Genomic DNA, 266,690 nt, shown 5'->3' on the forward strand with positions numbered 1-266,690 from the left:
CGCAAGCTGGCGGGGCTGCTGCTGCGAGGAGATGGGATGGGAGATGAACCCTTGCTCCAGCACAGCACGGCTCATCTCCCCGACCGTGCCTCGCTAATTAAACACAGCTCCCGCGGATGTGAGATGGCGCCGGCTCCTCGCAGGTAGAGCTTGCAAAGCTGGAGGGCATCCAAGAGAAGAGGCACGAGCTGAGCCGTGGCTGCTTTTTCCACAGCCACCCTGTCTGCTCCCAGGGTGCAGGCGGGACGCTTTCCCCCTCTTCGCTCCCTGCCCGAATCTTATTAGCTCTGTTTACGTGGCAGGGATGTCAAGCGATTAATTTTTAATGGCTTGGTTTATTGCGTGTTTGAACGGTTTATTGAGTAATTCCCACATTTAAGTGATTAATTCCCCAGAGTTGGGAGCGACTGGTTAGTTTTACATTAATCAGGCCGTCTGCATGCCAAGGGAGGGACAATCGATCAATCCCCAGTGCCAGCAAAAGTGATGTTAAAATACCTCAAGGTGCAACGAGGTTAAGGGAAAGGAGTAATTAAGGCTCCACGTCCCCTTTGCAAACCTGGTGCCCGGCCAACAGCTGGTCTCTCCACTCCGTCCTCCTGTTCCCAAAGCAAAACAAACCCCGCTAATTAATTTGGAGGCTCGTTGGAGTCCCAGCTCTTGTAGCTCTGTAGGGTTTTATAGGGTTGAGAGTGATTTGGAGTGAGAAACGTGCATGGGGAAGATGTTGGGCTATGGGCAAACATGGCAGAAAGGGAGGGTGCTGTGATGTGCAAGACACCACGTAGTCACTCCTCTCCACCCACTGCTGCCTTCAGAGCCTCCAAAGGCTGAGCTGAGACTGATGCAAAACCCCTTCAAGGTGAAGCGTTTGATGCTGGCTCGGGGGACAGGCAGCCACCGCCACCTGCAAGGATCTGCTCTGCCCAGATGCTCCCGGGGGCAGGCAAGCGGCTCGTGCTGTGCCGCAGCAGATGGCGGGTTGCTTGGGGAAACACCAAAGGCAGGTCCGGGCACAGGGGGCTCCCCAGGCAGTCCATCAGACCTGGTGCTTTCCCTCCGTGCACCCAGCGATGAGACCTGGCTGGCGTCCCGGAGCCTCCCGCACCTTGTGGAGTCGCCCAGCTCCCGCTTTGCTCCACCACATTTGGCCCGAGGGCCTTGTTTCCCGTTCCTTCCCACCCTTTCATCTCCATCCCCTGCTATTCAGCATCAGGGCAGCTCTCTCCTTTCCCACACATCGTTTTTTAACCCAAGCACTGAAAGACCCACCTGTGAAGGAGGTGGGAAGGCAGTAAACAGGTGTTGTGCAGCAAATCCCGGGCTGCTGCAAGAGCTGCCGGGCTGGCAAATAAAACAAATGAAGCGCTTTTTAATATTTTTTTTATTTATTTTTTTTTCTTTTTTACACGTCCGCATGGAAAAGGAGCCGTTTGCTGCCAGCCAGGCAGATGCAAGCTGCTAATGATGGCTCCCGATGGCGCAGGGAGCTGCTGTCTCCTGCCTCATCAAAGCGGGCGGTGGCGAGCTCGGCTCCGCCGAGGTATTTTTAGCAAAGGCTTTGCGCTCGCACTGCGACTTGAGACGTGCGTCTTTGCCCCCCGAGAGAGCAACAAAGCTGTTTTTTTTCGCAAGGGATAGGTGGAGATCAATGCCTTAATGGTTAAAAAAAAAGGGCTTTTGGGGCCCTACCCCTACACTGTGCAAGGGCTGTGTTGGAAATGCAGTTTTGCCTCCTGGTACAGGAGGATGGAGGGATGGTTTTTGTCATTTCCAGCAAGGACATAATTGTTGGTTTGGGGAGCGGTGAGTACAGCAAAGCCTCCTGATTCCTCCCTCTTCAAATCACCAGGTTATCATCTCCTTAAGACTTCACTTTTCCTCTTCTCTGCTCCTGCCTTGTGCGGCCGGGCTTCCCCCAGGAGTGGAGCAGGGATTTATGGGGTGTGGAGCGATACTTTCACTCCTACCTGGAGCCTTTGCAAAGCAATGTTCAGCCTTTAGAGCAAAACAGAGGAAACCCTGGTGATTTTATGAGGTGCACAAAATGAATTGAACTGCATGGAAGAAATCCTTCTCTTTTTGCTGTTACTGTCAGCAGCTGGGGCCAGGTCACCCACTTGTTTATTTAAGCACTGGGAAAGGCTGATACATCTTGCTCCAGGCTTGAAAATTCATCCCCATTAGCATCTCTGCTCTTGTTTGAACAGTCTGCAGCAGCAGTTAATAGTGCTGGCATTGATGGTGTGACTGTAGCTCATCAGGGGACTGGCTGCACGAGTGCTCTGCAAGCAAAATGTGCTTCCAGCCAGAATCAGGTGCAACCTCCTTGCCCCAAATCTGCTCCTTTTGACCCCATTTTGGCACTGTGGCTTGGCCCCATTGTGTTCTTGCTTGGTTCGTGGCCAAGGTCTTCCTGCTGTGACATCCTGTGTGCACCGTGGGGATGCACCTGGGGACATGCATGGTGCAATGGGATCCTGCACCCAGCTGGGTGCTGCTTTGCCACCAGCATGCTCCATTACCCATTTCCTGCAAAACTGCCCCAAACTGGGAGCACCGACCCTTGTGGCTAGCGGGCCTGAGCGCACAAGTCCTGGACTTAGGTGAGCTGGTGGCTTCCCAGCCCACCCCAGCATGGGCTGCACCCTGATGGGGTCAGGAAGCGATTTTTGCACCCCAGGCTGGCAATTACTTTTGCATTTAGCAAAATGCGCGTGGAAATAACCCATATTGTGTTGCACCAGTGCACAGGCATGTAGTAAACTGGGCAGAGCACAGAGTGCTTGGCTGCATCCTCGATCTCAGACCACACGGGTGAGACACAGAAAGGGTGTTTAGCCTTCAGTGGCAGGCTTCAGCGCTCTTGCACTGCCAGGTTCAGCAGGGAAGGCTTGGGTTGGGGGAGAAAAGGGAGGAAAAAAATAAAAATCCCTTGCAATTTCTCCAGGGAAGGAAAAAAAGAGAAGGAGGGGAGAGGGGAGGAAAAAAAATTAGCAAAACAAGGGATGGAATCACATCCTCCCAAAGCACAGATGGTGCAATTAGAGGACAGATCCTTCGCTGAAGATGATGCCACTCAAGGAAAGCAAACAGTCCTGTGGGGGGTCCTTTCTCTTCTTTAAAATGCTGCCAGCAGCATGTAATTCCTTGATGGAAATTGTATATTTAAGTACTTAGGACAGTTACAGAGGACACGGCCAAGATAAATGAATTCTTTTGCCCTAAAACGTTCAGTGCGGCTGCAGAAAACTCTGTCCTCCTGCTTATCCACCAGGTCCACACCTGTCCCCACCGTGGTGATGCCTTGAGCTTGTTATGTCTCCACCCTGATGCTTTGCAAGAGGAGAAAACCCCAAAGCAGGCTTTGCATCCCTACAACGCAGCCGGATCTTTTGGCCTTTTTTCCTCCTTTTTCCCCACATATTTGGGGTAGCCAGTCCTGGTGCACAGGGCGCTGGGTGGGGATGCAAGGGGAGGGCAATACAGTGTCCTCGGGGTGCACCACGCAAACGGAGAGCAGAGATGGACCCCTGCAGGTGATTTCAGGAGGGCAAAACCCAAGGAAAAGAGAGCATCTCCACCCAAATGAAAGCCTGCAGATGGATTTCGGGTTCGGGGTAACAGCTCCACCTCCCCTCTCGCCTCTTCCTGGGTCGCTGATTCGGGCTCTGGAGACCAGAAACAATTTCCAAACGCTTTAAATTAAGCACTTCTTATATGAGAGTTTAATTACCACATTATAGGACAGTTACTGGGCATTAGGATTTTTTTTTAATAATTATTAATATCATATTAAACAATGAATTATCGTGAACAATTAGAATTAATTACATTTCTCCAAGTTAATTAAATTATTCCTATAGCAGGGAGATGAGTCTGCTCCACCATAAAAATTAGTGTCCCTAATGGGAGTTGAATAACATGTCACTGGCAGGAGCTAGGATGGGTTCGGTGCTCCCAGATTTTGTGTCTTGGCTCTTCCCCAGTCTTATTCCCATGTCATCCCAGTGTCCTGCTGGTGTGGACTTGGAGAAGGTTTTTTTTTTTCATCTCTTTCACCAATAAAAATTTAAGCTGATATCTCTGCTGAGTTTCATAGGAAAGGGGATTTTTTTAGTAAATGATTTTAACTGAGCTGCTGGAGGCAGGGTGTGAGCAGAAGTGAAGACAGCAGAAGCAGGAGCAGGGCAGCAGTCCATGGGAACACATTTGCAGCCCCAAACACCCCTAATTTGGGCAGTTTGACCCCACACATAACACAGGCTTGGATTTTCCCAGACCAGCCTTGCTTTGGACAATTGCTCTTCATCAGAATGCCCTGGGGTTATTTGGGGAGGCTCAAAACTCCCCACAAAAACAATTTCCCAGTGCAGGAGCATGGCAACATTGCACCCCCTGGCCCCTGCTTTGCACTGGCTCCTGCGCCCTTGCAGAGGCTTTGCTTCCTGTTACATGTACTAAAATTAAATTAATTAATTAAGTAAAACCCCAATTTATGTCCTGCTTGCGATGTTCACGGGGGAATCTGCCTTTGCTGCACCTCCTTGCACAGAACACACATGCACTGGGATAAACCCATTTGACCTTCCCCGCGTTTGGCCGTAATGACAGTTATCCTCCATCATTGCTTGGAAATAACTCACCGTCATTACGTGCCTTCTTGCAATTTTCCCCCATTTACCCGATGGGCTAGCTGGGCGTGGATGGGATGTAATGGCTTTATTTTATTTTATTTTATTTTTCTCCCTTCTTTGGCTCATGTAGGGCAGCGGAGGTTGCTTAACCCTTTGTGGGCCCCTGGGGTTTGCAATTTCCATCCCATAACGTGATGCTCTGGCTCTTCCCACCCTACTCCACCATCAACTTCTGCTGTTTTGTGCAGCCTCAAATGACCCCAGGGCTCCTGGCCTCAGTTAAAGTTTCTCTTTGGGAACAGCTCCTGCGCGTTGTTTTTTTTTTTTTTCCCCTTTTCTGAATAAATTTGCAACAGGGTCCAGGAGTGAAAGAGAAAAGCTGCAAGCAGCAAAAAAAAAGAGATTTCTTTCTCTTTAAGACTATAATCCCCTGAGATGGAGCAGTGCAACTGTCGACAGGATGGGATGCTGCTGCAGATGAAATAAGCACTTTTTTGGGGGTATATTCAGTAGCCTGGGGGTGTTGCAGCCCCCAAACCAGTCTGCTTTTGGCTAATGTGGTGCCTTGCTCAGAACTGCCCTTGCTGCTGGGCTTACCCCCTGCCCTGAATGTATTTACTTCAAGGGCTTTCTTGGTGAATGACTTGCTTGAAGTTGCTCCTGGATTTGCCCCATCTGTAATGTTCCCATTATGCAGACAAGGGGAAAGAAAAAAAAAAAAAAAAAAAGGGCCTTCCCAAAAGGCACATAAATGCTGAAAATCTCACTCATTGAACTCATAAAGTGATCCAGAAAAGCACTTCAGCACCTCCGTGGTGATGCTAATGCCGCTGCTGCAATTAGCAAGGACTAAATACATAAATTGCTGCTGGATCTGGCCATTGTCCCCTCTCCGCTGCTCCACTTGCCGAATTACAGCTGCCCAAAAATGAAGCCACTCTCCTGAGCGGGAACAGGAGCACATCCTCATGCCCAAGAGCAAAGCTGCTCTTGTTTTACAGCCTGACCTATTTGTTTCCTTCTGTTGAACAAGGCGAGCATCGTGCTCCTATTTACGTTGGTGTCACTGAGGCGGTGACACGAGTCGGAGCCAGCCTGGGGAAATGAACAACAAAAAAAAAATCTCTGTTAATAAAGTGCCGGGCGTGCTTGGTTGGCAAATGTTGGCTTTATTTCAGCCAAACATAGCAATATGGTATTTTTTTATTTCGCGAAGGGGAGGTGGGTGGGTTGCAATGCAGCAGGGAGGGAGAAAAATTTATTTTATGCAAGAAAATTCCTTAGATTTCCTGCTCCCCTTTATAGTGCTGAGACGGAGGGGGGGGGGAGAAGCACGCTGCCTGTTAGGCTCTCTGCACAGTTCCCTGCTTTATCCCCATTTACGCTGGATTTGTCCCTTTGCTGTGCTGGGCACCTTGAATTTGTGTGCTGTGCTCTCCTTGACCTGCCGGCTGCAATATTGGGGAAAAGAGCGGCTGAATGATGACCCCCCTGATCCCTGCACCCAGCTGGAGGAGCTGAGCCCCATGTGGGGCAGGTTCGGGTGCTGGGTTTGAGCTCTGCAGGAGCTGGAAATCCTCTACGGGGCGTCGGCAAACAGCAGGGCGCGGGTCCTGCTGCGGAGCAGCCGAGCTTTGCACCTTCCCCTTGGTCTTCATATTTTCCTCGTGGTGTTTTTGGTGTTTTTTTTTTGGTCTTTTCCTCCTCGTTTTTGCACTTTCCCCTGGTCTACAGGCAGCCTGGGGTAGGGGTTGCAGCTCGTTGCCCCCAGCTGTGGCCATCACCTGCGGCTCCCTGGGGCTGGGCGGGTGGCAGAGGCTCTTGCTGTTGGTGCCCTGGGGCTTTTTTCCCCCAAATTCATGGTGTGTGCTGCTTTGGGAGAGAGAAGAGGTAGAGTGTGGTCCCAGCCTGCTTTACCCTGCGCCCTGGAGGAGACAAAGTCCTGGTGTACTCTGTTTTGGAGAGGGGAAGCTGAGGCCTTCACCCACGGGAGCCTCCCAAGGCCATGGATTCCTGGTACGTTCCTCTAAAAAACTAGTATTATTTAGGACTGGGGTCTTTCGGAGAATTTTGTGAGTGGGATTTTTTTTTTGTACGGCTTTTTGTCACATATGAATTTGAGAGAGGGGCCTATGCTCTGCAGGGCCTTTGGAGAAGGTGAACGTGAGGAAGGAGGGTGTGCTTTGACCCTTACCTCGCTGGGATGGTTTTAGCATTGCCTGTATGTCCTGCTGCCTTCCAGTCCCTACAGCTGCTGCTGGTGGGATTGTTTTTAGCATTGAAGCATTAAACATGGGGAAAAGGCAGTAGAAATCAGCACTGAAGGGCTTCCCTGCCTGAGCCAGGGGTGGGACTGACCCTGTTCTTTGCAGCCCTAAAACAATCCCCGTGGCTGCTCGGCATCCCAGGGCGAGGGCTTTTCCCCTGCAATTCCTGGCAATGATGTAAACAGGGTTGTTGCTGGCAATTTTTGGTTGCCGCGCTCAGTATTTTGCGATCCCCAGCTGCCATCCATAGGTCTGGGGTTGTTCTCTTCCTACGGGGCTTGGCTGGGGTCAGTGTTAGGGGGTTCAGGCCGCCTGCCGGAGCTGCTCCGCACCTCCCAGCCTGCTCCCCAGCTTTTCAGAGCCGCTCGAATACATCCTTCGCCTGTGGTGCCTGGTGGATGGGGCACAGGAGGGGCCGGGGCCAGGTGGGGTGGGAGGACACGTGTGCCCTGCTACGTTTTGTGGCAGTGCCATATGCCTGGCTGTCACCTGGGGGCATGTTTCTCATGAATGTGAGGCGTGTGTATTGGATTTGGGGGAACAAGCTTGAAATAGGGTCTGTGGTTGCTGTGGGTCATTCCCACGTCCCATCCAGCACGAGCTGTTGCACCATGATCGAAGCCTGGTTCCGGAGTCAAGCCCTGAACCCCCAGACCTGCGGTTTGGGTTCCCCTACACCCTATAATACTAATATCCTGCTTTTGGGGCTCTGCTGTACTTCACCCTCCTGCCTGGCCTGATGAGCAGCTTCATTGGCAGGTGCCGTACTTGGGGTGCTGCGCCGCGCTCGGCCTTCGCTCTTGACCTCGATACTCGAGGGAGCATCGGGTCCTGTCCTGCTCGGCACCCCTTGGCCTCATCCTGCAGCCTCGCCTTGCTCTCAGGGCTCCAACAGGTGAGCACCAGCTCTCCCATGCCCTGCTTGTGGTGCCTTGCACCAGCCCAGACCTGCCACGCGTGCAAAAAAAACCTGCAGCAACTGGGGGAGGGGGAGGCTGGGTAGGAGGAAGACCACCCTTTTGGACCCAGTTTCATAATCCAGTTGCCAGGCAAGGTGCAAACGTGGTGCAAAACTGATTTATTTTTTTTTTCTATGAAATTCACGGCAGGACAGGGAAACAAAGAGGTGGCTTCGCTAAGCAGTGCTTAAGCAGGGCCCGGTGGGATGGAGCTCGGCTCATTGATTGCAGCGGGTGTTTCATGTGCAAGCCTCTTGCCTTTGAAAACTCGATCAAAGAGGCAGGTCTGCTCTGCGGCAGGGGGATTTGCTTTGCCTAGAGGTCTCTTTTACCAAGAATTTACTTGTTGGGACTTTTACCAAGCCAACGTGTAAAGTGCAGCAGGCGCAGGGCGTTGTCTCACTACGCATCAGGGCTCCTTGTGTTTGCATGCTGGTGCACCCTTCACCAGCCTCTGATTTGTAACTTAAAGGCTTGAATATTGGGCTGCTAGGGAGAAAAATGGTGCGTTTTCTGCAGATTTAGGTCCCTTCTTCTCTGCCTGCTGGCAATGCAAGCTATTGCTCCTGGACTGGAGAACACCCTGGGGAATAGACAGCCAGGAACCAGCCGTGCCATTTGGAGCTATTGCTTCAAGCTTAATTTGTTTCCCTAATGCACATGAGGGTAAATGGAAAGAAACGTAGCAGTGCGGGTTTGCAGAAGGAAAGTCACAGGACTTCTGCAAATGGGGAGGGAAGAGTAACAGATGGGGGAGTCCTGAGGTCTCTGTAAGCTGATGGAGGCATTATGACATCATGTGCCCAATTAGTGTTTTTTTTTCCTAAACAGCAGGGTGCTGGGGAACTGGGTGTACTGGGGACTTAATGCAGGCTGGTGTCAAACTTATCCAAACTACGTGGTCTGGCTTAAGGGTAATACTTTGAGGAAAAAAGCTAAAGCTATTTTTCCTGAGAAGATAACTGTCCTTCTTCAGTGCCATTTGTATGTCTCTTTGCAAATCTGCATTATCAAGTTATTTTTCCTCTCCCGCTTCGCATCCTGGCACTGACGGAGCAGGACAGCAGAACTGTGGGGCCAGCTGCCCTTTCCTCCCCATTTATACTGCCTGTGCCCATTGATCCCCTCTGTGCTTTCCTCTTCTTCTCTTCCCCTTTATCTCTCCCAAACGCCATGTACTGTGCTGCTAGATCAGCAGGGGCACAGGTACGCAGGCATGGGTGGAGTTAATTTACAGGCAGCTGTTCTCATCTCACCCTTGACCGCGAACATCTCTATCAGCACTTGCACCCTAGGATTTGCAGTGCCCTGCCTTGTCTGCTTTCTCCCCTTCTGTAGTTTAAGTGTTTTATACCAATGCTCCTCGGTTCCTGGACTGAATTGCTCACTTCAAGTACTAACTGGGTGATGGCAGGAAATAAATGCAAGAACCTGGCTTTTAAAGAGGGAAAGAAAGCGTTATTTCATTAAATTAAAATCCAGCAGTGTAAATACACTTTTGTTATCAGCCAGGAAAGTGCAGACAAGGCAAAAGTGTCTTTTAAATATGAGCGTGCCTTTATCTGGAGGTCTGCACGCAGGGCCGGGGGGGGAATGGGAATTGTGGCTGTCAGAGCTGGTGCTGCTGCAGCGCAGGGAAAGCAGTCTCCACCAGGGCTTTCTTCTATGGGGTCTGGGAAAATATGGATGTTCCCATACTTGTCCATCTCCCTGGTGCTGAAGGAAAAGCAAGCATTTGGCGTTGCTCAAGGTGGCCGCAGAATGATGCTATGCTTTAATTTAGGTGCAGTTTGGGAGTCGTGTTGTTTGTGGGGTGTTTCCAGCCTCCTTCAGCTCTTCCCTTTCCCTTTCTCCCTCTGCATTTTGAGTTTTTTTGCCACTCCCTCTCGATGGCTGCAGTTGAGCGAGAAGGAGCTCTCTCCCTGCTGCAGTTGTACATGTGGCTGTGGCGGTGATATTACCACCGGGGCTGGAGGTGGTGGCTGGGCTGTCTGTCTGTCTGGGTGGAGATGTCGGGGTCTGGGAGCTCGGGAAGGCGGAGAGAGAAACCAGGCTGCTTCCCCTTCCCCACCTGCATTACCTGCTGCTGTTTTGGTTGCCTCGGGGGGCATCTCTGGTGGGACAGACTTGCCTTCTTTGCCCATCTGGCCACCTGACCCCATCTTGCTCCTGGGTTTTGGGTTCCCCATTGAATGTGGGCCGGTTGCAACCATAACAAACGCTCCATAAAGATCTCTTCCCAAAGCAGAGCCGGCCCCGGGGCACCCTCTGGGTGCAGGATCCATGCCAGCCGGGAGTGGAGAAGGGCTGCTTTGCCCAGCCTGCTTCTGGGGGAAGAAATAAACAGTCCCTTTGGATGCGCCGCTTCATGCGGTAAGTGGGTTAGCGGCGGCTTGGTGGGAATTAGCTGGGCTGGGAGATAACAAGGAAGAACAGCTGCACGCAGAGGGTCTCCCCGTTTATCTTCCAGCTCGGGTGCGTTTTGGTTGAATTCCCAAGGTTTTCTCTGCAATCACAAGGGGGAGAAACTTGCATCTCTCTTCCCAAAGCCTGAGACGCTGGCGTGATGATGAGATGCCGGGAGCTGAAGCCTTAAAAACATCGTAATCACGAGAGCTGTCAAACAGCGCATTAAAGTAAAGAATTACAAGCGTGGAGAGTTCCCAGCTCCGCGCACTTTTTAGCTTAAAACAATTTTTCATACCAAAAAAAAAAAAAAAAAAACAAACACAGATTCAATAGATTGTTACCGGCTCCACTCACAACCCTTTTTACGCCTAAATAACCCCTTAAAAAAATTCATTAAAGTCTTATTGCGGTGCCTGAGCCATTGTGCTGAAAGTGAGCTGGGCTGCATCGACGCGTTCAGGAGGATGCAGAGTCAGCGGCGAGGTGGGGGCTTGCAGGCATTGCCAGGAGAAAGGCAAGAGGGGGGTGCAGGGGGCAAAAGGGCCAGAAGGTTTGGTCCTGAATGGGTTTGCAGGGGTTTCCAGCCTGTTCATAGCCCCAAGCCTGCTCCATAACGTCTGTCTGCATGCGCAGTGCCCGAGGACCAGCGCGTCCCCTGTCAGAGAGCAGGGATGCCACTGCACTCAGTCAGGAGGGAAAAGCTGGGGTTTGGGGCATTTCTAAGCCATAATGGATCTTTCTCCAAGTCTTTGTGGTCACAGAGCAGAACAACGCGATGACAGAAAGCCTCAGACATGTTTGGAAGCTGTTAAATTTCTGAAAACAATCTTTTGATTTGGGAGGAAGGAGAGCAGCTTAAACGCTGTCGGTGTGTTCGAAAGGTTTTTCCGCCGAGTGCCTTTGTACAGGTGGGGAAGGGTGATTGACTGACAGCAGCGTTACTTTGAAGACATTTTCGAGTGATTGCAATAGATTTTTATGTTCCGAAATTGTCAAAATGGAGCAGCTTTGTAGTCGCAAATGATTTGCTTTGGAAATCTAAGCCGGTTATGGGAGGAAATTGAAATCATGAATGCGCAGGACAGTGCCAGGAGCTAGCATGCCTCTAAGTGATGCAAATCCATCACCCACCGGGGCCCTTGGTGCACGGCTGGCCTTACCCGAAGGCTCACGGGTGACCCTGCACCCTCTTCTCAGGGCTGCTTCAGGTGACGACGGCGTCTTCCTGACACCAAAAGCCCTGGCTCGGTGTGTGTGTGGCCTTTTGGTCTCCACGGGTGGCAGCATTGTTGGCAAATGTCCCGGGGAGGTGGCTGCTTTCCCGCGGGCTGTGCACAAGCCTACTTGGGGGCAGTAGCCATGCACTTACCTCCTGCACCAGGATTTTGCCCCAAAAACTTTTTCCTCTCCTTTTCCCAGCAGAAAGAGGTTTGCTGGTGCTCTGAGAGCTGAAAATTGCCTGCGTTGTGCTTGCACCACGAACAATGATGACACCAGAGCTGATGTGGGAAACTCCCAACTTGTAACCTTCCCTGTTCTGGTGGGGGCAAAAAAAATCTGTGAAATCCTGCAAATTGGCTCATGTTTCACTAGCAAGGGGTGAGCAGCAGCGACAACGGCCCTTTTGCCAATGCAATTGGGTTTCTGCACATGATTTTGGGGAAGAGGTGGCTGAAAGTGGTGCATTGAGGGGGGAAGTTTTGCATTGCTGAGCCCATTAGTTTCTCTTGCTTTACAATGAAAAATGTCTCTAGTTTAAAAAATAAAATAAAATGGAATGTCTTTTGGATAAATGATCTGGGAAAGAGTAAGAAATAACAATCTTTCTTAACAGATGCACTATCGTTGAGCTGGTGGTTTGTGAGCAGGAAAAATGGCAAAATTTGCTAAACAGGGCTCAGTAGGTCACACTGGAGGTTGCTCCCATCCACATGCCGAGGAAGGCTGCTCATGCATCAGAAATGCTGGCAGAAATCATTGGGAAGACGTTACAGCCCCAAACCACAAAGCCAGGCAGCGGCAATGATCTGCCTGCTTTTGTTTTGCCCCGAAGTCTCAGCTCCCCCCACAGAAAGCTCTGTGCAACTGAGCCCAAGAGTGGTGATTTAGTGTTCAGCCCTTGGAAAGGCTCCTGGGTCAGCCCGAGCATCTCTCTCTCCTGCTCAGCCTCTGATTTCTGGGAAGGAAAGAAGGGGAGAAATAATCCTCCCCATTTAAGGGATAAACCTGTTAATGGGGTCAGGGGCTTCAGGAGGACACAGGCACACCATGGGATGTGCAGATGCTGCAGTGCAGCCCCTATCCCTGCCCGCACCAAGGTCATTAACGACACTTTAGAAGCATCCTTCCTCTCTGTGTATGCTAAAGAAATGGGGAAAATAAATGAAAACGAAATGTGAGGCTCTTGAGTACAAGTGGTGCTAGGCGAAGCCCCTTTCGAGGCTGTTTTCCTCCATCTCGAGTGCGTGGGATTTGCACGGCTGTTGGCTGTACCCGCTCTGCGTGATGTGGATTTAAATGGCTTTGGGGAAAGGAGAAGTTTGGGGGTGAAGTGCTAAGATCTGGAGAATAATAAAGGGCTGGTGCTGCCTGGGGCACTCTACCCATCACGTTACATCTCTCCTTTCCACCTCATCCCATGCTTGTCCACTTTTAAAATTTTTTTTTGTCCAATATTTTGCAGACGTCCTTGTGCTGCACTTAGTGCCAGTAACCCCACAAAAATAAGAGAGATTTCCTTGTGGGAAGGGAAAACTTTGCTTGTGTCGGAGCATCACTTTTTGGAGCCAGTGCAAACACTTTTTCCCAGCCAAGACCTGCTTTATTTCCACGTTCTTTACCATTATTTAACCTTTTTCCTCTGTTCTTCGGTGACATAGCTGTTTGTCAAATACATTTCACCATGCTCTGCTCTGACACTGCTGGATGTCCCGGATGGCCTTGAGGCTGCATTTTCCTGTCCTCAGTGAGGCCACCTCTCCTTTTCCAGGTGACAACCCCCTTCCCACCCAGCTGCCTGTGTGCAGAAGCAGATTTTGGGCCACGGGATCCCCGCTCCAGCGACGCCGCGTCCTGCTGCACATCTTGCGCGTAAATTATTCACGCCGCTCGCAAGCTGCTCCGTGCAGCCCGGAGTCGTCCTGCGGTTGATTTTAAGGCGTGGTGACAGGTCGAGGACTGGATCAGTAGCGTTAATACACGAGCACGGGGCACGCGGCGCCAGCGGAGCAGATGTCGGGTAAGTCACAGCGTGTTAACGCTGCGATGAGGCATCGCGGTGACGCTGCTGAGATGATGCCACCTTGGAGAGCAAACGGGGCGTAGTGGCAATTAAGGATGCTCCACGCTGCTTCTCCCATGAGCATCTCCATCGGTTCTGTTAAACCTCGTCCAGGACCCGCTCCGGGATGCTGCAGGAGATGGGATGCTCTTTGCCTGGTTTTTGGTGCCTGGAGTGAAGTTGTCGGTACCCGTGCAGGTTGTGCCTCTTTTCTCAAAGATCAGCACAGAGAAATAAATGCCTTCAGGGTGCCGTTAGCTTGTGCTGGTGTAAAGCAAGAAAGCAAAGATAAAGGATGTCTCCTTTTTTCCTTCTTGACTGTTAAGGTGGTGAAGGTCATGGCCAAGATGTGAATACCTAAAAAAACATCTCAGGTGACGAAGATGAAGCCCACCTTGGGTTTCAATTTGGTTGGATGCCAGACTGGCCAGAAAGTCAGGAAGAAAAAGGCCTGATCCCTTTGCTGCCTGCAAGCTGCCTTACCCGACTTGCACCTTTGCAAGGAGTGAGTCAACTGGAAGCAAAACCTCGGACTTGGGTTCAAAGCCAAAATCAGGTTCTGTCACCGCCAAGCTCAGAAATGTTTGTGGGGTCTTTGCTCCCATCGTAGCACGGGGGTTCTCTTTGCAGCCTTCCCACCCTGCCAAAAAAGCAAACAAATAAACAAACAGGCAAACAAACAACAAAAACCCAACCCCCAAAACAACGGGGTTACTTGAAATCTCATGCAGGATGGCTGCATTTTTTTCCAGCTCCTTTGCAAGGGCCGGGATCCCATCCGTAGTGGGAAATGGGTGGCGCACTCACCCACATGCAGGGGCCCCTTCAGCCTCTCCAGTTGCTTTTGGGGGTGCCCGCAGAGGTCCCAGGGTCTCGCTGGGGGCCGAGGCAGCTTTGCACCTGGCAGGAAGGGATTCGAGGAGGCGGCAGCAGAAGCTCAGCCAGCATGCCAAAATCCTCATTAATTGCATGAGCTTGGCAGTATATAAATATGAAACTTGGACAAAGACAGCTTTTTTTTTTTCTGTCCGTTCCCCCCGTCGCCAAAGTACAATCAATTTCTCCAGAGTAAGTAAGAGCATCTATATATAGCCATGGGGAGATGCTGAAGTGTTGCAAAAGGCTCTGCTCAGGCGGCAGTGTGCACTCACCAGGCGTGGAGGAAAACCCCCAGGAGCTGGGAACATGGGGCTCAAGTCCCTTTTCTGTGTACACTGGCTCTGTGAAGGCGGCTGTGCATCCTCCAGCACCCAAGGCGGTGCCTCTTCGCTCTACTATAGGAAGATAAAAGGAGCCCAACAGCTCCTGGTTTGAAGGAAGTTGAAGGGTACTTTTTGCTTTTTTTTTTGGTTTTCAAAAAGGATTTTTATTTAAAATGGTTATCTATGAAAAGCAGGAGCCCATAAGAGGGTTAATGACTCGGTCACTGGTTCCCCGCGAGCCAGCAATAACCTGATAAATCGCTGAGTACACTCAGGCTCGCATCGCCCGAGTCCCAGCTCAGGCTATTTCCTGTGTGGTGGAGACCTCTGAGTAGGTCATTACTGCCTAATTACTGCCTAAACGCTCTCATTTGTCCTCCCGTTGTCAGCCCGGCCACGGCAGAGGTTCCTCCTGGCCTCCTGTGTTTCTCAGACCTTAAAAAAAAAAAAAAATGGTGAAGAAAGATAGAAGCAAGGCTTTTTTTCCCCCATATTGCAAAGAAAACTCCTTCCACTCCAGCATGTGCTGGCACCCGGCTTTTTCCTTCGTTACAAGCCAGGGATGAGCACGACACATCTTGGGTGCTTGCAGCAGAGCTCGTCCCTTCTCCTTGCCTCTGCTGTTGCATTTGGTGGCTTGGTTGTGAGCACCCATCGCTTGCTCCTGCAGCCGAAAGCACGGCCACTTCAGCACCTTCCCCAGCCTTGGGCTGTTTGGGCAGAGCGTCAGGCTTCGGGTGCGTCCTGGAATTTGTTTTCTCTTTCCTTTTATTCCCACCCCCCCCCACACCCCGGTCCCTCTCTCCTCGCTGCTGTTTTTCTGCTCACGGCCCTGGTTGTCGTCACTCGGTGACAAGTTGATGAAAGCTGCTCCAAAAAGAGGGTGAGGAGACAGATTGGTGCGGAGAGGAGGAGGAGGAGGGAGGGGAGAAAGGCCGAGGCGTCGAGATGCCACTTGGCTGCCGATGTTATTCGACTGCATCTCTTCCGTGCTTAAGCGCACGCTGTGACTAATCCCCTCCTCCATTTGCGGTGCCTTTTCCTATTTTTATATATATATGTTAAATTTTACACATCTTAAATTTATATATATATTTGTTAAATATATAATATGTGCATCTCTCTCTATATATATGCGCAAGTGGCACCCATGTGATGTGGGGACAGGACAGACCTGGCTCTGGGCTGATCCCTTACTCATGGCAAAATGCAGCACAAGTGTAGCCAACAGGGCTGCTGCAGGTAAAATACCAGGAAAAATAGATTTATTTTTTTCCTGAAAATATTGTGAGTTTTCCTTCTTCCCTCCTCCCCGAGACAGTAAGAGCTTTGCAGGCCAAGTTAAAGCTTTTTTTTTTTCTTTTTTTTCTTTTTTAGTTAATAACTAAGTTCTTTGTGTAAGCTCAGCCATGGAAAATGGTTTTTAGGACCCAACAGTTTTGGGGTTTCTAGCAGTGGGGCAAAACCTGCAGGGAACTGCAGTCAGGTCCATGGAATTATTCTCCTTATGCTTTCCTTGGAAATGGCTTGGTGCGATGCTTTTGCAAAGGGTTGGGTTTCTCTCGGCACGGGAGCGGGAGGCAGATGAAGCAGAGAAATGCAGCTTATCGTACTTCTTTTTTTTTTTTTTTCCCCCTTTCTTCTTACCTTGCACTTCCTCCAAGCTGTCGTTGGCAGCAGCCTCCTCCCCAAAGGCAGCGGCACCTGTCTCCAGGATTATTTTTACAATCTCTTTTTGGCAGCGGCGTCTCCTCCCGCACAAAAGCCTTTCCTATAAATAACTCCCGGCTGCGCTCACTCCCCCTCCCTCTGCGTCACTTCATCTTGCCTTCATCTATCCCTGGGCTGCGGGGACGAGTTGTTTCCAGAGCAGGACTTCGTCTTATCCACCGCCCTCGTGAGCGCTTGGAATGGGCTGCATCCGAGCCTTGTGTGGGGTACCCTGTCACTGGTTCACGTGAGGAATACAGCGCATTGATTATCTCCCCCAACCCCGTTATTACTAAATTAGTGTAGATGCATTCCCTCTCTTTGCATCCTCTCTGATGCTCCAAAGGCCGGGCAGCTCCACCCTTAAGCTGTCCCCCCCATCCGGGAATTGCCAAGTCCTGCAATTCTGACCTCCAAAAGGACAAAGCTGAGCTTTTCCTGAAGGAGGACGCGCGTTTGGCGCTTTTCAGCCCTTTCTGTCCACCTCAGAGCCTGGCTCGAGTAAGTGAGAGGGGGAAAAAGCTGCATCACCCCCTGCACGTGCATTGTGAAAGTGACCCCTTGCCCCACGGGAGTATTTTGGATTTTGCACGTAGGATAAATCCGGATTCAGGCCCTGGAAACATTGCACTGGTTACCCACACCTCCACCCTGTGCTGCCAAAAATCGAGGGCAGACAAAAGGCAAATGCCCTGGGGAGGGGCACGAAACCTCCCATGGGTTGCAACCGTGGTTTTTATTTGGGATTTTTGATGAGATTTGCTGGGAAGGTGGGGGGGCACAGTCGGTAATGAAATGCTGCTCACGCGCCCTAATGAAGTGCCAAAAGACTCGGTGCAGGGCTCACGGCAAATTAGATGTGGATTATTGGAGCAATGAGAATTGAACGACCCGAGATGTTATCAGAGGGGCCGAGTAGGCGTCTCCTTGCCTTACAGCACCCAGCGGCCTGAGTTTAATCACCTGCAGTGGAGCAAAAGGTGCACCCCCCCCCCCCCCCGCCATCCCAGAAGTTTCACTTTTGGGTTGCACGATGCCTAAGTGCGTGTCGCGCGTGTTTGCGAGCAAGCAGTGCCGCTTCGTTGCGTTTGCGCACGCTTCAACCTTTCCCCTTCCAGTGCGTCAAGGTGCTAGTCGCATCCTGCTTGCTACAGGGATTGCCCCCTTTCTCCTTCGCAGCCTCCCCCCAAATGCCTGTGAGCTCTGCCCCCCGAGGGCAAGTCGGAGCTTGGTGTCCCCTCCGCTGTAACGCGGGCTCAGGGCTCATTAGAACGCCAGCCCCGTCAGCAGAGAACAAGCAGATTTAATTAAACGTAACCTTCCCTTCAGCAAGAAAATAAACCATGTTCTCCTCATAGAACAATTAGTATTTACAGCCCCCCCTTTACGGTGCTTCCTACCCCCCCCCCCCCTCACCTTTTTAATACTCTCCTTTATTATCCCTGGCTGGGAACAGGCGTCGTTTCATTTCCATAAATTAGCATGGGGAACTGGGGGTGGAGGAAGAGCAAGAAATATAAAGGAAAGAGCAGGGGGAAAACGGATGGGCTGAGGAAGCTCTGGGGACAAGTGATGCTATCAGCCCCCTCCCAGGATGGCGGTTTGGGGGGGTTTCTCCCCTTTAAGCGACGGCTGGAGCAAAGCTGGGAAAATGCTGTTTTTAAGTAATGAACTCGATAGTGAGGAAGAAACAACGCCTCTCGGCGGCTGGAGGAGGGAGCTGGCAGGAGGAGGTGGGAAACGAGGATTTTTATTTATTTATTTTTTAAAGTTCACCCAGTCCCTGGTGTTTTGCAGGAGATAAAAGCTTTCGGCGGCCTGGGCAGGGAGCCAAAATCCGTGTTTATCTGCACACAGATATAAAATTCGATCTGCGCAACAGCCGCTAATTCCTCTTTGTTCGCGGGGACGACCCGGCAGCGTCTCCGCGCCAAGGAAATGTCAACTCGCTGAAACGCCGGCAGGCACCGCGAGGAAAACCCCTTCGGCAACGCCACCTCCAAGGTCGAGCTTGAGGGAGGGCGTGAGCCCAAACTTGCTGCTTCAGAGGTGTTTTGTGGCCAGGCTGGCTTGTCCTGGGGGTTTCGGTGAATCCCCGTCACACGAGCGTCACCCGGGCAGAGGGGGATGCTGAGCATCGAGGGCCGCGGTGGTCCCATCTATCAGGTGTGCGTCTGGGTGGTGCGAGTGCAACAAGCCAGGTTTATCCTCGTTGGAGGTGTGTTGAGTACGAGTGACTTATGTCCTCATTCGGACATGTGGAAGCGGGTGGGCGAGGCTGGCTCCCAAAGCTGCTCTGCCCTGACCTGAAAAAAATCCTCTTTAATGTCATCGCAAAGTTGACCTGCTTTGCCGGAAGATTTCACGGCTAATTGCTGTTAACGGATTAGTTTCAAGATCTGGGATCTTGCATTTTATTCTCAGTTTCCAAAGCAGCTATGCTGTCGTTGCAGGATGTGCTGGATTCGTCCCCATGGATTCACCAAGCTCCTTGTTCCCCAGTTTTTGGGTCTCAGGCTGGAGCTGGTGCATCAGTGCTGGGGCTCCTCTGGAAGGATGCTGTCTCATCGCCTTCGCGTGATGCCCCCGTGTAAAATATTTGCAACCACAAAACATTCATGACTTCTGCTTGTGAGATGTCCTTCCAGATATCTGAGCTGGATGTGGCACTGTGGGCTGCTGCTTTCTTGGGTAGTCTTCCTCCCGATGGTGGTTTCCAGGGGATAAGAGCTGGGGCTTGGCGCTCAGGGAGCGGTGGGGTGATGCTGCCTCTGCCCCTCAAGCCTGCCTGTTGCCACCGGCTGCCTGTAGCCGAAGCGTCTTTGCATATCTGATGGCTCCATGCAAAGGTGTCACGGACTGCAGTGCACCTCTGGACGAGGACAGGCTGTGTCCAAGTCCCATATAACCCTGCTGAGAGGTCCACGCTACTGACAACAACCCGATGAAAAGCTCCCAGACGAGCAGCTCGGAGGCTTTTCTGTCGCTGCATTACTTGTTCGCTTCCACTTAAAAAAAAAAAACACTCAGCGGGTGGAAAGTGCTATCAGCACCGTATCTGTTTACTCCCTCATCCCAAGCCGTCAATCAGCTGTCCTGATTATGTAGGTGTGATTGATGGGTGCGTGGAGGTGACATCACGGCTGCTCACAACATCTGGGGAATAATGAGTGGCTTGCGGTGATTGATGCCGGAGAAGGCGCACGGTCACGGCCAAACCCCTGCTCCCAGCAGCATCCCTGGAAGCAAATTCAGTCTGCGAGGTTTGCAGTGGTCCCTTGCTTGTTCCAGTGACGGTTTATGTGTTTTGGCCTGTTCTGAAGACAGGCGGGATGTGTAAAACAGCTGAAACATGTAACGGGATTTCAGTAGTTATTACAGGAGCACCAGGATTCAATCTGCTCTAACCCGAATGTGAGAAATTCCCAGAAAGCCAATTTAATTGACACGTCTGAATGAGCTTTTAGTTAAAATTGCTTGTAAATGTCATTTTCTTATTTTAAATGACCTCAGCTGTAGACAGCTAACCTGATACTAGCTTTCTGTTGCCCGGCCAGAGCCTTTCCTGTAGATATTTCCATACGGTGATTACCGAAGTCGGCTTCCCCCGTCACTTGCAGTCCCACAGTGAAGGGAGCGGAGGGATGTCCTGTGGGAAAAAAGGATGCAGACACAGAAATACTTTTAGGGGGGGCTTTTGTGGTCTTCCGCTCCCACTGAGCCATTTTGGGGGGAGGGCAGGGGGCAGGCTCTGGAGCATTTTTTCAGGTTCCCTTTGCTGAATTTCTCTCCTTCCCTAGGAGATTTCAATTTGGGCCATGTATGCCTGGTTAGGTTTTTTTGCACCACCCCCAGAAAACCTGAGCTGGAAGCCCTTAAATACCTTTTGTGTTTTTTTTTTTTTATTATTTTTCATCTCTCCAACTGGTGCAATCTCTCAGCATCCCATCCAACGTGTTATCTTTTGACAAGACGTCCCCAGTGACGCCTGGCACTTGTATATGATTGCCCTCGAGGGGACAAGGCTCAGCACAAGCCCCTCTGCTTGCAGATGGAGCCATCTCCCTCTCCTAACCCTCACTAAAGGTGTAGGGCTTTGCATCCACAACTGACTTTTAAACAGGCAATCTGAAGGTGAAAGCAAACGCCCCTGGCCCCACAAGTGTGTCTGTGGGGGTGTTTATAGCAAATTTTCTTTTTTTTTTTTTTAATCTGAATATGAGCCTGCTTTTCCCTGTGGAAACCCAGTCCTCAGGGGCAGTGGCAGAGAGAGAATGAGATTTTTAGAGAGAACCCCCCCTCAGCTCTGCCCGTGGTCCCTGGGGGCACCCGCTGCTCCAGCACAGGGAAGAACACCCACGGGGGAAGAAAAGGGAAAAAACATCAGAAAATGAGGGCTGAGAGCTGAAAGGCTGTAAAACGCTCATTTTTATTTATTTATTTATTTATTTATTGACGTGCTGCTGTGCTCAGCATCCCCAAAAATGCCTCATTTTCCCCCCATTTTGCAGGACACCAGCTGGCTTCTCCTGTTGCTGAACTTGCCCTCTTTTTTTTTTTCCCATCTATATGTATTTATATACACACACACCCATCTCTCTGTGTGTGCCTGCAATTTCCCCAACCCTCTCTCCTTTATTTTTTTTTTGAAGTGAGTTGATTTTTTCGCTTGATAATCCTTTGAATGTCGCCTCTCTTCCCCACACAAATCCCCGCAGCTGTTAGGACTTCAAATCCTTCATCCATCAGGAGAGGCAAGGAGCGAGGAGGGCAGCGGGGGGGGGAAGTGAAAAGGTTCGCCTGGCACGCACAAAAGCGGCAGAAGCTGGAGAAAGGCCCCGGTGATGCGGTCGACGCATAAAATGGGGAAAATTTCTGGCACTCGTCATATCATTAATCTGTCTAAAGTGGCTTAGATCTCTTCTGCTTTAATTAACTTATAATTATAATGTGATTTTTTTTTTTTTTCTGCACAAAGCGGGGGGATGCCGAGGGGCGGGTTCCTTCCGCCCGGCGCTGTCCCCACAGCACCCACATGGTGGCATGGGGACCGGTGGCCCTTTCCTCAATGGATTTTGAGCAGCCACTGGGGACTCCTGCTCCTAAGCACCTTCCAGAAGGGTGTTCGTCAAGGAAACGCTCGCGGTGGGTTGAGTTTTGGGGTCACAGCTGGCACGAGCAGCGGTTGTACCTGGGAGCTGCTGAGCTCGGTGTGATTTTTGGCACGTTGCAATTTTGCTGTGAAAATGGGATTTTGTGAATTGGTCAAATTGCTCAAATGAAAAGGAGGGAAACTGGGGTGAAGCAAATGGAGCTGCCTGAGCATCCCCGAAAACCCTGCACCAAGTGTAGCCCTTTACAAGAGGAACCCCAGGAGGATGGGGACCAGTTCATGTGCATCAAGTAGCCAGACGGAGTTTTTGAACCTTATTTTGGGATCTATTTCTGAGTTCCTGCTTTCAGTCTCTGCATCCTCTGATTGCTTTAGGAGCCCGAAGGCAGGTATTTGGCTTTTGCCAGATGAGACACCTCTGCCGTGCGAATTGGTTCCTGTTAGGAAGAACGAATGGGGACTTCAGGGCTGAGGATGAAAACAGAAAAATAAAAGCATCCTTCTTGCAGATGTCAGTGCATTAGCTGTGGGAATGGGAGGGGTGGCACAGTGATGGGTAGTAGGGTTTCATCATCACGTTGGATGTTATCCTTTCAGATGATATATATTCCCCAAAAACTGCTATCAAGCAGCTGCTTTACATCAGTGTCTGCGTCCGTTAAGGGAAAGGGAGTGCGCAGAGATTTTCTTTTTAGCTCGTGCATTTTTTTCTTTTTTCTTTTTTCTGTTTTTTCCCCACTCATTGGAAGGCTGTCGTTCAGGGGCTGGGTTTTGGTGCAATGGGGAATATAGAAGACAGAGCAAATTTGCACCTCAGTGCTGCCTGTGGAGGTGCAGAGCTGCTTTGTCCTGTTTTTTCCCTCGTTGCCTTTCCTCGTCTGACTGACCTGGTGGGTATTAGAGCAGGAATGGGAGAGGGGAGGCGTATGGAGCTGCGTCACCTTCCTACAAAATACGGGATCACTTAAGCAGCACCTGCTAAATGCAGAGCCCAAATTAAGGTTGGGTTGGGTCTCACTCATCTTCCATAAGATCCATGCCTGCTTTCAGCCCCTAGCACGCCCTTGACACGCTGCTTTCTGCTCCTTTTCTCATTGCCACCGATGCGCGAGCGGTTTCCGCATCCAAATTGCGAATTAGCATAGGTGGTCAAACGAGCGGGTATCGATCTGCTTTGTGCACCTGGAACTTGCTGTGCCTGGGCCCGTGGAGGAGGCAAAGGTGGGCAGGAGAAATAGGGGGCTTAGCAGGTAATGCCCTTGGTGGGCTGTGGCTCACCCTGGCCAGCTCTGCGCGAGGAAAGCCAAACGCATCCCTCCAGAAACCTCTCTGTGTGACCAAGGGCTCAGGGCAGGGCTGTTCCCTCAGCATCCCTTGCTGCTTGCAAACTCCTGAAGTCGAGAACTATCAATGCTGCCTATTCAAAGTGCAACCTCACAGCTGGGGCATCTATCACATCACATAATCCCCATCCTCGCGTGTTAGAAAAATAAATCGTAACTCCTGTGTTTCTCCAGCTGTCCTCCTCCCTGCAATGAGCACGTGGGCCTGCCGGATGTGCTCAAAGCTGGTAGCAATAGTGAGAGGCTGTGATTTGGTTGGGGAGGGAGAGAAAAAGTGACGTTTACTTGAATTCAAGCTGTTCTCGGTGCTGAAAGCATCTTGCCCTCAAATCCATGGGCTGTTATGCTCGCCAGAGTCCGGATCGACCCGTGCCGTCTGACCACGACGGGATGGTCCGTTTGTCTGTCCGCGCTGCGGCCCCAGCACAGGAGGAGAGGTGGAAGCAGCGTGTGCTTGTCTGCGCAGCCCAGAGAGTCAATTAAAATGAAATGCCGATTGATTTTTGCAATCAGCATTTCAGGAGGACTCCTGTGTTCACTTGACTGAGATAATCAGCAGCGTCAGAAACCTGGAACTGCGCAGCCGGTGGGGGGGAAAGAGCACAAAGCTGTTGTGCGTCCCATCGCTTGCATGGAGTTGTCTGAGCAGGGTAATGTGGCCAGGCTGCACCTTGGCATCTCCCGTGGATGATGCATTTGATGATATTACGTCTTTTGGAGCATGGAAAATTCAGCCGTTCCCCTCTGTTGCAGTGCGGTGATGTCCGGTCCCCAAACCCCACCTTCTCTCTCCATACAGAAGCCCAGCAGGTTAAAGCTTTGAGGAGCTCGGGGTTTTCCCAGCTGTTTGGGAGACACCGACACCAGCACCAGGGTGGCCATGGGTCCGGGTTGGGATGCTCTGGCTGGGGAGTGCTGGTGGCGAGGGGGAGCGTGGGGCTGTGCACCTGGAGTGCCGCTGCGCTGCCCATTTCCGTGACCATGACCTCTCGCTAGAAGATGCTTGTGGAGAAAGTTGCAATGAAGAGCTCATTCGCACCTGCCAGGCAGGGCAACAGACACCTGCCAGCAGGCAAAATGCTGTATCTCACCCCGAAATGGTGTTTATTGGTGGCAGACAGCACTGGGACCACTGTCAGGTGCCACAGGTGAGGCTAACAACCAAGGGACAGAGCTCGTTCTCATCTTCAGACCCAGCCCTGCTTTGTGCAGGCATTGCGCAAAGGTCCCACCTACAAACAGCAGCAGCAAATGCACTGGGGTGCGTTGATACATTAGAGTTATAAGTTTCAAAATCAAGGAGCTGGCTTCTGAAGATGTATTTTGGACCCCAGGCAATTTTTGCAAAATCTGGCATTGGAGGCAGACTTGCATGGGTTTTTATTAATGTGAATAGTGCAGAGGTTTGGTACATCCAGAGGGGTTCTTTCAAGCTGGCTGGAGACGCTTCGATTGAATTATAATCTATAAAAATCCAAATACTTTGCAAAAATGCTGCTGGTTTCACCAGGGTCCCATTTGGGAAGATGGGTCTAGAGAGAGCAGAAATACTTTGTTTCATCTTTTCTTTCAAAAATGAAGCACTTTATTTATTTATTTCCCCTGCTTTGAAGCATTTGGTTTTCAATTTGGGTTTGAAATGTATAAGAAGACATTTCAGAAAAGCCTAAACTGCAGCTTTTCAGACAACTCAGGCTGAAGCTCTTGGTGGAGTTTTTCTCCAGAGAGACGGAGAAATCCGTATTTTCTTTGAGGACAACAGTGAAATCCAATTTCTGCATTTGCGGGACACAGATTTCTGAGCTTGGTGGTTATCTGCTTGGGATAGGTGCTGCTTGCTGGGCAAAAACCTGGATTTCTTGGTGCTGCATGCAGGAGATTACAGGCATCCCAACTGACTCATAGCTGAGCAGATCACTCTGAAGAAAAAGAAAACCAGCTCCTCAATTCCAGGCTCTTTCTTCCTTTTATATATATATAAGTTTATTTTGCATATTTTTGCATATTTTTGGTTCCTAGAAGCAGATGACAAATACCGAGTTGGTGACGTTCCACCAGCGGCTGTAAATTCGTTCTGCTTCTTGGCCATCAGGAAGACCTGGCTGGATTTCCACCAGCTGGAGCACTCACCCATTAAGCGGACCAAAACTGAGTGAATTTGCAATATTTTTACACAGTATGTATTGAAATGTGCAGGGTAGGGGACAGGGAGGGAAAATGGACATTTTCTTTCATTGCCCAAAAGCATTGGTTCAAGTGCAATTTGGCCCCGATGTTGGCTGGGGGGGGAGGTACGGTGCAATTAGCAAAACCAAAAATGTGGCATTAACCAGGAGTATTGGGCCGGGAGAGATGGAAGCTCCCAAGCACAGCAGCAATTTTCATAAACTGGATAGAAGCCAACAGGGTACGTTAGGTCGAGAGGAAGGGGTTTTGTGGACTGAGAGCGGTGCTCGGCCCCAAAAATACATCTGTAGCTCTGTTGTCCATGGGGAATCAAAGTTATTAACTAAGAGGAGTCCGTGGATATAGAGAATTGAGTTTATTAGGTGAAAGGACTCCTGTGGCTTTCAGCCCTGGTAATAGCCAAAATAACCTGAATATTCATTGCTTTGTAAGCAGCCGCAGGAGCGTGGGATGCTCCCATGCAGCAGAGGAGGTTGCCGCAGGCTTGTAGAAAAGCTTATTTTTAGGAAATCCACCCTGAATTGATGCAGAAAGCTGGCTGCGCGATGACAGCTGAGGTTTAGCCCCCAGGGAAAAGGAAAAAAAAGTTACCGATGAGCATCGCCCATCCAGGAGATGGAGATGGGGGGCAAAATGCAGGGGATAAAGCAGCAGGTGCAAATAGGAACTCCTATTTTCATGCGAAATTGGGATGGAGAGGGGATGGCAGGGGATGTGCCTGTCCTGCTACCTCCTCCCCAGCCAAGCCTGTTTCCCTGCATGTGCCCAGCCCTCGTCGCCTTCTTATTCATCATTATTAAGTCCTGAAATTGGCCGAAGACAGGGAAAAAGGTGCCAATTAGAGGCTTTATTTCAGCTATCCGTCTTCCTTTCAGGCGCACAGCTTACAGGAGCAGGACTCGCTGCAAATGAAGAAAGACTTAAACGTACCAGAATGACTTACAAAATGTTTAAATAAGATTTCCATCTGTCTTCCCTTTTTGACCGGGCGTTTCGGCGTGATGGGAAGAGGATGATTTACAGCCCACAGCTCCCTAATGGGCTTCGCTTCGCCTGGAGGCCGCGAGGAAGAGGAATGGGGGGGGAAGGCTGAAGGTTAACGGGCTGGGGATGTGAGCTGGCACTGCATTCCCCCCCCCTCAAACCTTCCTCCGTGTGAGCAAATCCATCCCAAAATCTTTCTCTGAGGTTCGTGGCCCCTTTTTGGTGCTGAGGCTGCTTGGGTGGGGATGCAGCACAGGACAAGGCTGGAAGCCAGCAAGAGGTTCTGCTTTGCTCTTTTCAAATTAGGAAGAACACATCCACTCCAGGACCTTTTCCTGCACGCCGATGTTTAAAATGTTGGTTCCTTTTCCAATTTTAAGAAAAAGAGTAGGGGGAAGAAAGCATGAAACTGTTAAAGCAGAAAAGCAGAGTGAAATGCAGTGACTGAACGGATCATTTTTTAAAAGCTTTCAGTATTCAGTATTTCATGAGGTTATGACATATACATATGTATTTCTCCCCTTATTCAGAACAGACCCATTTTGCAGTATCCTGCCAATCTTCTTTGCAGTTCTGTCCTCCTGGGGCAGAGCTGGGGCATTAGGAAACAGAAATGAGCAGCATTTTGTGACGCTTTTAACCCAAAATGGGGGTGGGTGGGGGGGCATGCTTACACCCCCTAACTCGTTTCTCTCCGTCACCTCTACGGTTATTCCTGACGTGTTTTTTTTTCTCCCAATTGAATCTCAATTAAGAAGATTTGCTGGGGCTGACTTTGTAGGGGGCAATGCAGTAGTCTCTTGCTTAATGATTTAGCTTTAAAGGTGAGGTTTTATCCCCAAATCACCCCTTGGCAGCAGCTTTTCCTGCTGTTCTGTTGTGTAGCTTTTGGGCTGAGCATCTCCCGTCACCCTGACTGAAGTGTGGCACAAGGTGCTGTGGGGCTGTTGCAGCCTTTGTTTAGGCTATGGGGACCATAAAGATGTGTATTTACACCCCGAGCGTGCTGCAGTCTCAGCTTTCATTAAAGCTGCCAGGGCTGCGGGTTGGTGGGGGGAAAAAAAAAAAAAAGAAATAAATTCCATTTACTGGATGTAAACCCTGGAGTTGCATTTGGGATGGGGAGCCAAAATTAAAACGCTTTGTGCAGGCTCCAAGCCCCCTCACGTACTCTGTGACACCAGAAATAATATGCAAAGGCAGATATTGGGGGAGAAATTGAGAAATCTGCTGCATGGTGGATGGTTATGCAGACACCTGTGAGGTGTCGGGATGTGGGAGCAAAGCTTTTGTCACTGGAGTCCTTCCAGCTCCATCGCTCTTGCCCCAACTTGAATAAATCACAGCTCCCTCGGAGTCTCTGCTTTTCCATACTAGACCTGAGACATGGGGAATTTGCTGAAAGATGTGATGTTTAAAGGCTGAAGGATTTCTGCTGCTCGAACAGCCCGCTGTGCTTCGAGAGCAGTGGAAGGAGAGGGCAGAGCAAATCCTCCGGCGACCGATTGCAGAGCCAAGATCATCAGTAACAGGAGCGAAAGGAGCCGGAATAAATCTCACTGGGAAATTAATGCAGCTTAGGAAGAGACAGGAAGGGTCGGGGGGGAGAAAAAGTCCATTTACTTCATTCGGCGTCTCACTGCGAAGCTCCCTAAGTGAATGAATCCGAAATAAATCTAAAGCGAGGGCTCGGGGAGGGAGAGCGTGGTGAATGCCATTCTGCTGTCCCAGATGAAGACAAAAGCTGCGGAGCGATATCCAAGCGCCTGCCTGTGCACTGGCTTCATCTCACCTCTGATTTATGCCATCCCCTCTGCACTTAGCCCATCACACCTTCCCCTTTGTGAGGCCAAATTCAGCTTTCCTCCCCAAATTCCTCTGTGTGAGTGAGTGCAGGGGGTAGGTTTGTGCAATGCTGGCTTGCAGGGGGGTTGCTTTCCCCCTCTCTTCTTCTTATTTATAGGCAGCCCACGGGGGCTGAACATCTTAATATCGGGGCTTATATAATGCCTTTCGTGCCAAAGTGCTCTGCGACGTGGGAGCCGCTTCACCCACCAGCAAAACGCAGCCGTGCAGGAGTGGGAAGCTCCTGGGCGAGTGCGGAGCATCGTCAGTTCGGGGGGGGGATTTGTGCTAACGAGACCATTTGGTGAGCCTAACGAGGCAGGGGTGGCTTTCTCCTGCATGGGGCAGCCTGTGGTGCTCGCCCACCTGGTGGAGCTGGGGAAAGGGGAAGGTTAACAGTGCCGATGTGGAAGAGTAGGAGGGGAGAGGTTTATCGGGAAACTCGGTTAGGCTTTTTGCTTTGCTTTGCTTTTATAACCCAGCTCCTTCGCACCGGTGCAATGACAGGTCTTGCGTCATTGTGAATTCGAGACCATCAGAGGTAGGATCTTCTCCCTCCTGTGATTAACCTGAGCCCAGCTGAGAGCAAGCAATGCGAGGAGAGGCAGTTGGCTGATTTTGCCCCCTTGCGAGCTGCGGTTTGGGCTCCCTAGATTTCGAGGAGCAACCTCACTCTCCTTACAACCTTTGGGGCATTGAGCCCTTGCTGGTGGTGCAGATGCGGAGGGGAACCAGGGTGCTGAGCCCCGATGCTCCCGTAGCAGGAATGGGGCTTTGTAAGCACGGAAAAATCCCATTAACTCTGCCCCTAGGGGGGCTGAATGCGTTACTGGGAGATGAGGGATTGATGGGCCTGGTCCTAAATGGAGCATTAATGCATTAACAGCACTTCTGCGGAAAAGCAGCGGAGCGGTGGCCACCCTAATGTGATTTCCCAAGGCTGTGGCAAGAGGCCAGCGGGCACCAGCGCAGCCGTCTGTCCCTCCCAGCCCCGGTTCCCCCTTCAGATAGCTGACACCAAATTCCCTCCAACTCCATGCTCTTGTGCAGCTTAGGATGTGTTTCTCAGCTTTTGGAGGCATCCTGTGCCTGGCTGGGTTTTTTTAATTCCCCTTTGTGTTTGGATGCGTTGAGGAAAAAAAGCATTTGCCTAAAATATTTTTGCTCCTTGTAAATCAGACCGGCGTGTCCTTGCCCAGGCAATGCTGAGCTAATCAGACAATTACTGCATGATGGATTTTAAAAAATACTCAAAATCCAGAACAATATCTAGCAGAGGAACTAATTTGGCAAATGTTTGACTTGGACGCCGTAATTCTCCCCTTTCCTTCTCGATGTCAAAACCGGCGCTGGCTAAATGGAGTTTGAGTAATTTCATATTAATCAATCTCTTTTTAAGAGGAGCTCAAAGGACATTCAAGGCCAAGGATGGAAAGGAAGGCACGAGGCCAACTTAATCCCTGGTGCAACGCTGCCAGCGAAGGCAGACAGCAGGCACGAAATGGGCAGGAGGCAGGGAGGTGATGGGTTCCCTGCAGCCCTCCGGAGCGCAGCATGCGCTGAAATATTTCCAGAGCCAACAGAGGAACAGTGGAAACACCGCCTGATGCTCGTACGTCCGGCAGTAGGTGTGTGGGCACCCGGGTTTTAATGCTGCTCTGTGTACACAGCCTGCTGTAGTGAAGAGAAAACAGCCGAGGGTCACTGGGCTGACGCACAGGTGGTATCTCCCCAGGAGCTGCTGCAAGCAGTGTCCAAATCAGAGATGCTCTTAATTGCAAGAGGAGCAGCGATGGTGTTGTCTCAGGAGGGAGGTGCTGGTGCTCCACAGCAGGGCATTTCTCTTCATTTTACTTTATTTTATTGTGACGCTGCAATCGAGCCCATCCACCAGCTGTTTGCAGATGTGGCCACCTCATCCGTGTGGAGATATGGCCGCAGCCTCCAGCTTCAGCCTGAATTGCCATTAAGCACTAAAATCTTGCTTTAGGTGAGGCTCAATGCATGCAAATCCTATAGGAGCACAAAACAGCTCTATTGGTGATCCTTTCCCCGCTCCCCCACTGTTATTTCCCCTCCCAAACACTGAAATCAATTAAAAAAAAAAAAAAAGCATTGAGTAGGTGTAGCCGGTCTTCAGCTTAACTACACGGATCTCTTGCTTGAGTCTGTGCGGTATTTCTAAGGCCACCTTGCTGTAGTTCTCCTCGAGGCTTTTCATTGATTTCTGTTACTGCAACATGGAGTGTCACGGCTGGGTGAGTTGGAGAAATGCAAAGTGCGTGCAGTGCTTATGGGGCTGGGTGTTGCAATGCCTGTGGTACATGGCTCACCAAAAGTTAGTAGAAATGCTCTGGATCCATTTGGGGGTAAAACTGGTGTGGAGAACTTTGGTTTTCTCCATGCTGGGGCATCATCCAACCCTTCCTAGCTTCAGCTCCTGCTTGCTTGCCATCCCCACCTGGCAGCTGGGTGCTCAGTCACCCATCACTTATCATCATCATCATCTCCTTGTTACCATCACAATGTTGTTGCCGTCACATCATCATCACGGAACAGGTTGCCCAGGGAGGTGGTGGAGTCACCGTCCCTGGGGGTGTTCAAGGAAAGGCTGGACGTGGTGCTTAGGGACAGGGTTTAGTAGGTGACGTTGGTGGTAGGGGGTTGGTTGGACCAGATGATCTTGGAGATCTTTTCCAACCTTAATGATTTCATGGCCAACCCCTGGTGCCATGCCAGCATGAGCCAAGAAGGCATTTTCTCCTTGTCCCAAACAATTTAAATCTTAATGCCACTGCGCTGGGCTCTGAAGAGATCAGGACAGAAGGCAAAAGAGAGGAAGTTTCTGCTGGATGTTTTATTTTTGTTGGCAGGTCCTCCTGGCAAGGCGATCCCCCAGCCCTGCCCTCTCCCCGGGGAGGAGGGAAGCAGCTCTGCAACAACGAGGAAAACAGTCTGCTTTTGTGCCCAGCCCTTTCTTTTCCTTGGCTGCCGAAGGATTTACCAATTAAACGGTTGTTTTGGGTTCTAAAACCACTAATCAGATCTGCCAAAAGCCTTAATGAGAGCTTTTCACTTCCCTTCCTCTTTGTTTTATTTTTTTTTAAAGGTTCATTAAAGATCCACAAAGGATGGAAACGAGTTTCTCAAGCCACGCTCCTTGCCCCAAAATAATTGCCCAGGCGGCTCTCGCCCAGCCTTCACCGCCGCTCACTAACCTGCCGTGCTGGTGGGAACTGGCGATCAGACACTTTTCCCTGGGAATTGTTCTGATCTTCTTTTCCCTTCCTCACCACCCCACCCCCCCTTTTTTTTTTTTGATGCATTTTGGGCCTTTTTCCTCCTTTTCTCTTCGTTTTTCCCATTGTGCGTGCAAAGGTGAAGAGCCCTTGGACAGAGGATGGTTGGAGCACGTTGGGTTTGACTCCATCCTCGACCTCCAAAATTCTCCTGGATGTTTAGCTGCTCTCGTTATGGTTTCTCTTGCTGTTTCCAGCCTCAGAAACAAACCTCTCCCCAAAGAGCAGAGCCCTTCAAGGGTAGCAGATGGCTGATGAGGAGGAAAGTCGTGGGCAGAAGGATGCAAATGATCTTGGATGTCTTTGCAATATTCAACTCATCAAGGCTGTGCAGCTGGGGAAATGCATCATCCAACTTGGCTTGTTGCAGGCTCTTCCTCCAAGATCACCCAGGTTTTGGGTGTTAAATGAGGGTTTCATCCTATTTTAACACTATATGTCTTGGTCACTGTCACACATGCTAACAAAGCATTAAAGCTCCACAAGAAGTGTTCTGTAACACAAGTGAGACTTTTCTGGAAATACTGGTCCAAAACTGAAATTGCACCATGTCCATGGGCAGTTCTGCAATATCATCTCCTCCAGCAGCTGGAACAAACCCGCAAATTTCAGGATGTCAGCATCACTCCTGGAACTGAAATTCCATGTTTTGACCAGCACTAATTACGGGGTGTCACTGTGTGCTGCTTGTGTGATCCGCAAATGTTGGTGCTTCTAAGATCTCCAGAAAACAACAATTTCCACAGTTTAGCTTTCAAAAGTTAGGCTTATTGCAGCAAGAGAATCTGCCCACATCTTCCTAAAAGAACGTCTTGCTCCTGGACCTGCTACCAGCTGCTCTAAGTAGGCAAGGATGGCACGGTGCTGAGCAGATATATTTTAATATTAAAGGGAAAACCATAATAACATATGCAGAAATGACAAGGAGTTTCTCAAAGCTACTTATCAGCTGCAAAACTTCCCCAGACCTCTTCAAAACTGCAAAACTCTGCTCTCAGATGAGCATATTGCACATTTAATTCTCTCTGCACAGATTTCCTCTGCATTGCTAGGCGGCTTAAGATACTTTAATGTGTGCAGCAAAGGCTTGTGGTGACACATGTAATTAAGTCTTGCAGAACACCCTTCAACAGTAGAGATCAAAGCAATTTGCAAAATAAATGTGTGTCATTATCTCAACTTTACAGGGAAACTGAGGCTTAGAGAGGGGAAATCTCCCAGCAGACAAAGGCTGGAGGCAGGGAGGAAAAGCAGGATTCCCAAATCCCCATTTTGCTGATGAAGCGAAATTGTAGAGCGCTGAAATTTGTGAGGAATATGTTTGGTACACTGCAGTGAAGGCTCCAAAGGGGGGGTATAATTCAGCTAGAAAGAAGAAACAGACTGAGATGCAGACAGATTCTCCCCCCAAAATGACGTCTTGAAAGAGAGACTTGACTTGCTGTGTAGGAAGCTATTTTAAGGAGAAAAGACAGTATTTTACTGTGTTGATGCAAGGAGCCCCATCTAGCATGAATGAACTCCTTCTGTCTCCAGTTCTCATGCTATGAATTGGCGTCACCCAACCTGTTTGCAACCCGTGGTAGCTTCCCCAAAAACTTCTGATTGCTGCCGTGCTATGGCACCTCCACAGACCACATCTCCAAGGTGACAAGGCAACGTAGGCTGCACCTACGTTCTGCCATGCTCAAGGCTCTCCATGGCCGTGTTGGCCAAGTAGGAGTGGAACACACCCGAGTGGTCCCTCAGGTCCCCATTTCGTGATCCTTCATGGTGGTGATGCTACAGACAAAACTTCTTGCTCTTGCTCCTCATTGAGCTGGATCTACCACTTGCCCACCCAACGCTTTCTTTCCAACAGCCCTCAGTATAGTATCCCTGTGCTTTCTTTGCCGTAATTAAATTTTGCTTTGCAATCACACACACACACAAAAAAAAAAGCCTCCTGACAACCAGTGAAAAATAATTAGCGGCACATTGTGTCATTAAACACTAGACTTTAATTAAATTGCATAGAGATAACTGCCTCTAACGACTGGAAGTCTGGAGCCTCAAGACAGCTGAGTACTCAGCAGAATGGAGTAAAACACCTAATAAAATAGACGAAAGTCGGGTCCTTTCCTCAGGTTGATAAAGCACCTGCCAAAACAGGGCATCACATTGCAACTTCCACCTGAAAATAGCTTATCATCCCTTTTCCTTCCCTGCTTTTTGTCTCTTTGGAGCTAAAGGGCATTTGTCAGGGTGAGTATCACCCTGGGAGGAGGTGCTGCTCCTCTCAAGTTGGCCTCTCTGTGTTTGGCAACTTTTTTCAGTCCCCTGCCTTGGGAAAAGAGGTTTCCCACTGGCCACGGGCTGCTTGGACCTGGACTAACCATGACAGCAGCTCTGTGGAGATGACCCATGAAATCTGTCAGCGTGATGTGTTGGTGGAGGCTCGTGCTAGTGGTGGGTTGGCTTCTTGGAGCGTCTAGGCCACCATGTCTTGTTGCTTGCCCACGTCCTTAATGGCCTTGATCTTCTCTGCTTAAGATTTCCAACTGCTCCTGATCCATTTTCAAGGTCATTTGGGATCCCCTCGCATCTCCGACCCCTTTTCTGGCCATGCACCAGCTTTGCTGCCCACCTGCAAGTCTCCTTGCTTGGGGACTGTTGGGGTGAGATGGTGCCGCTTCTCCTGCTTGCAAACGTTGCGGGGTGTCTGTGCATGTTTAGTGGGAAAAAAAGGGGACAGTTGGATTAACGTGGGTGCAGAAAGTGCTCCCAGGCTTGCACTTGCTTTTTGAGCCAGAAAGTGTTACATTTTTCTAGGATTTTTGACTTGCCCTAAATACAATTGAGATCCCCCCCGTTGTTGGCCCACCCTGATGTTTTATGCTGACTTCTCCAAATGCAGGCACAAAGCACAAGCCTTTTTCCGCCGTGAAAATTTAATTACTGCTTTCTCGCATGTTTCTGCCAGACCTATAAAAAGAGGCTTATCAGAAGCGATAAGCCCAGCGTCCTCGGGAACCGCACCGTAACTCAAGCACGGAGCAGAAATGCAAAGGGGCAGCTCCTTTTGTGGCCTTTTTCCAACCACCTTTTGTTGGCAGTGTTACAGCGAGGCACTTTGACAAGATGCAAATGCCCAAGGTTTCCTTTTTCCCCTTTTAAATAAAGTAAATATCATTAAAATTCAACTGCTTCTCCATGGCTTTTTGCTCTGTCTTCCATCCTCACCTCTTCCAGCTGGAGTAATATATTTTCCCTCTACTTCTTTAGTTGTCAATCCAAACTTCTGTTGGGAGAAGGTTTATTTTTAAGTGGTCCCATTGCTGGTGCAAAGGAGCTGAAAGGGTTCGTGTTGGACATTGCTGGTGGCTCTTGCTATCACGTTGTCCCTGAAAGCTGCCCCTTGCCTTCACCAGCGAGCAGATGTCTAACAAAATCTCCAAAGAGAGCAAAAATTCAATAGAGAAAGCAGTAGGAAAGAGAGAGACCTCCGAGAGTGCATTTTCTGCAGATTCCTCAAGGTGTTTTTCCTCCTCGTAAAGCTGCGGTTATGGACCAAGGTTGTGTCTCCGAAGCAAACAGCCGTGTGCCGGGCAGGGGTTGAGGATGTGCCCGGAATGGGGATGTCTGATAGCAGAGCGCAGCGTTGGCTGTGAAACAGCTTGAAGAGGGCAAGGTCTCCTCTGAAAGTCTTGAAAACCCATCGAAAAGCAGAAATCTCTCTTGGCTATCACTTCGCGCTTGAGGCAAGAGGTCGCACAGAGCAGTTCGCTCCCAGCCCCTCTTGGCTTCCTCCCCGCGCTAGCTGGATCACGCTCTTTCCCTTTTGTCTCCTCCTTGTTTCATGGCAGGTTTCGGAGGTTCACTTTGATTTATTATTGCTGTTTTTTTCTTAAAAGTGCCAGAAGCGTGGTGCTCCTGCTCCCCACTCCTGCTTCGCTGGGGCCAGCAGCAGGGTGTGAGCTCACAGCAGCTCAGAATTTACTATTTATTGTTTTCCATTTGAAATGCTTCTTATGAAAAACATTTTTTTCTTTGGCTCTGCAAAAAATACATATATATATATATGTATATACTGCTTGTTCCTCTGTTTGAAGCAGAGACATACATGTGTTGGGGTACAAGGTGGGCTCAGTAGGACCTGGCTGTTCTCCTGCATCGTTTAAGGTCAGCTCTGTATGTTTTTCCTTGAAGAATTTGGCTGCTGGCACCACAGCTTGAGCTGAAGCCGAATTGTGCATCCAGTCAGCCAAACCCCTACTGTCCTGACAGTGCAGTTGTTTCCCTCTTATAAAATCTGTCTCTTTTTCAAGGTCATTTTTAGGCTTCTCAATGCAACGCTTGGCTGCACAACCTTTACCCATGAGGCTTCTCCCAAACTGCTGCAAACCAAGCGGGGTGGCTCCGATATGTGGCTGAGTTTCTGTGCCGGTGCAAAGCGTTGCTGCATCTGCGCTTTTGCTAGAAGGTGGTTTTGGAGGGGTTTGCTCCTGTAGGAGCGATCTGGCATGAACGGGGCCTTGTGAATGTCCTCGAGCTCCGGCTGGGACGGGCAGCGATGAGCCATCTGGCAGGCTTTGCATGCAGGCAGGTAGCTGGCAAGGGCAGCACATGGTGCTTTCAAAGGAAGGGGGATAAAAAGGCGCTTGGATCAGCCTTGCAAAGTTTGCGTTGTGTACTAGAAAGTCTTTTTTTTCTTATGCGGGGTTGGTGCAAATGCTTTCTTGCAACCCTTGCCCTGCAATCTACTGCTGCGGAGGGCAAGAGTGCCAAATGCAGGGGCTGCTTTCAGCATTGCACAGGGATAACCCCTTAAACTGGGGGTCTGGCTTTAAATCTGAGCTGCGCACCTATTTCTGCCCTCAGTACCGACCTCATCGGGTAAGAGTTTTCTTTGGTTTGGGGAGTTTGGGGTGAACATAAGGGAAAACTAGTGTGCTCCTGACCAGGGAGTGATAAGACACTACACGCATTTGCCTGCCTGTGCCCATATCTACGTTTGCTCGGTGTTTTATTTACTTCATCTCACCCAAGGGGGGAAAGGTGATTTGTTCCTTGGGGGAAACATTTATAAAGTCTTGCCTGCCTTGGAAAAACTCGTCTCTGAAGAGTGATTGCCAGGACTGGACTTATTTATCCAAGAGGAGAGTCTGGTAGGAAGGATATTATGGGTCTGTGAAATACGAAGTAGAGGAAAGATGAAAAATCAGGTGCTGGCAGTCCTGTAAGAGGAGAGGAGTGGGTGACTGAGAAACATTGCAAAAACCCTCCAGGGAAAACCTGAATTGATAAAAGGAACATTTCATGCATCTGGTCCGTAATGAGACCACGTGCTGCCTCACTCCAGTTGTCGATGCTTCCTCTTCCAGCTCCCTTAAATCCAGGCCAGTGGGTTCTACAGTACAGCCTCGATTACAAAACCCAGAAAAGTCTGTTATTGGGCAAAAAAAGTAGATGCAAGCCTGCTTTTAGTTGCTGCTCACTGTGAAGCAGCAAACTGCTTTGATTTGTGCCAATTTCCCCCGTTTCTGATGCTGAACCATGTAGCAGCATCTCATATCAGATTTGGAAGCAGGTGAGAGGGCTGCCCCCTGTTTTACAATGAGAAAAGCATCCCCGCTCCCTCCCTGATGCCTCCAAATGCATTTTTTTTTATGCTGTTTCCATGCAAACTTCAGCGCAAGTTTATTCTGCTCTTCTCCAGGTACTTGGCAGTGAATGGATTTAATACTTAACCACAGCCTATTCGCATACCTCACCTGCCCGAGGAGACACGGCGAGCGATTTGCATATTTATTAAATATCTTTTTGCAGGATACACAAACTGCAGTATTATGTCTTGCTCACGGTGCTGGCAGGTGAAGGCTGGGGGGAGAAATGCACTGTAAAAACCATGCTGGAAGCCTTGAAGGCAAAAGAGGCAGAGGTGCCTGAGCAGCCAGGGGCTTGCTTTTGCTCCCCTCTGCGCTGTGCTCAGCATCTGCCATGGGCAAGGGCTGTGGGCAGAGATGCATTTTGTTTTCCCAGATTTGGCCACAATTCCCACATTCTGGTATAGCAGCGACAAACTGTGGGATCCTCTTGGTCTTTGCCAAAAAAAAAACAAAACACTTTTTGTTTGTTTGTTTGCTTTGGTGCAAAAAGCAACAAGCTGCCCCATAAGGTGTTTAGCAGGTCCCGAGCAGTGTTGTTGGGTAGCTTGTTTTAAGCTGATTCTCCTCAGGAAACCCATCCTCTGTGATTGCTGCTTGTCCCTCCTCTTGCCCCAAACCTGAAATTTGGGTCCAGGCTGGTTGGTTGTCCCAAAGACCCCACTCTGAGTTTTTTTTCCAAAAAGCATCCTTTCCCCTACCCTCACCCATCCCTTACCACTCGGAAGGCTCGTGCTAAGGAGATGCTACAAACCCCATGTGTGGGCTCGTGTTGCTCACCTGGATGTTAAGCAATCAACCTACACGTCCTCGATCCAGGCTAAAAACAAGCTTCTTTTGCCCTCCTGCTTGCAGGAGCACTCACCAACCCGGCTGCTGGGAGAGCTTGCATAATTCACCTTTCTTCCAAGGCACACCAAGCAGAAAGCAAATAAGTTGCTGCTGGGGTTGGGGGAAGCAAGCACAGAAACAAGCAAATCCCATTTGCACCTTTGGGAAGGAGCCTCGGACGCATGGAAATAAATGGAAAATGTGGTTGCAAACTTTACCCGAGCCTGAATTTCACCTATTTGTGTCAGCACGCGCTGCCTGTTATCTGTATTTCTTGCTGGGTGATGGACAGGGCTTGAAGTCAGCATCTAGAGCAGAAAACAAATGCTCTCTTCCGAGATGGATGTATGCTCCCCGCTCCACGAAACATATTATGTGCCCAAGGTGATACAGACATTGTAAGAGCTCCCCTGACAATATGTAAAAATTTATAGTTGCTTCAAACCTGTTCTCTGTGCACCGCAGATTTATGGGCTGGGGAGGTAAGGCTGCATGGAAGTAAAGTGGGGAATGGGCTGCACGAAGAGGGTGAGGAGGAGGAACTTTTGGGTCTTGCAGTCGGCTCAGTTCCGTCCCAGTAGCGATGGTGGCTTGGGGCAGATGTGCGTATGAATTGCAGCAGAAAGATAAAAAATATATATTTTTTAAAAAAGTAATTTTTCCCGTGGTGAAGGTTAGGGGCAATTCTTTCAGGCTGTGGATTATGCGTATTGAGCTGTAGAGCGAAGCAAACTTTGTGAAATGGGATGTGGAGAGAGCTGAGGCAGCATGGACGGGACGTGAAACCAAAAGACGGAGGAGGGAGGCCTGGGATGCAAATACCCCTCTTAACAGCCCCTACGAGCGGTGCTGGGTAAGCCCCAGGTCGTGGACAAAGAGCGCATGGGCAGCGCGCAACCTGTGCTGCGTAAGCCCTGGCTCAGCCTCCACAGAAACGCAAGCAAGCACCCAAGGCTTGGGCACGGCGGAGCAGGATGCCGGATGCAAAAACGGCCTGACAGCCTTTTCACTTTGCGCAGCGCAGGCGAGCAACAGCAGTGAGCATCGGTAACCAAATAACAGAGATCCCCGTGCCGCGGACGGCAGTGGGGCTGGGTTCTGCTGACCCTGGTATTGTTGCTACCTGAAGGGAAAAGGGCTCTATAAAATATTGAAAAAAGGTAATAGAAAGCCAGACAGCATGACTAATGGCATGGAGAGGGAGGTGGCTGGGTGCTCCAAGCACTCCCAGCATCGCTGCTTGCTCCATTTTGCAAAGCTCGTAAGCGTGGCTGTGCAAGGAAAAGTGCAGCGGGGGAGACACTCCCAAAATACGCTGGCAGCCCAACTGCTGGTGGTTTGCAGTCATCTGCAGCTGCCCCTGAAGCGGGTGGAAGCCATGCTCAAGCTTTAAAATTTTTATTTTATTTTATTTTATTTTGCTTCTGTGCTGCAATGTAGATAAGGCCGTTAAAATGTTTCAGGAAACAAAGTGTAGGAAGATGCACACTCGGGGGGGACTAAACAGGGAACCATGTATGGGTTCAAGGCAGCTTAAAGCCCTCTAAGAAGTCCCAGAGGAAGTGGCTTTTGTTCTGTCCACGTGTCTGTCTGTCCTGTGCTGTTGCTTGAGGTTGGAAACGCGTTGCACAGGCTGGGCTTGGGGTAGTGAGATACCTGCAGGGAATTTCCCCATTGCATCGAGCAGCAGCTGGGGTTTTAATGCAAAACTCAGAGCTTTGCACTAAAAGTTTCCTCTGTTCACGTGGCCCTGACCACAGAGATGGGAGTTTTATCGATTTTTAACAGCTGCCAAGTTCCAGCTCTGCAGAATAGGGCTCGGGCTTTTCAAATGCAGTGCTTCAGGCTTGCTCCAGTGGCATGGACAATACCCGTCCTCTCTCCTTGCATAGGTCCTGCTAATCACAGCAAGTATTTTTTACCCCTTTCTTTGTGCTTTTCTGGGCACCTCCAAGATTCTTGAATGGTGATGGTCCCCAGGGGCTCACAGCTTACCCAAAAAACCCTGGGAGGCTGCAGGTTGCCTTGACTGAATGCTGGCTCCCTCCTTTACCCTCTCAATTACATGATAATGTGTATTAAAATTACAAATGTATTTATAGTCTCTATTTTTTCCCCCAACTCCACGATTTTTCTTACAGCTCATCCACTGTAACAAATTCGACTTCATAAAGTGAAGGCACGGGTTGTTATTACCTTACAGAAATAAACGGGAACCGCCGATCTTTATTCCCAGGCCTGGCATTTGTCTCCTTGAATGCTTAATGTGGTTTTGGTTGACACTTCGGATTTGTTCCAGTCACTGAAGACAGCCACGAGCTCAGCTCAGGGGGCTCAGGTCATATTTTCTCCCTCTCCTCACTCCTTGCAATGGATATCGCTTGCAAACCCCATGTTATTTACTCTCTGGGGGGATGCTCCATTGCAAACCCAGCATTCTTTGTTCACCTAATGGATGCTCCACTGCAAAACCCATATCGTTTGCTGGAAGGATGCTCCTTTTGCAAACCCCATCTTGCTGGAAGGATGATCCATTGCAAACCCCACTTGATATGTTTGCTGGAGGGATGCTCCATTGCAAACCCCACACTATTTTCTTGCTGGAGGGATTCTCGGAGGAGGAGGTGGGGATGCAAGCCATCTCTTTTTGCAAACCTCTGCACTCCTGGGGGTTTATTTTGCAACCTTTGAAGGAGCAGAGGATGCTGGTCTGGTTTTGGTTGGTGCAAGGGCAAGGCAGCTGGCAAGGTGTGAGCTGGGAGAGGGCTTGCCCCAAATTTGCAAGGCTTGAAAGGGGTAAAAGCCAACAGGACAGACCCTGTGGGGGCTGATGGCCGTGATGGGGTTGGGATGCCCCACAGTCAGCAGGACTTGGGGCACCGTCCCATGGGATGGGACAGGACGAGCTGCAATTCTGCTGTCCATGAGCCCATCTCCACCTCCAACCCAACCACAGCTGCCCCCATCGCAGCCAAACACCTCCTCGTGCTCACCGCCCCAGCGCCAAACCAAAATCTGGCTTTTTTTGACACCGTTTGCAAAGCTGCTGTTGCTACAACCCGATGCCACCATGCCCTTCTCTGTGCTGGATCCGTCCCCTCTCTTCCCAGGCTGCTGTGTCAGCCCCGGCCCCTCCTTTTGGAAAAAGCCCCCTTGGGCATGCAGGGGCTCCAGCACCCTGCGGTGGGAAAATGCAAAAACCACTGTTGGCAGAGCATCCTTTTTTCATCCCGCCATATCACAAGAGGCTCCATGAAGTCTTTGCTCTAACTACTTTAATTTTTGTGCAGCAAACATGGAGGTACGATGGGGGAACAGGCAATGGCTGTTTTCTGCTCGTTTCAGCGCTTGCTCATTTTGATAATGATTTTCTTGTTTTCTACTCATATGTGGGGGAAAACAGCTGAACCAAGCACTCAGTGTGGCTGCCAGCATTGGCAAGATCAGAAAAAGAACCTAAAGTTATTGCTTCATTTTTTTAACCCATTTTCAAGGCTGAGGAATGTACGAGAGACCCTGATTTGGCACTACTGTTTTTTGTTTTTTTTTTTCTTCTTTTTTTGAATGGGAAGTATTGGAGGAAAAGGGAAAAATGCAGCCTTTTTGCCTGCATCTAGCATCGATTGGTAGCAATTAGTTTTGTGAGCCAAAGACTTGGAAAATGAGTTTAAAATTAAAATGCGTGTCATCCTGCATATTGGGATGGAGGAGGGAAACAAGCCAGGGAAAGGGTGCCTGCAACTTTTAATCTTATTTATATCCACCCCTTGGCTGTCATCAGCCTATTTATGCAGCTGTGAAGACGTCCTCTCGAACGTCTTCCATGTATATATATCTGTACATGTGCACTTGTATATTTATATAGCTCCTGGGAGGATTCGTTTTGCAAAGTGATGGGGGATGTTTCACCAGCTGAGGCTGGGCTCCTTCCACCTCCGCTGCGTGCAAACTGCTTCTCCCTTTTGGGTGCTTTTCTGTTTTTGAGGCTGCCCAGCATGTATTTGGAGAGTTTTTAGCATTATGGGCTGGTTGAGGTGTTAGGATCCCCTTAGGATTTCAAAAAGGTTCAGAGATCAGTTTGTGTTAAATCGGTTTATGTTGTCCATTTCCAAGCTGGAAGCCTAGTTTTCCCGTGAGCCTGGCGTAAATGCCGTGGGATAGATGCTCCTGGGGTGGTGGGCACACTGGGAAGAGCACAGCCCCCGCATGCAGCGCAATTTTAGAGCTGGCAGCTCATCTGGGGGAGAACAGTTGTTCTGGGATGGACAGAAAATGTGAAGGGTTCCTGGCACACCCCAGGTATGGGGGAAGAATCCTAGCAGCTTGACATGTTTCATCTCAGAGGCGGCTGAAACGTTTCAATTTTGTGGTTTTTTTTTTTTCCTTTTTTTTTTTTTTAAGGCAGAAGTGAGGGATTTCTGAAACAAAATGTTCTTTCCAGCTGAAAAACTGAAACCTTCCATTTGCAGGGAGGGAGAGAAAGGCCAAGCTAATCCTTTCAAAATACTCGCAATTTTTCTAAAAAACATGACATTCAAGCCCAGAAAACCTCCCCGAGTGATTTACAGTTGTGAAATACTGCAGTGTTTTGAAAATCAGGGTGTTTTTTTTTTTGCATTCCCCCAGATCTTTATTTTGGTGGAAAACAGAAAATTCAGCCTTAATATTGACTCATGGGCTTGGGGGAAGGGATGGGGCTGAACAGATAGGGACGTGCGTCCTGGATTTTGCCTGCATAGCCTGGACATTTCTCCCTCTCCTATAAGCACATAATGAGCTATAGGATCCCCTTTCGGTGCATATATATTTATATATTCTGGTGAGGCCGCACCTCGAGTACTGTGTTCAGGTTTGGGCTCCTCGCTACAAGAAGGACATGGACGTGCTCGAGCGAGTCCAGAGAAGGGCGACGAAGCTGGTGAGGGGTCTGGAGAACAAGGCTTAGGAGGAGAGGCTGGGGGAGCTGGGGGTGTTCGGTCTGGAGAAGAGGAGGCTCAGGGGAGACCTGATCGCACTCTACAGGTACCTTAAAGGAGGCTGTAGCGAGGCGGCACTGGTCTGTTCTCCCACGTGCCTGGTGACAGGACGAGGGGGAATGGGCTAAAGTTGCACCAGGGGAGGTTTAGGTTGGATGTTAGGAAGAACTTCTTTACCAAAAGGGTTGTCAGGCATTGGGATGGGCTGCCCAGGGAAGTGGTGGAGTCACCGTCCCTGGAGGTCTTTAAGAGACGTTTAGATGTAGAGCTTGGTGATGTGGTTTAGTGGAGGACTTGGTAGTGTTAGCTCAGAGGTTGGACTGGGTGATCTTGGAGGTCTCTTCCAACCTAGGTGATTCTGTGATTCTGTGAAGAAATCACGGCGCTGCAGCCGATATCTCACACTGGTCTGTACTGGTGTGAACTGGGAGGGACTTCTCCGAACTGGTGGCTGCGGTGGGTTTTTAGTCCTTTAATTCAGAGCAGGATCAGCCTCATTGAGCTATGCATGCTGGTTGGAAAGCTCTGCCTGAGCACAGCCCTATTGCCCTCTTTATTTTTATTTTTTAGTATTTTTTTTTTGCCTGCAATGTGTGTACTGAATGCATACAGCCAAAAAGCATGCTGGGGAGAGAGTCGTATATCAGAGCATTACCGAGAGCGATAATTTAATGAAAGCAAATACCTGGACTCGTGATTACACTGGAGTGGAGAAATAAGGACTTCTTAAAAGCATTAGCCACTGGCACAGATTTATATGAATAATTACAGCCCAAACACCAGCCTTGGGAATTATCCATGGTGGAACCAAGGCAAAGAGCTGGCCTAAATAAAATCAAAGTATTTTGGGGTATATAATATTGTAATATTTGGGGGTATATAATGTTGTAATATTTTGGGGTATATGATACAGTAATTTGGGGGGAATAATACCTTAATATTTTGGGATATAAATTATATATCCTGTTAAAGACCTGGGGATAAAAGCACTTCTATGCGGTGGCTCTGGTGCACGCAAGCACAGCTGCAGATTCAGGTGCTCTGTGGTTTGCTCCTGCCCTTCTGCGTTGCTGCTGGAGCATGTTAATTATAGCATATTAATTATATGTATTAATTAAAACCTGGATGCGGTGAAAAGCCCGTTGCTTACACGACGTGGCCCTTTTGCTCCTTGGGCCTTCCGACTGCTTGACCTGCCGAGGGAGGAGGAAGGCATCGAGGAAACAGCTTCGGTTCCCTGCCAGGGGCGGCGCGGCCTGGCTGGAGCGGGATCGGCCGAGGGCACCCAGTGCTCGGCCGGCTGCCAAAAAATGAGTGCAGCGGGAGGGCAGGGCTCCTCGCGACCGAGACAAGCTCGAGCTGAGCCCAGTGGGGCTTCGAACCAAGGAAACGATGCGCTGGCTCTGGATGTGAGGAGAACTTCAGGCAGAAATATCGGGCAAGCTGCGTTTTGGGAACGCTGATGTTTCATTTTACAATGGCTTTTTATTGTTAAAAAGGGATGAAAATAGCTAGAACTTTTGCTGCTGCAGCAAAGCAAAGCATTTGGGGTTAAACACAGCGTGTTGGGTTAGCCTACAGTGATGCTTTTTTGCTTTCTGACTGCTTGCGTTTCTATTTTTGATGGAATGATGCTAGTAAGGGTCAGAGGCGAACCAGCAGTCAGGGCCGGGAAAGGCGGGGGGAGATTCTCCTTTTCTATTGGGAATCAGGTAGGGGTCCATAAATTAAGATCAATCTTCTTTTCTGTAGAGAAAATCGGGCTGTTTGAAGATGGGCAGAGTCTGAGGGTTGGCCTTACCGCCGCAACCACATCTGCCTCGGCTGATGCCTTAAACCCCGCCCGATGTGCTTCTTCCCCATGGCAGCACAAAACGTCCTGGTTCCTCCTCTCCGGCCAAGACTCCACCAGAACTCTCTCTTTCCCACCACATCCGAAAAAAAAAAAAAAGCCACGGGGATGGAGCAGGTGTGCGAGGGATCCAGTTCAATTTTGCACCAGGTCTCAAGCCAAAGGCAAAGGGAGCATGAGCTGGGGTTTGGGAGCAGTGGCATGGGGTGCATTTTTGCAGCACAAAATGGGGTAATTAACCAAGGAGAAATCCCCATTAATGTTAATGGGAATTATCCGCAGCTAATTACCCCTCTGTGCTATATCTATGGTAGTGGGAAGCGACTGCATCGCAAGGGCGGGTGCAGGAGCTGGTCACTGGGGACCTGCTGCGATCGTGAATGCATTTCCTTGAGTTTTTCAACTTAAAGGAAAAACTTGGTTCCTTCCCAGACCTGGTGAGGACTTTTTTTGCCAAGGAACACCTCAAAAAAGCCCATTTTAGGGTCGCTTGACTCCCCGCAAAGGGCACGGGGGGACGGGCAGCGCAGGCAGACGAAGCCGCGTGCTGCTCTTTGCCGATTTCCTCATTAATCTTGATTACGGAGCCCTCGCGCTGAAGTTAATTTTCTTGTAGATGCATATCAGTCATGTAGCTGGGAATCTCTCACACGCTAATGAGGAATCTCAGCCTCGACACGTTATTACTCTGCTAATTAGTACACAGGCTTCTTCTGGAAAGGTCACGAGAGAGGAGCTGAAAAACTTCTATTTTCGCAGCCTTTTTTGTGTCAAATTAGGGTCACCGTCTACAGACGGAGGAGACGCCTGCAATTCTCTGCCCTGGATTTAAGACGCTCCCAAAGGGCACCAGGGACAGTGCTTTGGACCTCGTTTTTTGGGCCGGATCCATCCACCAAGGACAGGAAGGGCATCGGCTGCCGGTGCCTGCGGGTGAGGCTGGAGGACGGCGACTCCATCCCCAAACGGGGATTTTCTGTGATGCCGGTGTGTTGCAACGGGACCAGGCTGTGGGAAAGCCCTTATTCCGAAAACCAAACCAAACGCCACCAGACCGGCTCATTTTGCTCCTTTCCAGGGGCTGTCAGTTGAGTGCCTTCACCAGCCGCTGAATTCACACAAAATTAAAACCCAGGCAAAACCCAATGAAGCCAGACACCCAATACAAACGGCAATATTTTTTTCCAACAATTTACATCACTTACTGTCTCCTCTAATGTCCTGGGATCCGGCTGATGGCCCGCATTGCTCCTCGCTGTGTTTTCTTGCGCTCCAGTACTAAATCTGGAGGCTGTCAAAGACGTTTTGCCCGGGGAAGACGGCTCCTTCTCTGAACGTTTTGGGATGCTCGGTTCACGCCTGTCCTGGGTCATTGCTCCTGCTCGGGGGGGAGAGCTTTTGCACCTGAAATGCAGCTGCAGAGCTGCAAGGGGATAAAATTGGGGTCGAGAAGGATTTGCGAGGAGCGGATATCTCACACCTGCCCCCTAACTTCCCCTCTTCTCTTCCCTGCTTTTTTCTGGGTGGCCCTTCTGCACTTTGAGCCTCATCTCTGCCTCGTGATGCATTTCGCCTATGGGCTACAGCATCGAAAGCTGGAAAAAAATCGCTCCATGCTCCTCCTGAGCATGGAAAAGCGAGCAGCACAGAAAAGGGGATGCTGAGTGGTGGAGGCTCAGCACAGGAAAGCAAGAGGAGAATAAAATCTTGACGGCGGCATCTGGGAGCTGCAGCTTGTCCAGGAGCTGACAGCACCCGTTGGGTCAAGCATGGGTGGCTGTGCACCTCAGCTCGGCTTCACCTTGGGGCTGGCTGTTTAGGGAAGTGTTTTAGGGTCCTCAGGGGTTCCCACGTTGCGCAGCCCTGTGAGCGTTGTTTCTTCCTCCTCCTGTCAACAATAGTCCCATGAGACTAAAGAAAATGTGATGCCAATGATAGTCCCGTGAGGCTAAAGAAAATGTGATGCCTTTGGGAGGGGGCTATCAAATCTGCCATCAGATAAAGCGAGATTTCATTTCCAGGCATCTCCACACAAAAGCATCCCCAGCTTTTCCTGGCGAATGAAAGGCTATGGGAGAGGGGAGAGAAAATCCAGCCCGTGCAAAGGAATTTCACCGATTAATTGATTTGATTTGATTTGATTTTGCACTGACCTATGCAGAGCCTGATTTCTTTTATGGGGGTCGGTTATTTTAAGAAAGAAGCCGTAACCCAGTGGATTTTGTCAGACTGGTGCTGCTGGTTGTGCTGGTCTCAGCGCAGAGGCTGCTTTTTGCAGACGGAACCCCTACGGAGGACGTTGGGGGGTGTTTGCATGGGTCCGGCTCGGTGCTACTGGAAACGAGGGGAGTTCCTGGGATTTTGAGAAATGTCAGGGTGAAGCTGGGGTTGAGGGCTGTGCGAAAAGGTGTTGGGGACACAGGGCAACCACATGGGACTGGGAAAGTCAAATGCAATTGCAAAAGATAATTTTGCAACGAAAACGTCCAGGAACTAATTAAATGTGGAGAGCTGGATGAAAGCAAGGTCATCTGCCATGGAGGGCCATGGAGGGATGCACAGCCAGGCCAGAGCATAACTGGGGGGGGGGGTTGGGGGGGGGGGGGGGGAACGGCCCCAGGGCCGGATCCTGCTCCTGGGGGCTGCAGGGAGAGGGGAGACGCTGAATGAAAGCCGGAGCGAGCCCCCTGCGCTGGGGGGATGGATGCAAACTGCTGCTCTCCAGCTCCCTGTGGCTATCCCAGCCTGCTCCCCCCAATCCCTGCCTGCATTCAGCACCCTTCCTGTGTCCCCCCCGCCGGACCGGGCAGCCCTGTCCGGTCCAAGCACCCCCTCCTGCTCCCCCAAGACACCCCGCCTCCCGTCCTGCACCCCCTCCCGTACCGTGCACCCCCTTCTGCACCCTGCACACACCCCCCCCCCCAAGGTACAGCCCCTCCCGTTTTCGCAGCCATGCACCCCCATACACCTCAGCCCCCTTCCTGCGGCCCCCATACAAGGCACGGCCCTTCCCGTACCCCCCAGCTACCACGCACCCCATACACCTCACACTCTCCCCTACACCCCCTGTACAAGGCGCAGCCCCTCCTGCATCCACCCCTATACCATGCACCCCCCCCCGCCCCCACACACTGAGCACCCCCTCCTGCACCCTCATCCGAAGCACAGCCCCCCCGCACCCCTATACTCCGCTCCCCCCTGCATCCCCATCCAAACCACAGCACCCCCGACCCCCCATCCAAAGCCCACCCCCCCCCATCCGAGCCACGGCCCCCCCCCGCCCCCAGCCCCTCCCCGGGGCCGGGCCGGGGCGGGCTCAGCTTGGGGGGGGCGGGCGGCAGCGAGCCGGGCTCGGGCTGCGAGCACTCGGCTCGGCGGGACCGAGGAGCGGTGGGGGGGGGGGGCACCGAGCCCAGCCCCCTGCCCCGCCGCCATGCCCCACGGCCCCCCCCCGGGCCCTTCATCCGGCACCGCCACCGGGCCGGGGCACCGCTGAGCCCCCATGGGGCGGCCCCCCCCCCCGCGGGCACCATGCGGACCGTGAGCCCCCTGCCCCTGTGCCTGCTGCTGTGGGATCTCGTCGACCTGGCGCTGGGTGAGTGCCCCCCCCCCAAAAAAAAAACAAGAAAAAAACGGGACTGCTTCTCCCCCCCCCAAAGCCCCGGAATAACGGGGGGAGCCGCTCCGCAGAAAGCGTGCGGTGGCTCCGGGCTCCGCATCCCCCCCCCCGGGGCTTGGGGGAGGTGTGGGGGGTGACCCGGGGGGGTTTGGGGGGGCAGGCAGCCGGGTCGGACCCGGGAATAGGGCAGCCGGTAATAGGGCATCCTTTAATAGCGTACCAGATTTGGAGCCGGTAGTAGGGCAGCCAAAAATAGGACACTGGGCTTGGACCCCGTAACAGGGCTCTTGCAAACAGAGTACCCGACACGGACTTGGTAATAGGGGAACCCACTGATACGCAGCCGGTTTGGATCTATCAGTGGGGGGCCAGGTTTGGACCGAGTATTAAGGCACCCATTAATAGGACGCTGGTTTTGGACCCCTTAGTAGGGGATTTGTTAATGGGATATTAGGTTGGGACCCATTAATAGGACATTTGCAAATAGATCACCTGTTTTGGACCTGATAATATGGGAACCCACTAATACAGCGACCTGTTCAGACTTATTAATAGGGTACCAGATTTTGACCTAGTAAAGGGCACCCGGTAAGAGGATACTGGGTTTGGACCCGTTAGTAGGTCACTTGCAAATAGAGCACTCAGTTTGGACCCAGGAGTAGGGCACCCCCACTGGACCCATTAGTAGGGTACCTGGCTTGGATCCAGTAATAGGGTACCTGCTCATAGGACACTGTTTTTGGACCCGGTAGCAGGGTATTAGATTTGGACCCGTTAATAGGGCACTTGCAAATAGAGCACCCAGTTTGGACCCATTAATAGGGCACCCCCTAACAAGGCGTTGGTTTTGAACCCATTAACTGGTACGAGCACCGGAGCTGTTAGCAGGGCACCCATTAATAGGGTACCTGCTAAGAGGACATGCGGGGGTACCCCAAACCCCGCAGGCAAGAGGGAGGGGAACCCAGCAGGGAGAAGACCCCCCCCCATCCAGCCGGGCTCCCAGAAGCCCATCGCAACTCCCGCTTTGCAGAGGTTTAATCCAACCCCCCCTCGCATCCCCTCCCCAAAAAGCGGGGGGCTCCCAGGAGGCAGAAATGAACAGGGCAGGAAACTTTCCCCTCCCTGCGCTTGGAGGCTGCGGGGCAGCCGCTCGCTTCCATTTCTGGGGGCGTTGGAAGGCGCCGGGTTCGCGGCCCCCCCGCACCCACCCAAGCCACCCGCTGTGGGGTCGCGGCAGCCGCTTTCTGTGGGAGGAGCGCGGCAAAGCCCCGGCTGCTTTGCAAAGCTCCGGGAGACGGACTCGGGTGGCAGAGCTCGTTCGGCACTGGTTGGATTTGTTTTTTAATTTCTAGCACACTTTTTCCTCTACGGAAAGCCGCCGTCAGCTGCTGCAGGGCGTGGGGAGGGGGAGCAGCGGCCGTGCTCTGCGGGCTTGGCACAAAGGAGCCGATTCTTCTCTGTTTTGGGATGCCGGGGCCCCTGTGGCTTGTGGATTGCACAAAATCATCCTTTGGGGATTGCACCCAGGTGTGGCCGTGGCCATATCCCAAGCCGCGGGTGGGGATGCGTCGCGCAGCTCTGTGCCCCGTGTCCCCCTTTGCTCGTCCCCATTTTGGGGAGCAGGTGGAGGATTTTCAAGGAACAATGCATCCGCAAGCTGTCCGTCACCACTGCACGGAGCCGCTTTCCTCTGTTTCGCCTCTTTTTATTTTCACAATTGCTCTTCCGCTGCTGATCTGGGAGAGTGAGCGAGTGGATATGGGTAAACCCGTGCTCGTGGCATGGATTTGGGGGAAAAAAGGAGGTAAAAGTTGTTTTCCCATGGGTGCGGAGGCAGCCCCTGGCAGGGGTTGTGCGTTGGGAAGTGATGTGAGAGGAGGATCCTAGTGTGGCTCCTGAGCTGGCAGTGTCTCACGGACCCGGACTCATACTTCCATGAACCTGTTGTTGGCTCTTAAAGTCCCGCTGGGATTTCACTGTTTCCCCATATCCCGAGGCTGAACTGCTCAAAGCATCTCCTCGCAGGCCCTTGGTGGAGAAACGCTGTCCCAAACCCCAGTGCTTCCTCTCTGCTTTCAAAGCAAAAATAATAGTAATAATGATAATAATAATTGCCATGCATGCCCGTCACAATGCTCCGGCAAGCGGCGGAGAGCTGCTCCCGAAATTCAGTGGGCAGATGGCTTTTCCTTGGCTGACAGCATCCTTGGCTGGAGCTGCTGCCGGCCTCCGCGCGTGGCGAGGGAGGACGTGCCCGGGGAGGTCCAGCCCCTCGCTTGCCAGGGATGCAGCAGGATCTGGCTGCATCCCCCAGGAAGGGGACGCAAGCTCCCGCTGCTCGTTCCCACAAGCGCACGTGCCCTTGTGCTCAGCGTCTGCAACGCCCCTCCAAAGCGACTCTGGCAAATCTTGCCTTTTTTTTTTTTTTTTGTAGTGCCATCTCTCTGTGTTGCACGGTGCGTGCTCCAGAGCCACTCACGCAATGCGTTCTCTGCCCGTGCTTTGCCCCGTTGCTGCCCCGTCCCGGGGCACGCGAGGTGTGCTGGCGCATCCTCTGGCGGAGCAGAGCGCCGGGACCCATCAGCAGCCCTTCCACTCCAGCACAGCATCTGCGTGGCTGTGGGAGCGTTTGGGGGTTTTCCATCCATTGCCTTTTCATAAAAAAGCCCTTTTGTTTGCCCAAACGAAGCTGCCTGCTTGCTTGATGCGCGTTAGGTCAGCTGGATCCTATTCCCAAAGCGTTATGCATCCCTCCGGGAAGCTTCACCCACCCACAGCGCAGTTTTTTGCCTTTAAAACAACCTCGATCTCTCCCTTTGGCCAGGAAAAGCTGCCTGGGCAGGGCTAAGTGGGTTAAGGAGCCGTCAAGATGAGAAAATGAGGGCGTATGCGGGAGGTGAGTGGTGGGACGGTGGCTGACGATGGAGCCGTAGCCTCGGGGCCCCTGGTTTTGGAAAGGCAGAAAGCCCCATCTGCAGGCAGGGTGACGGCTTCTTGGCATTGCTGAAACCCGGGCTGGCTTATTAGCTGGCGCTCAGCTTGTCGCCTGAAATATGTTCCCATAAAATGTTCATCAGCAGCGGTCGGGTTTGTTTTACAGCCGTGTAAAATCAGAGCTGTGTTTTGCAAACATGAAAGGAGGGCTAAATATGTCAAGTTTTGATCTCAGCGAGATATTTATGTATAGCCCTCGTCTTAGCGTTTTACTTCAGCTTCCGGATTCAACCTCTTGTGATGGGGAAAGAAGGGGAAAATTCAAGCGTGGCCTCTTGTTTGAAGCTGCTCAGGAAATTGCTGGGCTTTGCCCCAAAAGGGCAGGTTTACCGGGGCAGCTCGTGTTGCGTGCCTGGCGCTGGGCTTTGCAGGTTCCTGCCCTCGGGGCCATGCCTGTGCTGCTTCTCCGAGCCCAAACCGCAAAGAAAAGCAGCTTGGAAAAACTCCTTTGCAGTTGTTGTTTTGTTGGTGAGGGGATTGTGGAGAAATGCTTCATTTTTCTCCTTTCCGAAGGAAAATCACAGCATGCGGCGTTTGCCGGGGCGATGGGAGACACCTGCACGAGTCTCTTGCTTAAAGACAAGAGGTGTGCGGTGGGAGTCTGCACAGCGAGGGAGAGGAGGAGCATCCTCTGCACCACGTGGAAGCAAAACCTGCTCTAATTCACCTGCAAATGCATGGCACTGACCTGGAAAACCGTAGCGTGTTCCCGCCAGCCTTTCCGCTCCTGCCTTTCCCTGGCAAATCTTGCGTTCAGCTCAGGGTCACCTCGATTTTATCCTTTCCTACCAATTTCTGTGAATTCTGCTTATTGCAAAGCCTCTCGCCATCCGGGTAAATCTGTGCTGTGGAAACAGACAGCACACCTTCCAAAAACCCTCCTAACCATGCTAATTGCCCTTCTCCTCTCCCAATTAGGCCAATTTCTGTATTCCCTTCTCTCCCTACCAGCTGCATTTTGTAGCAGTTTATAGCTGCCAGCTTGAATCCAGAACACTTTTGAAAAGCTGTAAAGCAGGCGAGTATTTTCCCCTCGCCTTGTACCTTTCCAAGCTAACAAGCAATTTGGGGTACAGAGATACTCTGTGCTTCGTTTTTCTGCTGAAACTCTCATGCCTTAAACCCCATTTCTGAGGCTCCCCCAGGTGGCGGAGCTCAGTTTTGGGACAAATCCCCCAAATTTCCCTCTCCTTGCTGCAACAGGGAAGCCTGTGGAGTTACCGGCACCTCCGAAAAGCCTAGAGGTGCTTCAGGGTTTGGCTTTAGGTCTGGCTGATTTTCTCCTTCTGGAGTTTGCATTTTTTTTTTTATCAGATTTTGGTTTCTTTGGACTCACGTGGGTCACAGAGTCTGGGAGAAATGTTACTCCCTTCTCTGGTGTTACAGACTTGTGTTACACGTCCTGGTTTTTCTTCCAAGAGCTAAGCAGCCCCTGCTATATGCAAGTTGCTGTATGCAACCTGCTAAACGCGGTGTGCAACGTGCGACATGCCGAATGCTGTATGCAACATGCTAAGCAGTACATATGCAATGCGCTATACTGTATATGCAATGTGTACAGTGCTATATGCTATATACGTTGCAGCCCTCCTGCGTGCACTGTGAATTATCTCTGGTGCCTTCAAGCACTTCCAGGCAAGGTCTTCCCTCGAGTTGCACCCAGGCTTCAGCAACATGCAAATGCAGCTGAGCTCCCGCATCAGCGCGTTAGTTTTTATGGAGCATCCACGCATGACCCTACGAATGCTCTCATGAGCCTCTCCTTCCCATGGGGACATTTTAGGGCTTCACATGCCCCACCTGCTTTTTTTTTTTCCCCTTTTTTTTTTTTTTTCCTGTTGTCATTGCAGAAATGGTCTTTTCTGACAGAAAATCCTGGACTGGGAACGCTTGACCAGCTCTTGCCTTACTCCTGCAAAGCGCCGCAAGATCTGCAGATGAAAAGCTCTCCACCTGTGGGGATAAGAGCAGGTTTTACCTAATCCCCGTTGGCTAATGGCTTGTGAATCGGGATGGAGCCGGGGTAAGGACTCTGCTAAGGCTCCTGCAGGCCTCCTGGGGAGGTGGGGAAGGAGCTGAGACCTCGCCCCCGGCGAGGATGGCGATGGCTGGGAGCTGCCTGCGACCACGCACAGGAAGGATGAAGCATTGCTTGGGACCCACCACTGATTTGCTCACTGCTTTGGTTTTTTTTTTTCCCCTATTTGCTTGATTTCAGTGATTCCAAGTCAGGCTTTTTGCTCACACATTGGGGAAGAGGAAGGCTCAAGGGAAGGAGCCCCCAGGTCCCTGGTTTTTGGAGGCAGGAGGCTCAGCTCCCGCCTTGCAAACTTCCCGGCTCATAAATCAGCCTGCAAAGAGCCGAGCCGGGAGGATGCAGCTGATGCGCCCGGGTTAGTTCCGTGCCAAACTGCTCTCTTTGCCCTTTTGTTTGCTAGCTGCCGAGGCACTTGGCGTACTGATGGGCTTGTTTTTAACTAATGGCTGGCACTCACATTATCTCCCCGGCATTATCTCCTTCCCACTTTTCCCCTCTCCTTCCTAAAATAAACCGTCAATCACGGGCTTGTTTTCAGCACTGGGCTCCTGCTGCCTTTGGGATGGGATTCATCGCCCAAGTGCCAAGGGCAGGCGGGCTCTTAGAAAAGTGCAGGACAATAACCCGCCGCAGTGCTTCCCGCTGTGCAGTTACTGTCACTGCCAGCCCTATATTTTCTGCACGTGGTGGCTGGGAGCGGGCACAAAGCCCATAATGAACAGGTGATTGGGTACCGACCGGCACCAAATGTCGGCGAAAGAAAGGCAGCCGTGCTAAGGAAGGGGTAAATGGAGCCGTTTCATTTTTTTTACACAAAAAAATGTTTGTTTTTTTTGTTTGGTTGGGGTTTTTTTGTTTGTTTGGTTGGTTTTTTTTGGTTGGTTGGTTGGTTGGTTGGTTGTTGTTGTTTTTTGTTTGGTTGTTTTTTTAAGGGTGTGGAGCCATTTGGCAGCGGGAAGGTTTGCGTCTGACTTGTTTCCGCTCTCAGATGGAATGGGTTTCGTCCCCCCGAAGGGCTGCACCACGGCCGTCCCACTGCTCTTACCCTTTTGGGGTGACCGTCACCTCCCCTGTCCTTGCCGAGGCCACCCAGAGAGTGGCATCGCATCCCTGCGACGGCATCTGCGATGCTGACGGGTGAACACCTGGGCGGCGGGTGCTTGGAGCAGAAGCCAGTGCTGGAGCCAGTCCTTTGAAATGTAATTAGCGCTGTATTAGCTAGAAGCAAAACTATCATTAATAGGGTCCTGACAGCCCGGGCGAGGGAGGTTTTGAGCAGGGAAGGAGGCTTTCCAGCGCTTGGCTGGCTCCACAGCAAAGCCCTGCCTGCCGGAGACCGCCCGGGGGCCTTTTGGCTGCCAGCATCGCAGGGCTTTACCCCTCGGCTCCAAGGAGGTTTGGGGAACATCAGGATAAAGACACGTTTCCCGTTGGAGGGATGTTGAAACCGAGCCCTTCCCAGCCTGCAGACCACACATTTTGTCTCTTCTGCTGCCGGGAGCAAATCTCCATCTGCAAAACCCTTCTTGGCTGGAAGACTCAGTGTCCCGGAGGGCCAGAGAACGGAGCAGGGATTTCGCTCCTCTCCTACCCAAACCTCTGTATAATTTCCCATTTATATAATGCCTTCAACAATATACTTTGGAGGGGAGGGCAGAGGGGATTAGCGGCGGTTATTCCAGCCCTGCTCCGCCTCCCTGGGCTTGCAGATAAATCCTGCTGCTGCGTCCTATCAGCCCAGGCTGGGGAAATGGGAGCTGCAGCTTCCTCCGCCGGGATGTGCCCGCTTTGCGCACGCATTTGTACCTGTTTGTTTCTTTGCAAAGCGATTCGGGCGACTTCAGTGCAGGGATGGGCAGGAGCAATCTGGGGATGCCCCTCAGTGGGGCTTTGCTTTTCCCCGTAGGACCAAAGTGATGGGAGGGATGTGGGGCGATGGGGGGACGTGGCGGTGGCACTCAGGTGCGCTGCCGTCTGCGGAAATGCTTTTTTGGGGAGTTGCTTGGACGACACTGGCTTTGCTGGTAGCATCGCTGCTTTTGATGGTGTGAGTGCTGGGAAAGGCTGCTCCCCAGGGGATGTTTTGCCCTTGGTGCTGCTTGAAAGGAGGAAAACGGTGTGAAAGGGGTGATTTCTGCTGGCTTTTGTGGTCATCGTGGGAGGCAAGCGATGGCTCTGGTAGCCGCTGGCTCCTCACAGGGGGCCAAGATGGGTCTTAAATGTGGGAGAGGGGGGAAAAGGCTCTGGCTTTGCAAAAACACCGGGATCACCCCAGTTTTCAGGTGAGGCAGGGGTGTGGGTGAGGTGCACTCCCCAGCGAGCCCTCTTGTGGGTCTTTTCTTTTGAAAAACAAAAACAAACAAACAAAAAACCTGCTTTTGTCGGAAGTGGCTTTTTTTCTGGAGGAGGATTGCAATGGCCAAGTGATTTCGGCTTCCAGCAGCAGCAGGGACATCCCAAGAGCCAGCGGCTGAATTTGGCTGTTTTTCTCGCTTTTCTCCCCACGTTGCATCGCAGAAGGATGCAGTGGCTCAGAGGGGGGCTGGAAGATTTGGGCAACGCCACTGTGGCGAACACCTCAAAATGTGTATGTAGAGGTGTTGGAGAGGGGGGTTTGCTCCATGATGGATGAATAACGCCGGCTGGATCTGATGGAGAGTCACCGTGTAATGGGGAAATATTGCTCCAGAAAGGATGCGGACGATCCATCTCCAGCAGCAGCAAGGCACTTCCACTGCCGGTTGGGATTCCAGACAGGCAGTCGTTTGTGGAGAGGAAACTCCAGCTCTTCAGCTCCACGCAGGCTGCCGTCATCTTACAACTTGCTTATGTGCATGTAGCGATGAAATATTTTCCACAAGTGCTGGCAGAGGTGGCTCTTTTCAAACTATATCTGCGTCTTATTGCATTATTATGGCTGGGATTGGTGCTTTTTTTTTTTTTCTTTTTCTTTCTTCTCCTGTTTAAGGAAGTATTTGGAAAGACTTAATGTATGCAAACTGGCTGGAGATGGCTGGGTTTCCTTCTGACGGAGAGAGAATTTACTCCGCTGTAATTATAGCGGTGGCGTGGGAACGCAGCGGCACTCAAGGAAGCCTGGTTTCCAAATTAAACCCCTCTGCTCGCAGAAATACATCTTTCTTTCTTTTTTCTTTTTTTTTTCTATTTTTTTTTTCAGCAGGAAAACACATCTGGGTGCCTTTGGGATGGGAAATGGTTTTGCTGGGGCAGGATCTGGACACCAGGATGCGAGGGCTGCCCATGCCTCTGGGTTTTCCCAGTGCACCACGGCAGCTTTCTACCGTTTGTTTGCACAGACCCCCCCCCTGCCTCCCACCCCCTGATCCGCTAAAAGCTTCCTGCTGCGAGAAAACAACCCAACTCTTTAAAATTTAAAGGGCTTATTTAAACAATGTTATCTCTCTTGGAAGGGAGAGAGCATATTGAATGGTTATATTTAGTGGTCGGCGTAGGACAAAGCAGATGCAGAGAGATTTTTAACACGGGGATGTTAATCACTTATGCCACACTGCCTGGGAGCTGTGGGTATATGCATTGGTGTATAAATATGTGCAGCACACCCGTGAGGATGGGAGAAGCAGGGGGTGCACGGTGGCTGGGCATGACTTGAACATCCTTCCTTGATCGTCTTTTCACCTTTTTCCACCCCAAAAGCCAGCTGGACAGAGCAGGGTGTCTCCATCTCCATCCCCAAAATGCGCAGCAGGATGGGGGTGCTCTGGCTAGTCGGGGGGCTGACAGCAGGATGCACAGCCCCAGCCTTTCTGCCCCCAGATGGGGCTGGGGTGGGAAGCAGAGCATTTTACAGGCTTGCAAATGGGCTGTTTAACAAATCCTGCTGTCGTCTCCCTGCCGGCGAGCCGCGAGGAAAGCCTACCGCATTACCGAGCCTCTATTACCCACCCTCGTGGGAGCACTGAATTAAAGGAAATATTTTATGATCCTACGCTTCGTTATGTTTTATTAAAAGCAGAGCATCGGCCTCCCCTGCCACATTCATCAGATCAGAGGCTCTGTTGTTTTTTTTCCTCCTCCCCTCCCAAGCTCTCGCTGCTCTCGCTGCTGTTTCCGAAGTAGCCAGTTTGCTCTCGTGGCAGAGCAGGAAAGTCTGAAACAGGAGGAAATGGGGCGGTTGGGTTTCTCTGGGGAGGCCCCGTTTCTAACTTGCTTGGGGGTGTGGAGCTGTGATGCAGAATTAAGGGATGGATGTGGGGAAGCGGAGACAAATGCAGGTTGCAGGGAGGTGTGGAGGTGTTTGAGATACAGGTGGGGACCAGCACGGCCCTGTGAGCCCTCGGCATACCCCATGGAAAAGGTGCTTGGAAAAGCCTCCCCACAGACAGCACCTTTGCTCCATCTCAGGGCAACAAATCCCACGCTGGGAGGCCTGAAGGTCTGTTGCAGATTTGGGGAGAAAGACCCCAAAAATGCAAACGCTTGCCTGGCAGAGCTGAAGTATCCCTAGCAAGCAGGGCTGGGAGTTTGCCCTATCAGTCCTGTAGATCGGCAGTGAAAAGCCAGCCAAATGATGATAGTCAAGCATATCTGGAAGCAGTCAGGAGACAGAAAGGTATTAATTAGCAGTTATTTCTCAACGGAGCGGAGATGGATAGGGATTAAGGTAACAGCCATGTGCATCCTTTCCGTAGCGGCGGCGAAGTGCCGGTAAATCAGCGTTATGAATCGGTGCTGTAAGAGGGAGATATGTTTTAATCTTATTAGCGGCGCGGCATTACTGGGAGAGCAAAGGGATTATTAATCACGGAGCGTAAATCGGGGAGAAGAGGGTGGCTTCAAATTAGCAATCCAGCTTTGTGCAGAGAGTGCCGAGAGGGGTGTCGGAGATGGAGAAGAACAGGCGGCAGATAGGGGCTGAGGGGATGGGAGGGTGCCAAGGAAAAGGGCAAAAAGCCCCCAGCAAGAGATGAGGGCGGTGCTGGGGCTGTCCCCTGGGGTGATTCGGTGGGTTTTTTTGCAGGGAAAAAGCAGCCCAGCTTAGGGGAGAGGGAGCCTCGATTCAGAGCTGTTGGAAGAACAGGACCGTCGCTGCTTTTCCTGCTGGTTTGGGGTCCGGCTGCCATCCCCCTCCAGGAAATGGGGGCCAACCCCTTGGTGGGAAGGCGGCAGGGGGCAGGAGGAGCTCGGCTGTGTGTGTGGGGCTGGGCTGGGGACGGAGGGTGGGCCCTGCACCGGGACTGTGCCAGGACCCGCGAGGGCACCGACGCTGAGGATCCTTGGGATCGCCTAGGATAACGCAGGACCTACAGGCGTCCATCCCATCCTGCCGCCCCTCGTCCAGCCTTCAGCCTCCCTCCCTGCCTTTCCTTGCCCTTCCTCCCCCACCGCCCTTCCCGCTGTGCCTCGGCCCCGCACGCAGCTCGCAGAAGGTGCTGGGGGGTGCAAAGGGGGAGGCCACGCGGGGTGGCTTTGCCTAGCCAGAACGGCTTTGGGGTTTTGGAAGCACTTTGCACTTCTGCCCAGCACCAGGCTTTTTTTTCCCCTTTTCTATGCCTGAGGTTATGCCCTGGGTGCACAAGTTCAGAAGATAGAAAAAAAAAGTTTTATTTTTTAATTTTATAATAATAATGATAAAAACAACCCTTCCCAGTTAGAGCATGCAGGAATCGATGGCGTGGGCAGAGCTTACAAGTGGTAGGCAGCAGGGAGGGGGGAGTGGACAGCTCCCTCATTTGTCACCAATCACAAGTCCAGGATAATTGGATTGCCTGCAAATAGAGAAAGAAAGAAGCAAATTCATCATCTTGCTCCCAGTTACCTGCTTCTCCTCGGCCGGCTTGGTGCTGGCACAGCAAAACCCCTTGCTGGGACTCGTAATGTGGTGGGAAACCTGACAGCAGCATCCAGACCTAAATCCTCATCCTTGCTCTTCAGGAAAATGATTTTTTCCCCCTTCTGCCCATCCCAAACCTTTATTTTTCCCACTAAAGTTGGGCAGGGAGAAGGTTTAGGGAGGATTTTGGTGTTTCAGATGTCAAATTTCAAAATTGCATTTTTCTGAGGAATAGAGCTTGTTTCTAGTAATTCCCTTTTGGTATTCACATTTTTCTCTCTTTTTTTTTTTCTTTTCTTTTCTAGATCTCAGATGGTTTTGTAAAGCAGTGGGTCTTGCCCTCCCCCCGGCAAATGGGGAAACTGAGGCACGGGTGGGACTTGCTTCAAAAGGCACGCTTTGAGCTGCTTCCAGCTCCGCTAATTAGCTCGGGCTGGGATTATGCTCGAGCCTAGATTAACGAAGTGAGCTATGGTTTCAAATAATTAGCTCCTGGTGTCATAATCCTCACCCCGATGCAGGGCAAAACAGCAAAGTGATCTGCTGCTCCTGCAGACTTCCCACTTCACACACAAAAAAAGAAGATTGGGCTCTTCTGGGGACTTGGGAACATTGTTCCTAGGTTTCAGCATCTTTAACACATCAGGCTTTGTTTGGAGCTCTAACAAACCGGGTTGGATACAAATAATTTGCCCTTTTTTTTTTTCTGTTGTGCTGGTGGTGTTTCCCAATGAGTTGAGTCTACCGGGAGGTTTCGGCTCAGTGTTTTTTTGGTGCTGGATGGAGACAAGACCCTGAGCCTGGTCCAGCGCCGGGGGATGCTCAGGGACAGCGACCGCACGCAGGAATTGCATCTTCCTGATGCAAAACCAGGGAGAGACCAGAGGTGCGAGAAGGGGGCAGCCAATGGGATGAAAAGGAGGGGAAAAAAGCATTTCCAATCCTTTGCAGAGCGCGCTGGGATTATGATCTGCCTTCTCCTTCTCTTACTACTCAGTTCTGTATTAAACCCTGCATCTGCGCCGGGGGTCAGGGAGGGGTAGATTTGCTGTGCAGTGGGTGGAGGTCAGCAGATCCGCCAGCCTCGCCATGGTGCCACTAGATTAAAACTAACTAAAAAGCAAAGGGGTTGTGAAATTTTAGCATGCACAAGCCTGGAGGAGGCTGCTAAGGTTGCAGGGCAGCCAGGTTTCCTGGCCCCGAGCATCAGCCTGCATCATGCCCAGGTGTCAGGGAGGCGCCACGCGCTATTGCAAAGGGTTTTGGGGTGCTCTCAGTCTGTGGTGCTCCATCACCGGTTGGGCAAGGCTCCATCGTGCTCTCTAACAAAAGGCTAGACTGGAAATACAACGTGCAAATGCCATGGAAATAAATGCAAAGTACTGCATCGCAAGGAGGAAAGGTCCTTACTGCACGATGCAGCATGTGGGAGAGCTGGTAAAGTACTAATGGGGTAAAATAAAAACGAATCTTTTTTTTTTTTTTTTTTTAGCAAATCTAGAGGTTAATTAGGATCAGCAATGAGGTGCTATTACAAAAAGGAAACAGCCAATCTCTTCTGGGAGTTATTAGCAGAAGTGGTGCACAGGAGGGAATTATCCCTCTGCAATCGAGGCCAGCGGGGTGGCAGCACTTTGGGGCACGATGCTTTAAGGAAAAGAGAGCTGACAGGGAGGCAATCCACAGGGAAGCGAGAAATCCAGCGGGAGCTGGGTTTTCTTGACTAGGGATGGGGAAAACTGGGGCAGGAGGGGAGGGACAGGCATTTACAACCAGTGCAATGTGCCTGGAAAGCGTGTCCTCGCCAAGACGGGTGGAATCTCTCACCCGTTGCACCTAGCCTGATTTTGCCAAAATCTGGCATCTTTAGGTCATGGGGTGGAAATAAAGTTGGCGTGCAAGCGAACTCATTTTGCTTCAGAGGAATCTGCCTTAAATTGCTCGTGTGCGGTTTTTCAAACAGCACGAATGGCAATCAGCCCCGATTTGCATATATGCCTACATGCAAACGAAGAGCACGATCTCCATTTTAAAAATGGGGCATCTGGGGCCCTGGCTGACCTTGGCACATTTTGGGTTTTGGTTTTGGCGCTGGCAGCTGCTTGCTGGCAAGAGGCTGAGAGGTGCAGGCAGAGCTGTTACTCCAAATCAGTGACACCGATGGGTTTGGGGGAATTTTGACTCTGCCGGGCTCCATTTCCCTCCCCTCCTGGACCAAGATGTCACTGAGGACTCTGAAAACTCACAAAAGCAGCCATGATGGCCAAATCCCCTGTAAATGGGGATAAAGGGAAAAGAGCAATGAGCAATGTCCAACCCTTCCGAAATCCCAAACCTAACAACCCATCGCAGGTCGCGGCCACCAATTTCAGCATCACGCCAGCAGCAATAAACCACTTCAGCACTGCACTAAAACATTGTATTTTAATGTCAAAACCAGTAGTGTGAAGATGTGGCAGTAAAGCACGCCCCTTCTACCCCAGCATCATTACGAGATGAGGCGTGCATTGTACGCCGATGGCTTTAGGGCGATGTGCTGAGCACGCTGGTGGCAGGGGAAGAAATGATAAATAAAACTTTACTGCGCTAGAGTAAATGCTGCTAAACATACTTCACGTCTGCGCGGTGGCAAGAGATAAATATTCAATCTATAATTTATGTACGTGGCTTCTCAGCCTGCGCAGGAGGGTCTGGTAGCGGCTAATAAAATACAATATATCAAGAAGACTTATCAATGCAGCAAACACGACCCTGCTGATAATTCGCATGGGGTGATGAGACTCATCTTCTCCACGTTGGCTGCTCTCCTTTGGGTTTGATTTACGGGTTTTGGGGCACAGCAGGTGTTTACAAGTGGTTTTGGTTGGGTGTCTGGTCTTTAAGGGTGTGCACATGAAAGAACGCTCGTTTAAGAGTAATATCATTGTGCAACCCTTAGGGATGTTGAAATATTTCCCAAATGGATGATATTTCCCATTCATGCCAGTAAGATAACCCCAAAACCCTGCGTCTCCTGGTTGTCCCCTGCCTATTGGTTCCCTCCGAGCCTCATTTTTCTCGTGTTATCTTCCAAAATTGTCACTTTTCCACCATTTGGAGCATCTCTCATTTTATGATGGGTGCGTTTGGCTTTGCGGTGGCTCAGCTCTCCCCAAGGCTGCTGCGGGTCGGGGTGGGCAGGATGCTGCCCTCGGCTTTCTGACTGCAGGATTTCCACCATCAGCATTGCACCTCGGAGTTTCTCTCTGGCAAATCGCCTGATTTTATGCAGGGATCTGTTGGGCATCCAAATGGAGCATCCAAAGTCACCCTGGGTGTCGTAGCAGCGCATGGGCTTGCTCTGGCCGAACACCTGTCTGTTTTGCCAAGCTTCCTCAAAACTTCCCTTTTTTTCCTCTTTGTTTTGTTGCTCGCCACAGGCTGGGTTGCGTTGCACAAGACAGCCGCGCGTCCTGCTGTCTCCGGAGCAAAAACCCGTAACCCACTCGTGGGAATGACCGATTTCCCGGGGCTTTTACACAAACATCTCGCTTGACGGAGATGTAGTACAAGTGCTAACTCAGTGCCGCGAGTGAAAGAGCCAAGCGAGAAATGGGCTTTCTCATACTGTGCTCCGGTGAGCCGGAACAGCCTTGCTGATGAGCCTTGGCTGGAGAGGCGCGATGAAGACGTTAAGGCAGGTTTTGTTTCCGTCCGCGCGCAAGGCGTGTAGCTGCTGTGGATGGCTCTATCTGACGTGGATTTGCTTGTGGGGAGACGCACGCCGGAGGTGACAACAGGCTTGTAAAAAGCAGGTGTTTGCATCCATTTTATTAGCTGGCATCTGGTGAAGGATGGAGCTGGCGTTTGAATAGTCGGTAGTAGGGGAACAGGAGAGACAAAGGTGGAAATGCTGGAAGGAGGTGGAGAAGGGGCAGGAAATGGACACTGGGGAGGGAGAAGACCCCGCAGCTTCCCAAGTTTCCCAAGTCCCAAATCACCCATTGCATTTGCATGCCCAAAGTGGCCCAAACCGCCTTTTCTGTGTCCAAGCTCATTTACTGCCAGAAGACACAGCCTGAAGGATGGGGAAGTGCTGAAGCAGATGGAAGGATGCCGAGTCCTCGTTTGAACCTCATTTATAACTTTACTCTGGGCACGACGGAGGGGGCTGGCATTGCCTGGTGGCTCAGCCGAGCTGGTTGCAGGCAACGAGGCTGCGTTGCAGAGACTGCTCCCTGTCCGCAACGTGAGGAGCACCTCTTGCTTGGTCCAGGGCTGTCTGCAGAAATTCAGGCCTTGAGACACAAATGACTTTTTCTTCAGACCCTTTCTCACACATCCTTGCCGATGCTGAGGCTGTGCTGATGTGGATAAAAATCTACCCAAAGTGTTCACAGTAGGTTTTTTGCCCAACATAATCTGTTTTAGGCCTTGCTTTTCATTTCTCTGCAGCCTGTGCTGGTGCTGCGCCGTCCCAGGGCTTGGCTATGGGCACTGGTATGCTAGATCCAGTCTGTACCCATAAGAATGTAAAAAGGGCTGCAGTGTTCATAATGAGGACAAAACTGGTCTAAAATTCTTAAGGTATGTTGGTGTAATTCTTTAGGAAGCTCTGGTGTGATTGTGCAGTGTTGGAGATGTTCTCCGTGATGCTAGGACTGGCTGCACTCCGGTGGTGTTTGGGTACCATGGCACGGCATGACATAAGGCTTTACTTGTTGGTTTGGGGGTTTGGATGGGTTTTATTTTTTGGCTAGGATATTTTTTTCTGGAAGAAATGCAAGATTTAAAGAAAAGAAAAAAAAAAAAGAAAGCAAGCTGTGGGCAGCATTCAAAGTCCCATCTCAGTTGGATTTTGGAACCAGCGTTGGAAATAGTTGTAAGTTTTGTGGTTTTTTTTGCATTATACACTATTTGGAGTGTGACACGGTGATAAAAATCTGACTGGCAGAGCTGAAAAAGAAAACATTGGTTTGTAGAGTTTGCAAAGATTTTAATCATGAAATCCTAATTGAAGCAGACCCCTTAGGGTCTGTCTGTCCCCAGCAACCCTAATGAAGGGTCCCTCTATAACTGATGACGCCAATGCCCTGCCTTTAGTGGTTTTCTCAGTTAATCTTGATTTAAAAGGGGTTGAAAGGCCAAACCAGCCACGCTCAATCAATGTATTGATGAAAATTATTGATTAAAATTACAAAGAGCTAACAAGACACAAGATACATCCGTAGGATGGAGGCAGCTTAGCATAGAGTTCAGTATGCCTACTGCATCCTACTTCATTAGAGAAAAATATTCTGTGTATGCTCTGTATACATTCTGTATGTTTTCTCCCTGGCTCTACCATAGATAAGGATTTAGGTGCTGGTGTGGTCCAGCAACCCCCATAAAGAATAATTAGCGGTGCAGCTGCAAAGTGCTTCCTCCTGCTTATGCAAATGGGTGAGGTAAGAGGCATCTAATTAAATGTTTGTACTTTAATACACTGCGGTGTGAAGGAAGATGAATTTTAATTACCGGCTCTTTAATTGTTTGGTCGGCCTGTTAATATCCTATTTACACAGCATTACTACAATTTGCTCTCTGCCAGCAGGGCTCTTCCTTGCGGCTGGAGCGAGGTTTTTCCTCCTGCTCTGGGTGGCCCGGTGACGACAGCTCTCGTGGCTTTACTGCAGGAATAAAGAAAAAAAATATAGAACAAATAATGAAAAAACAGATTTTACAAAATGCAGCGCATTATTTGGGTGGGCAGCAGTGGGTTTTTTAGGGATGCTAAGCCCTGTTGGAATTTGTCTTTTTTTTGTTGTTGTAAGGAAAACCTGGAAATTTAAGTAAAACTCGTGCACAGCAGCCAGATCATCCCTTTAGGAACATGAACGGGCTCCCCCCCAGCCTCCTTTTTCCTTAGCAAAAGGACCGTCTCCTTTGGATGCATGACGCTGCCTCCATCTGTCACATCCAATTTCGCTCGCTGATGTTAAACCTGTGTTAAAATACTTTTTCCTCCATTTCAGTGAAAAAAAAATTCAGTGCAGCAGCTTGCCAGGAGGAAAAGCTCAAGATTCAGTAAAATTTGGCTACTCTGTACTGGGACAGATGCAGGTCCTTCACCAATTCTTGCCCCTCGCAGCCCTCCTGGGTTGGCAGGGAGAGGCAGCATCACATTATAATTGTAAATTGCCTGGGAAGATCATAAATAAGGCATCACTGGAGCTGGAGCCGAGGAGAGAGGGAGAAAGTATTTTGCTGTGCTCACAGGAATGGGAGCAACTGCTGGCGTTTAATCTTTAATGAACAAGATGTTGCGAAGTGCTGCAAGTAAAAGCACGTTTGCTTAATGCTCCTCAGCCCTGGCCCTGGCACCGTGTGACATCCACGTCCCGGGGCTTTGCGCGTGGCCATGGAGCCTTCGGCCTCACCTCGTGCACCAGCGTGCTCCCCTTGTGCTGGCTGTCATCTTCCTCTCCTCGAGAATGGGGAGCAGGATTGCCCCCTGGTTGTTTGGGGGGATTGCAAGCCTTTAGCATCCTCGGTGGCTCTTTTGCAAGGGGCAAGGCACCTCCTCCGGCAGCCACTGCTTTAAATCCTATAAAACCCTTTGCAAAGCGGGGCTGTGCACCTGGCGGATTTCCTTGCGCTCGCTGCTGGGTGCCAGCGTGCTGCTGAAGAAACCCGGGAGGGCAAAATTGCAGAGAATAACAAAAAAGGCCGAGGAGAGAAAGAGCAGGGGCCGGGCTGGCATCACTTTAAAAGCCAGTGAGAGGAAAGGTGAGGACCAGAGACAAAAGGCTGGAGGAAACGAGAAAGGCCAAACCTCAAATCAAAGCAGGGAGATGCCAGAGTCAAAGGAAAAGAAAGGAACAGCAGGAAGCAGAGGGAGCAAAAGGAGGAAAAATGACGCAAAGCAGCCCTGCATGGGCTGGGGGTGGGGTGGGGGGGGCAGGTCACTTTTTTCCCCTCCCTCCCTGCATTTGCACCCCAAAATATCCTCCCAGCCCCGGTTTGGAGGTGCGAGTGGCAGAAGCTGGTGGCGGGCTCGGTGTGAATTATGCATGAGCCCCGCTAATCACGCACTGATTAAAACGGGGATGTGTTAATAATACCTCGGCCTGGTGCCTCCGCGCAGGAGGACGTGTTGGCACCCGGGGGGTGAGGGGGACATGGCGGGGACAGGCGAAGGGACAAAACCCATTGCTGGTTTGGCGTTCGCTTTTGGGGGACACGCCACCAGGTGAGAAAAGGGCAAACGGGCAGGGAATGGGAGCACCGAGCGGGGGTCGTACATTCATGATTGCTTGAGACGTAGCTTGAAACCAACCGGTGAGGATGTGGAGGGCTGGGAGCGCTGCGGGACGTGCTGAAATCCCCACCACCCCAAGACTTCGGAGCACATCGGCGCTGGCGGCCGCCCACACCCTGCGTTGGCACGGCCGGGGTGAAACCTGCCTCCTCCCTTGCAGCCATTCTGTAATTGAAAGCGCTGAGCATGTTACAATGTGCTGCTTTTATTAATGTGTCACTCCTGATTTAAAAGGACATTTCACTTATCTCTCCCTTCCCCCTCCCTTTTTTTTTTTTCTAACTGGATGTCGCAAGAATTCCCACTGCTCGCTATCAAAAACACTAAAAATACTTTTTTTTTTTTTTTTTTTCCCCCAGGGATGCGATCTAATCAGAGGGCTGCATTTCCATAGGTCAGAATCTAATCAGAGGGTGGCATGGCACATCTTTGGCTCTGAAATATGTCTTATTTTAAAAGAGCGAAGGGAAAGGAGAGGAGCTTGGGGATCGGGAGCTGCTTGCAGGTGGTGGCAGATGCGAATAGCGCGGCGGCTGCTGGAGGTGTGGGGCCGGGCTCCTGTCCACGCACAAAGGTGATGCTCAGCCCTGCTGACAACGGTTTCACATTCAGTGGTGCCTGACGCTGCTCTTCTCCCATGCCAACAAAAAAATCCCAAATAGGGACCGATGCGGGGCTTTCTGCACTGTTGCCACATGGGGTGGGTTCAGCCCGCACTGCTGGGGAGGGAAGGGAGAGGCGCTGGTGGGGTTTTGCATTGAAGCCTGGCAGCGTTAAGGGTATGGATAGCATGCAATCCTTCCTTTTTCGGGAACAAAAAGGGAAATTTTGGACCAGAAAGGAAGTGTAGACCAATGGCTTTAGGCCATTTGTCTTTTTTATCCTGTTCTCCTCCTCCCCCTGCTCTTCCAGCTGAAGAACAAACTTCCCAAACATGAAGAGCATCTTGCACAGCTCAAATTTAGTCTGAAATCCTGTGGTGTTAGGCTGCGGGAACCCCTCTGAACCAAGGCGGCTGCTGCCTCGGGACCCTCCTGTGCCCCCAGTACTGCGGCTCCCCCAGCGGAGACCTGGAAGAGGAAGGGCTGATTTTCTTTACTTAGGGTTGCACTTGAGCAGGAGCTGGGGGGAAATCCCGCTGCTGGAGCTGGGTTGGCGCCTGCTGTCATTGCAGCCTGATGAGAGCATCTCCTGCCCTAATGGCTTTTTGGTGAGCGAAAATGCAGAGCAGAATCCATCCAGCTAATAGTTGGCCTGAGCATGGGAAAACAAGCGAAGAGACGGGCTTTAGACTGCAAAAAGCCTTTTTCCAGCATTGCTGTGCTCTGATGAAGTGTTGGCTGTGTCATCTTAGAAAGCTCAATTATCACCTGGGGAGAAGGTTCTTGCTAGGGCATTGCTGGGGAGCACCGTCCCCGAGATCCTGCAAGTGCCCGCTGTGAAGCACGTGGCTTTTTTCTGCATTTTTTTACCCCCACTTTTGGAAATGCCACGATCCTCAAGTCAAAAATGTGTTTGGGGGGGTGCGGACAGTGCCACTCTGCAGTCCCCCACTCTTGGAAAGCGAGGGGAAGGGGAGATGAGCACCAGGATTCATAAGCATCGCCGCCAATGACAAGTACATTTTTAAGAAACCCAATTAGCAGCAAACTGCGATATGCCAGGATGGCAAAAACCCATCTCGGTATCTTTTTTTCCTGCCAGCAAAAGGTACGGGGAGAGGGGTGGTGAGCAAGCCGAAATCAAAGCTGGCATCAGCATCACAGCTCCGGTGTCTTGCCAAGAAGGGGCCGGGACATTACCTAGGAGACTTCTGTGGGGACACGCATCAAATGCATCAAACCAGCAGGTTTTGGATGGGTCCATCTGTACTTCTGCTTTTTTTATATATTTATTTTTTTATTTTTTTCAGTGCCTGGCTTTATTTTCCCTGCTCTCCCCCTCTACACATGTACTTAGCATCTGGGGGGCTGACTCCTCTAGGGACTGAACATCTGCTTCTCCTTGCTCGCCTCCCTCACACTTGTGCTCTTCCCTTCCTTCTTTTCACCGTCTTCCTTCTGGTGGGCTTTCGCTCTGAACTGGGCATCTGCTGCTTTTTAAGCATGCGGGGTCCCGGCCCCCACAACACCCGTGCAAGAAATCAGGAGGCTGCAAAGAAACCAGAGCTTTGGCGTTGCAAAGTGCAGAAGAATCCCACAGCGATGCTCAGTTATTTTTGAGGTGCCGATATCCTCCCAGCAGTGCCAAGCCTGAATTACCTGTTCTGGTGCTTGCACGTTGGGCGCTTTTTTGGATGCTGTTGGTCCAGCCCTGAAGGAGCAACCCTGTGGTGGCTGCTTTTGGATTTGGGGTTTGGAAATAGGTTTTGAGCAAGGGTAGAGGTGGGAGGTGGGTGGCTGTAGCCTGGCTGACATCTCAAAGCGGGGCTTCTGCAGCACATGGAGGGTGACGACAAAAAAATAGGAACCAATTCAGACTTTTGGAGCCGTTCGGAAGGTGCAGGCTGGGGAGCAGACCCCAGTGCGGGGGTTTGGGTGGGGATGCTCTGACTTTGCACCACCATGCACAGGAGCAGGGCTGCAGGCGATGCAAAGCAGCAGCTTTTGGCTCTGCCGCTCTGCAATGAATTTTCTCCCCTGTGCCTCAGTTTACCCCCTGAAAAAACAGGCAGAGCAAGGCCACAGGGATCGCCTTCAAACACCAGAGCCAAGCCGGGACTCCTGCATTTTTATGACACGCAGGCACTGGGCAAAATGCAGCCTTAACTCCGTTTTTGTCACCTGTCACTTACGCCACTGCCGCCAGCTTGATTTGCTCACCCAGTTGATCCACACGGGGAGCAGAAGGGAGCCACAATCGAACCCGGAGGCTCCCCGCATTTGTTGACACACAGGCAGAGCTTTTCCAGGCACGGAGTGTAGCCGAGGTGTGGATCCGTCCCTGATTTCATTTTGGAGCTGCATGGGGAGGATGCGCCCTGCTTTGCCCCGATCCCCCCGCTGCTTTCGTGCCTGTTGCTCTTTTTGCAAATATCAAAAGTGAAGCGTGGAAGGCGGAGATGCACCCGTGGAGACCTTGCGTGACCCTTCCACATCCCTCCTCCTCTTCCTTCTCCTCCTCCTCTCCCGTCTCTGCCATCCACAACTGTCTCTTGCAATGGATGTGGTGCATGTAATTCAGCAGGAGCGTGTGCTGTGCTGGCAGCCACGGCAGCAGAAAGGAATTAATCCCTGCTTTTGCCTGCTAAAATAAACCCTGGGCAGGCGAAGAGCCGGTCTGGATCATCGGGAGAGCTGGTTCTGAATGACTGCGGCTTTCTGCGGTGGTTTGGGTTGTGGCCAGCAAGGGCTTTTGATGGTGGGAGGCAGCTCGCCACCCGCGTAGCCCAAATCAACCATAGATGGCCAAGAGCATCTGATGGGGTGTTTCTCCTCCCTGATTCATGCAAAGTTACAGAAGCAGGCCTTGCTCTGCGCTATTTCAGGGCTGGAAGCAGCCCCTGATGCAGCCGTCATCTCCTGTGCACCCACTGCGCGTGCTCAAAGCAATCTCCACCCCAGCAGAAAGCCCCCATTTCTCCCAAATTTCCACGCAACCAGCTGGTTGCAGCAGCACGCCGGGCTCCAGCACTGCTTTTGCGCGTCAGGGGGCTGGAAAAGCAATGCAAAGAGGGCTTTGGGGTTTTTTTTTTGGGTTGTGCCGGGCCACATCACAGGCGGGTGTGTGTGCAGTGCAAAACCGCCGGTAACTTGTTTTACAAAGGGCACAAGCCTCAGGGTGCTGGCCGGTGATGTGAGGTGATAAAATCACCGGTCCCTGTTTCAGACATCCTCTGCCAAGGAGTTTCAGTTCCTGCACCACTCATGGTGATTTCCAAACCTGCTCCTTGTTTTCCCACCTGATACGAGCAGCTGTTCAAAAAAATAAAATTAAATAAAAGGATTTTTGCAGTGGATTAGAGGCAGTTTTGGGATGCCCTGGTTGGAGACGATGTCAAATGATGCTAAATAACGGCTCGGATCCACAGGGCTGTCAATCTGGCATTTTCCAGCGGCTGGAGGAAGTACAGGAAAATAAAAATAAAATGTAGTCGCCTGGCCTCCTGACCCCAGCTGCTCCACACTCCCGCAATAGGTTTGCAGCAAATGGAGGGGAAGAAGCAAGATGGGGAAAGGGAATGGGGGGGAACCTGGCAGATGGAGCCGTCTGTGCCAGCAAGCCTTTCTCAGGGCTTGCACGGGGTCAGAGCTTTGTGCACGGGTCGGTGCCAGCCTCCAGGTCCAGGCTGGCTTCAGGTACATGTGAGCAGGTTGGGCAGTCGCGCGGAGCTGGGGAGAAAAGTGGCAAAAGGGTTGTCCCTTGCGTTTTGGTGCCGTAAGCTGGTAAATAAGGTCAGGAAGGGTTTTTCCCAGCTGGTACCTGTTTTGGTGCACTGGGAGCAGCCGAAATGCCTCGCTGCAAGGGGCAAGACGCCACGCAGGCAGGCTCACACACGAGGATGGAAGCAACGTCTGGAGCAGAGCTGTTCCTGCCCCAATACCACCTGAGCAAAGCATTTTAACCCTTCGCTGCATCCTTCCCCAGCAGCTCACGTCCTTTTTTTCCTCCCTTCTTTCTCTCTTCCAGCCTACCTGACGGTCAGCATTGAGCCGCTGCCGCCCGTGGTGGTGGGAGACGCCGTGACGCTGAAATGCAACTTCAAGACGGACGGGAAGATGCGGGAGATCGTCTGGTACCGGGTAAGCGGCGCCTGTCCCCTGCCCTTGGGGACAGGGACACGAAGCCAGCCGGCTGCTTCCCTCCTGCGTGACATAAGGTCAAGGCTGGATGACGGAGAGAAACCCAGCCGTCTCTCTCGATGATGGGAATATCGATTCTGCTGCCGCCCCGCTGTCCTTGCACAAAAGCCAACGAGGCGGGCGGCCGGGCTCTGAAAAGCCAGGAGGAGAGGTGGAAAATGGCTTTGCAATCATCCCGAGGCTTTTTGGTGTGTTTCCTGGGGGGGGGGGGGCTCGGTGCTTGCTGGCTCAGTTCGGTGCGTGGGGTTGCTGCAGAGGGGCCGTGGCCGGGTTTCAGAGCTGGGGCTCGGATCAGCCCCACTGAGCAAAAAGGATTTTCGTGCTGAGGGGGAAATTCTGCACAATCAGGGGTGGTTTTCACACGGGGTGGGAAATGGTGCAAAATTGAGGGCGGTTGGTGCTCAGGGAATAGTACTGGGCTTTTCCGTGCTGAGCCTCCCCATAAAGCTTTTCCCTTTCCTATCTCTGCCTGCTGTCCCTAAAACACCTGCCCAGGGAGGATGCTAGTCTGTGGGTCTGTAGCATCAGCTTTTATATGGGGAGGGGGAATTTGGAGACTGTAGTTTCCCCCTGCATCAGCGTTACCCCATCTGCACCAAGCCTGCAGAAGCCTCCGATACAAGGCTCTGGGGCAATGTTTTTGGCTTCCTCCAAGGGAATTTCAGGATACCAACCAACAGCAAGGAAAAAAAAAATAATGAAGTGGGTTGAGCGGAGAAAAGCTAGAAGTTTTGCAGGAGATGAAGACTCAGCTCTTTGGTTTGCTCACAGAGGAGGCAAAGAAGCCGCTAATGGGGCTGGTGGTGCCGGATGAAAGGGCCGTCCTTCGCTCTAGGATGTTTTTTCTTGTTCCTACCGTGTTGTTTCTGCTCCCCGAATGACGAGTTTCTGTGCCTTAAAGCTCTTCTTCACAGCCAGCGAGGTTTATAAATAGGGAATGTTGCTCGCTCTACTGATGTATATTCAGTTGCCAGTGTGCGGTGTGCGCGTTTCCATTGAGTCCCGGCTGCTGTTTGCTATAAATACATGTGTTTAGGTGTGTAGGGTGTATAATTGGAAAAATATTGAATTACAAAGCAAAAACTGTCCCAACCCCCAAAATGCAACTTGCTGTGGGGTTTCATCTCTTCCTCATTTTGGGGAGGAAGAGGTTTTTTTTGCATAGTGCCATCTCCACCAGGTTTTTGCTTCCCTTTTCCACTCGGTAATATTGGATTAACCCACTTTCTCGCGAGCTGGGGCTGGATTTGCCTAATCCCCCTGCGCGGAGGCATGCGTGAGCCCTCACCGAGGGGATGACGTGCTGAAGCAGCCGAGCAAACTGTGCTTGGGGAAGCCACGGAGAGAGTGGGAGGGAAAAAAATAACCCAGCTTTTATTTTTATCTCTGCAAATCCCCCTTTCTTCCAGGTTTTTTGCCTTCCTTGCCTGTTTTCCCGCATTTCCCAGGGTGCTTGCTGCATTCAGAAAGTTGTGTTTTGTGTGTTTTGTTTTTTTTTTTACAGGAACATCTTCGAATTTACCAAATTTCTGTTTCCTGTACTAAAGGGCATGACACCAGGGCACATCACTGTCGGTTTTGGGGACACTCTGGGCATCGTGGCTGCCTGCTGCACCACCACTGCTTTGGCTTTGCAGCAGCAGCTCACCCCCCTCCTGATTTTGATGCTTTTTCCCCTTTCTCCCCTGTTTTGTCTCACAGACTTTTGCAGCTGCCCTAATCCCCATCGCCGCCTCCCTGTGCAGGAAGGCGACGGATGGTCGTGGGCAAGCTGGCGTGGAGGTGCTGGGGCTGCAGAGTTATATTCACACCATTTGTAAATCATCCCGACAGTGCTTTTGTGCGTGGCACCGCAGCAGTCATGCAGGGCAGCGCCGAGACTCGTGGGGGCTCTGGTTTGCTTCGTTTTATTTTATAGGAAGCAGAGAGAGATCGTTGACTTTAAGATGCAAAGCTTCTCCGGCGGTGTAGGTGGCATGCACGGGGGGTGAGGCAAAAGGGGGGAGTGCAGTGGCAAACTCAATGGCAGCACTTTGGTGTAGAGCACTGGGGTGTGTGCATGGCCCTTGGGGGGGGGGCATGCATAAGGGGTTTTGTCCCTCACCACAAGCTGCTACTCTGGGTTGATTGAAATGCAGAAGGCTGGAGGAGACCATATGGATTGTGGCACCTGGGACGAGCAAAGGACACAGCGTGCAGGGGAAGGAGCATGGACCCAGGCAGCCTCTCCATGGAAAAACAGGAACATGTGCTGTCTGCAGAGGTGTTAATTAATATCCAAACTACCCCCCCTGCGTCCTCCACTGCAAATTTATCTCCAGAGGATGTGATTTGCCTGAGGACATGTGCAAACATGGGTTTGAACTCCTGGCTGCAGTCTTGCACGTTAGGCGAGTGCCCAAAACCTTCACAGGAGACGAGGGTGGTGGCATCCTTGCAAACAAGCTTGTAATGAGTGCGGGAAGACACAGAGCTGTCAAGCTGTTAGCTGGCTCCAATCGCGGCTGTCTCGGGGGTCGCTCTCGAGACCTGATTAGTATGGTCACTGCCACGCTGCAGCAAGTGATGGGGAGGGAGAAAATTACTTTTTGCAGCAGTGCAGAGCTCTTAAAAAAATACACACAAAAAGGAGAGGGAGGGAAGTCCTCCGGGTCTGCGCTGGCTCTGCATGGGCAGCTGTCGGCGCTGGGAAGCTGGTGAGCCTGTGCACACAGCTGGGGGCTTGGAGGAGGAGGTGGAAATTGCAGAAAGGGGTTGGGCAGGTTTTTGGTGATCCTGGCTGGGGACCCAATGTTTTTCCTGGGGACAAGCAGCATCCAGCACCAGGGGTAGCGGGGAGCCCTCAGGTCCAGTGCCAGTGGCTCTCCCCCCCTGTCATTAGTTTGGTGCTCAGGCTAATTAGCAAGGAGAATAACGGAGAGCCAGGGACCGGCATTGTAGTGCCCCTGTGCAGGCTTTGATCTCCGTAGCACCCACGGCGCACAGTTGTAGCACCCATCGTGCGTGGGCATTGTTCCTCATGGCACACGTCACGGACAGGCATTGCTCGCCGTAGCACCCATGGTGCACAGATACTGCTCTCCTGTTGCACCCGTGGTGTATGGGCATTGCTGCCCGTAGCACCTGTGGTGCCCAGACATTAATCCCCATAGCATCCATGGTGCCCGTGCATTGCTCTATATTGCACACAAGGTGCGTGAGCACTGCTCTCCTGCAGCACCCGTGGTGCACAAGCATTGCTCCCCGCAGCACCCATGCACAGACACTTATTTCCATAGCACCCACTAGCCGGTGAGGGGCTGTGCGCTGTGACCCCATATCCCCCATCCCACCCACGGGCCATTCTCCCCACCCTTAAGGACACACTTCTTGCTTGTATGCTCCCTGCTCGGGAGCGCAGGGATTGCAAAGCATTTTCCTCCACTGAGGGGCTCGTTGGGCCGGACCCTGCACCACAGACGCGGTGCAGCTGCAACTGGCAAACCCCGGGTGCGAGGCAGGTGGTGGCCGATGCCTTCCAGATGTTGGCGGCGCCGCCTGATCGATGGTGACAACACGTGGTCCCCGCGGGGGCTTCCACTGCCACTGCCCATTAGGAGCAATGACACGTTGCAGCCCTGCGCCGGCGTCTCCCGGTGGCAGCGTTAAAGTCACAAAAGGCTCCAGGGGAGGGTGACGGCAGGGCGAGGGATGCTGTGGGGAAAGCCTGCAACAAAAAGACTGCAAATCTGGGGGTGCTGTGCCCAAAGGAGCCGGGCTGGAGGCACAAACCATCCGCCAGCACCTCTTGCTCCTGCAAAGCATCTCCAACCTCTCGCGGGCCGAAATGAAGCACCGTCTCCATATTTTCCAGCCGAACTGAATTTCTGGCAGGTCGCGTCTCCGATTTATAAACCCGCTCCCATTTCAGGACGAGCCACTGGTTTTACAGCTGCAGAGAAATGCTCTGAAATACAAACACGGCACTGATGTAGAGATCTTGGGGCAGTAACTGAGAGCGGGCTGACTCGTGCCATTCATCTCCATGCCGGCTGGGTCGTCTCCGCTGCCCGGAGATGATAATTTAAATGTCAGCATGGGTAACTATTTTAATTCCTCAAGCTCAGGCAGAGAGAGAAGGTCGCACGCAGCAGCGCGGTGTATTGAGAGCCACGTCTGGGCTCTCTGTTATCACTCTGGCTTCGGGGAGCACCCCCATGCCTCCCAGAATTGCACGCACTCCTTCCACGGCAGGGGCCATGCACATCCAAGTGCGCACATGGTTGAGCGATGGTGGAGAGGCTACCAGCATCCGTGCTCCCTTTTGGGTGCGCGGGGTGGGGGGTGGCAGTGGAGATTAGTCACGGTGCTCATTGTGGGATCAAACCGTCCGGGTTTGGGCAAAAAAACCTCAATTGCTCGGTTTCTTTGCCCCCGGTGGTGCTCTGAGCAAAAAGCAAGGTGGAACTGAGGGGTGAGAGCTTGCCATGCTGGGGTGGTGCCCTGGGTGCAAACAGCACCTCCTATCCTTTTGCAACCCACCTTGTCCTCCAGAAGAGCTGCCTCCGTCCCCTTGGTCCCCCATCCATCACTCTGGGATGCTTATCTAGCACCCCGACGAGCGGCTCCAGCAATATTAATGGTGCAAGTGTGTTTTGGGGGCAGCAAACAGCTGGGTCACTGGAGAGGTGAGAGCAAAAGGGGGAGAAGCAGGAGGGGCTGTATCCGCACCAGCGGGAAGGAGCAGGAGGTTAATGTCTCCCTGCACAGTGGCAATCGCTGGGTTTTTGTCAGGAATAAGATTTTTGCTGGGGTTTATAAATAATGCAGCAGGCAGCCTGCAGCATCAGGCTGAGCTCGGCTCCAGTGCCGTAAATGCACCTTTTCCTCTGCCTTCACCCCTTTTCCTTCTGCAGCGATGCTTGCGGGGGGCATTTGGTGTTGGGGCATGCAATATGGGGCAATCGCCAGCCAAAGCCGCCAAGTTACCATCCTTTTTCTCCCCAGTGAGAACCCGGGTTGCTGCCGAACCCCCGGTAGAGTCACCAGCAACTTTCTGTGTAGCTCCTCTCTCAAAAAAAAACCTGACCCTGGGGCGCAGATAAAAGGCTGTAAGTAGGTCTAATCCCTGGAGAGAGACTGTTTTGTGTGCGCCTTTTCAGAGGAGCCTGTTAGCTGCCTGTAATCCCCTGGGACCTGCCGGGCTGCAATGCCTTCCCTCACTGGGCAGCCTCAAGGGACCGGGTGGGGGGGCCAGGGGGGAGAGCCTCCAGCCACGCTTCTCTGGCCCCCTCCTTGGTGCACTCCTCTGGGTGCTTTCATGCAGCACTTTGGCTCCTCTGCCTTTGCCCACATCTGGCCGGCTGTTCTGCTGGGAGGAGGAATCCACGCCTCTTGCAAAGCCTGGGACTGCAAACTTCTCCGCAGCACACAGGTACCACCGCTGCCACAGCGGGTTTTGCAAAGAGATTTTCGCAAAACCAGGAGCTGAAAACAAACCCTGGCACTCAGCGTCCTTCCTAGGACAGCGACTGCACTCAAAAGCAGCACAAAGGGAGAAAAAACGCTATTTAAACACACGGAGTGTGGCATCCTGGCTGGTCCTGTGCCGTGCCACTATTGCATCTTACAGAAATAACCCCAGAAAACCCTCCCAGGTCTTACACCAAGAGCTATGGCACTTCCAGATGCAGCAGCAACAACATGTTTTCTCCTCCTCTGTCTGAACCTCCCCAAACCCAGCCCAGGGCGTATATAAAAGTCAGGGGGAATGGGATCTGTCCTTGAAAACTTCCCCTCATCTCCCAACGGACAGAGATTTACGGCTCTGATAATTCTTCGCGCGGCTCTTTATCCCATGTCCGTGCGAGTGTGTATTTTCTTTGTAATAAAAGCCTCAGTCTCGGCAAATAAATCTAAGGAGACAGTTTTACTGACAGCTTTTTTTCCCTCCTCTGTGCAATAAAAAAAGGGGAAAAGATAAAATCTGGAGTGAAAGTTGAGTTTCTCCAAGCGGGGAGGAAAGTGCTGGGCAGAAGAGCCAAAAAACGTTCCTCTGCTGCTCTGTCACTCACTTCCCTTCTTCTGGGCCCAACACCAGTTTTGTTTCAAAAAGGACAATTTTTATCACCCTCCAATGTACTGATCTGAGCTGTTTCAGCTCCCAAAATACCATCACCAGTCTTCATTGCCTTCTCCTGCTTTTTTCCTCTTTTCTTTTTTCTTTTTCCTCTTTTCTCACAATGGCCGGGGAGGCAGGGGCTGGGGGGTGGGGAGAAATAAGCCAGAAGGCATTGCAGGGCATGTGGAAGAGATGAGTCCTCTCCAGTCCCTAAGAAAAACCTTTTTCCAGTTAGAAATGACAACCTGTAGCGGGTTTACTTGGCAAGGTTTTGGTAGCGGGGGGCCATAGGGGTGGCTTCTGTAAGAAGAATCCAGAAGCTGCCCCATGTTAGGTAAGGGGCCAGCTGCTGGCTAGAGCTAGGCCAGTAAGTGAAGTTGTTTGCGCCTCTGTGAGAGCAGATTTAAGAAAGGGAAAGAAACCTGCTGCACAGCGGCGTCTGGGTCAGGGAGGAGTGAGAAACCTCTCTGCAGCCCCCAAGGTGAGTGCAGCAGGAGGCAGGAGGTGCTCCAGGCTCACAGCAGCAGTTCCCCTGCGGCCTGGGGAGAGGCCCCTGGTGGAGCAGGCTGTCCCCCTGCAGCCCACGGGTCCCACACGGAGCAGATCTCCACGCTGCAGCCCGTGGAGGAGCCCCCGGTGGAGCAGGTGGCTGTGGCCTGGAGGAGGCCGCGGCCTGTGGAGAGCCCCCGCAGGAGCAGGCCCCAGGCCAGAGCTGCAGCCATGGAGAGGAGCCCACGCAGGAGCAGGGGGTCTGGGGGGAGCTGCCACCCGTGGGGGACCCAGGTTGGAGCAGTTTGCTCCTGACGGACGGACCCTGTGGTACAGACCCATATCGGAACAGTTCCTCAAGAATGGTGGCCTGTAAGCAGCCCCCGCAGGCTCATTTTGGGAAGGACGGCATCCCGTGGGAGGGACCCCACGTGGAACAGGGGCAGAGAGGGACCGTGGAGGAGCAGCAGGTGATGAAGTGTTAGGGACTGACCACAGCCCACATTCCCCATTGCCCTGCACTGCTCAGGGCGAGGAGGTGGAAGAGGGTGGATGGGGGGAAGGTGTTTTTGGTTTCTTTCCTTTGTTTCTCACTTCTCTAGCTTGCTAGTAATAGGCAATAAATTTTACTAATCTCCCTACTCTGAGTCTGTTTTGCCCATTACAATAATTGTTGAGCGATCTCCCCATCCTTATCTCAACCCTTGAGCCCCTTCCATCCTATTTTCTCCCCTTTCCCTTTGAGGAGGGGCAGTGAGAGAGCGACTGAGGTGGAGCTCAGCTGCCCAGCTGAGGAAAGCCACCACCACACGACGCCAGGGAACGGCTGGAGCTGGGGGCTGGGGATGCGATATCTGCCCCCGGTGCAGCAATAACCGGGCAGAAACGCAAGGATTTTGCTTTCTCTCACAGTTGGGTTTTTATTTGCAGGTCACCGATGGCGGCACCATCAAGCAGAAGATCTTCACCTTCGATGCCATGTTTTCCACCAATTTCTCGCACATGGAGAATTACAGGAAGAGGGAGGACCTGGTCTACCAGTCCACGGTGCGGTAAGTTGTCCCAGTGCTGGTGCCCTGCTCTAATGTCACCTCCTTCAATGTGCCAGCTGCTTTTTAAAGCCTTTTTTTTTTTTTTTGAAATTTTACCCCAGTTTGGGGTGGTTGAGGGTGTTAAGTCAATACTCGTCCTCTTTGGCCTTCCATGGGGATTTGTTGGCCCTGGTTGCTGTAATCAAGGGATTTTGCTAATGAGAATAATTGCATGCACTGAGAAATCACCTCTATTTTTGCTGTGTTTGCTGCACTGCAATCGCTACAAATAAATTGTCATATTTTAATGCACTGTCACCAAATATCCAGGGTCTGTCCCCACAGTCTGCCTGTCCCTGGGGGAAAAAAACAACATTGGTGGAGAGTTACAGAGGTGGAAATGAGCAGAGAAAAGCAGGTCTGGAAAAAAAATAATATATATATATAGCAGGCAGCATGAAAGCTCGTCTTTGCATTTCTTCCAAGTATGAAATCACTTGCAGGAGTGTCAGCTTTATTACTAATTACACACTTGCTTTATTGCTGGTGTTATAAAAACAAAACTGGAGCTTGAAAAAAGTGTCAGGGGGAGACTTAATTTAAGCCAAAAAGGCTGGGGCGAAGTATTTATTTTCACAATTTTTTGTCTTTGTTTCCTTTTTAAATTAGAATTTGCTAATCGTATTTCAAAGCTCGTTTTTCCCAGCGTCGGGTAATAAAGTCCCTGTGTGTGATGGGGAAAATACAGTTGTTTCCTCGAGGCAACGCGGTGCTTCATGCCTGCAAAAGTCCACGATACGGTTTGGAAAGGGCTTGACATGTTTCATCCCTTGGATGAGCATGCACGCCCAGCTGTGTGCAAGAATTATATTCTTTCTAATTTTGTCAATTTGAATTTTTTTTAATTTTTGTCCTGTTTTGTTTTTTTTTTCTGTTATATTTGGAACTGTGTTTTGTCATAAGTAGGAGTAAGTGCATTAGATGGCTGCACGGGAATAAATGTGAATATAGAGTGGAAAGTAAGCAGGAAAGCAGGGCTGGAGATAAGATGCTCAGAGGAGGCTCAGGAGATACTCAGAGGTTGCTCAGGAGCTGCTCAAAGGATGCTCAGGAGATGCACAGGGGTTGCTTGGAAGGATGCTGAGGAAATGCTCAGAGGATGCTCAGGAGGCTCAGGGGATGATGCTCTGAGGTTGCTCAGGGGGATGCAAACAAGGGGGGAGGTGCAAACAAGTTGCTAAAGATGCAAGGAGGTTGCTCAGGGGATGTCCAGGAGATGCTCAGAGCATGCTCAGGGGATGCTCCACTCCCAAGTTTTGCTTCCCCACGTAGCACGGGCTGTGCTGAGCCGCTCAGTTGGTTGTTGTGCAAATTTCTGACATGACTAATTACTGTTGGAGGACGTTTCAGAGGCTTCGCTAATGGATTACATATTCCCAAATTCGACAACCTTGTTTTCCTGCTGTAAAACCAGCATTTCTGCCCAGCTCTGGATTTAACCACTGCTGTCCTGCAGGGCAGGGAGTTAAACCAGAGCAAAACATCCCCACTCACGGAGCAAGACCCCGACCACATGCATCCCATGAGCTGTCCCACGGGGGTGCGGATGTGCTGAACTCACCTGCTTTTGGGTACGTCGCACCTAGCAGCCTGCAAAACAGCCTGCTGTCTTTTTGGCTCAGAAACCTCCTTTTTTTCTTTTTTTTTTTTCCTCTCTCTCTCCACATATTGTAGAACTAATAGAATTTGTGAGCAGAAAATTTTGCTGCCCTAGGACCGAGCACTTAAAAGCATCGGTAATTGTCGGTGCGGTGCTTGCGAATTGTCCGAATTACCATGCAGCCCAGGATGTTTGCACTAAAAGTATTTGCACTCGGTTGCCTTTTTCAGAGGAAAACAGCAACATGCCTCATGCCCAGGGGGAGAGGAGCTGTTCCTCAGAGGGTATGAAAAGAGCCCATTTTCTGAATCATTGGCTTGATGCTTTTTGGGAGGGTCAATCCCTGCCTCTTTCTGCTTTAGTGGCTGCTTCAGCAGCCTGTGAAGTTGGTTTTTGAGTGTGTTTAGTGGCATTTCAGTGGTTTTTGGTAGCCTCCATCTGACTGGCTTTGCAGAGGGGTTGGTACCATGCAGGGGTGAGAGCTGGGGGGGATTTGCAGGGCCCTATTGGAGTTTAAGAGGCAATCTCCCTGGGGGATGAACACACCTCCTATTTGGGGACTCCCTGCTGATGGCAAAAGCAGGGACTCAGTGACGTTTCCCAGGAGCAAACAGAAAAAAAAAATTGCAAAAAAAAAAAAAATCAGTTCAGGATTGAGAGGGGACACGTGTCTTAGGGCCGTGGCTCTTCCACCAGTGTGGCATCCCTGCTCACCTACCAGCGGGCATCTGCTCCACTTCCCAGCCTGGCCGCATGGTGCAATGGGGCAGCCCCGGGGCTTTGCAGGGCTGGAGCCCTTCTCTCTCGGACCACGGCTGCAGAAACCTCAGCATGACCCAATCAGGACCGTTTCGCACCCAAATCTCCTTGCAGCCTTGAAGGGCTCATCTGCTGCAGCAAGAAGCAGACACTGTGAGGGGGCAGCCCAGCTGCAGCCTCTCTGTCTCAGCAGAGCCCAAAATCACCCCGACCGCTTCTCCCTTCCCTCTTCTCCGCTAACAAAGCGCGCGTGCGTGGGTAATTAGAGGCTGCAACAGATGGCGGAGGCTTAGTTGAGAGCGACGCGTCCATTAAAAGGCGCTGCCAAGCGACTGCTCGCGTCGGCGGGGCTTGTTTGCGCTAGCAGGGCTTTCGCACGGCGAGGAGGCGTGGGAAGCCAGCCAGGGGCTTTCGGCAAGGAGCCACCGAATTTTGCTTGCCGCCGTGTTTCCTCCTTAGCTGGGGAAGCCCCGCAAGGTGCACACCTGAGTGCTGCGGAAAATCCTTTACTAGGGATAGAAAATCCTTTTTTTTTTTTTTTTTTTTGAAAGCTGGGGGCAGCCAGATGATGTTTTGGCATGGCTATGACTCTGGGAGGATGCTTGGTGGCTACATCCTAATTTCCATGGCCGGGCAGCTCCTTTGCAGCCGGCTGGAGCATTACCACCTGAGCTGCATTCCTGCGTCTCTTCCTCTCCTGTTTTTTTTTTTAAATACATATAAAAATCTAGATACCATATAGATCAAAGCATGCCCTGTACAGGAACACGTTTGCTCAGAGTTTGTGCTTTTGATACTTTTTATTCGCCGTTCTTTTCTACAGCTAGAAGGGGGGTCCGTAGGATCCGAGCCTTTAACGTCGGCGTTTCACGGGCGTTTAATGTCCGCAGTTCGCAGGTTTTTGCTCTCAGCGGTGTCTTTACCTCCTGCGTGCTTCTCCTTTCACAAATGCCATTACTTACCCTCCCGAGGAGCTGTCAGTGCCGGTAAACTCCAGCTGCTAAACCGCATTACACAGCTCGCTCCTGAAGCCTTTGCAGTTATTAATAGTTTATTGATCCGCGGCTCATTGCTGCTGAAAAGCAACACCGTTAGCGGGATGCTCCCTCCTGCCGTGGACGGGGTCAGCCGGGGTGGAGGCTGGCAGTGAGTTCCCTCTCTCCTCCCCAGCCTCCCCGAGGTTCGCATTTCGGACAACGGCCCCTACGAGTGTCACGTGGGGATTTATGACCGAGCCACGCGGGAGAAAGTGGTCCTGGCATCCGGTAACATATTCCTCAACGTGATGGGTGAGTGCGGCGCTGCTGCTGCTGCTGCGAGGGTGGTGGTGATGTGGTGATGATGGTGAGGATCACAGAAACATAGAATCGTTAAGGTTGGAAAAGACCTCCAAGATCATCTGATCCAACCATCCCCCTACCACCAATGTCACCCACTAAACCGTGTCCCCAAGCACCACGTCCAAACTTCCCTTGAGCACCCCCAGGGACGGTGACTCCACCACCTCCCTGGGTAACCCATCCCGATGCCTGACTGCTCTTTCTGAGAAGAAATGTCTCCTCATTTCCAACCTGAACCCACCCGGCGCAACTTGAGGCCATTCCCTCTAGTCCTATCACTGGTTACCTGTGAGAAGAGGCCGACCCCCAGCTCCCCACACCTTCCCCTCAGGTAGTTGCAGAGAGCAATGTGGTCTCTCCTGAGCCTCCTCTTCTCCAGCCTAAACAACCCCAGTTCCCTCAGCTGCTCCTCACAGGACTTGTGTCCCAGGCCCTTCACGACAGTGGTGATGATGTGATGGTGATGGCGATGTGGTGGTGATGATGATGTGGTGGTGATCATAGAATCACAGAACCATTAAGGTTGGAAGCGACTTCCAAGATCATCTGGTCCAACCATCCCCCTACCACCGTATCACCCACTAAACCCTGTCCCTAAGCACCACGTCCAACCTTTCCTTAAACACCTGCGGAAACGGTGACTCCACCACCTCCCTGGGCAACCCATTCCATGATGGTGCTGTGATGGCAATGACGATGTGGTGGTGATGACGATGTGATGGTGATGACAGTGTGTCAGTGATGGCAATGTGATGGTGATGATGATATGATGGTGATGATAAGTGATGATGATGATGATAAGTGACGGGTGAGTGAGCACCCAGCTGCCGGAAGAGGATGGAGGGGAACCATTGGAAGGTCTATGACCGATCCTGAAACCATCACCAAGGCATTTTAGTGATGGAGCAAGGGGCGACCTCCAGCTCACAGCTTCCCAGTTTACAACCCCAGGGATTTTCAGGGGGCTGGGGGCGGTGATGCTGGGGCTGGGGGGGGCACTGTGCTCACGTCCCGGCTCTGCATCCTTGACGCAGCTCCACCGACGTCCATCTCGGTGATCGCCGCTGACACGCCAGCGCCCTTCAGCCGCTACCAGGCGCAGAACTTCACCTTGGTGTGTGTGGTGTCCGGCGGCAAGCCTGCCCCACTGGTGAGCCCATCATCTTTATTTTCAATATATAGATTTTTTACATATATATCTATAACAGAAGTAATAGATCTGGAGGCAAAGCAAGGCACCTACCTGCCTGTTAGCCCCGTTGCATCCCTCTGCAGAGCCCCGTGCACTGCTGCCCAAGGGACAGATGGCTGGCGGTGTCCCCGTGCGCTCACCGTCCCTTCTGTCCCCTCCGCAGGTGTACTTCAAGCGCGATGGGGAGCCCATCGAGGCCACCCCGCTGCCGGAGCCGCCGGCCGCAGCGGGGAGCTGGGCACCACGCAACCTCCTGCATCGTGACCTGGATGACACCAAGGTGCCCAAATCGCTGGCAGCGGCCGAAGGGGATGTGGGGGGTGGGCGGCCCCCCAACACTGCCGAGCCCCCCCGGGGGCTGGCGGCCGAGCGGGGCCCTGCCACCGAAGCCATCCCCGAAACCGTGGTGAGCCGGGAGTTCCCGCGCTGGGTGCACGTGGCGGAGCCCATCTACTATTTCCGCCACACTCACGCGCCCGTGAGCGATGGCACGGTGGAGGCGCGGGCCACCCTCACCTGGACCCTCAACCCCCAAATCGACAACGAGGCGCTCTTCAGCTGCGAGGTGAAGCACCCGGCGCTCTCCATGCCCATGCAGTCGGAGGTGACGCTCGGTAAGGGCAGTGGCCATGTTTGGAGGGGTTTATTGTTTTTTTGGGGGGAGGGCAGGGTGATTTATTGCAATTTTGCTTTTTTTCCCATTTATTGCAACTTTTGCAATTTTTGCATTTATAGCCTTTTTTTTTGCATTTGGCATTTTTGCTTTTTTACTTATTGCTTTTCTCCACTTAGTCAGTTTTGCATTTTATATTTTTGGTTTTTTGACTTTTTGATTTTTTTTACATTTCTTGCTTGCTAATTGGGAGCCCTCCCACCACCCCCTCACCTTCATTAAGGACCCCAGACTGCATGTAACAATTCAGAAATATATTAAAACTCCTGCACTGGGCATCATCCTGCCCTGCACACAAGTCCAGGACTGGCTTCAGCCCCAGCAGCTCCAATATGTGTAATGGCAAAGCTCACCCCACACTGTCCCCCACGTCTGGTCAGGATCAGTTCCTCACCCCTTAAGATGCCTCCAGCCTGTGTGTCCCATCACCACCATCAATGCTGGGTCATGGACTGACCCAGCAGGTCTCCCGTTAACCCCTTCACCATATATAAATAGTATGATAAAGATATATATATGTGTGTGTATCCCGAGTATGAGCTGGGCGCCCAAAAAAAAGGCAATACAGAGATGATGCTGTGCAACACAGAGGGTGGGGACTGGCGGACTGGTCTCTCCCCAGCACCAAAGTCATCAAGGTGAGCCCTGGATTTAGGCACAGGTACAGCCAAGAGCCCCTTCCCCAGCCCCAAGGCTGGCATGGGGAGGGCGGGGGGTCCCCCATCTTTGCAAGGTTGTGCTTGGCATTTCATGCCCTTGGAGCTTTGTGACTGTCTCCCCAGGGCTACCTCATCCTGGGGACACTTTCCTGAGGTGCCCACCTCCATGCCCCTTGCATCAAACCAGCCCACCCCTGTTTTGGCTGGGAAGTACGTCCTTGGCCATCAATGCAGCGCACAGCAGCCATCTATCAAGCCTGCTGGCCCATTCCTTAGCCTGCAGGCTACGTGCCCCCTGTCCCTCAGTCATTTGGCCAGCCTGCAGTCTGTCCATCAGGTATCCAGCCTTCAGCCTCCTCGCACCCCGCGCCATTGAGCAAACCCTCATTAACCCCAGCTGAGGGCTGACGCCCCTTTTCTCCCTGTCCCTTTTTGTTGCAGTCGCTCCCAAAGGCCCGAAGATCACCATGACCCCAACTAGAGCCCGCGTTGGAGACACCGTTCGCATCTTGGTGCAGGGCTTCCAGGTCAGTGTCCCCACGCGGTGATGCCGTCCCCCATCCCCGTGGGGTCACGGGGTCCCTGCATCCACACCAGCGCTTCAGGGGTGCGCTGTGGCCACCAAGCCGGGACAGGGGTGGCCTTGGCTCAAGGGTCACGGTCCCCACGCTGGTGTCCCCTGCGTGCAGAACGAAGTCTTCCCCGAGCCCCTCTTCACGTGGACCCGTGTGGGGAGCCGGCTCCTGGATGGCAGCGCCGAACACGCTGGGAAGGAGCTGGTGCTGGAGCGGGTGCCGGCCGAGCTCAACGGCTCCATGTACCGCTGCACCGCACAGAACCCCCTGGGCTCCACCGACACCCACACCCGCCTCATCGTCTTCGGTATGGCACCGCTGCATCACCCCCTCCCTGCGTGCCCACTCCCCCGGTCCCTCCTAACCCACCTCTCTGCTGCTTCTCTCCATTAGAAAACCCAAATATCCCCCGTGGAACAGAGGACTCCAACGGTGAGTGGTGGCCAGAGGAGGGGGAACCCAAAACCAAGAGGTGCTGGCCCCGTCCCACTTGGAAGCTGAACATCGATTTGTGGCTCTGTAAACTCTCTTTCCCTTTTCTCCCCCTGCCTAGGTTCAGTTACCGGCCACCGCAGCTTCAGACTAGTTTTGGCACTCACCCTAACAGTGATCCTGGAGCTAACGTGAAGCTTCGCTCGCCTCTTCCTCCTCCTCTTCCTCTGTACGGCTCCACCTGGCATTTACACCTCTGTCAATCAGTTCTCTCTCTCTCTCTCTCTCTCTTTCTCTCTCTCTCCTATGTTATTTACAGTCTCGGTCTCTTTCTGTCTGTGTCTTGGCTTTCTCAGACAATTTAATTAAAAGGAAAAAAAAATCTGCCCTGGTAGAAGGCTGCGCTGAATGTTTTGCCTCCTGTGGGTAGAGGCTGGGAACTTGGCGAGCGTCCAGAGACTGCCTGGGGTACCCAGAACCTTACCTTGGGGCACCCAGGACCTCACCTTGGGGCTCCCAGGACTTTGCCTCGGGGCTCCCAGGACCTTGCATTGGGGCTCCCAGGACCACCTTGGGGTACCCAGAACCACCTTGGGGTACCCAGGGACTGTGCAAGGTCTGATTGGTGGGGGGGAACACACAAAGCTTTCTGATGCTACAAATGCAAAGGCCCAATTTCCCTTGGAAAAGCAGCAGGGGACATCTCCCTCCCCTGTTTATGCCACCCCCAGTGCACACCCAGGCTGGCAGAAAGGAGGGTCCTGAGCCTACTGCATTACCTATGCACTGAGCTGCTCCAGGTCTCAGCTCCAGGGTGAGTCCCAAAAAGCCAGCCCCGTGCTCCGCACCACCCTCCCAATACCAAACCAGCACCACTCAGGCATTCGCTGCCCTGCGTTTTCCTCCGGGAGCCATTAATCCTAGAGGATTAGCCAGCAGCCATGCGGTGCTTCAGCTTTCCAAAGCCCTGTACTAGTGCTAAGCATTATTACTATTATTACGATTATGATTAATTATTATTAAGCAGATTCACTTCCTACCACTCACTGTTGCCAGCGATTTCCAAACCTCCAAGGAGCTGAATAAACACACAGCGGCTCAGGAGTTTCTTCCGATGCGCAAAAGCACCCAGCATTGTAATTTGGGCTAGAAGTGACACAGGGACAGGCTCGCTCCAGAGCCCCCGGCTGGCTGGGATTTAGAAGGATTAGTGACTCCACTTCCATCCTGAAGCAAGGGGATCCGAGCATCCGAATCCTTTCGGGTGAGGAAGGATGCTGGCTGCCTTGACCCCCCAGCCCTCCAAACCAGCTGTCCCACTGCGACACAGGACTCCCTGCCCCAAAGGCTTTTGCTGCTCCGAACATGTCCTCTCCCTAGGTGAGATGGGAGCCTTTACGTTTTTGGGAATTCTTCATTATTATTTGCTTTTACCCCCGCACTGTGGACCAGGCAGCAGAGCCCCAGCGGAGCAGATGTTCCTCGGCAGGCTGGAGATGCACCAACCCCATTTGTTCTCCAGGGCCCTCATCCAAAATTGGTTAAACAACCATTATGCCTGCTCGCTATGAAAACGGGGATTTACAGACACCCAAACCTCTGTTTAAATGCAAATGTGGCATTTTAGCCTGGAACCGTGGACACGACGAGCATTAGGGAGGCATCACCCCCTCCCATAGCACCCTCTCAGGAGTAACGTGACCTCTGGGGAAGGACCGATGAACTGGTGGGCTCAGCATCCCGCATCCCAAATCCACCCCTCCACCTGGGACTCGGCTCTTCCCCTGGTGATGCTGGCACAATTGTGGCAGAATATCTAGCACCGTGCAGAAAAGGATGGAGATTTGGACCCTCTCATCACCAGGACAGCCCAAGCGATGACCAGGGATACACATGAGCCTCTCATTCGAGGCAGAGGTGCCGCCTGCTTTCACGATACCCCACCAAGCGCAGGAGCAGCTCTCTCTTGGTCTCTCTAGGTCTCTGCTCACCAGCCAGAGGAGCAGAGGCGATGGACACAGAGTGGTGTCACCCCACCAGAGAAACCCCCTGTGCCACGTGGACACACAGCCTGGACCCTGCTGTCACCTCCTGCCCCCTCTTACCCTTCACCTGCTGCCTTCCTGCAGGGAATTACAGAGACAATCAATTAAATCCCTGTCCCGTCCCACCCCCCTCGCCCCCCACCACACCCCCAGTTCTTTGAGGACCTGGCAGTGAATAATGCAGGAGGCTGCGGGGATACGGAGCTGCTCTGGTTGGTACATTATTGATGAGAGATGACAGATCCTCCGCTGACAATCTGCCTAAGAGATATGATTAGCTTGTAAAAAATTAATCGCACTTCTTGGGGATGATGCGAGCTGAAAACCCCAAGGAACAGCGTTATCGATGTTCCCTAATTTCAGGGGACTTTGAAAAGGTTTTAGCAAAATTTGGAGGCAGCAATTACATTCAATTAGAATCACAAGTGCCAAGACATCACCGCCGCTCGCAATGACCGCGTCCCCTGCTCCAGTGCAGTCCCTGCACAGCGCTCGGCCTTTCCAAGCCCCATAAAAACCCGCCAGCGATCAAAAAAAAAACCACTGCCATCCCGACACCCCTACATGCCCAAGGCTGGGCTTTTGGCAGCGCAGCCCTACATCTCAAGGATGTGCATCCAACTCTGGGAAGCCCCCAGCCTTTGGGGATGTTGGATGGGGACATAAGGGCAGGAATACACGGACTTGCTGGGGACTGGAAATACTGGTGGGAGCAGCAGCGGGCTTTGCTTGGTGCTTCCCCTGCCTCCATCCCATCATTACCAGGCCCGGTTACTTGCCTGGGTTCACAGGGCTGCTGACAAACGCATGCATAATTCACACAGCCCTGCACAAGAAGACCTCTATGCAGAGCTCGGTGCCGATTAAAAACCACGGCAGCAAAAGAGGAAAAGCCCCCGGGGACACGTAGCATACAGGTGGCATACAGACTCTGCACAGTGCATGGTGCCAGTTAGCCGAGCCCCCAAATGCCTGCCCAGCCTCACGCCACACGCCACCCTGACCCCAGCAGCTTTAGATTTTGGGTCCCTGGAGCAATTTGGCACAAGACGGAGTGGGGCTGTTGGGTGTTTTTTGACAGGTCTTGCTTTGGCCCTGGGCTAGAGCTTGAGATGCAAGTGGGATGCATCAATGCTAGCACCCGCCCTGCACCAAGGTGTGGCTCTTTATCCAAATATCCTCGTTCCCCTGACCTTGTCCTTGCTGCCTTTCCCAGCACAAGGTGATACCTTCCCAAACGCACCCCCCCACACCCCACCATAAAAGGGGGTGCCAATGTCTGGGATGCACACAGGGGTCCCCACCAACCAAGCCAGCACCCAGCACCCCTTCCTGGGATCTGGTCCAGCAGCACCTCTCCAGTTTGCTTCCGCCCTTTTCCTATAAATATTTTGCTGTTTATCATGCGGTCCTCCACTGGCTGCACACAAAGACACAACGGCCCCGAAACCAAAGCCCCGCACAAAGGTGAGCAGCGTTGCAAACTGCTGTTAGCTTATGAGCAATGAAACCCAGGTGCCAGCAAGCATGAGATCCCAGCGGAGCCTGTTTCCCCTTCTCTCAGCTAAGAGACTGACACCATTATATCCTGTGCCCACACCTCACGTGGGAAGTTGTTTTAGCATCACCAGGGCTCGTTTCTCCAGCAAATCCCATCAGGTCAGGACCGAGCCAGCAGGGAGTGAAGCCCTGAATACAAGCAGGAGAACAGCAGCAGCCACATTTTGGCTGTTTGGTGGTTTTTTTTGTTTGTTTGTTTTTGGTTGGGGGTTTGTTTTTTGTTTGTTTGTTTTGCATTCAGAAGAGCTCGTGGTCTCCTCTCCCTCTCATCCCCCAGCTCAGCCTTTGGGATGTGCAGCCTCCGCAGGGCCTTGTTCCTTTGCACATCTCTCAGCATGCAGAATCATTCCCCTGGGGGAAAGGAAACTAATTTTTTCCCTTTGAATTCAGCCTGCTCAGCAGAGGCTGCTGTAGGATGCCATTCCCAGGGCGGCCCCAAGCCCCCTCCTTTCCTCCCCTCCCCCCGCCCCCACCGTGGTACAGGCATGGGGACCTGGGGACATCAAGCGTCATTCCCGAAAATCTTCGGAATTCAGATGGAAACTGGTCACATTCCTGACTTCTTGGTCAGGGGGAGAAGGAAGCAGACGTGACATTGGCTGGCATCCACCGTGCCTCAGTTTCCACCACCACCACTGCCATCCCCACGTGCATCGCGAGGAGCCCCAGCACGGTGATGCATCACTTCAAAGCGATGGCTCCCACCTCTCCAATTCCTTCCCCTCCCAATTTTTTTTCCTCATTCCAATGGTTTTGTTTGCTTTCCAGGGTTCATCCTCCTTCCCCACCCCCACCCCCCAGCCTGCAGTTTCACTCCTGCCTCCACTCTAGCTTCATTTGCAGGAGTTTCCCCTTCCCCAAGCCCGCAGCTCCTCTCCCGATGGCTCCGCATTCACCTGCTGCTTCCAGGCTCACCACCGACAGAGCTCGGTGCCTTTAGGGACACTTCCCATCACCCTTCGTTAGCGAGCATGCTGCACGCAAAGGCTGCCAAATTAGTCACTCAGTGGCACAAAGCAGCTGCTCGGTGTCAGACCAAAGGTCTGCCTGGCACAGGGCTGCCTTCTCCCTCCCTTCCCCGTGCTCAGGTTCCTCCTGGTTTCACCCACCCAGGGGGGAAAGCAGGGAAGAAGGACCTTCCCTGGACCAAGCAAAGTGTTTTCCCCTTCCAATGCCTGGCCAGTATTAAATAGCAAAAACCAACAGAGCGGGGTGGTGTCCCCGGGCTGCTCGGAGGAGATACCTTCCCTCCCGTCGCCTTTGTGCTTCCGCAAGCTTCTCTCTGAGCCTCTCTGTTTGCCAGGCTAATAAAGCCAGCTCTGTGTCACCAGCTCCCCGCTGGCTGCACTCGAGCCCAGCCCAGCCCACCTTACTCAAACATATAAAGCTTACATGCCAGCTCCTGCCAGCCCGCCCGCTCAAAGTCACCTTGCCCCAAACTCCCGGCTGAGCGTGTTCCTGCTCTGCTGGGGGCTCGGCAATCATTAATCGGATTCTCTGCATTCCCCAGCGCCTGCCCTGGTATGGAAAAATGAGCCAGCGGGTAACCGTGCCCTGGCAGTCCGACATGCAGCTGGCCGGCAAGCTGGTCCTCTCCGCCGCCGCACTGCTCCTGCTGACTTTGGCGTACAGGTTTTACAAATCCCGCTCGGCCCCCAGCAGCCCCGGAGGCAGCACCCTGGCAGCCGACGCTTGCGGAGAGACGGAGAGAAGGGAAAACACTGCCCAAGATGGGGAGGCGGTGGCAAGTCTGCGGCGCAGGCAGGTTTTTGGTGGTGGGGCTTGGCAAGGTGGTGGCAATGCCCAAGTGAGTGCCTTGGAGCCGCGGAAAGTGCTGGACCGAAGAGATCAATGTCTGCCAGTGGGCAAGGAGGAGGAAAGAGGGGAGCCGGGAGGGGAGCCTACATTTTTTAGCGGTGGGGACCTGGCTGAAATGCTGAGTGGGGAGGAGGGCAGCAGGCATGGACGCGGCGTGCTCAGCCCATGCACTGAGCTTTCCACCCAGACGGGGGATGACAGAGGTGCCCAAAGCACAGAGCAGGATTTGGCCATGGGGGGCATGAGCCAGAAGGGGAGCAGGGGGGTGATCCAGACCCGTAGTGTCACCTCAGACCTGGGGCTAATGATAACAGCGAGCAACAAGAGGTCGGACACCTCCTACTCTTTCTCCTCATTTGCGAAGATCCAGGTGGAAGAGAACTACATCACCGAGAGGAATGCGAAGGATGGGGCCAGACAGATGTCCCCTGGCCTCAAAGGCAAAGTGTATGACTACTACGTCCAGTCCATCTCCCAGACGGTGTCAAAGAAAAGGTCTCTCCCCTATGCCCCTCTGGGAGAAGCCCTGAGCTGCAGCTCGGAGTATGTCAATGAAGAGCTGCAGAAATTGGAGCAGGTCAACGAGGAGCTGCAGAGCTTGGAGCAAGTCAACAAAGAGCTGCAGAGCTTGGAGCACGTCAATGAGGAGCTGCAGAGCACTGTCACCCCCGAACCTGACACCCAGTCCCAGCAACCAACCGTGGCAATGCAGGACCCCATCACTTCTCCCATAGTCCCATCACCTGTGGGGAGCTTGGAGACTGCCACCAAGCCCCCAGCTCCCACTCGCAGTTTCAGCCGCAAGAACAGTGTCCTCCAGATTGCTGAAAACCCCCAGCTCCAGCTTCCCATGGAGGGCTTCGGTGCACCAGTGCCAGCCAACACACCACCAGCAAGCCCCCGGCTGGAGCTGGTGGCTGGCGCCAACTTCTTCCAAATGTCACCCCCTGCCCCGGACACCCTCCTGGATCTGGGGAACTGCTACGAGGTCCTCTGCATGGCCAAGGCGAAGAAGCTCAGCCACCTCCAGGAGGCTGCCTACAAGGTCATGAGTGACAACTACCTGCAGGTGCTGAGGAAGCCCTCCATCTATGGCCGCCTCAACGCCAGGGAGCGGGAGCTCATCCTCCAGCGGAGGATGAAGGGGAAGATGTGTGTCACCGTGGCAGACATCAGCACGCAGGAACCTGACCTCCACGCCAGCCGGCTCTGCTACTACGATGACGGAGGGGACCGCTGGTATCACCTCTGCCACATGCCACCAGAGGTGGTCTCCCAGGGGTGTGCCATGTGTAGCATGTTCAACTACCTCTTTGTGGTGGCCGGCTGTGAGGGCTCGGGCCGTGCACAGAGACCCTCCAACCGTGTCTTCTGCTACGACCCCTTGACAAACATCTGGAGGGAGATCTGCCCCTTGAACCAAGCACGGCCGCACTGCAAGCTGGTGGCCCTGGACGGCTGTCTCTATGCCATCGGTGGGGAGTGCCTCTACACAGTGGAGCGATACGACCCCCGCCAGGACCGCTGGACCTTCACGGCCCCCCTGCCCCATGACACCTTCGCCGTGGCCCACACGGCCACGGTGTGCGACGGGGAGATCTACGTGACAGGGGGCACCTTGCGCTACGTGCTGCTGCGCTATGCTGCCCGCAGGGACAGCTGGATCGTCAGCCCGGCCGGCGGCAGCAAGGACAGGACAGCTGAGATGGTGAGCACCAACGGCTTCATCTACCGCTTCGACCTCAACCGCAGCATGGGCATCGGCGTCTACCGCTGCGGCGCCAAGGCCAAGCTGTGGTACGAGTGTGCCACCTACGCCATGCCCTACCCGTCCTGCTTTCAGTGCGCTGCGGTCGGTGGCTTGGTCCACTGCATCGGCCGGCGCTTCCATCTCCGCTTCTTGGCCGACCACATCTCGCCACGCTTCGGGACCAAGGAGCTGCAGCCCTTCCCCTCGCCCCGCGGCAGCCTGCTCCCTGCCGTCCTGGTGCTGCCACAGGGAGGGATGGAGCAGGTGCAGGTTTGAAGCATCCATGCTGAGGTCTCGTGCAGCTTGGACCCGATGGGATGGTGAAATCCAGGTAGCAGAAGCCACCAGCATGCATTTACTTCCCAAGTGCTGTTGATGCTGTTGAACCAACACTATCAGGGCAACGTCACCCATAGCCACCATGACAGCATCCTGCCAATCCCTGTAAGTGGAAAGGGAGAAGACAGATTGCACTTAGACACTAACAAACCCAGCCTTGAGGACACAAGGAAGAGCAAAGCCGGAGCTGGGTGGACTCATTTGCTTGCAGGTATTTAAACACAGGTGTGCTTCCTCAAATGCAAACAAACCCGGGCTCACTGCAGGCTGTGCACTGCCCTGTAAGTAGCTGCTTTGCAGGCACCAGGTGTTTAACATTGACCTGGACACCGAATGCACAGTGGGGGTTTAGGGTGTAGAAGTACAGCAGAGAGGTTTGGTCCTCATCGGCATCAAGCTGTCATTGAGCCTCACCCCAGGGCAGGAGGCTGGGGACCAAAGCATCCCCAGAAGGTACCTCTCCTACCCTTGCCTTGTTACCCGTTACCTTATCCTCAGCCCGGAATAACATATAGATATACATTTACATGCACACAACGTAAATGGACACTATAGATTTATAGACAGCTGGTCTTAAATAAAATTAAAGCAAGCATTTGGTAAAATTAACCACAGGCTACTGTTGTGCATTGTTTAGAACCTAATGGGAACAAAGAGGCCGGTGCATGTTTTACATTGCTAATTACTACACAAGCAACATCTCCAAGGAGGAACCCAAAAGCAAACCAGAGCCCTCACTGCGAGCAGCCAGTTCAGCATCAGGGCCTCTCATCCCCTTTTCCTGGGGTTTTATCGACCTCACTCCAATTACACCCCAGTGTCCTGCCAAAAGCCCACTTTGGGTAATTGCATTTTCTTCCCATAGCTGCTCGAGCCGTTAAGAGAAATGGCTCTTCATCCGTCACGTTCGTTGCTCCGCACCACTGCTGCAGACTCTCAGGCCCAGACAGACAAAAGCTGCTGCCGGACAGACAAACCGCTCCATCCCCACATCCTTAGTCAAGCACGAACTCTGTAATGCGTGTGAAGCACTTAGAGATGAGGGATGGTGCTGGGCTGGCCCGTGGGGGCTGCTTTTTATGCCCTGCTGCTGATTGCAGCTTAGGTTAATGTTCTTTCAGAGTGCATTTTCTGGGTGCGAACGGGGAAGCATCCTCAATTTGTTTGGCTTTTCTCCCGAGGATTGTTGCTGCCTCGTTGCATTCCCTCCCTTTGCCATTGCGGTGAACAGCACAAATGGCACAATTAGGGTACAGGGCTCGCCACGGTCATTCATGGGTTTTATGGCCATGTGTTCCGGAATAGTTTCTGACCTGGTACCAAAAGCCATTAATCCACAGCTCAAAGTCAACAACCCCACAGAATGTATTTCTTCTTTCCGCACAGGCAAATGGCCTCAAAGGGCTTCCCGCAATGGTCGGTGGCATCGATGGGGACCTTCTCACCCATGTTAGGAGACCCTGGGAGGAAGCAAAGCCATGCTAATTAACCCCACCTCTGCACTTTTTTTGTTAGCCCGCACCATATAGCACAATTCTTCTGGTGGTGGAGGGCGATGATGCGCCTCCCCCCTAAAATCTGTCATGGTCCTGGGGCACATGGCACTTCCCCACCTCTGTCACCCTTGGGGTCTCCTCATACACCCCACCAATGACGTGCTGGGGCTGTAGAATCCAGCATCCCAGCACCTCTCTGCGGGAAGGCTTGGGCTGGTAAGTTTGGGGAATGAAAAAACTCTGAATTATAATTATTATTACTTAGCTCCTTGATATTTGGTTACCTCCATAGCCCACGCTCGAGCGAGCAGCAAGCCCAACACATGCCCACACATGCTGCAATATGTTTCTCCTTCTTCCCCAGCAAAACCCGGGTACTGGCCATGTCACCAGAGCAGCCCAGCCCCTTTGCATCCCCATTTTCTGCAACACGAGCCCCACCACATCCTCCAAAAGCCTGGCCTCGACCCCTTGGGCATCCCTGCAGCAGCAGGCTTGGCACTGGGAAGTGAAGGCTGGGAGGCTCAGTGGAATGTAGGCAGCAGGAGCTCTTTGAGCTGATGGCTTTTATTTCAGCTCCAAAAAGCTTTGCTGGGACCCTGCCCTTCTCACATGTCTCACCCATGATTTAACTCCTTGTTTCCAGGCTGCACAGCCCTGCACAGGTGAGTGTGCACACAGTGAATAAAAAGAGAACAGCTTTTTCTCATTCCCCAGCATGCCTGTGAGAGATTAATAGCTCTGACCGTGGGGGCCAGGCTCTCCCCCCACTCCTGCACTCTCCAATATTAACATGATTCGCCTGGGGAGGCATTTTGGAGATTGAAGGCATCGAGGACGTCCCGTACTGGAGCAGTGCTTGTTCTGCAGGGAAGGGCAAAGCTGGTTTTGGGCACAAAGCACGCAGCAATCCTGTGCTTGAGGGCAAAATGAATTTTGGCTGAGGTTAGGGGAAAGCAGCACTGAAGAAAGGGAAAAAGGACAAATGCAAGGCAATACTCAAACCCAGATGGCTTTCTCTTTCGTTGCAGCTTGCAACATCAAGATGTTATTTATTTTTGCTAATCAGATTGGCAAAGCACCTTTTTTTTTTTTTTTGTTGGTTCACCCTTTCACAGGCACCAGCACCCATCGCTGTGCTCATGTCCGCCAGACCAGCTCCCTTTATCTCCCAAAAGAAGAGCTGTTCCCTCCTAAGGCGGTGCAACTGCTAAAATGCACTGCTTTGCAACCAAATACAGCCCTTGCAATAAATTTGGTGTTTTCTCCTAATCAGGAAGTTCCATTATCCACCCGCCACATTTATTTAGGCAATTACATAGTTTAATGTACGTTGATTCAGATTCTTAATTTTTACATTTTTGATTATGGTAGAAAACAGTGAATGACGCATTTCTTATTTACCAGGAGCTCTTTTTCCCTTTGCAATGTGTCGGGCTGCATTCAAATGGAAATTGGAAGTCAATTAAAGAAGTGCAAAACTAGCATTTTAAAATCTTTTTTATTAGTTAAACACAGCTACCTTCAACGTGTCAGCTACATCAGAGGGGAAAAAAAGCAAAAAGTGAAGAAGTGAGCTTATCCAGACATGTTTTGCATTTAAAACCAATGTAATACATGAAGGAAATATTAAGCATAGCAAGCTGCCAAATTAAGCATCTTGTTCACGACATGCAGGAGCAAGCATGTGTTGGTACCTGAGGTTGTTCAGAGGAGCCAAGTGGGATTTGAGGGCAGAGGAAGGGAAAGAGGCACCCTGGTGCCTGTGGCGAGGTGGCACCTCTCAGCCCCCACCCGTAGTTTCTCCTGCATGCTGGGGGGTTTCCTACATCGCTTTGGGAGATCTGTGCTGCCATGGGGAGAGCCTCCATGAACCATACAGAGCTGGGAGGGCCCTGTCCTCTACCATTTGTTTCTTCCACTGAATTGCCCAAGCACCCCTCAGTGGAGAAGATGCTGGAGGAACCATCCTGAGCCTGATTTGCAACCGGGAAGGAGACAGCAGCTGCACCCACGCTGTTCGACTTCATTTGGAAGCAGACATTAACGATCATAGAACCATAGAATCATTAAGGTTGGAAAAGACCTTCAAGATCATCTGGTCCAACCATCACCCTATTACCAGTATCACCCACTAAACCGTGTCCCTGAGCACCACGTCCAACCCCTCCTTAAACACCCCAGGGATGATGACACCACCACCTCCCTGGGCAACCCATCCCGACACCTGACTGCTCTTTCTGAGAAGAAATGTCTCCTCATTTCCAACCTGAACCTCCCCCGGCGCAACTTGAGGCCATTCCCTCTAGTCCTATCATAGTTACCTGTGAGAAGAGGCCAACCCCCAGCTCCCCACACCTTCCCCTCAGGTAGTTGCAGAGAGCAGTGAGGTCGCCCCTGAGCCTCCTCTTCTCCAGACCAAACATCCCCAGTTCCCTCAGCCACTCCTCACAGGACTTGTGTCCCAGGCCCTTCACCAGCCCCGTAGCCCTTCTCTGGACACGCTCCAGGGCCTCGATGTCCTTCTTGTAGTGAGGGGCCCAAAGCTGAACCCAGCACTCGAGGTGCGGCCTCACCAGAGCAGAGCCCAGGGGGACAATCACCTCCCTGGTCCTGCTGGCTGCACTACTCCTGACACAACCAGGATGCTGTCGGCCTTCTTGGCCACCTGGGCACACTGCTGGCTCGTGTTCAGGTGAGCATCGACCAACACCCCCAGAGCCTTTTCCTCTGCACAGCTTTCCAGCCACTCTGCCCCAAGCCTGTAGCGCTGCATGGGGTTGCTGTGCCCCAAGTGCAGGACCCGGCACTTGGCCATGTTGAACCTCATCCCACGGCCTCTGCCCATCGACCCATCCTGCCCAGGTCCCTCTGCAGGGCCTTCCTGCCCCCCAGCACATCGACACTTCCCCCCAGCTTGGTGTCATCTGCAGACTTACTGAAGGTGCACTCAATTCCCTCATCCAAGTCATCAATAAAGATATTAACGAGGATGGGCCCCAACACCGACCCCTGGGGAACACCACTGGTGACCAGCTGGATTTCACCCCGTTCACCACCAATCTCTGTGCCCGGCCGCCCAGCCAGTTTTTAACCCAGCAGTGTGCCTGTCCCAGCCATGGGCTGCCAGCTTCTCCAGGAGAATGCTGTGGGAAACCATGTCAAAGGCCTTGCTGAAGTCTAGGCGGACTACACCAACAGCCTTTCCCTCATCCACCAGAAGGCTGAGTACTCCAAGGATAAGTGGTCTGGCTAGTAAAGACAGATGCAAAGAAGGCGTTAAGAACCTCAGCCTTTTACTTATCCTCAGTAGTCATGTTCCCCCCTGCATCCAGTAAAGGATGGAGATTCTCCTTGGCCCTCCTCTTGCCATTGATATATTTATTAAAATATTTTTTTTATCCTTGACCATAATAGTGACCAGGTTGAGTCTGTACTGGGCTTTGGCCTTCCTGATTTTTTCTCTGCATATGCTGGCAACTTCCTTGTACTCTTCCCGAGTTGCCTGCCCCTTCTTCCACCGGACATAAACTCTCTTTTTTTCCTGGACACTTAGCAAAAGTTCACAGTTCAGCCATACCAGTCTTCTTCCCCGACGGCTCATCTTACAGCACACGGGGACAGCCTGCTCCTGTGCCTTGAAGACTTCTTGAGTGTCCAGCCTTCCTGGACCCCTCTGCCCTTCAGGACTGGCTCCCAAGGGACCCTCCCTACCAGTGTCCTGAACAATTCAAAGTCTGCCCTCCCGAAGTCCAAGGTAGCAGTTTTACTGAGCCCCCTCCTGACTTCACCAAGAATACAGAACTCTACCATTTCATGCTCGCTCTGCCCAAGACAACTCCCTACCACCACATCTCCCACCAGTCCTTTTCTGTTCATGACCTGGACCCATCCTCCTGCATGGCACCCGAGGGACGCTCGATGGTCTCTTGCATGCCCCGCAAGGCTCACAGGCTGCATCCAGCTCCCGCAGGAAGGCAGAGAAACCAGGGGAGAGCTCAGGGATTTGGGAGCTGCTCAGTGGGAGCAGCCACCCTGTCGCCGCAGACCTCACCCCCAGATTTACCCACCAAAGTTGCAAGATGGGAATAGAGCCTCGCGAGCAGAAGCGGAGCTCCCAGCACACTGGGAATGCCAGCCAGCTCCTCGCGAGTGCGGAGAGGTTGGCGGTAATGAAAGATGCTATCAGGGGAGCAGGCGGCCAGCCAGACAAACATAATTAGCGGCATTTGCGGACGACGAACCTCGGCGAGGACGGGGAGGGGACGGAGCTGGGGGAATGGAGCACATCCCCTTGCCATCATTTGGGAGAAAACACGGTCATTTGGAGGCTGGCCAAGCTGGAATAACAGCCTGGTGAACGAATATTTAATTAAAATCTGCGCGGCGTTTGAAGGGAGAAGGGCTCAAAGTGAATAAGCGCGGCGATAAAATATGCATAGGCTCCAGCAGAAGTTCTCCCTCCCCAACACAAGCTTTTGCTTAAAGCATTGATGGCTTTTTATTCACAAGCTGCAGCGAGGAGGGAATGTTTGCCAGCCACTATTTCAATCCTGCAGGGAGTTTTTTTCCAGGGGTTATAGCCATGCTATAGTTTAGGATGTGTCAGTGCTGGCATCATAAACACAGATTAGAAATGCTATAAAAGGAAAAAAAATAAAATAAAATAAAACTTACACTGCTGGCTGGAGTTTACCATCCTGAAAGCTCAGGCCAAAGGCAAATTTTTTCTCCATTACTGAAACAAAATCAATAAGGCTGGTTTTTACTTACAGAAAACCCAAAGGGGAGGGGGGAGAAGGGAAAACCAAAGCTGCAGAAGGGGGAACGGGATGGTTATATAAGGCAAGAGAGGCAGGCAGGGGTAAGGGCTGTTGAAAGTAGCCCCAACTCCCCTATGGGGGCCAACCATGAGGTCAAACCCCATACTCAGAGACAATCTGGAGGGATGCTCTCTCTCACATATCTAGCTAGACAACACCACATTTAGTATTATACCAGCTATTTTGGTTCACCACTCTCCTACAATGCCCTGGGCACAGGTGCTTTTGGGACAAAAACCTCCATGCCAGGTCACTGCCCCAAATGTCTCAGTTCCCATCAAAACAAATAACTTTTTCATTAGTCACTGTTTTTCTGATAGGAGGATTTTTGGTGATGTCAAGTTGCTTTGAAACAGCACCATTTGCTCAGCTAGCACCTTCCAAGTGCCACGATCGGCTTTTTCTTTAATTCCCCAGAAAATGCCTTTTTTCCCTGAAAGCAGGGTTTGTGCCAGTGCCAGATCGGTGTGCCACCCTCAGAACTGATGAGGTTCAGATTTAGCGAGGCCCATGCTAGCATCCTAGCTTGGGGGGGTGAGCAGCAGAGCATTGGCCATCAAGCGTCTCCCTGGCTTGATGCACCCACGTTGACCAGACGCTGCCCACCGCGCGAGCATCCCTTGCCCCTGCGAGCTCCTTTGCCCTGCAGAGAGAAGGAGGTTCCCTCCCCACTGAGCCCCGTTGAGGATGGTGGATGGGAGGACACAGGTGGTCCTGGATCCCACCCCACGGAGTGGGTTTGCAGCCCGAGACCCCGCTGCTGCCCGTCATCCCACCAACCCTGAGCATTACAGGAGCTTTGGCTGCAAGAGTCTGTCTTGCCTTACGTGCCCCTTGGGCAGGACCCCTGTGTCCTCCCAGCTTTGTTGTTGTTGTTGCTTTGTTTTGTTTTCATTAAATCCCAGTTTAATTTATGATGGCCAACCAATGAAAAGCATCCCACTGTAAGCATCCTCCACATCAAGCCTCCTCTGCTTGTCAGAGCTAAGCATCCATCCCCTGAGTGCTCTGGGATGGCTTGAAGCTGGCCAAGAAGGATAAGCAGCAGATCCTGGACCAGCCCTGGGCTATTATTCCCCATTACAATCTCATTTAATGCCACCGCCAAAGAGCGGACACTGCAGGGCCAGCCCCAGGCTGGGCATCCACCTGAGCAGCAGACACCAATTGCTTTCCCCTTCACTGCACCCTCACCCTTCAGCTTCTCCAACACCGTGAAGCATGGCAGCCATGCATGGATGGAGTGGACAAGAGGAGCCCAAGCAAGGGACTGTCTCATCCTCTCCAAAAACGTTTGGAAAAAGCAGCTCAGTTAACATTCCAGGGATGCTGTGGCCCCATCCCCACCTCCCTTCACATGCAGGGGTTGCTGGGGCTCCCAGGGTTGTACAAAATCTAAAGGAGGTCAGCATGGAGCCAGTAGCAGAAACGCTCCCAGCCTGGCACTTCCCCAGGGACCAGGGCTCACCATCTCTTGCCCCTCCAGCTTCTGTCCCTTTCACCCCCAGGCATTTTGTTGCCCCAAGGGGGGGGCTCTTTCAGGTCAGCTCTGGACCGAGGGGGATTTCTCACCCCCTCCATCCTTCTCCCCTGCATTATCAGCTGGTGAGGCAGCGCAGCCGAGCTCCTATGTGCCCAGACTGGCCACTGCTGATAAAGGGCTTAGGGCCGGTGCCAAGAGTGAGAGAGGCTCCACGAGAGGTCCTGGGGGGACCAAGCCGGCTCCAACCCAGTGCAGCCCCCCTTTGTACCAACAAGTTCAACAAATCCCGTATTAACTGGCACTGCAGGCAGCAGGTGAGCAGCCCCAGCATGCTGCTTGTGTGCTCTTGCCTGCCACCAGCAAGGGCTGTGGGAAGAGAATGCAGCTGTGTCCCCCCCATCAATGTCTAGCTGCTCTGCAGGAAGCTGTTTGCTCCCTTGCAAAGCAGCTGAACCCCAGGAAGGTTTAGGCACAGTGCTTTTGCTCCCCAGTGCTACTCTGTCCCCCCTCAGACTATCAGACAGGGGTCTCGGTGCTGGACCAGAGCATCTGCATCAGCACCCCAAGGACTTCTCCCATCGCTACCCAGGCATCTTGCAGAAGCCACCCCTACAGAGCACTGAGAGCATTTTCCAACCCACCACTGTAGGATCTACCTAGGATCCAAAACAACGGCATTAGCAGAACGGCAGTTGTAATTAACTGGGAAATTTGTCGGGGATAGGAATGGTGGGATCGATAACTTATCGTGTGGTAAGGGGTGCTGCCAGCCTGCAGGAGTTCCCAGGGGATTCCCCTCCCTTCCCAACAGCGGACATTTCAAGAGCGCTTCCTATTCTGGCAGAGGGAAGAAGAATGCTGGAGGATGTGGCAAAGGACTTGCCTTTATCTCAGGGGGTCACCAGTCCCCACACCATGCCTATTGATACCGACAGTGGCTAAGAAAGCAGCTGGAGATCTTGGTGCTGAAACCAAAGGGAAGAAAAAAAAAAAGTGGAGCAGAACAGCCGGATGCTGTGGTGAAGCTGCCTCCTTGCTGGGGAGGCTCAAGAGCTAAATGCTGCCAGAGGTAGAGGCTGAGCTGCTCCCACAGAGGATGCTGGCGGCAGCAGAGCTCGGAGCCACACAGCCTATGCAGGGGTGAGCTGTGCACAGCCCAGGAGGATGGGAATTACATCCTTACAGGATGGAGGAAACAGGGGGAAAGCAGGTTTTTCCCAGAAAATACTAACCTAAGGGAGAGAGGCTCCCTGGTACTGTGCTGGATGAAAGGCATTTCTGCCCCCAGCTGAGATTTCTGGTCCAAACCAGAGCAGGAAAACTCCTGATAGCTGATGCTGTGGCAGCAAGCGCCCAAAATCACGCTAGGCACCCAGGATTGGGTAGGGCAGAAATCGTAGCCGGCATTTCCCATAGCCCAGTGGATGCCACAACCCCCACAAGAGCCTTTGGGGTGAGATACAAGGGGAATATGCAACTTTGCAGGATGGGGAAACTGCTCCCCGACTATGGAGCATTCCCCAAAAATGTTCTCTCTGCTCCGCCAGCAAAACAGGGACCTCATCCTGGCCGAGATCCGGCGGTGAGGGCGTTAAGTCTCTGCAGCGATGGATTTTCCCTGCCTGCCGTCGATAAACAGAGCAGCAATTACATTGCATTTCTCTGATGGCTACAGATCTTTAGAAAATAAACACAATAGCAGTTCACTGAGTATCAGTGACACGCAAACACAATCCATAATTTCACTCGCGGCTGAGGCTTCCCGACTCTGTGACAGCTTTTTTTTTGTTGATGTTTTTTAAACCTTCAACAAAAAGGGATGGATTCTCTTTCGGTTTGCAGTGGTTTCAGTCCCTCAGTTTCAGTGGGAGGCAATGGGATTTACACCCCCTTTGCTATAAACAACACAAAAAACACTGGCAAAGTGGCTTTTTTATCTTTTTTTTTTTTTTTCTTACAGCCCATGGTAAAGAAACAATCAACCGTGAGCAAAATATTCACAGGGAGAATTAAAAGCCTCAGAAGGGAAGCAGGTTTGCTTTTGGTTCCTTTTTGGCCACAATAGAGCCCCTTTTCTTCTTTTCTCCCCCTCAGAAGAGAAGAAATTTTACAAAAGTATTATTTCTGTCACAAAGGAGCTCTGTTTCCACTCCCAGAGGGCTGCTGCCATTGCCAACACTCCAGCATGCTCACAACGCTTCCAAATCCATTTTACCACATTTTGCTTCAAAACAGGTGAAAATAATGGATTTCCCCCCTCTTTTCTCAATTCCCAGCCAAGAAATCAATTCCAAACCCAAAAGTCAGAGAGGCTACGAGGGGCACCTCCTGACCTTTTTCCCAGTTTCCCATGGGTTGTGTTTGCAGGACATCAGCCCCATGCAATCTGAGGCCGAAGCCTGATGCAAGCCCTGTGCTTTTCATGGACTTGCAGCTCTGAAGCCGCTGGCCCAGGATTTCCGCATGCTCACTCTGATGGGCATTTCAGAGCCTCGTCATCAGCTCAGCTGCATCTTTGGATGTTCTTCTGATGCGCTTTGTCCTGGATGAGTTATTGCATGCAAACCTGACCTTAAAACTCCCACCAGCGAGGATGGAGGGGGCTTCAGCAGCATCCCCCATATTTTGGCACCCCATAGAGTGAGCCCTGTCCTCACACTCCCTCCTCACACCCCTTCGCTCAGATGCACGTGCCAACATGCCTTTTCCAAGATAGTGTCACAGTCCCCTCCACAAAAGCCCTAGTGCTCAGCAATAAGATCGCGAATCAGGCAGAAATCTAGCGAGGGAGCTGGGCTCACAAACGGGATGGGAGTCGTGGATTTCCCCCTCTCCTACCTTTCCCTCTGCAAGTATTTTGGGTTTCAGCAGTCAAGGGGAGGCTTCGATACTAAAAGCACAATACAGAAAGCACACAGCAAGGAAGAGGAGCTGGCTGGGATATGGGGCATCACCTTTGAGCACGGGGGTGCCCAGAGGCCACCAGCATAAAAAAAGCCCGAATTCCCACAAATAACACAGTTTAAGGGAATTTGACTCCACGCTCAACAAGAAGCTACCACATGCTGTAATAAAGGAGCACAGGGTTCCAAAACCCTGCAAGCATCAGTTCCTGAGGGTCAGTGATTTGGATGCACTTTGGATATCTGCTGTCAGGAGGCTGCAGCAAGGAGCTGCTGGGGTCTGAAAGCCCTGAGCAAGAGCCAGAACCACACCAGGCAGGGATTTGCGGCTCCCAGTGGGGTAGCAGAGCCTCAGCCTTGCCACCATCATTGTCTGCTGAAGCAGGGGGGTTTTCCTGCAGCAGTTGTTCGGACTGAGACTGATCCAGGTGTACCGGCACCAAAGTGAGCCCTGCTCATATAACACTTGCCCTGACTGCTTCTTGCTTTGCATTCTTTGCTACCCTCCTTGCCTGGACAGGCTGCATCCTGCCAGGGACCTCTCCCTCTCACAAGGACGATGCATCTGCACAAATCGGATGCCTGATCCAATAGCGGCTTGCACCCCTTACATCTGTACACCCTGAACCACTGCTACCAACTGTGGCAACAAACCCGGCTCCAGCTTGCATTATCCCATCCCCTCAGACCTACCAAGCAGCCAAACAAGAGAAAAACACATTGGGATGTGCCCCCCCCCCCCCCCCCCCCGATCCCCACGTGCACAAAAGCCCAGGGCTCCCAGCCGGGGCATGGATGCAGCCCCAGATGTGCAGCGAGGAGAGCTCCGGGCTCACCATGCAGCTGCTCTCCCCTTTCTTTTCAACGAACAAACCGAGATGAAGCACTAACAGCCACTTGCACAAAGAAAAGCATCTGCACCAAGCCAAGCATCTGAAATTTTTTATTTCTGCATGATAGGCCTATTTGGAGAGCTTTTTATTTGTAATTAGAATGCAGCTATTACGAGTACTTTGTTTCCAGCTAATTGTTGTTGGTTTTTTTTTTTCCTCCCTTCCTCATTTGGGATGATAGACGAGGGCTGAAATAGCAGGTCGCTATGGCTGGAAAAAGCACCAGCAATAAAATCAGCATTTAATAAAAGAGAGTCATGTCTTCCTGACGCTTTCTGACTTTCTGCTTGTTTTGCTGGCCTGTAAACACATGCTTGTTAAAGCAGGGTGGCTCATTAGCCTGTCTGCCTTGATGTTTTCATTGGTAAGGCAAGGGCACTGCTCTGTTTAAGCCGACGTGGCATTGCCAGGCACTGCAAATACCTTAATCCACATCACACAAGCACCGTAGCTGTCTTGAGCATTGGCTTTAAAGATAATAAACAGCAGCAACACAGAAACAGCCTCAAATTTGAGCCTAGGAGCAGGAGGTCTGAGGGGCAATGGTTGGGAAACCGGAGACCTTGCGGCCATCCTGACCCACTTTTGTCACCCATCCCAGCTACGGGTTTCACCTGGCAAGGCCAGAGCACAAGCAGGCATCTCCTGCCAAAGCCATTAGGAGCAAAACCTCACAGAGGGAAGGCTGGGGCTGGATGCGGAGCTGCGGCTCCAAAGCAGCCATATGGTTCCCAGCTGGCTGGGGAAAGATCACTTTCCCTGCTCCCCTTCTCCAAGCCTTTTTCCAGATCGAAAAGAGGTCAGTGAGCTAAAATCAATGCATCGCAGCATCCAGCTGCTTGCAAAGGGAAAAGATTACTTGGATGATTTCCTTTGCTCGGTTTTGCCCAGCAGACAGCACAAGCACCAATTTGGGGTCAAGGTTTAGGGCAAGCATCCACAGGGAGGTGCGAGGACCTGTTTGCTTCCCTTGGGACATGGCAATTATTTATCGGCTGGGTGGATACCGACAAGGTGATGCACTGCTATTCCTCCTTTCTTACATCCCCTGCTCCCATCCCACATCCACATGAAGCCTGAGTCGTGATCAAGGCTGTGGAACCATCACTTTGCTGCCCTTTACAGAATTACAGAATCATTTAGGTTGGAAGAGACCTCCAAGATCACCTAGTCCAAGCTCTGACCTAACACTAACAAGTCCTCCACTAAACCACATCACCAAGCTCTACATCTAAACGTCTCTTAAAGACCTCCAGGGACGGTGACTCCACCACTTCCCTGGGCAGCCCATCCCAATGCCTCACAACCCTTTTGGTAAAGAAGTTCTTCCTAATATCCAACCTAAACCTCCCCTGGTGCAACTTTAGCCCATTCCCCCTCGTCCTGTCACCAGGCACGTGGGAGAACAGACCAACCCCCACCTCGCTACAGCCTCCTTTAAGGTACCTGTAGAGTGCGATAAGGTCGCCCCTGAGCCTCCTCTTCTCCAGACCGAACACCACCAGCTCCCCCAGCCTCTCCTCCTAAGCCTTGTTCTCCAGACCCCTCACCAGCTTCATTGCCCTTCTCTGGACTCTCTCGAGCACCTCCATGTCCTTCTTGTAGCGAGGGGCCCAAAACTGAACACAGTACTCGAGGTGCGGCCTCACCAGAGCCGAGTACAGGGGGACAATCACTTCCCTAGACCTGCTGGCCACACTGCTTCTTACGCAAGCCAGGATGCTGTTGGCCTTCTTGGCCACCTGGGCACACTGCTGGCTCATATTCAGCTGACTATCAACCAGTACTCCCAGGTACTTCTCTGCCAGGCAGCTTTCCAACCACTCATCTCCCAGCCTGTAGCGCTGCTTGGGATTGTTGTGCCCCAGGTGCAGGACCCAGCACTTGGCCTTGTTGAACCTCATACATTTGGCCTCAGCCCATCGCTCCAGCCTATCCAGATCCTCCTGCAGAGCCTTCCTACCCTCAAGCAGATCGACACACGCACCTAACTTGGTGTTGTCTGCAAACTTACTGAGGGTGCACTCGATTCCCTCATCCAGATCATTGATAAAGACACTGAAGGGAACTGGCCCTGATACTGAGCCCTGGGGGACACCACTAGTGACCGGCCTCCAACCGGATTTAACTCCATTCACCATATTTAGCTTAAATATTTTACCGGAGGCTGTTGCCACAGACCTCCGCCACTGACCCCAGCATTGACAAGATTAACTGAGTGTGTAAGCGCATCGGCTGGGGATATGTCCCTTATTTTTGCAGTAGAACTGCAGTGTATGGAAAAAAAAAAGGAGACTTTGCACAATTGTGGGCTGCTTATGCCCCAGGGAAAACCTGGCTAAATCCAGGTCACACACAACGTTGAAGCCCAAGGAAAAGAGGCCAGAAGCAGGTGCTGAGCCTGATTGCTACAAGGCTCAGCTTCTCCAGAGCCCTGAAAGATGGAGACACCTCGAACTGGAGTGATAAATGGGACCTGGAAGCCTCATCTCATCCCTTGGGATGCCTTTCTGGTCTGGGGAGCTACCAGAACTCCTAAAAACTGGGAGACAGAGCCCAGGTTGCTCCCAGCCCTGCATGAATATGCTGCTGTGTTGAGAGAAGTTAATTTTGGCTGGACATAGCTGTAGGGGGGGCCCCGTAACCACTAGGAGCACGAGCATCAGTCCTGTCCAGATGCATTAGGCACTGCTTCCCTTTCAAACACACCAAGCTGCATGCCAAGCCAGCTCAGCTCTCCAGTCACTTTGGCTTTACAGCCTTTTCCTCATTTTGCTTTATTGGCACTGGCCCTTCTGCTTTATTTTCCCTTTCTCTGCTGTGGGGAAGGTGCAAAGTTGCCTCTTTAGAGGCATCAGCAGAACCAAGAGCCGAGGAGTAGAAGATGAGCCGAGCTGGCTGCAGGTTAGGCTGGGAAGCAGTGCAGGGAAGGATGAGGCTCTCCCATCTGCTTCGCCCTTCCTGGCAGATGGAGTTTGGGTACAGGAGTGGGGATACGTGAGGAGCCGTGTGCCCGAGTGCCCCAACCAGCACCCTGTGTCGCAGCCAGCTGGGCCAAAGGAAATCCAGCCCAGGCCATTGAGTTTTTCCCCATTTCTTGAGGACAACACTGGAATAAGAGAGGAAAAAAAAAAAAAGAATGGGTAAGATATTTCCAAAGGCTTTACACCAGGTCATGAGAAAGAGAGAAATTTCTATCTCCACCCTAAGAGGCTAACAGATAGCCCACGATGATCTAAGAAGAGCTCTGCAGGGAATCTGGCTGCTATTTGGGCTATTTTGCAAAACCACCCTCACCACTTTTTTTCCACCTTTATAGCCCTTTGCAATGACCTTACCTCCATCTGGATGGCCAGGCCCAGAAATATTTACTTATTTCCTATTCTAAAGCACATCCTTCAGGGGTTTGCTTCACCAAAAAGGAAAACTCCCCCTGCACCACGACCGCCAGCTCCCCCAAGGATGCAAACACCTGAGCCACACCTTCCCAGGGGCCCCGTCTCTTTGTCCTTCCTCCCATCTCCCATCATCTGCTGTGACCTCCTGCTTTCAGCACAGCTCGCTGATTAATCACTAATTAGCAACTGGTTCGTGACACTTCCCTGCCCTCACCGGCACAAAGCTCTGGCACGGGCCAGGACCATCTGTTCAGGCCCTGAACTCGGCGCTGTGCCACCCAGTTTCAGTGAGGGCTGGGGGGGACAGAGCAGCCCTGGGGCTCGACCCCTCAGCAGACAGACAGACAAGACAGAAGGACGGATGGGAGTGAATCTGCAGCACCTGTTGCCACTGCAGCAGAGAGTCGCACTGCTTGGTATGTGGCATGGAGGGGCTCAGAGTACAAATGCCGGGGGGGTGGGGGTGGAATTTGTACATTAAAATGCAGCAAAGTTGGGGAGCTGGAGGAAAATATACAACAGCTGCAGTGAGCTTTGTTTTGCTGCATAGTAGAACCCCCAGGAGCAGAGCTGAAATCACCATTTGCTGTTATAAACTTTCCTTGCTTTCTTGCATGTACAGATCCTTGGGGTTGGCTTTTTTTTTTTTTTTTCCAGGAGAAACTTCTCCTTATGCCTAAGTAAAAGCCCACTTCTCTCCATGACAGCATCCTGGGACCCTGGAAGTCCAGACCATCCCCACAGATCACAACAGAGCAAGGGAGCAGCAGCATAGGGCAGCATCTGGTTCTGCAGGGCCACGTTCCCAAAAGAGTAACCAAGAGCATCTGGAGAGACTCGGGAGGGGACAATCAAGCCGTGGACATCTCCCATCTCAGCCCTCCCCACCTTCAGCTATCAAGACCCACGTCCTCTGCTTGGTAGGAGTTATGCCACCAGGGATGGTGATGCAGAGCAGTGAGAGCCCGGTGCCCCCTTTGTCCCCACAAGGAGCGGGTTTGCCCAGGAAAGCAGTGGCCCCGCACCCCCTGCCTGCTTCCACCCAATCCTTGGGCTGTGCTGACCTCTTCTGGGCTGCAGCCTGCGCAAGCAGCATCCTCATCTTCCTCCCTGCTTTTAGAAACCAAAGAGCGAGTCCTTACCAGTCCCCAGAGTGATTCCTCTCTCTCCAGAGAGCACCCAGGGGCTGCCATCCTATGGCACCTCCGTGTCACTGCCTCCATGCTCCCAGCTCCCTGTTCTCAGCCCTTGGTCCGCCAAAACGGAGTGGAAGCCAGGAAGACCACAGGGCTAATATGACGTGCATCAGGTTCTCACCTCTAGCTCCCCCTTTGCTCCCTCTTATTGCTTTGAGAATAGTGCCTGGCGTTAACAGCCCCCGACCACGACCCGCCGAAAGCACCAGCAGGCACCGGGCACTCCCGCATGACCCCAGCCTCTGCAGCACAAAGCAGACGGATGCTACCAGGACGCAGGATGAAGCGACAGGCACACATGAAGTTTCCATCTCCCAAAACACCCCCCGCACTGCTGACTCCCTTGTCTCAGTCATTGCCGTCAAGTGAGATAATGAACTCCCCAGCGCAGCACAGATAGAAGCAGGCACTCAAACGAGAGCTAACAGCAGCTGCCGAAGAAATCATTAAAAGTAAGTACCAGACTTCAGAGATCGTTTGCAGGAGAAGTCTAAATCCATACCCACAGCCTTTCTGCTCTCCTTATTGAGCTGTTGCTTTCAGAGCTAATTTAGCATCACCTCTGCAGGCAGCATCAGCCACATGCCCAGCAGCTCACCAGCCACGCAGAGACCCCTGATGGATGAATGAAGATCCGGGGCAGACCTCTCACACACATCTGCATGTGGAAAATGCTCAGCCCTTGGCTGGCACACAGAAGCCCTAACCCCCACATCAGTCCCCATGGGTGCTGCATCCTCCTTTCAGTGCTGGAGCCCCCTAAAACACAGCTGCTTTGCTTGCCTCATCCCATGGTGCCCCCATGAGATCCACAATGCCCTTGTCCCCCTCTCCAACAGCCAGCACTAGGGATGGTGAGACCGACAGCAGTGCAGGCACTCATCACCTCCAGCTGGAGCAACCTAATTCCTTCTCTCTGCACCCACAATTCAAGACCAAGCCCCCATAGGTGGCTCCCATGTCCTATATGCTGCCATTTAAAGCATTTGGCTGAAGTTGCTTCATGCAAACACCTCCCTTTCCCTTCCTGGGAGGTGTATAAAGGGATGAAGACCAGGAGCCGGTGAGAAACGCAGCATTTTAAGGGTTTTAAGAGAGGTAGCCACCTGTCTGCTTATGGTGCAATAAAGTGTTGCTATAGTGTGAATTTATGGCCAATAAAAAGCACAGAGTACTGATCAGAGATGTCTTCAAGTAGTTTATAAACACATAAAACCACACCATCCCCTTTCGCACATCAGCGCTTGCCCTCAGTGGAAAAATGAATGTGTCTTGAGAAGCTGCCTTAAAATGCAGTTGCTCAAGGCTAGAAGACCCAGGCCGATGCTCTCTTCCTCGCCCAGAGGAACTAAACTACCAAATGGGATATGTATTGGGATAAAGCCAGCCCAGCCAGCAGGTCTCCCTGCAGACTGCCAGCACCCCAGAGCAGTGCTGGGAACCCCACTGTTTCCCCTTGGCCCACGTCCTGCCCCAGATGCTCCCGAAGGCTTTATCAGAGCCCTACCCATTAGCAGTGAATGAAAGTATATCAGTTCCCTGATACAGAGGAAAGACAGAGGGGAAAGAAAGGAAAAATAGTCAGGCAGACCAATAATAAGCATGGAAAGAGGTATTAAAGCTTGCAAAGAGCACAGAGCAACCTGGCAGGAGACCATCCCTCCATCGCTGCACCTTCTGCTGGCTGTGCAATGACAGGACTGCGAGATCTCAGCATTTCCTCCAAGCTCGCTTAAACAGTTTTTTTGATTTGTTTTGTTTGTTTTGTTTGTTTGGTTGGTTGGTTGGTCAATCACAGACAAAATGCAGCATCAGAGGAAAATTTCTCTCTCCCCTGATGAGGAGAATGTTTGATAGAGCAGAGAAGTTCGGACACTGACCTGTCCTGGCCTTGCCATGCACACATCTGAAGGGTTAAAAATACATCGTCCTTAAGCTAACTGTCCAAGCAACATCTTGGATGCATTCAGAGCTGGTGCTGGAGGGGAAGAGACACCCAAATGTCAAATGCAGCAGGGAATCACCCCAAAAATCACCATCTGAGCTTTAAGCATCTTCGCAGTGCCTCCCAGCTGCCGGCAGGTTGTTCTTGCCATCTAGTGGCTTCTCAGATAAGTGCAAACACAGAAAGAATTGGGATTTTCCTCCCCTTCTCCCCATTATTTTCATCCCTAAGCACCATGTGTTCTCTGGTCTCACGTTAATTGCTTCCCTCTGCTCCCCAGGACAAGGCTCTGCCTGCTCTGGGCACACCTGGGCCATCGCAGCAGGTCCAACATTGCCACCACACCAGCATCAGGACCCCAGAAAGCTGACAAGCTCTCCTTCTCATAAATAACAGCCCTTTTTGGTGGCATATCTTTTTTTCTTTCCTCCTTCATTTGCAGCTTACATCCTTCAGAAATTTTCTTCTTTCAGTCTTGCAATATTCGGTGGTTTTCTGGGGGCAGCTTTACTGCCATAGCAAAGGACTGCACGTTTCTGCAGGAAAATCCCAAAGGTGCAAAAGAACACGCTCAAAGCTGAGGTTGGGCCATAAAAGTCTTTTTTTAGCATTAGTTTCACACCACAGTAATTCTGGAGGAAACTCACCTCGGTTCCCAAATCCTTGCTCTTACACCAAGACCCTTGCTCCTCTTACACTCTGATGGAGAAGAGGGACACATTTCTTGACACTATTCACCCCATACAGTGAAGGAAAGGGCAGAGTACAGCTTCAAAAACAATCATTTCAGTGAATTTCAACCAATTTATGATCTGACCCTTGGCTCTAGCAAGGCAAGACTGAGTTTGAGGACCTTGAGGCCCAATGCACTGGGCATTATGTGATTTCATCCCTCCCAAGTGCCCAGAAATTGTCAGAAAGAGCTCTTCACACCATGCTAATAAACCTTTTCACAGGCAGTAGCTTGCCTTAGTCAGTCTTCACGTAACTTGTATTGGAAATCACTATTAGACAAGGCTCAGTGCTTATACAGTGGCATATTCTTCCCATCAACCCACTCAAAACCACATTTAGGAACACGATAACAATTGCTGCTTTTAAGTGAGCTTGCAGGAAGACTCCTCCTCCTGGGTGTGAAGAACCTCACTGCTAATTTCTCTCCACGTTTTCATTTTTAAGCAGCCAGAAGGCTGTTAACGCCTTATATTCATCTCCCAAAGCTGTCATATGGGGGGGAAGCTGGACATGACTTTGCTGCAGATGTTCTCTGGAAGGAAAACAAGCACTAAAAAACTAAATACGTGGAATGTGAAAAAAATGCAGCTCGGCAGATCGATGAGGCACAGCCAGATAGATGAGAGTCAAAGGGCATTTCTGGGCAACATAAAGGGAGAGATGGTATCACCTGGGGTAGCCAGAGGGGCACAAACCTCACGATACACTGGGGAAGGCATGAGGAGGAAACCTTTACTTGTCTGGAAAGTTCGAAGTTCCACCTCTCTCTGCATCCTTTCTCCTTTTCATTCCCAGGGCTAGGAATTGGCCCAGATGTGAACTTACTGGTAATTTTGAAAGCAACGATCACATCAGCTCTTCTCTCCTGGCTTGCGGAAAGCCTCCAGCAGAAGAGCAGGTCAGGGCAAATCTGTTAGGATGTTGGGTAACCTTTTGGTGCCTGAAGTACCCAGTGCAGAGGAGGTCAATGGAAAGAAGCAGAAGACCCTGCTGGACAGTCCAGAGGAAGGCCTAAGAAGCTGCTGCAGACAAGGTGCACCCCTTAGCCAAGGCCACGTAGATACAGCATTCCCAATTAGGACACAAGAGATGCTCTTTTCATCAGTGTTTGCTGCAGCGAGCCAGGAGGAACAGTGCCTAATGCTACAGTGCCTTGGAGCCTAACAAGGGCCAGGAGGGAGAAGATATGTTCCTGCGAGCCCTTTTTGCACCCTCTCAAGTGTGAGGACGAGAGACGTCACTCCCAATTTCAGAAGAAACCCTGGAGGAAGCAATGGCTCTTCTCAGCACTGCAAAGAAGTGGTTTTATCAAGCCCAGGAATGTTTTATTCTTTAAAAGCTTGTTTTGTGCAAGACTGAACACTTAAATCTGATCCAGAACCACCCTCAGCTGGCTGTGCCACTGAACCCCCTTCCACCAGCTAGTCTCATTAAGGCTGCTTTTGCCTTTGGAAAAAAAAAAAAAAAAAAAAAAAAAAAAAAGCTCTTAGGTACTGCTTAGTTTTACATTTGTCAAGATTTAACTGTTTGCAGCATCCCCCATTTAGCTGACTACCTGCCTGGTAACATATCTGTTCATCTGCCTTCCCACCAGCCAGCCCCAGTATTTGGACACCCAGGTCATCTCCATCTCCCCATGTGGCTTCCCCAGGTCAACACACCCCAACGGAAGGGTCCAAGCCACTTCTGCTTTGTTTTTATTGTTTTTTCCGATACAAAGATGAACTTCTGCTTCTGCTTTCTGAACTGCTTCTGAAAACAAAGAAATCCACATCCCCTCCCTCAGGTCAGAGGACCCCATAAGTTATTCCAGGGTGCTCTTGTGCACCTCTTTGCTGAGAGCTCAGCATACAGGGTATATCTAGAGTCACATCTTTTTAAAACGTCCTCTCATGTCCCACCTACCCTTTGGCTACCACACTGCAAACTTCCAGAGGAGCAACTTCAGTGTTAGATCGAGACACCCAGGCCTCTAAAATCTTTCAAGCCCACAATATATCTTGAGCCAACATCAACCTTTCTTATCAACCCAGAGCTTTGTAAAGGCAAAGTGATCTTTCTGAGTATTATGGAGACCAGGCTTGACTTCCAAAAGGTCTTGAGGCCAGCAGCTTAGTGCAGAGTAGTCACTGCACCAAGCCTGTCAGAGTTTAAGAAGCGTTTGGACTGCACACTCAGTCACATGGTTTGAATTTTTGGGTAGACCTGTGTGGTGCCAGGAGTTGGAATCGATTATTCTTATGGGTCCCTTCCAACTCAGGATATTCTATGATTCTATGATTCAGCTTCTTGCACTGGACCTCAAGCCCCCCCACCTGTGATCTGGAGAATCACTGTTGGACATAGTCCAGCATTATTTTTTATCCATGATGCATTTCAAGAGGAGCCAAAACATTTATTTGTAAGCCTCTAACACTGACATCTGAGATAGCTCTGAGAACTTCCCATAGTCCCCACCTTCCCCTGGGGAGGATGCATGCCTCCTGCTGGGTCTTTAATGTGAGATTGTTTGAAGAGATGAAAAAGCGTGTTGCAAGCTGGGAAAGTGATGCTAGCAGTATTATATTTAACCAAGCTATATATTCCACAGGTTACAGAGTCTCACGAGTATGGAAACCAGCAGTGGCGTTGCCTCACCATTCCTCTCTGCAAGGAATAACTCACTTGGAGCACATCTCATCCAAAGAGCCCAAGAATCCATCTGTGCCTCTGCTTCTGATGAGGTCTTCCCCTAAGCACAGTGGCAGCCAGTGCTTACACAGGAGCTAGAGCAGCAGAGAACCAGTTTAATAGTCAGGAGTGAAAAACCTGCATGAATAAAACACACAATACCTTTTCCACATAAAGCAACACCCTCCTGGTCATCACCAAAGGAGCGGGACTCCAGCAGAAGGATGAATACACTCCATGTGCTGAGCACCATCAGGAAGGATTTCCTAGGCTGGATGAAGTCTTCCTGCCCATAAACACAGCCGGCAACTTCTTCACGTGACGTTTGTTACTAACCACCCGAGTGAAAAATGGACCCAAGCAGGGGTGGCAGCACATGGCTAACCTTGGAAATTCACAGGCCAGGGAGCAGTTGAATAGTTCCTCTCCAGGCAGGCCTTTCTGCAAGCACCCAGTGGAACTGGAGCAAAACCGAGCAAATCTGGCACGCTCGGCCCATGGCATAAATCCAGACAGCTCCAGCTCACATATAAGAGCGCCCTGTGTCATAAGCCAGTGAGTTTGCAGGAACAGGAATAATTTACAGCCCCCGAGAATGGGTGTTTATCTTTATTTCAGTCACAGAGCTCCACCAGCTGTATGCATAGCAGCATGGTGTGATTAACAGCCTCACACAGGTACCCAGGAGGTGGGGGCAGCTCATGCTCTCCAACCAAGCAGAAGGGAGATAGCAAGGCATGTTCCCCTCCATTTTTGCCTTTTTTTCTGGGAGGAAAGTCATTTTTATTATCTGGACATGAGCCTCAAGCAACACAGAAAGTGATCTCACCCTGGGGAAGGGTCAGAAATAGGACAAACCTGAAGCATGCAACAAGTATTTAAGATTTTTGAGTGGATTTAGAGATGGACATTACTGCCTGGTGCTGAGCTGGATGGACTGCAAAGAGGGGCACACAGGTGCCCAACACAGGAGGAAAAAGCAAAGGTGCTAGCAACCAACTTGAAAATCTGGTAAAAACGAGATCTGAAGCCACATGAGCACTTAAAGGCATATTTGAATTTTAGGGGTTTAGCTCAGCTATCCAAGCCGGGGCTTCTCTCACCAAGGGAAGGGCTTTGCCTAAGTCTGCGTGGGCAGAGGGACTTCACCCCATGTGCATGCCCCAAGTGCCTTCAGGACACAGCCTCTGTTACTCCTCTGCACCCTGTCATGTGCACCCTGCGCACATGTCAGTCTATAACTTACCTCATCAGCTAGCAAAGGCCCCTGTGTTCCTTATTTTCCCTACACTATTTCATCTAATGACCAGAAGGCTTTGTAATTTATCTTGCCTGTTTAAGGCTTCCCCGCCACCACCTCAAACTCATTTCATGTCGGTCCAAAGGACTCTGTGCAGACAAGGGCTCCCTGTGAGAAGCCGGCTTTGATGGTCTCCTTGACATCTTTCGATCATGTGTCAGCAGCATCCACCGTGACCGAGACACGACAATAACAAGTCTATCCAGCGCAGAGGCTGGGTCACATGCATGGCTGCAGGGAGAGGAGATGAAGAGAAAGTCATTATAAATATCTTCAGATCACCAGTTATTCCTCTCCCTTACACTTTTGCATATGCAAGCTCTATTTATCTGTGCCAGACAATCGGCCAGAGGCTAGGCACAAGAAAAACTTGGGTCAGGGCAACTTTTTATAGCATTGAGTAACTAGTGAGGGGGGACAGCCTTCTTCCTACAGAGCCGTTTCTCCTCCTGTCACAGGGCCCCTCATGACATGCATGATCTATATCCAGTCTGGGAATGCAGCAGCACTGAGTGCACTGAAGCTGTACGGAGCGAGTACATCACCACCAGCCTGCCCCACAGGATGAGCAGGCTTTTTTCAGGATCCCTCACTGCTGAACATTCACAGGTAGCAATGAGTATCTGTGCAAGGAACACATCTGTGGTCAATAAGGCGATTTGAATGCACATGGCTAAGTCACAGGAAAGAAGCACCAGGCTTTGCTCGTCGGTCTTGTGTTTGTCCACAGCTGGTGGTTGTTCTCAGAGCCTGAGCATGAATCAGTGGGGTCATATCACTGCAGCAGGATTTGGATGTTTTCTGTCCCAATCCTGCAAATACTTCCCTAAGCTCACAAGTAGTACTGCTTTCTTAGAGCTAAGCATGTGTACTTAGTTACTGAATCATGGCTTAAAGAAACCAGAGCCAGACAACGCTGCAGTTATACTCATTTACATATATAATGACTTTATCGCAGAGATAAAGGAGTATTTCCACAGCACAACCACAGAGCAGATACGAACACAGCCACTGCTTCTGCTCTGTCATCAGTGTTCCTGTGTATGAAGTAAACTTGAACCCCACCTCAGAGATCCTCACTGACAGCTCCTGCTGTAAATTCCTCCAGACTCTGTTGCATTTTGAGTGGCAACGCAGCACCCACAGTGCTTAACTTTGGTGAACTGCTCCATTTCAGCGGCCACACGCTTGCCAAGCATCACTAGCCATGACTTGGAGCTGATCACAGCTACCTCCACTACCGAAATAGAAACCATTTCATTTGATAGGTGTCTGTGTCCTGCGTCCCTTAGCCTGTGGCTGCACAACATGGACTGGTGGAGACCCACGAGCTCAACGGCTGCTTATTCAACAGGCAGCATATTAACTGGAGGCAAACTTCTCAGAGGGTTTTGTGGTCCAGCAAGAGACCAGTGGGAGGAAAAAGCCACAAGTGTGATCTTTGTACACCAGCTAGTCTCAAGTAGTTTCATCGCCCTAGCCCAGCTTTAGCTGATTTCCTACCCCAGATGCTTTGAACTCATATTTGATGTTCTTCCTGCAGTGCCTTGAGGCCCTCAAGCCTCTTGCTCCATCATCTTGATTCTCCAAATAGAGAGTCATAGAGTACCCCTGGGGAGGGCATCGACCTTTTCTCCCTTGGCAGCGGAGGCTTCCCCACGTAGCATGCACAGGACCTGGATGTCACTGATCTGGGACAGAACTCCATTTACTGCTGCTGCGTTGTACAGGAGGTGGATAAAGAAAGCAGAGCAGCCCCACACTTAAAAGTGAAGAGTTACAGCCCCAAGAGCCAGCCTCTGCTCAGCACTGCCCTGGACTTCCCCAAAGCTTCCCTTTTTGAAGCCTCTTCCTCCCTGTACCCCCAACACCCCAAAAGCACATGATTAGAAGCAGCGGCTACCACAGCAGCCCTGCCACTGCTTCCTTCACACCTGCATCTCGCCTCTTACCTTGCCCTCAGTCCGCTCCACAGACATTTGATGAATTTACCCTGCTTCTTCGAGCTGGATGCTGGATGCTCTCTGGACCCTGCAGATTGTGTTTGGGTGGATTTAGACCTGCTCCATCTGCCCAGAGCCTGTGCAGGAGAGCACCCAGGCCCTGTGGGCTGCCCAGCAGAAAGGACACCGAGGAAAGGGACAGCAAGAGGGGAATGGAGGGTTTTGTCCTTTGCTTAAGGCACAGGTAGCAGTTTGAGAATGATTATTTCTTGTTGAGGCCTGGTTTTCTTAACCTCCAAGCCCTCCATGCCATCTGTCCCCCAAATGTGACATCCAAAACCAGCTCTATCCTCAAGAGCCTAAGACGCGGCTCAGCACAAACACGTGCACTGTCCCCGGCTGCCTGCTAGGGGATAGTGGCACGTAACACTTGTTAGGTGACCCCAGAGCACCAAGGGAAGGCAAAGGCCCTCAGATGTGCTGTGGGATTGTGGAGGAAAGACGCCACTTCTATGAGACAGAGGTGCCCCCACCGAGACACCAGCCCTTCCCACCTCACTTCCAATGCAAGCGGCCCCCAAGCTCAGTTTCTCACATCCAGCCACCCCTGACCTTCATCCACCCTGACCACAACACACTGCTCACCAGAAGCCCACCTCCTCACCTGACTGCTGGCATTTGGTGACAGGCACCCTCCTCGAGCTGCTTCCTTCGAGTGACCCTTACCACGCCAAGGCACGCAACGAAAACCCAAATAGCAGCCCAGCGCGCAGTGCTCACAGGCTGCTACAGAGCCTCTCCAAGCCTCCTGCATCAAGCCAGCAGACAGTGACAGTCCCTTTTTCTTATGTCTGTGCCTTATTTTTCCCCTCCTTGTGTTTTCCAGCTTAACGTCTATTCACACTGATCTCTGTGCCTTGACACTAACATGACATAACAGGTGAGGCATCTGTCTTCCAAATTCACCTGCTCCTCTACCTCCCTTTTGACATAATCTTGGCACAGGAGACCTATCCAAAATCCTCTTCTGGAGAAATAAATGAGTTCAGCTCGAAAAGGAGCTCCAAGTAGGAATGAAGGACATTTCTCACAGCAGCTGATGAACACCCACAGCCCCTCTCTCCGGGGCTGGAGGTGTTGCAGGTGCTAAACAGAGGACAGGATTGAGTGGAGAAATGCGTGTGGTGAGCCGCGGAGAATGCGACTGTGCTTTGGGTGGGATTTCACTTGTCATTATTCACTTATTTGTTACAGCTACCAAGTAGGGCTGTCAGCTGCCTTCACCCATCTCCCACACCCTCTGCCCAGACAGTGATAAATGGCAAAGGAGCGCTCGGCAGCATCGCTATTTCACGCCCCTAACCAAATCCACATGAACCTCCTGGCAGCGCACCCTCTGAGCCCCTCGCACCGAGCTTTGCTACCTCTGTGTGAGTCTGACAGCAGGGACATACTCACAGCTCCCCAGCTACATCCCTCCCTCCGGCCGGTGCCAACTCTGCGGCAGCCTGGTGCAGTCCCTCTGTGCACCCCTGCTCCCCCTCAGGCTTTTTATTTCATTTATTAGGGCACCAACTCTTACAACGTTACAGCCCAGAGCTTTGCTCTTGTTTAAGCCCATGCATGCCACTAACAGGAACAAACCAGGGTCAGTCAAGTGAGGAACACCAGCACTGACTCACAGCTGAAGCCCCGTGTGCATCTCCTTAGCAGCAAACATCCTGGGGCAAGCTATAAGTACACTTCCAGTTACTCAGAAGCACTTTGCCCTGCTCAGAAGCGCAGCTCCCCTGTGGGATTTACAAGCTGCAGATGGGAACCCTCCTGCCCCACAGCAGACTCTGCCCCAGCAGCACCTTCCGCCCTCCTGTCCATCCTGCAGAGAGACAGGGACACAATGAGCAGGATGCAGCAATGCAAAGAGGACAGTTCCCAGCCTGGCTGATGAAGTTCTCAAACATTTCCCCCAAAAGCGAGGACAAGAAGCTCACAAAGCACCCACCTTGCATGAAATCCCAGCTCCAGAGGTGGCCGCCTTTCCACAAGCTGGCAGAGCCAGTGTCTGCCTGGTGCTTTGATGATGCTGAGCGTTACAGCAGATCAGAGCACAGCGGGGCTTTGTGCATTGCCGTGATTGGGGCCACCCGGCACGAAGATGCAGGACTCTCCAGGTCTCCTCCAAAGCCAGCAGCACCTTGATGTGTGCACTTTCATGGGGCTGCCCACAGCCCAGCTTCATCTCCAGCAGCACCTACCCCCAAGGGCTCTCTCTGCAGTTAGTCCACAGCAAGCAGTGGAGATAACACACCAGCAACCCATCTCCTGGCCCACTGCAAGTGGAGCTAATCCACCAGCCCCTGCCCCAAGGCAGCTGGCTCTTTCCCAGTCACTTAAGACTTGGCTCAAAGCCTTGACTCACTTTGCTGCTCCACTGCATTGCTTCAAGTGCAGCTCTTCCCCTGGCAGAGGAGATGCCCTTTCTCCATTCAAGCTTTGAAATCATAGCCCTGGCCACCGCTATCCAACCCCTTGCATCTCCTCCCTCATTTACTCCTGCCAGCCAAATAAATGCGAGCCTGACTTGTACATACATTGTTATCCACCCAGATGGCTTGAGACAAGCTTTAAGGGTTTTTCCCAACACCTATGTGAATTTCTTCACTGCTCACAGGGCCATCCATCTGGAAAGCAGCCAGGAGCATTGCAGTCAGACAGAGCTACTTTAAGCATGCTGGATGACACAGCTCCTACACACCAGGTCGTACATCAGCAGCATCAGAGCTGCGGAAATTTAGCCTTTTAGAAGACAACCATCACAAGCCAGGTTTCCTGTGCTGGACCATTCGGGGGACTTTGCTGGTGCTCATGGGCAAGCGTGCATGCATGTCGTAGAGAACCCTGATTTGGCTTTCCTTGAAAGGTCAGGTGGCAACAAAAAAAAATAATTCAATTATCTTGGGATAGATATTTTCAATTATCATTGGGAAGTGTTTGAAGTCAGTCTCAGGGAAGGAGTATAAGGTGAGACTTCTGCCTTTGACGTCTCTGTCCAGTATTTAGGATTTTCCTCAGAATCTGAAACAAAGTCATCACCTGGATGCACAGCACCACCTAAGCAGCAAGCTTTCCCACAGACCAGGCAGGAGATGAAATGCACATACAGACATCATCTGAAAGGACCTTTGTCCTTTGAACGCACCTTCTTGCCATCAGTTGTGATGACTCCTACATCTTGATGCCTCTATGGCACAGCAGAGCTCCTGAGCACTGCAAGAGTGGTGAGGGTCTCCAGCACGCTCCACTCCACCTATACCAAACACACAAAGCAAAGGTAAACACGCAACATTTCACTTCTCAGTGCTTGGACTTTGCTTCAAGCACTCCTGTTTGCTGGTGGAGGTCAACCACACATATAGGAAGCTAGAATCTAACCTTGACCCAAATCTGATCCAGAGACTCAAGGACAGGCGTGATGTGCTCACAGTAGCTCGATGGCTCTGGACGCACAGGAAACAGAGGCTCGGCGTTGCAAAGAGATGGCAGAGTGCCTGGGAAAGGGTAAGCCAAGAACTGAGAAATGCAATGAGACAGCCTCCGTGTACCCGAGTCATTCACCTTCAGCAGCTTGGCAAAGGCTTTCAACTTTGAAACACTGCAGGGCTGTTTTTACTGCTGCTGAAGCCATACAAGTAATTACTATTCTTGAATGAGCACAGATTTTCTGGGCTCCCATGCCTTTTAGAAACATCCGCACACAGCTCTTACCATTATTATTTTAACCGCTCTTGTTGTATAAACAAGGCTTTAAACCTTACAGCAGCTAAACAGGCAAGCTCCAGAAATAACTTGGCCAAGAGGGTTTTAAAGAAGGGGTAGGGGATAAAGCCTGGTCACGCACCACTCTCTTCCTCTATGGAGTCTGCAGAGGGCCTGAACTGGGTCTGTTTTTCCAAATTGTGCACTAGTAGAGCAGGGCTATAAGCACCCTGGTGCCCTTCAGCCCTTCACGCAGCTCTCTGTGCCAAGAGCAATGCAGCTAAGCCAAAACAGGTCCACGACAATACTTCAATACTTTGCAGTAGGTGGCACCTCAGGCAGATCCCTCCCAGCTTCACCTCTCTCTGCACTGAAAGCAGACCCTGGCGGGCCTCCAGCCTCAGCTCGGAGTTCCCACTAGAGGCCACAGCTACACCCAGCATCCCTTCTCAGCCTCGACACCAGGGCTTCATTACCTAGACACAAGGACAGGGAAGAGTCAATGCATTCAACGTGCTATCCAGAGACCCCAGATGAAGATTCCAGAAGCAATAAGAACGTAAGTGACATTCAGCTCCTCACAACCAGGAGCTTTTTGCTCCAAGAGGCAGGATCTGGGACTTCGCCACTGCTAACTGCAACAAGTCCGGCATCTTCCAGCTCTGAAAGATAACTGGCACCAGAGGAAAACCTTCCAGATCTCATCGACACAGAATATCCCAAGCATCTAAGCCCTTAGCCTAAGACATCGCTTTTCAGGACTTACACACATACCTAAGGTTATGAGTAGGGTTTAGAGCACTCGAATACTTGTCCTCACCATCACATACCGCAATCAGCTAACACAGATACTGCACTCCTTGTCCTGCAGAGCACACTGCTTGCGACGGCAATCCATCCAGTCCTCCAGGTGCTGCAGGAAAGGGCTGAGCCACCAGGACTGTCCTTTGGCACTCAGAGCTACCAGAGTGACAGAGACCCCAGGTGAAGTACCAAGGACACCACAAAGGGCCAGAGGGGCTCTCCCCACCCCTCAAAGGACTCCACAACCTCAAGCATCTGCTTGAGTTTAGGGCAGTGAAATGAAACCAGGAATTGTGGCACACACCCCACCACAGCATCAGGTTCTGCGTGAAGCTGATGACTTCAATCCTGGCTCCTTGGTGGCCAAGAGCTTGTCCAAACCACCCTGAGCAGTGCTTGTGTCACACCCACTGCTCCCTATCTGAATGCACCATTTCTGTGCTGCCCAGGTTAAACAGTCTGCTTTTTGCTCTGTTGCATTGCCCTGACATGGAGCAACCAAAGCCTGAGCTCCCAGAGCCCCAGATATCCCAAGCAGGAGGTTGCTGCAGCAGCTCACAAGCCCAACACCTCCCTCCTGAACCACAGGTGCTTGAGAGACGTGTTTTTAGAGCCACTGAAAAGAGACCCCTCTCTCTTCCTTTACTGGGGGTATTCAACACTCAAAAAATCATTATCAACAGGGGGGGAAAAAAATCCTTCTTTCATTCTCTAAAATTAACATGAGCTCCTCTAAATGCTCATTGTACTGTTTCAATTTTTCATACGCCCTGGAGTCTAACCATGACAAGGGGAGACACAGCAGTGGTTATGACCTAACTTTCTGGCTAATTAAGGAGCTTGTCAAAGAGCAGCTTCTCTCCCCGGCGATGCCCAGGGCAGGAAGCAAGCAACTTCCCACGGCACGTGAGCAACCTCGCGGCGCATCCGTTCCCCCCGGGACCCGTCACAGCACCAGCTGTGATTTACAAGCCAGGGTGGGGGGAGCGTGACCCTCCCAGCTGCTTTCAGGAGCAGGCATCGTGCAGGGGAGGGCCCGGCCATCGCAGCCCTATTCTGTACCACCGCATTCAAGTTGCTGTGTCACACTGTCTGCAAGAAGCAGAAGGAAAAGCACTGAGAGGTTTTCTTTTGTCCAGGTCTAACTCAGTGATACGCACGAGCACCTGTTTCACCTTGCAAAGATAGGGGTCAGCATCGGCTCAGCTACCCTGCGGATAAACATCCAATAAATGCACTCAAACCAACCCCTAACATCCTTGTGGCAGAAGAGAAAAAAATCTCATCTCCAGGCTGTCCACACATCCCTGCTGCATGCAGGAGCCTGACCTGACCTCAGCTGCACAGCAATGCGCTCGCAGCAGCTCTTCCAGATCCCTGGTTACCAGCACCAGCGTTCAGAACAAAAATCCTCCCCACAAACAGCAGCTCAGCGTGCTAAGCACGGGGCTGTGTTTTAACCGGGCATCCCAGACCCACTGGTGGTTGCCTAAATTTCCTTTCTCCCAAAATTGCTTTGTGGGCAGTTAACCCTATTGCCAACCCCCGCCAGCTTTGAAATGCCCGGGGGGGTCCCTCAGACTGCAGGTGGGAGGGACAACGGAGGTGAGACAGAGAGAAGGAAAGGCTCAGCCAATCCAGAGTCTAAAATTTAGGGAAAAAAAAAAAAAAGAAACACTAAAATTTAGGAAAAAAATGCAATGCATCGGATTTCTTCTCTCTTTTGCAGGCTGCAAGAAGCAGAACTGCACGGGAGCCTTCGTGGAGCTGCTGCCCCCGGGGGCTCGCAAGCAGCTCGGAGCCGAGGAGCTCAACAGCCAGGCGAGACCTCGGCACGCCCCAAATTCTTCTTCACCCCCCGACTGCCTGCAGAGGAGGAGGAGGAGGAGGAGGAGGGCTGGAGGAAGGCTCCGCTGCCCTCCCCGGGAGCCGCCGGCCGAGGCCGCGGGGTGGCAGCAGCCTCCTGCTGATGGCCTCGGCGAGCAGCGGCCGGGGAGAGGCGAAGCAGCCCGGGGGTGCAGAGGCAAAACCCGGCCCGGGCGCTGCTTTTTGGGCAAGCCCAGAAAGGGAACCCCCGGCTAAAAGTGCTTCACACCGTAGTTCGTCCAAGTGTGGAGGTGAGAAATCATTTTGGCAGGCGCTGGACGAGCTTTGGGCCAAGGAGAGCAGAGCTGTGCCCTGCAGACAAGAGGCTGGGGAGCATCCCTTCACCGTGCAGACCACCAGTCCCCAGCCCAGCGCCCCGTGCACGGCCTGGGATGCCACTGCAGGGTGACAGGGACGTGCCAGCAAGCCCCGTGGGCAGCCTGAACCCAGAACCCAAGGCACCACAGCCAGAAACATGGCCGAGGCACCCGCCTTCTCCTTCTGCATCGCCTTTTAGGACTTGGTCTGCCGCCTCTGCCGATACCACGCTCCCGACGTGCCCACGCATACCAAGCTTGTGCCGTTACAAGGGTGCTGGTACGGTGGTGACGCTGGAGGGACTTGTTGAACTGCAGTCCTGTGCTCGGTGCTCAGCCACCAGCAGCAAGCGCACGGCAGCCCATGATTGTCTCGGGTCCTGCAGAGGGCTTGCTACGGGACCAAAGGCTCAGCGAGGCCTCCAAACACCTCTCCATCCCCTGATCGGGGCCGGGCAGCCACCTGTTTGAAGGCACAGCTCTCAGCCCCCACACCCACCCTGCAATCACACACCAGGATTTCACCCCGTAGACAGTAACACAGGGCGGCGTGAGGACACAGGGCAGGAGATGCTGCCTGTGGTCCAAAGAAAGGGCAAGGGGCCCCAAATCTGCTTCATGAGGGCAGGCGGGGGTCCGTAAGGGGCCCGACTTGGGTTGATCGACCCTCCTGTGCTCGCCGTGTCACGTCCAGAGGGACCGGACAATTTTGCCCCATTTCCCCCCTCCCTTTCTCACTCCCTGTCTCTGGCTGGGGGGACACCAGCAGCCCACGGGGGTTGCGAGGGGGAGCTGCCGAGCCCCCTCCACGTGCTCCCCAGCGTGGGGCCTGCCTGTCCCGGCCTGCAAAATGGAGCAGGGAGCCTGCTGCTCGCGACAGCACCGCGTTTGTCACACAACAGAGACCTTTAAACATCAATGCGACGTGACATTTTGGAAAGAAGAGATCTTAATGAGACATCTGAGCTTAATCATCCCACCCCTGCCAGAAACACACTGTAATTTATCAGCAAAAGCAAGTGTGGGGACAACATGGTGCAAAACATCGAAGTCAATAAAAACATATGCCAGGCTCTCTTTCCATTTTCATTCACATGGCATCCTCTAGAGTGTTTATTAGGGATTTATTTTCTATTCCACTCTCAATGCATGGGTTACAACATCTTCTAGCATGTCTGGAGCTGGGCAACTGTTGCTGTAGGGGACAGCAGCGACCCCTGCACCAAAACTAGCCCATCCGGATAACTCACATCACACCTGAAAGAAGCACATCTCTGCCCAGCCTACGAGACCACTTCATGATTGCAATGTGGTAAAAGAAAGAGTTATCTAGAAGTGTATTTACTAGCCATTGGCCTTCAATCCAACAGGTCTCATCGTATCCAGGGAAGCAGAATGAATCATGCCTGCACTTCAAAGTGCTTTTATAAACTTATTCCCAAGTCTGATATTGGGAAGAAAAGCAGATTAAACACTAGCGGAAAAAAAAAAAATCTCAGATTCTGGCTGCCATAGAGCCCTGCCAATTAGCAAAGCAAGTTTAAAAATATGAAAAAATGAGTTTACAGGGAGCAGCTCTACCCTCATCACCGCTGGTGCCCCCCCAGGACGCCTCCTGCCAGCAGTACACCTTTCTAAAGGCCCTGCAGCCACAAAACACCAAACTCCCTTCAGTGGGGCTCCCTCCCAGCCAAGCCTTCACTCCCCTGCTTGCTCATAATTGCTTTAAGCGTGGCTTGAACCCTCTCAAATTACAGAGGACACCCTGGAGGCAGCCAGGATTGCTGATGGAGCAGGGGTGGAAGCAAAGTGCTCTGCTGAGGCCGCATAAGGAAAACGCAGGGCTCTTGGTAAAGAAGCCGAGGGTCTGGGCAAGGTCTGCGTGGTTCCACCAGGGAACAAGAGGCAGTCTGGGAGGGCTCAGCAGAAAGCTCTGCAATGCTCTCAGCTCGGGCTGCAACACTGAAGATGAACCCAGAAAATCGTGTGGTGCATTTTGGTCCCACAGCCATCGGCACCAGCAGCCAAGTCAGCCCAAAGACAGCCTAATCAGCCAGGTGCCTTCCTCACCTTCATTAGGAGCACACGGCCGTGGCCAGAGCCATCCAGCCCACTGCACCAAAGCTTTATGGGCTGTCAGGGGCAAAAACTTGGCCACCCAGAGCCTTTTGACTTTGCAGGAACAGAGTAAGACGGAGCACAAGCCTAATTTTAATTCTGTACGGATAGCAAGTGGCCAGCACCCCCTCCTCTGAGCATTTCCACCCTTTAGAAGTTAATTCCCCAGCAACTTTATTTTAGAGCAATTTTCAGTTCCCATTACGCCCGCTGCGCTGGGCGATAAGTGCGTGGCTCGCCTCCTATCTGGCTCCCTACAGCCTGGGAGATAGCTCTACCTCTGCCCAGACAGCGGAGGGGATGGTAGGAAAGTGGGACCAGGGATTACGATAAGGGAACGGGTCATTTTATATGCTGAGCAGCCTTGCTAACTTTCCTCCCTTTTCACCATGGCCTCGCGCAGGCTATTTTCCATGCTGCTCTATCTCCTATCAATAGGAAACAGTCAAGTACAGGCTGCATGTTAGAGGAAAAGAGCTTTCCTTTACAGATACTGCATCTTCCAAAGCTAATGTAACCATGGGCTTAAAAAATGATATAGGTAATGGCTTCAAAAAAAAAAAATCTAATCAAAACCAGCAAAGGTGTCTCAAAGACAGAAAGATTTTAGCTTAAAGGGGGAAAAAATGCAATTTGATTCTTTTTGTTCTGGGAGAAGAAATCTTTTTGGGAGCTTGTTAATTTGTTTTTCCTAACACCGAGAAATAACTTGTGAATGTTAAATATCAGCTTCCAGAACAGGGCCCCAGCCCAGCTTTCCATTACACCGGGCACAAATCCAGGCGCAGCGACCGCACTGAAGTCAAGGAGTTGCTTTGGATTTTTGCCAAAGTAATTCAGATCAAAATCTCATCCCCTGGTCATGCTATGGAGGGGCCGGACCCGGGAAGCGCTGTGCCCCACTGCGCTGCCTCCCCTGGGGCAGGGAGGGACATCCCGGGGGCTTCAGTGGGGCCAGAAGCAGGAGGTCACTCTGCAAATATTTAAGTATAGCGAAAGCAAGCAAAACAATTCAATTACGTGCTTTCAACAGTTTGTCGCCTATGTCAAATATTAAAGCAAATCAATTGATTATGGGTAGAACACGAAGAGAAAATAATGGGAAAGAAAACCTCTCTCTTCCTTTCTAATAAAATTCAGGAAATGAGAATTGACTCTTGGAGAAAAACTACCCTCCTGCGTTATTTACTCGGTTTATCAGCAGATTTTCCCCCCTTGCTTTATGTTGTTAGCAATTGGATTGTCTTCCATCTCCAAATCCTGAACTGGTATCAAGTATAAATAAGTAAATAAATAAATAAATAATCTGTTTAAAAGCCCGCACCAAGGTAAAGCAAGCTCCCCAGGTTGTGCACCAAGTGGCTCTTCTGACCCAAAGCCGATGCTTTGCCTCTTCTGTGTTAAACTTGGTGCAAAGTTTCCCCCTTTTAGTCCTCAGGAACTTCCTCGGGCTTGAGACAAGGGCAGCTGATGTCCTTGTGAAGGCTCTCATGGACTCGGTGCACAGGTGACATCGTAAAGTCAGGAGCATCTCCAACACACCGCAGCATGATGCAGATGACACATGCACGGGCTCCAGCTGCATTAAGACGTCCTGAAGAGGATTTCTCCTACAGGCTGCTCCCATGGGCTCAGCCAGCCACGGGGCTCACACCAGTACAGCCCCCAGCACGGATGCACTCGAGCATACGAAGTTCTGGAGATGGTTGTGAGAGCAACTCACCAGCTGAAGACAGGCAAAAGAACTTCTGGCAGCCCCAAACCCCATAGGGGTGAGACAGGGCCACCAGCTGGGTCTGCAGCCCTCAGCAGGGGAACAGGAGGGGAAAACCCATCCAGGAGCTGGGGGAAGCCGCGGGAAGTCTCCCCTTGACTTCTCCACAGACAAAGGTTCAGATGTTGATCACCCAGGGTTCCTATTAGATTCCAGTGACAGCTGATTGCAATTTTAATATCTGTTTAATTATTCCACTCCCAACCCAAGAAGCAGCGATTATTGCATGAGATTAAGCACAACGAGGCTGAGCCGCGTGCAAATTTCTTTCTGTGTTTCTGAAGACTTATCTCCCTCGGACAAAAAAAATACGAATTTCTTAAACCAGGATTTTTCTCCTTTAATGTTTTGTCTCACTGTGAATTGGTGTAATCACTAGTATAGAATGAGGAAAAATGGCTAGAAACATACATTTTAAAAGGAAGACAAAACAGCGCTGAGTTTCACATTAGGAAAGCAAACGGCTTCATCTCAGACACAGCAAGCTCTTACAATAGCGCTCAGCCACAGATGAGAAAGCACTCATGCAGAAGCAGAAACTGCTCTTCCCACAGTACAGAGAGGAAGCAATCCCCCAGCCCCAGCACTTGGGGCACAGATGGAGGCAGAAGCATCATCTTCAGGCTCCACACACATACCGTCACTACAAGGAAGGGGAGAGAGCAGCTCCCATTCTGATACCGCTTTGTATTGAGCCCGACTGATACAGAAATCACACCCTAGCATAAAGAAATGGTAAAACCAACCAATCTGGGGCATTCTTCATAGAAAAAAACACCTGGCCATCAAAGGTATCACCTATAAGGAGGAGCCTGGCATTGCTAAGACTGAAGCGTGTAGGAACCTAGCAGGGTGCAGGGGTGGGAGCCCTTAACTCAGTAGCTAATAAAACATTTTCCCTGTTGTGGCAGCCTCCTCCCACCTCCTGACCTTTTCCATTGGGAGTAATTAGAAGCTACCTGGTGTGAATGAAAGGGAATTGAAGGTTGGCTCAGTGGGGTTTAACCTTTTCATTCCCTGTGCTTGTTGCATCCCTCTTCCTCAATGCTGCGTGTGCCCCAAATTCAATCTGGCTTTTGGGAAGGGATGTGAAGCCTCACACAAATCACAGCATAGAAATTGCAGTTCTTTGGAAAGGTAGGAACAGGCCCTGGGAGGATCAGCAAACCTCACATGGGCCCAGGAAAGACAAAACCCATGGAGAAACAAAGCAAGCATCACTGAAAAAGTCAACATATAAGGGAGGGAAGGAGCAAGCAGCCCTCTCAGCTGCCCAGCAAGCCTCCCATACAGGTTTTGCAGGGCTGGAGATGACCAGGGATGAACTCAGGGATGAACTTCAGGGAAAGCTACCCAACGCCCACTCTGCACAACATTATGGATTTTATTAAGATGGGTTCAGCCCTTTTCCTCTGCCACCCAGGACGGAGACAAGGCAAGGCACCAGCCTAGAGCTCAGAACCCAGGGTGCTGGGCTGTATCAGACCCTACACGCAATGGAAAAACCACAATATAAAGCTTGTGCACAGGACAGCAAGAAGATAACAGAAACATTACCCTGCTTTTACTAAGAGGTCTTACAGTGTGATGTTAAGTCACATGAGTCTGGGGCAAAGGGAATAATTTAAACAATTACCGTAAGGATGAAGCTAAGTTTCTCTACCAGAAGGGACCTCCTACCATCACAACTCAACCTCCTTTAGAATAAGTCATATTTATCAGCAACAGCCTGCATTAACTCAAAATGAACTTTTTTTTGGACTCACTCACCAAAAGACTTCTAGCCACATAAAGGGTCACCCCCAGGAGGCTACCTCCACTCTCACAGCCTCACCTCTGTCTGTGGGGCCGGTCCTCAGGAGTAGCCTACCCCAGGTGACCCTAGCACAAGGCTCAGAGCACACAACCCCCCACCCAGCCCCTGATAGTCACCCAGAGGGGTCCAACCTCACCCCCCACACACATCCACTGCTAGCTTGCCCAGGTGCCTCCCCCTGCCCTCCCAACACTGCCCCAACAGTAGGAAGCCCTTGCAAGGGGAACAAAAAGCAGTCAGGCCAGCTGCACAAAGTTAAGGATAACCCCAAAACATGCTTCTTCTAAGAGAAGAACTAGCATCTTTTCAGTGCCATGAGAGAACTTCTACGTAAAGTCGTTATCTAATTCAGACTGAAGGCACAAACAAGAAAGCTATAAGGTCATCGACATGTTTAAAGAAAAAAACAAGCCTTTAGCTTGCAGAATACAGCCCAGAGAAAGACAACGCCTTCCAAAGCTTACAAAACCACATGAGCTTTGATGTCTCATAGCCTCTTTTAAAAACTTTGCACTGTCTTTAAAAATAAAATTAAGAGCATGCACCAACAGATTTCTTCCCTCTCTTGTGCACCTTCCCAGTTAGCCCCAATCAAACTGAGCTCATGCATATGAGGTATGCTGTATCCCCACACCAAATGCCCATAGCCAAGGGGTCTCCAGCCCTACAAAAGGCAGCAGTAGCTCAACAGTGTTCTGGCCTACAGTCCTGGGGATTGCTTTGCTTTATAGCTTCAGTAACTTAAATAATTTTTTATTTTTTTTACATGTGGTTATACAGTTTAATAATGATTTAGGATGTAGGGCTTTTGATTCTTAGTGTTAGGGTAGATTTCTTTTTTTTTTTTCCCACCTTTCTTGTCCCTATAATAGTCTTGTACCTATAATCATGTGCTCATGTAATGCTATGGTTGGTAGTGAAACACTTCTATTTATACAGTATTAGAACTAAAAATATGACCTGAAATAGGCATTATAAACACTTCTTATAACAGGATGCTAAGCAACTTTAAATGGAGGACTTGAAATGAGTAGCTTCTCTGAATAACTGCAGAGCTACAGCAGCAAGCCCAAGGTGACTGTGCAAATTTTCTTGAGAATTAACCTGGTCTGTGTAAATTCTGTGTTGCTACTATTTGCTTATTTCCTTTGACACTTCAGTTATCTGAGCTGTGTTCCCATGCCACATGGTGTAAAGATGTGGTGGCTTTGGGGCACCACATGGAATACAGTCACCTTATGCATTATACACATATGTGCAAAGACACAGGACTGAGTTTCTTCCTTTGTTCATTTGCTTTTCTGAGCCCCTATCTATGTACCAGCTCCTTTGTTCTTGAGAAAAACTACTCTCCATCAGAAATATATAGCCAGAGAAGCCTTCTCTAGCTTCTTGTTGCCAATGGGGTGAGCTGTATGGAGGTGCTGTGCTTACCCAGTGCTTGTGAGAGCAGGTCTGGTGTTCCTACAACCCAGGTGCCTGAAGCTTTCCCTGAAATCCGCTGCTTTCCTTCCCTTCTGGTGCCTGGCCTTGCCTCGTGGTAGGGCTCTGGTGCCGCAGCTGGGCTGTACCTGCTGCTGGGGTGGATGAGGAACCTTGCTGGGAGCTGGTGGGGAGCCCACGAGAGCTTCTGACACCCCCCCCGCCCCCCTTTTCCTTCTTGCAATGAGAGGAGCTGGTGAGGGATAGTGACAAGGCTTCAAGTTCAAGTTTTTTCAGGGCACCATTGATCTGGAAACTATGTGGGAGAAAGGGAAGAAGCTTTTGCAAATGCGTTTTTTGATCTACCTTAACAACGACTATAGAGAATTAAATGGAATTCATTTCTGTGATGAAGGAATTAATGGCAATATGGAGAATCAGGTTCAGGTAGGAGACTTGAATCCAAAGAAGGGAATAAAGCCTTGAAATTCAAATGAAAAATTATTATATAAGCATAAAGGGAAGCTATTTTACACCTGTAAAACTAAATGTATAAATATGAAGCAAGTGCTCCCTCTGGGAAGAGAGGATTGTGCTCTTAATTCACCCAGACAAATATGCAGCTTGGCTCCATCTGACTCTTTGCATGTCAGGAAGGACCAAGCCAACCCGTTTACACATTGTCCCCCCATGCACACAGCTCCTTCCAGGTCTTCTCGCTGCTGCCCTGCTCTCCTCTATGCTGACAGCATTCCGGTGCCAGGCTATGGGCTGGGATGCAGCCTAGTCCTGGGCTTTGATTTACCTGGCTCGTGGCTGACGATCTCCAAGGGCTTCATGAAGCTCGAGGTCCACTCTCAAGAAAGGAGAAGGTGAATTATAGTTACGGTGGAGATTCAGCTTTCCAGAAAACTCAGACAGCTGGGGGTGCGTTGAGACCAGCTGGATGTTGCACACAGGTATCTGGGTCTGCTTTGCCCATCAGTGGAAAGAAAGTGATATCCTTATGGGGGTGAGAAATGTGCTGCTGCAGACCCAGCCCTGAGCACTGGAGTGGGACTAATCTGGAGACAGGTGAGCTATGAGCTGCTATTTCCAGATAATGAGGGATTTGGATGTACATCCAGTGCAGAGGCATCTTGACTTATTTGAGAGCAGGTGCTCCGTTGGTGGGTTTTTTTTTTTTTTTTTTCAAATCCATCTTCAACATGCCTGGAGCTGAGCATCTCAAAAAGAAAGGTGCCCTGAAATCATGATCCTGTGGAATGTGTTTAGCCCCTGCTTTGAAACTGTCCTCTTTCCTTTTAAAACACATTGGCTCTTAAATGCATGACCCCAGTGCATCCCTCTTGGGAGCAGCCGTGTCCCTCACCACCTCTTCTGCCAGCCTGTTCCCTTGAAATGCACAACTTGCTAGCTCCAGGAAGGTGCAAGCTAAGAGGAAAAACCCCTCTTTGCTTGCACCCTCACCCTGCTCCAGCAGCATCTGTGCTTGGGCACCCTTCCCATGCGGTCAGGCCCTCTGGAGCATGCTGCTGTCAATGCATAATGCTGAGCAAGTCAAATGCCTGGAGCAAAGTGTTCTTCCCGTCTTGAAAAACCACATGAAAAGGGAAGTGAGACCAGGAGCGGGAATACAGGGATCCTGTTGTATGCAGGGTAAACCCAATTAGTCTGTGCACCCTGACAAAAGTAGAAGTGAGCCTTTTAGCAAGGGGTAGTTAATCTTCTTTAGAAAAACTAAGCAGGGACTACCAGTGGAGTAGATGTTGGTGAGGTACTGTTGAATATCTCTAAAGCCACTTACAGGTTCAAAGAATGAACAAGGCCATTGCCAGCCTTATTATTTTGATTTGTTTAATGAAAATACTTTACTCATTCCATAGATGTTATGCTTTGATAAGGTAATTGTTCCAGGGCACAGCTTACATCCTATTAATACTGCACTCTGGGCAAATTAAACCTGACCCAGTGGAGAGGCAGATCCGAGGAACCCAGTGGTGTTGTGACACTGGCTTTTGTCTGGCATTCTGACGGGGAGCGGAGTTGGAGGAGTTTTGTTCTTGGGTTTTTTCTTGCTGCCCCTGGAGGGGGGGGGGGAAGAATTCCTGTTGCATGCACAAATTTACAGCATGGCTAACTGGGCTCCCTGCGAAGCTGCAGGGTCTGTATGGAGGATTTGCACTGGTGCACGAGCACTCTGCTCTAGGAGAAAATGCAAACTGCTTTAGGAACAGTCTTGGAGGTAAGAACTGTTTCTTTCCCCACTTCAGGGCTTCAGAAGAGCCCATGGTCTAAGTGCATGGGACTTTCTTTAGCACTGATGTTAAGAGCGTCTCTTGCAAATAAACAGAGGCTTGTTCCCCAAGGGAGGGGAGGCGGAGGAGGAAGGTCTGGAGAGCAGCATCGCATTCACCGGGCTATTGAGGGGTTGCACTCAAGCAGAGCATCCAGACTTCAGCTTTCTGCTCCCTGAACTACCTCTGCTTCCAGCCCCCCTGTAGCAAAAAGCAGATCTCTGCAGCAGATGTAGTTTGTGTGCCCCTTCGAGGAGCTGTCTTGCCTGAGGGTGTGGATATCTGTGGGTGCTCGGGCTTTCCTGAGACCTGCAACACGGGTGCTTGTGCAAGGGTGGGCACTTCAGCCTGTGGGGCTGCAGGAGGCTCGAGCGGGAGCAGGCACCAAATGCCTGCACCCAAACTGCATCTGCCTCATCTGGCAGCTCCTGGGCTTTCATGCCAAAAAAAAAAAAAAAAAAAAAAAAGAAATTAATTTTGGTGATGTTGAGCATATGTGCACGTTAACTTTGCCTCCCTGGGAAGGAGCTTGTGAACAGCACTCCGCTCTTCCAGCTTGGAGCTGCCTTTTCAAACAGGCAGCCTGCTTTCCTGAGCCTGCCTTGTTGAGCTCTGAAAATATTCCTTCTCTCCTCTCCGGGTTTTCTGACAAAACAAACACTTCAGCCTGAATGTGCTACTCTGCCTTTCTTGATTTTTTTTTTTTCCAATGGTCATTTTAAAAAATGCGGAAGTCCCTCAGAAATATTTTTTTTAAATCCCCGGTTTTCAAGGTGGATTTATCGCCCTTTAAAGAGAGATTTATTGGATAATCGCTTAAAAAAATAATGCTTATTACGTTGAGATCTCAAGTGGAAAACCTTCCCACATTAGTAATCTTCTTGTAATTGCAGAAGGTAGTAACTTTTCATTAAATAATTCATCCCCGGGCGGTTTTTTTTTTTCCTCTTTTGCATCCTACTTGTTGGGGGGGATGTGGGGGGGAGTGAATCGCCATCAAATCCTTCAGGTTTCACTAGCTGAGCAGACGAGCCGCATCTGACTTAGCTCCTAAGCAGCTGTCTCCTTTCTAGATCTGCATCGCTCTAGAAACTGAACGGCATCGTGAAGGGGGAAGGAGAAGGAAAAAAAAAAAAAGACTTTCTTAGAGCATCGCAATTAACGCCGCGTCGTGGGCTCGCGAGCGGCGGGGCGGGGGCTCCGGGCCTCCCCCTGGGCGACCTGGCCGCGGCTTTCCGCAGGGCTCTGCCCTCCAGGAATCTTTTTAGCCCCGGATCCAGCCCCCTCCCCTGGCGGCAGAAGGCGGGTGAGGCAGGGGGAGAGATGCGCCCCCCCCCCCCCCCCCCCAAAAAAAAAAAAAAAACTCCGACCCCATCCCTCCTGCTTACGAGCTGGCTGATTTACAAGTCGCTTCTCCAAAGGGAATAGCGAAATACGGCATTTATCAAGCAGAAACATACCTTAGGAAACCATGGAGATGCGCAGGGAAATGGGGGAGCGGGGGGGGAATTCTGCCCTGCTCCTTTAAGCGGTTACTTGCTCCTTTCCTGATTGATGCTTGTTTTAATCTATTGCCGCTCCCAAGAGAGAAAAAAAAAGAAGGGATCTCTCTTTTGTGGGCATGGGTAATGAAGCAGAGCACTGGCCCAAAAAAAAATAAAGGGGGGGGGTGTTAAAAAAAAACAACAAGGGGGATCCCACTTTCTCAGCTCGCTGCCTGGGCGCGCAGGTAACACCCCCGGCCCCCAGAGCTGCATGTGAAATCGCCATTTCACCCCTGCACACTCCTTAATTGTTGGAAAAATGCTTGGTGAAGTCGCTCGCCGCCAGGAGTGCCGCCCCCAGCCCGCCTGTCCCCCCCCCCCCCAGCCCGAGAAGCAACCCCGGGGGCTGTCGCCGCGTCCCCAAAATCAACTCCGGCGGCACCCGGGAGCGTGCGGGAGGGGAAAGCGAAGTTTGGGCCGAAACCGGCCAATCTTCACCCAATTCCCCCCCCCGTCGCACCCGGGAGGGGTTTGTGACCCGGGGCCGCTTCCCTTCTCTCCCCCCGGTGCCGGCAGAGCAGAAACGTTTAATTTTCAACTTTATTCCCAGGCTCTGTCCATCCAAGCAAACGAAAGGCAAATAATTGAATTACAGCTGCGCTGGAGGAATGCGGCTGAGAAGGGCTCCAAATTGGTCCCTCTCCGCCCTCTCCTTCTCGCTGCCCGTTATTTGTGTGCCTAAAACTTCGGGAATCGGCGCTTTTGGGGCAGAGGGGGGTGAAGCGTCTTTATTTTCGTTTGCCGGAGCCCCAACCTCGGGGCTGCGCCGAGATTAGGGGACTTTGGAAGGAACTTGACACCTTGGAAAGAATTTCAGCGTGGTTTTTTTTTTTTTTTTTTCTTTTCCCGAGGATTTTGGGGGACGAAGTTTAAACGTGGTGATGCGATAAAAATAAAATAAAAATTAAAAAGCGGGGGCTCTCAGCGAGGCGGGGGAGAGGAAGAGTGAGAGCACTGAAGATGCGGCCGGGCTGGGAGGGGTCTGCCCGTGCTTTAATTTCAAAGCAAACGCTGCAGAAGACAGCACGGGAGGAAAAAAAAAAGGGGGGGGGGGGGGTAATTAGGGGTGGCGGTGCCCTCAGGGGGCAGGGGATAATTTAGGGACCACATTTTGGGTCCAGACAGGTCAGAAGCGGCGCTGGCTGGCTTTTCCCCCCCAGGATGCTTTTTTTTTTTTTTTTTTTTTTTAAAGGAGGGAAAAAGAGAAGTTTCCAGCGGTTTGCACGGAAAGCCCTTTTACAGCTGCAAACAAAAGGGTTCGCGAGCCCTGGCGTCATGCCCCGCTGCGAGGAGGATTCCGGCCCCGCTCCCACTTTTTTGGGGGGAAAACACTGCCGATTTGGTCGGCCCCGGGAGCCGCCCTGGGCACCTGGAGCGAGCGGCAGAACCCGGCCCCTGCGGCTCCTCCCGAAAGGACCCGGCTAAGCAGCCCCGCTTAATTAAGGCTGTTAATGAGGGAGGCGCGCGGGGAGCTCGGGGGGGGAGGGGGGCACTCCCTTTGCTCAGGGGAAGGGCAGGTGCGACCCCTCCTCAGCCCATGGGGAGCGGGAACAACGGGCACGACCCCCCCCCCAAAGGATACGAGCCCCCTTCAAAGGGTAGGAGTCCCCCTCAAACCGGGGGTGTGAAGGCTCGGGGGGGGGGGGGTGGGATTTTTTGAACCTGGGGCAGGCTCGACCCCGCTGGGAACCGCAGGGATGCTCCGGCTGGTACGCGCCCAACTTTTTTTCAGGCAAAACCCCCTTTTTTCTTAAAGTTTCTCCTCCCTGCTTTCACCCCAATGTATTTAATTAAAAAAAAAAAAAAAAAAGAAGAAGAAGGGGGGGGGTGGGGGGAGAGCCCCGGCTTTCCATCAAAAGGAAGCCAAGCCTAGTAATGAATAATAATATATAAAAAAATAACCCGAGCCCGTAGATTTGCCTGCGCGCTGGGAAGCTGCTGCCTCTTATTGGTCCCTCGGCCCCGCCGCGGTACCCCCTTCCCCGGTGATGAATAAAAGAAAGGAGCTGGAGCCTATCACAGCGCTGGGGCTCGCTCTTCCTCCCCACAGACCCAAGTTGGGCTCTTTAACAACTTCCAAACCTCCCTCTGACACCCCCCCCCCTTCTCCCCTCCGGCTCCCCCCCGCCCCCCGCATCCCCGGAGCGACAGGCACCAACCACCAAAAAAAAAAAAAAAAAAAAGAGGGGGGGAGAAAAAAAAAAAAGGCAGCAACGACGAAATAAGGGGGAAAGTCGGCTCCCCCCCCCCACCCCCGGCCCCCCCATCCCTAAGCCCAGCCCAGCACCGAGGCAACTTTGGATGTGTCTGCTTCTCCCAGCAGCCTGGGTTACATTCCTCCGGAGCGCCCGCTCAGGCCGGTCGTGACATAGCCCTAAAACTTTAAGAGGAATTTCTGGTGGGTGAGCCCTCCCCCAATTCCCCCCCCCCCCCCCCTTGTTATTATCATCATCACCATCATCATCATTTCGATTCGTACCCTTTTTATTTTTGGAGCAATGATTTCTCCCTTGTTTTGCAGCCGCGGGCTGGAAGAGCGGAGCCCTTCAGCCTCCCCGGAGAGGGCGACGAGAGGCGACCCCGCAGCTCCCTCCCTTCGCCCGGGGCTCGGGGGTGCCCCCGGTTCGCAGCGGAGCCCCTCCACCGCCCGGCCTGCCCCGCCATGGCAGCTCTGCCCGGGACGGTGCCGCGGATGATGCGCCCGGCTCCGGGGCAAAACTACCCCCGCACCGGCTTCCCCTTGGAAGGTAGGTCTGGGACCCCCTCCCGCCGCCGAATGCCTGTTGGTTTTTTTTTTTTTTTCCTTTTTTTTTTTCTTTTTTTTTCTGGTGGATTTTCACAAGGAGGGGAGCCGGGCTGGGTGGGCTCGAAGTTCAACTTAAATCGGAGGGTCCCGAGCGGAGCATCCGACTCCTCTCCGCCGCGTAGCCGCTTTCCCACGCCGTGCCCTTCCCCACGCAGCTGTAGGGCTCCATCCCTGCGCCTTTCCGAGCTTTGCGTCCCCAAACTCCCTCCCCTGCTAAAATAGCTACAGGCAGCACGCGGGTTTTGGGGAGCACGTTCCGATATTTCCTTTCGACCCCCTAAAAAAGTGCCAGCCCTAAAAAGACGGGAAAAAAAGAAGGAAAAAGGGAAAGAAAAAAAAAAAAAGAAACGACCTAAGCGATTGTTTCCAACTTTTCCCGAGGAAAACAGAGCCCAAAGCCCAGAGCATCTCTGGAGCCCGGAGCAGACACGCGGCTCCGGAGCGGAGCGGGCAGCGGTGTGGCCTTGGCCGGGGCTGGTGAGGGGAAACGTGGGGGGGGACTTGGGAGCTGTCACCTCGCGAAGTGTCATCCCCGTGTCATCCCCACCTCGCCGAGCTCCCAACTTCCCCGGTCGTCTGCTTTCCCTTTGTGTGGGCACCCGGCACCCGGGTTATTATTTCTGCCCAAGGCTGTGCGAGGGAATAAAATAAAAGAAAGCAAAATTAGAGCGGGAGCCCTTTCCCCGCATTTATTAACCGGGAGAATTTCGTACAGACCGTGATCAAGTGGCGAAACTCAAACCTGTGGAAAGCCACGCAGGCTGCAAAACATACAAGCTGGGGGGATTTGCTGAAGTGCTTTTCTGTAGCAAATGAAGTAAAACAGACGGCAAGGGAAAGGATCAAAGGATTACAACAATATTTGCACAACATGACTGGGAATAATGAAAAGAGAGAGCGGCCGGCGGTTTTAGTGCCTCTTGAATGTAAAATTGGCCACTCGAGTGTTATCTGTCGATAATGATATATCCAGGGAGTGCTGGCCAAGTGACTTTGAATTAGTGGTGCATGATTCTTGTTAAATCGCGAGGCAATTTCTGGAATCGACTTTTCTTTGTAAAGAGAAAATCACCCCTTCGCCCCCTCCAGCCTTTCTGCAAATTACGCAGCTGAGTTCTTCCTTTCTTCCCTTTTTTTTTTTTTTTTCCTTCCCTAATTTCGAACCTGTGAAATCGTAATAATCTGCTAGATCCACCTCGGGAGATGCGGAGCACACCGGGGAGGGGAGCGCTGCTCGGGAGCGGCGCAAGGTGCCGGGGACCCGGCGGGGGCTCCGCGCCCACCGCGGCTCCACGAACGTGCCTAAAACCGGACCCAAAGCCCGGCAAAATCCCTCCAGGGTATTTAGAGGGGTTATTTGCAAAAAGTTTGCCCGCAAACAGATATCCGCCCGCCCGTAATTTGGAGCGAGGAGCGGAGCGCGCCTTTGTGGGAAGTGGCAACTTTTTTGTCGGTTTGTTTGTTTTTAGCTTTGCGATGCAGTTTTAAAAATCTTCTCCTATTTCCACCGGCGGTCTGGTTTAAAACGTACGCGTGAAATGCCGAAAATACGTACAGACGCATAAGCACCTCGGGGAGAGCAGGGAGATGGGGGAGCGCGGCTCCGGGACTCTTCATTTTCGGCCCCTCGGTGGGAAAACTTTCCCGTTTTCCCAGGGCACGGCGGCGGGGATGCGGGACAAAAGCCGAGGCCAAGGGCTAGGAGAGGTTTCTGCCCGGCTTTAGGGCTCAAAAGCCGGGGGCGCAAACTAGAGGTGCGGGGAGGGACGCGCCGCGTTTTGCCGGATTTTCCCCATTTTTAATTTTTTTTTTTTTTCCCCTCCCCGCTCCAGTGTCCACCCCGCTGGGCCAGGGCCGGGTGAACCAGCTCGGAGGGGTTTTCATCAACGGGCGTCCCCTGCCCAACCACATCCGCCACAAAATCGTGGAGATGGCTCACCACGGCATCCGGCCCTGCGTGATATCCCGGCAGCTGCGCGTCTCCCACGGCTGCGTCTCCAAAATCCTCTGCAGGTACCAGGAGACGGGCTCCATCCGGCCCGGGGCCATCGGGGGCAGCAAGCCCAGGGTGAGTGCAAGGTGGGGGCCGCGCTGCGACTTGGGCCGGTGCCCCCCACCCCTCCCCTCCGCCTCCCCAAACTCCCCGAGGTTAGGAAGCATCGGGGGGGGGGGGGGGGTCGTGGATTTTTGGGACGGGGGGGCGGTAGGAGGAGTGTGGAGGGGAAGGGGCTGCGAGCAAGCTGCAGTTCGCAGGCTCGGCTGGGGAGAGAGCCCGGTGCCGGGCGACGAAGAAATGAACGCGGGATTCCCCGCGCAACAAGTGGCCCGCGTTCAAGGGTTCGCTTCAGTGTGCGGGGAGGGGGTGAGCCGGTTTCCTTCAGGGAACGACAGACCGACGGCCCCCCCTCCCCCGAAAGCATCCCTCACACCCTCTCCCTGCCTCCTTCCCCTCTTCGGGCTCACGATAAATCCATGCTTGCTGTCTCCTTGTCCCCCCGAGACTTTAGTTTTAGGGGGGGGTGAATGGACTCCACAACTGTGGGACAGCAGTGCCTTCTCCCAGCTTTATTTTCCTCCCTTCCACCCCTCAAATACCTATTCTTGACCCCAAAACTAGCAGCCTGGCTTAATTTTTTCAATTAAAAGGGCTTTCTCTCTCCCCCCTTCCCTCTCTCTGCACTTGCACGCGCGGGCACACACTGGTGGCCATTGACCACAAAAGCAGGTTGCGACTCCCGACGTGGAGAAGAAAATCGAGGAGTACAAGCGGGAGAACCCCGGGATGTTCAGCTGGGAGATCCGGGACCGGCTGCTGAAGGATGGGCACTGCGACCGCAGCACCGTGCCCTCAGGTGAGAAGGCAGCCTGGCCAGCAGGGCCCCTGTGGCCAGAGAGAGTTGTTTTGGGGCACGGTTATCTCCAGCCGACACCAAATGCATTTCCAGGGGCTGCAGGCATCCTCTCGGCCCTTACTCTGAATGGGAAGGGGGGAAATGGTTGCCCTAAGTAAACCCTGCTGCGGCAAATAAGCACAATGTGGAGGTGAGGAGCGTTTGTGCCCTGGATGCACAGAGCTACTGGGGGGAAAAAAAGAAATGCAATAAAGACAACTTCCCCAACTTATTTCAGCTCCCTGGAAAGCACCAGGAGTCCTCACCTTGGGCAGAGCATGCACGGGGCAGGCCCCAAACCAGGGGTCAAGGGGACCCTGCTGGGCCTTCGCCCCACTCGACTCGGTGGGAGCACGCGTGCAGCTGCGCTTCTCTCAGCCCGGGCTCCCCATCACCCACAGGAAGCAGTGCTGTACCCCAGTCTTGGGCTGTGCCGAGGGTCTGGTCATTTTTTTTTTTTTTTTTAGGTCCTGGCTCCTCTGGCTAAAAGTTTCCCTCTGCTTTGGGGAGGCTGAGCCTCCCCTTCAGGGCACAGCTCCCCCAGAGTGAGGTCCAGGGGAAGGCTGGATCCAGCTGGTGAGGCCTCACCAGGTGCCCCATAGGGTGCAAGCCAAATCCCCATCACAAAGCTGTCGGTAACCCCGGGGGGGAGCATCCTGGGGCACCCTGCGAGAAACCCCCTGGGCAGGACCGGGCCTTCTGGGTGGAGGATGAGGAGTGCATCCGACCTGGGGCATCCCTGCCAGCAGCTCGTGGCATCTCAGGGGAGAAGCCAGAAGCACTGGGGCAGGTGTGGCAGAGCAGGCAGGTGCAGCACACCCCTGGCAAAGGGGGTGCAGCTGCCCTCTGGGGGGGCTCCTGCGTGTCTGGGGGCTCTGGCTTGGGTTTCCCCGCTGGCTCCCCCGTTGCATTCCCAGGCAGCTTATATTTGCCTTCTTGTCTTTGACTGTCTGAGGTTTAGTGAGTTCGATTAGCCGTGTGCTACGCATCAAATTCGGGAAGAAAGAGGAAGAGGAGGACTGCGACAAGAAGGACGAAGATGGGGAAAAGAAGGCCAAGCACAGCATAGACGGCATCCTGGGCGACAAAGGTTAGAGGCGGCCGTGCGTGCCCTGGGCTGGGCTGGAGGGGACTGGTGGGCCAAGGGACGTGTCCCTGCCCGCTCAGATCGATAACAAATAGGGGCTGGCCCCAGAGCCCTCTATTTTTGCTTTCCAGAAAGGTCTGGTGTCAGAGTCAAGGTGCAGTGCTGCCCTGGCAGGGTCCAGTGGTACCCAGCCCCTTGGGGTCCGGATGCTTTTCCCATCCCTGGGAGGAAGAGTTGTCAGTGTTTTGCTCACAGCTGCTCCAGGTCAATTATTTATAAAGGGGGAAAGAGATGGCCGGGGGAGGCATCTCTGATTCCTAAATGAATTTGTTAAACAGATTTCTCTCCTGCTCTCTAAGTGGTCCCCTGAAACTCTGGCTGACAGTTGACCGATTTGGCCAATCAATATCAATTAGGGAGCCCAGGATGCGCGCTGCTGTGGGGCTGCGGTGGGAGCCACCAGCACCGGGCAAGGGGGGGCTGCGGATGGGAGCACGCGGGGGGCTGCCCCCCTGAGTGAAATAATAAATAGGGATAATAAAGCTGGGGCTGCTGCTGAAAGGCCTGAGGCCAGTGGCAGAGTGGGGGGGGGGGAACTGGTGGCACCTCCTACGGCTGGTGCTTTCCTCTCGTGGGATGAAAAATCAAACTTTTTCAAGCTCCTTGCGCCCGAGGAAATGTGGGGTTGGGGTGAGGTGCAGCTGGAGCAGGCCGTGTGGCTTATGTAGTTGTAGTTTTGGCAAGTTGGGGGGGGGGGGCAGGGGGAGATGGCTCCCCAGCCCCCCACAAAGGGGAAAGGTGGTATTTTTAGTGGATGTGATTGAAGCTTGTCAAACGGGGGGGAGTTTAAAGGAGAGGGAGGTGTAGTGGTTCAGGCAGAGAATTATTCCCTCGTGTCAAAGAGGTTTTGCTATTTCTCTTGAAAATTGATGGCAAAATGGCGATGGCACAGGCCCGTCGGGGTCGCACTGGCGTTGAAGCGGTGGGAGTTTGGGGAAGCTTCGCGACACCGCCGACGGAGCGGGCGCCAGGTCCTTCCCGCGTGGAAACGCTCCCACGTCCACGCGTGGGAAGCGGGGCGATCGCTTGCGGACTGTCTGACTGCAAAGTTTTTCCCCAATTTGGGACAATGCGGGTGAGCGGGGAATATTGAAGTGCGGTGAATTTGGGGCAGAGAAAAGCTTCTCCGTGTCACCATCAAACGTTACTGGGAGTTTTAAATGAAGGTGCACAAAAGGGGGTTCTTTAAGGGTCCGATCCCTTTTTTTTTTTTTTTTTCCAACCTTGAAGATGAACTTCACTTACAAAGACCTTTAAGTCTATTGAACCTTTATAAGCAAAAGATTCCCGGCCACAAAAGCAAACACTAGAAGAAGAAAAAAAAAAAAAAGGAAAAAAAGAAACAGGGGAAAAAAAAGAAAGGGGAAAAAAGGGGGAAAAACCCTAGGCTGCCTTAAAAATGGAGTAAAGGGATGGGGGAGGGAGGGCTTGTCTATTCTCATTCAAAATTCTGCAAGGAGGAGAAAAAGTTTGGACAAAGGGCCAAGGAAGGGAAGAAAGGGAGATAAATTATTCAAAACTCCCTGCTGTTAGATAGTTTTGTAATATTATAGGACCGTCTGTTGGAAAAAGGATAGCCGTTGGACGTTGCAAAATGTTGCTTGTGATTTGGAAATAGGCGATGCTCATTTGCAAATCGGGTCCATTGTGTGTGAGGAGAGCTCCCCCCGTATCACGCCGCGGTTTATTTCATTTTATTTCGGGGGGAGCTTTGGGGGCTTTAAAGATTTATTTTCTTCGGGTCCCGTAGCTTCAAAAAAAAAAAAATTGGAACTGCGGGATGATTTTTTTTTCCCTGTTCGTCCCCCCCCGCCCCTCCCAAAATCACCACGACCGCAGTAGCTGGAGGCTTTTTATTCCGTAATAATATGCAGAATTACGTGTCAACAAGCAAAACAGACCGGGCTCCATTCCTGGCCGGGTGATATCGCGGGCAAACAAAACACGAGCCCCCGGTTCCCAAACCCAGCCCGTTTGCAGCCGAGTGCTAATTTGGGCAAACTCGGGGGCGGGAGCCCGCGGAGCGCCGCGCTGCCCATCCCGTGCGATAACCCCCGAATTGCGAGTGCTTGGCTTTCTTTATTTCGTTGATTTTTTAATTTATTTTTTAATTTTTTTCCCTGCCCCGTAATGACGCCGGGACTCCGCAGGTTGGGGTAAAATCCTCCCCAAAAGCCCGGAGCCGGGGGGGAGCCGCAGCCGCCGGAGGAGCGGAGCGAGGGGGGGCCGGGGAGCGCTGGGATCCGCCGCTGCCTCGGGACCGGGAGCGCTAAAAAAAAAAAAAAATCAGAATACAGCCCAGTCCCTCCACCAGTGTGCATTTCGAAATGTTTTAATAATAGCCCCAATTAAGGTAAATGATGAGCGTTCAACTTGTAAATCACTTAGAGGCGGGCACTGCGCGCTGTGTATTTTGCTTTTCTTCTTCTTTTTTTTTTTTTTTAATCTGAAATAACAATACGCTTCGGAGATCTCTTCCCCCGCACCCGACCAATTTATTATTTTTTAAGGGGAGGGAGGGCGAGGTTTGCCACAAAACCACCAACGCGTTCTTGACACTTGTTCCCCAGCTCAGCTTTTACTGAGGGGCTCGGTGGGTTTTCGACTATTACTATTTTTTTTTTAAACACCTTTTCATTATTTTCGCGGACGGGGGCGGCACGGGAGAAGGAGAAAGAGGAGAGGGGAAACTTTGTTTTGGCCTTTTTCCTCTTGACAAACGCCTTTGCTCCATTTGCGGGTTCTCCTTGCGGGGAGCCAGGGGAAGACAGCCCTAAATGCTCTCTCTTTTTAAGTGTTAAAGAAAGCTTCCACCCTGCGCCTGTTTCTTTCTATCGTCTGCTTGGCATTTAATAATGTTAAGACTTATTAGAGCTGGTAATGAAAACTGTGGCTGTTGAATAGGGAGCTGTGTTGGAGAAGGGTGTAATAGCTCCAAGGCATGCTAAGAAATGTATTTATCCCCAATCAGTACTCACTCTCTGAGTTCCCAGCACAAACGTTAAGTTGAAGGGTTTTAAGGCAGATTAAATTGAGCCTTTATTTCTTTGCACTTTCATCTTTAAACGGCTCACTCCAGCTAGCCCTGGGCATATATTCATGAGGCTTCACTTTATTTTTTTTTTTTTTTATCCTTGTTAAGACCGAGTTATTATTATTTGGTGGTGTTGTTATTTATTATGACTGTTGGGGTTTATTAGGGAGGGTCGCGCCCGGGTGATGCGCTGCTCCCCCGCACCGCGAGACGCGAGGTGGGGGGAGTTGGGGGGGGGGGGGGGGAGATAATTTGGGGCAGCCCCAAATTAAAAGGGGGGCCTGGGGAGGGAGCGGAGGCCCGGCTGCCCTCAGGGGAGGCTCGGGGCTGGAGCAGCAGGGGCAGGAGGGACTGACGCGCGAGTTTTCATATTTTTAAAAAATATTTATTTTTTTTATTATATATATATTTTTTATGAGTGTTTATTAGTGTCCTCCTCTGCTTTATTTCTCTTGAGCTCCGCTTTATCGCACGGGGCTTCCAGCACCGGGCTCTGCCCCAGTTTTTCCCCTTCCTGCCCCCCCCGGGTCAGCGTGGCAATGTTGCGTGGGTGCCGCGCGTGGAAGGAGGGGGCTGGCGGAGGGTTTTGTTTTACCGGGGGCTGGAAATGCGAACAGGTGGGGGCGGCAGCGGGGGGGTGCTGGGGTGCACCCCCCGGTACTAACGGTGGCATTTGGTGCCCATCGCTGCCGCCGGTGCAGGGAGGTTTTTTTTTGTTTTTAGGGGTGGGAGGGAGGTTCGGGTATGTGCACAGGTCCTGCCAAATTTAATTAGGGTCAGGGCTGTGAATGGATACGCAGCAAGAGTGCGGGGTGGGGGGGGGGTCGGGGGGGGGCTTCCCTTGCTTTCACACCTGGGAAGTGGCTTTGTCCCCCTGAGCCGGGGGGGAGGGGTAGCCCCTTTATCAGCAAACAATCTGCATCGATTTAAAACCAACAAGCGCTTTCTCTGTAAATGTGTGTTTAGGAGGGAAATGGGGGGGAACAGACACTTCATCAAATCAAGGGATTACGAAAGGTTGGCAATCTAATCAAACAGAGACCAGGCGGGATTTGTGAGTGTTGCGAGTGGGATCAGCTCTAATAATGGGGGGCAGGAAAGAGATAGGGTAGTGTCAAGCAATTCATTGGCTTTAGGCTCAGTTATTCTGTGCATATTTCAGGGAGAGAGAGAGAGGAGAGGGGAGGGAAAAGGGAAAAAAAAAATACAGGGAGAGGGAGAAGGAAGGGGGGCCGTATGTGAGCACACACGGAGCTTACATGTCACAAAAAAAGCTGAGACAAATGAGGTACAACAATAAACACAGATAACAATTACAAAGGCAAACAGTGGCTTTTGGGAACAAGTAGCTGCAGAACCTGGTCTACATAAACAAAGTAGGCAAATGTTTGCAAGATAAACTCCTTCCTAAATCAAGTGTGACGGGAAGGAGAGAAGAGAGGAGGAGAGATAAGGTTGGAGAGGGGAATAAACGAGTATAATCTAATACAAGACGTTTTAAAAAACAAACTTAAGACAAGGATGCGGGGAGAGAGGTTCAATTATACAGTAGGAAGTGAAATAATATAAGGGAGACGTTTATGATCCGGGGTTTGTCTGCTTGTTTGTTTTCTGCTCCCCCCCCCCCTTTCTTGTCGGAAGGAGAAGGGGTCGCGTTGTGGGGCTGGGGAGCGGGCGGGGGGCCGGAGCTGGGCTCGGTAACGCCGGGGGAAGGGGAAAGGGGAGGAAACACGGGGCCGAGCCGGGGCTGCCCGATTTGAAGGTGGATGGCAGGCGGCGGGAGCCACGGGGAGGGACAGAGAGCGGCTATTTCGCCGTTCGTAATCGGGTGGGGGAGATGGATGCCGCGATAGAGGAGGGGAGGAAGGAAGCTGTAAGGTATATTTCTAATCCCAGGTTTTGTTGGTAATTGGGGTAGAAGAGAGGAGGCACAGATTGAATTAAGCGGCAGGAAGACTGCGAGGCAAATGTGGGATCCAGGTGGGCGCGGGGATTGTTCGGAAACAAACGGTCCCCCCCCGCCCCCCCCCCCCAAAAAAAACCCCGCTCTTAATGCCCGAATAATTTTAAGAAGTAGTTTAAGGCTGTTTTGGGGTTTATTCTCTGTTTTATATATATATATATGGATCTCTCCAAATGAGAATAGTATATAAGAGGGGAGAGACGTGTCTGCAGTATGGTTAAAGGAATTAGATATTTACAGTTTGAAATAAGCCTGGTTATAAAAAAGCGAGAGAGAGAGACACTGAAAAGATGAGACGGGAGAACACTTCAAACGAATTCATCATCTGGAGTGGTGAAGAGGAGATTTAGAGACAGTATTGGGAAGTTATTTAGATATTAATAACATATTTTCCTGAGGCGTCAGGAGTGCCTCCATACGCACTTTTTTCTCGCAGCTATTTGGCTGGGTGAAATATGGGAGACCCAAATGTTGGGAAGAGATAACACAATCAGCCTAGCCCTGGTCCTGTGACTGCATCATAGCATTAAACCCGGATTAACCTCCCCTTTCTCCCCTCCCTCCCCCCCCCCCCCCCCCCCCGAGAAGCTTTCCAAATTTTTCAGGGAATTTACATGGCAGGATTTTAAAGCATATATAACACTAGCCTTAAAGCTGTAAGGTACTTACTCGAGCATTAGGGTAAGGCGAGGGGGAAGCATCTTTCTGAAAATTACGTCTGCTACAAAAGAAATAAGCAAATAAGGGACCCTCTTAAGACCTGAGCTTTGGAGATATTATATTTATAGAGCCTATTCTCAAAAAAAAAAAAAAAGCCCATTTCAATCAGCTGCCACATAACTCCTCTCTACCAACGGCTTTTTTTTTTTCTTTTCCCTTTTTGTTAATCTGAACTTCACTTTGGTTTGGACTCTTTTTTTTTTTTGGGGGGGGGGGGGGGAAGGTGAGAAGATGCTGGGGGCTGCCGGGCCGGGCAGCAGCGGGGACTGCGAGCCGGATGGGGACAGGGACAGGGAATGGGTTTGGGGACGGAGATGGGGATGGGGACACCGCTGCCCCCGGCTGCGAGCTGCCCGGCCGGACTCTGGTGGCACCGTTTCCCCCTCGAGGGGGTGTTGAAGATGCAGGTGGAGCAAGCAGCCGGCCGGGTGGGGGGGTGGGGGGGGGCTGCGTATGGGGAGGGGCGGGTCCCTTGTCCTTTCTATCCCGAACAAGCCCAGAAAAAGAAATGAAGGAATAAATGGGCGCAGGTGCGGGTGGGCAGCTGACAGCGGGACGGGGATGCGGCGGGGCCGGGGGCAGCCGGTCTGCTGCACCCCCCCCCCCCCTTCCAAAAAAAAAAAACATTCTCATCTTCATCCTCCTCCCCGGCTCATCCCTCCCCGGGGACGGAGCTCGTCGCGCACCGCATTTCGCGTGAACTGGCCCCAAAAGCGATGAGATGCCAGACGAAACCCGGTTGGGGCGGGGGGGGGTTGAGGACTGGCAGCGGGGGCTTTTCGGACGGGTTCGGGCAGAGGGCTGCGGGGGGGAACGGCAGGGACAGCGGCAGGGAGAGAGAAGAAGTAGGTGAGGAAAAGTAGAGGCAGCTTGAGGAAATTGAGAAGCTTATAGTCTTTGATCCTTGGATGCTTTTCGTTATCAGAAACATTTGTGGTGACACCGGTACAAAGGAAGTTCATCATATTACAGACTGCTCGGGCCGCTTGCAGGAATCGCTGTCTATTAATTAGCAGGCGCTCTGTCTTGTGGGACACGGGAGATCTGAGGCTGCACATTACGTGCTTGGATGGCTCCGGGGCCGGCGCTGAACTGCTGCTGCAAAGGGCCCTTCCTGCGCCCAGGTCCTGCGGGGGCAGCGGCGGGGGGGACACCCTGCTCCTGCCCTGTGCCTGCAGCTACACCCGTGCCAGGGCTGTGTATGTGCCTGCAGCTATACCCGTGCCAGGGCTGTGTATGTGCCTGCAGCTACCGGGCGACATATGGCCCGGGGCTGGGGGGGTGGCAGGGCTGCGCTGTCCGTGCTGTGGGGCCGGGGAAGGGGCGCAGCGCTCGTTTCGGGGGGATCCCCGCCGCTAACAGCGACCCGAAAAACCGCTCCGCACCCCGTCGGGTCTTCCCGGAGAGAAGGGAGCTGGAAATGGGGGGGGGGGGTCCCTCCTTTGAAGCCACAACCCAAGGGATGTTCCCAACCCGAGGGATGTTCCAGCCCTGCCCGCGCTCCCCTTGCACCTCCAGCTGTCCGGGAAGCGCTGGCAAGGGGTGAAAAAACTTTTTTTTATTCTTTTTTTTTTTTGGGGGGGGGAATAAAATGGCATTCGAGGTCGCGCTTCTTACGGCGCTGGGGACACGGGAGGGCACTCAGGGATGCTCGGCAGTGTGCGCGTGGGGGGGGGGGAGCCGCCTCCATTTACACCCGCTGCCCCCCCCCTCAGAGCCGGCCGCCCCCTGCCCCCGGGCTCCCTCTGGAAGGCAGAGGAAGCCCTTCTTGGTTTTCACTCTTCTCTGTTTTTTTGTTGCTGTTGCTAAAATTGGAAGGAAGCACTTTGCCTGACCCTGGAGAGAGTGGGGCTGGGGGCACGGCGGCTTGCGAGGCTCCCGCTCGGGGTAGGTGCGGCAGCCGTGGGGAGAACGGGGGGGGCGGGGGGGGGAGACACCCGGCAGCCTTCAGCCTTCAGTGGCTTCTTTGTCCGGAGCCCCTAAAGAGCGCGGATCAAAGTGACCTGGTGGCTTCTTGAAAGGAGGGAGAGGGGAGGGGGAAACTGCGGGCTCCGAGCCGCGCGGCTGCGTCCCCGCCGAGAGGTGGCTGTCCCCAAAGCGGGGGCGGGGGGGGGGAGGAGAGGGGGTCCCCACCGGCCTGCCCAGCCCCCTGGGGGGGGGGGGCCCAGGGGGCTGCCCACTCCCCGCTCCGCCGCCTGGGTCGGGATGGGGACGAGGATGGAGACGCAGCCGCCACGGGCGGGGACGCAGCATCGCCGTGCCCCCGGCCCCCGGGGGCCGTCCCCAACCCTTGCTGGTGGTGGGGGGGGGTGAAAAATTTAATTTTCCTCTTTTCGAGGGGAGCGGGGGCACGGGGACACCTGCCTCTGACCCACTGCCATCGCCATTTGCGCCCGCATCTTGAGCGGAGGGAAAAGTCCGAAGCGACGGCAATTCTGTAATTTATTTATTTTCCGTTCGCATTATGGGGACGAATTGATTTGCATATTTATTGGGAATTAAAGGAGAGGGGGGAAAGTTGACTCGACAGGATTTCTCAACGAGAAGCTGGTTTCGAGCAACTTCAAGTGGAGTTCAAAACGCTCGGGTGATTTTTCGCCTCTCCCGAAGTTAGCACAAACGGCCCCAAACCCCCCGCGAAACTTCCCACGGGCAAAGAGCTCAAAAAAAAATCGGGGTTCGAGCTTCACCGATCCGAACAGAGCCCAGGCTTGCGCTTTAATAAAGATCCCCCGGTTGCATTATTTTGCATTTTTAAATGTATAAGCGTCCTTGAAAAGAGAGGGTGAGCGTACAAAGGACACTTCGATGTCGAGGGATATTCAGGGGACAGTCATGTTTAAATTCGCTACAATTGTCCCCAGCACATTTGATTGCTGGAAAAAAGAAAGAAACACTGACATGAATAGGAATGGGGGGGTTGGGGGGAGGACGACACGGCATTAATAGCCCCCAACCTTTGTATAGTATAAATTATCCAAGAGAGGGCAGATAGCCGGAGCTGCTGGTGATTTTAGAGGGCTATATCTATATCCACGTAGTTACGTGCGGATTTGGTGAAAAGCTGGCATTTTCTGGAGGGATTCGTTATTTATGTGCAGGAACTCAGTTCTTGCAAATTCTTTCCCCACTTCTCGAGGAGATGACTGTTTGATGCTAAATAGCAGCAAATTGAGCTATTTGATGCTGCTTTTTTTTTTGAATGTGAAAATGGGAATATTTGGTTTGTACCTTGTTGCTCTGTTTCTTTTTCCTGGACTTTTCTCCTTAATCTCCTTCCAGCCACAAACCCTCCCTTGTGCGTGCGGCTGAATGTGCTCGCAGCGGGTAAGCTGCAATTTCCATTCCTGAAACTCCAGCAAAAGGAGGAGAAGAGTTTGCGGTTTTAACAAATGTGGGTTTTTTTCTTTAAAAACAAACAAACAAAATAACCCCGTTCTCGCTGCCTTCAGTTCACCGGAGGGGGGATGTGTGAAGAGGGAGAGGCGGCACAGCCCCAGATTAGGGCGCATGTAGAGGACGAGGGGATCCAAGCTGTTGAAATCTAAGCGATGTTTTGGGGGAAATTATATATAAACGTAGACACTGTCAAAACCACCGTGCTTCTCAGGGGAAAATGCGCGCAGGTGAACGGTGCAGAGGTAGGCAACCCTCTGTCAAGGGGAAAACTCGTTGGGACCAACTGCTGAAGAACGAAATAACTTCAGGGCGGAACAGAGGTCTGCGTGGGGTTCGGTTGCCAAGGGTCTCCCGGGGAGAAAAACTCATCGCAGACCCCCCCCCCCCCCGCACACAATCGCATATCGCGACCGGTTCCTCCCTGCGAGGCAGCCGGGGCAGGGCAGAAGCGAAGCCGAGCCCCCGCGCATCGCCGCATCCCGGCCGCTGGGGCTTCGTGACTTTTCTCGCCGGTTCTCAACTTTACCCCGGCTGAATTTGATCTTTTTCACTCCTTTTTTGCCTCCCTCCCTCCCCCCCCCCCTCGCCTTTTATGACGGTATTTTTTCTCACTCTGTTTTCTCCCCTTAACCTCCTCTTTTTGTTGTCCGCCTTTCATTTGAAGCGAGGCTTTACAGCTTGCTACACTTTCTAAGTGCATCAATAGCCACTTTAGAAATACAAACAACTTTTAAAGATAAAATAACCAAACCAGAATGGGACTTTCAATGGGGGAATAGTTGTTGTCCTTTACCATGGAGTGTGCAGCCGCCTCTGCCTAATCCAGCTTTCATTTTCACCGACAAATGCCAAGAATCTATATCTGTCTCCCAACCCCTCGGGAGCTTGATTACACGACAAAAGGCTGCCATTATCCGCGGGAGAAAACAGGGAGGGGACACGGGGGCTCGGGCCTCTGAGGATGAGGGCATCTCCAAACTATTGACTTAGTGGATGAAGTCAAGAGCAAACACGCTGAGATCTAAAGGGGGGAAGACGCTTGAGGGGGGGGGGGGGGGCGGGTGGTCAGAGAAGGAGCGGAGGAAAAGTGGCAGCGGCAGCAGAAAGCCCTTGGGAAGGGGAGAGCCTGGGGGGGTGGGATGGGGGAAATCAGCCCGCCGGTGGAAGGGCTTTTCCCCCCCTCCAGAGCGCCCACCCGCCCTCCGACCCCCTGTTATCCCCCCCCCACCCGCACATGCCCTCGTTTCCCGGCGAGTTTCCTCCCGCCGAGCTCCGATCTTCAGCCCCCGGGGAACTTGGGGGGTCCCTCCCCCAAGAAGGAAAAAGAAGGAAAAGAAGGGGGACAGCCCAAGCTCGGGGGCGCGGCGGCCGAACCCCGCTTTCCCCCCTAAACCGGGAACGAACTGGGTCAAGGTCGAGCTCCGGGAGCTGGGAGGGGGCACGGAAATGGGAAAGGGCCGGAACCCACCCGTGGAGCCCTCACGGGTCCGGCGGGGAGGAGCGGACACCCCACGTCGGCTCTTTTCAGGTTTAAGTCGCCGCGTTTGCATGACTGCCTCATCAGCCACCGCTGTGCGGGGATTTGCGGGCCGCGCTCATCCCGGCCCGTCGCGGACAAAAGTTATTTCAGCCCTATCTGTAATTTATCTGGGTCACCCAGGGAGAAATCCTCCGGGCACGGGGGAGTCCTACGAGCAGCACCAAAGGAGTCCCACAGCCCTTAATTATTCTTTAATCAACCTAACGCTGTGGTCCCTTTAAAGAGCTTCCTTTGGTGCAAGCGCTGCATTTAAGCATCTGCTTCCCGGCCGAGTTTGGGGAGCCAAAAACCTACACCAGTTTAAGAGATTTAAAGGTGTGAACGCGTGCTTCGGGCTGGGCCCCGCGAGCGTCCCCTTTTTCCGTAATCCCAGAAGTGTTAAACAAAGGAAGGGGGTGGCGGTGATAACCCGGAGGATCCGATTTAAACTACAAAAGCACACAGGGAGCCTAAATTCATCTTTTAGGCGAGTTTATCCCCCCCGGATGGAGAGCAGGCTGTTTGCAGCGGGGGCAGCGTGCGGATGCTCGCAGGGAGCAAGCCGAGCATCTCGGCTCCGGGGCCAGCTGGGCTTCTTCCTCACAATACAACCCAGTCGCGTGGTTTTATTTATTTATTTTATTTTATTTTGTGTGTGTTTTCGTTTTTCCCCTCTGTATATATGTAACGAAAAAGGCGGTGAACCTGCTGCTCGCAGCGGTACTCTGGCCGGGGCTACATGGGACCCTAGGGTCCCTCGCTGAGTTTTCTCTCTGGGGAAGCTGCACGGGATCCCCCGGCTTTGCTGTCCTGTGGACAGTTCAGTGTCTGGCAGGGAAAGAGCAGCTGCTGTGAGAGGGAGAATAAGTATCGGAAGAAAGAAAAATCCTCGTAATCTTGGGACGTTAATAATCTACGCTGCCCTGAATCCCAAAAGGCAGCGGGACCGTCTCTCTGATTTATTTTTATGCTAGCCTAGTTTGCATCCCAAAGAAGTAAACTGCTATTTTTAACCACTGGTTTAAAGCTTAATTAAAAGCCCCTAAACTGATTGTTTTGAAAATTGATTTAGAGGAATTGCCCCAGGGCTGAGACGCTATCTAAGCCAAGTTGCAGTCCCAGAGCTCTCAGTGGTGTCTGAATCGTTAACCCCGAAGAGCCGGGAGTCGCGGGGATGGATGACACATGGGCTGGCCGGGCTCCTCACGCCCCCTGGAAAGAAAGGTCCTTTGTTAGCCCCGGCTACTGGCTTGCTCGGGTGGATCTCCGCCGGTTTCCTGGCGTTGCGAGCTTTAATTGAATTAAGAGAAGCTCTGCGATGCTGGTGACACCGGGACGGGAGAGCTCTGCCTTTCATCTGCGGCTCGGCGGCTGAGCCCCGGCGGGGGAGGGCGGCAGGAGCGCGCCGGGGGGCGAAGAGGGGGTTCGGGCACCCCCCCCCAGGGTGGCTCTGCTGCCAGGGCTGGGTGCCCGGAGCCTTCCCTCCGCCCGCTGCCCCCCCGGGGGGGGGGGGGAGGCTTTACCTGCTACCAGCGGGTGAGGTGGAAGCTGGCTTGAAGGCTTTGTGGCTGGGGAAGGGAAGTGGCGCTTCAGACCCGTAATTAGATGTAAACAAGAATAGAGACGGGGCTCCGTGGTCAGACAACTTGATTGTGAAGGGATTAACACCTAAGTAAACCAATAAAGGCTCCGCGGGGATGGCGAGAGGGCTGCGGGCCAGGCAAGCCCGGCGGGGCGTATGGGGGCACCCCCTCCCACCCCACCCCACCCGGGAACGGCGCTTTCGTCCCCGCCGAGGCACGCGTGGGGCCCCCCCGAGCCCCAGCGGCTTCAGGAGCCCGTGTTGGAAGGCTCTGAGCAAAGGTTTGGGCCGGTTTTGCTGTTAGTGCTCCCTGGGAAGCGCCCTTCGCGATGCCTCAAGGCCGCTCTCCTCTCGTCGCCCGGCGCCCATCGCCCCTAATTAACGGGGGAATAAATGAAGGGGAAGGGGTCCCCCCCCCGCCCACGTGCGGGACAGACCCGCTCCCCCCTGTCCTCACGTAGCCAGGGCGATCTCCTTTGCCCGGAAGGTTTCCCGAGCCCCTCTGGTCGCTCTGTCCCTTTTTGGGGATGTCTGAACGGGAAACTTTCCGAGCCGTCTCGAGCAGAACGCTCCCGGGCGTAGCTCGCCAGGTTCGCCTCCAGCTGGGCTTTTGTGCTGGTTTCTTTTCCTCCCAGTTCGCCCTCGGCCGGTATTTTCCCCTCCCTTCCTGCTCCGGCCAGGCTCGTGGTAGATGAAGGAGTTTAACCTCTGGGAAATGGGGGCTGCCCCGAGCGGTGCGGTACCTGGCAGCCCGTTTCCCCGGGCTGTCTGCCGGAGCGGTTTGGGGCTTGAGAGAGGTACCTGCAAGGCTCAGAGTCAAACTGGGCTCAGTAAATTTGATGGGTTTTGTTTTCCTCCGTCGCCTCGGCCTCCAGTGGTCTCTTTGCTCCGCTGGCAGGGCTAATATCGGAGCGCTCTAGGGTGTGGGTATTTCTTCCTCCTGATTGCAAATAACCGAAAGATTAGCACCAGCAGCTGTTTGGAATTGGAACAATGGAGAGACCTAGGAAGTGGAGAAATTGAAAAAGGAGAACCCCCCTCCTAATCACCCAGCTCAAAGTTCACGAAGTCAGCCTGCATGACTTAACGTGACCTCCACCTCGGCTTCACGGGGCTGTTTACTTATATGAAGGGTTGAGGGGGGAGAGGCAGAACGGGGGTGGGAAGGAAAATAGCGGGGCGTTTAATGCAATTTCCAACAGAAACAGGCGGCCCCGTTTGGCCTCTCAGCAGCCTGTAGCCCCTTGCCCCGTGGGGTGGGTTTAGGGGCGAGCAGCTCCTCGCCGCGACCCCCGCTCCCCAGAGGGCTCGTGGTCGGGGAGAGGTGGATGTGGAGGGGTCCGCTCTGTGCCCAGGAACCGACAGCTCCGGGCCGGGGGGGTGGGATGCTGTGGGGCCGGGGGGGGGACGGCTGTGGGGCAGGGGTTTTGGGGGCTCTGCCGGCCATGCGCTGGCTGATGGAGTGTGAGAGCGGCTGAGCTGTCAAGCGGGGTTTGAATGGGATCTCCTAATGGATTTGACTCGGAAATCTCGACTTGACCAGTTTTTTCCTCTTTAAAACAAACTCATTAAACTTGTCAACACTCATTAGGGCCTTAAAACGCTGAACTGGAGTCACCGGGGAGAGCGGTTGGTGGGGGGCTGCCCGGGGAAGGAGGTGGGGAGGGGGCAGCCGAGCATCGCCTCCACGCCGGGCTGCGGGGCCGGGGCTTTGCGGGGCGGGAGAAGGGGAAAACAACCCCCTGCCAGGCAAAGAAAGGCGTTAACAGAGAAATCAGGGGAGGAGAGAGGGAGCCGCCACGGGGAGGGGGGCGGACTTTGGGCCGCTGCTTCGAAATGGGGGCATCTCCGCATCCCCTCTCTCCCCCCCCGCCCCGCTCCGGGCTGGGCTGCAAAGGGGGCGCGGGGAAGGGGAGGGCACCGAGGACCGGGGCGGGCGGCTCGGTCTGCTCCAAAACAATCCCCATTCGATGTGATTTGGGTGATATATCTCTATATCTGCCCGGCTGGGATTTCTGCAATTGCCGGAGGAAGGTGGAGTGAGGAGGAATTCGGGGGGAGGAGGTTAGAGCCAGCTTTCAGCCCTAAATCCTCTGGAAATCAGCCCGGTCTCCGAAATTCCTCCCCAATCCCCCTACCCAAAATATTTTGAGAGCTGTAAAATCAGTCGGAGATCGTCTTAATTCCGTCGGCAGGACGAAAATCGCTTTCGGGGTGTGTGTGCGCAATTAAACGTTGCGCATTTCTCCGTCTCTTTTGAATAGCGGTTTTGTTTGGGGTTCATTCAGATTTTTTTTTAAAGGGTTTGTTCTGATGCTTTTCAAGCCTCGGTTCCCCTTTAAGGGGGAAAAAAAACACCCCCACCCCTATTAAAAAAAAAAAAAAAAAACCTTCGAGACCTTCTGTTATTCCCCTCTCTGAGAATGAGAACATCAGCTATTCAAGCGTATTGATGAACTCCCCCAAAAAGTTTATTAAGAGAAGCGAAAACAAAAGGACTAAAGGCCGCAGGCAACTGGACAGACAGTTTATAAACTAAGGTCCCATTGTCCCCCCGAGGCAGATGCATGAATACCTCTGAATGGGTCCCTTTGGAGTGACAAGATCAAGCCAGACAACAGCATGTTAAAAGGAAGGAGCGCTGTTTCTCTTTCTCTAGTCGAAAGATCTGCTCCCCCTACTCCTCCTGCATTAATGTACATCTGCAGGGGGAGGAATAAATAGCTCCTTAGGATCTGCGCCGCTCGGGGTTTTTATTCTTCCACCCCCAGCACCGGCTCTTTGCACCATATGCTCCAGATCAGCCTCCTTTCTCCGCAGCCTCCAGCCAGGCAGTCGCCTAAAACGATCGCCATCAATCGCAAACTTTCTGCTCTCTTTTTTTCCCCCCCTCCATTGCTTTCCCCCCGCCGCTGTTAAAATCGCGATTTACGGCCTGCTTGCCTAGGAGATCCCCTGTGGTCAATTAGGTTTGCACAGAGCAATTTAACTAATAGGCTTTGATGGATTTATTTTATTTTATTTTTTAATTTTTTTTACCCTGGGAGATCGGCCCTGCGCTGTCAGGTCGTGGTGGTGGTGAGGAACACCCCAAGCATCCTGTGGAGAGGGGCAGGGGATGGCAAACCTGTAAGAGTCCTGAAACCAATGCCTAAACCAGCACGCAATAAGAACTAATTCATTAAAAGAAGCCCTGAAATTAATGCCAAATCTTCTGCGGGCTCTGCTGCTGGCATGGGTCACCTCACTCTCACCAGCTGCTCTGGCCTCCGCTTTGCGGGTGGCAGGGATGGGGGTGAGCAGCATTTGGGTACGTTTGGGTACATTTGGGTAATACCCAGCACCTTTGGTTTCTCCTTAAAATTGCAGCGAGCTCTACGAGGGCCCAGTCCCAGGGGATATTAATGTCCATTTCCAGTCGATGGTGTTTTAACTTTATGATATTGGGGCATTTCATTGCCTGGATGGTGGAAAAATAAGGAAAGAGCAAGTTTCCCATCACTTTGCCTGTCAGAACAACTTCTAGAGGCACAGACCGCAGCCCATAGCCCAGGTAGGGTGTAAACCTGAACGCGGAGATGTTTGCAGCCCCCCAAAATGCCTCAGTGTGGGGGTTTGCAGGTCCCCTCTGTCCCCATTGTCACACCAAGGTGATCTCCCTGCTCCGGAAAGCTGTCAGTGAGCCCTCCAGGTGGGAGCACCTCAGCCCCGCTGCCACAGTGGCTGCGAGGGTTTTCGGGGCTGACAGCTCATGGGTTGGATTGACCCAGTGCGTCTCTGGTCACCACGGGGCCATATGCCTCTTTGCACGCTCCTAACGAGAGGCAGCTTTGAGTGCTAGGTTGGGAGGTCAAGCGACAATAATAATAATAAAATTACCCCCCTTCCCCAGCCTCACCTTCCCCTCTGCAGCGGAAGAGTTGCTATTTCATGGCTGGCTAAAGCCAAACTTCCCTCAAGGGGGTTATGCGACTTATGACCCTGCTAACCCGTACTTAGTGCTTTCCAAAGGACGCCTGCTCCTAGAGAGGTGACCTGAATGCAGACTGAGCCACAAGGGCAAAACCAATCTATTGACAAAAACCTAAAGCAGCAACAGGAGAAGAAACACTGAACAAAAGTAATAATAATAATAATAATAATAATAAAGGCAAAAGTGTTTCCCTGTTAGGGAAATACCTGCTCAATCAGCTAGGGCAATAGTTCCCAAGGAGCTGCAGGAACCGCTGTGCAGCTCTGGTGACAGCCCTGCCGTGCCCAAATCTACGCATGTGCCTAGTCCCAGCTCCTGCTTGTAGGGTCTGACTTCAGGGAAGCGTGACAATTTGGTCCCAGGCTAGAATTAACTGGGCCTCTGACCCTTCGAGCGAATGCATCCACATTTGATTTTACTCACATGAGTAATCCCTTTGCCCTCTGTGGACCTACTGATGGGCACAGGTGTGTGTAGGACGGGTGATATGTTGCTGCCCCTTAAATGCAGGAATATTTTTCGTGTTTCCTTTTGGGGTTTCCATAAGGCACCTTTGCCTGAACGCATCACAAATGGGATGGTGGAGAGAAAAAAAAAGCAACAGATGAGGACCTGACGTGATGAAAGACCAGCAGATTTTGTGTCATTCCCATCCCCACGGTGGCTCCCTGAGGCATTTCAAAGGAAAAAAGAAATAGGAAAACACAAACATAATCAAACCAAGGAGCCAGTTAACCAGGCCAATACCCGGAATCCCAAAGTCCCATTTAGCTGCTCGCAGGATTATCACTTGTTGCCGATTCAAAACCAGCAGGTGTTGTCAGCTATTTATGATCACTGTTATTTATACAGTGCCACTGGTGTGCCTGGCGCTCGGCAGACACATACAGATGAGAGCCAACCTCTCCCCTGAGAAGATACCAAACTAAATTAGACTTAACACAGAGGCAGACGTTAATACACAGCATATGGGGATGAGGGGAAAAGAGAGGTTCAAATCCACAAAGATCGTGCAATCTCCAGGCATTAAATCCTGCACCCGTCAGCTTGTTAGTTCCCATTTTATGTAAAAAGCCAAGAAATATATCCACTTTTACGTGTAGGGAGCCTGTGGCACAAGGGTAGGGAGCGAGGCCCAGTGCCGCACTTTGCTTTGCAGACCGATGGACGGATATTGTTTGCCTTAGGTGACGGAGTGACATTTGCAGCCGTCGCATTTTGCGGCGTGTGGATGCACTGTGAGAGGTGGCTTGCAGCGCGGGAAGGAGCCGGGGGAAAAGTGAAGTGAAGATGCTTGCTCAGGTTCACACAGCATATCAGCAGCAAAGCCAGGACTGGAGCCACATGTGAAAATTAGTAAGCAGAGCCCCATCCACAGCCTTTTCCTTCAAAACCTTGTGGTTTTAGGCAGGAAAATTCCCATGGTATCTGCAGGAGTTTTACCAAAAGATTGAATAGGGACCTGGAGATTTGGCTTTCTCTTTTTTTTTTTTCCTTTTTTTATTTTTTATTTTTCTTTAGAGGCAAATCAGCTCACAGAGCAAGCAACTAGATGTTACTTGGAAATAAAACACATTTCCAGCTTAGGATGCAAAGGCTTACGTTTGTGGGCGACTTTATCCAAATGAGTCATCCCATCCCATGTCTGTGAGAGGATTCCCCATGTAAGCAAAATTGACCAATACGACATTTATAGGGATTGGGCCAGGCACCGGTAAGAAGCATTCCCCAGCCAACGGAGGCTGCAAGGGGAAGGAAATCAGCTCTGCAACTAAGGCAGCCTCCTCCTGTCTTGGTCTTAAAAAAACAAAAGTCATGAACCCAGTAACTGGTCGCCACTTAGCTGGCAGGGGTGTAAAATGCAAAGCAACCCCCTGTAGTTATTTGAAGAAGGCTCAGCCCTGCTGTAAAGCTCTATAAACTGGGCTTCTTCCCCCATTCCCTCCTCCCCGGCATGTTTTAAATGATTTTGGATTTTAATGCAGGGCCCGGAGCTCATTCCATCGTATTCATGGCATCAAACAAGAGGCTGCTGCCCCCAGCTGGGTTCCTTGAACTTAGAAGCAAAGCTCTACCCAATATTACCTTAATTAATTAACTAAAGAGACAATGGCTTTTGAGGTCTCACCTCTGTTTCCAGGGAGGGGGGTCTTTTGACAGAGCCCTGCCATAAACTAATTCAGAGTTCCAGCAAGGAGTCATAGGGGGAAGAGTTAAATGACACTATTTACTTGTTTACCAAGACAATTTATGTCATATTTGTTTTTCCCCACCTTCTGTCTGCAGCACTGAAAACTCTGTTGGGGGTGCAGGGGGAAGGAGGAGGAGAGGGTATTATTTGCATTAGCCACTGAAATCAAAGCATATTCCCATCTGAAAAATACCACTTCATAGCTGTTGGTATCTTTTTTTTTTTTTTTTTTTTTTAATTTTAATTTACAAAAAGTTTTTGAAGCTTTCCAGGTTCAATATAACAAATCTGAGCTTTGATGCTTTAAAAGTGCTATAAAGAGCTACAGGCAACATCACAGTTAACCAAAAAATATATATTTCAAGGCTCCTGTGAGCACTTGTATCTCCTCTGAATGTTGTGGTTTTTTATTTTTTATTTTTTTATTTTGTATTTTTTATTATTTTCATTTGCAAGCAAGCGCCGAATAGATGGTTGTCGGTTTATTCCACCTAGAAACAGATATCTCATACTTTGTAACAGCAAGAAAAACCTTTTAAAAGGTCACAGTGAAATGTGACTGGCTGGAAAAAATCTATCTAGGAACACATAGGTAACGCACTCACCAGAGCACCATTATGGGATTTTGGGTCACCACACCCCAGCTGAAGGGCAATATGATCAGTACTTTATAGGGAGGGAAATTAAAGCGCAGGCTAGATCAGGTGTGTCACTCCATGTCCCATTGGGAGCTCACAGTTAAAGAAGGAACTGAGGCTGTGTCTCGTGAGATTCCCCCTCCATCAGAGCCTTCTCCATCTCAAATCATCTCAGTGCTGCAGCTAAACCCACTCGCTGTGCCAAATTCTCATATAGCATAAAATGGCTTCACTTCATGGAGTTTTGCAAATTGAGTAGGTCACAGACTGTGGATTTGAGAAGGGTCTTTTGGTATTTTAGGCCTGTGACCCACAAGCTCTGTATCTCCTGTTTTTTATGTACTTCCTGGAGTAGCATTTTGATTATTTGGCAAATGATACCACTGTCTTCCCGATTTTGTTTGCTAAAAATCATCTGTGGTGACATGTCTAAGGAATCTCATGAGGACCAATCTAGAATCATGTTCCTTATGTGCTAAGAAATGAGGATATTTTGTAGGAGATTCCCCATTTGCACCAGAGAAGGAATCAGTTACTCCCCTCTCCAATCTATAAATATTTGGTCTGTTTCTTTGCTTAGAACTTAGGTTGGTGCATGCAAAATATATTTGTGTGTGTATTTCAGAGCTCTGGGGCATATGAAAACGTGATCATTCATAACCACATCTCCCAATTTAAGGCATGCAGTTTTGGAGGCTTAGGCTTAGCCAATGAAAATTTGGTTCTTATTGTCTCCTGTCTCAAATCTGCAATTACTTATGTCCATACTTAACTTTACACATGTGGGTAGTCTGATGGTATGAAACACAGGCACGATAAGAAGATACTTCCACTACAACCTCCTATGAAAGTGAGTAGCTGAAAGAGGGGTCATTAATTCAGTTAGCAATAAACATTCCCCAGTGCACGCAAGATCTCTTTTTATATTTGTTTTAGCAGAGTTGTGCTCATGTGCAAGGCTTAAGGGACAGGTTCTGTTATAAACCAGTGAATCTGACGGACATACTTTAGCTTCCACCAAAATACGGAACTTCACCTGTTAAATCTAGTTATTGATTTTTACAAAAAGGAACTGAATTTTATTTAACCACTACTTTAGTTAATGTGCAAATGTGCAACCTCATCCGGCTCTCTGGCTGTTTTGTCTACTGGCGATGGGGCTGAGCAGGGACTCCAAGCAGCAACTTTTCATTTCTGGCTCTAGCAGTCGATTGCTTTGTTTTTGATCAAGCTGCTTCCCCTCTCCGTGGCTCTGTTTCTGTTCCCACCTCTGTCTTGTCTGACCGGGGATTGTCTCTTACTATCCGTTCATTCCAGTGCCCAGCATAACGGGGAACCAAAATGACCAACCTGTCTCATTCTTACGATAATAACACAGAACACTGCTGCTCTGGTTTAGCTAAACGTCTCCTGAGGCTGGACGATGGCTAAGAAACCTCTAAGTGCTGCAAGAGCCACTGTTAATAATTCAGCAGGTTACCCTTTTTCATGTGAAACAGCTCTGGACTAGCACTTCTCAACACTACTAGCAAAGATGCTAAAGCTGTTGTCCTCGCCATGTCAAGGCTCTGAGGAGATTGCTCTTCATGATTATTGGTCCCTTAACTACTTGGTAGACTCAGGGCTGCTGCCACTTTGGGTATTTAATGATCTGTCTCATGGGAAACTGCTCTGCTGCAGTCAGACTCCTGTTCTTGCTTATTCCCCCAAAACAAATGCCAGCTTTCACACAGCTACTGCATCCCACCCCAGCTCTGGTTATGCATCAGTAGGAGCCCTTGCTCCAACTCGCACTGACTTTGAAGTCATGCAGTGATGCACGAGGACCATGTTGATATTAATTGTGAAGTGGCATCATTATCATTTCTTGGTCAAGGTTAAATCTTACTGGGAGAAGTGCTGCACTTCCAGCTTCTAATGACAAACCACTATATATCAAGGGCAAACTCTGGCTGTCGGTGATTTGTATGGGGCTTGGCTGGCTTTGATTCCAGCACTGCCCCAGCTGCCTGCACGTTCTTGCCACACAAGCCTCTGATCTTTGCAGGGGGCTTGGAGGGTTGGGCAGGACTGTCTGCTTGAAACACATTAGAACAAAAAGTGACATCGGCAGTGCTGGTGTCACTTTGTCCCTCCTCTCTCCAGGAACCATAAGCCTTGATTAGGGTTGTGCAACTTTAGAATTTCCATTTCCTCCCTTCCCAGTCACAAATATGACAACAGAGCAAGTGATGGCTGTTCTTTTCTACAGAGAGAAGAAAATACCGCTGGGCCCGTTTGCCAAGCTGGTCTGAATCAACGTTCCCCTAGAAAATGCAGTGGCACCAAGAGGGCTGCTGCAGCAGTTGCCAGGCATATCCCTGCTCCATTTCTTCGACACCTTCTCTTTGATTCTGATCAGAGGTTACCTGCCCATGAAAACGGGCAACCTACAGCTTATCCTTCATCAGATGCTCACATTACAGGGACTACAAAACTGTAATTGCTCAGGCCTTGGGGTTTGGGACACAAGTCTGATTTCCTTGGGGCTCACCTGAGACTCACCCGCTCAGTGCATGTCTCAGTTTGGACTCAAGCCAGAGAGCAGGCCATTCCCAGGAGAGGGGAGAAAGGATGTCTTGTTTATCGGTTAAGCACCTGGCTCCCTTTACCCATGCGGCACTGCTTATGATGTATCTTTAAGTGGGGCAAGAGGGTGAGGGGATTGGAAACACTTCAGAAATGTAAATGCCGTCCATTTGTTTATAATTTTATACCCCAACGTGTAACCTGAACCTGATGGAGTCAATAAAGAATGAAACCTCTGCATGTTTCCTACCTCAAAAATACTGGAGCAAATCCAGGGCTCTTGAAGGCAAATTATTCCAAAGGGCTGAAAGGAAAATAAGAAGGAATTAAAAAAAAAGAAGCCCGACTTTTGCATTCTTTTTTTTTTTTTTTCCTTCTCCCGAAGTTTTGAATGAGTGCCCTTACTTGTTCTCCAACATCAATGGGCAACCAATGCATTTTCGGGAGCATGGCCAGCTAGCTGCGAAGCGAGCCTGCAATTTACAAATAATTACATTTGTTCAGAGTAGTTTTGAGGACAGAAACTAATTCCAAGGGAATGAAATTTCTCAGTCTGAGAAGAAATCTCAGTGAGGACTTTTCATATTGCACTCTTTTTTTCAGGGAAAGGAATTTTCTGCTCACAAAATATAAGTTAAACACCTCAGGATGAGCTTACTTGTTGCAATTATGCAGTTTGGGTTATTAAATTAATTGTGAATATATTTTGCCATTAGCATTCTTGCATAGTGAGGGTTTTTTGTTTTTGTTTTCTAAATGCAGGGTATAATCAGCTTACATGGGATAAAACTGACCTAGCTGTAAAACTAGTGTCTGGACTTTGCATGCCACAAATTGAAGAGTCACATGGAGATTGAGGTGTTGATTTCGCCGATTAAATCAAATTAAAACCACTGTGATGACACCTTTTTTTTACATCTCTCCTAGTCCAATATTCTCTAGTGTTTGTTTACGTCCAACTGAAGCCAGTCATGAGCCAATTATTTCAAGGCACTGAAAATGTGTAATTTCTATTTCTTCTTCTGGAGCGCACCGGTTTAGACTGGGAAGAAAATACACCGACAAAACCATGCAGAGACCACGCTTTTGTTCAGGATTTGTACAGATCTTGGTGCACTGTGCAAATAGAGGGCAGCATCTGGGGAACTCTATAGGTGTATATTTATTTTGTAAAGTAGTAGAGGCCAGAGCTACAGCCTGTGGGTCTGTAAGCCTATGGGATATATAAGGAACTGTAAATTACTGACGTACGAGGACAGGCTGAGAGAACTGGGCCTCTTTAGCCTGGAAAAGAATGAGGGGAGACCTCTTAATATATATAAATATCTGACGGGAGGGTGTCAAGAGGATGGAGCCGGTCTCTCTTCAGTTGCGCCCAGTGACAGGACGAGAGGCAACAGGCACAAACTGAAGCACAGGAGGTTCCGGCTCAATATGAGGGGGCACTTCTTTACTGGGAGGGTGACAGAGCACCGCAACAGGTTGCCCAGAGAGGTTGTGGCGTCTCCTTCTCCGGAGATACTCAAATCCCACCTGGGTGCCATCCTGCGCAAGGTGCTCTAGGTGATCGTGCTCTGTGGGGGGGTCGGACTAAATGATCTTCAGAGGGCCCTTCCAACCCATTCTGTAATTCTGTAATTAGAGCTGCCTCAAAGTGAGATTTTTTACACACGGGGTATACATAATCAAAGCATATGTATAATATAATTGATAGCTAAATAGATAGATCTGGGAGCAAGGAATTAGCAGCTTGGGGTTATGCTGGCAGGACTTGGGCTCTGGAGAGCTTTGTGCATAAGCAGAATCAGCTCTGTGGCCATCAGAAATGAGAGCAGCTCCACTGAGATGGGGTCAGTACGCTGCTTTGTCTTGCTCCGTGATCCATCCCGTGTGCGTCCTTCCTCGGGGCTGAATCATGCTCCCAGTTACAATGCTTGGGCTCTGTGCAGCCAAGAGGAAAATCTGGCTGTCACTCTTTCTAGGCGTTTGGATAGCAGGGATGTCCACTTCCTGCATCCTCGTGCCATTGCTCCTCTCGGCTCTTCGGTCCCCTATGGCTTTCCTGCTCAGCTCCCACACTGGGGCGGTTATGCTTTGCTCTGGGCTAGCCGAAGACACTCAGAGCAGTGCTATGGTAGCGGTGAGCAAGCCAGCTGAAAGGCTGCCAGGTTCCCAGAGATTTATCCAGTCTTGTTATCCTATGGATCTAGTAGGGGTAAGCGCTGCCGTTAACTCTGTTCTGTTGCAGAGCGTGGGTCTGGGATACCCTTTTCCAGGGGCCAGCCCGGCCTTTTCCCAGTGCCAGCCATCACTTCCCAGAAACACGCTTTAAAAACAGCCTCTCAGAATGGCAAGGGTGTCTTGGTAGTTGGTTGTTTTTTTTTTTTTTTTGGCTAACTTTATCAGTGCCCGAGCACGCCTCGAAGTGTCAGCTTGACATAATATGTAACAGTAATTAAGAAATAAGCCTCTTGCCCGGTTTCACAGCAATCATTTAGCTAAGTAACTACCATGGTCCAGTGCCTCAAAAATCACCATTAGCCCACGCCACTTATGGCCATAAAATTTCTTGTTTTCTGCTTTTCATCGGACTCACCCTGGAATCTTCGTTTTGCTTTATTTATACATTTGCACTCAAACAATGGCAATAAACCCATTCACAGAGTGTTGCAAATCAGAAATTTGTCCACATTTTTTCCACCACCTTCCTGGGTGAAGCTGCCTTTTGCTTGGGAACGGCGGTGGCTGGAGGCAGCTGGGCGGGGGGGCAGGGTGTCGCTCGGAGATTGATCGGTGCTGTTGGAAGTCGCTGGGATGGGGCAGAGAGGGGGAGCCGGAGGAATCTGGCATGAAAAGGCAGTTTGTGGTGACAGGAGTTTCTTTTGAAAGACCTGATTGAATCAGACCTGAGGCGGGAAGAAACGGCTGTTGCCTTCATTGAGTTTTCACTAACTTTTCCCCCCCTCCTACTATCGAGGTTTTCATTTCAGGCTTTTTGCTTTGTTCTGTTTTAATGTGTCCTATGCTGTTTAAGCTGGAAGAAATAAGCACGGGGTCCTGCCTGCAGAGTGAAAAAAACATCAAGTACATCTCACTCAGTCGGTAGCTGCCTGCAAGACATATTTTTAACCATTCTAAATCAGCGGACCGGTAATTTCGACAGAGCCTGCGATTTTAAACTAGTCCACTATTAGGAATTTAGCCTCCGTAAATTACAATTAACGCTCTCCGCAGACAACTCAATGGAGCAGATCAGGCTGCTGTAAGACAAACAGAGTTGTCTAGTTGGTACAATTTACAGAGGAAGCTGCTTGTCTGGCCTCGCGACCGGAGTATTGCAAACTGCCTTCCCCTGCAGACTGTGCTGCACCCCATGCTTTACAGCTAGCAAAAACAGAAGCTACACATTTTTTAAAGATTCTATCAGATTTTTTAAGTCCGTAGGGACCTAAACCCCATTCTCCCCAATGGCAGACTCGCTCCTTTACCACTTCAGACTGACCAGGGCCACCTCCTGCAGGCCTGGTGCAGATTTTCCGGGGCGGCTGACTTAGAAAGTAATGACTGCTCACTCAAGCAAGCGCCAGCTGGCATTATGGAGATTTACCCCCAGTGACATCTGAATTGAGCGTTGAGTAAGCGCCCTCGTATTTGGTCCACTCAACTTCAGAAGTTTTGTCTGAATCAAAAGAAATAGGGACAGGGAGGGGAAGAAAAAAAAAAAAGGATTGTAGGACTTAGTGGTTAGTGAAGTCCCAGATTTCCCTCTCTTGTGGCATTTGGACAGTAGGGAAAGCACTGGGACTTAAACTGAACTATCAGCTTTTGAAGGAAAAACTCTCACTCGCAAGAACAGCCTCAGGCTGATGGACGTGTGCAAGAAATGACCTACTAAGTCTTTTTTTTTTTTCCTTGCTGTTAAGTTTCTTCCTCCCCATTTTCTTAGTCGTTCAGAGTTATGCTGCTAAATCCACCTTCTCGACAAGCCAGCACCTCTCTCTTCAGGGAGACAACGAAATTCTCCTCCTCCTGCAGGCCCTGTGTAACCCACCCTGATTATAACTGCTTGTCCTTCTTGCTTCCTGAACACCACCCAGCCTCTTCTCTCATTTCTTTCACCCTTCTTGAATAATTTCTCAGATCTTCTCCCCCAAAACTCAAGGATTCCCAAGTCCCGCATGTGCAGCCACCCTCTGCTCCCTCACAGCAGACGCCTCAGGCACTCAAGACCTTCAAGCTAGACAGGAGGTAAGGCAGCAACCTCCCTTCTTCTGGCTGAGGGGAAAATGGAGTGTCTTCTACCCCCTCGGCACCTTCCAGGCCCCAGCGAGCACAGTGTCCAGACTGAGGTGTGGCAGTGCTGAGCAGGGCCTGGCAGGCTGTTCTTTGACCAGCCCTGCTCTAGGTAATTAATCAGTCAAGTAGCCCTAATTTGGGTAATTAGCCAGCTGTGGCTGGTCAGTCAGGACAGCTGCAGTGTTGTGGGCCTCTGGGGCAGCCTTACAAGCCGTTGGCCTGCATGTTCTAGCATGGCCAGCCAGTCTGGGCGATACTGCCCCAGTATCTCCAGGGCCAGGAGAGACCCAGCACCCTGGTGCAGCCTCGGCAAGGTGAGGGCCCTTCCAGTGGTCGGTGCTAACCCTGTCCCCTGCCTGGCTCCGCTCCCTGAAGGGTCTGATGTGTTAGCACAGCCCCATGTGTGCAGCTGTGCTCAGGCCAAATGTCTGCGCTGGGCAGGGGGGAGTGCGGTAAGAGGAACGTGCAGCAAGTCCTGTGTTAAGTTCAGCCTCTGCTGAACTCCTCTCTCTGCCAAGCACATCGATGAGGTAGGGTTTGCTTTCTAACAGCCTCTGAGGGCATTGCTTACTGAGTGCGAACGTTCGTTCCTGTGTGCTTCTGTTCTCCTCCATCCCTTTTATTCCTGCTCCCAGTGCGGTGCTGTGAGGTGTGGCGGTGTGTGGTGTGTCTCCTGCTGTGTTTTCCAGCCCTGGTGTTGCAGCACTCCCTGCCTTTGCAGCCTGTCTCTTCCAGGAAAAACAACCACCACACAAGCTGGCTCCTGGGCCCATCTGACTATCTGGCAGGTGTACAGCAAACTTACACGATTCTTATTAGCAGCAGATCCATAGGGAGGGAGGGGCTGGAGGAAATCTCTCCAACAATAATAAAGGGAAGACCAGCTGAGTTGTTGTTGGGTTTGTTTCAGAGGATGTTAGGGTTTCTGAGGGGTTAGGAAAACAAAACAAAACAAACAAACAAAAAGCCTCCTAGCCTTCTTCGTGAGCTCTGTTATTTCGTTATCCCTGGCTTAGGAGAGAGCAGTGATGGGCAGAAGGAGTCGTAGGAGGCAGTTTTCACCAAATGAACAGTCTGACCAGAGAAAAAAGCTGTCATCCAGGTGGATGCAGGGATCACACTTCCCCCAGCACAGTTCCTAATCTCCACATCTCCCCTCTCATGGTCATTTGGAGCACAGCAAAATATCTTGCCTCCTTTATGTTGTCTTTACTGTCAGTGCCTATGAGGAATGCCCTGGGGATGGGGATGTGAGATGGAAACTATAGGTGCAGCCTTTTTTGCCTGTTGAACAGTCCAGATTTAGGTGTCATCCCCTTTAGGTATCATGCATAGCATATTAAAAGGCCTAAACATTATTGGTATATGGTAAATATTGGCCTTACCCCACTTGTCACACTATTTTGGTGCATGCCTTGCTAGTAAGTTGTATGTATTGCTGTATTTAAATTTACCTGGCTCTTTGGACCCAGGAAGTACCAGATGAAAACATCTGAGTTTAATTTCTATCTCAAATTAAAGCTTATGGAACAGGGCTTAGAAAGTGCTGAGAGAATGGTGTTAAATCAGTGCTTTTTGTGTGCAGACAGAATGTTAAACCAAGTGGGTGAGCGCCTCTGCACAGTAAGACAATGCAGGGTGAAGGTGGAAAAGGGGACTCCGGCCTTGTCTCATGAATATAAAATCTTTTCTAACAAATAATAGTTATTCATGGCCTTACTTAGCTGGCTTCTAATTCCTCTTAGGCTTTCAATTCTCATAGCAGAATCTTGCCATCAAGTAATGAAGTGTTTGTGGATTTTTCTTCTCTTTTTATCAATGTAAGTATCTTTCTTATGTTGATTTCTGTGTGGTTCATGAGAGACTTTTTTCAGCCCAGCGTTTTCAAGATACCTTAGATAGCAGCTGAACTTTTAGACGCTGCCCCAGGTGGATCCTGCGCACTGCAACGCTATTTTTAATTAAGAAACTGATCTAGATTTTTGTGCAAGTCAGCTATGAGTTCACTGGCGTTGGGCAGATCACCATCGCTTCCGCTGAGTGAACGGTGTAGGAGATAATTACAGGGTAGCCGATGCCTCGGCCAGGAAGTCTCAGCCCTTGGGAACTGTCAGAGGCAGGCTTATGGACTAAATTGACCGCTTATCTCTTTTCTTTTTTTATAAAAACTTATATTTGAATGCGTCAGCAGAGGGTGACATTGTGCAGGTTTGGGAAATAATCTTGAGTGCCATCAACAAAAACTTTGAAATCTAAGGGTTTAGAATGGGCTCCAATTTAAAGAATGTAACTTTGGTTTAGTGAAAACTGTTACACTTAAATAATTCCTTATAATTTGTTATCATTGCTATGGGCTACAAAAATATTTTAAATCTAAATATTATTTCTGACTCTAAAAATTCTTATTTTTATAAATGCAGGCACTTTTTATATACCAAAGTATGCACCTGATCTAGTTTGTACATGTTTTTGATGGAAACTTCAATTTTTGTGAGACATTTCTGTCGTCTGGGTATGAAGTTGATCCAAGTGAATTTCTGCAGAAAACCAAAATAATATAAATGTTGGATTACACTTCCAGTAAAGAAAAATCTGTACTGCTCCTACTGTTTTTCTAAGGTTGGCTGCGGCCTGTTGTTACAAACTAAAAGAACTTAAGCAGAGCACAAATGTTTTTGCCCCAGCTCTCAGAGGGCATCCATGCCAGATTTGGCTGACCCTGGCTTGTGGAGCAGGTACCGCGCTTTTTCATGGCTCTGTTCGGCACCTCGTGCGACAAAGCTCCCATGGGGTCAGCACGAGGCAAAATCTTTCATAATCAACGAGGGGAAGATTGTTCTTAGGTACAAAGGGAGCGGTTGGTCTCCGCTGGGTTGAGATGGGTGCCTCCACCTAATACTTAGTAGGTATGGGGCGTGTGCGGCGCTTTGAAAGTCGTTCCCAGAAATATCAGCATCTCGCGCAGATCGCAGAGACACAGTGTGCAAAGCGTGCCTTCAAAAGGCCCTGTCATGGCCCGTGCGACGAGGTTCAAGGCTTGCTGGAACTTCTTGAGTTGTGTCTATGTGTGTGTGTCAGCTGTCCCTGAGCCCAATACCAAACAGGGGACAATACAGACAGATAAGATAATGGATGAGAAGGGAGTGGAAAATCTATCCTGTATTCTGGTGGCATTTCTAATAGTGATAGCGCTGGCAGCATTGGACCGAAAAGCGTATCCAGCACAAAGGGCTGGTAAGTCCTCTCCAGCTCCCACTGTGACGCTAAAGCCGGTTGCAAATATCCAGCGCTGGGGCCCCTCGCAGTGGGGAGTGGAGCGGTGGCTACGTGACCTGGGGCAGCCCCGCCATTCCCAGAACAGGGCCGGCTCCTGCTGCTGCCGATCGGAGCCCAGTGATTGAATATCCCGGTGGGGTTTCTCCTCGAAACCACGTCACGTCCAGGGTTAAAATTAATATCCTGGCAGTATGGTCCAGCTCTTCAGGACGCATTTTACCAAGGTTTCATGTTTAGGTCTGTTGCTTACTGCTTCTGACTGCCCTATCGTGTGGTTTATTTTGCATTGTGGAGGAAGTTGTCTTACTTTTGGCTTGTCTGTTTAGAAAACATCCACCAAAACAAATCAACACTCCTGCTCTCAAAGGGCACCTTTGAGTTCAGGCCTTTGCTGACCAGTTGGATTTGCTAGATGGCATCTGAGTGCTCTGCTCGCTGGTTAGTTGCAGGGTCTGCCTTGCTGCTGCTGCTGACAGCGATGGGGCTGTCCAACAAACTCGTGCAGCCCAAGAGCTTGGTCTGTCTGGGTTTTCTGAAGCATGAAATAGGGATCTTTAGGCATGGAGGGGAAGTGTTGAAGTAAGAAGGGCTGGCTAATCAATTACGTGAATAATGTGTTAGAGCTGTAGGTGATATTCAGCAAAGTGGTGTCTTTCAAAAAGGTGTGTTTTCACCGAAGCAGGAGTTTGAGGCTTGATACAGGAGGAGTTATGCAGTGCATCTGGCGAGGTGTGAGGAATTGGACCAAGCCGTGAATTTTTTGATATTTTTTAGATTATAACACCCCAGCCAATGCACCTAGCAGCTGCCTGGGAGCCAGGACATCCATGTTTTATTTCTAGTCTTGTTTTAGACCTGTAAAATGAATTTCCACCATCTATTTCCCTTGTCAGGTCCTTCTGCCATCATTTGTCCATATTTGCTTCAGTACAGTGCAAAATTCCCACCTAACCCTAGGAATGGGCTGTAGGAACTACAGAAATACAAGTAACAGTTAATGCTTTACACCCCAAAACACAGAGAATCTGGACAATGCAGGCAACTGCATTTTTGAAGTGTTTCAAATTTCAGGGGAGGTAATTTCTTAATTTAGCTAAGCCAGCTTGCTCTATCCCAAGAGGAAAATCTCCATGCTTGCACCCTGAATGTCCTCAGCGTGCAGAATGAAATTATTTACCAGCTGAAGAAGTATGAATATCAAAAGGTTCATTAAACATTCCAGCTAATTTTCTCTGGTCTGTAAAATTTGGTTGGGAAGAAGGGGTGGATGAAAGGGGTTAGGCTTTTGCATGGTCAGTGCTCAGCTTTCAAAATTACGTGGCGTGGAACTAACTTACATATTACCAAGCCCCTTGGAGGGTGGGTGATTCTCATGCAGGCTCCTCAGTAGCTGGAAAAATATTTTTCTTGTGACTGTTTGTGCACTTGGTGTGTCTGTTCAAGCTGAGGGTGAGAACTTCCTTCTTGTACCACTTCACTGCTTGGTTTTCGAGTAGGTTTCTGTGGGTTTCTGACTTTTTTTTTTTTTTTGAGAGAGAGAGTTGCCAGCACCTATTTTATTTCCAATCTTTGCTCAGAATCGGTTTGTTCGTTGTGTCCGTCCTACACGTAGCTCATGGGATTTTTGACATGGCCACCACCTTGCTGCCAGAAATTAGCTGGAGTCACAGAAGATTGCGTGTGTCCGTGCAGGTCCCAGAGAAGCAGGCACACAAACGCTCTCCCATTTGCACAGCTGTAGTCACCGAGGAGCCACCTGTTGGATGTTAGGCACCTTATAAACTCCCCACTTAATGTCTGCCCAACTTAAGAAACACTCAGTGATGCCGCTTGTTATCTGCCATATCCAGCCCCTGCACTAGGTTGCAGACCGTTAATATTCCTATGTGATGCTTCTGTTTTTGGCCAAATACGAAGGACACCAAGCTTTGTGTCCCGTGTCTCTAAACAGCAGGGCAACGCTTGGCTGCATTAACTTCTGGAACTGTCAAAGGGCACGTGGTCAACATTGAACTGAAGTTTTTCATTTCAGGTCAGCTGAGCTGTTTTGACTACCTGGGTTTTAAAAAAAAAGAAAAGTAAACAAAAGATTTTAAAAGAACGCACACCCCCAACAAAACAAACAAACAAAAAGTCCACTCGAACAGATGTTACTTAAGGTTATCCTGGAATACACCAACCACCTCCCTGCATTTGGGGAATTTGGCTGTTGAACTGAAAATCTCGATATCTGCACTGTTCTAACCAAAATAGATCCGGTGACAAATGTACCTGTTCCCATCAGTGACTGACAGGCAAAAGCAGTGTTCTGCACATGTTCGGTCTCTCCATCTGTAAGAGCAGAGCTCTGCTGAACACATCTCTCTGCTTTAATGGTGGTGGGAAATGTTTTTGACTTTGTTCCTCATCTTGAATTCCTAAGCAAGAAGCAGTTGTGAAGGGTTTCAGCTTATGCTGTGTGTCTGTCAGGGCACAGTTGCCTCATAGAATCACAATCCAAGAGGGAAAGAGATCATCACAAGCCCTTGAAAGATCCCTTGTTACATTTTTAAATAGCTGAAGAATGAAGTCATGTATCCTGAGGAATTCTTGGCAGATAAAAAACACAGAATATTATGCATATATAGTTATCTACCTCCCAGTAAAGCTCCTCTGTAGGGCTGGAGCTAGGCTTTGAAACTTACTGTCCTGTCCTGGTCATGGCCTCATGCAGCAGTTGTGTCTTGCCTTTGTCAGGACTGAAGGACATGCTTGGCACAGCTCTGCTCCTGGTGGTGGGATTGTTCCCCTCTCCCAAGGGGAGCTCCAAGTATTTAATTCAGGAAAAATGTGTTCTAACCTTCGTGTCAAAATTAAAACTTCAGAGCTGTCATCTGAGCTGAAATAGAGGCCGTGGATATTATGTAGTCTTCAGAGAGCCTCGCCTGGCTCTGAGCTTGACACACTTGAGTTCTGTGGAGTGAGCTGCCTCTGCTGTTTCGGCTGGGTGTGTTCGCTCTGGAACCTAGTGGTGGAAAGTATCAGTAGAGAATGTTTTGCAGCCAGTGCTAGCAGGCACGAATGGGCACCGGTACTTCTGTCATGTTGCTGTTCCTACTCTTCTGGAAGGCTTATTGTTAGGGTGTCAGAAGTAGCAAAAAGTTGTTACCATGCTTCAGTATCCCACTGGCAAAACAGGCACTTGTCGCTCTGGGCTGGAAGCTTTGCCAGCAGCTCAGCTGGGACCTTGTCACCGGTCGATGCCGTGGAGCAGCATCGCGTGATAAAGAGCAGTGTGCCCAGAGGCGGGGTATTTGCTCCCTTGTACACACATGACTGAAGCAAATGTCCACCAAGCAAGAGGCAGGGCAGAATACTGAGCAGGTGAGCTCAGGTTCTCTTTTGGCTGCTGGACTCCTGCCCAGCTCGGTTCCCGGCAGAGAATCCCTGTCCCAAGACCTGTAGTGGAAGCCATCTCACAAGCCTCACCGGTGGTCAAGAAGAAGAGCAAAGACACTGAATAGTTACACAGACAGCAGGTAGCAGATCTGTAATGGTGATTTTTTTGGCTGCCTTGCCCCTAGCTTTTGCTAACACTGCCCCCTCGTTCGCCAACCTCATCTTGCTCTGAGCCACCTCCTCCCCTCTCTCCACCCCGAGCGTATTTCCCGGCCGCTGGAGGTTTTAATATTCAAGCCGTACCTTCCACATGAGCTGTGCTGAAGAGTTGACGTGTCGGAGTTTATTGATATCACATCGGGCTGCACAGGGCTGTCAGCTGCACATTCAGCCTTGAGCGACCCCCTAAGGTGCGGGCTCTGGCAGCTCTAAAGGAATCTGCACAAAAACGCCTTTTTGTTTTGTCCAAGGTGAGACAATGCGTGCAGGGCCCTGCACCAGATGACAGGGCTGATAAAGGACCAAGCGGCGCAGGGATATCTTTCTTTCTTTTCACTCCTTCATTCAATCCTTCTTTCTGTCACTTGCATTCTCTCCTCCCTATGCTTTTCTTTCTTCTCTTTCTTCTCCCAGCTCAGCTAGCAGAGAGCAGCAGAGACAAGCAGAGGGGTTCAATTGCAGGCAAATGTCACAGTCCAGCTTCTCAACACATTTTCAGCAGCAGCCAAAGTTGCTGTTGGCCAACCTGATGAGGGGCACGCTCTGCTTGTGGGCCTTTTTCTCCTGGAGCTGTTATCATTCATGCACTTTGGAGTTTTCTCTGTGGGCTGAAATTAATGTAAAGCTGTGAGTGTTAGTGTGCGTTGGGAGAAAAGTAGGCAGGGGAGGGTTATAAATAGAGAGAGAAAGACAGAGGAGTCAGCAGGAGCACAGCAGAGAGACCAGGGAAGCAAGTGGAAGCGGTGGAGCAAGAGAGGATGTGTATGCATGCAGTGAGTATGCATAAAGCGTAAGGGCACGGGAAGGGGAAGGAAGCAGAAGAGGGGAAAAAGAATCAGATATTCTCCTGAGACACCTGCCTTAATGACTCTTACTGCTTCCCTCTGCTTCCACAGACCCGGCAGAAGACAAAGTAAAGGAAGCAAAGTGGCTGCTCGTGCCCACTCTCACACACCTCTTGGCTTCAGGCAGTCGCTCTGACATTCAGATAAATGAAGCAGGGCTTGCAAACAGCAGGAGGAATGTGTTTCTCATGTGTGGTTAAGTGGTCTCTGGTGCCTCATTCTCACAGGCTGGTTTTTCAGGGTTGGGAAAGGTTTATGAGGTTAAATTTGTTTATCTTTCCTGAAAGAGTCTTATATTGAAAGGTCTTTAACTCGATGTATCCAGCCAGGAAGGCCCAGAGCTGGAACAGCAGAGGAACTACGGGACAAGATTAAGGGCCACTGGCAGAGCTATACGGGGGTTGAGGATGAAAATAAAAGAACTTGTCACAAACTGGGATAGAGGAGCAGTGATAGAGCTGTGCAGGGACCCCAGGGCAAGGATAGCAAGGCAGCCATCAGCTGAGATTGAGATGTGCTGGCAGAGCGCGTGGGGCCCAGGACTGTACCAGGAAGGGTGGCAGCACTTCAGGTACGTGAGCAGAGGGGTACTGGGACAAAGTCAGGAGGAACAGAGGTTGTCCCAGACACGCATCTGTGAAACCTGGATTTGTGCACCTCACTAGGATGCTGGGCACCAAAGATAGCATGTCTGTGCACGGGCGATGCGCTGAGCGTGCTGTGCCGAGTGGATTTCACTCCTGTGCTGGAGGAAGGTAAATTTTGCTTTAGATACCACCAGTGGCTGAGACATTAGTGTGCTGCTTCTTGCTCAGCTGGCGTCGGGGAAAATTCTAAGGAAAAGCACCGGATTAGGTTAAGGACGAGGGCTTGGGGCTGGGACAAAGGCACGCGTTCCCAATATCAGAACCAAGGTGTAAGGGCAAAAACTGCCTGGAGGTGCTAGTCATTTGGCTGGGCTCCATTCAACATCTCGCTCCTGTGGATCTGAGCGTTGTTTTCCTGAAGGTGTTTGGATAGCACAGGACCTTTTCTATTGTGGTGCTTTTACCTCCGGGCACCCTCAGAGGGTGGTTGGAGCGCATGCAGGGAGGGGTCAGGTATTGCATTGTGCACAGAATGAGGAGTCAAACTGGTGCAATGGGCTCCTGGAGGTTCCCCCCCCCTCATTATAGTGGCTGTGATGTTGTGTACTCTTGCTGCTGGGGGAAAAGCAGCATGGGTAGAGCACAGAGTGGGATTACAGCCAGCTGGGCACCACCAGCGTGTCCTTGCATCTCTTTGGCCCCCAGCTGGAGCTTCAGGCCTGTCAAGGCATGGCAGAAACATAGTATTAGTACTTAGCCTGGGTACCTCTGCCAGGAGCAGGGCTGAAGCAGGACGCAGAGTGCCAAGCGAAATGGGTGCGTTTTCTCCCTCGGGTCAGGGTATCGGGAGCTTTCCTCAGCCCCATGTACCTCTGTGCCAGTCCTCCTTGCCTGGCTAAAGGGCCTGGCTTCCTGTGCTGCAGGCCCAGTGATCTGGCCTGGGTTTGCTTGCTTCTTTGATAGGTAAATCAAGGCAGGATCAGCTCTCCCATCCTTAATGCTAGCAGGCTTCCAGCACCCCGGGCACCCCCGTGCAACTCTCTGCAGCTCAGCCCCTCGACCAGGACGTGTTTGCACTGCTCCATCGACTTCCGTACATCTGCGAGAAATTGTTTTAAGGGAACTGGAGAGATGATGCTAAAGAGGGAAGAAAGCTAAAAAGGGAAAACTCCAGAAAAAGTGATCAGACCTTTTATTCTGCTCCTTTCCCCTGTATCCCAGCTGGTTTCCCTTTGCTTCCCATTTTCGGGAGCGCTATTGATGCCTCTCTGACTACATCATTTCAATTCAAGTAGAGGAGCCAGCAAGCCCCTGCAGACTCTCTCGTGCAGCCCTCCGCTGGATCCTGCGCCTGCTACAAACACGCGGCTATGAATATTGAAGTGAAAAAGGGGCCTTTTATGGACTTCACAGATGTGCTGGGGAGTTGGGGCAGGCCTCATTACCTCGGGGTTCTTTAAAAGGCCAAACAAAAGCCAGAAGAAAGAGTGTTAGGGGTGGAGGGGGCAGGGAGGCGAGAACTAGAAAAAAAGTTGAAAGAAAAGAAAAGACGACTGGAGTTGATGGATATTCCATCTGTTTATGTTCAGACCAGTGCTGGGAATTAACAAAGGCTGTTGTAGACATAGGCTCTCTTTTTCCCTGCCTCCCTCCCTATCTTTCTCCAAATGTTCTGGATGATTTGGTTTTGTTCACTACTCGCAAGGAACAGAGTATGTTGTGTTTTTTGTGACCATGTGTCCTTGCGTGGGGGCACCACAGCTGGTACCTCGGCTGCCAGGCCCTGATTTGCAGTGGGGTTTGCTGGGGCCCTGATGTCTCTTACGACTTTCACATGCAGAGTAGATGGAGCCTCCGGGGCCGGATCCCTCCCCCGAGATAAAGGAGTACGGCTTCCTGGCTTTTACCAGAGCTGCACTGGTGTACGTCAGCAAAGAAGCGTGCTTCGTCTGTATGCGTGGCACGGATTAGGAATGAGCAAATGGTCAGGGATGCAATTCCTGCTCCTCTGTGGGGCTGGAAAAGCCCTCATCTAGCTTACCTTGGGCTCAAAGCTGGAAGTTATGTTCCCAGCCTGAGCGGGCTGCCTGGGATAGCTGCGGTCAGCACCAAGAGCAGTGCAGAGGAGAGCTTCTGTTGGCTGCATCCTTTCTCCATGCAAGTCCTCACCTTGGCAAGATGCAAGTGCTACATGACTCTCCCAAGGAAAACGAGCCCTCTAGCTTTTTCTTTCCAAAGCCTTGCAGCGCCCTACTTGTAGTTATTCCTAAAAACCTGGCTGGATCTGAGCCCAGAGGTTACTTGTTCAAAGAGATGCAGACAAGTTGTAATGGCAAATGGAGGTGAATTCCGGACCCCTGTGCATCCTAAGCACCCTGACCAAGGAGAAGTTTATCTTGTTTAGAGGCACGTATATATTTCATGGTCAAGTGCCAGGTGAGATACTCTCATATAAGAGTTTTCTTAAAGGCCCCGAACCAGGCTGAGTTATGAGGCAAATTCCGGCAGAGCTGGGAGGAAAGTAACTTTGGGCTGAGTGCTTGGGGAAGTAGGACAGCCAGAACCAGGTAAAGCTTGCCAGACTGATCCAGGTCTTGTCTTCAAGCCCCACACATAAATGTGGGGCTCCTCCGGGCTGAATCCCTGGGATTGAGGCACGAAGGAAGTCAGACCGCTAGTTCCAAGCCAGAACAGGTGGTGTGGTTCTCACTGGGGCTGTCCTGCTGGCCGGCTGCATCCCCTCAGCCACTACAGGAGGTGTGCACGCCTGAGTGCCTTGTACAAGTGCTTCCTCTTCGTCTATTAAACCTCCAGGATTCCTCCCTCTGTCCTTCCTGCGGCTTCTCCTTCCACATGAGACCATGCTTATTCAGAAGAGATCTTGACATGATGAGGGAATTATCTAGTGGCGAAACATCTCTCAATTTGACCTTCACCTTTGTATGTTCCCCCTAGGCATACACTCTGCCTCTGTCTCCCTGCACCCCTGTTTGAGAGCATCAGCTCCACTGTATTATTTCGAAGTTGTACAATCCATAATGGGCATTACCTCAGTCTGTGCTTTGGTTACAGCTGGCCAGTTCAGTGCCTGAATTAAAAAAAAAAAAAAAAAAAAGAAAAGAGAAATACCCAAACCTTTATCTCCTAAGGCCCCCACACTAATGCTTTGCTGAACACTGCAGTCCCCAGCTGAGCTGTAAATGACTTTTTCATTTTCCTAGGCCCGCTACCCAGTCTGTTTGGTATTCAAGGGCACCCCACCAACAGGCACTATCATTCTGCTTGGGCCGAATTACTTGATTAAAACGCATATCAACTATTATGTGATTCGTTTTCTGCCTCTGCTCCACACCACAGCCCTCTAAACTATGTTAAACTGTAATACAGCCGCACAGGCATGAGCAAATGCTGGAGAATGGGGAGTTTACCGGTTGGAAAGGGGAGGGAGGGGGAAACCCAAGGTTTATTGTATGGGCTGTGTCAATTATTTTATTTTATTTTGTTTTGTTTTATTTATTTTATTTATTTATTTATTTTATTTTATTTTTTTATCTGGGAATGCGCTTGGACAGGGGAGGGGGGGTGAGAGATGAATTCGAAACACCTCTGTCCCCTCTTTGCAGTTCCACTTGCTATTGAATAGGCTTGGAGGTGAGTGGGGCTTATTCTGCACACAAATATGTATCTCTTTCTCGTTGTGAGCTCAAGACTTCATCATTTTCCAAGAAGAGAGAGAAAAGGCTGTTCTGGTTTTCACATTAGGAAGAAAAATCTAGGCAATGCAATTCTGTGTCTGTGATGCTACCACTGTGTCTCCCTGTTTCAGGCTTTCCATAGTCTTGTTTGCATTTTGATGGGTTTTGTTTGCTTTCTGCCAGAGGGAAAGGCAGATGCTAAGAAGTCAGGGAGAGTTTCAGCTCTTGCTTTTGAAGCTGTTGACTGCAGGTGCAGTGCAGGGAACATGCTCTGAATAAATGGCTGTGTCTTGCTGATCCTTGGTATGCCACCTGGATGCTAGCGTGCTTCTGGGGGGTGTGCAGTCCCACCCGCACTGCTCCAACAGATGTGCCATGGCTAAGAACAACAGCAGAGCCCTCTGCCACGTCCTCATCTGACTTTGCTCTACCCAGAGGCTCTGCTATAGATGCACTGGGCAGAATCACACCTTCTGGGGATTGGACTAGATGATCTTTCAGGGTCCCTTCCAATCCCTAACATTCTGTGATTCTGTGTGATTCTGTCTGTCCTGTTGCAATAGGAGCTCTGACGTACGTAATTATTTAGTTATGGGCCGCACAAGGACTCCTCTTTCTAGCTTATGAACTTATTTTCCTGTATGACTTTTATTCTGGCTCTGCTTTGTCTCCTTAGCCAAGATAGATTTCTGTTTGTTTAGGTAGTCTGATCAGGTGCATTAATACTTTTATTTTCAATAGCATAGAAAAGCTGCTTATTGCTGCAATATTTTGAGTTCTGCCAAGGGGCTGGTTTCACAAGCAGGTGGAAAAAAGAGCAAGGAGATACCAACATCACAGAACTAGATTGTGGCCTGTTACAGTCTCAACCTGCTAAATTCAGTAGGAGTGCTTGGAAATAGAGCAGGAATGAAGAGAATAATGTTGTGGCTGTATTGCATATATGCAGATCTTTGTCCCGTTTTATTATTTCAGGCACTCCTAACAAGGTACCCACAATCGAGGTATTTCCAGCTGTGAGATGGGTACCTCCTTACTGGCTAGTGGCAATGTGGCTCCAGTGATTAGGGCAGTGTAAGCATCAAAAGTATCATGTGGCAGGTGAAGTGACCTATCCAAGGTCACTGAGAGCCTCTTTAGCTGTCCTCTAGCACAAAATAGCCTGCCCTGACACTCGTGTATGTACAGGACTAGAGAAATGTGTGTGCAGGGATAGCTGTTGGGACACCAAAGCCAACAGCTTTGGTGGATGAAGAGCTTTGTGAAAAAGGGGGGGACCTGGTGTGGGGCTGTAATGTGAGGTGCTCAGATCCCGACGATGCCCTCAAAGTGAGGTTTTCCTTCCTTTCTTTTGCCATTAAATCCAAGCTCCCCCGTGGCTGCATTACCTTCCCGGCCAGCCGCCTCCCAGCCCACTTTTGTGGAGCATCACCATTGCTCCGGCAGTGCCTGGGCGAGCTTGCTGAAGCCAATTGCAGCACAAGCGGTGCAGTTAAAGCAAAGCCCTCCACAGAGCCGTTCCCTTCCTCCTCTTCATCTCTCCCCTCCAACGCACATTTAATTTTTAGGATGGTGCAGCTGAAGGCAACAGAGAAAGAGAGAGGAAATGAGAGAGAGAGGGTGACAAAGAGGGAAGAAATACTGAATGTGTGATTCCCTTTTACCTGCTAACAAAATCCGAGCCCCACTTTAATGAATGCGTTTTCATGTCTGGTCCTGTCTGCCAATCGCTCCAGACGGCACCAAGGTGCTTCAAGGCAAGGCAGCAGGTCCTTACAGAGCATCAAGGGCTCAGTCTGAGCCTGGAGTGTCTTGTTGTGGCCGATTCCGCCTAATCCTGTTGATTAATTTAACTCCAGGGCTAAGAAGCGCCCAGAAGCAGTCAATGGAGGTGGAGGAGAGAGAGGGGGAGGAAGGGAAGTGGAAGAGGGAAGGGGCTGTGGAGAGGGAGGACAAATTCAGTCCATAATTACAGAGGGTTTTCCTTGCTCCTTTCCTCAAGCCGCAGTCCACTTCTGTTCCTTTCAAACCTCTACAAAGAGCTCTGCCCAGCTCATGTTAATTGTACCCCAACCCGAAGCAGCAGCATTATTCAGGAATGCTGAGTTTGTGGGCCATAATTTACACATTTCCTCATGCTAGAGTGGGTCTCAGGACAAGCCCAGGCTTATGTTTGTCACTGTTCCTATGTCATCCTGAGGGCACACCTGCACCCATGCTCTGGCCACACTTCATTCCATGGGGACAAAGAACCGTTTTGGTCTGTTCGGTTTTCCCCAGCTCCTCCTCCCTAAAGATGTGGGACTTGACGTTGGTCCATGCAGACCTTCAGCAAGCCCCTTCATGTGGTCTTTGCTCCCCTCTGGCACAGGCCATGCTGGGTCTGGTCTGAGAAGGAGCCTCTACATTTGTGTAGCCCCCTCTGAACAGAGGGAAGAAATGAGGAATTTTCACACTTACAAATTTATTTTCATTCCCATGTTGAAGTTTATGTTTATTTGCAGAAGTATTGCAAAGCAGAGAGATTGCAGCAGTTTAGGTTTTTTCCTTCTGAGCTACCAGTTATGCTAAATAATGAAGATGAGATAGCTCTTGAAAATACAGCGCTGGGATCAGTGTGTCCTGTAAAACATACACTTCTTTTTTTTTTTTCCCTTTTCCCTGGCTTGTCCTCCTAGGAGATTTTTTTCCTCCCTTCACCTCTGTTCCGTTCTTTTCTGTCAGTCTTCAGCCAGTGTGACATCCTGGGGGGGCTGCCTGTCGGACAGCTAGCTGTTTCCCATCCTTCATCACAACAAGTGATTGGTAAGCCACACAAGAAGCTGCTGCCAGATATTTCTCCACCTTTCTATTTACAGGGTGTTCACTGCTGTCCGTGCTGAGTAACTGCCAGCGCGTGCTATTACTGCTGCAGCGATTGCCCGGTTGTGCTGGAGGCTGCAAACGGGGATTCTCCCTCTGCTCATGCTGGTGGTAGTGCTGTGCATCTGTTTTTCACACAGGGATGTGTGGCAAGAAACCAAGTGTTCAGGTTTTGGATGGACCCCCCCCCCAGACTTGCCTAGCAAGGGAGTTTTCCTTGAGTTACTCTTGCAGCTCTGTGAACCTTCTCCTTGCGCTGAAACTTTGTAGAGATTATGGCAATGGTTTGTCTGGCACATTTCAGCCACTTAGGAATGGAAAAAAAACCCTGTTAGATCTTTGAATCGCATGTTAGACAGGTAAAGGGGTCTGTCCGCTGATGATAGGGATGCACTAGATAATAGGCTCCTACTGCAGTCTGTCTCAGCCAAAAGGCTTTCTATATTATTTAGTGAGTCTGTCTGACAGCAGCAGCTGCATCGTACTAAGACCAGCTGGTTCCAGACATGCCCTGGGATTTTTCTTGTTCTCTTGGTTTCATCTTTGTAGTCGGGTTGTTGGAGCCTTGGACTTGGCACGAGGAGCTGCGGCTTCTTTTCCCAGCTTTGCTCCTGACTCACAGGGTGACCGTAGGTGTGTGACTTCCGCCATCCCTGCCACGGCTGTGAAATGGAGATAATGCCAGCTGGGAGGCTTGCGGATAGAAAGTGCTACATCAAATACGTTGCGAGGTTTGGCGCTCTCTCTTTCTAGCCCCATAGCCAGGGTGATGGCCGGCAGAGTCACTGGTGCTGCTGTGAACAGGACAGGGTATTACTCGTGCCAATTGCTTGTCCTCTCCCAAAACTTTGTGGTCCAATCAGGGGTAGTTAATTAGGAGCATAAAGCTGTTGCAGAAAGTTTGCCTGTTTCCCTTGCAGACCTTCACAGCAAAAAAGTGAGCGAAGTGAAGTGTGGGAGATGAAAGGGGTTACGGGTCGTTTTGTGGACTTTCCTCACCTGGGGAGGTGCTGGATCCCAGCCTTGCTACATAAGTTGTGAGCAGTTGCACCAACCAAGTGGTGGGCCGTAGTGGATGTTACAGCAGCTCTATCAAGTGGGCAGGAGGAGAGTTAAATCTTAAAAAGTCACTTTGATATTGCTGTCACCATAGTGCTTGCCAGGCAGGCTGGGCCTTTGTTGCACCAGGTGTGAAACATGCCACAAATGATAGCTCCTGTGATAAAGAGCATCACTGCTACCGTGAGGTATATTAACCATACAGGATTGTGTATTAGCTATAAAGAAACATGCTCTGCTGCAGAGATAGATGATACTTCACTTAGTGTATTTTCCTTCCCTCCTCGCACTGTCCCTCTCACATTCTGGACCAAAACTCGCCTCTGTCCTTTTTTTCGTATCACCCGAGAAGGTAGTAATTAAACCAATAATAGTCAGTGACTTGGGTGATCAACTTAAAGAAATTTACTGTATGCTGTAGGTTTCCAGATGTGCTTTTGCGCAGCATGGTACTCTGGGGTCCAGATGTGCTTCTACCTGCACCAAATCATCTGGGATGCAGATGTGCAGGGCTGTTATTTTCAAGTACAGATGTTCCTTTTAACCACTTGAGATTCCAGACCTTCCCTGAGAATGGACATAACCAAAAAGCTAGGTTAGTAACAATTTTCTACTATGCACACTAAAACTGCCTTGAAGATGTTGGACAGATGCTGGTCCCCTGAAGTCAACAGTGAATTTCTCACTGCCTTCAGTGAGAAATAGAGGGGTTTTGATCTAACAACACAGGTGTGTCTGAAGACGCTGTGCATCGGTAAGCCAGAGCTAGAAGAAGGCAGAGCTTTGAAGTGATGGCTTTGCTTAACTGGAGTTGCTCAGTTCTGACATCGCGTCCTCACAGCGAAGCCTCAAGACAACAAAAGCATTTTTGTATTGTAGCGACTGAATTCAGTGGCTTTTTGTGATCTTCTCAGTATAAACAAGTGAGCTCCGGTGGGATGTTTGCCTCCTCCTCCTCAAACTGCCACCATTCTTGAGCAGCTGCTGGGGAAGTCACAGCTGTCGTTCCCAGCTCTGAAAAGAAAAAGGCAGACTTTGGGTGATGATAGCATAGGACCTGAACATAAAGAGATTGCAAAGCACTATTACTAACCTTAGGGAACTTTATTGTCAAGGTGAGCATATGTAAGTCCCATTTCTAATCCCAAATTAGGAAAGGTTTACCTAAAAGGAAAAAAAAAATGTGAGCACGGTGTTTTAGCTCTGTCTTATGTTTGTACAGTTATTCTGAAAGATAAGCCAAGCGTGGTTAAAAAAAAATAATATTGCACATTTAATGAGCTTCTTATTTTCATGAGAGTGAGTGGAAAGGTGGGTAACATTGGTAGTAAGGGGATGGTTGGACCAGATGATCTTGGAGGTCTTTTCCAACCTTAGTGATTCTATGATTCTAAGGTGACAGAGGCCAGATCTCTCACCTAGCTGAAAGGCTCCATGTATCGTGTTCTTCCTTCTCTAGTGCTGTGATCCCTTGACACATTTTTCACTGTCCCAAAGGCAGACATAAAGTTTTGTCCTAGCTGAGATCCTCCATACATCACTGTCTGCACCGCAGGGAAGTGATAACCTGAAGCCTCGGGCACAGATTTCTGCAGATTTTTTTCACAGATTTCTGAAAACTGCAGCTTTGTCCCATGAGAGGCTTCTCGCAAACACTGGGGACGCAGCTAACGCCGTTCTCAGTGTGTCCCATCTAAAATCCATGGGCCTGGCCTTGGTGTAAATCAACATCGTGCCTTCTGCTTTACCCCTGGATAACAAAAGGAACAGAACTGGGCTTATTCCAGCTCCCTTTGGGTTTATTGTTTGATAGCACCTTCTGCACCCTGCAAACAGCACTTACTGTCAGCAAGCCCTTCTTAATTTTGTTCAGACAAGAGCTGGCATCATCTGCTGGCTATGGAGGAGAGAGAAAAGCAAAGGGCCTGAGGAGGGGACAGGTGTGGCCTGGGGCTCAAGGTAGGGAGAAGGGAAGGGCAGAGATCCAGGGCAAGGGAAGGCGGAGGAAATGGGTGAACAAATAGACCTTGGTGGACGACTTTTGTCCACCTTAATGCTTACAGAGTCTGACCTTCTACAAAATGCCAACTGAAATTTGCAAAGTAAGAGAAGAAGAACTGTGTCCTGTGGGCAACCCAGATGTGAAGGGGAGCAAGAAATATTTTTCCCAAATGCAAAATTCCTACTATTTCTCCTTTTCTTCCCAAGGTGCTTTAAAAACTTGAAATATCAAACACTAATACTTGAAAAAAACACAAGAGAAAAATAGCTGCAGAAGCCAAAGCATCACGTGTTGAAATCTTTGTGCACTCATTTCAGTTTCTACATATGTTCAATGTAAAATGTGCAACTCTTAAAAACAGTCACTCCAAACTAAAAATGGAAATTTATTGAAATAGCATAAATCAACAACTGGAAGCTCTTTCACTGTAACCACTGTGGACTTTGAGCCATCCCATTCATGCAAACAAATCTTATTTTGTTAGATCGTCTTTTTACAATGTGGGGAAAAATAGTAGAAGGAAACTACAGTAGCAGTAGAAAGCTGATAGCTATATTGCACATGGACAGATAATTTGTTTTGATGGACACTTTCATTACAGAACTGAGATTACTGTGATGCCTAACTGTTTCAAAAGCCTTTCTCCCTATTGCTTTTTACCCATGCAAACATAATTTCTTATTTCTTTCCTACCCAGGTAACAGGCTGGATGAAGGCTCTGATGTTGAATCTGAACCAGACCTGCCTTTGAAGCGCAAGCAGCGCCGCAGCCGAACCACTTTCACCGCTGAGCAGCTGGAGGAGCTGGAGAAGGCCTTCGAGAGGACCCACTACCCAGACATCTACACACGGGAGGAGCTCGCTCAGAGAACCAAGCTCACTGAGGCCCGAGTTCAGGTAAGAACGAGAACCGGCACATGGCGAGTCAGCCTGGTGGCAGAGCTTCTTGCCTACCGTGGGGAAGGAGGTGGTAGCACTGGGGAGGAGGGTGCTGAAAGGTGGTAATTTGGCTGTACCTCTTCCCTGGAGCCCCATTCGTAAGAATCTCAGGCAAAAATCCAGTTCTGTAGATTCCCACGTTCCCATGAATTTGCAGATATGCCATTTGTATTTGGCCTGTTGCAGAGGTACCAGCTGGAGGATCTCCATCCAGGTTGGGACTAGGAGCCAAACTTTCCCTAACTTGGCAAGGCGTTCAGCTCTCTGTTTTCTGTGTGGGGAAATTCCTCCATTTGCCTAGGAGGAAGCAGCATGCGTGTATGTTTGTATTTGGTGTTTTAGGAGAAATCACACCATTTACCAACCTTGCCCAGGGGAGCAGATCATATTTTGCAAAGTTTGCAAGTTGTGTGTGTGAATTTTCATAAAACTTTCCCCCCCCCCGATCTCCAGAGAGTACAAAACGGGCGGGGGGAGGGAAGAAGAGGGGAGGAGAAGGAAGGGAGGGTTTGGAGCCAGGGGACGCTGACATCTACACGATTAATAGCCCTTGTGGGAACTCCACACAGAGACCCTTATGTCTTCCAGATAAAGGCTGGGTCAGCAGTGTGTGCAAACATGCAGAGGGATAAGGAGTGTGAACAGATCGGGGGGTATAATAGAGTCCCTTGGGGAAAGCGAAGGAAAGGGGGAGGGATTGGGGATATTGTGCTGGGTTAAAGAAGTGAAATGGAGACCCCAGCAGTCCGTCCTCCGTGTGGCTGGTGTGATTAGGTTTCAGGCTAAGCACAGGGCTCTCTGCACACACAGCCAACAGTTGAATTGCGGGCCGAGAGAGGAGGGAAAGTACTCCAGGCTTGTGGCAAGGACACAGGCAATTAACCTGCTCCTCCAGAACAAAACAGGCTTTTTTGTTGTTGTTGTTCTGTGGTTCTCACGATAATAAGCTTGATGTGATTGCTCAGAAGCCAAAAGTGCCAAAAGTTTCTGCTGAAACTTTTCCCTGAGCTGTCTGGGCATGGACGTTTCTCCCACACACCTGGGATGTTCCCTGGCTAAGGACTTTTCCCAATGTTAAGCCAGTCACAGCACTGCAGCAGATACATCCTTACGTCCCTCCAGCTTCCTCTTGGGAGGTGCTGGGTTTACCTGAATCCATCATCCCTCGTGGTCTGCCTTATAAAGACACCAGAAAGGAAATCTGGTGAACTTGAAGCTGTTTCCAGTTTTGATCTTAGTCAAAAGGCCTTGTCAGAGTACTCAACAGCAATAGTGTTAATTTGCTAGACATGCAGGACCATAGTTAGATGGAGACTGGGAAAAGTGGCTAGTTTAGGGAACTAAGCTAGTAAATGTTGAAATGTGTGGATTTCCCCGTTTTTGTTTTTCATATTCCACTCCTAATTGCTCTTGCTTGTGTAGATGGACATTAAGTTGTTAATGGAGTTGCAAAAAGAAAAAAAAAAGGCATTTCAAGAAAGAGCAGAGTTCAGGTAACACCTCGTCATGGGGTAAGAGAAAACCTGCATTGTGTGAGCTGTGATGGGGACATGCTAGGGAGGATGGGAAGAGCCTTGAAGTGCCAGGGAGAGCAAAAACCAGAGGCAGATTCTCTTTTTCCTAGGGGTTCTGGCCTCACCGTGACAAGACTGGGAGAAGGGAGGGAGGTGAAAGCAGAGAAAGGGAAAGCTAAATAAATAAATAAGGAGAACCTTTCCCTCATCTCAAGCTGTGATCTCTGAATCCCCCTACTTGCTCCCAGGCAGCTTGCATGGAGGTTTCTGCCAGGGCTCCACAAGCAGCTGTTCTCCGAGGCACATTCCTGATGGCTTTCTCATTCTGACATCCTGGCAGGCTCAGCTTCTTCCCACCACTTTTAAGCCTGCCGCCCCTTGTAAAATTTTCTGGATATCAGAGCAGATCTTTTACTGGCTCTCGGGACCTACAAACATTAGTCAATCAAGTTTTTGTGGGGGGGAAAAAAAGCCACACACACACAAACGCACTCACATGCACCATCCAGCAGGATACCTTCTACCACCTTATAGTCTTACTCCTGTCTCAGAAGAGTTTCTAAGGCCAAGAGGTGCACTTTTGGATTAAAGATAGCTGCAATAACAGTAGGTCTGGCTGAGATCAGGGTTTCTGGGTGTTAAGGGCCATGCTAACATCTACCCAGAGAAAGACTTTGTCTGCAGAAGCTTATCGTGTTAGCATATAATATGGGAGGTGGACGTATGAAAAGTATTTGGTGACCCGTGGTCACAATAGAGACTTGAGAGTAGCCCTCACTGCTCCTTGGTGCTCGTTCATTCCTCATCCATCTTCCGGAACTGTGCCTCCTGTCTGCTGTGCAGCCATGTCCCTCGATCAAACCCATCTCTGAAGCAGAGCTCAGATGTTGCTACCCAGCTTTCTAATTGTATCGTGTACAATTAGAAAGCACTCCAATCCCACTGAGCTAACTACTGCTCCAGCACTCAACAAAAACAAGAAGGCCCGTGCATGCATTCTCCTTGCTGCTTTCTCCTCCTCAACTCTCTGCTTTACCACATGAAAGATGAACCTGCCTAGGTCTCATTCATTCTCTCTGATACCTGAGTGTTCACGTACTGTAATCTCCTCCACATGAAAAGCTGATAGCTCTGTTAAACTTTACTGGCAGGCCTTAGAGTCCGGCCAGTCATGCAGCTGTCTAGCTAAGTGGAAGTTTGACACGTTGACAGCTAATAAAATCCACAAGCTGAACAACAAGAAGAGGTGGAGGGGGAGCACTTCCAAGCTCCAATTTCTCATCTGCTAGGAAGATCACGGGAGGGTGAGCAATATTTTAGCAGGGTCACGGCAGTGTCTGTGTGGGTTAGATGCAGGATTCCAGTGTTCAGGCTTCAACACACCGTAAGGTGTGAGACATTAAAAGGTTAATCCCAAACACAGCGCAGACTGCCATGGATTTCAGCAAAACCAGGATTACGGTGCCAGATCTGTGCTGAGCGAGGCCACCAGTGGAAATTCCCACTGACTTGTTTTTGTGCAAGGCAATGTCTTGACTCATGTGGCCACACAAATTGTCCAGTACTGAACAAATTCCTGCCCATCTGCATGGTCCCATTTCAACCCTTTCAGAAAACAAGTTGGTGAATTCAAGTGTTCATGGATTTTAAAATTAAGTCTAACAGCTAAGCATTTCACTTAGTGAATTTAATGGAAGCTTTGATTTTGATCTGCAGTGTATTCTGGGTTTTTATACTGTTTTTTGCAACTACAAAGCTGACAATGTCAAAGTTCTTATATGGAAAAAACAACCTTAATGGGATTCTCTGATAATTTTGAACCTCTTCTCACTGGCATTTCTAGAGAATGGACATTTTTCAGAACAACCCATTTCTCACAAATGGTTTCAGCTTTGTCAGTACAGCATTTTTCAGTAGGAAAATAGTTTTGTCAGAAATTTGTATTTAAGTGTGGAAATGACTTCTCGAGGCAACACTGGTGTCAGTGTCAGAAGAGACACCAGGTACATCAGTCATAGGGCTAGAGAGTTGAACCTAATCCTTCTCTTAGATGATCCCATTTGTGGATCTGTTTGGTCAAATGTGTTGTAATTTGAAGGCTAGTTACAAACAAACATCAGTGCTTATTTCAGTTCGATGTTTGAATGCTATCAACAAAAAGAATATAAGGTAAAACAAAGGAGAACGCATGCCCAAATTGTCCCCAGGCCAGCCCCACAACCCCAAGTCGTTTGGAAAAGTGTATGCTGGAAATGTTTTTCACAAATAGACCTCAGTGCATAGGTTCCCACCCAAACAGCCTCTCTCCCTTCACCCTAGTGCTGTAATGACTCAGACACGACAGGCTCCAAAATGTTACCTCAAAATGCTTTCCTAGAAACCCACCAAAATTGTTCCCAAAAAATAGATGGCAGCTTCTCAGCGTGATTCAGATGGTCCTACCACAGGCAGCTGGGTACAAGCATGCATACTGCAAGCAAGTACGTTAATTCTAGTTCCTATGGTCTGGGCAGTGGGGGCTTTCTGGAATTAAATCAAAGGTGAGAAGAGGTGGGTGCCTTGTGATGCTGATGTCTGTTATTAATTCCCAGGAAATTCCATGCACTGAGAAACCGTTATTACAATAACAAAATTAAACTGGAGAGCAGGAGTCGCAACCCAATGCTTTATTGATCATTTTTATGATGGATACCATTGTGATTTCTGCCTGGGAGAAAATGGATGTTTCATTTAATAAAAAGGCTCAGAGCAATTCTGTCTCTGAAATCTCGGTGCATTTCTAGGCTACTCACATAATATGTATTTTATGACACAGTTTCAAACTGTAGTAAACAGCCATATTCTAGATCGTGCTGCAGCGGCTCAGACATGCCAAATGGAGCCCCAGAAAAGAAATTCCATTCCATTTTGCTTGAAATTTTTTCACGAAGCAATTCTGTTCTCAGTGTGAAGAAGCTCAAGCCACCATTCCCCCATTTCCCGGCAGCTCTCTGCGGTCTATGCAGAAAATACGTGGATTTCGTGGGAACTTCTCGACTCTCTCTGCCCTGTGCTAGTGGGGACCCCTGTGCTTTCACCAGCTGTCCCTGCGGTCAGAGGCCTGCCCTCGAGATGGTGCTTTACGAAGGCGTCGTGTGGAAGGGTGGTGTGGTGACAGCCAGGCTCCCCCTAGCTCTGAGCATAAGCTGGAGTCATGAAAAGCTGCCGGGGCCTAATGCTGTTTGCCTGGTGTTTGGATTCCCAGACTCTTTGAGAAGTGTCCAAACTGGCTCTTCTGAGGCAGTCCCCCTCCCTTAAAGGTCGGCTGGGAATGTTTTCTTTCTTCCTGAGGGTCCGGCTCGTTTACATTTCTTGTGAAGAGAGCTGCGATGAGGTTATGACACAACAGCTGCCCCGTGTTTTTTTGGCAGCAGCTGGGGCACTGAGAGGCCGTGCGGAGGAGCTGGGAGCTGGAGCTCTCGTTGGCAGGGCCTAGCTTGGCACTCTCCTTTTCCACGGCGTGGGGCCAACCGCACTCTCGCGCCCCAGAGCGCCCGGATAGATGGCCTGCCGCGGGAACAGCCCCTGGCGCTGCGGCGGCTGGCCCGCGAGAACCGCAGCAGTGCCGCCGGTGCGTGTGGCCAGGCACGGTGAGAGCCCCGCGGCGCGGTGCCAAGCGGCATCCAGCTCCCGAGGGAGGTCAGGGTGAGGGCAGCGTGCTGTTCCAGGCAGCTGAAAGGAAGCGGCTCCGCAAGGTGAAGCCAGCAAGGGCCGGACGCTGCTGAGATGGCGGGGACGGAGTCTGGATGCTTCCCTCTTACGTCTAAGGGAGATCCTGCTCCAGAAGGATGCTGATGACGAGAGGGAGAGGTTGGTACCCAGCCCCGTACAACCCATCTTGTAAGTTTTCATTCGCTTAGCGAATCGGTGCTGGATGTCTCATAGTGTTGCTGCTGTTCTTTCACTTCCCTTCAGCCTGAATTATAAACAGAAATGCAATTGGATTGCTGAGTAACCAACGGCACACTTGCCCCAGCTAATATCCTCCAAATAAGCCCTCAGTCCATCTACTTGCTACAGAAAAAAATAATTTAAAACAAACTGTAAAGTAAATTTTCAGATAGCCAAACTGCAGTGGCAAGTCCTTTTTGACCTAAATTTTGTTAAAGCCAGAGGTGATCTCTTGAAATTGTGAGCACATCCTTTGCCCGTATCTGTGGGCTTCCTTAGAAAAGAAACAGCACTTTTGATATTTGTAGGAGAATTACAGTAACCAGCACCCTTGGAAATAGAAATGTCCCATTCATGGGGGACAAAGTCCCAGCTGTGTCAGCCTTAAGGGCATCTTGCTGGAGAGAGTCAGCATTATTTCATTAAGCATGAAATTTACTGAAGATGAAGACGATAAACTTAATCCTGTAGCCCTTCTAGCAAAACATTGCCTGAAATCAACAGGAATGACTACAAACTTCAGGACTTGCTGCACAATTTGACCAGACCATCTTGGTTTGTATATGTGGGGCAGGGAATCTGTAGGAAACAACTGGAGTACTTTATGTCAGAAAGTGCTCCTCTGAGCTTGCTGGCTTCTGCAGATGGAGGAATCCATTCGATACAGTAAAAAGTGGGTTTTAGGAAAAATCACGAATTCTGGTGTTGAGATTCAGACAAGTCAGTTCTGGGTTTTGCTTGTTTGTCCTATCCTGCTTTTCTTGGTCCGCTTTGGACCAAGGAGCAGAACTGCCACCCTCACGGTCACAGGCTGAAAAGGGGATCGCCTAAACAATGTGGTAACGATTTACTTTTCTTACAAAGGCAAGAGGGCCCAGAGGCCAAAGCAATGAACTAGGTCCCAGTGCCTTGGATGAAACCGTTGTGTGTAACGCTGCGCACTCAGCTGGTCTAAATGGAAGTCAGTGAAGTTGCACTGATTTATAGCAGCAGAGTGTCTGTCCCATTGTATTAAAAACAAACAGGGCCTCTGAGAGGTTTTATGAGGAGAACCTTTATCCCAAAATTTCCAGTTCAACAAAGGTGGACCAAAGTGGTTCTCACACGCTTTGTTCATCTGCCCTGCGCTGAAGCTCTGATGCTAGCAGAGCTGCTGCCTAGTGTGTGCCAGGTGAAGCGAGCACGTGAGCAGCACGCACAGCGCTCAGGCTGTTCTCAACCTCCCCAGCAAAGGAGGCTTTCTGTTTACTGGGGCACCACTGTAATAGATTCAGCTTGGTCAATAATGGAGAATGTTTATAATAATCAGGGGTAGGCATTGCAAGGGTTTGTTAAGCTCTGAGCCCCTTCTCATAGTGTTTAAGCTATTTTCAAGGCTCATAGCTTTTTCTTTTGCGAAGAAAATCTTGATAGTGTAACTCAGCGTGCTGCTGCTTTGCTGCTAAAGCCCAGTCTATATCCAGACAAACAACAGCAGCAGGAAATCTACTCCCCAACATCTCATTCACCTCAGTGAGGTGTGAACATCAAAGCCCATTCTGAAATGTTTAAATGCAACTCTAACACCATTAAAACTGAGCCATCTAAGAAGCAAGTGAGCAAGTGCAGAGAGAGCACTTCATAAAATGTGCAGTCTTGCAGCTGCTTTATGGCAGCACTGAAGTCATCCAGATGTCTTCAGGCTTCCACAAGTCCCATTCGCCCTCAGACACAGAGTTTATAAAGATAAGCAGATAAATAAAACAGAGGTTTTATTTCTCATTTTATTCATTTAACAGACTTTTCTCTTACAACTTGAAGTAATCACTGAGAAGCACAGTATGTAAAAAATAGATCTGGAAAATGCAATAGCATCAGCAAACAGTCATTCAGAATCCAATAGCTATTTCATTCAATTATACATATATATATATATTTATAAGTATGAACTCCCTCATAACAGTAAATGATAAAGCTGTATCGCTGGGCAGCGCTGGGTTTGGAGATGTGAAGCCATGAGTTCAAACGTGGGCTTAGACAGGATGTCTCAGCACAGAAGTGGACAGACGGACCTGCTCCATTTTTTCTGTTTCCATGTCTGGAGGATGCAATCTATTAGCAGTTACAAGGTGTTCGTGCTGTGATGATCATTTAAAGGTTGAGATGGCTGTTTGGTTGAGGAAGTGTTTATGTCACAACTAATTCATTGATAACTACTCAAAGGCTATAAATAATATCTCAAGAGTAAAGTAACTTGTGCCATAATGAAATATTTCACTGCCAGCAATGGTTTGTTTAATAAAAAGCAGTTTGCAAAAAAAACGCACTTACCAGAAACTGTTCAAACTCTTCAAAAGAACGTTATAAATAGCTAACACCTTCAGGAACAGGGGTATGCCAGGAGAAATATAGGCTAAATTCATTGGATAATCTCATTTGTGAAGAATCATTTGTTCTGCTCCACTAACCTTGTTTAATATTTATCTTAACCGTATCACCCACAAGTGACAGAGGCTCAGTGTTTTGGGCACTGAGCCAAAGTGTCACCAGATACTGCTGTATCCTTACACGCACAGATAAAAATCTGCGTGCCTAAAATCTGTGCACTGCTAGGGGCTTTTTTCTTGTTTTGTAAGGAATTATCTCAATAGCCTTGATGATGCTCGTATGTCCCTGATGTCTGTTTTTTGCACCCCTTAGCACCTGGCATCACTAAACTGCTGTAGGGCCTTGCAGGACCCCATCTCACTGTAATGTCTTGGCCCTCCCAGCCTGGGAAGACATTAGGATGGAGCTGTAACTACCTCGGGTCTCTCATCAGTGCTGCTGCTAGAGCTCCTCTCTCTGAAAGCCTACTGCATCAGCCGCCTGGAAAGCCCAGGGTCTGCAGCATTTATGATAGTGTGGACAAGGTGAGGAGGCATTGCAGGGACCTGCCCTGCTGCAGGGGAGAACCTGATCTGGCACAGCCTCCCCCATGCAACCTGGGGAGGGACCTCATCAGATTCTGGTGGAGTTTGTGTGCTTGCTTGGGATGGATGATTCTTTTCCACCTGGTTTCTGCAGCCTCTTGGGCCTGTGAAAGCAAACACATGTTGCATCCCTTCCATTCTGCTGGAGAGCAAGGGCACGGCTTGGCTTTTCCATCCCTGTTTCCATTTATGAGCTCATTTATCCCATCCATCTTTCTCCAACATCAAGTCCTGATTAGGCTGAGCAGGAACACAACAGGCTTTCTTTCCCACAGGAGGCTCTTTTTGACCTTCCTTTCCTCTCCTTGTCTGACAAATTGTGGGAGCTGACCCATATCTCAGCGGCTGCAGGGATAATTCAGTCCAGCCCCATCCTGGCAGGCAGCTGTCTCTGCAGCCCTTCTCCACTGTTCTGCTGGTTGAGAACAAGTGGCTGGAACATCTCGGGCCAGCCCTTGGCAGGGTTGGGTGCAAGTGTTCATGTTAAATAAGAACCAGTGCTAACCTTTGCCCCAAACCCACTCTGACTGGGAGGATGTGCTCTTCAGCTGGTTCTGCAAGGCAGATGATGAATTGAAGAGGTTTCGTAGTCTTTCCGTGCCTCGCTCTCCCATCTGGGAAGGGGATGGTGCAGGTATGACTGAGTGATGTTCTGCAGCGCGTGGCTGGCAATCACGGCCCTTGTAGCAGCCTGCTGGCTTGCTGTGCCAGCGTAGCACATGGCTCAGTGAGCAACCCAGGTCTTGTCTGGGCCCTGGGCATGGCTGGAACGTGAAGAACCTGCTAGGACGTAATCCCAGCTTGTTTTCCATGCAGGCGCTTCTGTATCTATGCACTTGCCCTCAGTAGAGCTGAGCAGTGGATGTAACACATCTCCTGTCTATATAATGCATTCTTTGGAAGCCAGTTCACAGGGACAAAAGCCCCAAATATCTCTAGCAGGTATGAAGTGTTGCCTTCAGTGACCTGTATTATACTGCCATACCATTGGCAAGCAGCATATTTAAACAGCACGAGATCTCTTTGCTATGCACAGAGAAATGATTGCGAAGAACTTGTCTTGTTAAGAAGCAGCAGGTTTCTGCGGTGCCAGTTTTTCTGCTGTTGGGTTCTTCGCACAGCCCTTTTTGCAAGTGCCGGCTGCTTTGGTCCCACCATCCAACCGTAATTGTGCAATTCTGCCCCAGCAGCCTCTCGAACAACATCTCCACAGGCAGACCAGCAGCTTCAAAACTTCTTCCCCTTCCCATCTTCTTCCCACCAGTCTGGTTTTAGCAGACGTAGCCTTCACCCTGGGCTTAACATGGTGTAACAGTATCCTCTGGCAGGGGGAATCTTTAGTGGCTGATAAAACCTTAACTGTTGTGAAATGAAAGCAGGTTCCCTTTGAAGTGCGCCTCGCATTACAGTTAGATGCTTTAGCCTCTATATTTTAACTACCAATAAAATGATTTATAAGCATAAAGGCCTGAGCCACCTTTAAGGCGTGGGAAGGGAAAGAATTGCTAACGTCATTAGCTGGAATGTATCTGCTTTTTTTTCTGTGGGTTATAAGTAAGGGGCAGAATCAACCTGTTTGGGCCATGAAATGTCCCTTCCCCTGCACGGGAAGATAAATCCTATCAACTTCTTTGTGGAAGGTTTCAGTGTATTTGGGGCTGCGTTCTCCAGCCAGGCTCTGTTAGGAAGCAGCGCACTGCAGCATGTAGTTGTGAATCACATTTGGTTGCAAATGTATTTACTGTCGTTATTGTTTATTATTCCTTTTGCTGCGATGCTCCAGCTGAGACGCAGATCTCACTGTGCTGGGTGTGGTGCATACCGGCAGTTAATGAGAGCCTCCGACTCAGGTGGTTGATTCTTGGAATAAATTAAAATGTGAGAAAACGTGGGGTTTATCCTCACTGTAGAAGTTGTAACCTGATGCATGGGCTGTGTAAGGACCAAAATTAATTGAATGCAGTAATATTTCCACTGACTTCAAATTGGAAAAGCAAAGCTTTCCTGAAGTCATATAAGGAGCCCATAGTATAATTAGGAACTGACTTTTTCTCTGGTTGTAGTCCAATGCCATGCCAAATAGCATTCCCTTCTTTCTTCCCATGCCCTTGTGTGTTGCAGACTGAAGTTTGGAGGGCACCCCAAGAATGGCCCCTGCAGCGGCCTTTCTGGTCAACACGACCTGGTTGTAAAAGGATCCAGTGCATCCTTTTATCTCCCTTAAAAATAAATAAAATAAAATAAAAATAAAAATAATAAAAACAACAAAACAAATAAAATAAAATAAAATAAAATAAATAAAGCAGCTCTGCACCCTCAAGTGAATGTGGAGAAGCAAGATGGGAAGAGTCATACACACAGGTGTGAATTTTAACTCTATGCAAATATGTGTGTTGGTGCATGGGCAGCGCTAACCTCATGTGGTGTAATGTAATACAGTGCAAATCTCTCCGAAGTTGTGTTTTGATCATATGTTAGCGAAGCCGACTGACAAACCAGCACAGGGAAACCAGAGTACGCGTGGAGATGTTGTTGGAGAACCCCGTCCTATACTAGACCTTCTCACTCCACATGTTTCTTCTGAACTTCTAATCCCCAGTGGATTTGCCAACATCTGGCTCTTGGTTATAAAAAGGAACTTTCCCACCCTTTCTGATGTCGGGAAAGAGTCAGAAATCACCAGAATGGCTTTTACTTTCTCGGACTTCATCTTCTCTTTCCTCCCAATTCCCGGATTCATAGCTGTTTGGTTATGTATTCTCCTTGGTTATTTGAATTTTTGATGCTGTCCTCAGCACTGAGATCTTTGTTGGAGTGGGAGCTCTTCCAGACACAGGCCAGGGCCTTTTCTGTGAAGAGAGAAGGTACATATATCTCCTGGTGTTCTAGTTAACAGAAATATTTGGCAAGTTTTTATGTCCTTAACTGTGCAAGTGAAAGCACATGATATGAGAGGAGGAGCCACGTAGTGTATCCTTAACGTGCATGAATTAACAAATACCTGCACGTGTGAGAAAAGGACAGGACCATTCGCTTTTCATGAGCAGGGCAAACGAAAGGTTATTTATTTGTGCTGCTCACTGCTCCTAGAAATTGTGTCATGGGTTGGGCTGTGTAAAAATGTTATAAAGTGCTACAGACCTTGATGTTCATTCATTTTTCTCTCCCTAACTCTGTCCTAGATTTTGCTAGCGACTTATGGTGCCAAAAATGAACACAGAGATTCTGACCTGCATGGACTCTGTTGATCAATGCAGATCGGATGTAAGCTGACCTATTTCTGTCACGCTTTTGGAAGGTGCTAAGAGGTTATGCTGCTTCAGTAGCACAGTGCAGTAGGAACAGGTCTGTAAAGAGACACATCGGGTGCCAAGGACCTGACATCAGCACTGTATACATTTCAGGGGGGTTAATTTAGATGAGCTCCTCCAAAGAAAACTGGGCTTTTTTCTTTGTTTTCATTGTGCATGGATGTAAATAACAGCAAGAACTGAAGGACTGACCGGGACAAGGCCATCGCCAGCAGGTCGCACACAGCTGTCATTAGCGGGGCTGAATCAAACTGTTTCTAAAGCACACTAGTTAGATGAGTAACATGTCCAAAGAGCAATAATAGACTGTGATCCAGAGAACCTCAAAGAAATTTGTGCATAAAGCTCACCATATGCTTGTTTTTGCAGCAGCACTGCAGTGCGTGTGGACTTGGAGCCAACACTCCATTAAATGAGAATCTCTAAATGAAAACACGTTGCCTTGTTGAGTGAATATACATACCCACAGGTGCCAATAAGGAAAAGGCAAGCTAAGAAGTGAGCATTTACAGAGGGACTCAATTTAAAGTTAAAGGCCAGAGAAAGACTCCCACTTTGAGATTTGGATTTTGTAGGAGCATTGGACTCAGATTCCATTATGTTTAGGGAAGAGAGTTTTGTTTTGGTTCACAAGATGTGGGGACAGTTTGGATTGCAGTGCCTCAAACCCTTGTAACCCCAGCTTCTGATCTGACGTTGAGCAGCTTGGAAGCCTGATGGAGGGTTTTTTTTCCCCTGAATGTCTTACACTCTTGATTTTTGCTCCATTTTTTCTTGTTGCTGTGAAATTTAATCATGTTTCCTAGCCCTTTAGGCCTCACAAAGTCCAGCAGCTGCATTCTCATCTGGCTTGAAAGCTTATCCACATACTTCTGAACCCCAAACAGAGATCGGTCCTGAGAGCCTCTCTGATTAAATAAAGTAAACCAAGCCCAAGAGACAGCTTGAGAAGCCCTTTCCACTATCCAGAAGGGAGATTGCCCATGATAAAACACATCAGGGCAGACAAATGCATTTAGAAAAATCTCTCCTAGCGTCTTACAAGTAAAGTAGCACTGTAGGAAACATGAGCTTGGCTTTGCACATGCATTAATACTGAGTTTATTTTAATGCATGGAGATTTAAATTGGCTGCAGTACAATGCTAGTGCACACTGCAGTGCCTCTTGCAAGGAGAGCATGTCTTAGCATACAGACAACAGTGATTTGCTGCAGTACAGAGAAGCTAAGAAAACCTTGTATTCCCTCCGGTCTGGTTCTATCTATTTAGCTTGTCTAACATAGAAACCATGATGCTAATCTGTCTATTTATCCCTCCTAACAGTGCAGCCGTGTTGCTATTATGGTACATAATCCTTCAGCATAATTCACATAGTTGTCAGATAACAAGGCAGAATGGCCAGGTGGTAGCAATGCATCTATTTGGTATGGACTGTCTCAGAATACACAAGCTAAATTTTTCCTCTTCGTCTCACCCTACTGCTGGTAGCACCCTCCCATGCTCTTAACAGTATCTTTCACGATATTAAATGCATGTGTCTTCAGCCAGGAGACAGAGCAGTAGTAGTATTGTCATTTGAAAGAAAGGAAACTAAGGAACAGAGACCAACAGCCTCAAAGTCAATATCAGGCAGCAACTTGAACCCGTTTTTGGCCAGTGCTGTAACTCAGGATGCTTTTCCATCTGATGCATTACCAATCTAGGTGTGGTAGGACAGCTGCTCCAAGTGAGTCGCGTACTTTTTCCTGTCCCTGTCTCAGGTGTGGTTCAGCAACCGAAGAGCGAGATGGCGCAAACAGGCGGGAGCGAACCAACTCGCGGCTTTCAACCACCTGCTGCCAGGGGGCTTCCCACCCACAGGAATGCCAACTCTGCCCCCGTACCAACTGCCGGACTCCACCTACCCAACAACCACCATTTCCCAAGGTGAGCACCCCTTCACCTGCACTGCTCCTCTCCTCTTGCCCTACCTCGTCCCATTGGCACTTCCTTTTCTGATTCGTGACATTCCTCTTAGATTCTTGTAATAGGTAGGTGGTTTGTCCTTTAGCTGGGGAGGCCAGCTTTTGCCTCAAGTCATTGGAAACTCCGCTTTCTCCTCTGGAGAGCAGGCAGATCTGGCCTGCCCACTGTCTCATGGTCCTTTCTGCCACACCAGTGTGTCTCATGATTGTTGCTCTGCTCAGCTTTGAAATGAAGAGCATATCAGTCTGAAGTGAGCATGGTATAGGCTTCCCTTTCTAGTTGGATAAAACTAGGAGTATTGCTAATTCTAGCCGGCTTTAGCCTTGGCCTTTACAAAGGAATTTGCACCCTTGGTCTGGAGGAAAAATAAGAGAAAATTCAGATGTTTCATCCCAGGTTTGCACATCTTGTGCTGTCACGTGTCATGTTTGTGTTAACCCGGAGCACCCTGATGGTAGGACACAGAAGCTGAGATCAGGACAGCCCAACTACCAGTCCATGCTTTGCGCAGCGCCAGCTGTACCACCCCACGACTGTTGACCTTTGAACAATCTCTCCGCAGATGGGGGAAGCACTGTGCACAGACCCCAGCCCCTGCCGCCATCCACCATGCACCAGGGAGGGCTTGCCGCAGCCGCCGCTGCCGACACCGGCTCTGCCTATGGGGCCCGACACAGCTTCTCCAGCTACTCAGACAGTTTCATGAATGCTGCAGCTCCTGCCAACCACATGAATCCTGTTAGCAATGGCCTCTCTCCACAGGTATGTGACCTGCTTCCATTCTCTTTCTTTGGCTGACAGTATTTGGCTGGTCCAGATCCTCTGAGAGCAAGGCAGACTTCAGGCAATCACAATGAATTATGGTTAACAAGGGAGTTATTATTATTGTCAGGAATTCTTGGAGGCAGCCTAGTTAAAACAATTAGTTAATTTGTTTATCGGCAGTATCTATCCTGAGCTCAGCACTATACTGCCAGAGCATTTGTATCCTGTTAGTTCCTGTATTCAGGATAGCACACTGTAATTGCAAACAGCAGGACGTAGAGCATTGGTTTTTGTCTTCTCAGCACTCCAGAAAAATTCCAGTGCAGGTGTGGGCCCTTCATTTGTAGATTTTAGCCTAATGGCAGCAAGCCTGATTTTGTCAGTTACTTTTTGCAGACTCTTTAGAAGTAGGCCATGATTTGTGGACCACTGATCTAGAGATTAGTTGGAGCCAGCTTGTCCAAGTCTGGCTGAAACTTGGAAAGCCACTAGTTGTGAAAATGCCATGGATCTGAGCTTCCTCAAAACATAAGGATTTGTAGATCAGGGATTTAGTTTTGAGAAATGTTTTGTCATGTAATCAGTTCTGCTAAATGCTTTCCACAAGATCAGAATAAGAGGTATAGGTAAGCTTTAAAGGAGGAAAGATAAATTTCACGTGCATCTGCTGGTGTAAAAAATGGAGTGTGTGTGTGTGTTTTAAGGATATCAGGCAACATCCACGGCCTCCCCATGTATCACACCCTTGATTTTGAAATCCCTGCCTGAGCTCAGAATAGAGCGCCAAGGCTTGGCCCAGCTGCCTTCCGAGGGGCCCTGTCCCCAGGTTTTATCAGATTGCTGCCGGTTGCGTGCACGGCTTCTCAGTGCTGCACATGACAGAGAAACAAGCCTCAGCAGTGTAGAGAGGTTAAGTCTTCCATCATCAGCAGGTCTGGAGAGTACAGAGAGCAGAGCTCGTGCTATGTGTATGTAATGGGAGCAGACTTATGTTCTCAGTTGGTGAGCTCTGCTGAAGTCAACGGAGACGTCGGGGTTTGCACCAGCTGAGAATACAGCCCACACTAGATCTGCTCTCTATCACCCTCCTGGAATAAGAATTCTAATATTTTGTCACCTCATTAGATAGAGCCTTTAATCTTCTCTTTGGTTTACTTGATGTAATCTATTTTCTAAATACGCATTTCCTTTTAAGTGCAACAAAGCACACTAAAAAATAGCAGCAAGGACTTGTATTCGTGTGGTGTCTGCTGTCCTGGAAGGGTACCAAATGTGTTTTGCTTTTGTTCTCGGTCACTTGTGAAATATGGAGACATATGAAGTGCCCTGTAGCAGTTGTTTCAGAGTGGCCAGTAACACTATTTAAGACAGGAAGTACAAAATAATTTGAAACTACAGGAGAAATGAGGTAGGTATCTGAAATGAAAAGGCTACAACTGTTTAGAGAGGAGTCCAATAAATGGGGACATCACAGAGGTATATAGATTTTAAGGTCCAATATCTTGTGATCTCTCAAGTGTGAAAACAAACATTGAGTGTCAATGGAAAGAGGGAAATTTTGCAGCTTCTCTGAAACGGTATAAAAATCCCACTTCTAGCTTTGAATGGTCATAAGATAGAAAATGTAAAGTGTGACTGGCACGGGACTGAATATTGCTTCAAACAGTGTAATTTGTGGGGGAAATAGGGAGACATCTTTATGACAAGGGATTTCTAATAACGCTAGGCTTGGGAGATGAGCATATGGTATGGAATTCAAAGGCAGGCTGCAGGTTAGGTAGTCAAGGGCACATGACTAATTCAGATTTTCACAAGTGCAATTTAGCACCGAAGAATAAGTTAAGGATGAGATCCATGTGATAAGCTGCACAAACACTAGTCCATCATGCAATTTCCATTTCTGTAGGTTCATCATCTACTTACTAGTCCTGCTTGCTAAGTCAGAGACTCATTAAAATGACCAGACCAACGCTTTTTCTGTGCTTATCCCTATCCCAAATTACCCTGCCCCCAGGCTCAGAGTAGGGGAAGATAGAGTCCTGAGCCAATAAGCCCTTTGTATGGGAAAGAGAGGATACATTATCTTGCGGTCCTGAAGAAAAGAGAGCTTTGCACCCCCAAGAAGGGGAGATTCCCATTTCCCTAATACTTCTAATCATGCGAGGTCCGAGATATCAGCATATAAATTCTTCTATTTCTTTTGTGCATGGAAACGCTAACCCAGGTTATTTTATGAGTGCTTTATATTTACTGATCTTGCCAACTTCCTGCCTTTCTAAGCTCTCTGCTGTTCCTAGTGGAGGGATGCGAGAAATACAGAAGTATCCTCATCTATATAGTGGGGTGTGTATAAGTATTGCGAGGTCTAAATATGATTCAGCTGTTTCACAGCATTATAGGTAAAGCCCAAAGCACCTCAACCCTCCCATTCTCCTGAGCAAGTATCCGTGGTATCTGTTTGCTCTCTGCAGGGGTAAATATCAACCACAGGGAAGGAGAGTGTTCAGGAGGTAGAAAAAAATGGGAACTTCAAATGACGGCAATTTGTCTGAGAGCTGCAAACAGACAGTTCTCTGGTTTCATCCTTCAGCAGCAGCAGGAGGGAGATTTCTTTGCAGTTTGACAAGGGGGTGGGGGCCTGCCAGGTCAAGAGCTCCCAGCATTTGCTGCCGCTCAGCACACTATCCAGTTACCCTGGGATTGGGTGTCCCGGCCAGAATCCACCAGACAGGCTCGATGCTGGCAGTTGAAATTCAAGAGGAGAAGCATGGCATTTCCATTCCCACAACAGAGAAAAGGGGATTACGTTCGGCCTCTGCAGTCTCGGTGCGCTCCCCCCACATGCACTTCAGTCCTCCCCCTCCTGACAGAAAGGGCAGACGTTGCTGAAAGTCCTACCCAAGCTTCACGTGGGAAATGGCCACGTTTCTTGCTTGTTTTCCAGCCTGCAGCACGCACAGCTTTGTGCCTTGTCCCGCTCTGCTCCTGGATCTCTAAAGCCCTTCTCAGAAGTGACATCTAGTTGCCCCAGTTTAGAGGCTATTGTGCCTTTATTCCAGAGCTGAGTCTGCCGAGGAGCAAGAAGTCAGCTGGGAAGTTCAGCTACTTCATCCCATGATGATGTTTTACTTCACCTAAGAACACTGTCCCGGTTGTGCAAAGGAGAGTCCCACACAATGAAACTGCTACCTAGCATGATCCCTCATGCCCTACTCCTTCCCAGATCTTGGTGAGAGACCTCGGGGTAACCTGAGCAGTTATTTCAGATTGCTTCGTGCTGGGACAGCCTTTGTAGGAAAGAGATCTTGCTCTGAGTGTAGCCTGTTCGAGAATGTGCATGTCACGGGCTGGCCAGCTGCAGCCAGATGAGTCACATCACAGCTCGCTCGGTGGCTGCGGCAGTCACAGATGAGCAGAAAGTAGCTCAGTACCAGGGAGCCAGGGCATGCAGCAGTGAGGTCCCCACCTCTCCCCAGAGGTCGTGTGGGTTAGCAGCAGCTGTCACAGATTCAGCTGGCCTGGCTGTGGCTGGTAGCTGCCTCCTGGCTGGCTGATGCCTGTGCCAAAACTTAGCAAAGGGATACAGGCCTGAAGCAAGGCTAAATACAAAGGGTGAGAACCAGAGGTAGCGGTCATCCAGTGGGTGGTTTCTGGCCCTGGAGCTTCTGTCTCACCATTTCTCACAGCACTGGAACAGAGTAGCTTGTAAAAAAAAAAAGTGTGTGCAGAGATGGGTGGGATTTCATGAATACCTTTTAAACATTTCCAACTCGTTTTCGTCCCACAGAGGAGTCGTTTCCCTTTTATCTGAGAATACCTGTCAAATCCAACTAGAGCAAGGCCAGGCACCAAGAGACACTTAGCCAGGTCCTGCTTCACACTGACAGCAAAACAAACTTTGCATCCAACTGTTCTGAAGTTCAGACCTTTGCTAGCTGGGACTCGCCTCTCACTGTGGCTGCTGTAAGGTTTATGACAAGTGGCTCATCGTAGTGGTAAAATCAGTACAATTTCAGATCAGCATTTGCCTGATGGTCCTTCAGGAAAGGGGTATGCTGCAGTATGGGCTGAGGTGGAAGGAAATTAAGTAAATTGATTAGTACCTTACAAGTCAACATAAAGAGAAAAGTGGGGGCCACGTTTGACTGAGCCTCTGCTGTTTGTGATGATGGGCAATTCCCTGGGTCCTTTTCAAACAGCAAAGAAGTAGGGTCATATTGTATTCTGGGCTACTTTCCTCTCTAGTACATCTCTTTTGCCTCTTAAAATGTCTTCGCGTTTTTAGAAGGATCTTGTCCACTGCTTCCCCTCATAAAATTTCTGCTTCCTTTTTAGCTCCTGGCCTATTACCTCAAATGTGTCCGATCGTTCACTGTAGCACGCTGGGGTCTTGCAAGGTGTTGATGACAAGCAAAAGATCATTAGTTTATTGCAAATGGCCACTGTCTAGCTGAAGAATATATTGAGGCATAGTTAAGAGTCAGGCGCTTCCTGTGCTTTCATAGCATGTTATTTCTGAGAGCACTGACTCTTCCAGCAAACCCACAGGATCGCCAGAAGATTAAGACACCTCCAGAAACACTGAGAGCCAAGAGAAACTTGTTCATCATCTCATATTTGTTGCTTTAATTTTCTTAGGGCTTTCAGTGGATTTTTTGCTCTATGAGCAAGTTCACTCCTAGTGTAAGGGCAGTATAGTCAGCACAGAGAGTTAATGTGGCTGTGGCTGGAGACGGAAGGTTGGAATCAGGTTTTACAATTTCAGGTTTATCACCATTCCTGGAGGGAGCCTTAAAGGCACAGGTCAGGCTCTGCCTGCAAATTTACACCCTAAACTCAGGGACATTCTTAGTCTACACAAGCGTAGCACAGTTTCACATTTCCTGACATCATCCCAGGGCTCCAGTTCTTTCCACTGTCCAGGGTAATGTTCTCCTCGGCCCCAGTGGAGTGGGATTAGGGATCATCTGAATCCTTGTCAGGAGCACGCTGGTCCTGGCAGAAGCGTGAGAAGAGCCAGCTGCAGCCTTTTTTGGGAAAACTGGCAATTGGGAAGGACACGATGTTAGCTGGCGAGATGGGAGCAGGCATCGTGGTGTCTGGCTCCAGAGAGACAGCACTGCTTCCTTCAGTGACATGGATCCTTTCTGTCTGGTTCCCTTTTTTTTTTTTTTTTTTGTTGTTGGAGACACTGTGCCTATAATAAGCATTCAAAATGAGTCTTGCTGGGCCAGAAGAAGGGGAGGGGAAGAAAGAGGGGGAGGAGAGGGTGAGATTTGGGGGGGAGGGGGAAAGGGAGAAGGGGATTTAAATAGCAGAGAATTAGAAAAAAAAAATCTGATGCAAATCACTAGTAGAGAGAAAATTATGTGCAATTACCCAAGCGATACTGGGCAGCCGTGCCCACCCCAACCAACAAGATCTCATTAACAAGCAGAAAATAAGATTGAAATGGTGTGTAAAAGAGCTGAAAAATGAATTTGAATGCTGCATTTGTCCACAATTACCCCCTCGTTCACACATATTTTATTGCAATTTTTTTATTATTCTTAATCTTTCCATCCCTCAAAGCAGATTGGGAACATCCTGGCATTACAGTTGCTGAGGGAGGAAGCATTAAGGATTCCCCGTTTCCCTGAAAGGAGACCCTTCTCTCACTCGAATTTTAAAGGGTTGGTTTTGGACGGATAAGGATTCATTTCTCTGGCTTATCTTAGTGTAGAAACATGTTCTTCTAATATTCTTTAGCCTCTGTTGCTCTTGGGTGCCACCCCACAGGAGTTCTTTTTTTTAACCTTTCCTCACGGTTTTCTCTACCTCCCTTTTCTACCTCTCCTTTCCCTTTCTCCTACCACTCCTTTTCCCCTCCAGTTTTTTTCCATGTAGTCTCTGCCCTGTTCCCCCGTATGCTGCCTCCTCTGAGCTCCCCCTCCAGCCCCATCTCTCTAGAGGATTGTGATTCCCTCAAATAAAGTTTTTCTCCTTCAGAAGGTGGTTTCTGTCCCTATTTTGAGTCACGATTATTCTTTGCACCCTACTTCTTCCTCACCAAAGAAGCCTCCCCACAACCTTGTGGCAGATTGCACGCAGGATTTTAGGAGGATGAGGCAAACACGTGCTAAAATCCGTGTCCTTTTTTGCCAGGGGCACGGGGGTTCCAGATTTCTCTCCAGGAGAAACTGGCTCTGCTGAGACTGCGTTGGCGTTTTCCCTTGCTCGGTGTCAAATGCAGCTCCGTCTCTCTAAACTTTTAACCTATGTGTCCCAGGAAAGCTGGTGGTTTTTCCACTAAAGTTTTTTTTTTTTTTTTTTATTTAACCAAACAAAGCCCATCTGCTCTTGTCAGTTAGACGCCTCTGCTCCAAGCGGTGGCAAAAGGGGAGAGTGGAACATTTTTCTCGTGTGAAAATAGATACGTATTTATTTGCCTGATTCCTAATGACTTTGTTTCTGCAAACAGAGGAATAGGGTGGGAGGGGGGAAATTGATATCTGAGGCACCAAAATGCTTTCTGTTCATTTTTCCTCTGCAGTAAAACTGTCTTCGCCCACACCGTTTACACCTGACCGTCACATTACTCTGCTTGCAAGGAAGTTTGCAGAAACTACTTTTAGCCCTCACTGGGGATGTGTAGCAAATGAGGTTTCATGAGTTTCCTTGATTTATTTGGATGCTCAGGTCCCATTAAGAACTGATTAGAAACAATTAAAACAGTATCTTGTTACCTTAACCCTACCTCTAATGCTCTGAGTGGCACTGGTGGTGTTTGTTCCTGTGTGGTTTCCACACCATTGTCGTCTGCGTGTATTACTGAGGTGCTGAAATACGAGAAACACCAAAGGATTTCAGAGCAAACGGCTCCTGAGCCTTGCGATTGATAGGAGCTTCACTGCTAACTTCAGATGGCCCAGGATCAGCCCCTGTGGGACTGCACTATCGGTAAACTCAGGCATCAGAGAGAGATGAAGTGGGGAGAAAGGGGAATAAGGAGGAAACAGGAGAAGAAATACAGGGCGGAAAAAAGTGAGGAGAACAATGAGACCAGTGACAACAGGAAGAATAAATGCAGGGAGGTGTGAAAATGTCTGATAAGCCCCCAGACTTAGGAGCAGGGAGCATGTATTTAAGACACCCAGGGCTAAGACGTGGAAATCTGTACCCTAAAATCTTTAAATATCCCTTCCTACCTAAGCCCTGCGCTGTAGCTTCCCATTTTACAGTGGGGTGGGAGCAAAGCGAAAGCCGGGTGGGTGCTGCAGGGGCTGTAATTCCTGCTGACAGCTGAACAGGGCTGCTGGGGCTTTCAGCTCTGTTGCACCGACTCAGCCGAAACGTTTCTCCTCTGGGTCCTGTCTCTCCTCCACACCGGGGAGGGTGAGAGGGACTTGGCTGGCAGACACAGACTTGGAGGAATCAAATGCAGGATTTGCCCTGCTTTATGATTAATAAGGGAACTCGAGACAAGGCAGGCAGGGCAGATAGAGAAAATGAGAGATTAGCAATTAATACAGCATCCAGCCTGGTGACAGGCATTTCTGAGCGACCTCTGGCATTCAGAGGCGAGCGTTTCGCCACGTGGCTCGAAGAGCTGCAATAACCCAGGGACCGGGGAGCTGGTGCTGAGCTGCGAGAGGAATCAGGGGACTGCAGCAGGGAAAGGCAGCGCTGGAATGAGGGACATGAAATAGAGGGGAAGCTTAAAAGGGAGGAATGCAATAAAAGGAATAATAAGGACTCGGAGGCAGGGGCATACTTGGATGTGCTCGCACGCCTGTGTGCACAAGGGCATCAATGTCCCACGTGTACACGCTGTGTGTGCACACCAGCGTACGTGCCCATGCACTCTGTGTGCCTGTTAAAGTCTGGCAGTGGTGTAACAGCTGTGCTCCAGCTGTGCCATGGCTGTGAAAAGCCATCTATGATAGGAGAAATCTACAGCAACGAGCTCTGCAGTGGGTCAAGGCACTAAGCCCAACCTGCCCCCTCTTTTTTCCCCAAAGAGGGGTCGTGGAAAGTATGTTGGGTTCGGTGGGTGTGAGAGAACAGCAGAGATGCAAGGAGGCAGGACAGCCTACCACCACAGGTGCGCACTGTTAGGGGGATATGCCACGACCTCCAGCTTTCCCAGTCCTGAGGGATGCCTTTTGAAAGGGATTGTTTTGCGGTGCAGTTTGTTTTCTGTTCGCTTCTCCATCTACATGTGCTAACGATAAAGGAAACCCAGGCTTTCCCCCATCCTAGAGCCCTCCAGCTGCTGGGATTGCTGACAGCCAGGTTGCAGCATTTTGGGTGAAGGCTGCAAGCAGGACATTCAGGGGCTGGGAGGGCAGGGAGGACGCTGGGGCTTCGTCCACATCCACAGCATTCTGCGGGGCTGCTCAGAAGAACTGTGCAGTGTCAGGCCCCAAACAATCAGGAGGGGTCCATGGGGGAGACATACCCTAAAGGGATGCTGCACCAGTCTTTTGTGTGAGAGCTGGGGTATTGCACCAGCTTGCAGAGCGCTCGTCTCGCCGGCTCCTGATGCACCGTGCGTGGAGCAGAGAGCAGTGCCTGGCTGTGCAATGCCTGCTTGAGCAGGACGGGGTCATAGGGTTGCGTGGGAGCTTCTGTAGCGCGTGAGAAGAGCAGAGGCGAAGAGATGTAGCCGTGTGTGCAGCAGAGAGATAATGGGGGGGCTGCTGAGTTGTGGGGCACGTGCCACCCGGGGGTCTTCTCCTCGCAGAGCAGTGGAGGTGAGGTGAGATGCAAGATGCTGCTCCCTGCCTCCATCAGACAGGCGTGCACCAGATCAATTTACAGTGAGGGCTGAAGAGCAGAAATCCTAGCAGGGTCTGGGGTGTGCAAGGGCTGAGTTGATCAAAGGTGTGGAGGGTCTTAGCTCGCCGCAGTAAGCTGGAGTCAGCCCTTAAGCCTATCCAGTTTGGAGATGAGGGGGATCTTATTTCAGGGAATAAGTACCTGAAAGGGAATCGTGAGCAGCATGGGGGAAAGGGTGGGGAACTGCTTGTTGGCAGAAACAGAAAAACTGCTGGGACCAGCTTTAGAGATTGAAGGGAAGGAGGCAAGGCTGACACCCAGGGGGTAGTTTTGGTGTAGGAATTCACCCACCAAACCAGTGCAGGAGCTGAAACTGAGATGTCCGAGCGTGCGACGCAGGAGGGAGCTCTCACAGTGATTCTTGCTTCAGTGCAAAGCTTGGTCTGGGAACCACCAATGTCTGGGGCCAGCTGGGTTGAGGCTCCTTTGGGGAGCTCACCTGTTAGTTTGGGGCAAATATCTGTGTTACTGTTAGTTTTCTGGGGGGACACTGGCAAGGGGACGCTCTGGATAAGAAATGGGAAAGAGGGAAAGCAAAGGCTGGTGTTGTCTGACTGTCCCCTGAGATCTGGAGCGGCAGAGAGCGCCTCGCAGCCTCCTCTCTCTCTGTCTCTCTCCCAGCTTTTCTTCTCCCTCTCCCTTCCCTTCTTCCTCCCTCTCCTCTCTCCTTCCATTTGATGTGGAGGAGAGCTGTCTGCCACTCGTGCGTCTGTACCGAGAAGGGATCAGAAGTTTCAGCGAGCGCTCAGCGCCTCTCCTTTGATCCATGTCCTGAGGCCTGCTTGACAGCGAAAAAAAGCATGGAGACAAAACGACTCAGTCAAAGTGATTCCTGACAACTGTCTCCATGAGATAAGGAAGCTCTCTGTGTCTTGTTTTTTTTTTTTTCTTTTTTTTTTTAATACCGCCTCTCCGTTTCCATAAGAAGTGGAGTCACTTTAAACCAGAAGAGCCAGCCAACAGCCAAGCTGTACAGAGAACAGTGCAAACAGAGAGCGCCTAGCTGAGCTTTATCAAGTTTCCTGTCTCCCTTTCCATTCCTTTCCCCCTCTTTTTTTTTTTTAAAAAAAAAAAAACAACAACTCTTTTTCCCATTTTTCTTTCCTTCCTTTCTCCATGCTGCATTACCCTCCTGCCTCTAATTATGCAGTTGCAGAGAAAGCCCAGCACGTTTGCAGGTGGCCAGGACATTATTCCGCTCAATCCCAACCACAGGGAAATGCCTGCTTTCCCCGTGAGGGGCTGGGGGGCAAAGAGAAAGCCCTGTACATTATCTGACAATAACCAATCCTTTTAGGAATCGGCAGCAGGCCTCATTAATAGTGAGGCATTATGCACCGCTGGCCACTTAAGTGGTCCTTAGAGCTGTTCCCCTGCTGCTGAGCCCCAGATTTTCTTATTATTGTTTTATTTTTCTTGCATAGTTCATGTCAGGCAGCAAAGTGCCACCCCCTCCCTCCCTCCCCCTTTCCCTTTCTTGCCTCCAGGTTCCTTTCAGGAATGAGTTTGCAAGGGCTCAGCAACACTAATCCACGCTGGGGGATGCGGGGCTTGGCGTGTGTGTTGGCACACGGGGAGCAGGATGTGTGCCTTGGAAGGGGACCGCGCTCGCAGACGGAATGCTCGGGGGGTCCCCAAACACGTGGGCTTCCTCTGGGACAAACGTGATGTGAAAGGGAGAGGGAGCTCGTCCAATAGACCAGGATGCCCAGGGCAACCTGGAGACACGAGACAAGACCACTTAATCCAGGTGAGGAGCAGGGGGAAAGCGGATGTGGCAAGTCTTGCCACGCTCCTGCACTCCCCCATCCTCGACTTCATAAAGCTGGAGGGGACCTCAGGTCCGCCCAAGGTGACAAAGCCTAGCAAGCAGTGGGCAAAGAGAGGGACAGATGGCTCGGTGATCACAGATGGGACAAGGGACCAGCCCCATGCTCTGGCAGGCTCAGGTGATGGGGACAAGGATCAGGGTTTGTCCCAGGGACGCAGAGCCTCTTTGCCGGGAAGTTCCTTGTCCCCTCCACTCGCCATAATTAGGCTTTTGTTGTAGCGTCTGCTCCGAAGTCAAACTCCATTAGCATGCAGGATGGGGGGTGGAGGGGATGAGGGGAGACACGGAGGGGGAGATTCCCTTCCCCCCAGAACTGCGCTGTGCTGCACTGATAAACAGTAAATATCGGGGAACAGGATTTCCACATTATCTGAGCGCGGCAGAAAATCAAAATTTCAGTCTAAATCCGAGGAGACGAGGCTCATAAGCTCCTCCAGCTGATACAGAAGCCGAGCCCAGCCGACAAGGCTCAGGAGGCACAAAATAACATTTTTTCGTTCAAAAAAAAAAAAAAAAGGAAAGGAAAAGAAAGGAAAAGAAAAAAGAAAAAAGAATGAACAAGGGGAGAAAGCAAGAAATATTTGTGGGCTGACTGCAAGAAGGGGAGAATAGGTGGTGCAAAGCAGAGCATTGTCTGATGTTGCAACCCTTTTCTACAAGGAAATAAATACCCAGGTGTATTGAGGATGGGGAAGGGGTTGGACACTGCCCATACAATGAACTTTCCAATCGGCAGCTCTGGCTCAGCAGAGTGTTGCTTGGGGATCGACCTGTAGGACGCTGACAGCTGCTGGAGGATGATGGCAAACCTTTAATTAGCGATTAGAGTGTGCAGCTGAGCACAAATCCAGCCCCGAATTAGGAGCCACATGGGGTCTCCCCAGACCTAAAAGCCAGCACAGGATTCAGCAACTCTGTTGGGAATGTGGGTCCAACAGCTCTACTGAAGCTCTGGGCTGCTTGTGCTGCTAGCACCTCCGTGCCCTGCGGGAGGCACCTTGGTGGGCACCACCTCCTGCCATGGGACACGCAGGCTGCAGCAAGGAGAAGGAGGTGAGGCTGTGGTGGCCTGGGGATCACTTCCCAAGGGGACATAGGGCTCCCTAAAAATGGGCAGCAGTGGTGAGAGCCAGGTCACTGATGCAGGAGAGCTGGGCTGCAGGGGAAGGTTGGTATTGCAGCAAAATGTGACGCTGTCTTGCCTGCTTCTAAAGGAATTTGCTCCATCAGTGCATGGCATGATTTTACAGCACCTTCTTCTCTCCCAGGAAGCAGGGTGGTTTCAACACCGGAGAGGGCTGGCACTCCTAGGGCATTCAGTTTAGCCACGTACCATCCCCCAGATGTTTTTGCATCATTGGCTGGAGCTACGTTCTGTTTTTCTGTTTCCTCATCTTTTCTATGCATGAGTCTCTACAAAAGCACTGCTCACTGCGGCATCCATACCTCTGGGCTTTTAGCCCAAGGGAATGCAGTTCAGCCACATTTCTGTACAGCACCCAGTGCAGTGAGGCTTTGAACTCTCCCTGGGGCCCCTCAGTCGTTGCTGCTTGGAGCAATGGAGAAGAAAAAGCAGGACCAATTGTGGAAAATGCTTCCTTGGTTCCCATAGCAGCCACTTCTGTCCTCTTACTCCCACCACGAGACCACAGGCTCACTAGAACTCAGAAAGCAAATAAACTCCTTGCTCTGAGCTGCTGCCCTAGCTCTCGGTCTCTGCTCAGCTCCCATGAATGTCCTTTCCCTTTCCCTACTTCATTTTTGTGCCCATCTGTAAAGTGTTTTCATGTAGACAATTTTAGGGTCTATGCTACAGCTCCAGGAGGCTTCTACTATAAACTCCGTCCAGAGGACATCTTATAAGATGCTGTCACCAGTATAAGCTGTCCCAACACGTCGTGCATTGGCTCAGATCTTGTTCCGTACTCTTCTCTCTTCAGTATTGGAACAGCTGGAGAAGGCTAGTTTCCCTGAAGCATTTGTCCTTTCCCTTCTCACAGGTATTTACACAGATGCCCCTGAAGTCCTAAGTCCTAATCCTATACCTTAGGACTGGTATTTGAAGATCCCTTGGCAGGCATTCAGGGCTCTCTTCTGCTGTTTAGCAGCTAGCACTGCCTTGGGTTGCACTGTTTGACCACTAGTCAGCACAGTTTTGGTCTCTGTTAAGTACAAGAAGGGCTGATTTAACACTGAAACACGTGCTGTACTGCTGAACAGCCCGCACCAATGTTATTAGATATATCTCATTCAAAACAAAGCCCATCCAGGGGACATATAGAGAGGCATGGGAGTATTTGACTTTAATTATCTCCAGCATCTCTTACTATGCAGCCTGTTACCTACAGCACTGAGCCTCAGGCAGCTCTTGCTCTTGGCTTGTTGGCCAGCCCCTTGTGTGCTGTTTTTATCCCATCACATCCAAGTCATTCACCAGCTCTCTGCCTGAATTCTGCCACCAGTGCCAAAAGATTGCGGGTCCCTGCATCAGCCCCACCAGCTGTGACCTCTTTCTGCCTCCTCCACCTCTTATAACCCAGCTCCCACACCTCTCCTTGCCTGCTCCCCTTGCTTTATTTCACCTGGGGTCTCAGAGCTGTGGCCCCGACAAGAGGGTTTCTCCAGCCACTCAAGAGCCGCAGGCTTCTCTGGAGGGCGAGAGGTCAAGCACTAGCAAGTGTTTCCATTTAGTTCCAGATACCAGCCTGACAGGTGGGTGCCTCTTGATTAATTCCCAGCTCCCCTAAATGATCCCCTCATCATGTGCTGTGGTCCTGTTCAAGCCTAGGCAAAGCTGGTGGAGGAAAAGAAGGTATTGGGATGCTTTAGGCACTCTCCATTCTGGCTCTTGCAGTGGCACCATGGCCTGGAGCAGTCGCTGATCTGCACCTCCAGCACTCATGGTGCTGGTGGTACTTTCCAGTAAAGGTGCATGTTCAGAAAGTACAGCCAGAAGCCTTCAAAGCCCCCAGCGCTCTCAGTTCGGCTGCAGTGGTTCAGTCCTGAACTAACCTCATCTTCCTGCTCATCTGCAGTGTCCAGCAAATGTCTAGCTGAGACTGATACCACCTCAGGAAAATAAGGATTTGGGATCGAGGAAGCATCCTCAGCACCTGAGATGACATTGGTGGGCTCTGAAGCGGTTTGTGTGCAACATGTGGTGCAAGGTCTGGGACTGCTCTGTGCATCAGCTTATTGGCTCCTCCTGGCCAGGAGGAACGCTCTTTATCTAGGTTCCAGTGCTAAGGAGTTCTCATTCCCAGTTTCTCTCTTTCTCTCGTTCCCTCTTTCACACACACTGGTTTATAACTGTGCCCAGAAATGTTGGAAATCTCACAAGAACATCTCTGCATACATCCATAACGGAGAATTTCCCAAGGTTTATGTAGCTGGGTGAATTTCAGAGAGCAGGTAACTTCTGTTTACCCAGTTGATGCTCTGTGAGACCCCTGTGAAGTTTTCAGTGAAAGACTTCAAGAGTGGGACGGTAATTTAATGGTTGTAGCAGAGGACTGGAAGTTCTGAGAAGCATGTCCCCTGTGAACAACTTGGTTACCAACCTTTCCTCATCCACATAACAGGGAGAGTTCACATGGCTCTATCATGCAGGAGAAAGGAGAGGCTAAAATCCCAAAGGGCTGCAGTCCACACTGAAGAGCAGGGAAGGACAAATCCAGTGTCCTATAAGTGTTACAACCTCACGAGCAGGAAAACATCCACCACAGCCAAGGTCCTAGGGAAGCAGCCAATGCCTGAGCACTATTTTTTTTAAATGAAATAATAACAATAAGATAAAATTTTGCTTGTCTGCATCTCTTGCTTATTCAAATACCTCCAATTTCACCGTGGATCTGATATCAGCTCCCAGCATCTCCCAGCTTCAGTGCTTGGGTTATATGGAAAGAGAGAGGGGGGGGAAAAAAACTGCAAGCAAAATAAAAGCCACTATCTGACAGAATCTCTCCTGGGGATCTCAGTTATTAAAAAAAAAAAAAAAAGAAAAAATAAAAAAGAAAAAGAAAAAAAAAGAAAATCATTTTTCTCTTAGCTGGTGTTTGTTAAATGTGCAGGAGCCATAGGCAAATTTTTGCTAATTTTGTGCATGCTTTTATCATACTGGTGATTCACTGGCAGCTTTATCCTCCGATAAGTGGATTAGTTGTTGAGCTAAACAAAAAGGTGTTTGACAACCAGGAAGCTCTAAAGAACATATTTGTTTTCCAAATAATGGAGCTGTGTTTGTTGCTCAGTGCAGTGTGGGGTGTTGTTGTGAATTTCATTAGCCGAAAGGAAAACCCTCAAAGCTTTTCTCCCTTACACAAGGCAGTAGTTCACTAAGAATATCTCCCTATTATCAGTGGCAGGTTATTTTTATTCATTTGCTTTGGTCTAGCAGCTTGGCCCCGGAGTGACGCTGGTTTGGTGGGAGAGCACGTCACCATTTGGCGGCGGGGCCAGGCGTGAACCAGCTTCATTCGGGGCAGCTCCCGACCCGCCAGGCAAGAGGAGCGGCGACCCCTGGGTGCTGGGGTGTCCGGTTGCGTGGCTGGGTGAAGCCATTCCTGCCCCCTTCGGGTGCGCTAGCCCTGCGGGCTTGTTTGCTGCTGGCTCAAGCCACAAGTTACTGCAGTTCCTCCAGCAAAGAGGAGTAAGCAGCATGGGCCTGCTGGGTGGTTTAGCGGGGCTCTGTGGCTTTATAATTAGGCCCTGATTTGTAGGGCTGGGAGCTAAACTGAGGGTACAGAGATATAAATAGACCGAGTAGAAGAAAACGGGACTACAATAATGAGGTTAGCTTTATCTAAGACTTTCATCGCAATATCTTAGCATCTCATCATCGTGGGATGTGTTTCTTCTCACGGTTCCGTGGGGAAGGTTGTTATCTCCAAGACCGAGAACGGAGGCACAGGGTTTTTATCTTGCTTAAATTTAGACTTGTAAGGTAGGAACCTTATCACCTGAGACTTTGGGTGTAGTCAAAGCCCTCTACTCTAGCCCAGAAGGCCTTCGCTGTACAAATGCTTCCATTTTTAGTAATTGCATTATTGTATGCAATTGCATGTTTATTTTCTGCAGTCCTCCCCTCCACCCTCCCTGCTGAGACACCCGCAGCTCTTTGGCCATATTAGTGAAGGGCCTGGGAGGTGGTGGGAAGGTTTACATCGGGACCGTTGAGAGTTCGGTGGTAGTCGCACTGCTTGGGGACAAGTTCTGCCCGGCCTAGTAGGTCCTCTCCGGCAGTGACCGTGGGCAGACACCTTGTGAGGATCAAAAACAGGGCTCTTTCCTGGTCTCTCACTATTTTCACTTAGGGGGTTTCCTTAAAAAAAACAGGCGGTTTGTCTGTCTAGTAGTGCTCAATGGACCTTCCTTCCACGTACTTTTCCAGCCTCCTCTTCAATCCACGCAGCTTAGCATCTGCTGCTAGTTGTGGCAAGGAGTCCCACAGGCCGATGCTCCACTGAGTGAAGCAATGCTTCGTGCACTTTGGTTTTCACCCCTACTCCCTTTATTCAATGGAAGCGATGGTGAATAGTCTGGTGATACTCACTCTTTCCCCATCATTTGTGATTTCTTAGGCTGCCATCAAATCTCTGGAGCCTGGGGAACCGAGAGATGGATTCCAGCCCACCTTCACCAGTGCCGCTGATGGTGCGGTGGCTTTTTTTCCCCTTGCTCAGGTCACAGCAGTCTTGCGTGATGCCCTGTGCTGAGCCGCACCCTAGGAAGGAGCGACGGGGATTTGTAGAAGTGCAGAATGATGTGGGCTTATAGAAGTGTGTTTTTCGTATGGGCAAAGGTTGGAGGAGCCAGCTCAGGCTCACAAATCTCCGTGGATGCTACTGATAGCAATGGGAGATGTGTCTCCTGTGGAAATGAAGCATCTTTTTTGCATTCTGATGCTGAACCACATGTTTTCCTGTGTTCTTTTGAAATATAGACAACCTTGGTGATATGAAGAACGTAATCCCAGTGCTTGAAAGAGATAGCTCCATCCCATCTGACATTTTTTAGGAGCCCACAGAGACGGAAGGGTAGCCAGCCACGCTGTTTTCATCCCTTCAGCTTTACTCACATGACGGCCAGACATGAATCTAGGAAAGCTTGTTTTCCCCTTGCAAGGGGCTAAAAGCAGCGTGTTTTTTTTCCCTGACAGCCGACTGCAGCCCCTGGCTGGGAGGGCGACACGAAGCGGGAGGGAGCGTGGTGCTGTAGCAGGGGGGAGGGCTGCGAGCAGACCTGCAGTTGCCAGCAATTGCGCTCGCAGCTCTGGCATAGATGAAATGAAGGGAGGGAGGGGAGAAAGGGGGGAAAATGGCAGTCGAAGAGTGAAAGGTCCCCAGCTGGCTGTTAGTGGCATCTGCACTCGGAGTACAGACTCCAGCTGAGAGCTATTTCACTATTTATTTACATGTAATTATTGCTATGAGGTGCAGATATTAACACTGTCAAGAGCAATTTGCCCTGACATTTTTCACTTGCTCTGTTCCCTGACGTTTTGGGTTTGGTGGGATTTTTTTTTTCTCTCTCTCTCTCTCTTCATCGCACAGCTTCAGTTTTGGTAGCACAGGGACCAGGCTTTTTAATCCAGTGCCCTTCGCAACTCATTAAACTTTGAAATTTAATTTTGTCCGGAGAGGAGCTGGGGCGCGCGGAGTGCCTCCCGCCCCCTTCTCCCCATGCTCTCGCACCCGCCACCCATCTACAGCAGTTCAAGCATTTCCACTCTAAACAAACCAAATTTACCGGTTGCCGCGTTTTCAATTGGAATGCAATCTCCAGCATTAACCTTTGCTTTCGACGCTGCATTTAAAGCACAGAGAAAGGTGCCCAACCGTTTATTAGGGGGAGAGTTTGAAAGTGCATGTAAAGGGGAGTGAGAGAGAGAAACCAAATGCAGAACAAATATTTTTTGAACCGGAGCCCAGACCAGCATCAAAATCACAACCCATTTCAGAAGGTGGGTTAGGACCAGTTACTGCTTCCTACTTCTCTAAACCCAATTTTTTCCCTTCCCTTCTTTCTCCTTCTGTCTAAGGCATCTGAATTCAATAGCTTGTGACACGTTAAATTAAGACTTCCGGCCTACACTCAAGCCCTGATTTAATGAGACAGTTGTTGTATGTCATCTAATAAATACCAATTGGGCATTAGAACTTATTTGCCAAGCAGGAGCAGTGATGTGACAGGCACAACTCACCGCAGCCTGCTTTTTTCTCTGCCAATATGGTGCTTGTAATCATTTAGCATTTGTTTAATACACAATAGACCACATTCCTCCCTCTCAGAGCTCCTCTGCCCAGTGATTTGCTCTCATGTCATATAAACCAGAAGGAAAAAGCTAGGTGTATACAGGAGTCTGCAGGGCAGTGCTGGGCTGTGGCGGGGAGAAAGTATGTCGTGTGTAGGGAAGAAGTAAATGCTGAGTATTTCTTCAATGTCTGTGCAAATCAAATTTTCAGAAGGGATTAGTAATTCCCATTCCTCCATTTTACCTGCAGCATCTTAGGCCTTTTTTTGCTGCTTAGAGTTGGGCCAGGGTTGGCTCCTACTCTCTTTTGACTTGCAGGGGAATAAATTCAGGGGTATGATACCTCGCCTTCTTTCTTTTTCTTCTGAGTTTGCTTTCTTGGGGTGCGAGTAGTAAGAAAGCCAGACTTGATGGGAGACGGCGAGTCCCCAGATCTGATACATCTGCCATTTTGAGGATTTGGGATCTTGTTTCTTGTGTTATGCAGGGTCTTGCACAGTGGTACCTGCCCCTTGACTGCAGCAATTCCATGTCACCGCAGCAGAAATAGATAGCAATAGGAATGGCTTCAGATTACGAGATGCTGTCATGTATCGGTACCGGGCTCACCCTGCAGCTGAGTGGGTAACAGATCACCAGGGATGAGGGGACAGGTTGCTGGGACGTTTGGCAAAGAGCAGAATGGTTCCATTTCATTCAACACTCTCTGGAGAGTTTCTTTTTCTTCTGTAAGCAAATGAACAAAACTGTTTCAATTGGATATTTTATTTTAAATATACTTTTGTTACAAATTGCAGCCTTTAATTTATTTTGATCTTTCAAAATCAAAAGTTTGTATTTTCACTTGCATCCATCACCCATTCCCTTTCCGTTTCCATTTATGCTATTTGAAAGTCTTTCTTTCATCTAAAAGAAACGGTTGTTTATCTTTTTCAAAACATTTTTTCATCACCTAGCGACCCTTCGTAAACCACTTACAAAGGGACCTGTAGTGTAATGCAGAAGCTTAGTAGTATGTTTATTACCACAGGCTGCATGTTTAAATGTGATCAGAGCCCAGTATGGAAACTCAACATTTTCTATTCTTAGCTCTTTCTCCCCATGTCTCTCTGCCTATCACCTTTCTTGGTGTCAGTGAGAGCCGATGAAACTGTTCCCACCTTTGTAAAGCTTTCTTATATTGCCAGGGGGAGTCCTGTAGAGACGCCAAGCAATTAGCATCTGATGGCACTAACGTTTTGATATTCTTCTCGTTTCTCTGCTTAATTTAGTCCAAAGCAAGGCTGTCAGGAATGAGGACATCAGCCTTGGCTTTGGGATGATCAAATTCCTGCTCCCCCATAAACTTTGGTGCAGTCTCAAGTTATCAGCCTTTATTGGGCTCGTTTTTCCACTTGTAAGGTGAGAGGTGGCAGCCCTGCTCTGCCTACTGCTTGGGATAAATACATGGGAGTTGCCTAGACCATAGGGTACAGAGAAATGAGACACATTTCTGCTTTTCTCCTGGCTGTCACTTTGGATAGCCTGTGCTGTGTCCTGCTGCCTTCTGGGGGGGCTGAAGGGTCGCGATGCCCGGTTCTCGCTGGAGCTGGGGGGGTCTCGCAGCCTCTGCTCCCTCATTCATCAAGATTCAGACTCATGGGCCTTCTTGCATGGAGAAGGAGGTTTTGCTCCCCACATAATGACCAGGGGATAGTTAGTTGGCTGTGGTGTTTACGACAAGTGACCGAAATGCACCCACAAAGCTCAGGAACCGGATGGAACATACATTAATTCCAGTTTTGCTTAATCTTGCACTTTTTAAAGCAATCTCACAGTGGGGCAGGCATGGGAGGAGACAGAACGTGTGGGTTTTCTGAGGATCTAACACTGAGACAGTGATCTGAACCCAGAGCAAAGCTTAGGGCAAATAAGACCTGCGCAATGCTCTGGGTTTGATGTCCTTCCCGGCTCCTTTCTGCTTTACCCATGGCCTCAGCCCCTATTCCTCCCACCCCATCCCCAGGGTCCCAAACTTTCTGCCAATGCCTCGATTCCTCAGTTCCAAAGTGAGGCTGGAGGGTGTGATCTGGCCCTCTCCGAAGGGTGCGCGTTGAACGGGGGGAGCCGTGCCCGGGGCTGCCGAGCTCTCCCCAAGCCGTCACAGCCAGGGACCGCTGGTGTTGTCAGCGCTGCCCGGACTTAACGCGTTGTGAGATATGGCAGCTTGTTTGCACGGGTGTTAACCAGCCTCTCCTGTCCCCTTCTTGTCACTGCCCAGTCCCTGCCACAGCCAATCTGTGTCCTAATCTCCATCGATTAACAAGAAACACTTTCGCCCCCTCGCCGCGCCCCCCCACCGATACAGGCACCCACCCTGAAGCCTTGATAAAGAGGAAAGAACCCCCCCAGCCTCGACCCTCTCCCCCTTTACTTTCCACTAACTCAGCGCAACCAATTAGGCATCTGACACCCGTACTGGCTGACAAATTGTTTCTGTCATCTGCTTTCTGTCTTTCATTAAACGAGAGGCGGAGGGGGGAATCGAGAAGGGAGGGGGGGGCTGGGAGATGTGATCTCCCATGCTTAGCGAGGCCAGATACATTAATTACAAAACGGCCATTTGCAGCATGAAAATGCATTAATTAAATTTATGCAATCATTATCTTTAAATAGTCATATCTTTAAAATAATCAGCCCTTCCTGAGTCTTCCCTCTCCTCCGCTAAGTATCTCTAATCCCTTTTCCACCATTTATCTCTGGATCAGCAGTGGCTTGTGTGATTTAAACTTCTGCATGCAGGAGATGCCTTAAAAACTCTGCTCAAGTAGTGCAAGGGTGTGATACCTTTACTCTTCCTCTTGGCTCCACAGGGAGGAGGACAGGCGAAGGGCACAACCTGACTCAGCATGTTGGAAGATTTGCCATTTTCAAGTCTTTCAGTCAAGATATTTTCCTAAAAGAGAGCTTGTAGCTCAGTCAGGAGTTGTGGGGTTAACGTACAAAGTTCCTTGCATTTGTACCGGAGAGCAAGGAATGTTTTGGTTTATGTACCCATTTCGTAAATGTGTTACTGTTTTCTTTTGGATGAGGTTTAGTTTTAATGAGGTACTGACCCTTCCCTTTGGCGCAGGTATAGTTTTGCCAGCAGACAGCTACCTTTCATCAACATATATTTTTCTTCTTAAAAGTCACTTATGTCAAGGCAGTAAACAATGTTAATAAGAAAAGCAAGGTTTTAAAGATAGGCATTTTACTACTCTGATGTTTGAGAGTGCTTCTCAGTGGTTTTGTATTATAATTGTAAAAAATACTTTGTTTTGGAGTGCTGCCAGACGTAGCCACAATTGAATTGAACGGTGCTAGATAAATAAGAAAGAGATGCAGTTAATGATGCGTTAGCCCAGGAGTTTCTTTTATTTTTGTACTTTATTGTTCCAAGGCTTCACCTGTTTGTGATGGCTAATCAAATAACCATCAAATAACCATTGCAAACTGATCAAGTTTTGTGCTGCTCTTCAGCAGACCCCAGGTGCAGAAATGCTGAAACACCCGGGGAAGAGGTAATCTCATCCCCTGCTTAAGTAAGCACCTATAACACCACAGGAAAACTCCAGTCCAAATAGCTTTTAGAGAGCTGGAGGGCTCAAAGAGGGATACTTATCTAAACTCAAATCCTTTAGGGCTTTCTTATCACTTCTGGTTAAAGATTTTGTTCTGCTCTTTGTGCGCCTGCATCGTTTTTAATAAATCTTACATGTTTTTTTTTCCCTATCTGTAATGCCTAGTGGGCCAATGTCCAATTAGACGGGAGCTGATGTAGTGCTGTTTGGCTCCAAACCTCATGTTGTGTTCAGCTAGTCACTCGCTCAGGATTAAGACCAGGTAGAATTTGGGGGAGGATTTGGTGGTCACCAAATCCTGCCAGATTTCTCATGTGTGAGGGGCAGAAATGAGCTCTGGCATTTCAGAAACAGAAGCAGGCAGTAGCTTATCCTGCACGGCAAAGTCCCCTTGGCAGCCCAAGCATCCCCAGCCTCTTCAAGAAGTGCATTATGAAAATATAAGCTACTTGGATCCAGCACAGCATGAACTTAGTGTAAAGGTGATTAACTTAGTGTAAAGGTGATTATAAATAATGAATACAAAGGGCTCAATTTTTCTTGGGCCATCCCTGAAAATGGGCATTTATGGAGAGGAAGGAAAAGATTTACTATGAAAAAAAAAAAAAAGAAAAAAGAAAAAAAAAAGGAAAAGGTTGTTGAGCTAGAACATCATAACTGTAAGGGTAATCCTTCATTTAAGTTACTGTTCTCAGCAAAGATACCAACTTTCTTCTGTCTTCTTACCTTTTTATTTGCACTAATGCCTCCACACCAGTGGACTCCAGACCGTGATGGACACAGCTCCATTGTCCCACCGTTCAGATCCTACAAAGGTTTGGGGTTCACGTTTGGCAAAAGCAGGTAGTTCCCCGTCTTTAAAAATCCCACTCTGCTCCCTAGCAGCAGAGAGAAGTCCAAGGGGAAAGCGCACAACACTGCGTAGGGCTGCAGAAGGCATTTCCCTGGATTCAGGAGCTGTCATTTTCCTGCGGGTGAGGGAAGGCGAGGTCCTGACTTTACAAATTCACCCCTGTGCTCTTGGACAGTACCGAGGGATTGTTCATTGATTGTGGGGAGGTGAAAAGAGAAACCCTCACCTTAAAAAAGGTACCAACCCTCCTCCAGAAGGCTGGGAACTGGGAGAAGAAGTGAACAAGCAGCAGAGGAGCTGGGAGTAGGAAGCACTTCTGATTTTCCTTCTTCCATTCTTCTGCCAGCTCAAGTTATTAAGGGTTTGGTGCGAGCCTAGCTAGCACTGCACTTGCTGAACTTATCAGGGTTATTTAATCTCCCCATGACCTCTCCATATTTACGGTGGGAACCCTGGAGGCATTGGCTTTGCTTAACTGGTGTATCTTACACTGCAGCTAAGCTGGACCTTAACTGATTACAGCCCTCGATTGATCAGAGAAAGAGGGAGGGAAAGAGAAAGAGGAGTCCTCGAGCAGATACGAAGGACTATCAGTGCACCAAGCAGTTTCGCCTGGGGCTGGGATATGCCACTCGGGGGTTTCTTTGTAGTGCAGCTCCTTTCACATTTATAGAGGCTCCCCTCCACTCTCCAAAAAGAGACAGAGAGAGAAAAGCAGACGGGGGAGGGGGGCATGGAGCAGGCTCAAAGGATCTCAGGAAATCTTGTTTCGAAGCAGTAAGTCAGCACCCGCACTCCATTACCAGTGTCCGCAGGGGGTTGTGATAGTGAGCGAGCACAGATCAGCTTAGCTGGGAGATGGGAAAATAAATAAATAAAGCGAGGGAGAGAAATGGGAAGGGAGGAGGGGAAAAGGAGACCTTTCTGTGATTTTTGGTTTGTCTTTGTTAGTCTCTGCTGGTGTGGGGCTGCTGACAGGAGAGCCGGCTCAGTGGGGAATGGCAGAAGTTTATAAAACAGTTTTAATTTGCTGGGACTTAGCTATGCTGCGTGATCTCCCCATCCTGCCATTGTTCACATCAGGCAGATGCACAGCAATAGGTTTAGGGCTGATGTGGTAGGAAACCTTTGTGTGTGTTTGTTTATTTCTTGGTATTTTGAATCTCTCACCCAGACCTGAAAAATTTTCATTCCCCACCTGTCATCAGCATGTCTGAGCTTACCCAGAACTGGATTGATAGGCGCAAAATAAGACACAAGGATCCCCAACCCAACCCATTTCCAAAGCCAAACCTAAGCTGAGTCCTTCTCAAGGCTTGGAAATGTTTAGGAATTCCATTCTTCCATGGTTGTGCCTTTCTGCTTTCTCATTTGAGATGATTTTGTGAGTTCCAAAATGCCACAAGCAAGATTCATCTTCCTGCAATTAGTACCCTCTGTAAAAGTGCCCAGAGATGCTCCATATCTCAACAAAGCAATTTTCCCATGGAGGCTTTCCTTTCCAGTGTATTCACTTGGCCTTCACTGGGAAACATTGTCTGGAGTAAAACAGAATTAGGGTAGAGTTTGCTTGTGGTGGCTTTTTCTAATGCGGTTAACTGCCTGGAAATAAGGAAGATGGGGTGGCTTAGATCACCACCCAGCACATTTGGGAAGCACCGACTTTCTTTTGGTTATTTGTCTCTATAAAGTGTCTTAGCAATTACAATTTAATCAGGAAAAAAACACTTCAAGATTAGGTAGCACAAAGCAAATAAAGATGTTGATGTAAAGCACAAACAGCTCGTTTTCAGACAAGAAATATTCAGCAGTGCCTGAAAATCAAACCCCGACAGTTTCAACATGGCACAGCACTAGTTAGCCTGCTGGCTTGAGTCTCTCCTGTTTCTGAAAGGGGTGAGTCCTGTCTTTTGATTTTACTCATTAATGAATTTGAAACCCGTAGAACTGGGACCTCCCTTTAACTCAAACAGCTCATGCTAGCAGAGCATGCCTTTTTGTTTCCTCTCTGGTTATCCAGACTATTAGGAACTTTAGCATCTGTTTTTACAGAAGTGATAGTAGAATTTGGTGCCCTGTCACCAGGGATAGCAGCTCCTGTTTCTAGATCAAGTGGTTCCTATTCACAGTGATGCCTCCCCTCTTCCCTCCAAATTACACTTCTGCTGCAAAGTTCCTTATAGCCCTTACTGGATGTATAACCCCATGGTGCTTCTGGTTTCCTTATGGTATTTCCACTGCAAGAAGAGCCCATTTCTCTTTCTAGCCCATCCCGAGTTAAGCAATTTCTCTTACCATTATAGCTAAGACCTTCCCATTCTTTTGTATAGCTTAGAAACTTTTCTTTAGACCTTCTCCATAATTTGTACATCTCTACAGAAGCAGGGTGCCCAAAACAAGATGCAGTGCTCCAGGTGGAACCTCACCATAGCCTTGAACAATCAGGTAAAAACTTCCCATCGCCTTTTTTTTCTAATCCTCCCCTTGTGCAGCCTGCATTGGCCTGCTTTGCTGCAGCTCACCATTGCATCCCCAGCTCCATCTCATCACCAGCATCTCCCCGAGCCCTCTCCATCTTGAGTGTGTGGCAGATTGTCATCCATCAAGTGACCAGGGTCGTCTTAGGACACAAATGCTCATCTCCGTTTCACCCGCTGTGTCCTAGACCACTCCCCTATGGTGCTGAAACATCCTTCAGATGTTTTAAGTCACTGAAAGGCATTGACGATATTTCTGGTTTTACTGTTCACTGGCAAACCGTATCACTGTTCAAGCACAGACCTGTAGTAACCGTTTCTGATCACTTTGAAGAGCACCGGTATGGTCTGTCCCATACTTACCAGAAAGGATTCAGAAACATTGCATTCTGTTCCTGGCTCTGGTTCTGATTCACTTTGTGTGGCCTTGGGAAAGTCATTTCACTTGTCTCCACACGTTTTCCACTGGAGTGGAAAAGGTTACGTAAATGAAACATCACTGCTATACAACAGCAGCCCTGGAGTCCTTCCATAGCAATCCTTTGCCATTTGTGATGAACATTTTGGGGGTATGGCCATTTTATCTGCATCTATTCAATGTAAATACACCAACTGCAATAACATTGATTAGCATAGGAAGCAAATATTTCTACTTCTCCTCGCCGTCTAAGAAACTCCAGTCAGAGAAGACCATAAGCATTCCTTTAATCAATAGCCTATCTGCCTCTCAAAAACAAACAAACAAACCAAACAAACAAACAAAAAAAAAACACAACAGAATTTGGGTTGATGGGGAATTATCTGAAGCTTGTAAGATTCTGTTAGCTCCTATTTATAACACCATTCTCAGCACTAGAAATCCTCATCTGATGCTCAGGTAACATGCTGATGGATGGATTGTAAGTACTGGGCTAGATGAAGCCCTTGACATCAAATGCCTTTTATAATACAACCAAATCCTACAGCAAAATAAATGCCCCATTTAAATTAATGGCTGAACTCCCACATACCTCACTGGAGCTTGGATTTCACTCCTGACGTTTCAAATTCTATTTAAAAGGCATTATTAAATTTTATATTGAGTTGAAATAAAACCAAGTCTTCTAGGATGTGATATTTGTTTCCATTCCTTCTGCTGTTCAGACCGGTGGGCATTGCATGGAGTCTGTTCAGAGGCTGCTCATGCTAAGCTAGTGAGGTAAAGCTGGGGCAGTGGAGCACCAGCTTTCTTTAACCCACACCGAAGTGGAAGTACAGAGTCAGTCATTGCTCATTTCTGCCAGTGTGAATCAGGATTGTGCTTGAAGTCAGTGAAGGTAAGGAAGTTTAATGTGAAGTTCACTCCTCAAGCCCTGAAATTTATTTGGAAATGCTATTAGACTGAACAAATCAGATATTTTCTAAGCACAAAAAGTGTGAAGCACTGTCCTGCTTCTTGGCCTGACTGCAAAATCAAATTTAATGGGCACACATACTGGATTGGCATATTGGGATACAACTCAGCTGGGTCTAGTGATTTAGAAAATATTCAAAATTAATTGCTTGGCTTTGTGAGTGCACTGTTAGTGATTGCTACATAAGTCATTTTAGTCCTACCTAGGGGCATATTTGCATATATTTATCCTCCTTTCAAGTGAAGATCTTTGGGGAAACTATTTATCTCCTCCCAACTCTTTCTTCGTCTTTCAGTAGTCTTACAGTCACCTCTTCATTTTGTTTCTATTTAATATATGTATAGAATAATCAGCTCTTCCTATTCCCACCAAGTGAAAATGAATCCACAGAGATCAAAAAGCATTAATATGAGGAAAGGTGCCTTCTGCAAGAGAGAAGGAAAAGATTAGCTGAAAAGACTGCAAAGAAAAGATGCAAAAGATTAAGCTGGGTCTCCACCAAGTAGCCAAGAACAGACGTTGAGGACAGCACATGACCTCCCCAAAGCAGAAGCTGAATCAACCATGAATGACAGAGACCAGCCTCTCACACAGGAGCTCACAGTGCACTGGCAGCTTGCTCCACGCAGTATAAAACCAAAAGACCTAACACCTTTCCCAACACGACTATCAGGCAGATAGTTGTGCCGGGAAAGCACGAGTATGAATATCAGTCAGATATTCACTCCCTGCTAACTGGAGTAAAAGTTGACACCACAGACTCTGCAACAAAGAGAGGTTTCAGCCTACAAACAGATTCTTCACAGCAGAATTGCCTAGATGTTTCTGATTAGGATTAAATATTCAAACCAATCGTGTTTCCCTTTCCCAAAGACAGGATTTCTACCTTTTCCTAGGGAAACAGTACCACAGCCTCAGAAATACTGCCCACTGCCAGGAGACTCTTCCTCTGCTTTTTCCTTTTCAGTTGCCGCCTGGTATCCAGTTTGCATTCCTTTGGGACTACCCGGCAGCTTCTTGGGAGTTAACACCCTTCAGCTAGTTGCAGATGATTACGTCTTCCCTTTATTCAGAACTTATCCAGGCTCAGCAGTTTCTAAATGCAGCGTTTTTCTAAGGCAGCCTCTGATTTTGGATGCTTTACGCTGTGTCAAATCAGGTGCACAAAACCAGAGACACGCAGCATTGGGAGTCACTCCAGAAAATGCTGTCCACAGGCTCCTGCCTCCCGATCATTCTGGTTTTTGGATCTGATCTCCTTACAACGTCTCTGTGTCCTCCTGGTCATGAGATAGTGCAGCACCACTGGAGGGTAGATGGCAGGTCTGCAGTGTCTCAGGGCCTGATGCCTGTTGGCTGGGCATCTCCGCAAGCCCAGAGCAAACCAGTGATGCAGGACAGGAGATGTGGGGACTTTGAGGATGTGAAGCCTGTCCAACATGGCCCGGACCATCCCTGTACGTCCCACGGAAATCTTGGCCGGAGAGGCCATCCAGCAGCCAGGTCTGCAGGGGCAAGGTTTTGTTATCAGACCAACCTGTTGTCCCCCCTTTCCCCTCCCTGACACGCACACACCCTTCTCTATCTGAGCAGTATCTCTCCCTATCACTTGTCCGTCCCTCGAGCCCCTCCTGCCCCCCCAACCTCCAAACCTAAAATCTGAAGGCCTGATTGCACAGATTGAAGGCCCTAATTGCACTTGCCTTTCCAAAGCCACATTCGTTTATCATAAAGGGTGCACATTTCCCCTGCTACAGTTTCCACGGCCAGAGGCCCTGAGGGCCAGCTCAGAAATGGAGGGAATTAATTACATTTTTTTTTAACTCTTTTAAAGTATGGGAGAGAGTGATGAAACGTCCTGGGGGGGGGGGATGGGGGGGGACAGGGGGGAGCTGCAGAGATGAGGGTGGGGAGGGCAGCAGCAGCAGGAGGCAAGGCGGGGGGGGGGGGGCTCGCTCTTTCATCCATGAGGGTCTTTGTTCATTAACCTTGGTCTCCCCAACACATCGAGACCCGTACCCTCTCTCCCCCATGACAAATGACCTCCGGAAAGGGTAGGAACAAGGCCGAAGGCTCCTAGCACTGTGGCTGTTATTGACTTAGCCTAAAGTGCAAGCCCACGCCAAGCCTGTGACTGATTTGGGACAGCAGCAAAGGGAAAGGAGATGGGGAAAGGGAGAGAGACAACCGATGAGAGGGAGGGGAAAGGGAAGGCTGTCAGTCACTGTGATGGACAGGTAGCAGATTTCCCTCCAGATAAAACCTTACAGATGTGAAGTGGGTATTGATTTTTAGTTAGTGATGATAATGCACCAAGAAGTAATAAATTATAAGGAAGGAAGGTCAAAAAGAAAAGGTAAAAGGACTTTGCATTCTTGAGGAGGGTATTTCTCCAGATGCCCCAGACTTTGCTGAGTTCAAAAGTTGCCTGGAAAATGAGTTTATCCAGCTGAAACAAGAAGTCAGATAATGCTGGCCTGCCGAGGCTGAAGGGCTCATGTAGGGTTATCCATGCTGGGCGGCTGCAGAGCAAAGGGGGAGCAGAAATCTATGGTTTGCTCTTGTTATTTCTGACACCTTCATGTCCTGGGGTGGGGAAGATCAGATGCTGTCCTTGTGCAAACAGAGTCGGGGGGAGGGGGGGTGGCTGGCAGTCCCAAATTGCTCACAGTATGCCTGGAAAAGGCAGATGTTTCCCACGGTCAGCGTTGCTGAGGAGGGAACGGGCTCTTTGGGGCTCCTGGCTCCGCTGAGCCCTGCAGCCTGTATCAGAGCTGGTCTGCAGTACACAGCCACCCTACCCCTGCGGGAGCATCCAGCAGGGACGTGCATCTCACAGTCACCTTCCAGCATCTTGCCTCTCTGACCTCTGCTCGCTTACATGTCCTTTCACCACCCTGGCATCGTCATGGTGAAATATCAGCATCCTTCTGTCTCACTATGCATTTCCAGAGGGTAATAAAGACCATCTTTTTATGAAAGAGGTCTTAGAACGGGGTGAATTGTCCCTTAGAAGTGTCAGTCTCTCTGTAGAGGGATTCTGGAGGATTAGAAGAGACTAGAAACTTAACTTCACGTGGCTAAGGGCAGTTGAGTTGAGTCCTAGCTTAAGTGACTTGCACAAGCCCTTGCGAGTCAGTAGCAGAGCCAGGATTAGAAATCAGTCCTGATTCTGACTGATTAAAGCCAATTACTGTCTTTAGTAGGATTTGTGCAAGTGTCTTCTCCAGTCTCAGCTCCTCTCACTTTGAAGAGTGTGAATCTGGGTTTCATTTACCAACATTGCTTTACAACCCCCTTTCTTTTTAAACGGGCCTTAGCGGAAGTGTTAATATGACTTCTGCTTGCTTTAAGACCTTTATATTTTTCCTGAGTAATATAAAGCAGCTGACTCTTTTGGGGAGATGGCCAAGACGGAGAGCACTAGAAAAACCTCCAGTCTCTGAGTGGTTCCAGTTGCCCGTTGTTTTCTAGTGCATGATTTCTTCCTGCACCTGCAGAGGTTTGCAGTGCATGCATCAAATCCGCAGTCCAGCAGCCCTGCCGGACCTGGACAGCTCATGGAGGGAGCATCAAAATGGCCCTGCTTAGTGCTGCCCAAGCTGGAGCTTACCCAAAATAACTCATAATTCCTGCGTCTGTGTATTAGCACATGCAAGAAGGATGTATATTGTTTTAAACATCTGATTCTGCTTGCAAATGAAATCCGATGATGTTTTGTGGCTGCCACATTCATGAATGTCCTGGATATCCATCGGGGCAAGGCGGTGCAGGGTGTGACACCAACAGCCCAGGCGAGGCTGATGCTAGGAGGTATGTCTGCAGCCAGCAGCACTGAGGGGCAGAGAGGGAGGATTCGTAGCTGAGACAGATCAAAGTTCACGACCCAGCTTTAGTGGAAGGTTACAAACAACTTAGCAGCTGGAAAACTACATTCAGGCTACACTCGCATGATTTCCCTGCTGCAAAAGCCTTGAGGCAGAGAGGTTTATGTTACATCCATCCTGACAGCCCTATTCTCATATTAATCCACTCGGTATTGCATATTTAAATACAATTTCCTTTCTTCATCCCCCTGTATGTCAGTCTTTGTGCTGTCATGGGGCAGGGAGTTCCACGGGCACAATTTGTGAACAGTTGTGACTAAACAAGTTCATCTAGATACCGCGAGGCTTCACTGGTGTGATTAAGAAGCTGTGCCTGGAGGGTCTGGAGGGCTGGAGGTAATTTAGGCCCTGCTGGAGCACAGTCTGCCCTGGTTCTTGAAACAGCTAAGCTGGTTTTAACTTTTGGGGACCAGCAGGAAACTCTAAGCTCAGCGCAGGCTAAAAAACCCGAAGGAGGAAAGGGTATGTGAACCTTCTCCGAGTTCCACGCTGCCAACACCGTGCTTTTTGTTCAAAGCTCATTCCTGCATCTCTGCACCTAACTGCAGGCAAACCCAGTGGTCAGAGTTCGACTGATTTTCCAGGCTTTTTAACTACCCCCTCCCCAGTACCTCCCTACCACCTCCTGCTCTGCAGGGGTCCAGCCACCCCTGCTTCCAAATCCCCCTCCCAGACAAATGCCTGGGAAGGGTCTCAGGCCAGCTGAGTCGGGAGGTGGCATCACATCAAGGCAAAGCATCATGGCAGGACTCCGGAGTCTTTCCGGGGGGGAGGAGAAGCTTTAGAAAGCAAAGGCCAGCGCCAAGCCTAAGCCTCTGCTCCAGAAGGAAGGTGAGGGAGGAGGGGATGGGGAAGGTGTCGGGGTGAGGAGGAAGGGGAGACGCCGCTCTATACAACCCCTCTTGTGTCCTTCCAGAGAATGTATCCTCCGCACAATAGCTCACCAGGCCGCTGGTGGGGGATAAAGGGCTCATTTTACCACTTGCCAGGCTCCAAATATTTCCAATTTGCCACTTTAATTGATGTCAATAAGGTTATGCTAAATTCGGAGATTTTCAGCCGCTTGGCATCTGAGCGCCGGCCTGGCCCCCCGAGGTGACAGGCTGTCCCCTCTCCCCCCACCTCTCCACAGCACAAATGTAGCAAGGCACGCCTGCGGCGGCCGGCAGAGATCAACGAGAGGCATCAGGAGTTCCCTTCCTTCCCTCCCCGCAGCCCTGCTCCTGCAAACTCTTTACACTCTTAACTTGGCAGCCTGAGGGTCATTTTGCTGATTGCAGAAGGCAATTGCATTAAAGCGCTGGCGGGATCAGGGCACTGGTGTGAAGGCCTGTAGGCAGCAGCTTACCCCAAACTCACCCGCAGGAACAAATCTGGCATTTTTGTGGGGAAAAAAAAGAAAAAAGAAAAAAGAAAAAAAAAAAAAGTTCATCTGTTTCAGGTCTCAAAGCAGGAAGATAGCTTGTGTGCAAATTTAATTACATTTTAAAACCAAGCACTATACTGAAATGAGCTGAACTGGGACTTGTTATCCTTTAATGCACAGACTTTTGAGGGTAAAGAGAGCTTTGACATTTCAGTCCCTACTGCAGAATCTGCGTCCAAACCAGGAAGGGTTTGTGTCTGGTTCGGTTAGGGACCTTCACAAACCATCCCCATTCAGACTTCCAAAGACAGTGGCTGTCTTCAGAGTCCCTTTCTCAAAATGCAGATCATGGCTTGATGTCTCGTGGGTCCCCTCTTCTGCGAGGGCTGTGCGCAGGAAGGGAGGATTTGCTAGCTCACGGCAGCGTGTGTCGAGCAGGTTTCTCCCTGTTTTATTCCTTTCTCTAATGTTCATTCGGAACAGCACAGCTAACGTTGTTCAGAGGGCAGCAAAAAACAGACCAAAGACTGAGTGTGCCATGAAGGAACCTCTCCATTACCCGTTAGGAAGGTCTTTCATATAAAGCGTTAAGCACAGGGGAGCCAAATGTGGAGTCTGTCTTAGGTGAAGGCAGGCCTTCATTTTCCATCTGAGTTAAACCTATGTTGATACAGCGTATTTTACTGATAGAGCGCCAGTATACATAGACAGCCTCTCCCTGGTATGCATGAAGGCAGCTGCACATGTACCCTTTCTCCTCTGGATGATGGCGTGTTGTCTCCTGTGTTTCTCCAGGTGATGAGCATCCTGAGCAACCCCAGTGGGGTTCCTCCACAGCCCCAGGCTGACTTCTCCATCTCTCCCCTTCACGGTGGCTTGGACACTACCAACTCCATCTCTGCCAGCTGCAGCCAGCGGAGTGACTCCATCAAGTCCGTGGACAGCCTCCCAACTTCGCAGTCCTACTGTCCTCCCACCTACAGCACTACCAGTTACAGTGTGGACCCAGTGGCTGGCTACCAATATGGACAGTACGGACAAAGTAAGTGTGCTGAATGTATTCCTAATTCCTCTGTGCAGGGAATAGGAGAGGGGAGGGAGGGGATCTATGAAGGTACGGATATTGTTTTGGAAGGGATTACGTGGAAATCTGTCCATCTAGAGAGAAAAAGGGAATCTAGTCACCAGATAGATGGAGCTTGCTCCACATAGAGAGATTGCTCCCAGAACCCTTACAGTCCAGTTCAAAAGTCCTAGTTAAAATATTTTAGGTAAAACATTTCTACTAGTAAAGAAGAGCAGGAATTCCCAGATCTCTTCCCTTCCCCATCTCCAGTTCTTGCTTCTCCAAAAGCCCTACAATGTTCACCCTGCTCAGCCAAAGGAAAGCTGGGATTTTAATGCCATCCCTTAGTGATGCAGAGCAATGTATGTTGCTTCCTCCCCTGCCCTCCATAATGTAAGGGCTGGGTCCACACTCAGAGTTTTTGCTACAAAAAGCCATTAAGCCAGTGCCTGTCAACTGGGCTGTGGTTCTACTAAGAATGAAGTGAGGCTGGAACTGTAATCCAGAACCCAAAGCTCAGACCTAGAAGGCAGTGAGACCCTTGGAGGGTCTGTTTCTCCTCCAGAAAGCCTGGCAAAGGGCTCACCTGCCAGTGTTAAACTAATAATAAGTGTGGTGTTGTGAGAGAGTGATCCGCGGAGGGTTAAAGGTGCATCCTCTTCCTCCTGGAGCACTCCTGCTTGCCCATAGCTTGTCCTCAGTGACCTTTCTTTCCATTTGGCTGTGGCTTTTTATTCCCCTCTCCGTCACAGCCCTTTAATGTCTTTAACTTCTACAGCTAAATGAGAACCGGCTGTGGCGGCAGACGGGATCAATAGTAGCTTCCCCCCACCCCTCCTTTTTTTGTTTTTCGGGAGTTTGATCTGTGACCCCTTGACCTTCCCCTCGCTTCTGAATGTGAGGCTGGACACACGTGCTATTGATAAAAATCTTAAACAAATTCCAATACCATGTATTTCCAATAAAGATTCCCTTAGGCAAGACGTTAGTCACACCCATGTGTGTAAAAAATAAAATAAGGAGGACGATCTACATTTTCTGAGAAAGAACAGCCAGCAAAGGAGAGGGAAAGAGAAAGAAGGGTTTGTCTTGGTTGCTGCAGGAATTTTACTTGGGCCTCTCCTTGTGCTCGTGAAGAGCTACTCACCCAGCCCTATTTATGTTGTTTTATTTGCCTCCCTTTCCTGATTTCTGTCACACAGCTCCCTCTTTTCAATTTAGAAGTCCAGTATAGAGCCCACTGGGCTTGGTTTGGAGCAGGAGTATTTTTCTGTTAATAATCACAGGAGTCCAGGCTGCTAACAGCAAATCTTGCACGGTCAACAGCATTAGTCCAGATGTGTCCCATGCCCACAGACATCCAGGTAGCTAATCATGAAGGCTGCATGCTCGGGCGAGGAAGGTAGGTGAGAAACCACCACGCACTATCCAGAATGCTGCTGCTCTGCAGTGCGGGGAACTGGAGTCGCACCCAGCACGACAGCAAGTTTTACACATAAAGCTGCTAACAATTTGCATGGCAGCTGCAGCGCAAACCAGCTGTAGCTGTTCTAATGTGGGATCTACGTTAAGCAGCAAATTCTCCATGTGTGCATGTATATGTATAGATATTTATATGTACAGGTAAATTCAGGCAGTATACGTCTGCTTCACTACAAACATTTCTTATAATGAGCTCCATTTATAATAATCTCTATTTGAGGAAACAGTTTTCATTGCTAATTAGTCCTGCTAGAGCAGGCACTTACATGAAGTTGACCTTGATATAACAAATTTTTTTCTTGTCTTTCTTGGTGCATCTTGAATTTAGCAGATACTTCTAACTCCTTCCAGGTTTAATTCTTCACTGCTTCTCTTTGAATGCTGATCAGTGTGAGATGACCTCCATAAAGGCATTATTTATTGATGCTCAGTTCAAACTATGTATTTCTTCATTCTGTGATGTGGCAAAAGAATATCAAAACCCTTTTTGGCTTCCCCTGTATTAAACCAACAAAACATAACTTTGACTTCTGGAGTGGGATGCCCTGGTGCCTTTTAACTCTTCCCACAGGAATACAGGAACAAAAAGCAGTATTGAGAGTTGAAAGTGGGTGGTGGTTTGTTTTTTTTTTCTTTTTTTCTTTTTTTTTCTTTTTTTTCTTTTTTTTCTTTTTTTTTTCTTTTTTTTTTCAGGAGGATAGGTTTGCCATCGAATTTCCATTTTGCTGGGTACAGCCAAGAGCAGTATGAACAGTTCCAACCATTCACCTTGCTCTCCCTCCTTTTCAAATTATGCATTCGAATTCACCCAGAGCACAGGCACCAGCAAGAAAAGAGGCACAACCACACACACGTGCCTGAGGAGTGAATTCCCTCTTTACATACAGCTTCTCAAAGTCATTATTTAATGTCGTGACCTGAAATATCAGGGGACCAAACTGATAAGGTCTGGATAAGAGCCATAACTTGGGGTCTTTCCCAGACTCTAATCCTAGGTATCCCCTTGAAGCTGGAGGCACCATAACACAACTTTGTAGAGACCAGTGCTTGAGACAAGCTACTCCAGGATCCCAGTCCATGGGGAGCACCAGCCAGCATGCCATCCCCAAGTGCCCAACTCAGATCTGAAAGGACCCTGCTACCAGTAGAAGCTGTGCTTCCATATAATCTACCCTGAGATGAGCCTGCTTGCTTCCAGCATGCCAGCCTGTGTTATCCCAGCCGGTGAGGAGCAGAGATGCCAGATTAATGTGGTCCTTGTGGTTCCCAAAGGCCGGAGCTGTGTTAATGATGCCGGTGCTGGAACGCAGAAGCGTGAAAGGAATTCTAATAGATATGACAACTCTAATAAGAATTTGTGTCTAGAAGGGACCTCCTCTGGGGCAGGCATCTGACAAGACGTTGATGGCTGAAATTTGTTTACTCATTGGCACTGATTGTACATCTCCTGCCAGCTCCTTATTAATCTAATTTGAGACATTAAAGCTAGTGAAAGGGAGAGACTTTGACTGAAGCTCAGCTAATGAGCAATGTCACCATCCTGCCCTGCTCCCCGTCCCCCTCAGACCACGGGGCAGTCAGGCGAGCTGGGATGCAGGCTCACACGCTGCCTCAGGAGCTGTGGCCGCATTTCTCACCAAGACAAAGCAGTTTCCTGTAGGAAGGAGGGGTGAAGGCAGGCGACAGAGCTCACAGAGGTGAGTCAGCATGCAGTGGGTGAGTCAGATTCAAGCCCCATCCAGACTGGGGAGGTCCCACTGAAATCTTTGCAGCCGTTTACACTGGCATCACTGCGTGCAGGGCTCGGATTTGCAGGTAGCATGGCGAGGTGAAGTTGGAGGTCTGATCCCGCTGGCTTTCTGCTCAGGCTCATCTTCAGGCAGCTCCTCTGGAAACACCATTTTCCATAGTAGAAGTAGACTTTTAGCTCTTTTTGGTAGGTCCATGGAGAGATTTGAGGGACCACAGCATCACACATGAAGTGGACTCTGCACTCCACAGCAGTGCTTAACCCTGTCAGTTTTTTCTAGCAGGACTGTTTCCACTCTTTCCTAGGAGTATAACAGGGCCTTTGTGCCTGGGACAACCGCTGAATTAGGCCTCTCTTCTAAGAGTCAGTCTGCAAGGTCTATTGGTTACACATCCTTTGATGTCAAATGCTTCGTTTCCACAAAAAGCTAATCCTCATGTTGTGCTGTTTTCTCGCCCTCCTTCCCCTCCCTCCCCCACTTCAGCTGCTGTTGATTATTTGGCCAAGAACGTGAGCCTGTCTACACAGCGTAGGATGAAGCTGGGAGAACATTCAGCTGTTCTGGGTCTCCTACCAGTAGAGACAGGCCAAGCTTACTGAAGAGTCCAACTGTGCCAACAACCCACTCCAGCAACTTGGTACCACTGGAGAAAACACCACCAGCCTTCCAGAGATCTGCCTGTACCCGGACCCTACTCCTTCCCAATTCCCTTCCACCTCGCACCAAATTGAGCTGTGAAGGAGACAGAAACGATGGGGAGGGGTCTCCAAGTATCCAGCTCCTCCCAGAGCACTCAGAGGCAAGCCTGGCCTCAATGACCTGACTTCTGTGGCCAGAGACAATGGGTTGGGTACATTTATTAACCCTGAGTTCATGCCCTCCCTCTAACCTACCTGGCCATGGCATTTTGCCCACACTTAAGGACTTTCCATTGATCTAGGTAGCTGGCATAGTCAAAGCCAAATTGATCTTTCTTTTTTTCTTTGTAAAAAAAAAAAGAAATGTTTCATTTTGTTTCCTTTTCTTTCCATTGGTGTAAATTTGGTGAATGTTGTATACGAAGGAATAACCAAGCTGATCGTTAAGGATGATATAATTAGGGACCACAGAAGACCTATGGACCAAATATAAGAACTTGTTTAAAAACAAACAAACAAACAAAAACCCATAAACATAAATTAAAGAGACAGCAGATTTCCCCACCCCACTCTACCCTTCTGTTCTCACTGATGGCTTCCCAAAGCAGGGCCAAGGCAGGCCGGATTGCTGCTAAGCAGGGGCAGGATGTAAGTCTGTCCAGCCTGGGACCTTTGGAAAATGTAAATGTAAATTGCTGCATGAGGACTGGAGACTATGGGCACAGGCACAAGCAACGTTTACATTTCCTCTTAGGGACCAAGTTAGACCTGATTATCACTGAAAAGACACGGGCTTCAGATAGCAGCAGCAGATGTGACCGCGAACTCTGGCCTCGCATGCACAGAGGAAGGACACTGGATACAGCTGAGTATGTTGGAGCTTTTGCCCATCCAGTTGAGAAGGATGAGGACTGTTATGGCCCTTCTTTCACTCAGTGGGAGAGGAGTTTGCCATGAGAGCAAAGACAGGAGAGGGAAGAGTCAAAGATGGTTGTTAGCTGCCTGCTTGGAGGGGTCAGTGTGCAAAACTGTGTTCTTCTACAAGGAAAGGGCCACCTGAAAGAAACTGGTGCTTCTTCTGAAGGTGCTGTCCTGCAGCTGCCTGTCCCTGGGGGATGGATGTGGATGTGGAGTCAGAGGGGAGATGGCCTGAAGAGTCTTTAACAGCATCTAGGAAGGAAACGCGCGCTCTGCCCACAGCATTGCACCTGTTTGTACTGCAGAAGAAAGTACTGTTTACCTTACCAATGGCATTTTGTATCCTCCAGCTACCAGGAGAAATGCTTGCCCTTGTCCATCCTCCCTGCTCTTCCCTCATCCCTCTCATTTTGCGTCCTGTTCTGTGCAATGTGATCTCTCAGCTCCTTCCCTCTGCTTTTCATTTTGGTGCTGGAGACTCTCCCTCTCTAAGCTAGATCTTGTTTTCTGGATTTATCACCCCATTTTTCTGTAGAAGCCAGTGCTCTTGCTTTTGTATCAGCTCACAATTCTGCTCATCACACTGCTCAGCTAAAGGAAGCCAACAATAAGAAGTTATTGCTAAGTCATGAACCACATGGAGTTTTAAATAGTTTCCCTTCTGCATGTGGTAATGATCCTTGACAACTCTTAAGCAGATCTCTAATACATATATAGGCTTTTTTCACTCATCTCCCTGTATTGAGAGGGCTTGCTTCAAGAACACCCTGAAATTTGACCTGGAGACAATGAGGAAAGCTGCCCCTGAGACAACCACCCCTGAGACCACCATCTTGATGCACAGAATCTGTGCCAGCCAGTGGCCGATTTGTAAAGTCCCATGGCAACAGGCAGTACACAGAGTCATCTACAGTCTGCTGGGGTTTATATTACGCTATTTTATATGTCTACTTAGGAAACATCCTAAAGGATAACAAATATCTGCTTCTGCCCACTGGAGATAACGGGGGACCACATGGTCGGTTGAGTTCTGGTCTAGCATATGTTCCTAGGGCCAGGTTGTTAAAGGAGACACTTCTGCCATGCCCTATTCTGTTACTGCTGTTTCTTCCATTCTTTCCAAATAATCTGATCTTGTTTTTGCAGCTGAAACAACATTTTTCTGGGGAACTGTCCCCTGCCTTGCCCCAACGTCATTTATCATGAACGACCAAGGCGCTTTCTTTTGAGCCGTGTGGGCAAGTACCTGTTGGGACCAAAGCAGAGTTTTGTTTCTTATGTTGCTCAGCATCCTATCAGATCCACATGTGGCTTTGATCAGCTTTGCTGTACGGGTGTGACAGAGCCTGCTCTACATTCCTGGAGGTCTGTTAATACACCAGCTTGGCCGTTCTGCCTCACACTCACCTGCACATGGCTGTGCAGGAGCCGAGAGGGTGACAACTGCAGGCTGCATTACTGTCATTTATACTGCAGAGACCCTGGTTCAGCCTCTGCTTGTCTGGCTGTATCACACGTAAATCTTCCCTCTAGTTGCAAGAGACTTCCCCTGGGTCACAAAGCTTTGGCGCACTTGAAGCTTGCATTCTTCGCTTCCTTTCTCAGGCTAATATATTGCAGCTACAGCTGGATGAACAGATAAGGCCAGAGGCACTGATTTCCTTGAGGTGACTGAAGAGCCAAAATGCACAGACCAGTCACATTACCTCAAGCATCTCCCTGCTTTGTGCCAGTTTGGAATCTTGGAAAGCAACAAAAGATGCCGTTCTATGTTCTTAATGCTTTAGAGATGATCTAAGGGAGAAATCCCTTTTGAAATCCAATCCGGGCTTAAATGTCATTCCCAACAACAATCACCTTCTGTGACTGTCACAGCTGAACTGGGGCATTGAGGGTGAGAGCAAGGGTGTCTGTGGTGGACACCAGCCTAGGGATTAATGCCTGAAACACCTGTTTGAATTTGCTTCTGCGTGTCAGCATCATTCTGAGCTGACTGCTAAAACAACAGAGCACACGATTTTCTTGTGTACCACAAATAATATTTAAGAGGCCAAATGCAGATCATCTCTGGTCTCGGAGCACCTTCAAGTCTACAGCCCCATGCGTCTCCTTGCCACCAGGAAGCGGAGTCTGCAGACAGTGACTGCTGGCCCTGTACCTGCCCTGGATGTTTGTAGTCCCTTCTCGTATCCCTGGTACTTTACACCGAAATTTCTGACCAAATGCATTCCTAGCTGCCTGCTAAACTGGAAGGAAAGCTTCAGTTTGTTACGAGAATTGCTTGTCCGCAACTGCCACTAGCAAAAACCTGTCAGCCCTCCTCTCCCCTCCATTGTCCTGTTTTCCAGTTGTGCATACCCGTGCACGTAGCCCACCTCCCAAGCATCCTCGAAGAGCGGACAGTCAGTCCTAGCAGCAAGTGTGTTCTTGAGCAGGACTTCAGAGCTCAGAGCCGAGTACAGGACCCTGCAAGTAAAATGTCTTAAAAAGAGGGAGCGCTGCAGAAACCTGCTTGCCACTTAGCTTCACCAGAAAGTCCACGAACACCCGGGCACTGCTGTAAATAGAGTTCTTAGAGGAATATGAAAAACGCCCCATGCTAGTGCAAATAGCTATTCTCTGACCTTTCCCTTGTGGTCGCACTTTGTACATTAGTTGGAAATTTGGTCATGTGCTGTATGTTTATAGAAAGTTGACATTTTTTTTTATACTAAAACCACAGTGAGTACCGTGCTAGTTAAAAAAAAATAAAAATAAAAAAAAGGGGTTGGGGAGGGCAAAACGTAGAAATTTGCCTATCGTGTGTTTTCAAAATACATTCCAGAATCTTTGGGGCGGGATGGGTTTGATTTGGGGATTTTTTTTTGGTTTCTTTGTTTTGTTTTAAGGTACATTCATGTATGAAAGTCAAAGTATTTTTTGTTTTGTTTTGTTTTGTTTTATGGATTGCCAACCTCAGTTCTGCTGAAAGAGACAAACTCAGGGGGTAGGGTGGGACAGAACAGAGGGAGGTGCCGTGAAGGCGAAACAAAACCGAGCGTGGAAGAGCAGCAATCGACAACAGGCAAGCAAGCGATGGACAGCGGGACCCTGAAGAATGTGCGGCCGTGGTCGCTCGAAGCAGACCAAACAGGGACTGAGCAGATACTCTCCCACTGGTGACTCTGAGGGTGCCTAGGGATCCAAAACCAGTCATGCACCTCGCACAAAGAAGCCACCAAGCGATGGGACGCACTCCAGCGCCGTTCTCTCAGGTCGACATTTCTTCTGTGCATGCAGATGAGAACTGACAGCCTTGGGGGAAATGCAGAACCGCCAAGTGGGTTTCTTGGACCTCCCCGCACCCCTCCTTCACCTCTCAACACCATCCTGAGACCGCAGAATGGACATTTCCTCACTGTGTCCAGTAACTCAGCAGATTGGCTCCTGTTGCTCAGAGACTTTGTGTATTTAATGCTTCTAACCCGTCATCCCTAACACCTCCATATACCCACCTGGGGAATATCTACATAGCACTATAGGACATTCCTTATTCCTAGTAACTGCGAATATGTTGCTTCTGTGTTTGACTCATAGCCATTTTGCTCCATGTGTAAGCCTGCGTGTGAGTGTGTGTGCGTGTGTGCCTGCGTGCGTGCGTGTGTATATATATAATCGCACCATAATTTATTCAGCTATATGGAGTAGTATAGTAGAAAGAGAAACTGGTATTTGCTTTAACTACCTGCTGCCTGTAGGTGTCTCTCTGTAACTCAGGCATAACTGTTATACATTAAAAAAAAAAAAAAATTAAAAGTGTCTTTAGGTGGCTTGTTTGCTTAACTCACTCTGCAGCATGCCAGGAACAAGGAGAAAAGGTGGTAAATCAAAAATAATTACCCACACACGAACTACAGATGTTTTTGCTAAAAAAGCAAAATTATGGGCTTCGTTCCTTGATGAAAATGCAGAAAAACTACACAAATAAATGAAACATTTAATTTCACTGTGACTTTTCACAAGGGAAGGACAATTACCTGGCCTGTTCTAAATACAACCATTTCGTTATGCATTCATTTTCAGCAAGTGATTGCAGGGGCAGAGGCAGGCAGGCAGTGTGGGCTGGGTTGGGACCAGGCTGCCGCGTTAACTCCAGCTCTGCAGGCACCTGGCTTTCGTTAGAGGGCAAAACACAGCATCAACAAGCGGAAAAATATTTTGAAACTCTATGGAGCAATACATGGCTTGGGGCTTCAGCAATTGGTAATAAAGCATTTCGCCTTTAAACAAAGCACTGAATTCAAAAGCAATTTCCATCTGAAGATGTTTTGGCTCTCTGTAAAATAAGTTGATCCTCATCCAAGTGGTGCTGGACCAATATCTGCACACAGAAACCAGGGTAATTAGGTGCTGACTTTTTTTTCTTTTTTCTTCTTTTTTTTTTTTTCTTCTTTTTTTTTTTCTGGTTGCTTTTCAGCAGAGGGATCAATCCACAAAGGGGCAGTGGGAGCTGACTGCCTTCCCCAGCCCAACTGAGATCAGCGTTAGATAACCTACTAAATGCGTGATGGGATGCTGCTCATGCATTTGTCTCTTGTGAGCAAAAGAGGCAGCAATCTGCCCTGCTGGGGTCTTGCACCAGCACAAGAAGAATCAGTGGAGGCACAGGGGCCCTTGTGTTTGCAAACGCTGCCAGCAGCACCATCCTTCACCTTGTGCACACCGCCAGATGCAGCTAGCTTCAGAGTCAGTCCCTTAGCATGCACTTGCTGAGATCCTGTCTTAAAACTATCCTGCTCTCCTTGGTGCTGTCTTTGAGGAAACACAGAGCCTGGAGCCCTGGGTTTGGGCAGAGACCTTCACTGAAGCTGTGCGGTGTCCTCTGCCTTCCCAGGGGACTCTCAAGCTGTTCTTAGCGCACAGCAAAGCTCCCTCCAGGTTGGGTGGGCTTCAAACCCTGGCCACTGCCTTCCTTCCCATCAAATATGCAACGGGGGTCATGTTGGGGACACATCAGCCTGGGGCCAGCCACCCCAGGAGGCGGCTTTGTGGTGGGCTTGGTTTGCAGCAGGGCGGTGGGCTGGGGGCTGCGGTGGGCTCTGCCAAGCTCTGGGGGCATGAATGGGGAAAAAGCTCACGCATGATGCCAGAGGTGCTGGGCTGTCAGAAAAGCTCTTTTTTTGTGACGACACGAGAAAAGAAAAGGCCACCTTTGTGAAAGAACCACACTAAATTTCAACAGCCAGAGCAGGGATGCTAGCACCAGCTTCTTAGCTGCATCCCAGGGGAACTATATCCCAGGTCTGCAAATTTTATCCACACTGAAACACCCTTTCCACCCTAGATGCACTCTCACTGCTGCAGTTCACCCAGCAGCCAGCGCATTTTAGCAGTGGCATAGCGGGCCACACTGTGTTCACCCAGGGAGGGGTTTGTATGGGCAGTGCGAAGAGCAGGTGACCGTCATTTCCTAGGAGCCCTAAAACAGGACATTATATCTAGCCACAGCCCTTTTTTTAAATCTGCACTGAGCTGCTGCTGGAAGGTAACAGCTTTGTGCCTCCCCACCAGCCCTCCCAGGAGCAGCTTTGCTCCAGCACTGGTCACGTCCAGGCGCTGTTGCCGCCGGCCCTGCAGTTGCAAGCGTTTCAACACTGCCCTCAACTGTTCCCTGAGCTCCTTGTCCTCTCTCCTAACGACTCAAACCTTATCTGAGCAACACAGGATATTTCCCAGGCCTTGCCAGAGTCTATCTATTGCCCTCTGAAAGACATCAAGGATGCAAGCTGGCCCACGAGGGAGCTGCTCTAGGCCGATAGAGCTCCAGCTACAAGTATCACCAGTCAATTATGGCTCTAAGCTGTCATCAACTTTAATCTGCTGATAAGCCGGTGATAAATCAAATTCAAGTCAATTTGACACCAGCTGTTAACTTTTGCAAGTGCACCGCATCCTGCAGGCTGGGGACGGGCAAGCGCGCGGCACCCGGGGGTCACCGTGTCACGTCTGCGTGGAGTCAGACTTGGGGACGCCCGGGCACGTATGTGCTGCACATACATTCCCTTGGACCGCTGCAGTCGCCCTTCTGCAGCTGGGGAAGGCGCAGGAGGACGTGGCTCCAGCTGAGCCAAGACAGAGAGCACCTCTACCTGTCAGTGCTACCTGATTTTGGAGGGTGGGAGGGCTTGGTAATTAGAACTTTTCTTCTGAATTAGTCAAAAAAAAAAAAAAGAGAAGTTCAAAGTATTTACATCATCTTCACATTTTCACAAATATTTTTCCAAGAAGAAATAGGAGGAAAAGACAAAAATACTTTTAATGTTGAGATTGTTTCCACTTTTCCATTTTGTCTTCATTTAAAAAAATATGCAAGAAAAGAAAAGAACAACATGGAAGGGAAACAAAACATTTTTGCCTTTCTAACCTGGAATTTAAAACTTTTTTTAAGCTAAACCTAAATAAACTGGTGTTTTTTTCTTAATTTCTCTGTATTAAAAACTGAATAATTAAAAATAATTTGTAAGACATCCTTTTTAGACAAACAAAATGTTTCAGAAAAGGTTGTTTTAACCAGCTTTAATTTCTCCTCTTTTCCATCATGTTACCTTTCCCATCATTGCTGTAACGTAACTGTTTCAAATGCTGTTTTACAAACAGTTGAAGGTTAGGTGACTTACACAAGATCATTGTTTTAAGCGTCTGAAACTCGTTCATGTCTCAGCTGACCACTCACCAAATCTCAGCTGCAGTGTTGTAAAGATTAGAGATAAGCGAGGCAGAAAGCCCAGCTGTGCAGCATGTGAGTGCTGTGAGAGTTTGGGGTGTTTTTGTAGTATTCTGCCTGTTGTTTTGCATTTCAGGTGAAAATGCACACAAAAGTATGACCCAGGGACCATAAAAGTGTGCGGGTGCAGCCCAACCCTGCAGACCGTCCCTGCGCACACGTAGGGAAGGTGTGCCCGCACACCTCGCTGCCTGTCTCCCTCGCCTAACACCAGTCCCTGCTCTTTAAAGCACCTCGCCGAGACTTTTAAAACTTGCTCATGATTTTAGCTCAGTTCCTACATTTGGCGTCAGTGGCCTGATTTTTTTGGGGAAGTGCAGAGCAGCCGTCCTGTGCAAATGCCCACTCAGTTGTTTATGGCAGCATCTCCAACCATGAGAAAACACCAGCATTTCCCTTCTGATTCAAACGCCACCACAAGACTCCAGTGGAACTCATTCAGAGGTCTTGTGTAGAGCAGCTGCAACCTGTTGGAGAGCAGGACAGAGGGATGGTGAGTGCATCAACACCTCTTTTTTGGGAGAACAATTCCTCCGTGTGATCTCTCTTACACCTGCTTCCTGCCAGCTCCCTCGCTTTTCACAAGTGAGCCTCCTGCCCTGCAACATCCCGAGTTCAGCCCGTATTTCACCTGCAGCTCTCTGCTATTTCCCCTCTCTAAATCTCTCTGATGAACTGGGGAGATTACAAATGAAGCTGCAAAAGGCGTAATTACAGAAATCCCGAGTCGCCCATGCAACGCGTGCCTAACAGTGCGTCCTGCTGGGAATCGCTGTGCACTTCGGTCACCCCCGGTCCCGCAGGGCTGTTTGCCCGGCTCGGGGGTCAGTCCCCACGAACAACCCATGTTTAGAGCTGTTGTTGCTTGTCCCGGTGCTTAGAGCTACTGCCAGACAGTGACTGTGCCAGCAAATCTGGCTCAGCAGCCTTTAGGTCTGCAGCATTTTATGAGCAATTTCTTTTCGGAATAGGTGTAGAGAAGTTTATTATAATGGGCTGTGGACCTGCATAAAATCAGGGTATTCTGAGCAGGGAGAGGTGTACGAAAGGGAATTAAATGACTGAATAAGGATTTCCTTGTGAGGCCCATTTCTTTCTTTTTTAAGGATTAATATAATTAATATCCTGTCCCGGGCGGGCCTCCGTCTCACCAGGCACAAACCAGCCCAGAATTTTAACTGGTTTTGCTGATTTGCACTAGCCCGCAAGCTCATCCTGCATTCCTGCAGCGAGCAGCACTAAGTCCCCCTAATGCTATGCATTCTTGGGCCTGTATTCCCATCGTTTCCTATCCAAGCTGACTTTCCTGTCATTTTCCCCGGAGTGCCGGGTGCTGAGGTGGGCTGCCCCCAGGCTCAGCCCCGCTGTTCCCCGGGGAGCACGAGCTGGTTTATCACATCCTTTTTCGTCTCTTGCCCCCTGTTCCCCAGCAATACACAACCTTGAGGTGCTCTCTCAGAAATAAATAAAGAAGGGGGAATCTTTCTGCACGTTCCTCACCCTATTCTACACAGAATTGTCTTTTGTGTATACCCAGGCTAATTATTATTAATAGCAGATATGGGCTTGTTTCAGCTGGGGAAAAAAAAAAAAAAAAAGAGGGGGGGGGGGGAAGGGGAGGGAGGATGAGAATGGGAGGGAAGAGGTGGAAAAAAGAGAAAAAGAGAGAGAAGAAACCCACAAGAAACTGTTCACATTTCCTGAGACGTCGACAAAGCTTTTATGAATATAACTGGATTTGTAACAAGCATTGCAGCTGCATATAAGGCATTCAGACATGGAGACAATTTTACTAGATAATAGACTATCATGCAGGATACAATTTAAATTAAAAAATGCAATTTTCACCTTGAAATGAACAAATGATTACAATTTCTATACAAATTAAGGCATTCAGGCTCTCTTTCAGTAGTGGCATCAGTCCATGAAATATGACATAATTACCATGAAATACATTTTCAAATATTTTGATTTTTGTCCACCGCCTTTAAAAAACATAGCCCCAGCTTCTGTGTGCATGTGCGTGCGTGTGTGTGTATATGCGTGGGGGGAGAGCAGCTCACATTATCCCACCTTCTGGGGAAAAACACATTAAAAAGAAAAGACAAACTACCCAAAGATTAAGCTTCCCCCCCCTCCTCCTCACTCCCCCTCCTCTTGACTTATGAGATAAAATTGAAAAAAAAATCAGACAGAAAGAAAAGGAACGCAAGCGAAAGGCTCTAAAGCCTCCAGATTTATCTAAATTACTACGCTTATCTGCAAAAATCACATCTGCTGGTTATCTACTGGCTCCGCAGATCTCCTGCCTCCCCCCCCCCCCCCCCGCTTTCTCCCTTAAAATGATGTTTTTTTATTCCTCTCTTTTATTTTTTAATTATTTTTCCATTATGTTCTCTTTTGATAGCTGGAGATACAAGGTGAGTTGGAGAAATTATTCTCCATGCACATGCCCATGCAGGTCCTACTGACGGCAGGGAAGTTTGGCAAGGGAGAGGAGGGTGGGTGAGAGGGGTCCTGACACTGCCCAGCTCACACTCTGCAAAGAAGCAGTGCCTGTTACTTGGGGTAAAATGCCACGCTTGAAGACCTAAAGATGAGGTGCTTTAGTGGAGATTTAAGCAACCTACCCCCATGGGATGCAGTTTGCTGGGGGCTTCTTGCAGCCTGTCACACCTGGACCAAGCTCTGCTGATGGGTTCCAGGGAATGTGGGGCTGGGGCCATGACTTCTGCAAATGCTGCCGTCCCTCCGTCCTCCAGCACGCCCAGTTTGCTGCCTAGCCTGCAGTCTTATTTAGAATATATTTAAATTAAAGGTCATTAGTGGGTTGGGAGAATGGACTCTGCCTCTTGTTACACTGAAAATTCGTGAAGTTCTTTGGTGCTTTGGTAGACCCACACTGGAGTGGTCCTTTTTAAACCCCTCCATAAAATGGGTCACGGGAATATTTTACCGAGTGGGTGTGTGCTGGGATTAAATTGTTATCTGGAACACAATTCAATATTTTCAGATGGTGAACATAGAATACAAACTTTTTGTTCTGGAGCAGAGAAAGGGAGCAGAGTCCTTCAGAAATGACTTTGCGTCCTGTGGCATACAGGCACCTCTCATTGCCGTGAGCCCAATAGTTCTGCGCATTGGCCAGGGAGGAGCGAAAAGCCAATCCTGTGCTCAAAAATCCACCCCATCAGTTTTGCACAGATCAGCGGTGCCTTGAAATTAGCTAGTGCAGCCTTTGCCGCAGCACACAGCTGGTGGAGACACATTTTTGTCTGACCTATTGTGGATATCGGTAGCAAACTGCCCAGGCAGGATGAGGCTGGGAGTTCTCCTCTTCCCTTCTTTGTTGTGCAGCCTGAATTTAAAATTTGGCTGAATTTAAGACCATTTGCATGGAGACTTGGTGCGGGGGAAATAATGTTTGGCTTCATGGAGGGCGCGACCAGCTCTTTAAATTAAAATGTTTGCGGCTTTTTGTGTGTGGTTGTGCAGCGGAAAATATTCTTGAGAAACCTTGAGGACAGAGGTGGTCCTGCCTCCTTAGTAGGACCAATTTCTATTGCTCTGTCTCTCCAAAACTGTGTCCTTGCCTATAGCATCAATACAGGGAATGGGAAGCTGGCTGTGATATTTCCAGTCCTTGTTGCTTAAAGGTGAGTTGAGCTCTGTTCACGTTTCCAAGACTTTACCCGCAAAAACATGACAGAGGAAGGTTTCTTAACAAAAAAAAAATCACACTCTGTGATCTGCGTTCAGCACAACTACAAGTCAGGAAGGGCAAGAAAAAAGCCACATCCATTGGTAAATTCAGACGAGCTCATGATAAAAAAAAATGTTGGAGACTTCAGAGGTGTTAATGCTTTTGGAGGGAAGCATCCCTGTGGCTGCTCACTTCGCAGAACGGGCATCGGTGCTCTCTGAGACCACACAGCGCCTTAATCCTCTGAGCAGGGTATTTCACCAAATTTAGGAAGACTTTAAAGCTGTTCTCAAGGTAATTATGGCATCCAGTGCTCCGAGTGTGCATAAATAAGGAAGATCTGGGAATTGTTTATTGAGAAGTCTCAAAGTCCAGTTACCTGCAGCACAAGCAGCCTGGCAGAGGATAAAGGGATTGCCAGGAAATGATTTCTTATCCCATTAAAAACAATTTCATTTTTTGTTAACATATTCTTTGAAATTTCCCCTCTTCCCTGAGAAAATCTAGCAACACTTTATATTTACTAAAAAAAATATATTTCAGTTTAGAAAAGATAGATAAGCAGAAGAAAAAAAGTGTTGAGCATCGCTTTTTTTAAGCAATCAACAACTTCATCTGAGAAATCGTTGTTAATTTGGTAAGGAAAAGTGCTGGTACAGCAGCTGAAGCCGCTTGTTGTACTGCCCAGCAGTGACACACGGTGCTCCCGCTGCACCGGGGCATCGCCTGCGAGGGCTCCGTTGGGCAAAGCCCAGGGTTCAGGCAGCCCCGAGGCCTGGTGCCACTGAGGTCCCAGCAGCCCTGAGGCCTGGCAGCATTCAGGCTCAGCTTGAGGTCCCAAACAGGCCAAATTTGCACAGATTTGCACCCTCCCTGCCCCCGCCCAAACCAGAGGCAATCCCCAATTTGAGTGAAGATGCTCTGGGTTTAGAGGCATCCAAGAGAACTGTCCCTAAAAACCACATTTCCCTCTTTGCCAAGCCTGCAGAGGGAGTGTACCCACCCTCACGTAGCAGGGGAACAAAAAGTGGTCAGGAAGGCAAACCTCCCCAGCCTGTGCTAAGAAGCATGAGACTAGTTTACACGACTATTGTCACTTGTCTTTTAATCCAAAAGGAGCCAAGATGCATCTCTGCTGACAGAGGTGCAGCTGCTCCCTGTGGCCAGGATTAGGAAAAGCAGGCTTGCATTCAGCTCCAGGTGTTGTCCATCACCCAAGGCTGCCGTCGCCCACCCGGATTTTGCACACCCAACCTACATCTCAGCCTGACCTCTTCACAGAGAGGTCACAGGTCTCGATTTTAAATCCTCCCAAGGTGCTTCAGAGCCCAGCGTTGGAGCTGGTACCGGCCAAGTGTTGCAGGTATCCAGAAAGCTGTCCCAGGGGGATGGTCCTGGGCCTCAGCTGTGCTCTTCTCTTCCCATTTCAGGCATAACAGGCTCAGCCAGAGGCCCAGCCTCACCCTGCAGAGCCCGTGAGCTATAACAACCCCAGGAGATCGTGTGTTTCACTTCATTATTCATACAGAGCCCCCCAGCTACTGGGGTTTGCTCTACAGGACCATGTCTGCCTTGGGAACTATGTAATGCTGCTGTCTACAGCCATGTTCTTCTGAAACCTTCACCTTCAGCGAACAGCTTGAACTCATGGTGGCTTAAGCTCACTCCCATGCAAATCCAAATGTCTAACATCCAAACACATCCAAATGTCTAACATCTTCTCAGCATCTGATCGCCAAGAGTCTCTCCAAACTGCAGGTTGTACGTTATTAGAGAGCGAGCCTTGCTCTAGAGCTTCAGTTGCCATCTAGCAGCGGTGGGAGGGAGTTCTAGGCATTGGGCAGGTCTGGCTTCAGATGGTGCTTGATGAGGTTTGGGCTTAATTTGTTCTCCTGTTGTGCTTCATGGGCATCTCTGTTGGATGAGGGAAGCCTTCATCTCTCGCAGCCACTTCTTGCTGTTACTGCTCAGCACCTCCTGCAGGAGGGCTTGGCAGCCAGCAGGTGGGCACAGAGAGCCAAATGCATGAGAGTTTTTATTATTATTATTATTATTAAAATTACAGAGCAATTAATTGTAATTAAGAAAGATAAAACTTCAGAAGGAGAAAGCACAGCTATCATGCTGACACTGTGCTGGCAGGAAAGAGCATCTGCATCCGCATCGCTGGTTCTGGAGAGATGACATGAAGAAAAATGAGTCCCAGGAGGATGCCGTTCCCTACGAGGCACACAACAGGCTGCTCTGGTCCATTGGCTGTTCCTGAAAGATCTACCTGATGTTGCCCCAAACACTCAAACTCATGGTCCAGCTTGAGCACACCTCCTTGTCCGTGTTAAACAAAGGGAGCCCCATCCCTAGGACAACCACCAGCAAGCCCAAAGCCATCCCCAAGAAAATCCTCACCTCTGAGACCAGAATTTACTTCATTTATTGAAAACCCTGTGCCTTTAAGGCTGGCCCCAGCTGCGTTTTCCACCGTACAGAAGAGGCTGAGAAATTAAGTTATGTGAGGCTCCTGCAGCTGAACCAGATGCGACTAAAACCAGCCTCTTTATGTATTCATGAGCTGTGTGGAAGAGAAATAAAAGGATTCATTACCACGCAAACTGTTACTAATGACATGTACCTGGTGCCGAGCACCTCTGGAAATCTAATGCGACACACTGGAGGAGAAAATGTATTCGCTTTTCAGAGGCCGGCACTGAATGGAAAATTTCCCCTCCTTGGCCCTTCCTCATTCTGCATTCACTAAAAGCAACATTTACAATTCTTCTGCCATTATGTCCTACCAGGGCCTCTGCGCTTTCTGTCATGACCTTGATATTAGCTGAAAATTGGAAATTCGCTGGCATAGCGGAGGTGGGGAGGGGTGTGAAAAAACTTGCTCTGCCTCCCGGTTTGCCATGCACTGAAGAAAGAAAGAAAGAAAGAAAGAAAGAAAGAAAGAAAGAAAGAAAGAAAGAAAGAAAGAAAGAAAGAAAGAAAGAAAGAAAGAAAGAAAGAAAGAAAGAAAGAAAGAGAGAAAGAGAGAAAGAGAGAAGAGAGAGAAAGAGAGAAAGAGAGAAAGAGAGAAAGAGAGAGAGAAAGAGAGAGAAAGAGAGAAAGAGAGAAAGAGAGAAAGAAAGAGAGAAAGAGAGAAAGAAAGAAAGAAAGAAAGAAAGAAAGAAAGAAAGAAAGAAAGAAAGAAAGAGAGAAAGAGAAAGAAAGAAAGAAAGAAAGAAAGAAAGAAAGAAAGAAAGAAAGAAAGAAAGAAAGAAAGAAAGAAAGAAAGAAAGAAAGAAAGAAAAAGAGAAAAAAAGAAAGAAAGAAAGAAAGAAAGAACAAAGGAAAGAAGGAAAGGAAGGAAGGAAAGAAAAGGAAGGAAGGAAGGAAGGAAGGAAGGAAGGAAGGAAGGAAGGAAGGAAGGAAGGAAGGAAGGAAGGAAGGAAAGAGAGAGAGAGAAAGAAAGAAAGAAAGAAAGAGAGAAAGAGAGAAAGAGAGAAAGAGAGAGAAAGAGAGAAAGAGAGAAAGAGAGAAAGAGAGAAAGAAAGAGAGAAAGAGAGAAAGAAAGAAAGAAAGAAAGAAAGAAAGAAAGAAAGAAAGAAAGAAAGAAAGAGAGAAAGAGAAAGAAAGAAAGAAAGAAAGAAAGAAAGAAAGAAAGAAAGAAAGAAAGAAAGAAAGAGAAAGAAAGAAAGAAAGAAAGAAAGAAAGAAAGAAAAAGAGAAAAAAGAAAGAAAGAAAGAAAGAAAGAACAAAGGAAAGAAGGAAAGGAAGGAAGGAAAGAAAAGGAAGGAAGGAAGGAAGGAAGGAAGGAAGGAAGGAAGGAAGGAAGGAAGGAAGGAAGGAAGGAGAGAGAGAGAGAAAGAAAGAAAGAAAGAAAGAAAGAAAGAAAGAAAGAAAGAAAGAAAGAAAGAAAGAAAGAAAGAAAGAAAGAAAGAAAGAAAGAAAGGCAACACAACTGTTTTTAAGTAGCCAGCAGAAGAATGCAGAGGATGCACAAGCAAGAAGGGATGGGAGGCAGAGGGATGGGCATGAGCGGATGGAGTGCCTCGGTGGCCTTGCCTCTGCAAGGGAGAGACAAAGGTCCCAGCAACTTCATGTTATCTCTCACATCCGGGTGTGGGGGGGTAAATGCTCCCCAGATGGAAGGAGAAGAGACTTCGGGTTCTGTTCTTGCATCCCTTTACACTGATTCATCCCCAACTCCTTCGGCCAGATCACTACCCCCAGAGCTGGCCCCATAATTTTCATCCAAATGAAGTAAATGAGACATACAGCTTAATGAGGGAGCAAGGAGGGAGGGGTGAGGAAAAAGAGTGGGGGGTTTCATCGCTTTAGTGAGGTGCTGAGCACCTGTGCATGGGACAGTGAAGTGAGATGCTGGCTGTGAACTTGGCTGGGAACATTTGCCAGGAGGGCTTAAGGGAGGAGACCTGGGGAGCAGCTCAGACCAAGCTCCGTACAACGACAGGGTGATGGGGAGAAGGGGGCTACTGGTGGAGAGAGCAGGGAGGGAGCCTGGGCACTGGTGGGGCAGCAAAATGCAGCCCCCTCTTGTACAACCCCAGCTGCTGAGTTCAAATCAACATCTCGGTCAAGCTCAGGTTGTTGCTGACGCTCATGTGTCTCTGTGCCCCCATTTTTCTCCTTTCTAAATTTTTTGCAACCACCCTGCCTCCTCGCCAGCATCCCCATCACTTGTCAGCTTGATTCCCATCCACTTTGTCGGCCCCCCCTGTCCTTGCTTACTGAGGGGTGCTTGCGTTAGTTGGAGAGCTTTCTAATTTAATCAAGGTTGGAGACGCAGTTCTTGCTTGCCCGTTTTGCTGGCCCCCCTCTCTGATTAATTCGCAGGACGTCGGCCGTGCTGTTCTGTTTTGCTTGTCACGCTCCTGCTGCATCACTCTCCATCTTAGATGGCCTGGTTTGTGACTTCCTTCAGCTCTGGGAGCCTTCCTGAAATGAAGTTTGTGGAAATAAAGGAGGATACGGGTCCCCAAGGTCTGTCAGTCAGGAGTAAACCGGCCCAAAGGCCGTGCTGTCTCCGTGGGAGCTGCACCTTCTCTTCTGTGCATCGAGGAGCTCGCTCCCAAACTGGGTCCAAACTGGGCAACCAGGCATTCCCAAATGTGGGCAACCAAGACTCAGTGGGGGAAAGCCACAGCTGAGCAGGCTCTCGCTGCCCACCATCCTGTGTGGTGTCGGCAAGAACCAACCCCCCCCACCCTGCCCCGAGGCTCTCCCAGCCCAAAGCTGCTCTGGGAACAGAACCATTTGCTCCGACGCCGCAAGCCACGAGCGCAGCCTGAGCTCCTCTGCCCACAGATCAGCAATTGCCCTTTTCTAACCTGGGCTCTGGCTGGCTGCAAGGGGAAAGGACGTGACCCTCACTGAGGGCCCCGCTGGGCAGAACATCCCTCCCACCCGGCGGCAGGGCAATGGGAGAAGCAGAGCAGGCACGGCACGCGCTGCTCGTGGGCTTTGCCTTTCTGTGCCATCCAGGCAGCTGCGCATCCTGCCCCCGGCGCCATCCCCAGCATCAGACGGGCGAATGGACAGGGCAAGGGAAGAGAACAGGGAAAGTGTGCAAGAAGTTAATAAATAAATTTGTGTCGGGGCAGATGAGGGAGCTGGTGAGAGCATCGCAGCACCAGTCCCTGCAGCGCAACACAGCTGCTAAAAGCTGCCTCCGATTGCAACAGCAGCCTGGGGAAGGGGGAACCAGCCCTGACCTCGGGAGCGCTGCCAGAGATGAGAGGCAGGAGAAGCCGGGGCAGTTTGGAAGCGCTGGCATCCTGCCTTTGGGGGAAAGGGCACCAGAGCTCATCTTCCCCAAACCCTCGCAACTCATCTAACTGCGCCGAGGAGGAGGCAGAACTGAAACCAGCTTTGCCGCAGCATCTGTGGGCCTCTTGCACATGAGGTTTTGGCCAAACTTCAAGTGGTTTTGGTTTGAGTGATGGTTGGCAAATGGAGACGGAGGCTAGCACCGGGCTCTCTGAGCTCAGGCTTTGTCTCAAAGGTTGGATTTCCCGGTCTGGGAATTTTCCTGCCCATTTCTGTCCCCACCACCAAATTTATTGATCGTGATGGGTCGCAGCACTGGGCTAATGGCTCTCAGCTGTGGCTGAACCTGCATCAAAAATCACGCTCCGTATGGTTGTCAATCTGACCTCGAATCAGCGCCATAGGACTGAGCTTTCACATCTGTGCATCTTTCCCATCATTGAAACACGATGAGGTGGGGGAGTTGTGACAAATTGCTGATCCAAATCATCCGTAGGAGGCGGCCAAGATGCGCACCCAAAGCTGCTGCCAGCAGCCCCTGCTAGGGACCAGGGGGGACCTGGAGGGATTCGACTAGCCCTGTCCTCCTGTAGAACAAACGAGGAGAAAAGCGGAGGAAGCCAATGTGCATTATTAATAAAGCTTGTTGTTAAGACTAATATTTCCTTCCCACACAAGCCACTGGAGGTGTATCCTCTGTCCAACCACCCACACTGGTGGGATGCCCCTTTCTTGATGCTACTTTGCCCTGGGCAGGGATTTATGCTGTCCCCACACTAAGACACCTTGCGCTGCAGCTTTCTGTGGTGCAGAATGGGTGGAAAACACTACCACCGTGAGTCATCAGCATTTTGCAGAAGTACGAATGCACAGAGCTGTAGGATCCAGCTTGAAAACAGCAGCCCTGCTTGTCTCTCAGCTCCCTGCTGAAAAGCACAAGGTGGCTTTGCACTCGTCTGAGCACCACAATCTCATGCTGCAACCACAGAAATCATCATCTGTGATGTGCCAGGGGGTTTCTATTTGGCAAAACAGGCATACGCTCACTGAAACAGTGGTCCTGGGTTGCGGAAGGTTCCTGTCCAGCAAACCCCAGGCCATGCTCTGTGGTACTGGGAAGCTATGAAATCTCTTTGCACCTCATTTCCTTGTCTAGAAACCGGGGATAAGCAGCACTTTCATCCATCGCGGGAGAACAGCAAAATGCAAGGCGTTGATGGGCTTAATCAGCTGGGAGGTCTCAGAGGTTTGTAGATGTGGGCTCTTTGCCTGGGGGCTGCTGAGGAGGATCCTGAGGAACATCTGCCCTGTGGCAGTCACAGCCACATGGAAAAGGAGAGTGGGATTTTAAGGAGTCTCTCGGAATGGTTGGCATTGCGGTCTCAAAAAACAACGGGGTGGTGAAGGAATAGGTTAATATTTTGGGGGAAGGCAGGTGAGGGATGCTAGCAGCACTGAGACCCCTCACAGGGCATGGGGTGGGTGGCCTGATCCAGCCCCTAATGAGGGAGGAAGAATGCTTAATTTTAAAACAAGAGCTGTGTAGTTTCGGGTGAGAAAAAGGGAGGGAAAGAGGAGGGGAGAGGGATGGGGAAGGGCAGCAGCAGCGCTGGCCACTCGAATTTCAGGGCTCTCAGGGAAAAGCCAAGCCCTGAGCTATTTTCCCAGGCTGTGAGAAAGCATCGCAGCTGGCTTCACCCACCCGGGGCAGGAGGCAGGGTCTGAAGTGGTGCCAGAGCCTTAGTGGGGAGGTTATGTCCGCGTCCTCCCTGGCTGGAGCAGAAAGATGAGACCTTTCCCATACACAGCTGCTGGCCACATTGCCCAGTGCAGGGGAGAAACGCCGTCAGGAGCCCGTGACAAGTTATCGGCTGCGGTTAAAAGGAGATGACAAGTGGGGGAGGCAGCAAATGCAGGTGTTGGTGAGGAATTACCACCTTCCCCGCAGCCTGGGCTGCAGTAAATCAGCGCCACAAAGATACTGCCCCACGTGCAAGGATGCTCAGGGAGCTCTGGGCTTCGGGAGCAGGTCTCTGAGCTGCTGACATGGATCAGTCTTAATTGGGATCCAGGGACTCGGTGGGCACTGACGTCCTCTGAGGAGCTCAACGCACACCGATAGGACTGGAGCTACGCAAACAGGCCAGCAGTTCCCAATTTAGTAGCCAAAGTAGAAGAAAAGACAACTATTTTGCCTCCTCCTTCCTTCTTTTCTCCTTCCATATTCAGTCCCTAGCAGGGAACATGAAATCCTTCTCCAAGGGCTGAACATCCAACAGCACACAGTGGCTGAGCCAGGAGCAGGGGGCAGACCCCTTCTTGCTGCCATTCTGGGACATCTGGGGGCAATTTCACTGATTCCCACCCCCACCCCCCCCTCATCTCTGCAGGCTGCAGAGCCATGGCTATGCAAGTCCCCAGCAAGGCTGCACAGTCCTGGAGCCAGCTTCTTGACAAACCCTGGTTCCTATTTTTGATAGCGTGGAAAGAGCTTTCATCTCATCTCCTCTGTCCATACTCAATTTCTTCATCAGCAAATGTCTTCATTTATAAGCCACCATTTGCCAGCAAGATCTGGTTGCAAATGCAGAGACCTCACACCCCAGAGCATCGCAGCTCTGCCCTGGGAGCAACTAATTCCATGTAGCTAATTGCTGCGCTCCCTGCTTGTCCCAAGGAGACCGGCAAAGCCCAGCTGCACGTGGTGCGTGATGGACATGGTGGTGGGTGATGGATGTGGTCAGTCGTGGATGTGGTGGACCACGGATGTGGAGCCATGTGGGCACTTTGACACCCCAGCAGCTGCCCTGGCTCCTTCCCAAAGTGGGTGAATAGTGGAAGAGCTGAACGTGTGCAGCTCCTGTGCATTTCCATAGGCACTGCAAAGGGTCACTTGGGTCCCATGAATCAAGCAACCGTGCTGTTTGCTGGCTGGTGCTGCTTGAAAGCACGCTCTGGTCTTCAGGCTCCACTTCTGCTCCCTGTAGCTGCATGGTGCTGCACAACAGCGAACAGCTGGTGCAGAAAAGATGGTAGAATTGCAGGAGGCACCCAGCATGTAATGGTCCCAGAACATTCAGAGGGATCCAAACACATCCTCCCCTTGCGTGCATCCCTCTGTCCTTTCTCTTTTTCACTTGCAAGCTTCAGAGAGCAGACTTCATAGAATTATTTGGGTTGGAGAAGACCTCTGCGATCATCTAGTCCAACCTTTCATTTCCACTCAGCCTGGCACAGCTGGGCTGCGAGTGCCTCCCAAGTTCTCCTCGTCCCAGTTCCTTGTCACCCCCGCTTTGTTCCCGAACAAGCACAACTGAAGCCACCGGAGCGGTTCCCAGAGAACAACCTCGCACTGGGAACAGGCTTCTGGGGGTGGTGGTAGTGGGGTGCACAGGGGCTGGCACCCCAGGGTAAGCTTTCCAGAGCCAATGCTACCCTGCCTGAGCACCGCTTTGGTTTTAGCTTATTAGTAATGACATTGCTGATAGAAATCTGACAAAGAACTGCGTTTCCAAAGACTTGCCCGAAGGATGCTTGTGTTGTAGGGGGATGCGGGGCAGAAAGGAACCACAAGTAACTAAACTTCACCCGCCTCTCTCCCTGTGTGCATGCCGCAGAATAGCGCCTGTGTGCATCTGAGCAGCAGCATGAGGAGGGGAGCACATGCAGACCTGGCTGTGTTTTGTGCAGCCTTCTGTTTTTAGCAAGTCTGGGCTGTAAATAGCACGGGAAGGCACATCCGTGTTTCTTCGCATGTCACCTGCTTGTGCAGCACTCGCTGAACAATGCCTGTGCTGTACCTGACCCACACCAGATGCTGAGGATGAAGAGGAGAAATCCAAAAAGCTGGGGCTACTGCAGAGCTACTCCAAGCACCCATTGCAAGGGCTTAAAGCCACAGCTATGATTTTCCTCCAGGCAAGCGAAGCCGGGGCTGCTGTGCTGAGCTTGGGTTTCACAAGCGGCCCTGACTGTAAAACACGATCATGTCCCCGCACTGATTGATGGCTCCGGAGAAAGCCCTGAGCAGACAGATCTGGCGGGGTGGGGCACATGTGCAAGGACTTTGTGACCGACATCCCGTCCCCTTGCTGCAAGTGGGAACCGTCCGCAGCCGTGCCACTGTCACCCAGCCGCGTCTGCAGGACAGAGCGCAGCGGGGGCTTCAGCTGCTGGCTGGACGTGAGGCTGCTAGCGCCGCTGTCTGGGTGCCAGCCTCCCATCCCAGGGTCACCACAACACCCTGGGACACGTTTGTTGGGCATTGGTGACGCCTGACCACGCAGCAGTCCCCCAGCGGAGGTGACCTCAGGTGTAGGAGCAGCAAAGACACGGGGAATCCGCATGCCCTGCGTGATACCGTGCCGCCAGCTCAGGCAGTGAGGTTCAGCTAGCTCACTTACAACCCTCCTTCCACGTATTTTTGTCCCCAGCTCTGGAGCACCAGCAGCAGAGCAAGGGAGGTGAGAAAACAGAGCAGCGCTGCAATGCAGGGCCGTTGTGCAAGCGGAGGGCGAACGCTCCCGCTCTGCTAGCAGAGGGTTAAGAGCAGCGTGGGCGTCCCTGGCCCCCCTCCCCTGGAAACCCTTGGAGAAGGAGCCCTTTGCCAAGGCAGCGCTTTCATAGCTGGCCGGTGATGTCAGGCCGCTGGGGCAGGCGCAGCTGTCTGCAGACATCCCCCGGATTAGGGCACGGCGCGTGGGGACGGGGGGGACGCATTCTTCGGGGCCAGGCGTCACTTTGGCGGCTGGAGCTGCGGGCTGGGGAGCCCCACGGCCCGTTTGCTGATTGCAGTGAGTTATCGGAGGGGGTCTGGGGGGGGGGCTGTTGTTTCCCCAGCTCGCTCCTGCTGCCTCAACATCCCCAATCTGCCAAAGGGGTCAGCACATCCCCACACCCGCAGGGCAAGAGGGGATTACCTGCAGGAAGGGGGGGTTGGGATGTGGCTGTGAATGAGGAGCTTGCCATAAATGCAGCATGGGGGTTCAGTTTGCCACTGGCCCTGCAGGATTCACTTCGGGCAATTCCCTAGCAGGGTTCCAGCCACTGGCAGCAGAGCCCTCACCCAAGCGTCCTGCCTGAGGCCCAGCCTGCGGGGATGCTCAGGGACACTTTGTCCCAGCAGCTCTCTCTGGGAGCCCAGAGCCGCGACCACTCTGGCGCCTACATCCCCCCCAGTCCGTGCCATGCACTTTTGGATGGGCACAGGGCCGTCACCTTTACTTCTTGTGCAGACGCAGCCAGCCACCCTCCCTGGCTCACCCCCGCGCCTTCCGGGCGTATTTTCTTTCTTCCCCCAACCATGCTCGTGCCACGGGCCCCATTTCAGGGCATTGCATATTTTCAGAGGCTGGGGAAAAATAATGATGATGATGATAATAATAATAATAAAGCAAACGAGAGCTGCCGGAAGGGTTGATCTTGCGTTGATTAAATGTTTTGGATGGCACCGGTAGACGATGCAGGGAGAATCGATTGTCGCCGGCAGTTTTGCCCGCCTGGCACTGCAAAGCAGGCACCGAAATGTCAGGTTTGTGATCTCCAATCGGCGATCACAATGTGGGGTGTGGAATCAAGGAAAAAAAAAACACAAAAAAACACACACACACAAAAAAAAAGGAGCCGGGGGGGGGGGAGGATAAATGAAAACAGCACCCGAGCAGGTCTGACTCTGTGATAATATTAATAATTGGGGGGGGGGGGGGAATGTGCAGGAGGAAGCTGCTGTTTGTAAGTAATTTTCTGGGTGCTGTGTACACGCAGATGCCTTATCGCTGAAGGATGAAAAACAGCAGCCGCGATGGCACCGCTGATACATTTTAAACACCCAAATGCTGGGATGCTGGGGGGGGGGCGGAGGGCGGGGGGATGTTTGGCGCGCAGCACGAAGCGCGGTGCTGGCAGGGGATGCGAGGCCGGTGCTGAGCCCCCGGGAGCGGAGGGGACGGGAGGTCAGGGCAGGATCCGGGGGAAAGCTCTGGGAGGCAGCTGGCGGGGAGAGGCCGGGAGGCTTGGCGGATGCCGAAGTTTCCTCTTAATCCCAAGCTGCCCCAGGCCAACTTTGCTGCGGTTTCCCGCTGCTGTCGTACGCCTGGTTTATTCCAGCCAACCTCGAGGCCGTCAGAAGGCAGCGAGTAATTTATCTCCTGGGGGGGGGGGGGGGGGCCTTCCCCGGGCTCTGCCGGCCTCCTTCACCTGTTCCTCTTCTCAAGCAGGCTGGCTCCAAAATAATGCAGGCTCCCAGACGAGCCTTCCCTGGGGTAAACTAGGGAATGCCGGGATGGGGATGAGCCTCTCCGAGGCCGCAGAGCTCTGGCCCATGCGCCCTGGGGAGAGGCACTTGGGAGACCGGGGAGCGGTTGGCCTCAGATGACCCAGGACGGAGGCTGCTGCGCGCCCCGGGGCTCTGCCCCATGGGTTTAAGTGGCTTGGTGGGCAGCGTGGTCACGCGAAAGAGATGGGAAGTGAACCGCTAGGCTCGTTTGCTAACCAAAATCAAAAGTAGTGCTGTTGTAGGGGTGGTTTTTTTTTTTGCCTCCTTTTCCCCAGCTGGAGCTGTTTGGTGGATGGCACAACCAGGACCCCGGTACAACAGGTGGGACCAGGCTGATCGCCAGCCTCCAGGTCCCTCTATGTGCTTTCCATGATTTTCCTCTGGCCTTGATGGGGGTCACGTTATTCAGCTTCCCTGGGCCGGCCCAAGCAATGGGAATCCACACTTTATTTACTCTAGCTGGAGGCTGACATCCTGCTATATTCTCATGACTCCAGGACCTGGGGCTTTAGCACAAAAATGTTAAATATTAGAAGACTCTCCATAACTTTGCAGGAGCCGGTAGCATTTTTGGAGGGGCTGGGGAGTACAGCCACTAGCTGCAGCCTTTAAAAAGTGTGGTTTGTTTGTTGAACAGGGCCAACATTCAAATCCCATCCCCTTCTTGCTGTTCGGGGTTTCCATCTGCGCTGTGGGAAAGGAGCTGAAGTTGGGCTCTCCGCGCATTTTTTCCTCCTCCTCTGATCTTTTCTCCTCTTCATCCCATGGCCCAAAGTGGAGGGCCGAAGGCAGCTGATGCGGGGCTGCTACAACCTTTAGTGAGTTAAATGTTTTAAAAAAAAATAAATTAATAATAATAAAAAAGTTGCAATGAGCACAGCAATTGCCTTATTGTGGCCGTGGTTCACCTCTCACTGTTTTCAACGGCAGGCACATCCCTGCTCGGGGCACGGAGGGGAGCGTGGGCCTTGCTGTGGGGCTCTCGCTTGCAGCCTCTCCCACTCCCTCGTTCCCCCCCCAGCGGATGAACAGGTCGCTGCTGCCCCCTCTTCCCCTTCTGCCTTGCCTCAGCCTGCTGGGCGTGAGATCTCCCGCCAGAAGAGGAGGAATGCAGCTGGGCTCCGGCCAAGAAATACCCCGCTCGCTCTGGCCTCGCCTAACGAGGGCCCTAACGGGGTGCATTGAGCTGCCAACGAGCTCCAGCCCGAGCTGCTAAGGGGAAGCAGATGGAGCCTTGGGCTGTCCTTGGGGAAAATCCCCATCCCTCGCTCCCCGAAGAAGGCAATGTGCTTTCCCCGTCCCTGCAGGCAGGGGAGCATCCCTGGGGGCTGCTAAGAAAGCTCAGGAACCGCCAACCCCCGCCCCATCCCCGTTCCAGCCTCCCCAACACGTTACCAGCTTCAAAAAGCCAACTGTTTAAATAGCGTTAGGGGTCTGATTTGAAGTGACAAAAGCCATGAAATTCAGAGTTAAGGCTAAAAATCCACTTGACACCCTGGCCTTAAGTCCTAAAAGGCGTGAGCCGAAAGCAGTGGCTTGGACGAGCACTCGGCGCCTTCGCCATGACTCCCCAAATCGCCGGCTCCCCTGAGAGGGAGGCAGAGCCCTTAACGAGATTTAAACAAGCTGGGGGGGTTTGGGGATGCCGTCGGGGGGGTGGGGTGGGGTGTATTTGGGGTGCTCACCCCAAATGCCTGGGGAACGGGGCAGGAGAGCTCGCCCGCTCAGCAGGACCAGCAGGGAGCTGGGTCTTGCGCATCAACTGCGGGCAGTTCGGCACCGAACACGACATCCCGAGGGCGTCTGCCCGCTGGCCATGCTGCAGTAAGCAAGTTTTGCAAACTCAAATCACTTGCCTTCAAGTCCTGGGCCTCCACAAGTGACAATGCTTCGTGGCATCGCGGGTGACCCTGGGCGACCAAGGGTGACCCTGCCTATGCTGCCTTCCATCCCCTTCCCCTCTTTTCAACACCCAGCGCACAGTTCACCTCTCTGAAGCCTGGGTAAGGGGTTGTGCTGCCCATGGCAAAGAATCACAGCACCCTTCTGTTCCCCCAAACCCCTCAGTGCCCGAGTAGCACCCGTGCTGAGCAGCGTTCCTCATGCCCCCCAGCCTGGGGTTAGGCAGGAGGCAATTTGGATGACGGTGATGATGATGATGATGATGATGATGGTGATGATTTGCTTAGGTGTTGAACTCAATGGTCTCCCCACAGCTGATGTGCTGGGATGCCGCGAGGCACTGGGCGAGCTCCTGGTTGCACATTTCTCGGCCCTTCTGGTTGGTCTTCTGTGGTGGGTCCCACCTGGCTGGTGGCCTCCTGGCCCGTGAACTTCTTGAACCCAGGGATGGAGACATCTGTTATGGCCACCCCAACGCCAGCCCAGTCCTGCTCTGGAAAAGGCTTAATTGCTCAAGAGGGTGTTCTTCTTTCCTTTTTTTTTTTTTTTTTTTAAGGAATAATTGTTGCACACGAGAGCTGGTTGGCATTGGATGCAGCAGGGTGAAGGAGAGACCTTGCAGCTGGGCACCAGAACTGAGCAGAGCTGCAACGCCCTGCTCAGATGCTGCGGCAGCGGTTTTGGGCAATGCCTCATTGCGCCTATCCTTGCCTACTACACTGCACGTGCTTAAGGTACCAAACGCATGCTCTCTTCCTTTGGCAACAATTTGAAGAAATAATTCAAAAAAAGGACACAAAAAGATCATAATGTATTTTATTGCAATTGTCATCAGTTAAACCTGGATTTGCAGGCATTAATGCAACTCATTCTTGACCTACATGCCAAGTAACTTGCAGCAGCCATAAAAGGGTTAGCCACATTATCTGCAAATCGTGCTAATTGACTGGCCAGTAATTGGCAGTGTTACAAATGCACACATTTCTAAATCAGAAATGCCCCTGGAAGATGCAGGACTTGGTGTCCAAGCTCCCTGTTACGGTTTGCCCTGCAGGACCCGTTTGGCAAGAGCTTGCTGATGGGAAAGAAGAGCAAATTTAACAACTTAATGCTGAACTGCACAACTCAGCAGCTTGCAGAGCCTCAGGGACGGGGTCCTGGGCCAAGCACGACAACCTGGGAAACAGATTTTGCTTCTGATTATTGCAAACCTCCTCTTGCTGGCCTGGCCTCTCTCCCTAAATTCCTTCTGGGGGTTAAGGATGCTGCAGCCACCTAAGCAGCTTGTGCAGGAACATTAGTGGAACTTCTCTAAAATCCTTCTGCTTCCTTCCAGCCAACATCCAAGGATCAGAGCAGATCTGGCCAGTGCCTTCTCAGTGAAAAAAGGCACGTGGGCAATTCCTGAGCAGCTCCGAGCTCACAGCTGCCATCTCTTGGCAAAATGTGACTTCTGGAGGCTTAGCTCTTGCTTGGGACCAAGAAAAATACATGGCTCAAGGCTCCCATTGCTTGGCACTATGGTTTAAACCAAACCAGGCTTCATAGCCCTTTTGGAAAGTCCTTAAATTCGTTGTTCCACTGTGCAAGGCTCCCTGATGGAGCAGCCTGGGTGAACGATGTCTTGGGGACAGGACAATTCTTCTCCAAGTGACCAGGTTGTGGCCAGCCTCTGAATGCTGCTCCCTGCTCCAGCTCCAGCGCTCCCAGCCCATCAGGCAGGCACGGCTGGATGGGAGGACAAGGGGAGGGACAGGAGGATAAAGGAGAACTAGGATTCAGCACCGCTGGGCAAGCCCAAAGCCCTCTGCAGAGGTGTGGTGCTATTACGCTCTGAGCTAAGTGATGGAAAAATCCTTACGTGTTGGAAAAAGCGTTATTCCTACCCTCTTAAAGCATATAACAGAGAGAAAATCACTTCTCAAATGATGGTGCTTTGTGGAGTTACTGCAGACGACTTGCTCTTCTTGTTCCCAGGCTGGGGATCTCGGGTACCAGCAGCGCATCTCTGCTGTCACAGTCACCCACAGCCTGCTTCTTCCAAGACTAAGAAATCATAGGGACTTTTTTTTGTGAGTTAACAATTTAATAATAGAATTAGTCTCTAAAAATAAAACCCTAGCTTGCTGTGCTGAAGATTGCCTGATTTAAGTGCTTTCAAGGCTGCGGCCGAGGAGCCACTGTGCGCGTCCAGCTTCAGTAGTAGAGGCACGGGTATGAGGAGAAGGCATCAGTGCATGTAGGCGTAGCGCCAGTCCCGCAGCGGCACGTGGGTTTCCTTGATGGCCTGGGGAGACGTCCAGCGCAGGATGTAGTGCGGACCACCAGGTTTGTCGTTGGTTCCTGTGCCAAAAGGAAGGAGGGACCACGAGGTGAAGGAGGTGGACGGAGGGGATGTGTCCCATTGCGCCTTTAAATGTGTTTTTTTGGAGTTTTTTTGGTCTCACCTGAGATGCGGGAGCCCCCGAAGGGCTGCTGAGCCACAACAGCGCCCGTTGACTTGTCGTTGATGTAGAAATTGCCAGCTGTGTTGCGCAAGCAGCTCCTGGCTTCCTCGATGATGCTCCTGAGGAGGGAGGGAGAGGACCATAAGCAGGAGGGGACGGCAAAGGCACACCTGGAGGCCTCTGCCCTGCTCCAGTAGCCGCACTGGTGCCCAGTATTTGCGTTTCTTTGCACATGTGCTTGTTGTAGACAAGAGAAGTTTGACACACGCTGCAAGGGGACCTGTGTGCTTAAAGCTCAATTAAATGACCGCAATTTCTCATTTCAACTTTTCTTTTCTTTTCATGTTTTTCCTCAAGATTTGCTGTTATAAAATGAAGTTAATTAAGTCCAAGGATAGCCTGGCTTAACGACCTTCTAAGTTAGTTATTCAATGCCTGCTCTTAGTTTCACTAATATCTGATT

The 266,690-nt window shown here is 50.4% G+C and overlaps 4 protein-coding genes and 5 long non-coding RNA genes across 14 annotated transcripts in view; 7 read left to right on the plus strand and 2 right to left on the minus strand.

The window, feature by feature from the left end:
* Positions 1 to 6,460: 6,460 nt before the first annotated feature.
* Positions 6,461 to 15,180, plus strand: LOC308181248. The gene is made up of 4 exons (XR_013941378.1): positions 6,461 to 6,653; positions 7,664 to 7,799; positions 10,112 to 10,236; positions 13,262 to 15,180. It is a non-coding gene; the product is annotated as an uncharacterized lncRNA (long non-coding RNA).
* Positions 15,181 to 47,841: 32,661 nt separating this feature from the next.
* On the plus strand, positions 47,842 to 86,391 carry IGSF21 (immunoglobin superfamily member 21). Its single transcript, XM_080564018.1, has 10 exons — positions 47,842 to 48,134; positions 70,914 to 71,026; positions 78,606 to 78,727; positions 82,296 to 82,414; positions 83,500 to 83,615; positions 83,821 to 84,271; positions 85,431 to 85,516; positions 85,679 to 85,871; positions 85,958 to 85,996; positions 86,118 to 86,391. Exons 1-10 carry the CDS (start codon positions 48,071 to 48,073, stop codon positions 86,189 to 86,191), a joined length of 1,377 nt encoding a protein of 458 aa, XP_080420144.1. The 5' UTR covers positions 47,842 to 48,070; the 3' UTR covers positions 86,192 to 86,391.
* A 183-nt stretch (positions 86,392 to 86,574) lies between these two features.
* KLHDC7A (kelch domain containing 7A) lies at positions 86,575 to 95,118 on the plus strand. Of its 3 annotated transcripts, XM_080564017.1 has the most exons (3): positions 86,575 to 89,508; positions 91,112 to 91,362; positions 91,784 to 95,118. In XM_080564017.1, exons 1-3 carry the CDS (start codon positions 89,445 to 89,447, stop codon positions 93,443 to 93,445), a joined length of 1,977 nt encoding a protein of 658 aa, XP_080420143.1. In that variant the 5' UTR covers positions 86,575 to 89,444; the 3' UTR covers positions 93,446 to 95,118. The 3 variants fall into 3 exon arrangements, with proteins under 3 accessions (XP_080420143.1, XP_080420141.1, XP_080420142.1); XM_080564015.1 differs by having other exon boundaries at positions 88,217 to 90,274; positions 91,112 to 95,110; XM_080564016.1 differs by having other exon boundaries at positions 89,492 to 89,508; positions 91,112 to 95,110.
* Positions 95,119 to 108,791: 13,673 nt separating this feature from the next.
* Positions 108,792 to 111,198, plus strand: LOC308181037. Its single transcript, XR_013941301.1, has 3 exons — positions 108,792 to 108,920; positions 109,212 to 110,152; positions 110,269 to 111,198. It is a non-coding gene; the product is annotated as an uncharacterized lncRNA (long non-coding RNA).
* A 3,845-nt stretch (positions 111,199 to 115,043) lies between these two features.
* Positions 115,044 to 122,050, minus strand: LOC308181314. Its single transcript, XR_013941411.1, has 3 exons — positions 121,726 to 122,050; positions 121,493 to 121,600; positions 115,044 to 115,145 (listed from the first exon to the last, which is right to left on the minus strand). It is a non-coding gene; the product is annotated as an uncharacterized lncRNA (long non-coding RNA).
* Positions 122,051 to 136,395: 14,345 nt separating this feature from the next.
* On the plus strand, positions 136,396 to 243,474 carry PAX7 (paired box 7). 4 transcript variants are annotated; one of them, XM_080564245.1, is made up of 10 exons: positions 136,396 to 137,716; positions 138,529 to 138,754; positions 140,646 to 140,881; positions 141,536 to 141,665; positions 142,660 to 142,794; positions 187,355 to 187,554; positions 201,063 to 201,228; positions 201,830 to 202,029; positions 234,310 to 234,556; positions 238,297 to 243,474. In XM_080564245.1, the coding sequence occupies exons 1-10, from the start codon at positions 137,705 to 137,707 to the stop codon at positions 238,410 to 238,412; spliced, it is 1,668 nt and encodes a 555-aa protein (XP_080420371.1). In that variant the 5' UTR covers positions 136,396 to 137,704; the 3' UTR covers positions 238,413 to 243,474. The 4 variants fall into 4 exon arrangements, with proteins under 4 accessions (XP_080420371.1, XP_080420374.1, XP_080420373.1 ...); XM_080564246.1 differs by lacking the exon at positions 136,396 to 137,716 and adding an exon at positions 137,755 to 138,405 and having other exon boundaries at positions 142,666 to 142,794; XM_080564248.1 differs by lacking the exons at positions 187,355 to 187,554; positions 201,063 to 201,228; positions 201,830 to 202,029; positions 234,310 to 234,556; positions 238,297 to 243,474 and adding an exon at positions 151,851 to 152,528 and having other exon boundaries at positions 136,396 to 137,605; positions 142,666 to 142,794.
* Positions 168,960 to 180,094, plus strand: LOC308181271. Its single transcript, XR_013941387.1, has 2 exons — positions 168,960 to 169,048; positions 178,003 to 180,094. It is a non-coding gene; the product is annotated as an uncharacterized lncRNA (long non-coding RNA).
* Positions 243,475 to 259,675: 16,201 nt separating the features above from the next.
* LOC308181273 lies at positions 259,676 to 264,514 on the plus strand. Its single transcript, XR_013941388.1, has 2 exons — positions 259,676 to 260,397; positions 264,337 to 264,514. It is a non-coding gene; the product is annotated as an uncharacterized lncRNA (long non-coding RNA).
* A 68-nt stretch (positions 264,515 to 264,582) lies between these two features.
* The window catches only part of ALDH4A1 (aldehyde dehydrogenase 4 family member A1), a 9,030-nt gene continuing 6,922 nt past the window's right edge, over positions 264,583 to 266,690 (minus strand). The window contains exons 14-15 of the mRNA XM_080564251.1: positions 266,228 to 266,346; positions 264,583 to 266,123 (exon numbers count right to left, since the gene is read on the minus strand). Coding sequence (XP_080420377.1) covers positions 266,011 to 266,123; positions 266,228 to 266,346 — 232 coding nt within the window. The 3' untranslated portion in view covers positions 264,583 to 266,010. The remainder of the gene's footprint in view (positions 266,124 to 266,227; positions 266,347 to 266,690) is intronic.

This window comes from Anser brachyrhynchus (assembly GCF_964034855.1).
Source record: "Anser brachyrhynchus genome assembly, chromosome: 21".
Lineage (NCBI taxonomy): Eukaryota > Metazoa > Chordata > Aves > Anseriformes > Anatidae > Anser > Anser brachyrhynchus.

Excerpts from the sequence above, each read along its gene's own strand:
- KLHDC7A (XM_080564015.1), top strand. The coding sequence starts at position 91,133 with ATGAGCCAGCGGGTAACCGTGCCCTGGCAGTCCGACATGCAGCTGGCC.
- PAX7 (XM_080564245.1), top strand. Across the intron at positions 142,795-187,354 it reads CGGCATCCTGGGCGACAAAG|GTAACAGGCTGGATGAAGGC; the intron begins GTTAGAGGCGGC and ends TTTCCTACCCAG. Across the intron at positions 234,557-238,296 it reads ATATGGACAGTACGGACAAA|CTGCTGTTGATTATTTGGCC; the intron begins GTAAGTGTGCTG and ends CCCCCACTTCAG.
- IGSF21 (XM_080564018.1), top strand. The coding sequence starts at position 48,071 with ATGCGGACCGTGAGCCCCCTGCCCCTGTGCCTGCTGCTGTGGGATCTC. Across the intron at positions 48,135-70,913 it reads TCTCGTCGACCTGGCGCTGG|CCTACCTGACGGTCAGCATT; the intron begins GTGAGTGCCCCC and ends TCTCTCTTCCAG. Across the intron at positions 83,616-83,820 it reads GCGGCAAGCCTGCCCCACTG|GTGTACTTCAAGCGCGATGG; the intron begins GTGAGCCCATCA and ends TCCCCTCCGCAG.